At 35.6% G+C, this 258,636-nt stretch overlaps 4 protein-coding genes and 1 pseudogene across 13 annotated transcripts; 2 read left to right on the top strand and 3 right to left on the bottom strand.

Moving 5' to 3' along the window:
- Positions 1–47,223: 47,223 nt before the first annotated feature.
- LOC109614332 (putative nuclease HARBI1) lies at positions 47,224–51,625 on the bottom strand. The gene is made up of 4 exons (XM_059128160.1): positions 51,144–51,625; positions 50,938–51,082; positions 50,761–50,882; positions 47,224–47,550 (listed from the first exon to the last, which is right to left on the bottom strand). The coding sequence occupies exons 1-4, from the start codon at positions 51,597–51,599 to the stop codon at positions 47,224–47,226; spliced, it is 1,050 nt and encodes a 349-aa protein (XP_058984143.1). The 5' UTR covers positions 51,600–51,625.
- A 15,046-nt stretch (positions 51,626–66,671) lies between these two features.
- Positions 66,672–214,462, bottom strand: LOC101895394 (serine/threonine-protein kinase haspin homolog). Of its 2 annotated transcripts, none has more exons than XM_059128045.1 (6): positions 214,213–214,462; positions 107,939–108,573; positions 67,690–68,138; positions 67,425–67,628; positions 67,056–67,351; positions 66,672–66,999 (listed from the first exon to the last, which is right to left on the bottom strand). In XM_059128045.1, exons 1-6 carry the CDS (start codon positions 214,434–214,436, stop codon positions 66,795–66,797), a joined length of 2,013 nt encoding a protein of 670 aa, XP_058984028.1. In that variant the 5' UTR covers positions 214,437–214,462; the 3' UTR covers positions 66,672–66,794. The 2 variants fall into 2 exon arrangements, with proteins under 2 accessions (XP_058984028.1, XP_058984029.1); XM_059128046.1 differs by lacking the exon at positions 214,213–214,462 and adding an exon at positions 173,666–173,809.
- A 13,313-nt stretch (positions 214,463–227,775) lies between these two features.
- LOC109613113 (conserved oligomeric Golgi complex subunit 8-like) lies at positions 227,776–233,499 on the top strand. Of its 8 annotated transcripts, XR_009343320.1 has the most exons (3): positions 227,778–228,653; positions 228,740–228,881; positions 233,311–233,499. XR_009343320.1 is itself a non-coding variant. In XM_020037635.2 (2 exons), the coding sequence occupies exon 2, from the start codon at positions 228,747–228,749 to the stop codon at positions 229,671–229,673; it is 927 nt and encodes a 308-aa protein (XP_019893194.1). In that variant the 5' UTR covers positions 227,776–228,653; positions 228,740–228,746; the 3' UTR covers positions 229,674–233,499. The 8 variants fall into 8 exon arrangements, 7 of the variants coding, with proteins under 7 accessions (XP_019893194.1, XP_058984055.1, XP_058984054.1 ...); XM_020037635.2 differs by having other exon boundaries at positions 227,776–228,653; positions 228,740–233,499; XM_059128072.1 differs by lacking the exon at positions 228,740–228,881.
- Positions 233,500–240,558: 7,059 nt separating this feature from the next.
- Positions 240,559–241,735, bottom strand: LOC101889391 (mitochondrial fission 1 protein). 2 transcript variants are annotated; one of them, XR_891493.3, is made up of 5 exons: positions 241,550–241,735; positions 241,371–241,487; positions 241,137–241,304; positions 240,850–241,083; positions 240,559–240,781 (listed from the first exon to the last, which is right to left on the bottom strand). XR_891493.3 is itself a non-coding variant. In XM_005175368.4 (5 exons), the coding sequence occupies exons 1-5, from the start codon at positions 241,592–241,594 to the stop codon at positions 240,760–240,762; spliced, it is 465 nt and encodes a 154-aa protein (XP_005175425.1). In that variant the 5' UTR covers positions 241,595–241,735; the 3' UTR covers positions 240,561–240,759. The 2 variants fall into 2 exon arrangements, 1 of the variants encoding a protein (XP_005175425.1); XM_005175368.4 differs by having other exon boundaries at positions 240,561–240,781; positions 240,971–241,083.
- An 11,871-nt stretch (positions 241,736–253,606) lies between these two features.
- On the top strand, positions 253,607–254,866 carry LOC101889668 (replication protein A 70 kDa DNA-binding subunit-like; annotated as a pseudogene).
- Positions 254,867–258,636: the final 3,770 nt, after the last annotated feature.

Genomic DNA, 258,636 nt, shown 5'->3' with positions numbered 1-258,636 from the left:
CGGATATCACAAGGGATACCACTATTTGAGGGTCATGACAAATGTTGCTTTTATATCCTCTAAAAACCTGAAACGGTAAAATACTAACTTGTTTGGAAAATGATCTCAAAGCATCAAAATACTTAAAATCTGCAGGTGATTGAAATATTTTTCATTAAAAATTTTATTTTTTCTGTTGGACACTTGGAAATGGTTTCTGAAAGCGTGAACCAATATCATACAAATAGCTCAATCAGTCGGAAATTGTGGCAGAGACATGCACAATAACAGATTGAAATTGGGTATTATGAGGGCGTAGATATTATGTGTACGCATGTGCTGCTTTTAAAGATCTATCTTTGATACTGGGCCCTTTTTAATAAATTCGAGGGACGGCGGATAGACGGATGAATATAGTTAATTCAACGCAGAATGTTAATCCATCTGTCTCAAAGAATATTTTTATACCCTCCACCATACTATGGTTTAACTTTGTCATTTCGTTTGTAACTCCTCGAAATACTCATGTCAGACCCAACAAAGTATTTGAAGTTCGTAATGGGAACTACAGTCTGTGACAGAAAATTGCCAAATGCAGGTCCAGGTCTTCATATAGGCCCCATATACCACTACCTCCCTATATTCGGTATTTTGACGAGTTTAGGTACAATACCCACCGAAATTGTTTGATATGTCGTATTTGAAGTTCGTAATGGATGCTACAGTCTATGTCAGAAATTTGTCCTCCCTATATATGATATTTTGATGATTTTAGCTACATTATTCACCGTTTATTTCCAGTTTCGAATTTGAATATGGTAATGACATATGACATACAATGCCTATGTAGGATCACGTATTCAAAGTTCGGCCCGGCCGAACATACTGCTTTTTAACTTGTTTAGTTTGTGAAAAAGTGTGCGAAGATAGGGGGAGTATGGAATCCAAACATTTACGTGGACTGTATGGGTGGAAGAATGTGTGGTAATATTAATTCTCAACCAAAGGGAAATAATATTGCATTGATCCGATAAAAATGAAATTCAAGAAAAGGTTTCCAAAACGTTATAAAACGTAAATACTTGTTTTTTATAAAAAGGGAGAAGAGAAAGTGAGCGTGCATATTTTTAGCAAAGGAGGTAAAGCTTATGTTACTTCGTTGAGTTAACAATTCAAAATAGGCTTAAGTATAATTCATATACTTAACGCTACAGGGCTACTTCAGTATAGACCTTGAGAAGTCGTTGAACTCTTCGTGGCGCACGACGGCAGTGCTGGTGGACGACTCAGGGTGCAACATCGAATGGTGCTGGCAGCCGCATTTTTTACAAACCACCTTGGAGTGACACCGTTGCCCCTGGTTGCTTCTTCCAATACAGTTTATTAAGTAGTCATAAATCTTCCACCCGGGTAAAGCCATAATTGGGTACGGTAGCAAATCGCTCAAAAGTCGATCGGCGTGCTTCTGTTATTCGTTTAAAATGGAGCTTAAAGCTTTTTACAGCTGATTACCACAACCCTAGCATATGGGGATAAATCGCCTTTCGAAACCCTGAGTGGGACACTTACCAGCAATATCGGTGGCAACAACTTTAATAAAATTTGAAAATTCTCGAAGTAATTTTCTACTAGCACAGATGAAGTTCATTCCATTATCAGAAACTATCCGACAGGGCAGTCCTCGCCTCCCAACGAATCGAACGAAGCCTCGAAAACTCAGAGCAAGGGCTTTTTGGTGAAATGTCCTTACCATCGTCTAAGTCATTATATTCCTGTTTATAAAATTTACGCTGATGAAAGTAAATGAGTCCATATTTCGCAGAGAAAGCTTTATAATGAAAGAATTGTGGAGTAATATTTTTACTGAGCTTTTTACATCTATATAAACAATTATTGTAGAATGTATAAATATTCGAAAATACCCGCTTGAAAATCGGTCTATGTAGTCGACCACTTTCTCATTATTTTCTTTAACTTCGCTTTCTATAGCAACTATGCTTTGTACATTCGGGCGTAACTATTGGAATCTTCTTAGGTCCATTGAACCACAAAGGCTGGTGGCTAAATCCTGAGGCCCAGAACCTATAGTGCCAAGATCGGCTGGATTGTGGATGCGTAGGTACATTTTTTCCTTCTGCCACTTGGAGATATTAGTTTTCTGAGTGTTTTGCCAATTATAAAAGTGTTCGAATCGCCAAAAAAGGTGCACAATAACTCCAAACGTAACAGCTTGAAGTTGAAAGTATTTAACAGGGCTTTCATCATCCTTGCGAAATAGAATGAGTTGATGAGGTCTGTCATAAGGGTGGATAAGTATCTGTCGGTACATCTTCTGAATGTCTCCACTAAAGACAAAATGATATTTTCTCCAATTTAAAAGGACAGACGTTAAATGAGTTTGTAGAGTTAGGCCGGTATGAAGAACATAGTTTAAAGAATAGCCTGGCTTTTGTTTTGCGAGATTCATTAAATACAATTCTTACTTTTATTGTTTTGTATTCAGGGCGAACAACAGCATGATGAGGAAAATAACATGAGCTGTATTTGGCGTCAATACAAACTTAGTCAAACGATCAATCTTCCGAATGATCTAGGCTGACATATTTGTTGAGAACAGTGTTATATTCAGCGCGAATATCTAGATCTTTTTCGAGCATATTGTGCCAGTGCAACGAGACGAGACAAGTTGAGATAAATAGATTGAACTTATTCCTTCTTAAAAGGCAGCCGAACAATATAACGTCTAACGGGTGAACAAGAAGTGTTCTGTTAAAAAAAATCTCTCAGAACAGATATGCTGCTGAAAATTTTGGCACATTTGGAACCTCCTCGAGTTCCCAAAACTTTCTGAACATCTCGCTTAATGGAGGTTCATGTTTCGCAACTATAGTGGTAGAAAAGAGATGCATTGTTTTGGTTTTTATCCGAATATACTTTTATGTGCGTAAGTATTCCGAAAAATGTTATTTTTATGCCTTCAAAATTTATAAATCAGTCGTCGTCATTACCAAGAATGAATTCTATTTGCGAGGACTTATTGAATTGTTGATCAGCTAAATCTAGATCTTCAAGATCAGACGGATGTGCTATTTGAAATGAGAGAACTTGAACTGGCTTTGTAACCTTGCATTCTAGCACATTCTTTATCCGACATTTGTTGTGTACCTCAAACTCCAGGAATTTAAATTTGCTTTGTAGCAAATTTCTTCACTTCAGATTAAAAATGTTCTTTGCGACCCTGAGTCAATTAATGCTCGTACTGTGAATAACTCTCCAAGATGATCAATATGTACAAGAACCGTTTTTAAAGAATAGTTTCAATACACTTAGTCCAACGCTTTTCTAGCAATTCTATCCCTTGATTAAAATAGTTTTCCTCAAGGTCTTCCAAATAGAGGTTTACAACTGTAATTGCTTCTTTATTTGAGGTAAAACGCTTGCCAGCAAGGAATTTTTTAGATTTGGGAACAAGTGAAATTCACTGGGAGCTGAATCAGGAGAATGGATGGGTGGTCAAGCAACTCGTACTTAAGTTCGTTTATTTTAGCCATTGTTAAAACACTCTTGTGCACTGGTGCATTGTCTTGATGAAAAATAATTTTTTTGTGTTGTAAGCCAGGAAGTTTTTCTCGAATTTGTATATTTAACTAGCTGGCCCAGTCCGCGTTGCCGGCCCGTACTTTTAGTCTCTAATGCATAGTTTTTAAAGCTTAATAATTCACAAATCTGGCTCACAAAAGTGGCACAATTTTTTGTATAAACGATGACTCGATTAAATAGAAATGAATACGTCTTTCAAAAAACCTGATCCCATTTTTCAGTAAGAGGTTTTAGGTTTTTTAGAGTTAAAAACCTAAATAATATAGCATATGTATTAAAAAGTATACATTAACTGTTTATAATAGGACCATGTAAGATGGTTCCCTACCCCCAAAATAGCCTAAACACACATTTTAAGTCAAATCGATTCGAAAATACAATCAAAACCCTCGAAATAGGTAAAATCAGGAGGTACTTTTATATGAGCCCTTTGCCATTGACATTGAAAAATTTCCGCGAAGAGGACTTCTATTTGAATGGATTTGTTTTTCTTTCTAAAATCTCAAATTACCAACATTTGAGGAATCTTCCGAGTATATGAATCCTTTACTTACTATATTTTCAATTCACTCCACTATTTTGTATAGTCCGCATATTACAGTGCCTCTTCATATTCGGTATTTCACTGATTGAAGTCCCAATGAATTTTGCATTTTGAGTTCTCATTGGATGAATTATTTTCATACCTAATCAAAATTGAAAATTTGGTTATGGCAACCATATAACAGCATGTATAGGAAATATGGATACTTTAATTTTAAAACCGATATCTTCATTATTTGGCAAATATAAGTATTTTAGATAAATCGAAATAGTGGGCGTAAAAGTAGGCGTGGTCAATATTTGTTCTTTAAAAACCTAACTCGGGGTATGACGAACGTTTATTCGTCGATCATTTAATACCATATCATGCACTTTGTTGCTGTTTTTGGACGTCCACTACGTGGTTCATCTTCAATGCTTGTACGACCACGTTTAAATTTAGCAACCCAATTGTTTACTGTTGCATACGAAGGAGCACTTTCACCTAACACACTCACCACATTCACATTCTTGCGCACATGAATTGAATATAATACGTCTACTTTTTAATATAGGTAATCGAATTAATTGTAGTCTGCTAGTATAGGGCGGTAATTTTGACAATTTAAGCCACATTATATATCGAATTTGTTTCAAATTCGGTATTTGTAGTTCATAATTGGTTATACGGCAGGTTGTATCTGTGCAAGGTATCCATAATATTCGGTATTTTGATGGTCCTAGCCTGGTCCCTTAACTGCATTCTTCAACCGATCTCACTGGTAGACAGATTAAAGTGTAATATTTTTAATTCAGATACTTTTATTTTAAAATAGTTTTTCCTGGTGGTGATGGGTACTAAAAGATCGGCCCGGTCGAACTCAATGTTTTTATACCCTCCACCATATTTATATTAACTTCGTCATTTCGTTTGTAACTCCTCGAAATACTCATGCCAGACCCAAAAAAGTATATATATATATATATATTTTCGATCAGTGTAAAATTCTAAGTAGATTTAGCGACGTCCGTTCGTAATCACGCTATCCTTCAAACGAATTGAGATAGAAGGCATAATTTCCTATAATATAACAATAGCATCGTCTAAAAGTAAAATAGGCTGCACACAATTTTTGAAATTCCTCTGGGAACTGGACATATGGCATCAGAATCGGAGTGACAACATGGTATTCTAAAAGTTACGAATTCAAAACTTTTGATTTGGAAAATATTGCAAAACCCTTTATAACACTGATAATTGAGGTTTGAAAATTTTATTAAACACGATGATATAACGAGTATAAAGTGGTAATGGGGAATAGAAAATAAATCGTAATGTGGAATTTTGTAATAATTTTTTTACAAATGATTTATAAGCTCGAAAATGCTTCTGAGATCTTTAAAATACCTCAAATCGGCCAAATTAGAAAACATTTGGTCGACGAATATAAGAGATAATATTATATGAGGGAAAATATATACCTTTTGTAACATCAATCGTCCTAAGAATAATATTAAAGCCTGTGCAAAGGTTGAAAGACGCATATTAAATTTTGTGACCTCTGTTGTAATTGCAAATGGTGAACGGAGAGGCTCACGGACATAATTTAATCGACAGACTTCTACTCTTAAGTATACTTTATGGAGTCCCTAACTAAAAACTTTAAAATTTTATTTAGATTTTTAACTGTCAAATTAAAACCTGAAAAGCGAGATCAGGTTTTTAAAAAGCTTTTTAAAAACACTATAAGTCGCCCGGTACGTGGACCTGTATTGACATTTATGCGATGCGTATTTATTTCTATTAAGTCGAATCATCATTTTTACTAAAAATTATGCCACTTATTTGAACCAGATCTGTGAATTATTATGCTTTAAAAACTATGCATTAGAGACAAAAACTACGGGCCGGCAACGCGGACTGGACAAGCTAGTCTATAAATAAAAAAATCAATTGTTGTTCGTTGTTAATGGAATCAGTTGAGAACGGCTGGATCGAATTGCATAATTTTTTGTACAAACGTTCGTCATACCCCGAGTTAGGTACTTAAAGAAAAAAAATTACCACGCCTACTTTAACGACCACTATTTCAATTTATCTAAAATCCTTATATTTGCCAAATAATAAAGATATCGGCTTGAAAATTATTACACGAGATACTGTTGACTTTCTATTCAGTCCTAGGTATTTATTTGGGCGCCGAGGAACTGACCACGTCTACTTTTTAATCTATATATAAAAAAAATTGTTGTTCATTGGTAATCGAATCAGCTAAGAACGGCTGGACGGATTTGAATATTATTTTAAAATGTTCGTCCTACCCCAATTTTGGTTATTATGCAAAGAAAAAGTGACCAAGATATTTGTTCCATAGTTAGTACATGACGTACTCGTATGACGTATATCTATACAATTTAAAAACCAGTAAAGGAAGTCTTAAAATCGGGCGGGCCCGACTTTATGATACCCTACACCACTGCTAGAACTGCGCATAAGAATTTAAAGTTTTTATGGGAGAATTCAATCATACACGCTATGATTATAACTTAAAGTTCAAAGGACTAAGTATGCCGAAGAATTTGTATCTTTTAAATTCGGACATGTATTGCCCATTTGGTGCACAATTAATTTGAAATCGGATAAACATATATATGGGAGCTATATCCAAACCGGAACCGATCTCGATAAAATTTGGCAAAGATATTTCTGAGCTGTATTTGATATATTTCCCTGAATATCGTTGTTACGGAGTGCATATTACGGCTGTGGGTAACAAATATGACAAATCGGGTGAACAGTATATATGGGAGCTATAGCTATATCTGAACCGATCTTCACCAAATTTGACATACTAGCTTCTAGACTCAATTCGGTCGTAAGTGCCATATTTCATCCAATTTAAATATTAAATAAATAATTAGACGTTTGGTGCATATTCAAAGGTAAATCGGACGAAGTTATATATGGGAGCTATATCCAAATCTGAACCGATCTCGAAAAAATTTAGCAAATGTATTGCTGAGCTGTATTTGATATATTTCCCCAAATATTGTTGTTACAGAGTGCATATTACGGCTGCGGAAGACAAAAACAACAAATCGGATGAACAATATATATGGAGGGCTAGTCCGCATATTACAGTGCCTCTTCATATTCGGTATTTCACTGATTGAAGTCCCAATGAATTTTGCATTTTGAGTTCTCATTGGATGAATTATTTTCATACCTAATCAAAATTGAAAATTTGGTTATGGCAACCATATAACAGCATGTATAGGAAATATGGATACTTTAATTTTAAAACCGATATCTTCATTATTTGGCAAATATAAGTATTTTAGATAAATCGAAATAGTGGGCGTAAAAGTAGGCGTGGTCAATATTTGTTCTTTAAAAACCTAACTCGGGGTATGACGAACGTTTATTCGTCGATCATTTAATACCATATCATGCACTTTGTTGCTGTTTTTGGACGTCCACTACGTGGTTCAACTTCAATGCTTGTACGACCACGTTTAAATTTAGCAACCCAATTGTTTACTGTTGCATACGAAGGAGCACTTTCACCTAACACACTCACCACATTCACATTCTTGCGCACATGAATTGAATATAATACGTCTACTTTTTAATATAGGTAATCGAATTAATTGTAGTCTGCTAGTATAGGGCGGTAATTTTGACAATTTAAGCCACATTATATATCGAATTTGTTTCAAATTCGGTATTTGTAGTTCATAATTGGTTATACGGCAGGTTGTATCTGTGCAAGGTATCCATAATATTCGGTATTTTGATGGTCCTAGCCTGGTCCCTTAACTGCATTCTTCAACCGATCTCACTGGTAGACAGATTAAAGTGTAATATTTTTAATTCAGATACTTTTATTTTAAAATAGTTTTTCCTGGTGGTGATGGGTACTAAAAGATCGGCCCGGTCGAACTCAATGTTTTTATACCCTCCACCATATTTATATTAACTTCGTCATTTCGTTTGTAACTCCTCGAAATACTCATGCCAGACCCAAAAAAGTATATATATATATATATATATTTTCGATCAGTGTAAAATTCTAAGTAGATTTAGCGACGTCCGTTCGTAATCACGCTATCCTTCAAACGAATTGAGATAGAAGGCATAATTTCCTATAATATAACAATAGCATCGTCTAAAAGTAAAATAGGCTGCACACAATTTTTGAAATTCCTCTGGGAACTGGACATATGGCATCAGAATCGGAGTGACAACATGGTATTCTAAAAGTTACGAATTCAAAACTTTTGATTTGGAAAATATTGCAAAACCCTTTATAACACTGATAATTGAGGTTTGAAAATTTTATTAAACACGATGATATAACGAGTATAAAGTGGTAATGGGGAATAGAAAATAAATCGTAATGTGGAATTTTGTAATAATTTTTTTACAAATGATTTATAAGCTCGAAAATGCTTCTGAGATCTTTAAAATACCTCAAATCGGCCAAATTAGAAAACATTTGGTCGACGAATATAAGAGATAATATTATATGAGGGAAAATATATACCTTTTGTAACATCAATCGTCCTAAGAATAATATTAAAGCCTGTGCAAAGGTTGAAAGACGCATATTAAATTTTGTGACCTCTGTTGTAATTGCAAATGGTGAACGGAGAGGCTCACGGACATAATTTAATCGACAGACTTCTACTCTTAAGTATACTTTATGGAGTCCCTAACTAAAAACTTTAAAATTTTATTTAGATTTTTAACTGTCAAATTAAAACCTGAAAAGCGAGATCAGGTTTTTAAAAAGCTTTTTAAAAACACTATAAGTCGCCCGGTACGTGGACCTGTATTGACATTTATGCGATGCGTATTTATTTCTATTAAGTCGAATCATCATTTTTACTAAAAATTATGCCACTTATTTGAACCAGATCTGTGAATTATTATGCTTTAAAAACTATGCATTAGAGACAAAAACTACGGGCCGGCAACGCGGACTGGGCAAGCTAGTCTATAAATAAAAAAATCAATTGTTGTTCGTTGTTAATGGAATCAGTTGAGAACGGCTGGATCGAATTGCATAATTTTTTGTACAAACGTTCGTCATACCCCGAGTTAGGTACTTAAAGAAAAAAAATTACCACGCCTACTTTAACGACCACTATTTCAATTTATCTAAAATCCTTATATTTGCCAAATAATAAAGATATCGGCTTGAAAATTATTACACGAGATACTGTTGACTTTCTATTCAGTCCTAGGTATTTATTTGGGCGCCGAGGAACTGACCACGTCTACTTTTTAATCTATATATAAAAAAAATTGTTGTTCATTGGTAATCGAATCAGCTAAGAACGGCTGGACGGATTTGAATATTATTTTAAAATGTTCGTCCTACCCCAATTTTGGTTATTATGCAAAGAAAAAGTGACCAAGATATTTGTTCCATAGTTAGTACATGACGTACTCGTATGACGTATATCTATACAATTTAAAAACCAGTAAAGGAAGTCTTAAAATCGGGCGGGCCCGACTTTATGATACCCTACACCACTGCTAGAACTGCGCATAAGAATTTAAAGTTTTTATGGGAGAATTCAATCATACACGCTATGATTATAACTTAAAGTTCAAAGGACTAAGTATGCCGAAGAATTTGTATCTTTTAAATTCGGACATGTATTGCCCATTTGGTGCACAATTAATTTGAAATCGGATAAACATATATATGGGAGCTATATCCAAACCGGAACCGATCTCGATAAAATTTGGCAAAGATATTTCTGAGCTGTATTTGATATATTTCCCTGAATATCGTTGTTACGGAGTGCATATTACGGCTGTGGGTAACAAATATGACAAATCGGGTGAACAGTATATATGGGAGCTATAGCTATATCTGAACCGATCTTCACCAAATTTGACATACTAGCTTCTAGACTCAATTCGGTCGTAAGTGCCATATTTCATCCAATTTAAATATTAAATAAATAATTAGACGTTTGGTGCATATTCAAAGGTAAATCGGACGAAGTTATATATGGGACCTATATCCAAATCTGAACCGATGTCGATAAAATTTAGCAAATGTATTTCTGAGCTGTATTTGATATATTTCCCCAAACATTGTTGTTACAGAGTGCATATTACGTCTGCGGAGAACAAAAATAACAAATCGGATGAACAATATATATGGGAGCTATAGCTATATCTGAACCGATTTCGATCAAATTTGGCATACTTATTTTCAGGTCCAATCTAATCGTACGTGCAAAATTCCATACTATTCGGCAATAAAAGGCAAATCGGACGAAGAAATATATGGCAGCAATATCTAAATGTTGACCGATTTCAATAGGGTTCGTCCTTGGGCCAAACAAATGATTTGTGCAAAATTTCATCTGGATAGGGCAATAAATGCGAACTGTACTTTGTTTACAAAAATACATGGACAGACGGACGGACGCACATGCATAAATCGACTCAGAATGTGATTCTATGCAGATCATCAAAAGGAACTATGGGTCTATTTCGTTTCCTTTTACCTGTTAGAAACAAATGCACAAAGACATAATACCCTTGTGGTGTAGGGTATAAAAACTAGTTAAAAGGTATGTATATCCTCAGCCATAGTACGTGGAGGGTATAGTATGGAGGGCATATTGAGTTTGTCATTCCGTTTGTAACACCACGAAATATAAATTTTAGACTCTACAAAGTATATATATTCTTGATCAGCATAAAATTCAATGTCGGTTTTGCGATGTCCATCAATCGGTGGAAATCACTCTAGCTTCCGAGCCAATTGAGGTAGGTTGATAAAATTTTACTCAGATGTGTGTTTGGTCTACAGGGCGTTTGGTATTGAAAATGATCGGTATTTTGGTGACTTTCGTATTTCGTATTCAGAAATTTGATGTTTTTGCGATATTATTTAACGGATGTTTTCCAGTTTCCCATTTAAATATTGTAATGGACTATGACAAAACTTGCCTGTGCAGGTCCACGTTTTCGTATAGACCCCATATTACGGTAACTCCCTATATTAGCTATTTTTATAATTTTTAAAAGTATAATCGTTTTGAAAAGATGAATAATCCCGGCAAAGTGGAAGCACAATGTGCGTAAGCTTCGCTGCAACAGTGGAAAAGCATACACAAATCAGAAGGGTCTTACGATTTCCGCAAAAACGTTTATACCTAATTATGATTGTGGATGCAAAATAAAATGTAACAGCCAGGTGAATGAATCTGACAGAGAAGTCATTTTGGAAACTTGCAGATTATGCAAAATAAAATGTATTTTTATTATAAAGTATTCAGCACGAAATTCTATTTACATTTTAAGTCTCCGAATAAGGATACCTGTCGAATTTGTGATGGACTTGACATAAGAATAAAATTCGATGGAGAAGAAACTACAAATTTAATTTGGCAACAGGAACTTCATTTAAAAGCAGCACAGCTAGCTCGAGACTCACTGAATACAGAAGTACCATCTGATGAACACTATATCTGTACTTTCGACCTTAAAAAAGCATTGCCTTTTCCAAAGCTATCGACATCAGTTGCTTATTACAAGCGGAACATCAACTATATTTAGTCATATAGCGAACACTTTATTATATTTTGTTGACTTGGTTCGCTTTAGCTATGAAACATTCAAATTTTATTCAGAATAATAATGAACCAAAGTAGATTTTTTTGTTTTTAAATATTTTTTAAGTAATATATTTATATATTTTTGTTTTTAAATTTATATCATTAGTTAATTTTGAATATAGACTTTTACATTTTCTTTTAGTAGACTGAAATATTCCTTCTAGAAATTAATGACAGTGCATTTACTTTACCTCTAAATATCTTCGAATTATGTTTTTATGACTTAGTTCGGTATAGCTGTGAACCCTTCATATGGGAGCTATTGCTATATCTGAACCGATTTCGATCAAATTTGGCATACTTATTTTCAGGCCTTTATTTCGTAGTATGTGCAAAATTCCATACTATTCGGGCTGATATTACATGTTTGGTGCACAATAAAAGGCAAATCGGACGAAGATATATATGGGAGCTATATCTAAATTTTGACCGATTATCTCCAATTTCAATAGGGTTCGTCCTTGGGCCAAAAAATGATTTGTGCAAAATTGCATCTGGATAGGGCAATAAATGCGAACTGTACTTTGTTTACAAAAATACATAGACAGACGGATCCACGGACGAACAGATGGACGGACGGACGGGCATCCATAAATCGACTAAGAATGTGATTCTATGCAGATCATCAAAAGGAACTATGGGTCTATCCTGTTTCCTTTTGCCTGTTACAAACAAATGCACAAAGACATAATACCCTGACCACCTTTTGGTGTAGGGTATAAATATAGATATATATATATATATATTTTTTTTTTCTTTCGTTCGGTCCCAACGCCACTCTTACCCGCCCCTGCCGACCGAGGGGGCCACCTCCCAATACGTAGGGAGCGCGTACACCCCATAGTCCGCACCATGGAGGATTAGTATTGTAGGGAAACACCAGCTACAGTAAAACATCAGCCGGTTTTAGTAAAAGGATTAGTATTACAAATCACACACAACGAGCAAAAATACAAATCTGGCAGCTCCTAATACTATAATTACGAATTAAGTATTGATATTTTTATTGCATGCAAAGGTTCAGATAGTGATTAATTATTACAGAGGTTGTTATATATTTCACATAAAGATCTAAGGAGGTTGCTTAGTTCGTAGTTAGATCTCGCCAAGGAAAGATTTAGCGGTATATAATTACGAGTTATTCTAGATGGAACATTAAACTTTATTTCGCTAATTAAAAATTGTGAATCAATTTTTCCACGCAAAAGTCCTATTAAAAATATTGCTCTAAGCATTAAACGCCTCCTTTCTAACGATGGAAGGTCTATAAGTTTTAATCGATTTTCATAGGGGGGGAGTGCTTCAGACGGATTCCAGGGCAGACCTTTGAGTGCGAATATAATGATTTGTTTTTGAACTGCTTCTATTGAATTAGAGTAACATTTATAAAATGGACTCCACAACACGCAACCATACTCTAATGTAGGTCTAACTAGATTAGTAAACAAGCGTTTAGTTACGTTAGGGTCTTCAAACTCTTTAGACCAGCGCTTAATGAAACCTAGAAGAGACTTTGCTTTATTAACGCTAGATTCAATGTGTAAGTTAAAACGAAGTTTATTGTCCAAAATAACACCAAGATCAATAAATGAGTCTACATTCTCCAATTTTTATGAACCTACGAAGTAATCAGATTGAATATGTCTAGATCTGAATAATGATAATTTTTTGCATTTTTTAAGATTTAGTGACATGCCATTTATACCACACCAATTTACAATGGAATGTAGATCATGTTGTAAATGTAATGAGCTATTGAGAGAATCGAGATTAATGAACAGCTTAACATCATCTGCAAACATTAGAATTTTGGAAAACCTTACAACTGACGGAAGATCATTGAGATAGAGAACGAATAGTAATAGCCCTAAATGGCTTCCCTGGGGAACACCAGAATGGACTAGAATATTTTTTGAGATGGTATTTGTGAAAGACACCTTTTGAGTACGGTTTTCAAGGTATGATGAAATCCAGTCTAACAATAATGTAGGGAAACCCATTATATCAAGCTTGTGGAGTAATAAACTATGTACGACAGTGTCAAAAGCTTTACTAAAATCGGTATAAATTACATCAGTTTGAAATTTATTAGCAAAACCATTATGAACATAGCATGTTAATTCCATAAGATTAGTCAAAGTTGACGTACCTCTGATGAAACCGTGTTGACACGGTGAAAAAATTGGAGCCACAAAGTGTGTTAGCCTACGCGAAACCAAAAATTCAAAAAGTTCAGGTATTGCGCTAAGCTTAGCAATACCTCTATAATTTTCAATATTGCAACGACTATCAGTTTTATGGAGAGGAATTATATAACTAGATTTGTAATTATAGTGGAAACGTTTTCATGAATGAACATTTTGATAAAAGCCTTCAGAAAAGCGCGGAAGTGAAAAATTTGAATTTTCTATTTTGATAAGGAATTGTGTATAGAATTCTTTCAGAATGCCTTGTCGATTGGCATTATTTTTTTTTGTACAAACGTTCGTCATACCCCAAGTTTGGTTTTTAAGAAAAAATTATTGACCACGCCTACTTTTACGCCCACTATTTCAATTTATTTAAAATCCTTTTGTTTGCCAAAATAATGAAGATATCGGTTTGAAAATTATTACATAAGACACTGTTGACTTTCCATCCAACCCTAAGTATTTATTTGGGGCAGAGGAACTGACCACGACTAGTTTTTAATCTATATATAAAAATCAATTGTTGTTCAAATCAGCTAAGAACGGCTGGACGGATTTGAATATTTTTTAAATTGTTCTTCCTACCCCGATTTTGGTTTTTTTGCAAAGGAAAAGCGACCACGCCTACTTTTACGTCCATTTTTTTGATTTACCTAAAATCCTAATATTTGCCAAAATAATGAAGATATTTGTTCCATAGTTAGTATATGACGTACTCTTGACTCTCCTTCCAACCCTTGGCATCTGTTTGGGGTCAGAGGAACTGGCCACACATACTTCTTTAAATTTATATGTATACAATTTAAAAAATATAGTAACACATCAGCTGAGAACTGCTTGGCCGAATTGACTCAAAATTTCTTTTGGTTATTTGTAATTATAGTGGAAACGTTTTCACGAATGAAAATTTTGAGAGAAGCCTCTAGAGAAGCGCGGAAGTGAAAAACTTGAATTTTTTATTTTGATAAGGAATTTTGTATAGAATTATTTCAGAATGCCATTTGGAATTAAAAATTCTTTTTGAAAAAAAAAAATCGAGAAATTTTGCATATATTCTATACAATTTTGATTAAAAAATACTTCTCAAAGCATCAAAACATTTAAGACACCAACGTACTTTCAAATTGGGGCTATGCATAACGTGACCATACGTCCCGCTTTGGGCGGGACAGTCCCGCTTTGAGGTTATCTGTCCCGCTGTCCCCAGCGAGAGCAAAAATGTCCCGCTTTCGAAAATACTGGATATTGATATTGATGAAAAATACATGAGTTATTTTTTCCCAGTGAACATATAATTTATTTGCATAGTTTTTTCAAGCAACATTAACATTAAAATTAACTCGAAAGATTTTGTAATGCTAATGCTGGAGTTAATGTCGACGTCGTCGACGGCGTCAAATGTCAAAAAAATTGAATCGTATGAAGTTTTATGAGAGCAGTTAATCTTAACGCCGTAAGAAATTCGACGCCGAAAAAGTTCAATCTGTTTCAACTTTTTCGGCGTCGTCGACGGCGTTGACATTAACTCCAGCATAACAAGGGAAATCACCAAATTAAAAATGCTTATAAAAACAGAAAAAGTTTCTGTCACTCTGTCAGTACCCTAAGCATAGACGCTCAAAATTGTTCTGGTATCTTTTCATCGCGGAGTCGGAGAAGGTGAGCAAAGTCAAACAATTTATTTTCAATGTTAGTGATTGTAACATTACAATAATGCCTAAACGCAAGTGTACTTTTAACATTTCTTTTGCGAAATAAGTATCCATTTATAAAACAAAGAAGTGGTGAATCAGACGTTACGTGTGAAAAATGTCGTACTGATTTTAGTGTTGGACATGTTGGTGCCAGTAATATTGAAAAGCATTTAAAATCGGAAAAACACTAGCTTTCTGATCAAGCTGCCGCTTCAAGCTCGTCAATGCTTTCTTTTTTTTAAAGAACAAATGTGGCGACTTTATAAAGACTTGGATATAGCTGCAGCGGAGGGTGCGTGGGCGTACCACACAGTGCAAGAAAACCACAGTTTTCGTTCGAATGACTGTGCTTCAAATCTAATACAAATATGTTTTGAGCAAAAATTTAGATGTGCCCGTACAAAATCACAAGCTATAGTTGTAAATGTGCTGGCACCTATGGCGATGGACGAATTGAAAGAACACCTTCACGAAGCCCACTGCATATCTTTATTAACCGATGCTTCCAATCATGGCTCAATAAAATTATTCCCTGTTTTAGTTCGCTATTTTGTACCATACGAAGGCGTGAGAGTCAGGATTTTAGAGTTTCAAAAGCAGCCAGGCGAATCATCTGATATAATTGTGGATTATTTGAAAGAAGTATTATCTTGCAATGATTTGAATAAGAAAATTGTGGCATTTTGTGCAGACAATACAAACTGCAATTTCGGAGGAAAGAATAGAAAAGGGATAAATAATGTTTACGCGAAATTGAACCTATCCGTCGGAAGGCAGCTCATTGGGATTGGGTGTGGAGCCCATATAATTCATAATGCTATCAAAACAGCCGCAGATTGTCTCCCTGTTGACTTCGAATGCATCATTGTGAAAATTTATACATTCTTCTACATCTACAGCATTCGGGTAGAAGTTCTGAAAGAGTTCTGTGATTCCACCGACACAGAGTATCAGAAACTGTTGGGCTACAGCAAAACAAGGTGGCTTGCTTTAATGCCGGCGCTTGAGAGAATTTTAAAAATGTTTCAGCCTTTGAAAACCTATTTTCTGAGCATAGATAAATGTCAACGTGTAAATGTCAACGTGTCCGCAATAGAGTCTGCGAATGAAATTAATCGTCTCCGAGATAACTTAGAACTTAAAGAGAATTCGATTTTCCTTCCTCATTCCGTCCGCAATCTACTGGTAAAATTACAAAAAACTGACGTTGCTGTTGATGAGCAGAATGTGAAACTACGGCAGCGGAAAAAGCCCTACTTGGGAAGACGTACAGAATATGACGGATTTGCTGATCACACAAAGATTTCTTAGCAGTAGCCAAGATACGGAGGTGTTCGATGAGTTTTCGCTTATTTCCAGTTACGTCACAGTTGAAAAAATCAAAAGCTGGAACGATGAGAATGTTGCTACTGAAGACCGTTGGGTGGAGCTGTTTAAACACTTCCGTGCTAATAATCTCAACTGCACAAACTTTCGAACAATTATTGAGTATGTTTTATATATGTCTGGAAGTAACGCACCTGTCGAAAGAGTTTTTTCCCTAATGAATAAAATATGGACAAGTGAAAAAACGCAGTTAAGTGTGACAGTTTTAAAAGCTATTTTAATTACTAAGACTAACATCAACAAACAATGTAATCAGCTCCATTCCTACTTGAAAACTAGACCCGATATTTTAAAACTAATTTGCTCTGCTGACAAATATAAAACAAATACTTAGACATAAGATTAATTTCATAAATTAGATTTATACGTATTCTCTCCGTTTTTGAATAAAATTTGTTTTTAAATGCATAATTTTTTTTTTACAAAATTCCGCAGGCGTCCCGCTCTGACGAAAAATATAAATGGTCACATTAGCTATGCATATTGGGAAACAATAGTAAATAGTTATTGCCGGTATTGTTTTCACAATCCTGAGAACTTCAAACGTCAATTTACAGTTAATTCGGTAGAAATTATAACAAAAACATACAAAAGGATGAATGCTTAGCGGTATTGTTATAACTAAACGAAATAAATTTATTTTAAATTCCTAGGAATATTGTATTAATGTTTAAAAATTAACCTAAATATTTCGCCTTTATTGCGATAACGAACGGCCATATACACAGACGGATATAGATTAACTGACATAGGATTTTGCAAAAACATGGTCTTCTAAAATTTACGAATTCAAATTACTTTTGATTTCGAAAATATTGCTAAGACCTTTATAATACTTTGAGGTTTGAAAATTTAATTAAATACGATAATATAACACAAAGTTTCCTGAGCAAACACTCATATTTGTACATTGTTCAAATCAAATTACACTCAGAACAACGAAAAATATGTCCCATCCCTAACATATTAGAACATTAATGGAAAAAATAAATTATGACACTTAAAAATTGAAAATAGAAAAAATCAATAAAATTTTAAAAAAGTTTGGGAAGACCGACAATTATGAATGAAAACTACAATGTTGTTTGGGGTATGTACATTTAAACGAAAGCAAATTTTCTTTTCTCTCTCATCCGAGGTATGCATTTTGTCCACGAGTTGAAATTTCCACAGAAAACTGCAAACAAAAGAGGCAATATTTTCCAAATGTTTCTATCGGCAGAAAAAAGTGTTTGACAAGTGTTTCTCCAGCACAATTTAAAAATACATAAATACAAAAATATGTTCAAAATGTCAACATTTACACAAAAAGTTGAAAACATGAATGAAAATTATCAAATTAATGATATAACAAATCTTTGGGGGAAAAACAATAATTTTTTATATTCATATTAGTGAGAATTTAATATATTTTAGTATAAATTCCCATTAAAATAAACAAACAAATTTTTTGAAAAAAGGAATTATTTTAATATGAATTACGAATCGTGCCGTATGAACGGGTTAATTTATGTACCTAATTCTGAGTTGTTCGGTTTCCAATGGAAACATGCTATAACGAATATAAAGAGGTACTGAAATAAATCATATATTAGGCTTTTCGTAATTTTTTTTAACAGATGACTTATAACCTCGGAAGTGCTTTTGAGGCCTTCAAAATACCTCAAATCGGCAGGTTATATGGGAAATCAGTATTAAAGGACTACACTTAAGTGTACTGAAATCATAAAATGCCTCGGAGTCGACGAATATTAGGAGATAATATTATATGAGGGCTATATCTAAATGAGAACAAATATATACCTTTCGTAACATCAATAATCCTAAGAATTATATGTGCTAATTCTGAAAGACGCATATTAAATTTGGTGAGCTCCATCGTAATTGCGAATGGAGAACGGAGAGGCTCACGTACATAATTAAATCGACTAATTTTGTACTCTAAACAAGTAAGTTGAAACGAATGCAACAATAAACCACAAAACAAGGAAAACAGCAATAAGCATGAACACCGCCAAATTTGTAGATTGACTATTGTTGCAAGCCAACATTGTTTATCAGTGTTTAGGCTTTTTAAAGAGAAAACCTAACCATTTACAACTTATATTAGGTTCTTAAAAATATGCATTACGCGCTAATACTATGGGCCAGCAACGCGGTCCGGGTTAGCTAGTCTTCTTCTATATATATATTATATTGTTGTTCATTGGTAATGGAATCAGTTGAGAACGACTGGACTGATTTGCATTATATTTTTTACAAACGTTCGTCATGCCCCGAGTTTGGTTTTTAAGAAAAAATTATTGACCACGCCTACTTTTACGCCCACTATTTCGATTTCTCTAAAATCTCTATATTTGCAAATAATGAAGATATCGGTTTTAAAATTATTACGCGACATACTGTTGACTTTGCCCACAATCCTAAGTATTTATTTGTGGGCTGAGGAACTGACCACGCCTACTTTTTAATCTATATATAAACCAATGGTTGTTCGTTGGTATTTGAATCAGTTGAGACCGGCTGAAAGTATTTGGTTTTTAAATGTTCGTGCTACCCCGATTTAGGTTTTTATGCAAACGCCCAATTTTGCGTCCATTTTTTCGATTTATCTAAAATCCTAATATTTGCCAAAATCATGAAGATATCTGTTCCACAGTTAGTATACGACGTAATCTTGATTCTCCCTCTAACCCTAGGCATCTGTTTAGGTCAGAGGAACTGGCCACACCTACAATTTAAAAAAATATAGTAACACATAAATTGAGAACTGCTGGGTCGATTTGACTCAAATTTTCTTTTGGTTATTTGTAATTTTTTTTAGAAAAATCGCGGAACTGAAAAAATTGACTGTTCTATTATGATATGGAAATTTGTGTAGAATTGTTTCAGAATGGCTTTTGGAATTTAAAATTCTTATTGAAAAAAAAAAAACGAAAAAATCGAGAAAGTTTGCATATTTTCTATGCATGCTGTTATATGGTTGCCACGATGCACTTGATCGGTTTGCCGTTTCGATACAGCCGAGGAAGTGTGTGTTGACTAGCACGTTGAGACCCTCTAGTCCCGAGTCAGACCATGTGCCGTCAGTCCGTTTTATACTTCCTATGGATTTAGGATCCTTCGAAAGGACTTTACGAAATCTGGAGGCATCGTTGACACTTTCTATCGACAAGTGAAGCATACCCAAGAAGTGCGCCTGGCCTTCTTGATCTCACTGTTGTACTTGTTAAAAGATGTCTTATAGGCATCCAAGTCCGTCCATAGTTTGGTGTTGTTGGCCCTATTGTACAGTCGTCTACTGTCCCTCCTTGAATTGGCTAAATGTTTTGACCACCAAACTGGTTGACATTTTTTGCCCGGATAGGTTAGCGGACAGACTTTTTCATAGCAATCAATCAAGGCACTCGTTATCGCATTTACGGAGTTTTCTACATCGAGGGTTGAGGTTAAGACCATGTTGTCGAAACAGTGAAGCCTAGGTATAGCCATCTCCGTAAATTTGTCCCAATTTGACTTTTTTAGGTTTCTATGTGGTTTTTGATAAATACCCTCTACTAAGATTTTGAAAACTATCTTCCGGTGTGCTGAAAACGAGCACTCAGGAGAAACTTTCCAGTCTTGTATGAGATATTCATCCTTGTTTTTAAGATTTGTTTGTAAGGTCAATGGCCTCTGCCCTGTCTTTGATTTGAAATGTTGCATCATTGCCCCTATTATATATTTTGAGATTTTATTTCAAGATAAAATCAAAAATGGACTTACTTATGACATTGGTATCGTTGCTGCCCCATTGGAAGTGGTGTACGTTGGCATCACAACCTATAATTAGATGCCCTTTGTCAGCCAGATATTTAAGCAGCTCCTCTACTTCGTGGTCAGGTGGGTCCGGTCGCTCGTATGGTAGGTAGAGAGAGACGAAAATGAGAACCCTCCCGGATTTAGAATCCATTCTCGCCACCGTAACGTCTCCTCCACTGTAGTTGCTAAGGAAGATAAGATTTAAACTCTTTTTGGCAACAATACACGTCCTTATCACTATTGAAGACCGCGTATGAGGCGTACTGCCCACTCCCAGTCCAGTTACCCTATTATTGTATATATAGGGTTCCTGAACCAGGGCTATTTCTACTTCAGCTTTCGTGAGGAATAGGAGGAGTTCGGCAGCAGCTGCTTTGCAGTGATGCAGATTAATCTGCATGATGCTAAGTAGCTGATGTTTCTTTCCTCGCAATGCAACGGCGTTAGCCGAAAACGGATCCAGCCGGCGTCGAAGTGCAATTTTCCCCCACGAGCTTGAAGGTATTCCTGGCCATCCGTATCCATAGATACTTTCATGACCAGGCCCCCTCCCTCAGTGCTTGAACTGACAAGACGCCAGTTGTCTGTTCTGAGCCGCCAGATCACAGCCTTGCCAGAGATCGCGAAATCCAGATACTGCGGTGACCAGGTAATCCCTAGATTCCTGGTTTTCACAGCTGATTTTACCTTCCAGTTCAGCGGTTCAGCCATTGCTACTCGAGATTGTACGGGTAGATGGTCTGAGAGTACTTCCTCTTCCTTCCCCGTCACGCTATCCTTCAAACGAATTGAGATAGAAGGCTAGAATTAGAATAGACTTTTACTTTATTATGACTTTGTATAACTTTTTTTTTACTTTGTATGACTTTTACACACTTGCCAGTAGGTAAGTTATTCGATATTTTAATTATTTTAGCGACATTATAGACCGGAATTGTTTAAAATTTCGTATTGAAAGATCTTATTGTTTTTTTGTAAAATTTCGTATTGAAAGATCTTAATGGATACTTCAACCTATGACGGAAACTATCTATGCAGGTCCACGTCTTTGTAAAGCCCAATTATAACTGTACACACAATTTTCGGTATTTTATTGATACTAGCAAGATTATTCAACGGATTTTTATTTTTTATATTTGGAGGTCCTAATGGGTACTACAGCACATGAACTTGCTAAGGAACTGACCACGCCTACTTTTTAAAACATACAACTGTCAAATCAAATGTCGTTAGTTGGCAATGAAATCAGTTGAGAACGGCTGAACCCTTCTGGACATTTTTTTACGAATGTTCGTCATACCCAGACTTGGGGAAAAGATAAATTTACCATGCCTACTTTTGGATTATAGTGTTTTAACTCACAGTGTTTCTAAAAACTTAAACAAATATATAAATTTTGTTTGTAGTTTATAGGCTCAAAAACAGCTCAACAAAATTTCCTATAATATAATAATAGCATCGCGTAAAAGTAACATAGGCTACACACAATTTTTGAAATTCCCCTGGGAACTGGATATATGGCATCAGAATCGGAGATACCTCCAAAAAATTTGGATATTGTATGCAAACATCTCTTGATCAGTTATAGATACAGCCTTCAAATTTGGAATGTGTGACGGAATTTGGTGCAAGAATAAATTTACAAGATTATATTGAAATCGGTGCAGATTTGGATACAGTTCCCATATACATTTTCGTCCGATTTATGTATTTTATGCACCATACACTATATATATGTCCGATTCAAATAAAATTTCGGATTTGTAACGGAATCGGATACAAAAATAAATATACCAAATTACATTAAAGACGGTTCGGAGTTGGATATAGCTCCCATATATTTTTTTTTCGGCTGATTTCAAGTATTTAATGCAACAACCACGCTATGTACCTCCCAAATTGTATTGAAAGTAATTTCGGACGGGCCGAACTTCGAACTAGACAATTTTCAAAAAAACAATATCCGTTAAAAATTCTTTTAAAAATCTTAAAAATACCGAATGTAGCCCTTATATTAGGGTCTATACGACGACGTGGACCTGCATTATCAAAATCATCAAAATACCGTAAATGAGGAGGTACGATTATATAGGGGCTATACGATGACGTGGACCTGCACAGACAATTTTCTGTCATAGGATGTAGTATCCATTACGAACTTCAAATACCAAATTTGAAACAATTCTGGTAAATAATGTCGCTAAAATCATCAAAATATCGAATATCAGGAGGTACCGCTATATGGGGGCTATACGAAGGCGTGGACCTACACAGACAATTTTCTGTTTTGCCTACTTTTTAATCTATCTATATATATATAAAAAAATCAATTGTTTTTCGTTGGTAAGAATCAATCCACGATTTGGATTTTTTTTAAATGTACGTCCTACCACAACTTAGGTTTTATGCAAAGAAAAAGTGACCATGCCGACTTTTACGCCCATTTTTTTAGATTTACCTAAAATCCTAATATTTGCCAAAATCATGAAGATATCTGTTCCACAGTTAGTATACGACGTAATATTGACTTGGGGTCAGAGGAACTGGCCACACCTACTTCTTTAAATCTATATGTAAACAATTTAAATATGTATAGTAAAACATCAGCGGAGAACGGCTGGACCGATTTGACTCAATTTTTCTCTTGATTATTTGTAATTAAAGGAATTAATTAATTATCCGGAAAAGTCGCAGAACTGAAAACATTTACTGTTCTATTTTGATATGGAATTTTTTATGAATTGTTTCAGAATGCCTTTTGGAATTGCAATTCTTATAAAAAAAAACCAACCGAAAAAATTGAGAAATTTGGCATATTTTTTATAGATGCTGTTATATGGTTGCCATACTAAAATTTTCAATTTTGATTAAAAAATACTTCTTAAAGCACCAAACATTTAAAATCTCAACGTTCTTTTAAATTGAGGCTATGCCTAATTGGGAACCAATAGTAAACAGTTATTACCGGTATTGATTTTACAATACCGAAAAGTTTAAATGTCAAATTACAGTTCATTTGGTAGAAATTGTATTATTAAAGTTCAAAAATTAATTTAAATATTTCGCCTTTATTGCGATTGCAACGAACGGCCGCATACACAGACGGATATAGATTAATTGGCATAGGATAATACACTAGTAAAAAATAAATAATTTACAACATGGCATTCTAAAAGTTACGAATTCAAAACTTTTGATTTGGAAAATATATCTAAACCCTTTATAACACTGATAATTGAGGTTTGAACATTTTATTAAACACGATGATATAACGAGTATAAAGTGGTATTGTTGAATAGAAAATAAATCGTAATGTGGAATTTTGTTATAATTTTTTTACAAATGATTTATAAGCTCGAAAATGCTTTTGAAATCTTTAAAATACCTCAAAATGGCCAATTTAGAGCACATTTGGTCGACGAATATTAGGAGATAATATTATATGAGGGCAAATATACACCTTTTGTAAGAGGGCAAATATATACCTTTGCCGAAAAAGTTCAATCTGTTTTAACTTTTTCGGCGTCGTCGACGGCGTTGACATTAACTCCAGCATAACAAGGGAAATCACCAAATTAAAAATGCTTATAAAAACAGAAAAAGTTTCTGTCACTCTGTCAGTACCCTAAGCATAGACGCTCTAAATTGTTCTGGTATCTTTTCATCGCGGAGTCGGAGAAGGCGAGCAAAGTCAAAAAATTTATTTTCAATGTTAGTGATTGTAACATTACAATAGTGCCTAAACGCAAGTGTACTTTTAACATTTCTTTGCAAAATAAGTATCCATTTATAAAACAAAGAAGTGGTGAATCAGACGTTACGTGTGAAAAATGTCGTACTGATTTTAGTGTTGGACATGATGGTGCCAGTGATATTGAGAAGCATTTAAAATCGGAAAAACACAAGCTTTCTGATCAAGCTGCCGCTTCAAGCTCGTCAATGATTCCTTTTTTTAAAATAACAAATTTGGCGTACCACACAGTCCAAGAAAACCACAGTTTTCGTTCGAATGACTTTGCTTCAAATCTAATACAAACATGTTTTGAGCAAAAATTTAGATGTGCCCGTACAAAATCACAAGCTATAGTTGTAAATGTGCTGGCACCTATGGCGATGGACGAATTGAAAGAACACCTTCACGAAGCCCACTGCATATCTTTATTAACCGATGCTTCCAATCATGGCTCAATAAAATTATTCCCTGTTTTAGTTCGCTATTTTGTACCATACGAAGGCGTGAGAGTCAGGATTTTAGAGTTTCAAAAGCAGCCAGGCGAATCATCTGATATAATTGTGGATTATTTGAAAGAAGTATTATCTTGCAATGATTTGAATAAGAAAATGGTGGCATTTTGTGCAGACAATACAAACTGCAATTTCGGAGGAAAGAATAGAAAAGGGATAAATAATGTTTACGCGAAATTTAACCTATCCGTCGGAAGGCAGCGCATTGGGATTGGGTGTGGAGCCCATATAATTCATAATGCTATCAAAACAGCCGCAGATTGTCTCCCTGTTGACTTCGAATGCATCATTGTGAAAATTTATACATTCTTCTACATCTACAGCATTCGGGTAGAAGTTCTGAAAGAGTTCTGTGATTCCACCGACACAGAGTATCAGAAACTGTTGGGCTACAGCAAAACAAGGTGGCTTGCTTTAATGCCGGCGCTTGAGAGAATTTTAAAAATGTTTCAGCCTTTGAAAACCTATTTTCTGAGCATAGATAAATGTCAACGTGTCCGCAATAGAGTCTGCGAATGAAATTAATCGTCTCCGAGATAACTTAGAACTTAAAGAGAATTCGATTTTCCTTCCTCATTCCGTCCGCAATCTACTGGTAAAATTACAAAAAACTGACGTTGCTGTTGATGAGCAGAATGTGAAACTGCGGCAGCGGATTTTTATAAGACAAGTAAAGAATACTTGGAACAGTGGTGCCAGTTCAATGCACAACTAGCAGTATTTGAATGGTCAAATTTGAGAAAAGTCCCTACTTGGGAAGACGTACAGAATGTGACGGATTTGCTGATCACACAAAGATTTCTTAGCAGTAGCCAAGATACGGAGGTGTTCGATGAGTTTTCGCTTATTTCCAGTTACGTCACAGTTGAAAAAATCAAAAGCTGGAACGATGAGAATGTTGCTACTGAAGACCGTTGGGTGGAGCTGTTTAAACACTTCCGTGCTAATAATCTCAACTGCACAAACTTTCGAACAATTATTTAGTATGTTTTATATATGTCTGGAAGTAACGCACCTGTCGAAAGAGTTTTTTCCCTAATGAATAAAATATGGACAAGTGAAAAAACGCAGTTAAGTGTGACAGTTTTAAAAGCTATTTTAATTACTAAGACTAACATCAACAAACAATGTAATCAGCTCCATTCCTACTTGAAAACTAGACCCGATATTTTAAAACTAATTTGCTCTGCTGACAAATATAAAACAAATACTTAGACATAAGATTAATTTCATAAATTAGATTTATACGTATTCTCTCCGTTTTTGAATAAAATTTGTTTTTAAATGCATAATTTTTTTTTTACAAAATTCCGCAGGCGTCCCTCTCTGACGAAAAATATAAATGGTCACATTATACATGACGTACTCTTGACTCTCCCTCCAACCCCAGGTTTCATAAATGAACATTTTGGTTAAAGCCTTCAGAAAAGCGCGGAAGTGAAAAATTTGAATTTTCTATTTTGATAAGGAATTCTGTATAGAATTCTTTCAGAATGCCTTTTGGAATTGAACATTCTTATAAAAAAAATGGAGAAATTTTGCATATCTATATATATAAAAATCAATTGTTGTTCGTTGGTAATGGAATCAGTTGAGAACGACTGGACCGATTTGCTTTATATTTTTTACAAACGTTCGTCATACCCTGAGTTTGGTTTTTAAGAAAAAAATATTGACCAAGCCTACTTTTACTCCCACTATTTCGATTTATCTAAAATCCTTATATTTGCCAAATATTGAAGATATCGGTTTTAAAATTATTACGCGACATACTGTTGACTTTGCCCCCAATCCTAAGTATTTATTTGTGGGCTGAGGAACTGACCACGCCTACTTTTTAATCTATATATAAACCAATGGTTGTTCGTTGGTATTTGAATCAGTTGAGACCGGCTGAAAGTATTTGGATATTTTTTTAAAAGTTCGTGCTACTCTGATTTAGGTTTTTATGCAAAGAAAAATTGACCACCCCCAATTTTGGGCCCATTTTTTTCGATTTATCTAAAATCCTAATATTTGCCAAGATCATGAAGATATCTTATATCTATATTTCACAGTTAGTATACGACGTAATCTTGATTCTTCCTCCAACCTTGGCATCTGTTTGGGGTCAGAGGAATTGGCCACACCTACTTCTTTAAATTTATATATATACAATTTAAAAAAATATAGTAACACATCAGTTGAGAACTGCTGGCCGATTTGACTCAATTTTTCTTTTGGTTATTTGTAATTTTTTTTTAGAAAAATCGCGGAACTGAAAAAATTGACTGTTCTATTATAATATGGAATTTTGTGTAGAATTGTTTCAAAATGCCTTTTGGAATTTAAAATTCTTATTGAAAAAAACCGAAAAAGTTGAGTAATCTTGCCTATTTTCTATACATGCCGTTATATGTTTGGCATACCAAAATTTTCTATTTTCATTAAAAAATACTTTTCAAAGCATCAAAACATTTTAAATCTCAACGTACCTTTAAATTGATGCTATGCCTAATGGGGAACCCAGTTATTGCAGGTATTTATTTCACAATACCGAAAACTTTAAATGTCAAGTTACAGATAATTCGGTAGAAATTATAACAAAAACATGCCAAAGGGCGTACCTTAAAATTGAGGCTATGCCTAATGGGGAACCCAGTTATTGCCGGTATTGATTTCACAATACCGAAAACTTTAAATGTCAAATTACAGATAATTCGGTAGAAATTATAACAAAAAATGCAAAAGGGCGATTTTTTAGTGGTATTATTATACCTAAACGAACCAAAGATTAACCGAAATATTTCGCCTTCATTGCGACTTCAACGAACGGCCGCATACACAGACGGATATAATACATAAATACCTTACAACATGGTTTTCAAAATGTTGCAAATTTAAAATTACTTTTGATTTGGAAAATTTTGCTAAGACCTTTATAATACTGATAATTGGGGTTTGAAAATTCATGAAATACGATGATATAACGCATATAAAGGGGTACTGGGAAATAGAAAATAAATCATAAAGTGGACTTTTGTTGTGATTTTTTTATTTATAATCTCAAAAATGCTTTTGGGTCTTTCAAAATACCGCAAATCGGCCAAATAAGAGCACAAGATCTAAATGAGAACAAATATATACCTTTTGTAACATCAATCATCCTAAGTAATTGCAAATTGTGAACGAAGAGGCTCACGGACATAACGAACTCAACACAGATTTCTACTCTTTAACATACTTTATGGGGTCCCTAACTTTTATAAATCGATGAAACTTTATTTATGATAGTTAAATTAAAGTCATATTGCCAGGATTTCAATTTAGAAATTACCATCGATTCTGAGGTCCAAAACTCTAAAAAAATTGACTAGATATGGAAATAATCCATTCAATGAGAACTCAAAATGCTAAATTCATTGGGACTGCAATCAGTGAAACACCGAATATGAAGAGGCACTGTAATATGCGGACTTTACAAAATAGTGGAGCGAATTGAAAATTTAGAAAGGATTCATATCCTCGGAAAATTCTTCCGAACCCTTAAAAGTACCCTTAACTCACATGCAACGTTATACGGGAACAATGCGCTATCGTCAGTAATTATACTGCGGGAAACTACACTTGGGAAATTGTCCGGTTGGTAGATAAAAATCCAAAAAGGGGATTTTCGCGTCAAACGTTTATAGGGTCCATTTTATATAGCTTAACCATACACAAGGGACCTCAAATATTTTGCTCTATATTCAAAATACAAAAATTACGATAGTGTTTTAAATTTGATACAGTCCTAGAGGTTACATGAAGTATCATTTGTACAAAATATGTAACAGGTCGGTCTACATTGTGATATAGCCCCCTCAAATGATGTAGCCCCTTTCAAATTACTCAAATTTATGATTTTAGAAAGAACAACACATTCTTTAAAATAATAATAAGTATTGGACCACGCTTTGGTGTATCCCTTATATGAAAGTGAGCGCCGATTTCAGCTATTTCCGGGGTCTTAGTCACATTTTTCTATTGATTTTACCCTTATTTGGCATCTTAGCTTCTAAAGGGGTAAAAGACCTGTTCGCGGAAATTTTTCAATGTCAATGTTTCGGAAAAGCGCCCATATAAAAGTATCCCCTGATTTTCCAATTTCGGGGGTTTTGATTGTATTTTTGAATCGATTTGGCTTACAATATATATATATATATATATATATATATATATATATATATATATATATATATATATATATATATATATATATATATATATATATATATATAATGGCCTGGAATATATATATAAATACATATGTTATTACAGTGACATCTCATTATTTTTAAGCGTAAAAAAGCATATTGGTCAGAATTTTGCAGAAAAATTTATTCGTGATGGAATTGATGAGTGTTAGTGTGATTTCTTTATATTTGGCTGGAAAACAAGAATGACTATCGTTATTATTATACATTTGGTTCATTAGTTGATAGTTGTAGCGACACTATTGTCAAGTCAAGATCTTCCTACACAAGATTACACAATTTTTGACATAAAATGAACCAGACTTCAATTGTTTTTATTAGCACTTTCATTTGCGTTGCAGTTATTGATAGGCGGAATGTTATTCAAAGTGTTCGGTTTTATTTCGTTTGTATCTGTGTTCACTCGAAAACCCAATTTATTTTTTATTTCGGAGCAATGCTTAAAGCCTTAATTTACCACAAGCCAAAATACACATATACAAGTACATTATGATCGAAATGTGGTCGATAGCGTATTCGAGAATCAGGCCCATATGACAGAAATTAAAAAATTGATATCTGTATAACACTTATGGGCATCGATGTATTTTAAACATGTTAAACTAAATAGTAAGACTTGATCTTTATATAAAAACAAAACCGTGATTTAAAAAAGTAAAAAGACAAAAAGATAGGCCGGGTCGAACTTCTAATACCCTCCACAATTGGGTAAAGAAAACATTTTAATGCAAAAGTATCTGGATTCAAATATTTTCCACTTTATACTAGAAACTAGAAATCTCAAAAAACAAACAAGAGTTGGAGCCGTTTTATGAAAGCCAAACTAAAACGGGAGCGCCTATATAGACAATTTTATACTACAACGATTGTAATATATTGTTAATCTTAAATACCACATTTGATATATTTTCGTGGGTAGGTTAGGTTAAAGGCCGTGCGGTTACCATATGGCAACCGCTCCATTCGGAGACCTATAGGTCCATTGTGTTCATCCTAGAAGAATGTTAAGAAAAGAGGGGGAAGTGGTTGGTATAAGAGGTGAAGATAAGAGGTAGAGTTATAGAGTGTGATCTACGGCTGAGGAGTTTGCCGTGTCGCCTTTAGCCACTTGAATCTTCTGGCTAGTTGAAGGATTATTATAGGGTCAGTGTTAGAAAAAGAAGACAGATCATGTGATACTAGTTCTCCCACTAGTTTGTGTCTCACATTAATAAGTGCTGGGCAGTGGCAGAGCAAGTGTTCGACTGTCTCGATTTCTTCTTCATCTTGACAGATCCTCCAGTAGTCAATGTCGTCGCTGTCCCATTTCGAGGTCATAGCCCTCACCTTAAAATGACCTGTGATGATACCCATCACAAGTTTTAAATCAGGTTTCGACAATGACAGCAGCGACCTTGTTCTCTTCTCTGAGAGTGTGGGCCATATTCTTTTGGAGATGGTGCATCCCATTTCGTCCAACCATTTTTGTTGGATTCTCTCAGAGTAATGTCTAGGAATGACCTGTAGGAAATTGCACAGTGGTGGTTTAACCGAGTTGTCTACTTCAATTGTAGTTGATTCGGATCCTAGCCTGGCCAATTCGTCTGCAGTCTCGTTACCTGGAATGTTATAATGGCCAGGAATCCAACAGAGCTTGATGGACAACCCAGTGTTTTCCTGCAGTTCAAAACAGCCGCTTGACTATCGACATATATAGTCACCGGACCGCTGACCTCAGTGTTCCTCATGACCAGCAGGTCTGTGGCCTTTTTGACCGCAAAGATTTCCGCCTGAAATTCGCTACAGTTGTTTCCAAGCTTGTAGGATTCACGAACATTAAGGGTATCACAGAAGATACCAGCTCCCGTACCACACTCCATCTTTGAATCGTAGGTATAAACAGCTATGGGTTGTTATGGGCCCAAGCGTCTCTGTCAGGTATGTGTGTGTCAGGTGGGTAGAAGCTCAACCGTGGTGAAATGTAGTCACTTGCATTGGCTATCACTTCCACATTCCTTACACGTCTTAGGATCGCAGAATGTCCAAAGGGTTGACTGCGCCATTCGTTTACTTCTCTGAGTCCACTCTGCACTCCTGAATGCCTGTTCCTCCACATGTATACTCAGCGGACTTAAGCCCAGTAGAGTATCCAGTGCTGCTTGAGGCGTGCTCCTGAAGGCACTCGTTATTAGTAGGGATGCTGCTCGTTGAACTTTAATGTGTCGTGAGTATGTTAACTTCTTCAAAGAATACCACCATACTAGAGATCCATAGGATAAAATGGGGCGAATGATTGATTCATACATCCATTTAATGATGTGTGGTTTGAGGCCCCAGCTTTTACCTATGGAGTTCTTACAGGAATAGAGTGCGATCAAGTCTCTGTTAGGTCGTTCCTCAGTGTTCCTCTTCCAACTTAATTGGCGGTCAAGGATAGTGCCAAGGTATTTGGCTTCTGGTGAGAGGTTTAAAGTGACTCCATCTAGTCTCGGTGGTGTAAATGAAGGATATTTACGTTTTTAGTGAAAAGGACAAGCTCTGTTTTTGATGGGTTCACGCCTAGTCCATTGCGACGCGCCCACCGTGATAGGGTAACTAGAGATCTTTGCATTTGGTCAGAGATTGTTTGCAGGAATTTCCCAGCAATTAATAGGACGACACCTTCAGCGTATGCGACTACTTTTGTCCCTGTTACCTCTAGATCTATAAGTATATTGTTAATAACCAAAAGCCAGAGTAATAGTGATAGGACGCACCCTTGTGACGTGTCCCTAGTGACCAATTTCCTGACGGATGTTTCCCAATGCTCGAGTTGATGATTCTGCTGCTAAGCATAGTATCAATCCAGTCTATAAGGAGTTGGGGTACCTTAAGTTTTGATAGTGAGTCATGAATGGATTCTAACGTGACGTTGTTGAAGGCTCCCTCAATATCGAGGAAGGCAGCCAAGGTGAATAAGGACCCATTCATGTTCTTCTCTATATACCCTACGATTTGCGCTGTTTCAACAGATTTACCTTTCATATAGGCATGCTGAGCAGTGCTGATGGCGGTCTTGGGTAGTAGAGATCTGATCTCTATGTCCATCAGACTTTTCAATAAGAAGGATGAGAGACTTATCGGTCTGTAGTCCTTAGGAAGTGATTGACTCGGTTTCCCCGCTTTGAGGATATAAGTGACTGTGACTTCTCTCCATGATTCCGGGATGTAGGATAGACACAGACAAGCTTTGAAAATTTCCCCCAGTATTGGGGATATTGACGCTGAGACACGCTGGATCATACAGGGAATAATACCGTATGGTCCTGGGGATTTAAAAGGCTTGAATGTGTCTAACCCACTTAATTTTGGGTAAGCTAACAATTTTGTCAACCAAGTTTTGGTCTCTAGCCGTATGATCACGATGCAATTGATCGGTTTGCCGATTGCTTGCCGTGTCGATACAGCCGGGGAAGTGTGTGTTGGCTAGCAGGTTGAGAGTCTCTAGTCCAGAGTCAGTCCATGTGCCGTTAGTCCGTTTTATACTTCCTATGGATTTAGGATCCTTCGAAAGGACTTTACGAAATCTGGAGGCATCGTTGACACTTTCTATCGACAAGTGAAGCATACTCAAGACGTGCGCTTGGACTTCTTGATCTCACTGTTGTACTTGTTAAAGGATGTCTTATAGGCATCCCAGTCCGTACATAGTTTGGTCTTGTTGGCCCTATTGTACAGTCGTCTACTGTCCCTCCTTAAATAGGCTAAATGTTTTGACCACCAAACTGGTTGACATTTTTTGCATGGATAGGTTAGCAGACAGACTTTTTCATAACAATCTATCAAGGCACTCGTTATCGCATTTACGGAGTTGTCTATATCGAGGGTTGAGGTTAAGACCATGTTGTCGAAACAGTGAAGCCTAGGTATAGCCATCTCCGTAAATTTGTCCCAATTTTCCTTTTTTGGGTTTCTATGTGGTTTTTGATGAACACCCTCTACTAAGATTTTGAAAACTATCTTCCGGTGGCCTAAAAACGAGCACTCAGGAAAAACTTTCCAGTCTTGTATAAGAGATTCATCCTTGTTTGTAAGGAAGATGAGATTTAAACTCTTTTTGACAACAATAAACGTCTTTATCACCATTGGAGACCGCGTAAGAGACGTACTGCCCACTCCCAGTCCAGTTACCCAATTATAGTATATATAGGGTTCCTGAACCAGGGCTATGTCTACTTCAGCTTTCGTGAGGGATAGGAGGTGTTCGGCACCAGTTGCTTTGCAGTGATGCAGATTAATCTGCATGATGTTAAGTAGCTGCTGTTTCTTTTCTCGTAATGCAACGGCGTTAGCCGAAAACGGATCCAGCCGGCGTTGAAGTGCAATTTTCCCCCACGAGCTTGAAGGTACTCCTGGCCATCCGTATCCATAGATACTTTGATGACCAGGCCCTCTCCCTCAGTGCCTGAACTGACAAGACGCCAGTTGTCTGTTCTGAGGTTGGGGTTTTGTTTGCCCAGTATTGTCTGGATGCGTGCCGGATCCACGGATGGTGGTGGCACCCAGGCTGTCAATACCTTACGACAGTGGATGTCATTTAAGGATACAGCCGCCAGATCACAGCCTTGCCAGAGATCGCGAAATCCAGATACTGCGGTGACCAGGTAATCCTTAGATTCCTGGTTTTCGCAGCACATGACTTTCACGCCTTTGTAAATGGTTGCGCTGCCAAACTGCATTCTTCTTGGGTCACTCTCTCCCGTAAAGACAAGCTCTTTCAGTCGATCTTCGAATAGCAGCCATCGACTATCGTTGATTTTACCTTCCGGTTTAGCCTCTTCCGTCCTGTTTGGCCTGCCGTTTGTGACTTGACCTTCCCTTTGTGGTTTTTATCAGGCTTAGAGCTTGAAGGGGCTGGTAGGGGTCACGACCGACTTGCTGACGGACGGAGTGGAAGTTGTAGGTGTAGGCCGAGAAGCCGGGGCCGTAGATGCCTTCTTGGCCTCAGGGTGTGGTTCCTCTGTAGACCGACCCCTCTTCAACGCTGAGCATGAAGAGTTGTCGGCTTCTCTTGGAACTGCCGAGGCTACGGCTATCACGGGCTCCGGTTTCTTGGCCTTCCTGATTAAGAGAACAGCTTGGTAAATGCGGGTGGTTCTCTTCGAACTTTGCAATTACATTGAGGTTCATCTTAATCAGAATCCTTTCTCTCTCCGTTATTTATGGCCCCGCCTTTCTTCGCCTCCTTCGGGTCGGCGCCTTCGTGAGAGGTAGGGTCGCTGGTGGGATTCCTGCCAGTACCTACGTTGATAGCGTCTTGCCGATCGAGGCTTGTAACATCGGAAGTTACCGATGATGATCCCTCCTGGATTTGTGACTCTGCGCAAGTCTCATCGGGAGTGTTCTTAGCGGCTTTTTTAAATGACTTACCACTTTGAGACGAAGAAATGACCGTGATGTTAAGTTCCTCAGAGAGTGGTGAGTCATTTCCAAAACCAGAAGGAACACTTTCCTGACTGACCCTCAGCGTTTTTGTCTTTTCCAGGAGAGCGGACAATTGTTCACTATGTTGCTGAATACTGTCATGGATGACGTCACTGTAATTTAGTATTGGTCCTTGGTCGTTGCTTCACTGGAAGCAATAGTTTCATTGGTGGTTGTTGGGGGTTTGTTTTTGTTTGTATTATTTTTCTCCATATGAAAAGTCGAACTTGGAGGAGACGAGGTCCACCATGGCATAGCCCTACCATGGTAAGGACTTGGCAACTAAGCCTGTTACTCACTGAGGCGCCCAGGTATCAGTGAGGCAACCGTACGAATACAGTCGGTAACCTGACTGCAAACCGAGGAACACTGATGGGCACGGTTTACGCAACACCCAAGTGTTAGGGGGTCTTTGAGGCGCCAGTGGTTCGCCTCGTCAAACCAGGGAATCGTAGGTATAAACAGCTATGGGTTGTTATGGGCCCAAGCGTCTCTGTCAGGTATGTGTGTGTCAGGTGGGTAGAAGCTCAACCGTGGTGAAATGTAGTCACTTGCATTGGCTATCACTTCCACATTCCTTACACGTCTTAGGATCGCAGAATGTCCAAAGGGTTGACTGCGCCATTCGTTTACTTCTCTGAGTCCACTCTGCACTCCTGAATGCCTGTTCCTCCACATGTATACTCAGCGGACTTAAGCCCAGTAGAGTATCCAGTGCTGCTTGAGGCGTGCTCCTGAAGGCACTCGTTATTAGTAGGGATGCTGCTCGTTGAACTTTAATGTGTCGTGAGTATGTTAACTTCTTCAAAGAATACCACCATACTAGAGATCCATAGGATAAAATGGGGCGAATGATTGATTCATACATCCATTTAATGATGTGTAGTTTGAGGCCCCAGCTTTTACCTATGGAGTTCTTACAGGAATAGAGTGCGATCAAGTCTCTGTTAGGTCGTTCCTCAGTGTTCCTCTTCCAACTTAATTGGCGGTCAAGGATAGTGCCAAGGTATTTGGCTTCTGGTGAGAGGTTTAAAGTGACTCCATCTAGTCTCGGTGGTGTAAATGAAGGATATTTACGTTTTTAGTGAAAAGGACAAGCTCTGTTTTTGATGGGTTCACGCCTAGTCCATTGCGACGCGCCCACCGTGATAGGGTAACTAGAGATCTTTGCATTTGGTCAGAGATTGTTTGCAGGAATTTCCCAGCAATTAATAGGACGACACCTTCAGCGTATGCGACTACTTTTGTCCCTGTTACCTCTAGATCTATAAGTATATTGTTAATAACCAAAAGCCAGAGTAATAGTGATAGGACGCACCCTTGTGACGTGTCCCTAGTGACCAATTTCCTGACGGATGTTTCCCAATGCTCGAGTTGATGATTCTGCTGCTAAGCATAGTATCAATCCAGTCTATAAGGAGTTGGGGTACCTTAAGTTTTGATAGTGAGTCATGAATGGATTCTAACGTGACGTTGTTGAAGGCTCCCTCAATATCGAGGAAGGCAGCCAAGGTGAATAAGGACCCATTCATGTTCTTCTCTATATACCCTACGATTTGCGCTGTTTCAACAGATTTACCTTTCATATAGGCATGCTGAGCAGTGCTGATGGCGGTCTTGGGTAGTAGAGATCTGATCTCTATGTCCATCAGACTTTTCAATAAGAAGGATGAGAGACTTATCGGTCTGTAGTCCTTAGGAAGTGATTGACTCGGTTTCCCCGCTTTGAGGATATAAGTGACTGTGACTTCTCTCCATGATTCCGGGATGTAGGATAGACACAGACAAGCTTTGAAAATTTCCCCCAGTATTGGGGATATTGACGCTGAGACACGCTGGATCATACAGGGAATAATACCGTATGGTCCTGGGGATTTAAAAGGCTTGAATGTGTCTAACCCACTTAATTTTGGGTAAGCTAACAATCAACCAAGTTTTGGTCTCTAGCCGTATGATCACGATGCAATTGATCGGTTTGCCGATTGCTTGCCGTGTCGATACAGCCGGGGAAGTGTGTGTTGGCTAGCAGGTTGAGAGTCTCTAGTCCAGAGTCAGTCCATGTGCCGTTAGTCCGTTTTATACTTCCTATGGATTTAGGATCCTTCGAAAGGACTTTACGAAATCTGGAGGCATCGTTGACACTTTCTATCGACAAGTGAAGCATACTCAAGACGTGCGCTTGGACTTCTTGATCTCACTGTTGTACTTGTTAAAGGATGTCTTATAGGCATCCCAGTCCGTACATAGTTTGGTCTTGTTGGCCCTATTGTACAGTCGTCTACTGTCCCTCCTTAAATAGGCTAAATGTTTTGACCACCAAACTGGTTGACATTTTTTGCATGGATAGGTTAGCAGACAGACTTTTTCATAACAATCTATCAAGGCACTCGTTATCGCATTTACGGAGTTGTCTATATCGAGGGTTGAGGTTAAGACCATGTTGTCGAAACAGTGAAGCCTAGGTATAGCCATCTCCGTAAATTTGTCCCAATTTTCCTTTTTTGGGTTTCTATGTGGTTTTTGATGAACACCCTCTACTAAGATTTTGAAAACTATCTTCCGGTGGCCTAAAAACGAGCACTCAGGAAAAACTTTCCAGTCTTGTATAAGAGATTCATCCTTGTTTGTAAGGAAGATGAGATTTAAACTCTTTTTGACAACAATAAACGTCTTTATCACCATTGGAGACCGCGTAAGAGACGTACTGCCCACTCCCAGTCCAGTTACCCAATTATAGTATATATAGGGTTCCTGAACCAGGGCTATGTCTACTTCAGCTTTCGTGAGGGATAGGAGGTGTTCGGCACCAGTTGCTTTGCAGTGATGCAGATTAATCTGCATGATGGTAAGTAGCTGCTGTTTCTTTTCTCGTAATGCAACGGCGTTAGCCGAAAACGGATCCAGCCGGCGTTGAAGTGCAATTTTCCCCCACGAGCTTGAAGGTACTCCTGGCCATCCGTATCCATAGATACTTTGATGACCAGGCCCTCTCCCTCAGTGCCTGAACTGACAAGACGCCAGTTGTCTGTTCTGAGGTTGGGGTTTTGTTTGCCCAGTATTGTCTGGATGCGTGCCGGATCCACGGATGGTGGTGGCACCCAGGCTGTCAATACCTTACGACAGTGGATGTCATTTAAGGATACAGCCGCCAGATCACAGCCTTGCCAGAGATCGCGAAATCCAGATACTGCGGTGACCAGGTAATCCTTAGATTCCTGGTTTTCACAGCACATGACTTTCACGCCTTTGTAAATGGTTGCGCTGCCAAACTGCATTCTTCTTGGGTCACTCTCTCCCGTAAAGACAAGCTCTTTCAGTCGATCTTCGAATAGCAGCCATCGACTATCGTTGATTTTACCTTCCGGGTTAGCCTCTTCCGTCCTGTTTGGCCTGCCGTTTGTGACTTGACCTTCCCTTTGTGGTTTTTATCAGGCTTAGAGCTTGAAGGGGCTGGTAGGGGTCACGACCGACTTGCTGACGGACGGAGTGGAAGTTGTAGGTGTAGGCCGAGAAGCCGGGGCCGTAGATGCCTTCTTGGCCTCAGGGTGTGGTTCCTCTGTAGACCGACCCCTCTTCAACGCTGAGCATGAAGAGTTGTCGGCTTCTCTTGGAACTGCCGAGGCTACGGCTATCACGGGCTCCGGTTTCTTGGCCTTCCTGATTAAGAGAACAGCTTGGTAAATGCGGGTGGTTCTCTTCGAACTTTGCAATTACATTGAGGTTCATCTTAATCAGAATCCTTTCTCTCTCCGTTATTTATGGCCCCGCCTTTCTTCGCCTCCTTCGGGTCGGCGCCTTCGTGAGAGGTAGGGTCGCTGGTGGGATTCCTGCCAGTACCTACGTTGATAGCGTCTTGCCGATCGAGGCTTGTAACATCGGAAGTTACCGATGATGATCCCTCCTGGATTTGTGACTCTGCGCAAGTCTCATCGGGAGTGTTCTTAGCGGCTTTTTTAAATGACTTACCACTTTGAGACGAAGAAATGACCGTGATGTTAAGTTCCTCAGAGAGTGGTGAGTCATTTCCAAAACCAGAAGGAACACTTTCCTGACTGACCCTCAGCGTTTTTGTCTTTTCCAGGAGAGCGGACAATTGTTCACTATGTTGCTGAATACTGTCATGGATGACGTCACTGTAATTTAGTATTGGTCCTTGGTCGTTGCTTCACTGGAAGCAATAGTTTCATTGGTGGTTGTTGGGGGTTTGTTTTTGTTTGTATTATTTTTCTCCATATGAAAAGTCGGACTTGGAGGAGACGAGGTCCACCATGGCATAGCCCTACCATGGTAAGGACTTGGCAACTAAGCCTGTTACTCACTGAGGCGCCCAGGTATCAGTGAGGCAACCGTACGAATACAGTCGGTAACCTGACTGCAAACCGAGGAACACTGATGGGCACGGTTTACGCAACACCCAAGTGTTAGGGGGTCTTTGAGGCGCCAGTGGTTCGCCTCGTCAAACCAGGGATCATGGGCACTCGGATATTTGTTCCGAGACTCTCCCCCCGGTACCGCTGAGTTGTCCGCGACTGCTTATTTATTCGCAGCTACCCAATATATCTATTGTGCGTTCCACTATCCGCAACCTGTGGGCGCGTCCGGTAGCATCCAGCTATGCTTCTGACTAATCGGCCGAATAATTTCGTGGGTAGATGTGACATATTTTCGTGACAAATCTTTTAGAAGATGTGGCTTAAATTGTCAAAATACCGAAAATCTGAAGGATTTATGTGCTCTATAGGAAATCTTTCCTAAATATTCAATGTTCCGCCACCGGGGCTAGAACCCATTAGACTTTTATGCTGATCATGAATATTTATATTTTATGGGATTATGACGAATATTTAGAGATATTACAAATGGAATGACAAATTTAATATACCCTCCGTTCCAATGTGGAGGGTTTAAAAATATCAGGAGCTGTGAGATAGTTTTCTATATAAATAAATAATATTCGACAAAAAAACTATTCAAATCTATCTTCTATATATATAAAAATCAATTGTTGTTCGTTGGTAATGGAATTAGTTGAGAACGGCTGGACCAATTGGCATTATTTTTTTGTACAAACGTTCGTCATACCCCGAGTTAGGTTTGTAAAGAAAAAAATATTGACCACACCTACTTTTACGCCACTATTTCAATTCATATAAAATCCTTATATTTGCCTAATAATAAAGATATCGGCTTGAAAATTATTATATGCGATACTGTTGGCCTTCCATCCAGTCCTAGGTATTTATTTGGCCGCTGGGGAACTGGCCACGTCTACTTTTTAATCTATATATATGGATATGGATATTTTTTTTTATATATTGGTTCTACCGCGAGTTAGGTTTTTATTCAAAGAAAAAGTGACCACGCCCAATCTTACGCCTTTTTTAATTTACCTGAAACCCTAATATTTGCCAAAATCATGAAGATATCTGTTCCACAGTTAGTATATAACGTAATCTTGACTCTCCCTCCAACCTTAGGTATCTATTTGGGGTCAGAGGAACTGCCCACACCTACTTCTTTAAATCTGTATGTAAAAAATTTAAAAAAGTATAGTAACACATTAGTTGAGAACGGCTGGGCCGATTTGACTCAAATTTTCTTTTGGTTATTTGTAATTACAGTGGAAACGTTTTCATGAAAGAAAATGTTGCGAAAAGCCTCTATAAAAATCACGAAACTGAAAAAATTAACTCTTCTATATTGATATGGAGTTTTGTGTAGAATTGTTTTAAAATGCCTTTTGGAATTTAAAATTTTTATTTGAAAAAAAAAAACCGAAAAATCCGAAAAATTTAGCATATTTTCTATACATGCCGTTATATGGTTGACAAACCAAAATTTTCAATTTTGACTAAAAAATACTCCCATATACTCCCGAAATCGGTTGAAAATATATATGGGAGCTATATACAAATCCGAACCGATTTCAATATAATTTGACAAATGTATATTCGTTTTAATTTCCGCTACACAATCCGAATTTCATTGAAATTAGAGATACATAGCGTGTTTGGTGCATCAAATACATGAAATCGGTCGAATATATATATGGAAGCTATATCCAAATCTGGGCCGATTTCAATATAATTTGACAAATTCATTTTTGCTCCCAAATCCGTTATTTATTTTAAATTTCATTAAAATTGGACATACATATCGTGTTTGGTGCACCAAATACATGAAATCGGCCGAAATTGTATATGGGAGCTATTTCCAAATCTGAACCGATTTCAATATAATTTGGGAAATAAATTTTTTAGATAAAATCCATCACACGTTTCAAATTTCATTGAAATTGGGAAAACATAGCATGTTTGTTGCATCAAATGCTTGAAATCGGCCGAAAATATATATGGGAGCTATATCCAAATCGGAACCGATTTCAATATAATTTGACAAATCTATTTTCGGATCAAATCCCGTCACTTCTTCCAACTTTGGAGACTGTATCTATAATCGATCAATAGATGTGTGCATATAAAATCTAAATTTTTGCGAGGTACCTCCGATTCTGATGCCATATCTCCAGTTCCAAGTGGAATTTCAAAAATGTATATAGCCTATGTTACTTTCATGTGGAAATAGTCCATAAATTACAAACAAATAAACATACAAACATTTTCCTCTTTTATAGATATAGATTGATCTATGAGAAAGTCACGTTTCTCTAAAACGAAAATTAACTTTTCACTTTGTCAGGGTTTAGTTTCTAAACCTCTACATTTTTCCCTTGTATACCTGAAAATTGTCTCAATTGTATAAAGCAATTTTGTTTTTAATTTAGCATGTAAGGATTTTGTAATCCATATACATAAGAAAAGTATAAAAAAAACTGTGGGTTAGACAAGGGACAGTTTTGAAAATGCGTGCTATATTTATACTCAATTTAGTGCATAAAGCAGAAAAAAGAGCTAGAATTCTGCATTTTGTTGATAAGATCACTGTGAAATATATGAAAAACATTACGTATACTTATTTGTGCCAAAGCTACATATACTTTTACACTCATTTTATTTGACAGAAAAGTACGATTTTGTTATACTGTATGTGTGAGGAAACTATTTTCCACGTGAATTGCAATTTGTCGTCCAATTTATAGTTTCAATTAAGAATTATTTGGGGTAAAAAGTCACTCATAAATTCACTTAATATAAATTATTTTTTCCGTATACGAAGCAGCGGTTAATTGCGGTTTTAGAATAGAACTAAACATTTACCCATGGTAAAATTAAGAAGGTAAAGTAATTTCAAATAAGCATCCCCATCTCTGCATTTTCTATAATTTACCTTGTCACATTTCACTACATAAAAACAGGTTCACATCTCTGAATTTGTGTGTGTACAATGGATTTATAAATACAAATTTTGACAATAAGATGCTGTCAAATGAATATTTTTTGAAAAAATTGTAAACATATGATTGCATGATTTTACCTCCCTGATTCTACCATGAATTTAACTTATACACAGCTAAAGAAATTGAGAGTTATAAATAAACTAGCTGGCCCGGTCCGCGTTGTCGGCCAGTAGTTTTAGTCTTTAATTTAAAGTTTTTAAAGCATAATTATTTTCAGCAAGAGGTTTTAATTTGAGAGTTTAAAACCTAAAAAAATAGATCATATGTATTAAAAAGTATACATTAACTGTTTTTTAGTAGCCCCTCTACCCCCAGATCAGCCTAAACATACTTTTTAAGCCAAATCGATTCGAAAATATAATCAAAAAATTTCCGCGAAGAGGTCTTCTACCCCCTTAGAAGCTAAGATGTCAAATAAGGGTAAAATCAATTGAAAAATGGGACCAAGTCGCTGGAAATCAGCGGATACCTTCATATAAGGGTTATACCAAAGCATGGTCCTATTCTTATAATTATTTGAAAGAATGTATTGTTTTCCTAAAATCTCAAATTACCTACATCATTTGAGGGACTACATCAATTAAGACCGACCTGAAACATATTTTGTACAATTGACTCTTCGTGAAACCCCTAGGACTGTATCAAATTTAAAACTCAATCGTAACTTTTGCGAAGTATAGAGCAAAATATTTGAGTCCCTTTGTGTTTAATTAAGCTATATAAAATGGACCCTAAAAACGTTTGACCATTCCAATTTTCCAAGTGTAATATCCCCCAGTGTAATTACTGACGATAGCGCATAGTAACCGTATAACGTTACATGTGAGTTAAGGTTACGTTTAAGGTTTCGGAAGAATTTTCCGAGGATATGAATCCTCTTTCTATATTATCAATTTGCTACACTATTTTGTATTGTCCATATATAACAGTGCTCTTCATCGATTGCAGTCGATAGTAATTCCTAAATTGAAATCCTGGCAATATGACTTTAATTTAACTATCTAAAATAAAGTATCATGGATTTATAAAAGTTAGGGACCCCATAAAGTATGTTAAAAAGTTGAAATCTTTGTTGATTAAATTATGTTCGTGAGCCACTCCGTTCTCCATTTGCAATTACGATAGAGGTCACCAAATTTAATATGCGTCTTTCAGACTTAGCACATATTATTCTTATGATTATTGATGTTACAAAAGGAATATATTTGTTCTCATTTAAATATATCCCTCATATCATATTCGGCCCTATTATCGTTGTCGTCGGTTGTCGTTTTTTGTCGATAGCGACAAATGGTTGCCATTATCATTGTCGATACAACAGTCGACATGAAGTCGATTTTTGAGAATATCTGTCGCCGTAAAAAATTGTGACGACATTGTATTTTTTGTCGACGTTGATATTGTAAGCATTTTGTATTTGATATATGACCATGAAAATAACAACAGCAAAACAATTTGAAATTTTGGTTTCCGAAATGGAAAAAAATCCATGTTTGGCAAAAGGGTTTACCAAAGGTCATGTTCCAGCTTATTTTAAAACAGATTGGGAATCTATTGCTTCAAAATTAAAAAAGTATGGCAAAAAGTATGTGAAAATTAAAATTATTTTTGTATGTTTTTATTTTATTTTTATTTTCTATTTGTACAGAAACCTAGCCGACAGGGCCATGGACGGTTCAAAAAACTTCTATGCATGACTACTCTAAATAAATTATAATATCCTAAAAGACTTACTTAAAATTAAACACTAAACCAAATTAACAAAAAATGAACAAAATTAACAATTGATTGATGGTTCCAAGAACTCCTATACATGACTACTCAAAACTATTCATAACATCCTTAATCTTAAAAATCACATTAGAAAATAACATTAAAAAATTAACAAAAAAAAAAAAGATTAGCAAAAATCACAATTCATTGAAGAATTAGATAAATCAACTATGTCAGGAAAAAAACAAATTAACACAAGAAAACCATATATTTTAAACAATATTGAAATGAGCATATAATTTACGCTTATAACGTTTAGGGAAGAATTGAATGTCATAGGATTAGGTGGCAGATTGTTGAAAATGCGAAGGATTTTTCCAACAGAGGAGTCAAGCGGGGTATAACAATTTGCAGGTTCCTTCCAAAAGAGTAGAAGATGTCCTCAATTTAAAATGTTTGTAGAAGAACAACATTGACCTTAAATTCACAAAACACTCAAACGAACAACCAAGAAACTCTTTCACAGAAGGAGATATATGATCACGACGTTTGACACAAAAAACATATCGCATTGCCCTATGAAACAAAAACAAAACTGTAGCTACCCCCAAAAATCTCAATACAATATAAAAAGTGAGGCATTATTAATGCATGTACCAACTGAATTCTAATCTTCTTAGGCAAAACTATGTCCAAGCAACTTCTTTAAAATAAAGTTAACTTTGGACACTAAAGAATTCACATGCACATCAAACACCAAACCAGAATCAAGAAACAAACCAAGACATTTCATCGAGCTTACAACATTTATAGGCGTCCTATAAATGGAAACTCTAATTGAATCCTCTTGCAAGTTCCCAAAAAACATAACTTTAGATTTTTGAGTATTTATTGAGAGACCGTTACAGGACCGTTAGTTTTCTAAAATTCTTCTAGGTTTGGAAAGATTTAAAATTTAAAACTAAAAAGAAACTTGTGCACAACAAGGGTGAAACCAACAGCACTGGAAGTGACATTTTTAAGCAAATGCCTTTGTCGCCTTTGGAGGAGTCTGTAACGAAGATAATGCAGTTTCAAAAGTTTCTGAATCCACCAGGTCGTGCACTTGAAATAGAAAATAAGGAAAACATAAGTGTAATAGACGTTATAGTTAATGAAAATGAGCAAGTGGACAATGTTGATGACGAGGCTGATGTAACAACTTTTAAAGCTTCTCGATCGTCCGGAAAAAACAAAAGTAGAAAGTCAACAAGAAAAGAAGAAACTACTGAACTCTTGAAAGAGCAGTATAAACTTATGGAACAATACAATCAAGAGAGCCGTAAAATCTGGAACGACATTAATAATAATTTAAAAGAAAATGTGAGATACCAACGCAAGCGCTTCCAGATTGAAGAAGAACGCCATAAAGTGTTAAAAGAATAATTTAAGCGGGATGAAGAGATCAGGGATCTAAAACATAAAATTAAACAAGTAAAAAAGCAGTAAGTTCGGCCGGGCCGAAATTTGAATACCCTCCACCATTTGGAACGAATTAGAAAATTTTCAAAAAAATAAAATCCAATAAAAATGTTTTTAAAATCTTTAAAATATCTAATATAGGAAGGTGCCGATATATGGGGGGATATACGATATTGTGGACCTATATAAAACAAATCTATGTCTGCGTGTAAAGTACTCACAAGGAACTCCGTGTGTGGATTTTCAGACAATACGATTGGAAAATGTGGCTAAAATCATCAAAATACCGAATATCGCGGGGTACCGTTATATGGGAGCTTTACGTTATCGTTAACCTATATAGAGAATTCTCTCTCGGTGGGTAAAGTGCTCACAAAGAACCCCTTGTGACCATTCCGCTGAAAAATATGGCTAAAAACATCAAAATACCGAATATCGGGGGTACCGTTATATGAGGGCTATACAATATCGTGGATCTATATAGATAATTCTCTGCCGAGGTATAAAGTACCCACAAGGAACTCCTTGTGTGGATTTTCAGACAATTCCGTTGAAAAATGTGGGTAAAATCATCAAAATACCGAATATCGGGGGGTACCGTTATATGGGGGCTATACGATATTGTGGACCTATATAGATAATTCTCTGCCGAGGTATAAAGTACCCACAAGGAACTCCTTGTGTGGATTTTCAGACAATTCCGTTGAAAAATGTGGGTAAAATCATCAAAATACCGAACATCGGGGGGTACCGTTATATGGGGGCTATACGATATTGTGGACCTATATAAATAATTCTCTGCCGAGTTATAAAGTACCCACAAGGAACTCCTTGTGTGGATTTTCAGACAATTCCGTTGAAAAATGTGGGTAAAATCATCAAAATACCGAATATCGGGTGTACCGTTACATGGGGGCTATACGATATTGTGGACCTATATAGATAATTCTCTGCCGAGGTATAAAGTACCCACAAGGAACTCCTTGTGTGGATTTTCAGACAATTCCGTTGAAAAATGTGGGTAAAATCATCAAAATACCGAATATCGGGGGGTACCGTTATATGGGGGCTATACGATATTGTGGACCTATATAAATAATTCTCTGCCGAGGTATAAAGTACCCACAAGGAACACCTTGTGTGGATTTTCAGACAATTCCGTTGAAAAATGTGGCTAAAGTCATCACCTATATAGATAATTCTCTGCCGAGGTATAAAGTACCCACAAGGAACTCCTTGTGTGAATTTTCAGACAATTCCGTTGAAAAATGTAGGTAAAATCATCAAAATACCGAATATCGGGGGGTACCGTTACATGGGGGCTATACGATATCGTGGACCTTTATGGACAATTCTCTGCCGAGGTATAAAGTACCCACAAGGAACACCTTGTGTGGATTTTCAGACAATTCCGTTGAAAAATGTGGGTAAAATCATCAAAATACCGAATATCGGGGGGTACCGTTATATGGGGGCTATACGATATCGTGGACCGATATAGCCCATCTTCGAACTTGACCTGCCTGCAGACAAAAGAGAGATCTGTGCAAAATTTTAGCTTTCTATCTTAATTCGTTTAGACTGTAGCGTGATTACAACAGACGGACAGACGGACGGACAGGGCTAAATCGTCTTAGAATTTTACGCTGATCAAGAATATATATACTTTGTTGGGTCTAAAATGATTATTTCGATGAGTTACAAACGGAATAACGAACTTCATTTACCCTCCATACCTTTTTTGGTGGATGGTATAAAAAGGAAACTTGAAGTTATTGAACTACAGCTGGCAGAATTAAAAAAATAATAGGTTAAGAGGCTCGTGGAATTAAGAGATCGCATTTATAGTTATTATTCAAATTTAAAATCATGAAATGAATTTATAGTTTAAGATATTTTTAATGTTTAAGCGTAGTATTTTTTTATTAAATAAATTTCTTTAACTATTGCTAAAATAAATTGTCCCTTATGTTGTTCCTTATTTGACTAGCCTCGGTGGAATACGCGCCTTCAACGTCTTCTTGATAATTTCGTTCTTGCATGATTATGTTTTCGATGTCATCCAAGTGTTCCTCTGCAAAATCCATGCACTTGTTGTGTAGAGCAACACACACATTTGCAATTACTGCAGCTTTAATTGGGCTATAGTGCAGCTCACGGGCTCCTAGTAGGCACCGAAAGCGTGTTTTAAGCAGTCCAATTGTTCTTTCAGCAATGTTTCTTGCCTTTGCATGTTTGCTGTTGAAATTGCTTTCATTAGAAATGGTTCCAAGTCGCTGGAAATCAGCGGATACCTTCATATAAGGGTTATACCAAAGCATGGTCCTATTCGTATAATTATTTGAAAGAATGTATTGTTCTTCCTAAAATCTCAAATTACCTACATCATTTGAGGGACTACATCAATTAAGACCGACCTGAAACATATTTTGTACAATTGACTCTTCATGAAACCCCTAGGGATGTATCAAATTTAAAACTCTATCGTAACTTTTGTGAAGTATAGAGCAAAATATTTGAGTCCCTCTGTGTTTGATTAAGCTATATAAAATGGACCCTAAAAACGTTTGCCAATTCCAATTTTCCAAGTGTAATATCCCGCAACCGTATAACGTTACATGTGAGTTAAGGTTACGTTTAAGGTTTCGGAAGAATTTTCCGAGGATATGAATCCTCTTTCTATATTTTCAATTTGCTACACTATTTTGTATAGTCCGCACATAACAGAGCTCTTCATATTCGGTATTTCACTGATTGCAGTCCCAATGAATCTTGCATTTTAAGTTCTCATTGGATGGATTATTTCCATATCTAGTCAATTTCTTGCAGTTTTGGACTTCAGAATCGATAGTAATTCCTAAATTGAAATCCTGGCAATATGACTTTAATTTAACTATCAAAAAGTATCATCGATTTATAAAAGTTAGGGACCCCATAAAGTATGTTAAAAAGTTGAAATCTTTGTTGATTAAATTATGTCCGTGAGCCACTCCGTTATCCATTTGCAATTACGATAGAGGTCACCAAATTTAATATGCATCTTTCAGACTTAGCACATATTATTCTTATGATTATTGATGTTACAAAAGGAATGTATTTGTTCTCATTTAAATATATCCCTCATATAATATAATATTCGGCCCTATTATCGTTGTCGTCGGCGTCGCAAAATGAAGTCGAGGCGACAATAATGATATTAGCGTTGTCGTTTTTTGTCGATAGCGACAAATGGTTGCCATTATCATTGTCGATACAACAGTCGACGTGAAGTCGATTTTTGAGAATATCTGTCGCCGTAAAAAATTGTGACGACATTGTATTTTTTGTCGACGTTGATATTGTAAGCATTTTGTATTTGATACATGACCATGAAAATAACAAGAGCAAAACAAGTTGAAATTTTGGTTTCCGAAATGGAAAAAAATCCATGTTTGGCAAAAGGGTTTACCAAAGGTCATGTTCCAGCTTATTTTAAAACAGATTGGGAATCCATTGCTACAAAATTAAAAAAGTATGGCAAAAAGTATGTAAAAATTAAAATTATTTTTGTATGTTTTTATTTTATTTTTATTTTCTATTTGTACAGAAACCTTGCCGACAGGGCCATGGACGGTTCAAAAAACTTCTATGCATGACTACTCTAAATAAATTATAATATCCTAAAAGACTTACTTAAAATTAAACACTAAACCAAATTAACAAAAAATGAACAAAATTAACAATTGATTGATGGTTCCAAGAACTCCTATACATGACTACTCAAAACTATTCATAACATCCTTAATCTTAAAAATCACATTAGAAAATAACATTAAAAAATTAACAAAAAAAAGATTAGCAAAAGTCACAATTCATTGAAGAATTAGATAAATCAACTATGCAAGGAAAAAAAACAAATTAACACAAGAAAACCATATATTTTAAACAATATTGAAATGAGCATATAATTTACGCTTATAACGTTTAGGGAAGAATTGAAGTAATTCTTACATAGAAGGATTTTTCCAACAGAGGAGTCAAGCGGGGTATAACAATTTGCAGGTTCCTTCCAAAAGAGTAGAAGATGTTCTCAATTTAAAATGTTTGTAGAAGAACAACATTGACCTTAAATTCACAAAACACTCAAACGAACAACCAAGAAACTCTTTCACAGAAGGAGATATATGATCACGACGTTTGACACAAAAAACATATCGCATTGCCCTATGAAACAATAGTTTTAACTTACGAAAAACAAAACTGTAGCTACCCCCAAAAATCTCAATACAATATAAAAAGTGAGGCATTATTAATGCCAGCTGAATTCTAATCTTCTTAGGCAAAACTATGTCCAAGCAGCACAACTTCTTTAAAATAATGTTAACTTTGGACACTAAAGAATTCACATGCACATCAAACACCAAACCAGAATCAAGAAACAAACCAAGAAATGTCATCGAGCTTACAACATTTATAGGCGTCCTATAAATGGAGACTCTAATTGAATCCTCTTGCAAGTTCCCAAAAAACATAACTTTAGATTTTTGAGTATTTATTGAGAGACCGTTACAGGACCGTTAGTTTTCTAAAATGCTTCTAGGTTTGGAAAGATTTAAAATTTAAAACTAAAAAGAAACTTGTGCACAACAAGGGTGAAACCAACAGCACTGGAAGTGACATTTTTAAGCAAATGCCTTTGTCGCCTTTGGAGGAGTCTGTAGCGAAGATAATGCAGTTTCAAAAGTTTCTGAATCCACCAGGTCGGGCACTTGAAATAGAAAATAAGGAAAACATAAGTGTAATAGACGTTATAGTTAATGAAAATGAGCAAGTGGACAATGTTGATGACGAGGCTGATGTAACAACTTTTAAAGCTTCTCGATCGTCCGGAAAAAACAAAAGTAGAAAGTCAACAAGAAAAGAAGAAACTACTGAACTCTTGAAAGAGCAGTATAAACTTTTGGAACAATACAATCAAGAGAGCCGTAAAATCTGGAACGACATTAATAATAATTTAAAAGAAAATGTGAGATACCAACGCAAGCGCTTCCAGATTGAAGAAGAACGTCATAAAGTATTAAAAGAATAATTTAAGCGGGACGAAGAGATCAGGGATCTAAAACATAAAATTAAAAAAGGAAACTTGAAGTTATTGAACAGCTGGCGGAATTAAAAAAATAATAGGTTAAGAAGCTCGTGAAATTAAGAGATCTCGTTTATAGTTATTATTCAAATTTAAAATCATGAAATGAATTTATAGTTTGAGATATTTTTAATGTTTAAGCGTAGTATTTTTTTATTAAATAAATTTCTTTAACTATTGCTAAAATAAATTGTCCCTTATTTGACTAGCCTCGGTGGAATACGCGGCTTCAACGTCTTCTTGATAATTTCGTTCTTGCATGATTGTTCCTCTGCAAAATCCATGCACTTGTTGTGTAGAGCAACACACACATTTGCAATTACTGCAGCTTTAATTGGGCTATAGTGCAGCTCACGGGCTCCTAGTAGGCACCGAAAGCGTGTTTTAAGCAGTCCAATTGTTCTTTCAACAATGTTTCTTGCCTTTGCATGTTTGCTGTTGAAATTGCTTTCATTAGAAATGGTTCAAAAGGATACCCGGCATCGCCTATAACAGAAAATTCTTGTTAGCTTATGATCAATTATTTTACGAACATAATTACCAAGTAGCCATGAATTTCGTTCTCCTGCATCATACCGTTCCTGCAGTAAACGTTTCATCACGCTTACATTCCACACTAAGGAGTCATGTGCCGATCCGCCATATCTTGCATCAAAGTACCTTATTTTCATTTTGTGGTCACATACCTAAACAAAGTAAAATAAATAAATACACATATTTAACAATTAAAATGAACTGACTACACACAACCATGGCGTTTAAACTATAAAATCCTTTACGATTGAAACACATATTTGCATCGTTTCTTCCTGGCGAAATAATTTTGATGTGGGTTCCATCAACACAACCTATCACACCAGGAATTCCGGAATTTGTAAAAAAGTATTCTTTCGCGGAATTCTTCTCTTCCTCCGTCATAATCCACTTACAACAGATTGTTGCTTCACAAGCTTCCAAAACTTCCTTCAATACAACACTCACAGTGGGTTGTGTAATGGAAATATTGAAGTCATTTCCGACACTGGTCTGATAAGATCCTTGCGCTAAAAATCTTAATGCTGTGGCCAATTTTATTTCAGGCCTAAGAGCCAATGACCGGCGCCCACTTTTCAACTTTGGCGAAATTTCTTTCAGCACATCCTGAAAACAGTCCTTGTTAATCCTGAAGTAATTTTCAAATCTAAAAGAACACATTAAGTACATATTTTAATTAAGTTAATTGAAATACTTATTTGGAGTCAGGCAATGCAAATATGTCTGTTTGCTGCCTCAGCACTCGCCGCTGCACTGCTAATACATTCTCGTCTTCATCCTCACTTGAACTTAAGATATGTAACGCATTTATAATATTCATTTTTTCAGTATATTTTATTTATTTTTTTTTTCCGAAAGAGACAGAATTAGAATTCAAAATACAAAACAAATTGTCTTTTTTGACAATAACAAAGGAGTGTTGCCAACTTTTTTTTAAACTGTCGATGTAGTTTCTATGCCTTGCCGTAATACCATTTTTAAATCGAAGCGACGGCGATGGCGACTTGCACATAACGTCGCCTACGACTATAGAAGCGACAACCATAATTGAGCTGATTATCTCCCAATATTCGTCGGCCAAATGTGCTCTAAACTTTAGGTATTTTGAAGGGCTCAAAAGCATTTTTCAGGTTATAATTAATTTGTCAGAAAGTTACAACAAAAGTCCACTTTATGATTATTTTGTATTCCCCAGTACCTCTTTATATTCGTTATATCATCGTATTTAATTAAATTTTCAATTCTCAATTATCAGTATTATAAAGGTCTTCGCAATATTTTCCAAGTCAAAGGTAATTTTAGAATTTATTTATTTATTTATTTATTTTCAATTAGTACAGAAACCTAGCCAGCAGGGCCATGGACAGTTCAAAAAACTTCTATACATGACTACTCTAAATTAATTATAATATCATTAATCCTAAAAGAATTACTTAAAATTAAACACTAAAACAAATTAACAAAAAATGAATAAAATTAACAATTGATTGATGGTTCCAAGAACTCCTATACATGACTACTCAAAACTATTCATAACATCCTTAATCTTAAAAATAACATTAAAAAAATAACAAAAAAAAGATTAGCAAAAATCACAATTCATTGAAGATTTAGATAAATCAACTATGCAAGGAAAAAAACAAATTAACACAAGAAAACTATATATTTTAAACAATATTGAAATGAGCATATAATTTACGCCTATAACATTTTAGGGAAGAATTGAATGTCTTAAGATTAGGTGGCAGATTGTTGAAAATGCGAGCAATTCTTACATAGAAGGATTTTTCCAACAGAGGAGTCAAGCGTGGTATAACAATTTGCAGATTCCTTACAGATCTCGAAAACTTAAAAAGGTCCAAAAGAGTAGAAGATGTCCTCAATTTAAAATGTTTGTAGAAGAACAACATTGACCTTAAATTCACAAAACACCCAAACGAACAACCAAGAAACTCTTTCACAGAAGGAGATATATGATCACGACGTTTGACACAAAAAACATATCGCATTACCCTATGAAACAATAGTTTTAACTTACGAAAAACAAAACCGTAGCTACCCCCAAAAATCTCAATACAATATAAAAAGTGAGGCATTATTAATGCATGTACCAACTGAATTCTAATCTTCTTAGGCAAAACTATGTCCAAGCAGTACAACTTCTTTAAAATAAAGTTAACTTTGGACACTAAAGAATTCACATGCACATCAAACACCAAACCAGAATCAAGAAACAAACCAAGACTTTTCATCGAGCTTACAACATTTATAGGCGTCCTATAAATGGAAACTCTAATTGAATCCTCTTGCAAGTTCCCAAAAAACATAACTTTAGATTTTTGAGTATTTATTGAGAGACCGTTACAGGACAACCAAGTTACCAACATATTAATATTAAAATCAATTGACGACTGCAACACATCCATAAACACATATTCTCCTTTAAACAAAATTTGAATGTCATCAGCAAATGCAAACGACATACAATTCCTACCATTAATACAACTCAGCAAAGTGATAATAAAACACAGCAATCACCAGCACTGACAGAATTTCTTATATTGTCAGTCAATCCAACCAGAAGAGATGTTGTGCTACGATTACTTCTAAATCCATATTGACTCTGGTGTAATAGTTAATGCTCATTTATATATTCTAACATTTGATCTTTCAATACATATTCAACCATTTTAGAAAGAATTGGCATTATTGATATGGGTCTGTACTCATCAGAATCACCACTTTTATGAATAGGCACTATTTTAGCAATTTTCCAGAGCTCAGGAAACACAGACACTGTCAAAATCGTATTCACAACATGAAGCACAAAAGGACCAACAAAGGGAAAAACAAGTTTAAGAAATTTAAGTTTAAAGCCATCATAACCTACTGCTTTTGACTTAATTTTATTAAAGGCACTAATAACTTCATCATAACTAATGGCACGAAACGAAAAACCATCATAAGCACCTACAGGAACACAAGAAATATCACAGACATCCATAGATTGATTGGAGACAAAACAAGAATTCAACATCTCAACATCCACATTTTCAACTTCACATTCCTCATCACTCAAACCATTCTTATTTAATATCGACCACACTTCCTTTGTGGTTTTATTCATAAACAATTCCTTGTGAGCAATATACTTCAACCTCCTTATGACTTTCTTAGCACGGTTCCGACAACGACAAAAATTCCTCCAATTATCTAAAGTCCTATTTTGAAGATACGACTTATATGCAGAATCCCTAAGGGAAACATGATAACGGATGTCAGAAGATTTAAACCAATCACTATTATTATTCTTATAAAATCTTCTTCTTATCGGAACAACTGTATGCAAACATTGAAGACCACAATTTAGTATATTTACCTGTGAATCAACATCTGTCACTGTAAACACTTCTTCAAAGTTGCATAAATCCAAAGCATCCGAAATCGCTACTGGGTCAACAGAACTGTAGTCCGCATATTCATAAAACAGACGACTACGACAATTAGGAACATTGAGAGACAAAAATATAAACGAATGGTCAGAAATGCCAGGACAAGAGAATTGATTTGAACATGCTAACAAACTCAAATTCGACACAAAAAAATAATCCAACAAAGAAGTAGAATTGTGCGCAACATCGACATGTGTTGGCATTGAATTATGAACAACAGATAAATTCAAACGACTACAAACATCACGCACCAATACACTTCGGTTCAAATCAAACATGTTATTGTTAAAGTCCCCCATAATGATGACATTGGAATACTTCACCACAAGGTCAGAAATTTCATCTTCCAAAGCCAATATATTACCATGAGGCAAATAAACAACCCCAATTAAGAAAACAATATTATTAACAATAACCTCACAAAAAACATATTCAACATCACCATAAGAATTACCTCTACACACAAGTTTATGACTCATATCCTGTGCAACATACAAAACAACACCACCTCCTCTGCTACCAGGTCTATCACTTCTGTAAGAAATGTAATCTGGTATTCTTATGGCTTCGTTCGAAATTGTAGGTTTTAACCAAGATTCTGTCACGCCAAAAATATTAAGACCTTTCCCCTCTAAAATATTTCTCAATTCATGGATTTTAAATGAATTTTTACTTAAGTTAAAACTTCTAACATTTACATGTCCAATTTTCCCTAAAATTGCATAGCTGATTTAACAAAAAACTATTGTCGCTAAAAACTTCGCCTAAATTGGTTGAAAAACTCATAACGACAATGTAGCGCAAACGATCAAAAATAATGTAAAAGATAACAAGAAATAACAAATACCAAGAAAATATAAAAATCAAATAAATAATGTTACATACATTACAGTACATTAAACTACTCAACAAGCACCACTTACGACCGCACATTAACATTCAGCTGTGAAACAGGAACAGCAGCATCAACACCTCCAACAAGTGCATCATCAGCTGATGAAATACCATCACCATTTAGCATGCTGACACACCGGGCAATATCAAATTCTTCCTCCCGTCCATCTGGGAGCAAAACCAGTGCCTTAGGGTTGTCCTCACTTTTTAACTTAAATCTTCGGATCTTGTTGTTTCTCCATAATTTTCGACAAAGATACATTAATTTAGAGGCTGCACGGTTATGGTGATCATTCAAGTAAACTCTACTTCTTACACCTACCCCGGTAATATCACTAAGCAACAGCGAATTACAGCGCTTTTGGTAATTAGCCATAAGTGTGTCTCTCACAAGTACAGAATTAAACTTTACAAGCACAGATTTGCCTTTCGAAATGTAACAACAGTGGTTGACATCACGAGGTTGTACATCAACACCGCACAAGGCTGCTATTCTTAGCACAGGGTCTCTTAATTGTTTAATGCCATCAGGCAAGCCACTAATAATTATATTGGATCGATTGAGACGCCTTGTAAGAACATCACTTTCTGCATCTGTTACCTGCTTAGCTTGTTCCATACGCTTAACAGCATCTTGGCACCGTCGGACTGACTCCTCAACTTTATGAATTCTATCATCAACCTCCGACCGTATTGTTTTCGCAACCTCCTTAATTTTAAGCATAAAGCTCTCAAATTGCTTCTCAAGGCATAGCTTATATGATTCGAACTCCTTCTGCATTGTTCCAATAACATCGGCACCTATTTCCATACTGCTAGCAATCTCCATACAACCAACCGCTGAAGAAGAGGTATTTGCCTTATCATCAGAGCTCTTCTTAATACACGTAGGACACATAAACATGAACATCAGTGACTTCCTATGTTTGTACAAAAAACTATGCTGCTCTCTTGACACATCGACACATTTTATGTGGAAAAACATTCCACAAATACCAAAGCCGACACTGTTCTGGTTGCCCTTAACAACAACTGCACAGACAGGGCATGTATACGTTCTTGTCTCAGCGGGCATGACCAAAGATACAGATACCACAACAGTTTACAACAACAAGCACAGTAAAGACTTATTGTACAGAAATCATTAAACACAGCAAACACAGAAGCAAAGCACATACAGCAACTTCTATTGTTTACAAACAAAAGCACACAAACGCAGGAACCAAAAACGCCAACCAATTTGTAAGTCTCAGTACAAGAACAGCCTTCGATGCAACAGCAATGCGCGGCAATTTTTTTTATTTTTTATTCTTCTTCTTCCTGCTCGCGTATTTATCTTAACAGATATGGATCCAAAATAGACTACTCCAATAACGTCCGATGGCCAAGGCACAAGCTTTATTTTCAGCAACAAAACAAGACAAATAGGACTGCTTACATAAATTATTTATTTGATTTTATAATTTTCCAGGAACCAAAAAAATTTATATAGATCTTTTTTTTCGTAACTTTTAGAAGATCATGTTATAAAGTATTTAGATTTTACCAGTTGCTTAAACTATGTCTGTCTGTGTTCGTTGACATCACAATAAAGGCGTTTAATCTTTGAACTAAAATATTCCTAGAAAGTTAGAATATATCAGTTTCGTTTAGGTATGATAATACCACTAAAAATTTGTCCTTTTGCATGTTTTTGTTACAATTTCTACGGAATTATCTGTAACTTGACATTTAAAGTCTTCGGTATTGTGAAATCAACACCGGCAATAACAGTACGTTGAGATTTTAAATGTTTTGATGCTTAGAAAAGTATTTTTTAATCAAAATATAAAATTTTGGTATGCCAACCATTTAACGGCATGTATAGAAGATTTATTTATTTAAATAGCAAATACCAAGCGTGCAGGAAACTGCAATTTTCTGAAGTTGAGTGGCATTTATATTGTAATTAGTGAATTCGATGTAGCAACATACTTCCCCTTTAATTTAAAAAAAAATAATTTTACATCAAATTCCGCCACAAGTTTCATATTTCATTGAAGTTGGTGCGTCAAATATGTATAATCGGCCGAGAATATATATGGGAGCTATATCCAAATCTTAACTAATTTCCAATTAATCTGTCACATTTATTATTGTAACCATATTCTGCCACACATTCTGAATTTCAATGAAATCGGTCATATATAACCTGTTTGGTACATAACATGTATGAAGTCGGCCGACATATATATGATAGCTATACCCAAACCTCAACCGATTTAATATAAATTGGCAATTTTTTTTCTGGTGCCAGATTTCGTCTCTCTCGCTTTGGGTGCATCAAATATTTGATTATATATATATATTTGCCACTTAATAAAGATATCGAGCGATATATATATATATATATATATATATATATATATATATATATATATATATATATATATTCATAAAATCCACTATCTCATCACTTTTACCTCGGAGTCCGTTGCAATTGATTTGCAAGAATGATACACTGTCTGGAATTGAAACATCAACATTGTTATGTGATCTTTTTGAACTATAAAAAAAAACATTTGCAGTATATGAGCTCATGATCTCATCTTCACAAGAATTCGTGGATACTATATTGGCCGCTTTCCTACAATCTAATAAATAAATGAAAATGCGTTATGAACTGCCGTGTCAACCTTTTGGTAATGAAAACTCTTTGAAAAAATGTATTGACATTTTAAACTGCAAATTCCTACGAAAGTGGTTTAAAAATGCAGTACTTACCGAAAATGGCAGTACCGTTATACCAAATATAGGTACCTACCTACCGAATATTATGAGGTCCCGTTTAGACCGACCTGAAACATACTTTGTACAACTGATTCTTCATGAAACCCCGAAGTATAGAGCATAACAACTTTTCCGAAGTATAGAGCAAAATATTTGAGGACCTTTGTGTTTGGTTAAGCTACATAAAATGGACCCCAAAAGCGTTTGACCCGAAACCCCTTTTAGGGATTTTTATCTATTAACCAAACAATTTTCCAAGTGTAATATCCCGCAGTGCAATTACTGACGATAGCGCTTAGTCACCGTATAACGTTACATGTGAGTTAAGGTTACTTTTAAGGTCTCGGAAGAATTTTCCGAGGATATGAATCCTCTTTCTAAATTTTCAATTTCCTCCAATATTTTGTATAGCCGGCATATAACAATGCTCTTCATATTCGGTTTTTCACTGATTGCAGTCCCAATGAATCTTGCATTTTAAATTTTTCATTGGATGGACTATTTCCATACCTAGTCAATTTCTTGCAGTTTTGGACTTCAGAATCGATAGTAATTCCTAAATTGAAATCCTGGCAATATGACTTTACTTTAACTATCAAAAATAAAGTTCCATCGATTTATAAAAGTAAGGAACCCCATAAAGTATGTTAAAAAGTTGAAATCTTTGTTGATTGAATTATGTCCGTGAGCCTCTTCATTCACCAGTTGCAATTACGATAGAGGTCACCAAATTTAATATGCGTCTTTCAGACTAAGCACACATTATTCTTAGGATTATTGATGTTACAAAAGGTATATATTTGTTCTCATTTAAATATATCCCACATTTAATATTATCTCCCAATATTCGTCGACCAAATGTGCTTTAAATTTTATGTATGTTGAAGGGCTTAAAAACATTTTTGAGGTTATAATTCATTTGTCAGAAAGTTACAACAAAAGTCCACTTTATGATTTATTTTGTATTCCCCCGTACCTCTTTATATTCGTTATATCATCGTATTTAATTAAATTTTAAATTCTCAATTATCAGTATTATAAAGGTCTTAGCAATATTTTCCAAGTCAAAAGTAATTTTAGAATTCGTAATTTTTAGAAGATCATGTTATAAGGTATTTAGTTTTTACCAGTCGATTAAACTATGTCTGTCCGTGTATGCGGGCGTTCGTTGAAATCGCAATAAAGACGAAATATTTAGTTGAATCTTTGAACTACAATATTCCTAGGAAGTTAGAATATATCAGTTTCGTTTAGGTATAATAATACCACTAAAAATCGTCCTTTTGCATGTTTTTGTTACAATTTCTACCGAATTATCTGTAACTTGACATTTCAAGTTTTCGGTATTGTGAAATCAATACCGGAAATATCTGGCTACTATTGGTTCCCCATTAGGCATAGCCTCAATTTAAAAGTACGTTGAGATTATTACTGTTTTGATGCTTTGAAAAGTATTTTTTAGTCAAAATTGAAAATTTTGGTTTGTCAACCATATAACGGCCAGTATAGAAAATAAGCAAAATTTCTCGATTTTTTCGTTTTTTTTTTTTTTTTTCAAATAAGAATTTTAAATTCCAAGAGGCATTTTGAAACAATTCTACACAAAACTCCATATCAAAATAGAAAAGTTAATTTTTTCAGTTCCGCGATTTTTATAGAGGCTTTTCTCAACATTTTCTTTCATGAAAACGTTTCCACTATAATAACAAATAACCAAAAAAAATTGAGTCAAATCGACCCAGCCATTCTCAACTAATGTGTTACAATATGGGCGCAAAATTGGGCGTGGTCACTTTTTTCAGGCGGTCTCAACAGATTCAAATACCAACAAAGAACAATTGGTTTATATAAAGATTAAAAAGTAGGCGTGGTCAGTTCCTTAGCCCACAAATATATAAATAAATACTTAGGATTGGGGGCAAAGTCAACAGAATGTATATATATATATATATACACACACATATATATATATATATATATATATATACATATATATATACTACCTGAACACGGTGTGCTTCGCTACCCCTTTTGATTTTATATGCATTAAAATTTTATTTACGAATATATGTTTGATAAAAAAAACAAATTTAAAAATTAAAAAAAACAGTATTGCACTACTTTAATGCGTTAATAAACAAAACCATTAGAAAAGCAGTAACATGACATGCATACACGAAGGGTTTGTCCTTTGGATTTATTTATTTAAATAGCAAATACCAAGCGTGCAGTAAACTGCAATTTTCTGAAGTTGAGTGGCATTTATATTGTAATTAGTGAATTCGATGTAGCAACATACTTCCCCTATAATTTAAAAAAAAAAATAATTTTACATCAAATTCCGCCACAAGTTTCATATTTCATTGAAGTTGGTGCGTCAAATATGTATAATCGGCCGAGAATATATATGGGAGCTATATCCAAATCTTAACTAATTTCCAATTAATCTGTCACATTTATTATTGTAACCATATTCTGCCACACATTCTGAATTTCAATGAAATCGGTCATATATAACCTGTTTGGTACATAACATGTATGAAGTCGGCCGACATATATATGATAGCTATACCCAAATCTCAACCGATTTAATATAAATTGGCAATTTTTATTCTGGTGCCAGATTTCGTCTCTCTCGCTTTGGGTGCATCAAATATTTGATTATATATATATATATATTTGCCAATTAATAAAGATATCGGCTTGAAAATTATTATATGAGATATATAGTGGTAGCGTTTTCATTATATTATAGTGGTAGCGTTTTCATGAAAGAAAATGTTGAGAAAAGCCTCTAAAAAAATCGCGGAACTGAAAAAATTAACTTTTCTATTTTGATATGGAGTTTTGTGTAGAATTGTTTCAAAATGCCTTTTGGAATTTAAAATTCTTATTTGAAAAAAAAAAAACCGAAAAAATCGAGAAATTTTGTTTATTTTCTATACTGGCCGTTATATGGTTGACAAACCAAAATTTACAATTTTGACTAAAAAATACTTTTCAAAGCATCAAAACAGTAATAATCTCAACGTACTTTTAAATTGAGGCTATGCCTAATGGGGAACCAATAGTAGCCAGATATTTCCGGTATTGATTTCACAATACCGAAAACTTTAAATGTCAAGTTACAGATAATTCGGTAGAAATTGTAACAAAAACATGCAAAAGGACGAATTTTTAGTGGTATTATTATACCTAAACGAAACTGATATATTCTAACTTCCTAGGAATATTGTAGTTCAAAGATTAAACTAAATATTTCGCCTTTATTGCGATTTCAACGAACGCCGGATACACGGACAGACATAGTTTAATCGACTGGTAAAAACTAAATACCTTATAACATGATCTTCTAAAAATTACGAATTCTAAAATTACTTTTGACTTGGAAAATATTGCTAAGACCTTTATAATACTGATAATTGAGAATTTACAATTTAATTAAATACGATGATATAACGAATATAAAGAGGTACGGGGGAATACAAAATAAATCATAAAGTGGACTTTTGTTGTAACTTTCTGACAAATTAATTATAACTTCAAAAATGTTTTTAAGCCCTTCAACATACATAAAATTTAAAGCACATTTGGTCGACGAATATTGGGAGATAATATTAAATGTGGGATATATTTAAATGAGAACAAATATATACCTTTTGTAACATCAATAATCCTAAGAATCATGTGTGCTTAGTCTGAAAGACGCATATTAAATTTGGTGACCTCTATCGTTGTTGTTGTTGTAGCAGTTTTACACGTTCTGTTGTTTTTTTCGACTAATCCGGTTCTTCCTCAATGTCCAGGTTTAGGAATTCTGCTACCTTTATGGGCTGTAGCCATAGATCCTCTGGACGGAGTTGGGTAGGCTTGGCAGGACAATTAAACAAATGCAGCGTGTTGTGCGGGCCTGTATCGCACGCTGGGCAGGCGTTTCGCACATCCTCATCAATTCGTGCCCAATACGAATTGAGACGGCTGCACCATCCTGAACGTAGTTTGGTCAAAACTACCCTGGTTTGCCTAGGCAGCCGACGTTCTTCAGCTGCAATGGATGGGGGGTGGACTCCGAGTATGGCATTCATACTGTAATTATTGACTACCTCTGCGACTGCATCAGTATGGATGCTATTCAGACCTGCTCGATAGGCTTCATGATCTAGAGGCTCTCTCTTATATCGCTGGACCTCTCTCTCTAGATCGTGCAGGTCCTTCCTGACACGCCTGGGTGGGGGAGTTCTATCCACCATATGGTGGTTAGGGTGACTCCCGCGATAACACCCAAGCAGGTACTGCAACGAAAGCATATGATTATGCTGACGTAAGGGAAGAACCTTCGTCTCCTCATGTAAGTGGTCCACAGGCGTCATGAGGAGGCACCCTGTTGCAGTTCTCAGGGCGGCATTCTGGCAGGTCTGAATACATTTCCACTGCGTTGCACTTGTATTCGCCGACAACACTGGAGCCGCATAGCTAACCACAGACCGACCTATCGCTTTATAAGAGGTCAACAAGGTTTCCTTATCCGCACCCCAAGTGCTGCCGGCTAGCGCCTTGAGGACCTTGTTCCTACTTTTCATTTTATCGCAAATAGCTGTGGCTTGCGCGGAAGACTTGAACATGCTATCGAATGTGACCCCAAGAATTTTGGGGTAGTTGGTGGTCGGAATTATATGCCCCTCGACCTGCACATTCAGCTGTGTTCTCATCTCCGCAGTCCATGTGGTAAATAGTGTGGCCGTCGATTTAGTGGCCGATATTTGCATATTCCTCGCGTGGAAGAATGCGGCAAGCTCCGCGAGATAATTATTCACCCTGACACATATGTCATCAACTACAGGACCCGACGCCATGATCGTACAATCATCCGCATAAGTTACGATCTCGATGCCGTCTGGAGGGCGCGGAATTCCGGAAAGGTAGAGGTTAAACAGTTCCGGAGATATCACCCCACCTTTGGGGAACTCCCTGTTTCACTCTACGAGGCTTGGACTTCTTATTCCGGAATTCCACGTACGACTGGCGTCCACACATATAGTTGACTATCCAACGTTTCAAACTTGGCCGGAGGGTAGTGTTCTCAACGTCCTCGAACAGCGTGGCATGGTTGACCGTATCAAAGGCCTTTGATAGGTCGAGAGCCACCACTACTGTTCTGTGGCACGGCCTGTTCTGGTTGAGTCCTCGACTGATATGTGTGGATATGGCGTGCAATGCTGTTGTAGTGCTATGTAGTGGACGGAAACCGTGTTGATGGTTAGCAACTGATACTGGGGAGGAGTAAGGCCTCGAGAGTCTTTGCTACTGGCGACAAAAGCGAAATTGGCCTGTATGATTCGCCTTTGCTGGCATCCTTGCCAGGCTTCAGTAGCGGGACCACCCTGCCCATTTTCCAGGCTTCGGGAACTATGTGGGTGGCTAACGACAAGTTAAGGACTTTGGTTAAATACTCAACTCCCGGCGTATCCAGTTGCTTCAACATTACCATTGATATTCCTTCCGGGCCCAACGCTTTAGATGACTTAGCGTTTCGGATGACATTCGCAACATCACCCATCGTAAACTGTGGAGGTACATCCTCGGCGGGAAGAGCTCTTATAAGACGTAGTACTCTTCGCCTCGCCCTATCACTCTCGGGGTGCTCGACAAATTGGCGGTTAAAACTGCCAGCGCACCTCTTCGGATCAGTCACAGTTACGTCGTTAAATGTGACTGCTGTCCTATCATCCTTTTTCCCAGGGTTCAAGAGTGACTACCGTTACCCACAGTTTACTCAAATCGGTTCCGATGTTGCAACAAATCAGATGGTCTAGCCACTTTTTCCGCTTATGCTCCTGTACCAACCGGTTGACTTCCACTGTCAGTTCACTGACTCTGGGATCAGTAGGGTTGGTACGTCGGAGCTCATCACGCTCATTCGCTAATCCCGCTGCCTCTGCTGGGAAATTTGGTCTTACTTCGGGTATTCGACCAGCAGGTATATAGCGAGCGGCTACAGCTTTGATGATGTCCCGGAAAATCCTTTCAGCTACCCGAACATCAGAAGGATCGGGCAGTTCTCTGAAGCGAAGGTTGGTGAACTCTCTGAACTCGGGCCAGTGGGCTTTCCCATGGTTAAGGAAAGTGCGGCGTTCAGAGGTTATGAAATCGGGCGATCTGCTGATGGAGACGATTATCGGGAGATGGTCTGAGCCAAGAGAAATGACGGGTTGCCAAGTCACGTCATTTATCAGACCGGGTGACACGATGGTTAAGTCTGGCGAACTGTGACACTCTCCTCTTATTCGGGTGGGGGCATCCTCGTTTACCGTGCAAAATGTGGAGCAGTCAATCTGCTCTGCCAACGCTGATCCCCTCTGGTCATTACCTAGGACGGAATGCTACAACTCATGGTGGGCATTGAAGTCCCCTAGTACCAGGCGGTTATTGCCTTCCAAAAGTGGGCTTATATTAGGCAAGTAACGCGGTTCACAGCTATTAACCGGCGGGATATACACATTAAGCACCTCTACCTCGGCAGTACCACACTTGACTGCTACCCCCATACACTCCATGTACGGGTCACTAGAGACTAGCTCAAGCGAGATAGGTCTGTATTGAACAGAATGGTGTATCAGGAACGCTAATCCCCCACCTCCACTTCTGGTGCGATCTTTCCTCAATACGTTGTAACCATTGCAACGTTGTAAGCTACAATTTTCATTGAGCTTGGTTTCCTGCACCGCTGCGATCTTGATATTCCTCCGATTCATAAAATCCACTATCTCATCAATTTTACCTCGGAGTCCGTTGCAATTGAACTGCAAGAACGATGCATTGTCCGGGATTGGAACAGCAACATGTGGCGTTAGGTGCTGCGGTAAAGGTTGCTGTTCTGGAGACTGCGGGGGAGTTCCATACTCCGACGACGACTCGGAAGTTGACGACGAGGTCGTGGACTCACTGGGGACTACGTTGGTGCAGCACGAAGCAACATAGTCCCTATCGCTATAGTCTCGCAACCGGGTTAAACCGGAACAATTTCTAAAATGCACCCATCCTCTGCATCCATTACATCGCACCGAGACTGATCTATGGTGGATGGTGTTTTGGCAAACCGTACAGAACCATGGTCCGGGGTTTTCCTCAAGCCCGACACGGACCAAAAGAATCCGGAGCAAGCATTCCGGGATGTGCTGCTCCCAAAACAGAAAAATAAACAAACACGAACATGTATACACTGGGTTGGCAGCCGCTGGCCGAAACTGGAGTGTTGTTGTTTCGGGTCAATCCGGTGTCGTAGAACCCGCTGCCGTGGGATTGGACCTCTATCGTAATTGCAACTGGTGAATGAGGAGGCTCACGGACATAATTCAATCAACAAAGATTTCAACTTTTTAACATACTTTATGGGGTTCCGAACTTTTATAAATCGATGAAACTTTATTTTTGATAGTTAAATTAAAGTCATATTGCCAGGATTTCAATTTAGGAATTACTATCGATTCTGAAGTCCAAAAAACTGCAAGAAATTGACTAGGTATAGAAATAGTCCATCCAATGAAAAATTTAAAATGCAAGATTCATTGGGACTGCAATCAGTGAAAAACCGAATATGAAGAGCTTTGTTATATGCCGACTATACAAAATAGTGGAGGAAATTGAAAATTTAGAAAGAGGATTCATATCCTCGGAAAATTCTTCCGAAACCTTAAAAGTAACCTTAACTTACATGTAACGTTATACGGTGACTAAGCGCTATCGTCAGTAATTGCACTGCGGGATATTACACTTGGAAAATTGTTTGGTTAATAGATAAAAATCCCTAAAAGGGGTTTCGGGTCAAACGCTTTTGGGGTCCATTTTATATAGCTTAACCAAACACAAAGGGCCTCAAATATTTTGCTCTATACTTCGGAAAAGTTACGATAGAGTTTTAAATTTGATACAGTCTTAGGGGTTTCATGAAGAATCAGTTGTACAAAGTATGTTTCAGGTCGGTCTAAACGGGACCTCATAATATTCGGTAGGTAGGTACCTATATTTGGTATAACGGTACTGCCATTTTCGGTAAGTACTGCATTTTTAAACCACTTTCGTAGGAATTTGCAGTTTAAAATGTCAATACATTTTTTCTAAGAGTTTTCATTACCAAAAGGTTGACACGGCAGTTCATAACGCATTTTCATTTATTTATTAGATTGTAAGAAAGCGGCCAATATAGCATCCACGAATTCTTGTGTAGATGAGATCATGAGCTCATATACTTCAAATGATTTATTTATAGTTCAAAAAGATCACATAACAATGTTGATGTTTCAATTCCGGACAGTGCATCATTCTTGCAAATCAATTGCAACGGACTCCGAGGTAAAATTGATGAGATAGTGGATTTTATGAATCGGAGGAATATTAAGATCACAGCGGTGCAGGAAACCAAGCTCAATGAAAATTGTAGCTTACAAAGTTGCAATGGTTACAACGTATTGAGGAAAAATCGCACCAGAAGTGGAGGTGGGGGATTAGCGTTCCTGTTACACCATTCTGTCCAATACAGACCTATATCACATAACAATGGTTGTGGAAATACTTACATATCAAAAATTGACGAAAGCTTAAAATGGCTGCTAATACATGAATACACAAATTGTTTAAGAATACAAAGTTTATAAATTTGAAAATAAACATTATAGATATACAATAAAATTATAAAATAAATAAATATCAATATAATATAAAATAAAGGGTACAAAGTAATAATAAATATATTTTATATGTCCATTATTAGGTTCATGGCGAAGTCCATACAACTTTTATATGACAGAATTGTGGATTCCAAAGTGCGGAGCTTTTTAATATATTCTAAATGCAGTTTAGTTCTATTATTTTTATATTTCACATTATTTAAAAGCTTTGATATAATATATGATATCCAAAATACATTGGTTTTGGGCTCAAAAGTTTCCCACTTGTCACTGAAAAAAATAAACCGTTAGGTGGTTGATATTGTACAACCAAAAATTTAACTTACTTTAAAATATCGCGCATCATGCGATATATGTCAAACTGATAGTCTCCCGTCGCGGCGAAAAGATCCTTATCAAGAGATAGATCATTGTAATAACAACAATCTCCGTACGTTATGCGCGAAAGCGTGTAGTCAATGACTGTAGCCTTAACGCCTTTAGTCGGCAAACTTATAACCTGATTTTTGAGCTTATAACATATATACTTTTCATTCGTTGTGGCAATTAGAATATTGCCCCAGTGCAAGTCACGATGTTCAAATTCATAGACCATCTCTCCCACTGCGAGGGCAAATACAATCTGAAACAAAGCAAATCGGAATTTATTGGTTAATTTTCCCTTTGATTATTTAGTTCTCTCAGGTCAAAATTACCTGTTGGAGGGCATAATATGATTGCTCAGCATTCTTGAAAATAAACTTTTCCATATCTTTACCACTAAAAGCCATTTCCAAAACAACATATATTTGATCGGACATGAAACACTGGGGATGATCATTTTCGGATTCTTTTCGATCGTCATATTCTTCCCAAAGCTTTTGTAGGTGCGCTGGGTAGTGCCCCTTAACACATTTGACCTATATTCGGAGTAGTTTTAATAACATTTATCATAAATAGGACTTAAATATTTCAGTTTACCGCTTGTATGTTTACAAATCCATTGGCAAAACTTATTCCTCTGTTTTCGTGGCCAAGGGCGCACAGTTCCATGGAAATAACAACTTCCTGCAGTATTTGTTCATAAGTTTTTTGGATCTCTCCGTTTACTAATTGTAGGCCCTCAATAGGTATTATTTTTAAAACGACATTATCGGCCTCTTTTTGGGTTGGAGATTTGTACAAAAATACCTCTCCAAATGCCCCTTCGCCAATTTTTTCACAACATTCTAAATATGGATCACTATAAGCACTTTCAAAACGCAAAACATGCGACTGATTACACCTTCCAAGCAGTTGACGCTTGAAATTAGTTTTGGTTGGCTCTGAACTGGAATGCTTCCTACACGAAATAGATTTTCGATGAGCTGCAACAGTTAACGAGACTTTCCTTTCGCTTTCATAATCTCCATTCAACTTTGTTGGATTACCTGGGGAATTAAAGACGATAATTATTATTTAAAAACATTTTTAAAATGTAAAAAACAAAAAATAAAAAAGGGTTATGTTCGGCTGTGGCGAAATATTAGTATCCTCCACCACAAGGTGGAAACAATCCCACGGCAGTGAGTTCTGCGACACCTGATTGACCCGAAACAACAACAATCCAGTTTCGGTCAGCGGCTGCCAACCCAGTGTATACATGCTCGTGTTTGTTTATTTGTCTGTATTGGGAGCAGCACATTTCGGAATGCTTGCTCCGGATTCTTTTGGTCCGTGCCGGGCTTGAGGAAAACCCCGTACCCTGGTTCTGTACGGTTTGCCAAAACACCATCCACCATAGATCAGTCTCGGTGCGATGTAATCGATGCAGAGGATGGGTGCAGTTTAGGAATGTTCCGGTTTAACCCGGTTGCGAGACTATATCGATAGGGACTATGTTGCATCGTGCTGTACCAACGTAGTCCCCAGTGAGTCCACGACCTCGTCGTCAACTTCCGAGTCGTCGTCGGATTATGGAACTCCCCTGCAGTCTCCAGAACAGCAACCTTTACCACAGCACCTAACGCCACATGTTGATGTTCCAATTCCGGACAGTGCATCATTCTTGCAATTCAATTGCAACGGCATTCCGTCCTAGATAATGACCAGAGGGGATCAGCGTAGGCAGAGCAAATTGACTTCTCAACATTTTGCATGGTAAACGAGAATGCACCCCCCCCTCTTCCCGGCGAGAATGTACCTCCACAGTTTACGATGGGTGATGTTGCGAATGTCATACGAAACGTTAAGTCATCTAAAGCGTTGGGCCCGTACGGAATATCAATGGTAATGTTGAAGAAATTGGATACACCGGGAGTTGAGTATCTAACCAAAGTCCTTAACTTGTCGTTAGCCACCCACATAGTTCCCGAAGCCTGGAAAATGGGCAGGGTGGTCCCGCTACTGAAGCCTGGCAAGGATGCCAGCAAAGGCGAATCATACAGGCCAATTTCGCTTTTGTCGCCAGTAGCAAAGACTCTCGAGGCCTTACTCCTCCCCAGTATCAGTTGCTAACCATCAACACGGTTTCCGTCCACTACATAGCACTACAACAGCATTGCACGCCATATCCACACATATCAGTCGAGGACTCAACCAGAACAGTAGTGGTGGCTCTCGACCTATCAAAGGCCTTTGATACGGTCAATCATGCCACGCTGTTCGAGGACGTTGCTTCGTACTACCCTCCGGCCAAGTTTGAAACGTTGGATAGTCAACTATATGTGTGGACGCCAGTCGTACGTGGAATTCCGGAATAAGAAGTCCAAGCCTCGTAGAGTGAAACAGGGAGTTCCCCAAGGTGGGGTAATATCTCCAGAACTGTTTAACATCTACCTTTCCAGAATTCCGCGGCCTCCAGACGGCATCGAGATCGTAACTTATGCGGATGACTGTACGATCATGGCTTCGGGTCCTGTAGTTGATGACATATGTGTCAGGGTGAATAACTATCTCGCGGAGCTTGCCGCCTTCTTCCATGCGAGGAATATGAAAATATTCGCCACTAAATCGACGACCACACTATTTACAACATGGACTGCGGAGATGAGAACACATCTGAATGTGCAGGTCGAGGGGCACATAATTCCAACCACCAACTACCCCAATATCCTTGGGGTCACATTCGATAGCATGTTCAAGTCTTCCGCGCAAGCCACAGTAGGAACAAGGTCCTCAAGGCGCTGGCCGGCAGCACTTGGGGTGCGGATAAGGAAACCTTGTTGACCTCTTATAAAGCGATACGTCGGTCTGTGGTTAGCTATACGGCTCCACTGTGGTCGGCGAATACGAGTGCAACGCAGTGGAAAAGTATAAAGACCTGCCAGAATGCCGCCCTGAGAACTGCAACAGGGTGCCTCTTCATGACTCCTGTGGACCATTTACATGAGGAGATGAAGGTTTTTCCCTTACGTCAGCATAATCATATGCTTTCGTTGCAGTACCTGCTTGGGTGTTATCGTGGAAGTCACCCTAACCACCATATGGTGGATAGAACTCCCTCACCCAGGCGTGTTAGGAAGGACCTGCATGATCTAGAGAGAGAGGTCCAGCGATATAAGAGAGAGCCCCTAGATCATGAAGCCTATCTAACGGGTCTGAATAGCATTCATACTGATGCAGTCGCAGAGGTAGTTAGTAATTACAGTATGAATGCCATACTCGGAGTCCACCCCTCATCCATTGCAGCTGAAGAACGTCGGCTGCCTAGGCAAACCAGGGTAGTTTTCGCCCAACTACGTTCAGGATGGTACAGCCGTCTCAATTCGTATTGGGCACGAATTGACGAAGATGCGCGGAACGCCTGCCCAGCGTGCGATACAGGCCCGCACAATACGCTGCACCTGTTTAATTGTCCAGCCAAACCTACCCAACTCCGTCCAGAGGATCTCTGCCTACAGCCCATAAAGGTAGCAGAATTCCTAAACCTGGACATCGAAGAAGAACCGGATTAGTCAGAAAACAAACAACGGAGCATGTCAAAAACTGCTACAACAACAACGAGGTGGAAGAAATAGGAGTATTGGTTTTTTGGTTTTTTTTATAAAAATCCACGTCTTGTAGACTCTTTAAAAATTTTTTTATAAAAATCCACGTCTTGTAGACTCTTTAAAAAATATTTTATAAAAATCCACGTCTTGTAGACTCTTTAAAAAATATTTTATAAAAATCCACGTCTTGTAGACTCTTTAAACATTTTTTTATAAAAATCCACGTCTTGTAGACTCTTCAAAAAATATTTTAAAAAAATCCACGTCTTGTAGACTCTTTAAAAAATATTTTATAAAAATCCACGTCTTGTAGACTCTTCAAAAAATATTTTAAAAAAATCCACGTCTTGTAGACTCTTCAAAAAATATTTTAAAAAAATCCACGTCTTGTAGACTCTTCAAAAATATTTTATAAAAATCCACATCTTGTAGATTCTTCAAAAAATATTTTATAAAAATTCACGTCTTGTAGACTCTTCAAAAAATATTTTATAAAAATCCACGTCTTGTAGACTCTTTAAAACATTTTTTATAAAAATCCACGTCTTGTAGACTCTTCAAAAAATTTTTTATAAAAATCCCCGTCTTGTAGACTCTTTAAAACATTTTTTATAAAAATCCACGTCTTGTAGACTCTTCAAAAAATATTTTAAAAAAATCCACGTCTTGTAGACTCTTTAAAATTTTTTTTATAAAAATCCACGTCTTGTAGACTCTTCAAAAAATATTTTAAAAAAATCCACGTCTTGTAGACTCTTTAAAAAATATTTTATAAAAATCCACGTCTTGTAGACTCTTTAAAAATTTTTTTTATAAAAATCCACGTCTTGTAGACTCTTCAAAAAATATTTTAAAAAAATCCACGTCTTGTAGACTCTTTAAAAAATATTTTATAAAAATCCACGTCTTGTAGACTCTTTAAAATTTTTTTTATAAAAATCCACGTCTTGTAGACTCTTCAAAAAATATTTTAAAAAAATCCACGTCTTGTAGACTCTTCAAAAATATTTTATAAAAATCCACATCTTGTAGATTCTTCAAAAAATATTTTATAAAAGTTCACGTCTTGTAGACTCTTCAAAAAATATTTTATAAAAATCCACGTCTTGTAGACTCTTTAAAACATTTTTTATAAAAATCCACGTCTTGTAGACTCTTCAAAAAATTTTTTATAAAAATCCCCGTCTTGTAGACTCTTTAAAACATTTTTTATAAAAATCCACGTCTTGTAGACCCTTCAAAAAATATTTTAAAAAAATCCACGTCTTGTAGACTCTTCAAAAATATTTTATAAAAATCCACATCTTGTAGATTCTTCAAAAAATATTTTATAAAAATTCACGTCTTGTAGACTCTTCAAAAAATATTTTATAAAAATCCACGTCTTGTAGACTCTTTAAAACATTTTTTATAAAAATCCACGTCTTGTAGACTCTTCAAAAAATATTTTATAAAAATCCACGTCTTTTAGACTCTTAAAAAAATATTTTATAAAAATCCACGTCTTGTAGACTCTTCAAAAATATTTTATAAAAATCCATGTCTTGTAGACTCTTCAAAAAATATTTTATAAAAATCCACGACTTGTAGACTCTTCAAAAAATTTTTTATAAAAATCCACGTCTTGTAGACTCTTCAAAAAATATTTTAAAAAAATCCACGTCTTGTAGACTCTTCAAAAAATATTTTATAAAAATCCACGTCTTGTAGACTCTTAAAAAAATATTTTATAAAAATCCACGTCTTGTATACTCTTCAAAAAATATTTTATAAAAATCCACGTCTTGTAGACTCTTCAAAAAATATTTTATAAAAATCCACGTCCTGTAGGCTCTTCAAAAAAAAAATTTAAAACCCAGGTTTTGTAGGCTCTTCAAAAAATATTTTTTTAATTCACGTCTTGTAGGCTCTTCAAAAAATATTTTATAAAAATTCACGTCTTGTAGACTCTTTAAAAAATATTTTATAATAATCCACGTCTTGTAGACTCTTCAAAAAATATTTTATAAAAATCCACATCTTGTAGACTCTTCAAAAAATATTTTATAAAAATCCACATCTTGTAGACTCTTCAAAAAATATTTTATAAAAATCCACATCTTGTAGATTCTTCAAAAAATATTTTATAAAAATTCACGTCTTGTAGACTCTTCAAAAAATATTTTATAAAAATCAACGTCTTGCAGAATCTTCAAAAAATATTTTATAAAAATCCACGTATTGTAGGCTCTTCAAAAAATATTTTATAAAAATCCAAGTCCTGTAGGCTCTTCAAAAAATATTTTTTTTTTTAATTCACGTGTTGTAGGCTCTTCAAAAAATATTCTTTAAAAATCCACGTCTCGTAGGCTCTTCAAAAAATATTTTATAAAAATCCAAGTCCTGTAAGCTCTTCAAAAAAAATTTTTAAATCCACGTTTTGTAGGCTCTTCAAAAAAAAATTTTTGTTAATTCACGTCTTGTAGGCTCTTCAAAAAATATTCTTTAAAAATCCACGTCTCGTAGGCTCTTCACAAAATATTTGTTAAAAAATCCACGTCTGAGAAGTTTTTCTCTGAAAAAATCGACGTATAGAAGGCTCTTTGAAAAATCCTCGTATCGAAGGCTGTTCAAAACATACAGATATAAAAATTAAAAAAAGCCACAAAGTATTTCTGACTTTGCATAGAGACATAAAGAGTAACTTTCAATATTTTTTATTTCAAAACTCGTGCAATCACAAAATAGTTTTGAATTTCTCTGTCTAGTCCTGTTCTATACTAACAATTTTTATTAAATATATTTTCCGCAATACCTTTTTATTTATTTAGCATACCTGCCCTATGAAGCAGTAGAGAAGCTGTTCACGGAGCTGGAAAACAAAAGCCATCTCATCGTAGGATGTGATGCCAGCACTGTCCATTATTAATGGGGCAGTATGAATACTAATGCCAGAGTTGAGTCCATTCTTTACTTTATTCTTAAATATAATTTTAAAATATGTAACAGGGGTATCGAGCCGCGTTTCAAATTTCTTTAAATAGATTTTCTGCAATACCTTTTTATTTATTTAGCATACCTGCCCTATTAACTTCCCGACCCGCCTGGCCAAGTAGTAGAGAAGCTGTCCACGGAGCTGGAAAACAAAAGCCATCTCATCGTTGGATGTGATGCCAACTCTGTCCATTATTAATGGGGCAGTATGAATACTATTTTTTCATTTTTACTTTATTCTTAAATATAATCCAAGATCTTAAAACCATTGGAAGCATAAAGCGGAATGATGGTATGTGATCTTACTACATTCTAGAGACTCTCAATATGTTAGCCTACACTTGCACAACATCATATTAAAAGATCTAGAACAAAGCGGAACTAAAGTCATGGCTTACGCTGAGGACGCACAGTGTTACGACAGGCCCGCACAATACGCTGCACCTGTTTAATTGTCCAGCCAAACCTACCCAACTCCGTCCAGAGGATCTCTGCCTACAGCCCATAAAGGTAGCAGAATTCCTAAACCTGGACATCGAAGAAGAACCGGATTAGTCAGAAAACAAACAACGGAGCATGTCAAAAACTGCTACAACAACAACGAGGTGGAAGAAATAGGAGTATTGGTTTTCAATATTCGAACAAGCTCGATTTTAAATTGCAAATTTCACTGAATAACTCCCTAAGTAATATGGGTCCCTGATAGCTTTGTTGATGTATTTATTCAATTACAATTACAGAGTATGAACTACTATTATCTCTAAATTAAAATTAACTAAGCTCGCCTGGACATGATTCTATACCAGGGGTAGGCAAAGAGTATCCCATGGGATCTCTGAGTGTTCACCAAAACAATTGTAATAAATAAATTGTTTTGAATTTTCTGTCTTTGGTTTTATTCGAGCAGCCGACGAGGAAGGTGCTGCCGGAAATTTTTATAAATACACCGTTAGAAATATTGGTGTACATAAATTTAACTACCTATATATTTTTGCTCTCCTAAAAAAATAGTTTAATTTCGATAGTGAATGAGAAAGGTTATAATTATCCTTTTATTTCACACATATCTACAAAAAATAACTTATTTTCGGCGGGCCACTTATTTATAATTTTCCTTTAAACCATTATTTCAATACCTTAAATATTTTTTTACTTCATTTCTCCAAAATAATTTATCGCTTATTAAATTGTGTAAATATAATAGCATTTTTTTCTATCAAAATATGAATTTCTGCGTATAGAAATGTTCGAAGTTTCTTCAAAAATATATTTTAAAAACCCATGTAGACTCTTTAAAAAATATTTTATAAAAATCCACGTCTTGTAGACTCTTTAAAAATTTTTTTATAAAAATCCACGTCTTGTAGACTCTTCAAAAAATATTTTAAAAAAATCCACGTCTTGTAGACTCTTTAAAAAATATTTTATAAAAATCCACGTCTTGTAGACTCTTTAAATTTTTTTTTATAAAAATCCACGTCTTGTAGACTCTTCAAAAAATATTTTAAAAAAATCCACGTCTTGTAGACTCTTTAAAAAATATTTTATAAAAATCCACGTCTTGTAGACTCTTTAAAATTTTTTTTATAAAAATCCACGTCTTGTAGACTCTTCAAAAAATATTTTAAAAAAATCCACGTCTTGTAGACTCTTCAAAAATATTTTATAAAAATCCACATCTTGTAGATTCTTCAAAAAATATTTTATAAAAGTTCACGTCTTGTAGACTCTTCAAAAAATATTTTATAAAAATCCACGTCTTGTAGACTCTTTAAAACATTTTTTATAAAAATCCACGTCTTGTAGACTCTTCAAAAAATTTTTTATAAAAATCCCCGTCTTGTAGACTCTTTAAAACATTTTTTATAAAAATCCACGTCTTGTAGACTCTTCAAAAAATATTTTAAAAAAATCCACGTCTTGTAGACTCTTCAAAAATATTTTATAAAAATCCACATCTTGTAGACTCTTCAAAAAATATTTTAAAAAAATCCACGTCTTGTAGACTCTTCAAAAATATTTTATAAAAATCCACATCTTGTAGATTCTTCAAAAAATATTTTATAAAAATTCACGTCTTGTAGACTCTTCAAAAAATATTTTATAAAAATCCACGTCTTGTAGACTCTTTAAAACATTTTTTATAAAAATCCACGTCTTGTAGACTCTTCAAAAAATATTTTATAAAAATCCACGTCTTTTAGACTCTTAAAAAAATATTTTATAAAAATCCACGTCTTGTAGACTCTTCAAAAATATTTTATAAAAATCCATGTCTTGTAGACTCTTCAAAAAATATTTTATAAAAATCCACGACTTGTAGACTCTTCAAAAAATTTTTTATAAAAATCCACGTCTTGTAGACTCTTCAAAAAATATTTTAAAAAATCCACGTCTTGTAGACTCTTCAAAAAATATTTTATAAAAATCCACGTCTTGTAGACTCTTAAAAAAATATTTTATAAAAATCCACGTCTTGTAGACTCTTAAAAAAATATTTTATAAAAATCCACGTCTTGTATACTCTTCAAAAAATATTTTATAAAAATCCACGTCTTGTAGACTCTTCAAAAAATATTTTATAAAAATCCACGTCCTGTAGGCTCTTCAAAAAAAAAATTTAAAATCCAGGTTTTGTAGGCTCTTCAAAAAATATTTTTTTAATTCACGTCTTGTAGGCTCTTCAAAAAATATTTTATAAAAATTCACGTCTTGTAGACTCTTCAAAAAATATTTTATAATAATCCACGTCTTGTAGACTCTTCAAAAAATATTTTATAAAAATCCACATCTTGTAGACTCTTCAAAAAATATTTTATAAAAATCCACATCTTGTAGACTCTTCAAAAAATATTTTATAAAAATCCACATCTTGTAGATTCTTCAAAAAATATTTTATAAAAATTCACGTCTTGTAGACTCTTCAAAAAATATTTTATAAAAATCAACGTCTTGCAGAATCTTCAGAAAATATTTTATAAAAATCCAAGTCCTGTAGGCTCTTCAAAAAAAAAAAATTAAATCCACGTTTTGTAGGCTCTTCAAAAAATATTTTTTTTTAATTCACGTGTTGTAGGCTCTTCAAAAAATATTCTTTAAAAATCCACGTCTCGTAGGCTCTTCAAAAAATATTTTATAAAAATCCAAGTCCTGTAAGCTCTTCAAAAAAAATTTTTAAATCCACGTTTTGTAGGCTCTTCAAAAAAAAATTTTTGTTAATTCACGTCTTGTAGGCTCTTCAAAAAATATTCTTTAAAAATCCACGTCTCGTAGGCTCTTCACAAAATATTTGTTAAAAAATCCACGTCTGAGAAGTTTTTCTCTGAAAAAATCGACGTATAGAAGGCTCTTTGAAAAATCCTCGTATCGAAGGCTGTTCAAAACATACAGATATAAAAATTAAAAAAAGCCACAAAGTATTTCTGACTTTGCATAGAGACATAAAGAGTAACTTTCAATATTTTTTATTTCAAAACTCGTGCAATCACAAAATAGTTTTGAATTTCTCTGTCTAGTCCTGTTCTATACTAACAATTTTCATTAAATATATTTTCCGCAATACCTTTTTATTTATTTAGCATACCTGCCCTATGAAGCAGTAGAGAAGCTGTTCACGGAGCTGGAAAACAAAAGCCATCTCATCGTAGGATGTGATGCCAGCACTGTCCATTATTAATGGGGCAGTATGAATACTAATGCCAGAGTTGAGTCCATTCTTTACTTTATTCTTAAATATAATTTTAAAATATGTAACAGGGGTATCGAGCCGCGTTTCAAATTTCTTTAAATAGATTTTCTGCAATACCTTTTTATTTATTTAGCATACCTGCCCTATTAACTTCCCGACCCGCCTGGCCAAGTAGTAGAGAAGCTGTCCACGGAGCTGGAAAACAAAAGCCATCTCATCGTTGGATGTGATGCCAACTCTGTCCATTATTAATGGGGCAGTATGAATACTATTTTTTCATTTTTACTTTATTCTTAAATATAATCCAAGATCTTAAAACCATTGGAAGCATAAAGCGGAATGATGGTATGTGATCTTACTACATTCTAGAGACTCTCAATATGTTAGCCTACACTTGCACAACATCATATTAAAAGATCTAGAACAAAGCGGAACTAAAGTCATGGCTTACGCTGAGGACGCACAGTGTTACGACCGTGCCGAAAATGGTCAAAACAAAGTGCCTCGTAGTACTAATTTATTGATAGGAATTGATACATGCATTTGGTGTTGTAAACCGGAATCAATAATTAAAAGACGCAACGTTTTTGCCATTTGTGCATTTATAAGACACTAAATTTATCTATTAAAAATATTTCTTAAAAACACTTATGATAATACGACTTAACCTAAATTATCATTAAGTGTAAATAGGAGAGAGAGAGAGATAGATACCAACTGTACACATGCATATGCACCATGCCACCATAAACCTTAGGGGGAGGTCATACACACGCATAGCTATCTCACATGTGGCAAGCAAACATGCTGCACTTGCTTATCAGTCTGAGTAAAGATTACATCCCATAATCTAACTCCACCATAACACGTGCAGCAATTGAAGATTCTGTATTATTTATTTCCAACTCGAAGGTCTGCTCACCACATTTTCTTGTCTTATTTAATATGGACTGTATTAAGAAGATCCCTGTTTAACAAATCTCTCTCATCTACACTAGTTGGCCCGCTATTCTCTTTTATTATAAAAACATGTTCACTTATCCGTGAACAGGTGTTGATACGTCAAGTATTCTTTGCTGTACGAGGGTTTATATCCGACAATTGTAGATAATGGGCATTTTTGTCCTTTTTTTGTCTTTTGACTGTTTTGGAAAGCAAGGTTGGCACTAAAAAATACCAAAGTGTCGATCAACTCAAGCAAGCGCTTCGCAGGGAATGGGCCAAAATACCGCAGATTGACATTCGGGCAGTGTGTGACGGTTTCATTGGCCGTTTGAAAGCTATAATTCGCGCAAAAGGTGACCAATTCAAACAAATCTAAACTTATTGTAAAATTTGATGCTATTTCCGACATTTTCTGCTTTTATTTAATATAATTGGAAAAAAAAATTATAGCGTTTGACTTTGTTGCAGTTTTTTATCTCACCCTGTATTATTTTATCAACTATTTTAAAATAGTAAACTTTATTGGGATGTAGTAAGAATGGCTTCACTTTTATTTGCGTGTAAATACTGATCATATGATGTTTACACATACCTAAACATGTAATACTTATTTTTTTACTGAATTTTAAAATTAAATTTATTTTGTTGTTGCAAAATCGTCAGGCGAAATCCCATTATTGGTATCCCAAACAAGCAAGCCAAACTCTGTTCTATTAATAGACACAGGCACGGTCGACGAAGGGGTTTTTGTTGTAACAGACAAAACAAACTTACATGGTTATGTTACTTCGTTCAGGTTGAACGAAAGCATAACAAAGTGGAGAAAGATGTAAATGTTTATAAGTGCGGTTGTAAGATTTAGAAGATTTTCCAAAAGAATTTTAGTTTTATGTGATTCTTTTGTTCCTCTTCTATTGAGCTTACGATCTCGTCACTTGGGTAAAAAATGTTTTTTGTCATAGAAGTTATTTTTTTTAAATAACTTCTGGGGAGAATATCCCAGACAAGAAACAAGGGAACTGATGAGGATTGGTGGCTCTTTCCGAAACCTAGGTATTCCCTGCCTTACCCCCTGGTAAACATTACCATCGTTCTCCACTCATAAACAAACGTTGTTTTTATAAAAACAACAATAATGGGATTTCGCCTGACGATTTTGCAACAACAAAATACTATGGTATCCCAAACAAGCAAGCCAAACTCTGTTCTATTAAATTTATTTATTATTTGACTTCAGAAAAGTGGGTATTTTAAACGTATAAAGGTTTCATCTGCTGTGGTTTGTGGACGAAATAAAAATTGATATCTTGCGGAAATGGGTAGACGTGACGCATCGGAATGTTATGTGTACATTTACAAAATTTGTTGAGGACAGAATGGAAATGCGAATTTCCAATAACGGGAAAACAAAGCTTCATGGTTGCCTCCAAATTGATAAAAATAATTGACCTAAAGTTGGCCATGTCGGTGCACGTCTTCGTATAGCCCCTATATAACAGTACCTCCCTATATTCGGTATTTTGAAGATTTCAGTAACGTTATTCACCGGAATCTTTTTAAATTTCGTATTGAGAGATCTTAATCTTAATGGTTACTACAACCTATGGAAGAAAATTTCGTATGTAGGTGCACGTCTTCGTATAGCTCCATCATAACGGTACCTCCCGATATTATTCACCGGAATTATTTCAAATTTTGTATTTGACGTTCGTAATGGGTACTACAGCCTATGACAAACATTTTTGTATGCAGTTCCAAGTCTTCGTATATTCCCCATATGGCGGTACCTCACGATACTCGGTATTTTTATTATTCACCAAAATTTTAACAAATTGCGTATTTAACGTTCGTAAAGGGTACTAAAGCCTATGACAAAAAAAATAGTATGTAGGTTCACGTTTTCGTATATCCCCCCATATAACGGTACATGCCGATATTTGGTATTTTTATGGTTTTAGCGACATTATTCACCAGAATTGTTTCAAATTTGGTATTTGAAATCGTAATGTGTACTACAGCCTACGGCAAAAAATTTCGTAAGCAGGTCCACGTCTTCGTATAGTCTCCATATAACAGTTTTCATTTTAGTGGTAGTTTCCGGAGGTTTTTTGATATTTTTCAAGTTTCTTCCAAATGGTGGAGGCTATTAAAAGTTCGGCCCGGCCGAACTTAGCTGCATTTATACTTGTTTTTGGTTTCGTTCATGTAAAACGAAAGCATAACAAGTGGAGAAAGATTAAACTGTTTATAAGTGCGGTTGTAAAATTTAGAAGATTTTCCAAAAGAATTTTAGTTTAATTTCTGGTTCCTCTTCTATTGAGCTTACGATCTCGTCACTTGCGTAAAAACAAGTTTTCTGTCATAAGAGTTATTTTTAAAATAAATCTTGGGGAGAATATCCCAGACAAAAACCAAGTGGAACCGATGAGGATTTGTGGCTTCTTTCGAAACCTTGGTATTCCCCATGGTAAACATTACCATCTTTATCCACTAATAAACAAACGTTGTTTAAAAAAAATAAAACAAAACAATAATGGGATTAAATCTGACTATTTTGCAACAACAAAATCAGCATTTTTATTATATGATATTACAACAATATATACAATAATATATATTACAACAAAATCAGTATTTTTTATTATATGAGGATTTCAATCCGACAATTGTAGATAATGGATTTTTTATCCTTTTTTATTGTCTACAATAATATATTATATTAATTTTTTTTTTTAATATTTAAAGCATCGATCGCTTTAAAATTGATTAGTAAGCTCTCTTGAGATGTACTTGTCATCTGGTGTTCACACTTACCTAAACATGTAATTATTTCCTAATTTTTGTAACGTAAGTTTTGAAATTAGTGGAGTGGTAAATTTTTTGTATGAAAGTGTATATCGATTTTATTTGTTTTTTGAGTGGAGAAAAATGAGTTTTTGAAACGAAAAAAGGTCCTAGCTGCTGAGGTATACTGACGAACTTGTTATTTATCATTTGCAGTGACCACCTCAATAATAAGAAAATATGATACCTTGCGGAAATTGGTAAAAGTGACGGATTGGAATGAGTCATATGATATGTGTATACCTACAAAATTTGTTGAGGACAGAATGGAAACGTGAATTACCAATAAAGGGAAAACCAATCTTCTGAGCATTTGTTAGGATTGTTTTTAAATTGTAAAAACTACTGTCCTAAACGACAAAGAGTGGAGACAGTTTTAAAAGATTAGTTCGGTACGGTTTGGAGTTTATGCCCATTCGACAGAGTATTAAGAAAATTATTATTATTATCTAGAAACCTTATAACTCTACATTAAGATGTCCCTCACGTATATTGCTTATAAGCAAAGTTCAACCAGAACCAAACACCGATGTATAGGTGAGCTGGTTTCATCGACTTTGGCAAGTCATAAAAAATATTGTTTTTATATTGCCGACAATGTAAACAAGTAAAATACGTTAAATTCGACAGGACCAAACAAGGGTATTCATCCCAACAGGTGTAGAAAACCTTTAAAGATAAAAATATTCGCGTTCAGTATTCAAACGAGTTTATTTTAAAATGCATATCCCAGGGAACTTCTGTTGGAAATTTTGTAAAAAACTTTAAATATTATAAAAAGTCGGCAATGTTAAATGAGGATATACAAAAACTTGAATGAATTAGTATATATTGTGAGTTTCATATACGTAATTTGAAATAATTATAATCAAAATGTGGCAAAAATCAACGGCGGATGAAGTCAAGTTAAGTCTATCTTCGGAAGCCAAATGTCTCCGTTCATGTAAAGAACATAGAGGGCGTGGACATGACCAGTGACTACATATCACTTATGCTAAACTTCGAATCATATACCTAACAGGGACATCTGAGCCCTACTTCGAAACATTGACATTGAAAAATTTCCGCAATAAGGGCAAAATCAATTGCGAAATGTGACCAACACCCTGGTAATAGCTAAAATCACCGGATACCTTCACATAAGAGTTATAATGAAGCATGGTGCTATACTTATAATTATTTGAAAGAATTTGTTTTTCTTTCCAAAATCTCAAATTACCAACATTAGAGGAATTTGATAGGGGCTACACAATGTAGACCAACCTGACACATATTTTGTACAAATGATTCCTCATGTAACCCATAGGCCTGTATCAAATTTAAAACTTTATCGTTACTTTTGCGGAGTATAGGGCAATATATTTGCGGCCCTTTGTGTATGGTTAAGCTATATAAAATGGACTCTAAAAAGTTAGATCAGGGAACCCCTCTTTTGGGATTTAATTTTAACAACCGAAAAAAATCCTAAGCCCAAGATTGTCCGCAGCTCAATGTAAGTAGAGACCATTGCGCATAGTGCCCGTATAATGTTACCTATGATTTAAGGTTACTCTTAAGGGTGCGGAAGAATTTTCGGAGTATATGAATCCTTTTCTTACTATATTCTCAATCCACAACACTATTTTGTATAGTCCGCATATTACAGTTACTTCCACAGAGAGCCCACATTATTTGACTAAGAGCTTCAAACAAGAGGAAGGCAGAACAATTGGTATTGTGTCTAGTATGGTTGGTGTTGAAAATGAGATATATCGGTCTACATTTTGGTCTACATATATATATATATATATATGTCACCAAGCGATGGCGTTGCCAGATGGGTCCGTCGAATATGGACAACCCTGTATATATGTATATTAATATATATATATATATATATATATATATATATATATATATATATATATATATATATATATATATATATATATATATATATATTTATATATATATATATATACATATATATATATATATATATATATACATATATATATATATCTATATATATATATATATATATATATATATATACATATATATATATATATATATATATATATATATATATATATATATATATATATATATATATATACATATATATATATATATATATATATATATATATATATATATATATATATATATATATATATATATATATATATATATATATATATATATATATATATATATATATATATATATATATATATATATATATATATATATATATATATACATAGTGACATACCGCGTTTGAAGCGTCAGTCCAAGCAGATTTTTACCATAAACCAATACACGCCACGAGAAATATTTGAAATTTACATTCAACAGAAGTCAATTGTGAAAACTCAACGTGGTTTTAAAACATTAAAAAATGTGAGAAGTGCGCCTTCTAAGAACACCATTAAGCGTTTATATGAAAAATTTTCGACTGCCAAGGCTCTTTCTAATCCGAAGAGGCCATATAAAAGTCGACCAAGGCGATCGGCCGAGAATATCGCTGCGGTACGAGCCAGTGTTTAGAGGTCCCCAAGAACATCCCAAAAACACCGTTCTCAGCAGTTGGGCATGGCTCGGTCCACTTTACAACGGATTATTCGCATTGATTTGCATTTGTTCCCGTACAAAATTCATTTGACGCAAAGAATGTTGCTTGCGGACAAGCCTCGTCGATTGGAATGGGCCCAAAGAGTCATGGGTCCGTCGAATATGGGCAACCCTGTATATATCAGTTGAAAACGGCTGGACCGATTTGCATAATTTTTTGTACAAACGTTTGTCATACCCCGAGTTAGGTTTTTAAAGAAAAAAATATTGACCACGCCTCCTTTTACGCCCACTATTTCGATTTATCTAAAATCCTTATATTTCCCAAATAAACAAGATATTGGTTTAAAAATTATTACACGAGATACTTTTGACCTTCCCTCCAACCCTAAGTATTTGTTTGGGGGCAGAGGAACTGACCACGCATACTTTTTAATCCATCTATACATCTATATCTATAAAAGAGGGAAATGTTTGTATGTTTGTTTGTAATTTATGGACTCGAAAACCGCTGAATAGATTTTCCTGAAAATTTCCATATATACTGCAACATCGCCTGAAAGTAACATAGGCTATATACATTTTTGAATTTCCACTTGGAACTGGAGATATAGCATCAGAATCGGAGGTACCTCCCAAAAATTTAGATTTTATATGCACATATCATATATTGATTGGTTGAAGATACAGTCTCCAAATTTTGAATACGTAACGGAATTTGGAACAAAAATAAGTTTGCCAAATTATATTGTAATCGGTTCAGATTTGGATATAGATCCCATATATATTTTCGACCGATTTCGTTCATTTGATGCCTCAAACACAATATGAATGTTCGATTCCAATGAAATTTGGAATGTGTGACGGGATTTAATCCGAAAATAAATTTGTCAAATTATATTGAAATCGGTTCAGATTTGGATATAGCTCCCATATATATTTTCGGCCGATTTCAAGCATTTGATGCACCAAACACGCTATGTATCCCCAATTTCAATGAAATTTAAAACGTGTGATAGATTTTATCTAAAAAATTGATTTCCCAAATTATATTGAAATCGGTTCAGATTTAGATATAGCTCCCATATACATTTTCGGCCGATTTCATGTATTTGGTGGACCAAACACGACATGTATTTCCAATTGTAATGAAATTTAAAATAAGTAACGGAATTAGGAGCCAAAATGAATTTGTCAAATTAAATTGAAATCGGTTCAGATTTGGATATAGCTCCCATATATATTTTCGACCGATTTCATGTATTTGATGCACCAAACACGCTATGTATCTCTAATTTCAATGAAATTTGGAATGTGTAGCGGAAATTAAAACAAATATACATTTGTCAAATTATATTAAAATCGGTTCAGATTTGGATATAGCTCTCATATATATTTTCGACCGATTTCATGTATTTTATGCACCATACACGATATGTATGTTCGATTCCAAAGAAATTTGGAATATGTAACGGGATTTTGATTAGAAAATAAATTAGTCAAATTATATTAAAATCGGTTCTGATTTGGATATAGCTCCCATATATATTTTCCGCCGATTTCACATATTTGATGCACAAAACACGATACGTATTTCCGATTCCAACGAAATTCGGCATGAGTGGCTAAATTTGGTACAAAAATAAATTTGACAAATTATATTCAAATACGGATATTTTAATCGGATCAGATTGGGATATGATTTTAATAAGAACCATTGACCCACAACGCCTTAGGCTAAAACAAAAAAACAACACAACAATTTATTTGAAATACGCTTATTACGGCGAAGTATGTTGCTATCTCGAATTCACTAATTGCGATAGAAATACCACTCTACTTAAAAAAAATTGCAGTTTCCTGCACGCTTGGTATTTGCTATGAAATAAATAAATCCAAAGGACAAACCCTTCGTGTATGCATGTCATGTTACTGCTTTTGTAATGATTTTGTTTATTAACGCATTAAATTAATGCAATATTTTTTTTTTAATTTTTAAATTTGTTTTTCTTTATCCAACATATATTCGTAAATAAAATTTTGAATGCATATAAAATCAAAAGGGGTAGCGAAGCGCACCGGGTTCAGCTAGTCTATATATATAAATGAAAGTTGTGTTAGTTGCTACGCTTATAACTTAAGAACCGCTGAACTAATTTTAATGATTCATACAAATTCGGAATTGTCTCTTATCCGAGAAGGATAATATCCAAAAAATCGCGTAAAAATGTGAAATGTTAACATTTTCATTTTGACTTCTGAAATGTACAATAGTAATGTTTTATTTTGCATGATTTTTTCCATTTTGACTTACTTTTTTCTAATGTACATTTGTAGTGTTTTTTATATTTTACTAGCTGGCCCGGTCCGCGTTGCCGGCCCGTACTTTTAGTCTTTAAAGCATAATAAATCACAGATCTGACTTATGTAATCGGCACAATTTTGATTATAAGTAATGACGCCATTATAATTACTCCAATTTTGATTATAAGTAATGACTTGATTATGAGTAATGACTCCATGATTAAGTATAAATTAATATTCAAAAAAAAAAAAATTATAATTACCGTCGGTTTTAGATATTTTGAATAGCCTGATCTTATTTTTCAGCTATAGGCTTTAATTTGAGTGTTAAATACCTATATGATAAAGAACATCTATAATAGCCCCATGTGAAAATTCAGCTCAATTTTTGATATTGTAAAAAGCATTCAAATGAGCTATAATTTGAAATTTGTATTTCCAACATTTAAAATCCCGTACTGCGTGGTATTCAGTTTTGTCCACCTCATACTTGAAGGCAGAATGTTGTCAGAATAGCCAAAAAAATACTCTTTTGCTCCGATTACCGTAAGATGGGCATTAATTGTTTGTCATTTAAATTGTTTGGTGGATATCCAATAAAGTTACTTTATAATTTCGTATTTTTTTCATGTTTCTGCCACAATTTCCGACTGAATGAGTCCCAGATTGATATTTCGGAGTTTATTTCATATAGACGTACATCCCAAATCTACGTTCCCAACCAATATTCTCTTGGGGGTTACAAATTCAATAGAATACCAAATTTTCTTTTCTGACCACACATTGTTTGGGAAAGTGGTCTTGGGGTATACTAATGTGGGGACTATACTTAAATAAATTCCTATGAGGATAATTATCTGTAAGATGATTTTCTACCCCAGGGTTTTTTACCTCAGGTAGCCTCAAGACTAAGATGCGCACTTTTCCGAAAAATAAAAATTTATAAGAAGAGGTTTTCTTCCCCCTTAGAAACAAAGATGTCAAATAAGGGCCAAAAAATGAAAAAAGTGACCAAGACCCCGAAAATACCTTAAATCATATGATGGTGATACTAAAACGTGATAATTTTTTGCAAAGATGGTTTCTTCTTAAATTATCAACATAAGCTAAAATTAGTACGAAAAAAATGGTTAAAATGTAGAATATACTTGAAATCGGGTTGTTCCGTTATCGGGGGTTATGATCCATATCATGACCACTTTTTAAGGGTGATTGCGAAGTTTGTCGGTAGAATGTACTATTATTTTGAAATTCGATTCGATTGAAAAATTGTAGATTTTTCCCGATTTTAGAATTTTCATATAAAGAGACAACGGATAAAATTGTTATTTATAGATTTTATGTATTTATTGGGTATTACGAATAAATACATAAAATCTATAAATAACAGTTTTATCCGTAGTGGCTTTATATTACCCAAAAAAAAACCTACACATCATATTAGAATTCCAAAAAAAAAAAAACAAGTAAGCAAAGGCTACAGTCGAGCGGCGTCGACCGTTGAATACCCTACAACACTACAATAAACGATACAGTTTATATAGGCGAGATACTCAAAAGAATTCCACAAGATATTGTGACAAATAATAAAAGAAAACTATCAGGTTTCGTTCTCTAATTTTCGAATAAAAGCAACTTAAACTAATTTGCTCATTTCCAATTTATTGGTAGATGTTGCACGTAAATGGTCTTCCTAGATCTGGAACCAATATTTCCCAAAGACCCATAATCTCTCAGAAGTGACAAAAGATTAACATTTATTATTGGTTTTTGACTGAAACGCATCTATATGAGATACAGCTATTTGACTATATTCTTCAACTAAATCAGCGTTAACGAAATAGTCAGAAGTGAGTCTTTCCTGTATTTGTGAATTCTCCAAAAAGTCACTGGAATGGTCATTTTCGTATTTTGTCTACAAAAGTTGGCAAACTATTTCACAGATTGAATATTTTTGGATGGCCATGCGAAACTGCTTGGCTTTTGCAATGTGCGGTAACCCCCATTCAAATGTGCGTGCGGATCGGGCGATAATTACGACCTGCTGACAATTTTGCAGTTTTTTGGTCCATTTCAACCCCTAAATATATGGCGATCATCTCCAAAAAAGTAGGCTTCTATTCTGACCCTCATTTTATCCCCATGCAAAATTTCGTAAGGATCGGGCCATAAATGCGATCTGTATATGATATATTGATATCCTAACTACTTAGTTTTGTTAGCTGTAGAAATATTACCAAATGTTTAATTCAAAATGAAAATATGCCAAAAATATGACAAAATTGAAAAAATATGAGAAAATTTACAAAATCAATATTTTCATCTTTAGAGAGATATTTTTATGCGATTTTTTAGGCGTTTTTTCTTTTCTGCCAAAAGGCCATTCTGAATTAATGAGAACTGTCGAAATCAGTTCAGCCGTTCTCGACATAAAAAAGATCTTTCAAGCATATCTTCTTTGATAGACATATATATCGCACATATTTTGCTATATATTCGATTTGTTGGATCTTAACATCAATGTAAAGATCAGAAGTAACCTTGTCATGGCTTTGTGGTTTCGCCGGGATTTAAAATATTCGCGGTGTAATGAAAAATTTTGAATTTTTTCAACAAAAAAGATATGGTCTATTTTAGCCGCTAATTATTATCCGATGACCATCCAAATTGGTAGGCTTCTTCCCCGCTCTAAAATCTAGCTACATGCGAAATGCGATTGGTCTATAATTGCGACCTGTATAGCTACTGCAAAATACGACACTTTTTCAGTATTTGGTCCATTTCAACCCCTAAACATTTGGCGATCATCTCCATTTGATCGATCGATCGATCTTTCGACCGATTTCGTTCATTTGATGCCTCAAACACAATATGAATGTTCGATTCCAATGAAATTTGGAATGTGTGACGGGATTTAATCCGAAAATAAATTTGTCAAATTATATTGAAATCGGTTCAGATTTGGATATAGCTCCCATATATATTTTCGGCCGATTTCAAGCATTTGATGCACCAAACACGCTATGTATCCCCAATTTCAATGAAATTTGAAACGTGTGATAGATTTTATCTAAAAAATTGATTTCCCAAATTATATTGAAATCGGTTCAGATTTAGATATAGCTCCCATATACATTTTCGGCCGATTTCATGTATTTGGTGGACCAAACACGACATGTATTTCCAATTGTAATGAAATTTAAAATAAGTAACGGAATTAGGAGCCAAAATGAATTTGTCAAATTAAATTGAAATCGGTTCAGATTTGGATATAGCTCCCATATATATTTTCGACCGATTTCATGTATTTGATGCACCAAACACGCTATGTATCTCTAATTTCAATGAAATTTGGAATGTGTAGCGGAAATTAAAACAAATATACATTTGTCAAATTATATTAAAATCGGTTCAGATTTGGATATAGCTCTCATATATATTTTCGACCGATTTCATGTATTTTATGCACCATACACGATATGTATGTTCGATTCCAAAGAAATTTGGAATATGTAACGGGATTTTGATTAGAAAATAAATTAGTCAAATTATATTAAAATCGGTTCAGATTTGGATATAGCTCCCATATATATTTTCCGCCGATTTCACATATTTGATGCACAAAACACGATACGTATTTCCGATTCCAACGAAATTCGGCATGAGTGGCTAAATTTGGTACAAAAATAAATTTGACAAATTATATTCAAATACGGATATTTTAATCGGATCAGATTGGGATATGATTTTAATAAGAACCATTGACCCACAACGCCTTAGGCTAAAACAAAAAAACAACACAACAATTTATTTGAAATACGCTTATTACGGCGAAGTATGTTGCTATCTCGAATTCACTAATTGCGATAGAAAAACCACTCTACTTAAAAAAAAATTGCAGTTTCCTGCACGCTTGGTATTTGCTATGAAATAAATAAATCCAAAGGACAAACCCTTCGTGTATGCATGTCATGTTACTGCTTTTGTAATGATTTTGTTTATTAACGCATTAAATTAATGCAATATTTTTTTTTAATTTTTAAATTTGTTTTTCTTTATCCAACATATATTCGTAAATAAAATTTTGAATGCATATAAAATCAAAAGGGGTAGCGAAGCGCACCGGGTTCAGCTAGTCTATATATATAAATGAAAGTTGTGTTAGTTGCTACGCTTATAACTTAAGAACCGCTGAACTAATTTTAATGATTCATACAAATTCGGAATTGTCTCTTATCCGAGAAGGATAATATCCAAAAAATCGCGTAAAAATGTGAAATGTTAACATTTTCATTTTGACTTCTGAAATGTACAATAGTAATGTTTTATTTTGCATGATTTTTTCCATTTTGACTTACTTTTTTCTAATGTACATTTGTAGTGTTTTTTATATTTTACTAGCTGGCCCGGTCCGCGTTGCGGGCCCGTACTTTTAGTCTTTAAAGCATAATAAATCACAGATCTGACTTATGTAGGCGGCACAATTTTGATTATAAGTAATGACGCCATTATAATTACTCCAATTTTGATTATAAGTAATGACTTGATTATGAGTAATGACTCCATGATTAAGTATAAATTAATATTCAAAAAAAAAAATTATAATTACCGTCGGTTTTAGATATTTTGAATAGCCTGATCTTATTTTTCAGCTATAGGCTTTAATTTGAGTGTTAAATACCTATATGATAAAGAACATCTATAATAGCCCCATGTGAAAATTCAGCTCAATTTTTGATATTGTAAAAAGCATTCAAATGAGCTATAATTTGAAATTTGTATTTCCAACATTTAAAATCCCGTACTGCGTGGTATTCAGTTTTGTCCACCTCATACTTGAAGGCAGAATGTTGTCAGAATAGCCAAAAAAATACTCTTTTGCTCCGATTACCGTAAGATGGGCATTAATTGTTTGTCATTTAAATTGTTTGGTGGATATCCAATAAAGTTACTTTATAATTTCGTATTTTTTTCATGTTTCTGCCACAATTTCCGACTGAATGAGTCCCAGATTGATATTTCGGAGTTTATTTCATATAGACGTACATCCCAAATCTACGTTCCCAACCAATATTCTCTTGGGGGTTACAAATTCAATAGAATACCAAATTTTCTTTTCTGACCACACATTGTTTGGGAAAGTGGTCTTGGGGTATACTAATGTGGGGACTATACTTAAATAAATTCCTATGAGGATAATTATCTGTAAGATGATTTTCTACCCCAGGGTTTTTTACCTCAGGTAGCCTCAAGACTAAGATGCGCACTTTTCCGAAAAATAAAAATTTATAAGAAGAGGTTTTCTTCCCCCTTAGAAACAAAGATGTCAAATAAGGGCCAAAAAATGAAAAAAAGTGACCAAGACCCCGAAAATACCTTAAATCATATGATGGTGATACTAAAACGTGATAATTTTTTGCAAAGATGGTTTCTTCTTAAATTATCAACATAAGCTAAAATTAGTACGAAAAAAATGGTTAAAATGTAGAATATACTTGAAATCGGGTTGTTCCGTTATCGGGGGTTATGATCCATATCATGACCACTTTTTAAGGGTGATTGCGAAGTTTGTCGGTAGAATGTACTATTATTTTGAAATTCGATTCGATTGAAAAATTGTAGATTTTTCCCGATTTTAGAATTTTCATATAAAGAGACAACGGATAAAATTGTTATTTATAGATTTTATGTATTTATTGGGTATTACGAATAAATACATAAAATCTATAAATAACAGTTTTATCCGTAGTGGCTTTATATTACCCAAAAAAAAACCTACACATCATATTAGAATTCCAAAAAAAAAAAAAAACAAGTAAGCAAAGGCTACAGTCGAGCGGCGTCGACCGTTGAATACCCTACAACACTACAATAAACGATACAGTTTATATAGGCGAGATACTCAAAAGAATTCCACAAGATATTGTGACAAATAATAAAAGAAAACTATCAGGTTTCGTTCTCTAATTTTCGAATAAAAGCAACTTAAACTAATTTGCTCATTTCCAATTTATTGGTAGATGTTGCACGTAAATGGTCTTCCTAGATCTGGAACCAATATTTCCCAAAGACCCATAATCTCTCAGAAGTGGCAAAAAATTAACATTTATTATTGGTTTTTGACTGAAACGCATCTATATGAGATACAGCTATTTGACTATATTCTTCAACTAAATCAGCGTTAACGAAATAGTCAGAAGTGAGTCTTTCCTGTATTTGTGAATTCTCCAAAAAGTCACTGGAATGGTCATTTTCGTATTTTGTCTACAAAAGTTGGCAAACTATTTCACAGATTGAATATTTTTGGATGGCCATGCGAAACTGCTTGGCTTTTGCAATGTGCGGTAACCCCCATTCAAATGTGCGTGCGGATCGGGCGATAATTACGACCTGCTGACAATTTTGCAGTTTTTTGGTCCATTTCAACCCCTAAATATATGGTGATCATCTCCAAAAAAGTAGGCTTCTATTCTGACCCTCATTTTATCCCCATGCAAAATTTCGTAAGGATCGGGCCATAAATGCGATCTGTATATGATATATTGATATCCTAACTACTTAGTTTTGTTAGCTGTAGAAATATTACCAAATGTTTAATTCAAAATGAAAATATGCCAAAAATATGACAAAATTGAAAAAATATGAGAAAATTTACAAAATCAATATTTTCATCTTTAGAGAGATATTTTTATGCGATTTTTTAGGCGTTTTTTCTTTTCTGCCAAAAGGCCATTCTGAATTAATGAGAACTGTCGAAATCAGTTCAGCCGTTCTCGACATAAAAAAGATCTTTCAAGCATATCTTCTTTGATAGACATATATATCGCACATATTTTGCTATATATTCGATTTGTTGGATCTTAACATCAATGTAAAGATCAGAAGTAACCTTGTCATGGCTTTGTGGTTTCGCCGGGATTTAAAATATTCGCGGTGTAATGAAAAATTTTGAATTTTTTCAACAAAAAAGATATGGTCTATTTTAGCCGCTAATTATTATCCGATGACCATCCAAATTGGTAGGCTTCTTCCCCGCTCTAAAATCTAGCTACATGCGAAATGCGATTGGTCTATAATTGCGACCTGTATAGCTACTGCAAAATACGACACTTTTTCAGTATTTGGTCCATTTCAACCCCTAAACATTTGGCGATCATCTCCAAAAGAAATAGGGTTCTATTCTGACATTAACCCCACCTACATTTTAAATTTCGTGAAGATCGGGCCATAATTGCGACCTGTAGAGTGATTACAAAATAACATGGACAGACGGACGGATGAACATACATAGCTAGATCAACTCAGCTCGGCGAGCTAGGAAGATCCATATATACTTTCCTATATTGGAAACCAATATTTCGAGGTGTTACATAAATTCTGGCCCAATCAAACTTGTAATACCCCCAAAACATAGTGTTGGGGGTATTATAAAAAAAAAGGAAAATAATATGCAATATAAAAGATTACTATTGTACATTTTAAAAGTCAAAATGAAAATGTTCAAATTTCAAATTTTTACGCGTTTTTTTTTTTTGGATTTTATTCTTTTCTGCCAAGAGGCAATTCCGAATTTGTCTAAATAGTTAAAATCAGACCGGCGGTCTTTATGTTATAAGAGTAGTAACTAACACAACTTTTTTTTACATATAGATAGATAGATTTAAAAGTAGGCGCGTTCCTCAGCCCCTAAATAAGTACTTAGGGTTGGATGGAAAGCCAACAGCATCTCATGTAATAATTCTCAAACCGATATCTTCACTATTTTGGCAAATATAAAGATTTTAGACAAATCGTAATAGTCGGCGTAAAAGGAGGCGTGGTCAATATTTTTTTCTTTAAAAACCTAACTCGGGGTATGACGAACGTTTGTACAAAAATTTATGCAAATCGGTCCAGCCGTTTCCAACTGATTCCGTTACCAACAAACAACAATTGATTTTTATATATATAGATTTTGAATTCGAATATTAATACCAATTTATTTAATTGACTTGATTTCTTGAGAACTGAAATTGATGGCGGGTTACATGGAAGTGTAGTACCGAATTATGTGGTGGCGAAACGGAATAGATGATACCGAAATAATTTAATGTGGTCACACCAAAGTTAAAAGATAATTACTTTTTCAAAATCGTTAAAAAATCACGAAAAAAGAGATCTCATTGCAACAATTCTCAAAACGGGAAAATATCGAAAATCAGTAAAATACCAAATATAAAGGGTGCAAAATAGTAGAGCGAATGGGACTTTTAGTAAGAAAAGGATTTATATTCTTCCAAAAATTCTTCCTGAACATTTAGATACCTTAAATCGCTTTTCAGGTCATGATATCGATCATAAATAACCATCGTATGATTTAAGCCATTTTTGGAGTCTTCGCCACTTTCTTCTATTTTTGGCCCTTATTTGGCATCTTTGTTTCTAAGGGGGTAGAGAACCTCTTCGCATAAAATTTTCGGAATAGGGCCCATATTGGTCTTGACCACTAAAAAATTGTATTTATGCTACCCTGGGGTAAGGAACCATCGTACAGATAATTGCCACATAGAAATTTATTCATCTATAGTCACCAAATTGGAGTATCCCCAAGTCCACTTTCACATCTAATGTGTGGTCAGAAAAGAAAAATTTGTATTCTATTGAATTTGAAACCCCCAAGAGAATATTGGTTGGGAACGTAGATTTGGGATATACATCTATATGAAATAAATTGTGAAAATATGGACAAATTACAAATATAAGAAAGTAGCACGGGACCGAATATTTGTTGAATCTTCATTGAATTAAACTATGATGAAAAATATGTACTTTATGGGGTCTCTAACTTACAATTTAAATGGCAAATAAAATTAATTCCCTCTTACGGTAATGGGTGTAAAATAGTAATTATATTTGACTATTCTGAAATCAGTCTGACCTCAATTATGAGGTGGATAAAACTATTTTTACTTGTTTAAATCACGTGATTTTTTTTCAGTTTGACATGCTCTGTTGTTCTGCTATATTTTCGTCTCTAATTGTCATCTTGGATTATAAGGGGTGAAGAAAGTTTCCAATGTAGGTCGATGTTTCGCATTTTACCATATTTCAAAGGATTTGGCTAAAAATGTGTATTTGGGGGTGAAAATCTTACACAAAAATTTCAACATATCTACAAATTTTAGAATTTTCTCCATGTAATAGTACACCCTCAAGTCCACCTTTTGGCGGACAAACAGACCGACATGGTTAGGGGGACTTATGAGGACTCTAATGCACAATCTGAGGTGCTAATGAGTTTAAAAAAGTAATTAACTTTTGCTTTTCTTAAATCAATTAGCCCTCAATTATGAGGTGTACAAAGTACAGTAAATTCCAAATTACTGCTCATTTGACTAAAAATTAAAAACTAATCGACCAGTACGTGAACATTTATAACATTCATATCTTTGAATAATTATGCTTTGACAAATATGCATAATAGACAAAAACTAGGGGCCGGCAACGCGGACCCGGCCAGCTAGTATATATATATATATATATATATATATATATATATATATAAGTCCCCCTATATATATATATATATATATATATATATATATATATAAATCAATTGTTGTTCGTTGGTAATGGAATCAGTTGAGAATGACTGGACCGATTGGCATTATATTTTTTACAAACGTTCGTCATAACCCAAGTTAGGTTTCTAAAGAAAAAAATATATTGACCACGCCTACTTTTACGCCCACTACTTTCATTTATCTAAAATCCAAAATAATGAAGATATCGGTTTTTTATTTTTATTTAAATTATTACGCGACATACTGTTGACTTTGCCCCCAATCCTAAGTATTTATTTGTGGGCTGAGGAACTGACCACACCTACTTTTTAATCTATGTATAAATCAATTGTTGTTCGTTGGTAATGGAATCAGTTGAGAATGACTGGACCGATTTGCATTATATTTTTTACAAAAGTTCGTCATGACCCAAGTTAGGTTTCTAAAGAAAAAAATATATTGACCACGCCTACTTTTACGCCCACTACTTTCATTTATCTATTTATTTATTTATTTAAATTATTACGCGACATACTGTTGACTTTGCCCCCAATCCTAAGTATTTATTTGTGGGCTGAGGAACTGACCACGCCTACTTTTTAATCTATGTATAAACCAATTGTTGTTCGTCGGTATTTGAATCAGTTGAGACCGGCAGAAAGTATTTGGATATTTTTTTAAATGTTCGTGCTACCCCGATTTAGGTTTTTATGCAAAGAAAAAGTGACCACGCCCAATTTTGCGGCCATTTTTTCGATTTATCTAAAATCCTAATAGTTGCCAAAATCATGAAGATATCTCTTTCACAGTTAGTATACGACGTAATCTTGATTCTCCCTCCAACCCTAGGCATCTGTTTGGGGTCAGAGGAACTGGCCACACCTACTTCTTTAAATTTATAAATACCTATACAATTTAAAAAAATGTAGTAACACGTCAGTTGAGAATTGTTGGGCCGATTTGACTCAAATTTTCTTTTGGTTATTTGTAAATTTTTTTAGAAAAATCGCGGAACTGAAAAAGTTGACTGTTCTATTATAATATGGAATTTTGTGTAGAATTGTTTCAAAATGCCTTTTGGAATTTAAAATTCTTATTGGAAAAACCAAAAAGTTGAGTAATTTTCATATTTTCAAAAATGCCGTTATATGGTTGGCATACCAAAATTTTATATTTTGATTAAAAAATACTTTTCAAAGCATCAAAACATTTAAAATCTCAACGTACCGTTATTGCCGGTATTGATTTCACAATACCGAAAACTTTAAATGTCAAATTACAGATAATTCGGTAGAAATTATAACAAAAACATGCAAAAGGGCGATTTTTTAGTGGTATTATTATACCTAAACGAACCAAAGATTAACCTAAATATTTCGCCTTCATTGCGACTTCAACGAACGGCCGCATACACAGACGGATATAGTTAAATTGACATAAACACCTTACAACATGATTTTCAAAATGTTGCGAATTTAAAATTACTTTTGATTTGGAAAATTTTGCTAAGACCTTTATAATACTGATAGTTGAGGTTTGAAAAATTCATGAAACACGATGATATAACGCATATAAAGGGGTACTAGGAAATAGAAAATAAATCATAAAGTAGACTTTTGTTGTGATTTTTTATTTTTTATACCCTCCACCAAAAAAGTATGGAGGGTATATTAAATTCGTCATTCCGTTTGTAACTCATCGAAATAATCATTTTAGACCCAACAAAGTATATATATTCTTGATCAGCGTAAAATTCTAAGACGATTTAGCCCTGTCCATCCGTCTGTCCGTCTGTTGTAATCACGCTACAGTCTAAACGAATTAAGATTGGAAGCTAAAATTTTGCACAGATCTCTCTTTTGTCTGCAGGCAGGTCAAGTTCGAAGATGGGCTATATCGGTCCACGATATCGTATAGCCCCCATATAACGGTACCCCCGATATTCGGTATTTTGATAATGCTAGCCTCATTTTTCAATAGAATTGTCTGAAAATCCACACAAGTAGTTCCTTGTGGGTACTTTATACCTCGGCAGAGAAATATCTATATAGGTCCACAATATCGTATAGCCTCCATATAACGGTACCCCCCGGTATTCGGCATTTTGATGATTTTAGCCACATTTTCAATGGAATTGTCTGAAATTCCACAAAAGGAGTCCCTTGTGAGCATTTTACCCCCTGAGTGAGAATTGTCTATACAGGTCCACGATACCGTACATCCCCCATATAACGGTACCCCCGATATTCGGTATTTTGATGATTTTACCTACATTTTTCAACGGAATTGTCTGAAAATCCACACAAGGAGTTCCTTGTGGGTACTCTATACCTCGGCAGAGAATTATGTTAATAGGTCCACAATATCGTATAGCCCCCATATAACGGTACCCCCACGGTATTCGGTATTTTGGTGATTTTAGCCACATTTTTCAATGGAATTGTCTGAAATTCCACAAAAGGAGTTCCTTGTGGGTACTTTATACCCCTTCAAAAAGAATTGTCTATATAGGTCCACCATATCGTATATCCCCCATATAACTGTACCCCCCGATATTCGGTATTTTGATGATGTTAGCCACATTTTTCAATGGAATTGTCTTAAAATCCACACAAGTAGTTCCTTGTGAGTACTTTACCCCCTGAGAGAGAATTGTCTATACAGGACCACGATATCGTATATCCCCCATATAACGGTACCCCCCGATTTTCGGTATTTTTATGATTTTACCCACATTTTTCATCGAAATTGTCTGAAAATCCACACAAGGAGTTCCTTGTGGGTACTTTATACCTCAGCAGAGAATTATCTATATAGGTCCACGATATTGTATAGCCCTCATATAACGGTACCCCCGATATTCGGTATTTTGAGGTTTTTAGCCATATTTTTCACATATGTTAACTCCATATAGGTTAACGATAACGTATAGCTGCCATATAACGGTACCCCGCGATATTCGGTATTTTGATGATTTGAGCCACATTTTCCAATCGTATTGTCTGAAAATCCACACACGGAGTTCTTTGTGAGCACTTTACCCCTGAAACGGAATTGCCTATATAGGTCCACAATATCGTATATCCCCCATATAATGGTACTCCCCTATATTCGGTATTTTGATGATTTTAGCCACTTTTCCCAATGGAATTATCAGAAAATCTACACAAGGAGTTCCTTGTAAGTACTTTACAGGCAGACAGTCTTTATAGGTCCACAATATCGTATATCCCCCCATATATCGGCACCTTCCTATATTAGATATTTTAAAGATTTTAAAAGAATTTTTAATGGATTTTATTTTTTTGAAAAATTTCTAATTAGCGGTATGTCATTAAACGATGTGACACGACGGACCCATCTGGCAACGCCATAACTTTTGACAGAGATGTCACATCGCTTAATGACATACCGCGTTTGAAGCGTCAGTCCAAGCAGATTTTTACCATAAAAGTGAGAGAAGTGCGCCTTCTAAGAACACCATTAAGCGTTTATATGAAAAATTTTCGACTGCCAAGGCTCTTTCTAATCTGAAGAGGCCATATAAAAGTCGACCAAGGCGATCGGCCGAGAATATCGGTGCCGTACGAGCCAGTGTTGAGAGGTCCCCAAGAACATCCCAAAAACACCGTTCTCAGCAGTTGGGCATGGCTCGATCCACTTTACAACGGATTATTCGCATTGATTTGCATTTGTTCCCGTACAAAATTCATTTGACGCAAAGAATGTTGCCTGCGGACAAGCCTCGTCGATTGGAATGGGCCCAAAGAGTCATGGGTCCGTCGAATATGGGCAACCCTGTATATATATATATATATATATATATATATATATATATATATATATATATATATATATATATATATATAAATCAATTGTTGTTCGTTGGTAATGGAATCAGTTGAGAATGACTGGACCGATTTGCATTATATTTTTTACAAACGTTCGTCATAACCCAAGTTAGGTTTCTAAAGAAAACAATATATTGACCACGCCTACTTTTACGCCCACTACTTTCATTTATCTAAAATCGTTATATTTGCCAAAATAATGAAGATATCGGTTTTTTATTTTTATTTAAATTATTGCGCGACATACTGTTGACTTTGCCTCCAATCCTAAGTATTTATTTGTGGGCTGAGGATCTGACCACGCCTACTTTTTAAACTATGTATAAACCAATTGTTGTTCGTTGGTATTTGAATCAGTTGAGACCGGCTGAAAGTATTTGGATATTTTTTTAAATGTTCGTCCTACCCCGATTAGGTTTTTATGCAAATAAAAAGTGACCACGCCGATTTATCTAAAATCCTAATAGTTGCCAAAATCATGAAGATATCTCTTTCACAGTTAGTATACGACGTAATCTTGATTCTCACCCTAGGCATCTGTTTGGGGTCAGAGGAACTGGCCACACCTACTTCTTTAAATTTATAAATACCTATACAATTTAAAAAAAGTAGTAACACGTCAGTTGAGAACTGCTGGGCCGATTTGACTCAAATTTTCTTTTGGTTATTTGTATTTTTTTTAAAAAAATTGCGGAACTGAAAAAATTGACTGTTCTATTATAATATGGAATTTTGTGTAGAATTGTTTCAAAATGCCTTTTGGAATTTAAAATTCTTATTGAAAAAACCGAAAAAGTTGAGTAATTTTGCATATTTTCTATACATGCCGTTATATGGTTGGCATACCAAAATTTTATATTTTTATTAAAAAATACTTTTCAAAGCATCAAAACATTTAAAATCTCAACGTACCGTTATTGCCGGTATTGATTTCACAATACCGAAAACTTTAAATGTCAAATTACAGATAATTCGGTAGAAATTATAAAAAAAACATGCAAAAGGGCGATTTTTTAGTGGTATTATTATACCTAAACGAACCAAAGATTAACCTAAATATTTCGCCTTCATTGCGACTTCAACGAACGGCCGCATACACAGACGGATATAGTTAAATTGACATAAACACCTTACAACATGATTTTCAAAATGTTGCGAATTTAAAATCACTTTTGATTTGGAAATTTTTGCTAAGACCTTTATAATACTGATAATTGAGGTTTAAAAAATTCATGAAATACGATGATATAAAGGGGTACTAGGAAATATAAAGGGGTACTAGGAAATAGAAAATAAATCATAAAGTGGACTTTTGTTGTGATTTTTTATTTTTTATACCCTCCACTAAAAAAAGTATGGAGGGTATATTAAGTTCGTCATTCCGTTTGTAACTCATCGAAATAATCATTTTAGACCCAACAAAGTATATATATTCTTGATCAGCGTAAAATTCTAAGACGATTTAGCCCTGTCCGTCCGTCTGTCCGTCTGTTGTAATCACGCTACAGTCTAAACGAATTAAGATAGGAAGCTAAAATTTTGCACAGATCTCTCTTTTGTCTGCAGGCAGGTCAAGTTCGAAGATGGGCTATATCGGTCCACGATATCGTATAGCCTCCATATAACGGTACCCCCGATATTCGGTATTTTGATAATGCTAGCCACATTTTTCAATAGAATTGTCTGAAAATCCACACAAGTAGTTCCTTGTGGGTACTTTATACCTCGGCAGAGAAATATCTATATTGGTCCACAATATCGTATAGCCTCCATATAACGGTACCCCCCGGTATTCGGCATTTTGATGATTTTAGCCACATTTTTCAATGGAATTGTCTGAAATTCCACAAAAGGAGTCCCTTGTGAGCATTTTACCCCCTGAGAGAGAATTGTCTATACAGGTCCACGATGTCGTACATCCCCCATATAACGGTACCCCCACGGTATTCGGTATTTTGATGATTTTAGCCACATTTTTTAATGGAATTGTCTGAAATTCCACAAAAGGAGTTCCTTGTGGGTACTTTATACCCCCTCAAAAACAATTGTCTATATAGGTCCACGATATCGTATATCCCCCATATAACTGTACCCCCAATATTCGTATTTTGATGATGTTAACCACATTTTTCAATGGAATTTTCTTAAAATCCACACAAGTAGTTTCTTGTGAGTACTTTACCCCTGAGAGAGAATTGTCTATACAGGTCCACGATATCGTATATCCCCCATATAACGGTACCCCTCCGATATTCGGTATTTTGATGATTTTACCTACATTTTTCAACGGAATTGTCTGAAAATTCACACAAGGAGTTCCTTGTGGGTACTTTATACCTCGGAAGAGAATTATCTTAATAGGTCCACAATATCGTTTAGCCCCCATATAACGGTACCCCCACGGTATTCGGTATTTTTAAGATTTTACCCACATTTTTCATAGAAATTGTCTCAAAATCAAAAGGAGTTCCGTGTGGGTACTTTATACCTCAGCAGAGAATTATCTATATAGGTCAACGATATTGTATAGCCCTCATATAACGGTACCCCGATATTCGGTATTTTGAGGTTTTTAGCCATATTTTTCAACGGAATGGTCACAAGGGGTTCTTTGTGAGCACTTTACCCCCCGACAGAGAATTCTCCATATAGGTTAACGATAACGTATAGCTGCCATATAACGGTACCCCGCGATATTCGGTACTTTGATGATTTGAGCCACATTTTCCAATCGTATTGTCTGAAAATCCACACACGAAGTTCTTTGTGAGCACTTTACCCCTGAAACGGAATTGTCTATATAGGTCCACAATATCGTACATCCCCCATATAACGGTACTCCCCTATATGGAATGGAATTATCAGAAAATCTACACAAGGAGTTCCTTGTAAGTACTTTACAGGCAGACAGTCTTTATAGGTCCACAATATCGTATATCCCCCCATATATCGGCACCTTCCTATATTAGATATTTTAAAGATTTTAAAAGAATTTTTAATGGATGTTATTTTTTTGAAATTTTTCTAATTAGTTCCAAATGGTGGAGGGTATTCAAAGTTCGGCCCGGCCGAACTTACTGCTTTTTTACTTGTTTTATTTATGATAGTTAAATTAAAGTCATATTGCCAGGATTTTAATTTAGAAATTACTATCGATTCTGAGGTCCAAACCTCCAAAAAAAATTGATAGATATGGAAATAATCCATTCAATGAGAACTCAAAATGCCAAATTCATTGGGACTGCAATCAGTGAAACACCGAATATGAAGAAGCACTGTAATATGCGGACTTTACAAAATAGTGGAGCGAATTGAAAATTTAGTAAGGATTCATATCCTCGGAAAATTCTTCCGAACGTTATACGTTATACGGGAAGAATGCGCTATCGTCAGTAATTACACTGCGGGAAACTACACTTGGGAAATTGTTCGGTTGGTAGATAAAAATCCAAAAAGGCGATTTTCGGGTCATACGTTTATAGGGTCCATTTTATATGGCTTAACCATACACAAGGAACCTCAAATATTTTGCTCTATATTCAAAATACAAAAATTACGATAGTGTTTTAAATTTGATACAGTCCTAGAGGTTACATGAAGTATCATTTGTACAAAATATGTAACAGGTCGGTCTACATTGTGATATAGCCCCCCTCAAATGATATAGCTCCTTTCAAATTCCTCAAATGTTGTTAATTTAAGATTTTAGAAAGAACAACACATTCTTTCAAATAATAATAAGTATTGGACCACGCTTTGATGTATCCCTTATATGAAGGTGTCCGCTGATTTCAGCTATTTCCAGGGTCTTAGTCACATTTTCAATTGATTTTACCCTTATTTGGCATCTTAGCTTCTAAAGGGGTAAAAGACCTGTTCGCGGAAATTTTTCAATGTCAATGTTTCGGAGAAGCGCCCATATAAAAGTACCTCCCGATTTTCCAATTTCGAGGGTTTTGACTATTTTAAGTATATATGATGTATATTTTTTTTAATATATGTGATTTATTATTTAGGTTTTTAACTCTCATATATATATATATATATATATATATATATATATATATATATATATATATATATATATATATATATATATATATATATATATTATAGTTTTCCGATTAGAACTCATTAACTCGGGAATAACGAACTTCTACAAATTTTACATTGAGCACATTATATTACGAACAATATTTTTACTCGATTTAGCGAAAACAAGGCCAAAATGTGAATGAGAGTTAGCGATGCTATGTTGATGTCTACTCAGCGACGGAATGAGAAAAAATTATAAGTGTTAATTGAGCGAGGACCTTTGTGACACTGTAAAACCCCTGATCACATTTTAAAATGTGTGTACAATGGGTACAACAAAATAATATAAATCAGGTCTCCAATATTGAAAATATTCACGAAGAGGCGATATAAAAAAAAGCAGTTAAAAAACTGTAAGTTCAGCCGGGCCGAACTTTTAATACTCTCCACCATTTGGTACAAATTTGGCAATTTCCAAAAAATTAAAATGCAATAAAAATTCTGTTAAAATCATAAAAATACCGAATATAACCTTATGTCGGGGTCTGTAATATAAAAAATAATAATACAAAAAAAAAAAAAATACAAAATACACAAACAAAAATTAAATTTTGTTCCGTTGAAGTCAACAAAAATAGAATTCAGTTCCAGTACTAACGTGCAGTTGAAATACACTGTTTTGATGGCACACACGCGATCTTTCAATGAAATGTACAATGATCATTTTGTATGAATGCTGCAAACCTTTTAAGGTTTGAATAGTCGTCGGCTTATTCGCTTAAAAAAACTGAAAGAAAAAAATCTAATGTTGTTAAATCGCACGATCCAGGCGTCCAATTCTGGTCTCCAAAACGGGAAATGACTGATGCAGGAATTGAATTGTTTCAAAGGACTGAATGGTTATCTTATGACGACATAAAACAATATTGACTGTTTGCCCTTGACCTCATTTTTGTAAAAAAGTCCAATAATTCCTCAAGCGCAAAAACAACACCATATATAGTGAAATTTTGAGGGTGCATTTTCGTGTTGTCTCTCCATTCACAATGAGAATGCGTTGTTCATTTGTGGAATCCAAATTTTAAACAATGGCACTTTGAATAGCTCCAAATTTAAAAATTGCGTCCTAATTGGGACTCCCTATAGTTTGACTTTTTCTAATAAGTAGGAGGATATAAAACACAAACAAACACACTCATTAATTGATGAAAAGTATTAAAACAAAGTTGAACTTTAAATTCCTCAGTAACTACTGAACCGAATTTGATCGTTTTTGATTCCGCATAAATCTGATACCAGTCGAACAAAATATATGAAAATAACTGAGGCGTTCGTTTAAATGTTACAGAATCTTGACCAGAAAAAAGACGATTCTAAATAACTATTCGGTGTACCATTTAGGAACAGAAGACAAACATGCAATTTATGTTGTTACACAAAGAATGCAGACAGGATTACTAGACAACGAGAGGCAGAGTCAACATTTTTCAGAATACGAGGGCGGTTCGGAAAATTCTTAGCCTATCAATGAAAGAGAATAGTTAGTTTTTCAAAAATATTTTTATTTTTTAATATAATCTCCTGAAACTTCAATACACTTAGTCTAGCAATTCTATCCCTTGATTAAAATAGTTTTCCTGAAGGTCTTCAAAATAGTGGTTCACAATTGTAATTGCATCTTCATTTGAGGTAAAACGCTTGCAAGCAAGGATTTTTTTTAGATAAAAGCCACTGGTATCTAAATAAGGAGAATAAGGTGGGCGGTCAAGCAACTCGTACTTTAATTCGTCAATTTTAGCCATTGTTAAACCACTCTTGTGCACTGGTGCGTTGTCATGATGAAAAATTATTTTTTTGTGTTGTAAGCCATGACGTTTTTCTCGTCGATCGTTTAATACCAAATCATGCACTTTGGCTACAATTTCTGTTTTAGTTGCTGTTTTTGGACGTCCACTACGTGGTTCATCTTCAATGCTTGTACGACCACGTTTAAATTCAGCAAACCAATTTTTCACTGTTGCATATAAAGAAGCACTTTCAACTAACACATTCACCATATTATTATGAATATCTTGTCCCGATAAAATTTTTTTTATGTAAATATATTGTAAACAAAATTGCGGATGCATCTTTTGCCAGATCAAAACAAAATTTAACATGTGTTCATATTGGAAGTTTCCAAAACACTTAACATTTTTCTGTTTATACCGCGCTTTTTGCAGTAGGCTAGGCGTGAGTGATCTCAGGTAATTTTCGCAAACAAATAAATACAACGATCGGGTTTCTATTATACATCAAAAATTTGCCATCCCAAACTAGATTCCTGCTCCAACACAGGAAACAATCACTCCAACTGGCTGTGGACAACCATCCGTGTTTGATAATAATGTACTTGATCGACATTGGCACCCAACAACAACCCCTAGTTTGATTCGGGTGTGTCTCTGCCAACGCACAGAGGGGTATATCAAAAAATAACGGAGGTTTATGGTACCCAGTAAGGAAAAGTCAAAAGTCGGGTGGGGCCGACTATACAGGGTGAGATAAAAAAACTGCAACAAAGTCAAACGCCATAATTTTTACATTTGTATACCCTCCATCATAGTATGGAGGGTACATTAAGTTTGTCATTCCGTTTTTAACACCTCGAAGTATATATATTCTTGATCAGCATAAAATTCTATGTCGATTTAGCAATGTCCGTCCGTCTGTGGAAATCACTCTAGCTTCCGAACGAAATAAAGTAGGTTGATACAATTTTACTCAAATGTGTATTATGTCTGCAGGATTTTTGGTATTGAAAATGTGCCATGCAGATCCACGTCTTCGTATAGCCCCCATATAACGGTACTTCCCGATATGAGGTATTTTGATGATTTTAGCGACATTACTTACTGGAATTGTTTCAAAGTTGGTACTTAAAGTTCGTAATAGATACTACGGCTAAAGACAGAAAATGGGCCATGTAGGTCCACGTCTTCATATAGCCCCCATATAACGGTACCCCCAATATTCGGTATTTTTTAATGATTTTAGAGACATTATTTACAGGAATTGTTTCAAATTTGGAATTTTAAGTTCGTAATGGATACTACACCCTAAAACAGAAAATGAGCCATGTAGGTCCACGTCTTCGTATAGCCCCCATATAACGGAACCTCCCGATATTAGGTATTTTGATGACTTTACAGACATTATTTACCGGAACTATTTCAAATTTATTATTTGAAATTCCTAATGAATACTACAACCTATGACAGAAAATTGTCTGTGGTACCATATAACGGTACCACCGATATTAGGTATTTAGATGATTTTAGCGACATTATTTACCTGAATTATTTCAAATTTCGCATTTGAAGTTCGTAATGGATAATACAGCCTATAACAGAAAATTGTCTGTACAGGTCCACGTTTTATAACCCCCATGGTACCTCCCTTCGGTATTTTTATGAATTTAGCTACATTATAAACAGATTTTTTTCAAGTTTCGCATTTGAATATTGTAAGAGCTTGTGACAAAACTCGTCGTCGTATAGACCTTAACAGAATTTTTAACGGAGTTTTTTTTTTTTGAAAATTGCCAAATTTGTACCAAATGGTGGAGGGTATTCAAAGTTCGTGTCGGCCGAACTTACAGCTTTTTTATTGAATAAGTTTAGATTTGTTAGAAATGGTCACCTTTGGCACGAATTATGGCCTTCAAACGGCCAATAAAACCGTCACACGCTGCCCAAGTGTTGCTTTGCGGTATTTTGACCCATTCCCGGCGAAGCGGGGACAACGAATGTTTTCTCATCGGAGAAAACTAAATTCGGCAGTTCACCACTTCCGGCCAAGCGAAGCAACTTTTTAGCTATTTTGATTTTTCAATATTTACCGAATGGAATATTGCGATATGTATATACGTTCACGAGCCATTTTTCGGCCGCTGCGACGTGGGTTTCGGTCAAGTACCTTCTTTACTTTTCGAACCATTTCGTCGGGCTACGCTACCAGTATCACGGTAACGAGCGGTGGTACGAGACACAAAAGATTTATTCACATTAAAATGCTGGAGTGCTCTAACGATATCCACTTGTGTTTTTTTAGCCAAATATAAAGAAAGCACACTATCACAAATAACTTTGTTCTGGAAAATTCTCACCATAATGAGCTGTCACTGGAAAACCGCTGTCGGACGAGTGGCTTAGAAATTATAGCAGTCTGAATTTGGTTGCAGTTTTTTTATCTCACCCTGTATTTACCTAACATCAGTTTGTGGTATTGATCCAGCACAGAACCATCAAATATTAATCTAATTAACTTCTTCAATCAAAATTACGCAATTTGTAAATTTCAGAACGAATTTTCCAACTTACATCTAACAAAATCAAATTATGCTAAATTTCGAGTTTTTCCGAAATTTTATAGTAAATAAATGAAACGAAGGTAAACCCGTAAAATTGTAATCAAAAAAAAAAATTGCCGAGGCAAAGCAGAACGTTATTCGTCTTTTTAACCGTTATATATTATACTAACCTGAAGGCAATGACTGCGTTCGACGCCATGTATTCAAAGATTTTCTCCATTTTCCTGGTTGCAAGGTAATTCCTTTGTTCATTATTTGGGAACTTATAGATGGTGAGTTTCTACTTCCTCGTGTTACAATATTACTGTCAAAGCACACATTTTTGAGCGCTCGATTAACATTTTTGTTTTGTAACACCAATGATAAAGGTGACCCCAGCTGAAGTTTGTTATTTGAACTTTTCTTTTGTAATGACACTACATTTTCGGCTAAGGATGGATGAAGGTCATTTTTATAACTCGAAGCGACATCGAAGGATATAGATTCGACAGAATTTTCTCGCCGTTTTTGATTCGGGGAGTCCCAATTTCCTATGGGCGACAAAGCACATTTAAATGGATTCTTAAAAACATCCCCTCTCGATGGAGTAGAAACAGAATCAATGGTCTTCTCGATTTTGTCTTTGTGCAAATGTGACTTGCCAAATTGAAGTACATTTGAAGAAGGCGTTGTTGGCATATGTTGTTCCTTAAATTGCTTTTCAGATAAAGCGGTAGTTATATCAAAGCAGCTATTTTCATAACTAGAATTCAAGTTAAACGATGCATGGACATCTCTCTTCAGCAAATTCATTTCTCTTAAAGCTCTGAAAAAATAAGTAGAAAAATATTTGCAAAAATGTTTTATTAAAAATTTGTAATGTAAAAAGTGCTACAGTACCTTCAATATTGAGCGATTGTGCCTTTGTTTAAAGGCAAGCTTACATAAAAATAACTTGAAAATGAATAAAAAAACTGGTCAAATTATCTAAAGTCCCAGCGGATTTTTTTGCACATACATCTCCCAACTGAGACCACTGACAACGAAGGTGCGACTCATCCAAAGCCTGTATACAATATCTACTTACATTTACACAGCGATGGCCTAGGCCGTCAGACGTGTCCGAAATCTACCGACAATGTAAGCGAATGTTGGATGGGTCCGAAATCTACCGACATTATAAGCGAAGGCTGGATGGGTTCGAAATCTATCGACATCCGATTCAAATGCAAGTGCGATGGACACATTTTATTATATTTTGTTTGTTCTTTAGTTCTAATATGGATTTTGTAATAGCAATACGACTCATCTAAATCGGATGCTAGTTGTATGCTATTAACCACTGTTATTTCATTTTTTCCTATTGACAAAATAGTAATTAATAGTTGGCGATTATAAACACACAGATCCTTTATTTTCACATAATATAGTCTATGATAAAATTAATGGTTTCTCAAAAAAGTTCTCCCGAATTTCAAACAAAAAGGATACAAAATGCAGTAAAAGTTTAAAGCTATGTGATTTTTATGTTTTCAGAAACATTGTGATTTTACTATGACTGTTGCGAAGCAGCGAAAATAAATAAAAGGAAAAAATGAAACACAATTAATTAGAATTATTGATAATAATAATTGGCGGTTTTATTGAATGTTAGTCGAAGAACTAATATTATTTACCTTTTTAACAATGGGTGTTGCTCAATGATGTTAGCTGGACGAAAATCCGAATAACAAGCAAGTGTAAAAGTAGCGAGCAAGCCTAGATGTCACAAGAAAGGCGCGAATTGATCATATTTGCTCGTTACAATTTGTCATCACTAACTTTGAACGAAAGTTTAAAGTTGAATAAAATGGTATTTGACAAATTGAAGAAAAAGAAGAAAGAATTGTATTTTTATTTTTTTGTTAAAGTTTCCGCCGCTCTTGGAAAATCTAGCGATGTTAATTCTTAACTTATAATAAGATTGGAAATATAATTATAATAAATAAGAGGAGCATAATAAATTCTTTTTTTATTACATATGTATATATATATATATATACATATATATATATATATATATATATATATATATATATATATATATATATATATATATATATATATATATATATATATGGTCGAATAACCATCCAGACAAACGAACATTGCCTCCAAAAATCAGCTTGACAATAGAGACTGATGTTGGCTGATCATCTCTGGCTATCCTACAGTGGACAACGACCCGATATCACCCAACCAAAAATGGTTAATTGAGCCCAGGGGTACCCGGGACTCGAATAAGTCTGTGACTTTATTACCTTCGGGTACACATCAGGCCCAAGAATGAGCCCCACGTGAGCGGACTTATGGAATTCCGGATCTGCCAATTGCATCCCGGCATAATGGTCCTTGAAATATTCGGGGGCTAATTGAGATGGCGTGACCACATGCCTCAAGGACATACTTCTGCCGGAAACGCGCAGAAGTTGGGATGAATCATGAAATGATTCGCAAAGTAAGTTGGCAATAAAGATCTTGGCCAACGTTTAGAGAATTGAGCTGAAGCTTACTAGCCAGCGTTGCGGCTATGTCCAGCGCAGGGGTCCAACAGCGCTCTGACTGGTACTTTTCTATCCGGAAGGATAATATTAACCATTATTGTCGGTCCCAGCGTAACAATGGACTGAATGCACTGTATAGTCGGAACAACAAAGCTCGACGGCTTGGACGAGACTGGACAAGGAGGAGCGGACAAACTTGATTTAGAGCACTTCTTTGGAACAGACTTTTTCGAAGTGGGTATATGCGACGAGGTGGATGGACGAGACGTGAAATCTTTTTTACCCGAAGGTCGAACTTTTCCTTTGGAGAGGGACTTTTTCCTTGGATAGGGGCTTTTTCCTTGGATAGGGGCTTTTTGCCGAGGTGAAGAAGTGTATGGTGGTCACCTTTACACTTCTGACAACGATGTGGACTCAAACATTTTCGGAGGGTATGTGACCTGCCTAAACAATTGGATCAGAAATTCTCCTGTACCACAAATCGCATCCTTTTTTTCGCAGGTCAATTTAAGAAACTCGGCACATTCCCGAAGGACGTGCCTCTGTGTGCATAAAACACATTTAGGTCCCTGTTGTCGAATGGATCTGGCCACTGTGCAGTTGTAGAGGAGCAGCGGTGTCTGCGCCTGTGATCGAAAGGCCACTGAGGGATAGCTCCTGCCGGTTGGGTGGAAAATCCCTGATTTGGCGCAGGCTCTGCAGTGCAATTCTCCCGAAGCGGAGTCTGTTTGATCGGCCGTAGAGCCGGGTGAGTTGGCTGGTAGTGCCGTTACAGGTTCCCGAAGAGGAGTCGCAGCATTGCTGACCCCGCGTATATCGGTGTCCTGGGAGCCCAAAGGAATAATGTCATTCTCAATACCTCTCTCTTCATCCGACATTGAGATGTCCTCATCATAGTAAGAAAGGGAAGCGGCCATCTGACTCAAATTTTCCATCTGTGAAAAAAGTGGAGATGGCATGGGAGAGTGGTGAACATTTTAATCTTCGTCGGTCAAAATGACCAGTTTAACTACAGGTCTTCTTACGATACCGTTTTCCGATTTAATATCAGCGACGCGAACGTGACCGTCAATTCCCGGATAAACTTGGACAACGCGATCTAATTTCCACGCTGTGGGAGGTAAATCGTCTGGTTGAATATCGCGTTGCGGAAATTTCCACTTGTAACGATGATGGAGGCTCTTTAAATATTCTTCTTTTCACCGAAGGCAGAATTATTGTGAGAGCGCTTTTAATTTTCTATACCGGTTAACGATGTTCAATGGAGATTCATCTATTATGGGCTCCGGAGGAGTGAGAATCGGAGATCCTATAAGGAATGTCCAGTTGTAAGGGCTACCGTAGAGTCAAGACTATCAGTCATGGTACAGAGCGGACGAGAATTAAAGCACGCCTCAATTCTTGTGAGCAATGTAGCAAATTCTTCAAACGCATATTTGAAATTTTTAGCCATTTTTCTAAAATGAATTTTAAAGCTTTTAATCGCAGCTTCCCAAAGTCCAACCATATATGGAGCTCCAGCTGGGTTAAATCTCATTGATAAAACTTTGATCGGAGTTTATCACGAATTTCATTTAATGCTTGCTTAAATTCCCGTTCTATTTCTCGAGATGCACCAACAAAGTTAGTGCCGTTGTCCGATATGACAGTCTTTGGACATTCACTACGAGATATAAATCTATTAAATGCAGCCAGGAAGGTAGTGGTAGATAAATCCGAGGCTGGCTCTAAATGCTTTCGTAGAAAAGCACACGAAGACACAAACATACCCCTTTATAATTTTACAACATATAACTGTAAAGGATTTAATGTCGAATGGGCCAGCGAAATCGATACCTGTAGAGGTGAAAGGCCTAACCAAAACCCTTCTTTCTGGAGGCAGAGATGCCATAATTTGGGTACAAGTACGTTTCTTTGCTAAGACGCACAATTTGCAATGTCTTATGGTTGACTTAATCAGTGAAGTAGCGCGAGGAATCCAGTACTCCATGCGAAGCATACGGTGCATTAATTGGATTCCTCCATGGAGCGAATCTATATGAATTTGTTCCAACAACAATCTTGCGAATTTACTATTATAAGGTAAGAGAATAGGATGCCGTTCAGAATAGGATAGAGTCGGAAACTGCGATAGGCGTCCATTCAATCTCATTACCCCTTCTTTATCCAGAAATGGATAATATTCCTCTGAATAATATGCCATTTGAGCAAGCGCAGCAAGAGGTAATTTTACTGCAACATTCTCTTGAATGCGACATACCCTATTGGCAACGAAAGTAGACCATGTAGATGGAGTTTTTTGAAGCCAAGAAAGGATGATCGTAGAATCGGTCCAACAAAAGATATTATTAAAAGATATGTCAATTTCACTCAAAATACCCTTGACAAGTTCTGATGCTAATACAGCACCGCATAATTCTAAGCGAGATAGGGAAATGGACTTAAGCAGAGCTACTTTTGTTTTGCAAGTCAGCAAATTTGTGAAAATTTCCCATTTGAAGCGGGTATGCCTTTTCCGAGGCATCGGAAAAGACATGAAGTTCGACATGGCAAAGAGGTGAATATTTGACCCAACGAGGAATAGATATGGAATTAACACCCTGATAGGAAAACACAAATTTTTCCCATTCGCGTTCTGTCGAAGATGGAAGCGAATCGTCCCAACCAATGTTGTCTAGCCAAATACGCTGCATGATGATTGTTGCTACAACAATTACTGGTCTTAACCATCCTACTGGATCGAAGAGCTTGGCGATGGTTGACAAAACTTCCCGTTTAGTATATGTGGACCGGTGTTTCAGCGGGTTTACACTGAAATAGAAATGGTACAACTGTGCATTCCAGCGAATGCCATGCGGTCTTGAACTACTAGCTTCCACGAAAGTGAGAAGCTTAGAAATGGTCCAACTGTGCATTCCAGCGAATGCTCTGTAGTCTTGAACTACTAGCTTCCACGAAAGTGAGAAGCTTAGCATCGTATAGGTGATCTAAAGAAAGACAATCTAAAATTTCTCGATTATTGGCTGTCCATTTACGAAGTTCAAACTTCGCGGAAGAAAAAGCACCAATGAGTTGGTCTCTTGATTTTTGCGCTGTCTCCAGATCGTGATAGCCGGCCAAGACGTCATCTACGTACATGCACTTCCGAAGGATATGTGCAGCTAGCGGAAATTAATTTTCTGTAAAATCGGTCAACTGAAGTAAAGTCCGAATCGCAAGATAAGGAGCACAGTTTACTCCGAAGGTTACCGTTTGAAGTTCAAAGTCTTGAACCGGTTTGTTGGGAGAATTCCGAAAAAAAAATACGTTGGAGAGGAGTATGAGCAGAATCGACCCGAATCTGCCTGTACATTTGCGTTATGTCGCAATTGAATACAAATTGGAAAAGTCTCCATCTTAGAATAAGAAGGACTAGGTCCAACTGAAGAGTTGGGCCAACATAGAGAATATTGTTAAGACTATTCCAATTGGAAGTCTTGGTCTGCGAATTCAGGTATGATGGGAAGTGTGACAATATATCTGCCTTCTGAGTCCCGTCGAGTCGTTTTTTTTTTTTAGTTTTCCTCACAGAATTTATCCAAAAGACACAAAATAGCGTGTTTTGGAGGTTCTTACAATTCCCAAAATCGAAGATGAGTCTTGTTAAGATCTTGCTAAGATCCGGAGAGTTGATCGTGGTTGTTAAAACCGTAATGATAGAATTGGAAATGGGATCAGTAATGATCCAGCCAGTTCTTTGCGCCATTGAAGAACCTAGGATGTTTGATTGAATTCCCTGTAAAAGGATTCTAGGATATAAATCGGCGCCTAGTAGAAGTTCAACTGGTCTAGAATCGCAGAAGTTTCTATCTGGCAAATAGGAAATTATGTCACCACCTATTGAAATAGAGGGTAAATTACCAGAAATAGCGGGAACCACTAGAGCTGGGATTTCAAAGAAAATTGATGAGTCGATAGGAGAACCTATACATCATGAGCACAATTTTCTAGATGTAGTGCAAACGCTTTGATTAACGGCAGAAATCGTAGCATGGGTCGATGTTGCTAATCTTCAGTGATAAAAGACGCTTCAGAAGCTGGGTCGATTAGGGCACGAGCAGGGTATGTGATGTCTTGGTGAATCAGATTCACCATTGCAGTACCCAAAACAACATTTTTGTTTCGCGAAATATGATACACTTGTCTATTTACAGTGTGGGATATACCTGACGAAGTCGAGGGAATATTTGGATTCGCATTGTTGGATTGGTTAGAAGTTGATGGCGACGGAGACGCTTCTGGTGTAAAATTTGCGTGATTTGACATCTCACGATGTAAAAGTATGTGATGTCGCTCATTCATTTTCCACAATTGTGTTTACTAACACATTTGTTAACTTCATGACCAACCGTCAGACAGTTCAGACAACAATTGAAGCGTTTGAGCACTGAAAAACGACATTCTATGGATAATTTTTTGAACTCCGGACAAAAACGCAATGGGTGGACAAATTTAGGACAGAGATCGCAAGATTTAAATGAAGAAGCACTAGAAGACCCAGAAGATGCGTACTTTGGTAATTGAGTCCGCACTTTTTTCTCAACCTTTTTTGGTGAGTCAATACCACGAATGTCTCGGAGTCAAGTTAGGGTCTGGATCCTTTCCGTAAGAAAACGATCCAAATTCTTCTAATCAGACAAAGCTGACTTGTCTTTGACCGCCTGTTCCCAAAGCGAGACCGTATGCTTAGGAAATCTTTGAATGCATATGAAGACTAATATGGGATCCCAGTCGTCGGTAGAAACGTCATAGATCGCCATAACCGAAATACATCCATTAATTGCTCGTTGTAGATTTTTTTAAACCAGCACTGGACTCATTATCGACAACTGGAAGATCAAAGAGCAATTTCAGTTAGTTGTTAACCAAGATTCGGACATTCTCATATATCTTTTTTAAGGCCTGCCACGCTAAAGCAAAACTTTTGTGTGTCAGCGGATACTTTGAAATTATGTCTTTTGCTTCCCCACTAGTTTTCTTAACTAAATAAAATAATTTTTCTAAGTCGACTGTTGTTGATGTATACCGCAGAGAAAAGATCTCTAAAGGTAGGCCAGGAAAGGAAATCACCGTTGAAAACATCTATATCACATGGTGGTACATTCAGACTATGCATCACATTGTCAATTGAAGCGAAAACTTCAACTGACGGTCCTGTATGCCTCGAAACGCCAGACAGAGATAAAAGTTCTGCATGAGGGGGAGAATCAACTCAAGAAGTGCTGGTCACATTAACACCATGAACATCTATTTGTGATACATGTGAATTCGAACCTTGAGACTGCTGAGTACTATTCAAACTTTGAACCAACGAAGGATTAGAATTTGTCTGTAAGGCTCTTAGTTCGTCCAATTTTCGATTTATTGAAGCTATGATGTTTTCATATGCTTTATACGCAACGTCATATTTACTTTCTGCAGATGTGATGTCTTCTCTTTCAGCATCTTCAGAAATTTGGAGATTTGTAAGACATTGGTCGAACATTTCCTTCACTTTACTCCACAATTCCCTTGCCTCAGCGGCCTGCACATCAAGGGAATATATGTCCAACTCTTCCTTTCGAAAAGAAGTAAAGTTGGCTTAAAATTTTACTAGAGCATCAGTTGCTCTGATAAAGAAATCAAGTGGAGTTAGTGGCATTGTGAATTTAGAAATTCAGCCAAAGAGAAAAAAACGAATTTAAAAGATCGCAAAATCTAAAGTTTCAATGTAAACCAACTTAAAATTGGTGAAACTCAATAAAAATTGAGTGAAATTGTTCAAATTTATATTACAACAGCACGACAATGCTTTTATCTGTTAGTGTATGCTAACAAATACAACACCCAACTAGATAAAGAAACTCTGTTTTTTTTTTTTTTGAAAATTTAAAAAAAAGTGTAAAAAATGTTCTCGGTAATGAAAATCGAAAAGATTTTCACTGTGTATAGAATAATACACTCTCGTTTTTATGAGTATTAAAAAAATATATAGTTAAAGACAATTGAAAATGTATGTACTTGCAAATTTGGCAAAATATATTTCGTTAAGTATAGGAAACTACACGATTTTTCTCTTTGTGTATCGAAAAATACAGAGAATTTGATTATGTGTATGGAAATGTACACAGCAAAATTATTTCCGAAAAGAAATAATTAAAAAACCAAAACAAAACGCCAAAAATTGCAAAAAATCAATAAGAAAGTAATTTTGTTCAATATTTATTACCGACTGTAGGGTGCACGGACTGTAAGATGCATGCTACAGTTCAAAATAATAAATATTTTTCCGAATAGAACAAAATTTAAAGAAATATTTAAAAAATTAAAAATATTAAATATATTTATTAATAATATATAATAATAACGAAAGTTATTATTAAATATTGAAACGTCCTATACAGAAACAGTTAATTTCCAACAGTATCGTTAAAACTTTTAAGAAAACTTAAATTTTTTTGAAGAAAAATATTTTATAATTTTGACCCAAACAGACCTAATAAACAAGTTTCAATTTTTTGAACGAACAGACCTATTACACTGTGTGGGTGGTTACTGACTACCTATTGCAAAGCATACAGCACTAATATGTGATCGTATTGTTGTTGTCAAGGCAGATCTACAAGGTAGCCGCATCAGCCCAGCTGACGGCACCTTTAAATGTCAAAACAAATGAATGCAACACAAAAACAAAGTTTGTTTATTTCTTCTTCACTAAAAGTATTTTTTCCTGACATTTCAGAATTAAAGAACAACTTTAGAGTGCATTACCAGTAAAAAAAATTTAAAAGGAAAAGATTTTGTTTGTGGGTATTATGTTGTTGGCTATTGGCCAAATTATTAAGATTTTGATAACTGATATTCATATTCTGCTGTTGAATATGTGGTGTATGTACGGCCATATGCATTGGAGTGTTGGTGCCCTGATTTTGCATGGAACAATTCGAGAATTGTTGTTACTGCTGCTGCATATGTACACTGTTTACATCCGATACATTTTGGGCAATGTCGCTGGAAATGTTGGCGGATGAATCCATGTTATGTGGTGTACTTTTATTCAAATCCTAGGTGTTGAGATTATGTTCAGCACTGGTCTTGAAATGTAATTTATCGTGGACATTTCCAGGGGTCCCAGACGTAGAAGATATTACAGTTGTGGGCTTGTATAAACATTTCGAGGGCTAACTATCAACTTGGGACTTTTGCAATGGTCCCCGAGAATCGTATTGTTACTTGGCTTAATTTCCACACACAACATAAAATGTAAACAATCACCTCGTTTCTGATTGGTTGAAACATGTCATAGCGAATATAAATTTTTCGCCATAAATGTCAATTTTGACATCTGAGGGTACCACAAAAGTTGCTTTGTTGTAGCAATTCGCCGATGCGGTTACCTGTTAGATCTACCTTGGTTGTTGTTATTATTTCTTATCTGTTTTGTGTTAATAAACACAAAAGCACAAATCACAACAACAATGGAAATCACAGATCACTGTTTATTTATTTGCACCACACTTACGACAGTTTACGTGTATATTCATGACGAGAATATTATTATTAAATATGCAAAATGGCGAATGTTAATGGTCAATGGTCCAAATATGAACTTTGTGGGGTCTACAACGAACTGTTTGAGTTGCAACACACTGAATTACAAAAAAATAAATCGCCATCTTACGTAATGGGTGTAAAAGAGTAATTAACTCTCAGTATTCTGAAATCATTTTGCCCTCAATTATGAGGCACACAGCTCATTTAAATGGAAAATTTTGCTAAGTTAGTAATTGAGCTGAACTGTTGCATCGGGCTATTAAAACCAGTTGCTATATTATTCAGGTTTTCAGCTCTCAAATTAAAGACAATGACTGAAAAATAGAATCAGGTTCTTCAAAACTATTTAAAACAGGAACTACTATCGAGTAATCTATATATATAAAAATCAATAGTTGTTCGTTGGTAATGGAATCAGTTGTGAACGGCTGGACCGATTTGAATTAGTTTTTTTTATAAACGTTCGTCATACCCCGAGTTATGTTTTTAAAGAAAAAAAATATTGACCACGCTTACTTTCACGCCCAATATTTCGATTTATCTAAAATGCTTATATTTGCCAAAATTATGAAGATATCGGTTTGAAAATTATTACACGACATACTGTTGACTTTCCATCCAACACTAAGTACTTACTTGGGGCTGAAGAACTGACCACGCCTTCTTTTTAATCTATAATACAAAACAATTGTTATTTGTTTGCAACTGAATCAATTGAGAACGGCTGGACCGATTTGGATATATATTTTTTTAAAGAGTTAGGGTTTTATGTAAAGAAAAAATTACAACGACTTTTGCGCACATTTTCAAAATTGGTATTAGAATTTCGTAACGGATACTACAGCCTATGACGGAAAATTGTCTGTGCAGGTCCACGTTTTGGTACCTTCTTATCTTTGGCATTTTGATGATTTTAGCGACATTATTCACCGGAATTGTTTCAAATTTAGTATTTGAAGTTCGTAATGGATACTAAAGAATGCGACAGAAAATTATCTGTGCATTATCTAAGTATGTATGGCCAGTTCCTCTGACCCTAAACAGAGGGAGAGTCAATATTACATCATATACTAACTACGAAACTGATATCTTAACTATTTTGGCAAATATTAAGATTTTAGCGAAATCGAAAAAATGTGCGTTAAAGTAGGCGTGGTCACTTTTTCTTTGCATAAAAACCAAACTCGGAGTAGGACGAACATTTTAAAAATATATTCAAATCCGTCCAGCCGTTCTTAGCTGATTCGATTACCAACGAACAACAATTGATTTTAATACATATATATAGATAAAAAGGTGTCGTGGTCAGTTCCTCTGCCCCAAATAAATACTTAGGGTTGGATGGAAAGTCATCAGTATCTCGTGTAATAATTTTCAAACCGATATCTTCATTATTTTGGCAAATATAAGTATTTTAGATAAATCGAAATTGTGGGCGTAAAAGTAGGCGTGGTCAATATTTTTTTCTTTAAAAACCTAACTCGGGGTATGACGAACGTTTGTACCAAAAAATAATGCAAATCAAATCGGCAGGTTATATGGGAAATCAGTATTAAAGGACTACACTTAAGTGTAGCACATTGGAGCACATTTAGTCGACGAATATTAGGAGAAAATATTATATGAGGGGTATATCTAAATGAGAAGAAATATATACCTTTTGTAACATCATTAATCTTAGAATAATATGTGCTAAGTCAGACACGACTCTGTTATTAAACGTGGCGAATGAAAGCGCCTTAGTCTTTACCGGGTTAACACACAGATTATTATTATTCATCCAATCTAACGAATATCCAAAATATCAATCTTAGACTGAATTACTGATACAAAGCGAGTATCTCCTTTGAATAACAACTGAACATCATCAGCAAACGCAAATGGCTCACACAAAAATCGCAGACCAGAAAAAGGTGATCAAGAAACAATATGAATAGAAGAGGACCCAACACCGACCCCTGAAGAGCTCCGCTCCTCACTGGCAAAATAGAGCTTACATTATTATTAAACCAACTGTTTCCTATCAGACAAGTAGGAAGATATCAGTGAACATGCAGTGACCGAAAAACCATACAGCAAATGCAATTTGCGCACTAGCTCAATATGATCTACACGGTCGAAGGCCTCCTCCAAGTCAGAACATGGAATAACCAAAATTGGCTCGAATGGTGTCAGTCAATCCAAGTAAAAGAGATGACGTACTTCTATTTTTCCTAAAGCCAAACTGCGCATCATTTAGCAAATTGTTGCTATGCAAATGAAGCAAAATTTGCGACTTCAAAATATGCTCAAAAACTTCGGAACATATGGGTAGTATAGATATCGGACGAAATTCTTGTAATCCACCAACAACCTTTTTCTTCTTAACTGGAATAATTTTTGCTAATTTCCAGGCTTCAGGAAAAGCAGAATTTGTTAATATGGAATTAACCAAACTAAGAAATTGGGAAAAACTACTTCTAAACCCGTTGCATTGGACCTAATTGCGACAAATTCTCCAATTCTGCAGCGAAAACTAAAACCACCAACATCATCACCAATACTCCGGAAGTGCATTGTATAACGACGGTCAAGATAATTCTGAGAAAACATTAACATTTCCACTACAATCATAGGATTTGTCAGAGGAATACCCCTTAGACTTAAAAACACCAAAGAGCTCTTTACTGCTTCGAAGATCTTCAAACAATGACGCATGAGCAACACTTTTAGTCTATCGTACAACAGCTTTTGCTTTATTCCTGGTTTTACAGAAATTTCTTCAATCATCTTGACTTCTTGTAATCAAATACTGCTTAAATGCAATATCTCTAATTGATGCATAGTAAGAGATGTCTGAGGACAAATACCAGTCATTATCCTTATTTCTGAAAACTTGCCTTCTTTTAACCGGAAACATAGAAAGTAACAGATTGAAACATGAAAATAAACACGCCCACTGCTCGTTGACATTATTCGAGTTTATTGGAGAAAAATTAAAGAACAAAATAGCATCGCACAAATCATTCTGATCAAAAGCATTATAATCAATAAACTAATAAAACTGATCCACACAAGTTACGGAAATACCCACTGAAATGAAAACAAATGCATGGTCCGAGACGCCAGCGCAAAAAATTGACTGGAAAAAACAACAGATTCATCATTACTAAGGGCGAATAAGTCCAAGAGTGAGGTAGAGCTGTGCATATCACTAAAATGAGTTGGGAGCATATTGTGCCTTACCAAGTCTACTGCAGGAATCCCTTACCCTAACCGAAGAATCAATCGAAAAGAGATTATTGTTGAAGTCACCCATAATAATGACATCAGAATACCGAACCACCAGATCACTAATATCACGCTCAAAAGCCTCAAAATGTCCATTCGGAAGGTACACCACACCAACAAGTATCTTCCGCCTACTAAGCAGCAATTCCACAAATAAACTTTCAGCAATCGCATACTGACTGCTTTTAAACACTACTTTATACTTTATTGCCCTCGAAACAAATAAAGCCACCCACCACCTCTCTGAGTAGGGCGATCATTTATGGCCCGATAACTCAGCCCCTTTTGAGGGAACCGACGGCTTAAGCCATGTTTCGCTTACCCCTATCACGTGTAAATCACCATTTTGACTAATATTTTTCACTTCAGACAACTTAGCAGATCTTGAAGTTAGATTAAAACTACGGCAATTAAAGTGGCCAACATTCAAGTTATCACTTAGTGCACTCAAAGATGAACGTAACAAAATATTATCATGAACAATTTGTCCTAAATTACTAGAGACCATTAGAAAAACATTAAGCCGCAAAAATAAGTATCTTGAAAAATTTATGACATATTAAATGAAACATACATAGGTCATTGATGTCTTCCATAACAACATACGAAATATACGAAATGGCCGTGTGCATGCGCAAAAGCAGCAATTGCAAAAAAATATGAAACAATCTAAAAATGACTACTGAAAATAACAGACAAAAATGACATATATATGTTGTTTGTGAAATTAGTAAATATACTATATTAGAGGAGTCGCTAATGAACCAGCAACATTGACTTCCACATCAAGCTGCCGAGAAACAGGAGAATGGACCTCGACCAACACACTCTGACTTTCATCACAGCCAAAAAAAAAAAAAAAAAAACATTCACATTGAGCAGCATCAAAGGTTTTTACAGAACCATTCGGGAGCGTAATTATAACTCGTGGAATGTCATTGTTAACCAATACATATTTCAGAATCCTCTTACTTTCTCGTAGCCTACGACATTTAAAAACAAGCTTGGCAGCCGGAGAAGTAAGGTGGTCATTTAAGTATGCCCTGGAGGCGATATGAGTATTGACCACATCATTCAATGCAATAAAGCTTACCTGGTGGTAATTTGACATAATTACATCTCTCATGTGAACAGAAGTGAATTTCACAAGAACTGTTTTTCGACCAAAAAGGTAGCAAGAGTGCTGAATATCGCTTGGGTGAAGCTACACATTGCAAAGCCTCGCAATCTTCATAACAGGTTCCTGCAGATTGCGTATAGCCTTCGGCAGCCCATTTAGACTCTCACGCTCCATTTCCGACATTTTCTTTTTAATGTCACTTAGCTCATTTTGCATTCGATCCACATTTGTTTGACAGACAAAAATATCCGCACTAAGCCTGCGACAAGTATCAATAAACTCCGACCTCACGTCACCCATCACTCTATGGACCATAGCCTCATATTCCACCATACATTGGTCGAACCGCTCATTAAGTTGTTTTCTTACTATTACAACAAAGTCATCCACACATAATCTCATTTGCACATCAAGAGTCTCTCTCATCGACACTTGTAGCCTTCCGAACAACTTCTCAAAAACAAACCCATTGGAATTTCCGTGCACAGATTCAGTACTCAGACGGGGCCTGCCAGCTAACGAATCAGCACCAAGATTACCAGCCTCATCATTTCTTGCTGCCGAAGAACGTACATGCTGATTGGATGGCCTACAGCATTTCCCGCACGTATACCTGAAATTCTTGTCGGCCTTCATCAGAGCAATCTCAACATTAATGCATTTTGGATGAAAATCATTGGGACATGCAGTACAACCCACAATATAAAAACCTCGGGCAATAGTTTTACCGCAGATAGGGCAATTGTAAACATTCGCAGGTGCCGCAGGTGTAGCCTTCCGAACAACTTCTCAAAAACAAACCCATTGGAATTTCCGGGCACAGATTCAGTACTCAGACGGGGCTGCCAGCTAACGAATCAGCACCAAGATTACCAGCCTCATCATTTCTTGCTGCCGAAGAATGCACATGCTGATTAGATGGCCTACAGTATTTCCCTCACGTATACCTGAAATTCTTGTCAGCCTTCACCAGAGCAATCTCAACATTAATGCATTTTGGATGAAAATAATTGGGACATGCAGTACAACCCACAATATAAACACCTCGGGCAATAGTTTTACCGCAGATAGGGCAATTGTAAACATTCGCAGGTGCCGTAACCGCGCTCTATCAACTTAAAGGCGGCAAAAACAATGCAATCTCTTCAGCAAAGGCAGCAATAAAAAACCACCAGGAATGCAGGCAAACAAAAGGCATCCAAAAACTGAACTCGCAGTACTCAATAAATTAGCAATTTGACTTCAAATATATAATTTTAGTTTTAAGACTACAAAATTTCAATATAATTTTTTTTTATGAACAGCTGCTCAAAAAATTTTTTAGCAGCTGTTCATAACGATGTTGCCAGATGATTTGTTCCAAATAAAACGAGTATCTCAGATTACGAGTCTTACAAAGCTTTATTCAATAATTTATAAGCAACATTCGCTAGATGTTCTACAAAATTCCGACGAAATGGCAATCAAGCCCATTCGTCACGAACGTATGCTTGTATGTTCATGAATGTACTTATATACATAAGGCGTTTGCGAGACTACAGCTAAAGCGATTATGTTGCGATGTGGAGACGTTAATGAGTACTACAGACTAATATATACAAGTAAAAAGAATGTAAGTTCGGTTGGGCCGAACATAGTTACGGGCATATAATATTGAAGATACTTGGATTAAAAGAGTTCTCATGTTTCTTTTACATATTTTTCGAAGGCAACAGGATTTATTTTCTTCTCGGGTCTAAGACAAGGTAAGACCAGTAAAGAACGGCAAAAGTCGGGCTGGCCGACTTGTTAATACACTATACCACTTTGCATATTTGTGTCTGAACCGATATTCATTAAATCCATCCTATTTGAGCTGATATTACACTTTTTAGGCACAATAAACATGAAATCTGATGAGGATGTATATGCGAGCTATATCAAGATTTGAACCGATCTGTATAAAATTTAGCAGAGGTTTATCTATGCTGTATCTGATAGTTGACACCAAATATCGTTGTTGTGGAGAGTACTTTACGGGTGTGAGGGAGTAAAATACAAAATAGGATGAAACATTTATATGGGACCTATGGCTATCTATATCTTAACCGATTTTTCCAAATTTGATACACATTTTCCAGGCTAAATTTATTCGTATGTGACAAAATCCATTCAAATGGGGCATTTATTAGCTATTTAGTGCATTATTAAATTGAAATCGAGTAATTTGAGCGCATCTCGATAAAATTTGGCAAAATTATTTCTGAGCTGTATTTGACATATTTCTCTGAATATCGCTGTTACATTACGAATGTAGAGGAGAAATTTCTGGCAAGAGCTTGTAAGTTATTTATTTCATTCGGTTTTGCACCACAAATATGACAATCTGTAAGCCGATAGTGGATTACATTCCATTGTAATAAGTCCACGAGTTTTCTTCTCTATTTTCAGCTAATATGTGTACTGCGACAGTACAATGAAATAGAAAGCAAAGTAAAGGGTGCCCGAACTAGAACACAATTTTTAATTTTGGCGCCGTTCCAAGTGTCATTGTTTGACAATTAAACAATTGCTACTGTTTGCTAGCAGAAGGTACGAATTTACTAAAAATGGAGCGCTACTCGAATGAACAACGCATGTGGAAAAATCCCAAGGGAGTTCGTTTATTGGGTATTGGAGAGACAATGCGAAAATTCTGATTTTGCCGATAAAACCATCCTCACTGACGAGGCCCATTTACATTTTGATGGCTTCGTCAAGACAATTAACTAAAGTCAAGTGTAGAATCTCAATTCATGTTCCATGAAAACGTGAAATGAAACCATATCCACAATCCACACACAGGTCAGTATTTTACCCTTTTCGATGCGATGAAGCCAATTTTGCACTAAAACGGGAACACAATGTTTTTACAAGAATATTTAATTTTGTTTAATTATTTACTAAGTAGTTTTTTTAGAAACCAGCTTCCCCAACTATTGGTTGGTCCGCACGATAATTTTCGAAGGAAGTATCCGATTTTGTCCAAACTTGGTATATCATATTATTATTTTTAAACGTAGGTCGAGTTCGGATATGGGCAATATCGGTCCACTCCTTCTGGTACCTCCCCCACCAAAAGGTCAACTTTTCCAAAGAAAATAATTTACCTCATAGAAGGAGAAACGATCATTTGATTTCAGGGAAACTTTGCAAATCCCAATATTTTCGTCGGCGCTAGATCAGTTTCAAAAATCAAAAATATCGCTCTACTCCAGCAAGTACCTCCCCCACAAAGGGTCAAAATTTTGAATTATAACTCTTGTAAATGTGAAATAAAAGTCCGATTATCTTCAAATCACACATCGCATATCCCAATATTTCTACCAACAAAAAATCTGGTTTGAAGAAATATATTGGATCACTCCTTCTGGTACCTCCCCCACAAAAGGTCAAAATTTGGAATAATTATAACTCCTATAAAATGTGAAATAAGAGTCCGATTGTCTTCAAATTTCACACTCAATATTTTCAGTATCGCAAAATCTGGTGCGAAGATGATTTATATCGGTTAACTCCTTCTGGTACCTCCCACACAACGGGTCAATATTTTGATTAATTTTATCTCTCATAAAATGCGAAATAAGCACACATTCCAATACTTCTATCAACTCAAGATATGTTGTGAAGATGATTGATATCGGCTCATTCCTTCTGGTACGCTCATAAAATGTAAAATAGCATTCGATTCTCTTTAATTTTTACTCATCATGAAGATGGGATATATCGGCCTATTCCTTTTAGGACTTCTCTCACAAAGAGCCACAATTTTCAGTATTTATATCTCTTATAACTTGCGAAACTAATCAGATATTCTATTCTATAAATATCTCTCAACCAGAGATCTCCTTTTTACTCCTTCTAGTACCTCCCCCATAAAGGGTCAATAGTTTGATCACTCATAACGCCTGGCTGAGGTATACATCTGTCGGCAAAAACGACTTTAAAATATGGTTTTCTTTTTGAAATATGTTTAAAAACTTCTTTTGAACGGGATCGCAGCAAGCCAAAATATTTGTCATGAAATTCTACTATAAGTCCTAGAAAACTTCAAAAATCTTACTTAAATGCAATGAATCCATGTAAATATTAAAAACACATTTTAGGGTTAAACAAGTATTTTTTATGATTTTTGAAAAAATCTCCAATAAAGCATCATTTTAAACGGATGACGTCAAAGATAATAATATTTTTCAATAATTTTACTATAAGTTGGCAAAGAAAGAAAATCTCTATTCCCACTGTAGGTCAAAAAAAAATTGCTTCAATGTTCCCAAAAATCCGAAAATAATAACACCCTGCGACAGCAAAAAACACTTGCTCTAATGTTCCAATTCTGGGTTGTGGGAGTCCGCAGATGACGAATATGTCTTTGGGTTTTCTGCGTCACTTCGAAAATTAATTTTATAACGGTAAATACAGAGAAAATCCGAGTTTCTTGGATTTTCAACTTGCATAACTTCTATTTTTAACAAAGGTTCGTGTGTTTACCTTTCAAAAAAATCAAAGATGTTTGAAATCGGGTAACAAATAGCAAAGTTACATTGGTTTAAATGTGAAAAAAAGAACACATAAAAAACTGGAACGATTTTCTTCGTGCTATACACTGCAAAGCTAATACCAAACAGTTGTATTGTTTATTTTTTCTAAAATTGGGAATTTCATAAGCTTTCAAAAACTAGATAATAAAAAATCAGTTGAGAAATAGACGAGTTATAATATCTTTATATACTTGCTTATATGTCACTATGTCATTTACTATTGTGTCCATCTTATTATCGTAATCTGATCTTTTTATGACGATCGTATCGAAACCTACGGCATCGGGGAGACTAGTTAATTTTCATTCGAAAACCCCAAAGACAATAATGATGAACATTGCATCGAACTTTATCAATTGCGTGTTAAATATTAGCGACAAAGAATTTCATAGAGAAAACATAAAGAAAATAACATCAATATTGACTAAGAACAGCTTCCCTTAAAAACAATAAATATTTTAATAAAACAATATAACAAAAATAAAAATCAAAAAACTACAGAAGCAGCACTTTCTACCCACTGTATCACCGTACAATATCATCCAGACTTAGAGTGCTATAGTGCTAGAGCAACTGCCATAAGCGACTTATGTTGGCAACTCTACACATAATGAATATTAAACAACGAATAAACTACAAAACAAATACAGCGAATCTAGCACACAGTTACAGACATCTTATTAGAAAAATAAATAAAATACAATAAGAAGAGAATACTGCAGCGACCAAACAGATGACGGCAACCCAAGGTCGACGTCGGTGCTTAGCGAGATTTTGTATATTTTTGTTATATGTTGAAATATTATTGTTCCTGATGATGTCTTCCGTCGGAGGACGAAATATCGAAAAAAAAAAATAATAAATAAATAAAATAAAAAATAACAAAGACCTCGAGCTCAATTTTTGTGGATATTTCATGTTAATGCGTGTTTGTACAATTAAAAATATTTTTTGGATAATTGTAGCTGAGTGCTAGACCCTATATATACATTTAACCTATTATGTTTTATTATCTTTTTGGACAAATTTGTCGGTTCTTTCTACAATTTCGGCAGAAAAGATAATATTTTGGAATTGGGTTTCGATCCGCTTGTTGTTTTCTATTGTAAACTTAAGATCCTACTCAAAGTCACAAAGTTTATTAGAAAATTATAACTTGAAGATCTCTATTTCTTCGATATCGGGGCCCTAAGCCTTAATCTACAATAGTTATGGAAAACAATTGATGAGAGTTTTGTATTATGTGAAAGAGGTTTTTCATTAATTGCACTCGAGGCTTCGGTAGGGGTTTGGTCATTAGATCTGCATGTTGATTATACCTTCTGTGACCTTTTCACGTATGAAAAATTGATATCAATCTGCTTCGTTCGCTTATGAAATTTCGGATTCTTTCATAGACGAATTTCTATAGTATTGTAAATTTTTATCACTGGAGTACAATTATAATTGTATATATCCTTAAAAAGTTTTTTAAGCCATTGCAGCCATTGCAGATTGCAGCAACACCTGTTGTAGAATGTCCAGCACTGACATATCCACCATAGAAAAATTTAGAAGAATGGGAAAAAAAGGTTTGGACGCAAACTTTTGCGCGCATGTTTTTCGACAAGCTTTATTAAAAAGTGAATTAAAAGTGTATATATTTATTTTAAGTTAAGTTTGTACAACTATATTTCAGAGATATGTATAATAAACTAGCTGGCCCAGTCCGCGTTGCCGGTCCGTAGGTTTTGTCTTTAATGCATAGTTTTTAAAGCATAATAATTCACAGATCTGACTCAAATAAGTGGCATAATTTTTAGTAAAAATGATGATTCGACTAAATAGAAATAAATACGCATCGCATAAATGTCAATACAGGATCACGTACCGGGCGACTTGTAGTGTTTTCAAAAACCTCTTTAAAAACATGATCCCATTTTTTAGAGGTTTTAATTTGACAGTTAAAAACCTAAATAACATAAAAGCTAGAGACTCAATAAAGTATGCTAAGGAGTAGAAATCTTTTCGATTAAATTATGTCCGTGAGCCTCTCCCTTCACCATTTGCAATTACAACAGAGGGCACCAAATTTAATATGCGTCTTTCAACCTTTGCACAGGCTTTAATATTATTCTTAGGACGATTGATATTACAAAAGGTATATATTTGCCCTCATATAATATTATCTCCTAATATTCGTCGACCAAATGTGCTCTTATTTGGCCGATTTGAGGTATTTTAAAGATCTCAAAAGCATTTTCGAGCTTATGAATCATTTGTAAAAAAATTATAACCAAATTCGATATTACGATTTATTTTTTATTCCCCAATAAACCTTTATACTCGTTATATCAGAAGTATTTCTTAATCAAAATTGAACATTTTGGTATGGCAATCATATAACAGGATCTACAGAAAATATGACAAATTTCTCAATTTTTTCGGTTGTTTCTTTTTAATAGAATTTTCAACTCCAAAAGGCATTCTGAAACAATTCTAAAAAATTCCATATGAAAATAGAACAGTACATTTTTTCAGTTCCGCGACTTTTCATGAAAACGTTTCCATTAATTACAAATAATCAAGAGAAAAATTGAGTCAAATCGGTCCAGCCGTTCTCTACTGATGTTTTACTATACTTATTTAACTTTTTTACATATATATTTAAAGAAGTACGTGTGGCCAGTTCCTCTGACCCCAAGTCAAGAATACATCGTATACTAACTGTGGAACAGATATCTTCATGATTTTGGAAAATATTAGGATTTTAGGTAAATCTAAAAAAATGGGCGTAAAAGTAGGCGTGGTCACTTTTTCTTTGTATAAAACCTAAGTCGTAGTAGGACAAACACTTAAAAAAAAAATCAAATCGTGGATTGATTCTTGCCAACGAAAAACAATTGATTTTTTTATATATATATATATGATTAAAAAGTAGGCGTGGTCAGATCCTCAGCCCCCAAATAAATACTTACGGTTGGAGAGAAAGTCAACAGTATCTCGTGCAATAATTTTCAAACCGATATCTTCATTATTTGAGAAATATAAGGATTTTAGATAAATCGAAATAGCGGGCGTAAAAGGAGGCGTGGTCAATACTTTTTTCTTTAAAAACCTAACTCGGGGCATGACGAACGTTTGTACAAAAAATTATGCAAATCGGTTCAGCCGTTTTCAACTGATTCCAGTACCAACGAACAACAATTGATTTTTATATATTTAGATAGACATCACCATCGTTCTCCACTAATAAACAAACGTTGTTTTTATAAAAACAAAAAAAAAAAAAAATATATATATATATATATATATATATATATATATATATATATATATATTTTTTTTTTTTGTTTTTATAAAAACAACGTTTGTTTATTAGTGGAGAACGATGGTGATGTCTATCTAAATATATAAAAATCAATTGTTGTTCGTTGGTACTGGAATATATATATATATATATATATATATATATATATATATATATATATATATATATATATATATATATATATATATATATATATATATATATATATATATATATATATTTAATATGCGTCTTTCGACTTAGGTTTTATGCAAAGAAAAAGTGATCACGCCTACTTTTTCGCCCATTTTTTTAGATTTACCTAAAATCCTAATATTTGCCTACTTCTTTAAATCTATATGTAAAAAAGTTAAATAAGTATAGTAAAACTTCAGTAGAGAACGGCTTGACCGATTTGACTCTTGATTATTTGTAATTAATGGAAACGTTTTCATGAAAAGTCGCGGAACTGAAAAAATGTACTGTTCTATTTTGATATGGAAATTTTTTTTTGAGAATTGTTTCAGAATGCCTTTTGGAATTGAAAATTCTATTAAAAAAAAACAACCGAAAAAATTTAGAAATTTGTCTTATTTTCTGTAGATCCTGTTATATGATTGCCATACCAAAATGTTCAATTTTGATTAAGAAATACTTCTGATATAACGAGTATAAAGGTTTATTGGGGAATAAAAAATAAATCGTAATATGGAATTTGGTTATAATTTTTTTACAAATGATTCATAAGCTCGAAAATGTTTTTGAGATCTTTAAAATACCTCAAATCGGCCAAATAAAAGCACATTTGGTCGACGAATATTAGGAGATAATATTATATGAGGGCAAATATATACCTTTTGTAATATCAATCGTCCTAAGCCTGTGCAAAGGTTGAAAGACGCATATTAAATTTGGTGCCCTCTGTTGTAATTGCAAATGGTGAACGGAGAGGCTCACGGACATAATTTAATCGAAAAGATTTCTACTCCTTAGCATACTTTATTGAGTCTGTAGCTTTTATGTTATTTAGGTTTTGTAACTGTCAAATTAAAACCTCTAAAAAATGGGATCAGGTTTTTAAAGAGGTTTTTGAAAACACTACAAGTCGCCCAGTACGTGATCCCGTATTGAGATTTATGCGATGCGTATTTATTTCTATTTAGTCGAATCCACATTTTTACTAAAAATTATGCCACTTATTTGAGCCAGATCTGCTTTAAAAACTATGCATTAAAGACAAAACCTACGGGCCGGCAACGCGGACTGGGCCAGCTAGTTTATTATACATATCTCTGAAATATAGTTGTACATCGGCTGAACCGATTTGCATAATTGTTTGTAGAAACGTTCGCCATGTCCCGAGTTTTGTTTTTAAAGAAAAAACTATTGACCACGCCTCCTTTTACGCCCACTATTTCGATATATATATATATATATATATATATATATATATATATATGTATATATATATATATATATATATATATATATATATATATATATATATATATATATATATATATATATATATATATATATATATTTGTAAGCTCGAAAATGCTTCTGAGATCTTTTAAATACCTCAAATCGATGTCGAAATGATGTCGGCTACGAACTTTCACTGATACTGGCAGCAAGTTACAGCTTTAATCATAAATCGGTTAAAACTTGTGCATGGAAGTACAGCAATATTTTAACCGATTTCCTCTGAATTCGTTAGACTTGCTTATACGTAATTTTCAGAAATTCACTATATTGGCGCATTTGGTTCACAATCAACTGTAACTCGCATAAAGATTTATGTCCTCACCTGAACCGATGTCAGAAATACGTCTAGTTTGAATTCTACCTTATGTGGCGTATAAAAGATGAAATCGGAGGAAGTTATATATGGGAGCTATATTCAAATCTGGACCTATAATCAACATCCTAAATAAATTTCGTTTTAATAGATAACAACCTTGAGAAATTTTTGATTCTAAATGCCCCACACCCTTAGGTGTGGTATTTTAAATAAAACTTTGGATTCCATTCTTGTTTATAAATAAAAATCCAAAAAGTACACACTGTTATTGAAATTGTATTTAACTTTTAAGAAATTGGTTCAAATGTTAAAGAATATATCGGATGTGATATGACATTATCAGAACCAGTGAAATCATCGCTACACATAGAATACTTTCACTAAATTTTGCTGAAAATATCTACCACAAAGTTAATGGGAACAGGCTGGAATGTACAGGTCGTTAACTAAGATCCTATGCGGCGTTAGAGTAGGCTACCAATTTTTTGGTTTGAAATTCCAAAATCTATTTGTTCATTTTATAAGTATTCACCAACACTACATGCAAGCTCTTTCCTATCTTCTATACTGCTGTACAGTTTTTAGTAACCTCTTACCAAATGGTAAAGGTGCACCGAATGCACAATATCTGACCAAGTAATATTCATTTTACCCATGTATATGTTCTAATTGGCTTCTGTTTTTATTCATTCTTAAATCATTATACCCTACACCACAAGGTGTCTTTGTGCATTTGTTTGTAACTGGCAAAAGAAAACGAGATAGATCCATCGTTCCTTTATGATGATCTGCATAGAATAACATTCTGAGTCGATTTATACATGTCCGTCCGTCTGTCCATAAATTTTTGTAAACAAAGTACAGTTCGCATTTATTACCCTATCCAGATCAAATTTTGTCCAAGGACGAACCCTATTGAAATTGGAGATAATCGGTCAAAATTTAGATATAGCTCCCATATATATCTTCGTCCGATTTGCTTTTTAATGTAATATCTGTCCGAATAGTATGAATTTTGCAGATACAACCAAATTAGGCCTGAAATAAGTATGCCAAATTTTATCGAAATCGGTTCAGATATAGCTATATCTACCTATTTATTGTTCATCCGATTTGTTATTTTTCTCCTCCGTAGTCGTAATATGCACTCTGTAACAACAATATTTGGGGAAATATATCAAATACAGCTCAGAAATACATTTGCTAAATTTTATCGAGATCGGTTCAGATTTGGATGTAGCTCCCATATATAACTTCGTCCGATTTACCTTTTATTGTGCACGAAACGTGTAATATTTGTACAAATGGGATGGAATTTGGCACATTTGACCGAATTGAGTGTAGAAGCTAGTATGTCAAATTTGGTGAAGATCGGTTCAGATATAGCTATAGCTCCCATATATACTGTTCATCCGATTTGTTATATTTGTTACCCACAGCCGTAATATGCACTCCGTAACAACGATATTTAGGGAAGTGTATCAAATACAGCTCAGAAATATCTTTGCCATATTATATATATATATATATATATATATATATATATATATATATATATATATATATATATATATATATATATATATATATATATAATATAAGTTGTAAATGGTTATCTTTTCTCTTTAAAAAGCAACTGTTTTCCTTGTTTTGTGGTTTATTGTTGTATTCGTTTCTACTTATTTTTTAGAGTGCACAACTTTATGGTGAATGAAGGACATGTTGCATATACGCATTTATATATATTTTCAATTTGTTTGTGTTTTCGTCGTCAGAATCGATAATAATTTCAAAATTGAATTTAACTATCATAAATAAGGTGTCATCGGTTTATAAAAGTTATGTACCCTATAAAGTATGTTCAAGAGTACAAATCTTTGTCGATTAAATTACGTCCGTGAGCCTCTCCGTTCTCTATTTTCAATTACGATAGAGCTCACCAAATGTAATATGTAATATATATATATATATATATATATATATATATATATATATATATATATATATATATATATATATATATTTGTAAGCTCGAAAATGCTTCTGAGATCTTTTAAATACCTCAAATATATATATATATATATATATATATATATATATATATATATATATATATATATTTGTAAGCTCGAAAATGCTTCTGAGATCTTTTAAATACCTCAAATCGGCCGTCTGCAATCGCAATAAAGGCGAAATATTTAAATTAATCTTTAAACTTTAATAATACCACTACCACTTTTACTATACTTAATTAAATTTTTTACATATAGATTTAAAGAAGTAGGTGTGGCCAGTTCCTCTGACCTAAGTCAATATTACGTCGTACACTAACTGTGGAACAGATATCTTCATGATTTTGGAAAATATTAGGATTTTAGGTAAATCTAAAAAAATAAGCGTAAAAGTAGGCGTGGTCACTTTTTCTTTGCATAAAACCTAAGTCATGGTAAGTCGAACATTTAAAAAAATTCAAAACGTGGTTTGATTCTTGCCAACGAAAAACAATTAATTTTTTTCATATGTATAGATAGATTAAAAAGTAGACGCATATTAAATTTGGTGGCCTCTGTTGTACTTGCAAGTGGTGATCGGAGAGGCTCACGGACATAATTTAATCGACAAAGATTTCTACTCCTTAGCATACTTTATGGAGTCCCTAGCTTTTATGTTATTTAGGTTTTTAACTGCCAAATGAAAACCTCTGAAAATGGGATCAGGTTTTTAAAAAGGTTTTTAAGAACACTATAAGTAGCCCGGTACGTGACCCTTTATTGACATTTATGTGATGCGTTTTTATTTCTATTTAGTCGAATTTGAGCCAGATCTGCGAATTATTATGCTTTAAAAACTATGCATTAAAGACAAAAACTACGGGCCGGCAACGCGGACTGGACCTGGTATTCATATAATTTTGATTAAAAAATACTTCTCAAAGCATCAAAACATTTAAAATCTCAACGTACTTTAAAATTGGGGCTATGCATAATGGGGAACAATAGTTAATTAAATAGTAAACAGTTATTGCCGGTATTGATTTCACAATACTGAAAACTTTAAATGCCAAAATACAGTTAATTCGGTAGAAATTATAACAAAAACATACAAAAGGACGAGTGTTTAGCAGTATTATTATACCTAAAGGAAACGTATATATTCTAACTTCCTAGGAATATTGTATAAATGTTTAAAGATTAACCTAAATATTTCGCCTTTATTGCGATTCTAACGAACGTCCCCATACACAGACTGATATTATTAATTGACATAGGATTTTGCACAAATATAGTCTTCTAAAAGTTACGAATTCAAACCTACTTCTGATTTGGAAAATATTGTTAAGACCTTTATAATACTGACAATTGAGGTTTCAAAATTTAATTAAATACGATGATATAACGAATATAAAGAGGTACTGATGAATAGGAAATAAATCATAAAGTAGACTTTTCGTATTTTTTTAACAAATGTTTTATAACCTCTAAAATGTTTTGAGACCCTAAAAATACCTCAAATCGGCAGGTTATATGAGGAATCAGTATTAAAGGACTAGGACTGAAATCATAAAATGCCACATTGGAGCACATTTAGTCCACGAATATTAGGAGATAATATTATATGAGGGTAGATATAGCCCTTATTATGATAACAAATATATATCTTTTGTAACGTCAATAATCCTAAGAATAATATCTGCTAGGACCCATATTACATTTGGTGAGCTCTATCGTAATTGAAAATAGAGAACGGAGAGGCTCACGGACGTAATTTAATCGACAAAGATTTGTACTCTTGAACATACTTTATAGGGTACATAACTTTTATAAACCGATGACACCTTATTTATGATAGTTAAATTCAATTTTGAAATTATTATCGATTCTGACGACGAAAACACCAACAAATTGAAAATATATATAAATGCGTATATGCAACATGTCCTTCATTCACCATAAAGTTGTGCACTCTAAAAAATAAGTAGAAACGAATACAACAATAAACCACAAAACAAGGAAAACAGTTGCTTTTTAAAGAGAAAAGATAACCATTTACAACTTATATTATATATATATATATATATATATATATATATATATATATATATATATATATATATATATATATAATATGGCAAAGATATTTCTGAGCTGTATTTGATACACTTCCCTAAATATCGTTGTTACGGAGTGCATATTACGGCTGTGGGTAACAAATATAACAAATCGGATGAACAGTATATATGGGAGCTATAGCTATATCTGAACCGATCTTCACCAAATTTGACATACTAGCATCTACACTCAATTCGGTCAAATGTGCCAAATACCTTCCCATTTGTACAAATATTACACGTTTCGTGCACAATAAAAGGTAAATCGGACGAAGTTATATATGGGAGCTACATCCAAATCTGAACCGATCTCGATAAAATTTAGCAAATGTATTTCTGAGCTGTATTTGATATATTTCCCCAAATATTGTTGTTACAGAGTGCATATTACGACTACGGAGGAGAAAAATAACAAATCGGATGAACAATAAATAGGTAGATATAGCTATATCTGAACCGATTTCGATAAAATTTGGCATACTTATTTCAGGCCTAATTTGGTTGTATCTGCAAAATTCATACTATTCGGACAGATATTACATTAAAAAGCAAATCGGACGAAGATATATATGGGAGCTATATCTAAATTTTGACCGATTATCTCCAATTTCAATAGGGTTCGTCCTTGGACAAAATTTGATCTGGATAGGGTAATAAATGCGAACTGTACTTTGTTTACAAAAATTTATGGACAGACGGACGGACATGTATAAATCGACTCAGAATGTTATTCTATGCAGATCATCATAAAGGAACGATGGATCTATCTCGTTTTCTTTTGCCAGTTACAAACAAATGCACAAAGACACCTTGTGGTGTAGGGTATAATGATTTAAGAATGAATAAAAACAGAAGCCAATTAGAACATATACATGGGTAAAATGAATATTACTTGGTCAGATATTGTGCATTCGGTGCACCTTTACCATTTGGTAAGAGGTTACTAAAAACTGTACAGCAGTATAGAAGATAGGAAAGAGCTTGCATGTAGTGTTGGTGAATACTTATAAAATGAACAAATAGATTTTGGAATTTCAAACCAAAAAATTGGTAGCCTACTCTAACGCCGCATAGGATCTTAGTTAACGACCTGTACATTCCAGCCTGTTCCCATTAACTTTGTGGTAGATATTTTCAGCAAAATTTAGTGAAAGTATTCTATGTGTAGCGATGATTTCACTGGTTCTGATAATGTCATATCACATCCGATATATTCTTTAACATTTGAACCAATTTCTTAAAAGTTAAATACAATTTCAATAACAGTGTGTACTTTTTGGATTTTTATTTATAAACAAGAATGGAATCCAAAGTTTTATTTAAAATACCACACCTAAGGGTTAAATGCCTAAAATTGGATGAAATAATCATGCCAAAGATCACACAATATATACAAGCCCAGAATTCAAAAATAATTTGGATATTTTGATTACCACTCTCTTGTAAAGAGGGAAGCAAGTGCCTAAAGCATTTAGAATCAAAAATTTCTCAAGGTTGTTATCTATTAAAACGAAATTTATTTAGGATGTGGATTATAGGTCCAGATTTGAATATAGCTCCCATATATAACTTCCTCCGATTTCATCTTTTATACGCCACATAAGGTAGAATTCAAACTAGACGTATTTCTGACATCGGTTCAGGTGAGGACATAAATCTTTATGCGAGTTACAGTTGATTGTGAACCAAATGCGCCAATATAGTGAATTTCTGAAAATTACGTATAAGCAAGTCTAACGAATTCAGAGGAAATCGGTTAAAATATTGCTGTACTTCCATGCACAAGTTTTAACCGATTTATGATTAAAGCTGTAACTTGCTGCCAGTATCAGTGAAAGTTCGTAGCCGACATCATTTTAAATTAAATATATTTCATACCATTTCATATGTACTCTACACAAAAGGCCCAAATAGAAACATGCAATTCTAACGGTTAGCTCCTGTGCCAAATACTTAGAATAGTGAAATTATCATGCCACAAGTTGGGTTAAAATATAATGCCGTCCAAATGGTTAGGTGAAGAAGTCATGCCAAATGTTAGGTAAAAATGTCGAATGTGCTTGCGATACAAAAATTGTTTAGATCTTTTACATGCAACAAGAGCAAAAACCAATGCTCACATATATCAGCTGAACCGAAAATTAAAAAACATTTTTGGTCTTTGACATTCACAATTTACTGGGTAATTGGCCCGTAAAAATCCACCTTTCACAGGCATAGCTATCTATACCGACGGTTCATAGATGGAATGCGGTACGGGAGCTGGTGTCTTCTGTGACACTCTTAATGTTCGCAAATCCTACAAGCTTAGAAACGACTGTAGCGTATTCCAGGCGGACATTTTTGCGTTCGTTGCCAATAGGTCAAGGTTATTAGTACGGTGACTATATACGTCGATATCAAGCGGCACAGTAAGCCTTACACTCCTCTACTATCAAGTCTAAAGTTGTTTTGGACTGCAGGAGATCCTTGGAAAACGCTGGGTTGTCCATCAAGCTCTTTTGGGTTCCTGGTCATTGCAATATTCTAGGCAATGAGACTGCATCCTAGAATCGACAACCACATCCTACAGGTTATTCATAAACACTACTCGGAGAGAATGGACGAAAGGGGATGCGACATCTCCAAAAGAGGAGAACAAAGTCACTACTGTCATTGTCTAAACCTGACTTAAAACATGTGGGGGTATCATCACAGATCACTGCAAAGTGAGGGCAATGATCTCGGGACATCGATGACATTGATTACTGTAGACTATGTCAGGACGAAGAAGAAATTGGGACGATCGAACATCTGCTCTGCTACCATCCAGCACTTATTAACGTGAGACACAGGCTGGTGGGGGAACAAGTGTCACATGACTTGTTTTTTTTTCTCGAACACTGACCTACAGTAATTCTTCAATTAACCAGAAGATTTAAGTGGCTAAAGACGACACGGCAAGATCTCTTTTTCTACATTTCTTCTTTCTTCCAATTTCCTATTATGATGAACACAATGGACCAGCAGGTCTTTGAGGGAAGGGGTTACCAAAAGGCAACCGCGCGTCTTTGAACCTAATCGAACCTAACCTGGGTATTTCTCCAACATTTAAAATTAGCCGGAGAAATGTTCTTTCGAACCCTCATACAGCATGGTGTGGTTGACTGTATCAGACGACTTTGATAAGTCAAGGGCTACAATGTTCGACTAACATGTGTGAGGATATGATGTGCTGTTGTGTTGGGAAACCATGTTGATGGTCGCTGACTAGATAGCTTCCTCCAATGAAAGAATTCAATTTTATTAAATAAGTTTTTATATAACCAATACATATTAAGGATAGAGAATTCAATCAACATTGAATTGAATAACCTAAACAATTTTGGTATTTTATTCATATAATTCATTTCATCATAATGCGTTAATCATGACGCTTAATAGTTGAGAACCGCGTTATTTGCCTATTATAAGTTCGTTTTTGGAAGGCATTAATTGCCTGGTACTAGGAGATTAAAATGCCCACCACAGATTACGGCACTTAGCTCGCTTGCGTCAGACCATTTCCCGATAATTGTCTCCATACGCATCTCCCGATTTCTTAAGCTCTTAACGCCGCACCAGGACATCACCAAAGCTGCAGCCACTCGATATATACCTGCTAGTCGAATAACCGAAATAAAACCAAATTTCCCAGCAGATGCAGCGAGATGGATATTACCGTGTATGTCATCCTAACTAACCATTTCATATATTTCCAGTTTTAGAATGTATTAAAAACTATCTAGCCCGGTCCGCGTTTCCGACCGTTCGTCTTTTATGGTGCCACAATTTTTATTATATACTAGCTAACCCGGACCGCGTTGCTGGCCCATAGTATTAGCGTGTAATGCATATTTTTAAGAACCTAATATAAGTTATAAATGGTTAGCTTTTCTCTTTAAAAAGCCTAAACATTGATAAACAATGTTGGCTTGCAACAATAGTCAATCTACAAATTTGGCGGTGTTCATACTTATTGCTGTTTTCCTTGTTTTGTGGTTTATTGTGTGACGACGAAAATCACAAGGAGTTCATTTTCGCCCACACTCTGAAGTTATTTTTCTACCAAGGTTGTTTTTTTTTATATAAATAAAGTATGAAACAGGAGAGCGCGTTTTATTCTGTGGGTTTACAGAGACCAAGGGCGAGAGAGGGAGATGTCCCGTTATAATGTTCTTTGATTATGTTGTTGGGACATTCAAATGGAGTAAAAAGGGTCCCGTTAATCTGCCACAAGACACGTGCTTGGACTCCCATATAAAAGGGCGATCAAACTTAGAATGGAGACAATCAGTGTCAGACAATGGAAGCAGCAACATCCACGCGGTAAGTTAACCATCATCAATTCCATTCGGGACAGCCTGGGATCGAATCCTTATATCCGTGCACATCCTTGTTTGAGTTCTAACACATCCTTGGTGAGTCCTTATTATCCATGAATATCCCAGTAGTGCTTGAGTACTTATTAAGGTCTCTCGCAATCATATCCTCGAACATTCTGTAGTGCTAGAGTACTTCTTAAGGTCTCTTGCAAACGTATCCTAGATCCTTGTAGTGCTTGAGTCCTTATTAAGGTCTCTTGCAATCATATCCTTGAATATCCTGTAGCGCTTGAATACTTTTTAATGTCTCTCACAACCGTATCCTTGAATATCCTGTAGTGCTTGAGTACTTATTAAGGTCTCTTGCAACCGTATCCTAGATCCTTGTAGTGCTTGAGTACTTATTCAGGTCTCTCGCAACCGTATCATTAAATATCCTGTAGTGCTTGAGTACTTACTAAGGTCTCTCGCAACCGTATCCTTGAATATCCTGTAGTGCTTGAGTACTTATTAAGGTCTCTTGCAACCGTATCCTACATCCTTGTAGTGCCTGAGTACTTATTAAGGTCTCTTGCAACCGTATCCTAGAATAGCCAGTAGTGCTTGATTACCTATTCAGGTTTCTCACAACAGTAGCTTTGCATCTCTCCCTATCTCCCTAATACTCACAGCCCAACAGCCTGTAGCCCTGATTCTTCCCAGAATCCTTAAAAACACGGAGAGTATTTGTCCAGGTCTCAGTCCATCAACTTCCAACCCATCCAATCCTAAGGCCACGAGTACTTATCCAGGTCTCGTATCAACGAACCCCAGGGAGCCCATCCGAACGACAGACTTTCGTGGAACAATTTGGCCTACGTAAAAAATAAGACATTTAACTTTGCTTTTAATACACCAACGTATCTCGCAATTGTTAAATAAAGAAAAAACCCTTTTATTGAACAACCAAATCACACTGGTCTTTCTCTTTCTCTCTCACATATTCAACAAATAAATTTCTGTACTAACCGCTGGACCCCGACGAGCTATTTCAGCCAAAGGAGAGAAATCCTGTCGTTACAGTGGCGCCCGAGCAGGGACAGAGAGCGTTAGACAGTGTGTGAAGTTGTGCCATAGAGTGTGGTGAGTGAGTGGAAAAAATATATAAATAAATAAATATGGAAAAATGGCTTTAGAACTACGCGTATCCTGGGCCTACGGTCTCAAAAAAGATGACCTCACGAAATACCTCGGTGAGTTTGGCTGCGGAATCGAAGGAACAGTAGAAGAGCAAAGAAAGAGGTTCGCTCTTTTCCTAGCAAAATATCATGACCCTGAAGAGACAAAAAGACTGCTGGAAATCCAGACGGCACATGAAAAAGAGTCAAAGATGGCCTCGCCACGAAAACTGTGCGAGGCGAATACCGTAGAGACAACGGGGATGGAAGTGCCCATATTAAAAAGCAGGAAGACCGATATACAGGGTACCGCCGAACAGGTGAGAAAATGGGGAATAAGCTTCACCGGCGAGCGGAGATGTATCAAATACCCAATAGATACCTGATCATGATGATGCCAGAAGTCATCCATGAACGTACACTAATGTGGTTCTGGAATAATCGCAAGCCGTGGCAAACTTGGGAGGCCTTCAGAAGGATTGCCTGAAGTTTTTCCTACCTCCAAGGTTTAGAGAAAACCTCGAGGATGAAATACGCCAGAGGAGACAAAAGCCCCGAGAATTGTTTAAAGACTATATGCTCGCAATGCAAGATTTAATGAGACACAGCGATCACACGGAGGAAGAGACAGTAGAAAGAATATTCAAGAATGCCCTACCCGAATACCTGTGGTATATCAGGCGTAAAGATTTCAGTGACCTGGCAGGCCTCCTGGAGATGGCCCAAGACCTTGAAGGGATACCTTCCCTTGAAGGGATACCTTCCATGCCAACCATGACAAAGGACCACCACCGCCAAATAGAACATGTAGAATCAAAGAGAATCACCGAAGCAGTGATCAATCCTGCCTTGGCCTGTCGTAGATGTGGTCAGGAAGGCCATTTTGCTGCCAGTTGTCGGAGTCCCCAGAAGCTTTTTTGCTGGGAGTGTGGACGAAGGGGTTTGAGAACTATAGGATGTTGTCGACAGAGGCCGGGAAACGAAAGACCGCTCTCGAATTCACAGCCTCACGCATAACCGCCCATATATATCAAAGGAAACATTTACGCGGCAACGATTGAAATGGGAGCAACCAAGTGTTTTATGAAAGAGGGCTTCGCTAGATCCATTAATTCCGGGGCAGTACAGACAATAAAGAGCATAACAATTGGCTTGGCGGATGGTTCCAGTCGTCGGATTTAGCATGTGCTGTTTACCGAGGTTTTGCTTGGCCGCTGCCGCCTTAACGTTGAGTTTTTGTTAATGCCAGACGCTAGCGAAGATATCATCTTGGGAATGGATTTCCTACGACGAAGTGGGACGAGAATAATGTGCGCCGGGCTATTCTGTCTGCTCCCGGGTCCCGAAGAGACAAATGACACGAACAAAGAGGTGGACAGGGGTCAGCACTTAGCCGTCAGCTCTGGTCGAGCCCAACCTTGCAAGGAAAATAATACCGATAACAATCCCAACGAACTCGAAATTCAGAGTCCACCGTCAACGGTAAGTACACTAAGCATCAACGATCAGAAGATAAATAAATTCTTGAGTAAGGAGTTGGGTCAGTTCAAGGACTTGCATGGGGTTTCCACAGTGGCCTCACATCGAATCGTAATGAATGACGACCGGCCGTTCAAGCTCAGATACGCCGCTCGAAATCCCGCAATGCAAACTATAATTTACGAAAAGGTCAACGAACTGTTGGCGAAAGGGTTCATTGAGTCGTAGTGCATACAACCTTAGCCCGAAAGAAGAATGGCACATGGAGGCTATGTATGGATTTCCGCCATCTCAATAGTAAGTCCAGTCCCGATGCATATCCTTTGTCACGTATCTCCTCCATTCTAGAACGTCTAAGAGAAGCTAATTTTGTGAGTAGCCTCGATTTCAAGGATGGATATTGGCAAATACCCCTAGAGGAGGCCAGTCGTAAATACACTGCGTTCACAGTACCCGTGCGAGGATTGTACCTATGGTGTGTGATGCCATTCGGTCTGCACTCCGCACCAGCGACCTTTCAACGAGCACTCGACACCGTGATCGGGGCGGACATGGAACCCCATGCATTCGCCTACCTGAATAGGGCGAACCCTGGAGGAACACTTAGCGAATTTAATAGAAGTATTCCGCAGGCTGAGAGAAGCCAATCTCAGAATAAATCCCGAGAAGTGCGAATTCTTCAAGAAGGAGACTAGATATCTTGGTCATGTAGTCAGTGCCCAAGGAATACATACCGAACCTGACAAAGTGGCCGCAATAAGAGAATTGTCTGCACCGACTACTCAGAAAGAGCTCCGTCGATTCTTAGGAGTCGGCCTTAGTTTCATCTTAGTATCGACGTTTCGTCCCAGAGTTTGCGACGATAGCATATCCGCTCACTTCCATGCTTAAGAAAGGCAAGCACTGGCGGTGGACAGAGGACCAACAAACCGTGTTCGAAATCCTGAAGTTGCGACTGACAGAAGCACCGGTGTTGGTTTGTCCGGACTTCAACGTGCCCTTCACCCTACAGACTGATGCTGGGCGCTGTTTTAACCCAAGTTCTTAAGGGAACCAAGAGAGTGATGGCATATGCGATCAGTATCCTAAATGGAGCAGGGAGAAACTACTCTGCCACGGAAAAAGAGTGTCTGGTCATCATCTGGGGTATTTGTAAGATACGTCCTTATTTAGAGGGATACAACTTCAAAGTAATCACCGATCATCTCTCTCTGAAATGGTTAAATTCTATTGAGAATCCATCTGAAAGGTTAGCCCGTTGGGCTCTCGAATTACAACATTACACTTTCTCTGTCCAGTATCGTAAAGGACGGAGCAATGTCGTCGCTGATGCATTGTCGCGTCAACCACTGGAATATTTGCAAAGAGCGAAAATCGAATCTCAAGAATGTTCCTGGATAGGGAAGAAACTAGAGAGTATGCAAAAGAACCCCGCGAAATTTTCGGACTATGCAGTGTCGAATGATCAGCTATTTCGTCAGATTGCCGGAAACACTCATGACGAAGATAGTTCCCCGTGGAAGCTGTGTGTCCCAAGTTCTCAAAGAGAAAGGGTTCTACGAGAAAATCATAGCCAGACAACCGCTGTAACAGGTACTATTGGCCGGGAATGGCGAGAGATACAGCGAAATTCGTCAGAAGCTACGAGTCCAGTCAGCGATATAAGTCGTGCCAAGTATCACCAGAAAGGGAAAGGTTGGTGTCAGTCCCTGAAGAACCCTTGTACGGATTATGTCGGCCCACTTCCGAGAACGAAGCATGGGGATACGATGCTCTTGTTATTCTTCGACCGGTTCTCAAAATGAGTGGAATTGGTACCTCAGAGAAGAGCAACCGGTGAAGGAGTAGTGAAAGCGTTCCGAGAGAGGATTTGGCACACCGAAGGTGCTAATTTCGGACAACGGCAGTCAATTCGCCGATTTTTGGTAGTTCATTCAGAAACAGAAAAAACATAAAAACATAATTTCACCTCGTATTAGAGTTAGACAAAATAAAGTGCAAATTCATTTTTTGTTTTAATAAAAATATATTTTAATATTATTTAGTACTTTGTCGCTCGACCTTTGTTGTCTATCACTGCTTTAAGCCGTTTTGGCATACTTCGGACCAAATTTTTTAAAGTGTTACTCGGAATTTTTTTCCATTCTCTTTGCATTGCTTCCCAGAATGTTGTAACGTTCCACGCCATTCCATAACTTCCATAGATTTTTCTTGAAAAAATTGTTTTGCCGTTCGGCTAGTATGTTTAGGATCGTTATCCTGCTGAAAAATAAATGATCCCAATTGCATTTCTCGTGCACTTTCTTCGATATTTTCACTCAAAATCTTTACGTAGTCTTTTCCTGTCATTCTGCAATCAATTTTTACTAGGCGACCGACTCCCATTGTAGAGAACCACCCCCAGAAAAACCACTACTGCGCGCCGCAAATATAAAAAAAGACTTTTGTTCGCCAAAAAGTACATAAATATGCAAGAAACCTTTTGGGATAGAGTTATTTGGACAGACGAATCCAAATTTGAATTGAAGACTGAGAAAAGGAGGAAGCGGGTATGGTGCGAACCCTCAGAAAGGCTGAGGCCGAAGAATCTTATTCAAAACCATGAGTGTCCAGGTAGCCACAATAAACACAACCGGTGGGATGACTTCCTTCCCGAGATATCCTTGGCTATCAATACCGCCATATCGGAATCGCAACCGTATCCTTGAATATCCTGTAGTGCTTGAGTATTTATTAAGGTCTCTCGCAACCGTATTCTCGAATATCCTGTAGTGCTTGAGTACTTATTAAGATCTCTTGCAACCGTACCCTAGATCCTTGTAGTGCTTGAGTACTAATTAAGGTCTCTCGCAGCCGAATCCTTGAATATCCTGTAGTGCTTGAGTACTTATTAAGGTCTCTTGCAACCTTATCCTACATCCTGTAGTGCTTGAGTACTTATTAAGGTCTCTCGCAGCCGTATCTCAGATCCTTGTAGTCTGCTTGAGTACCTATTCAGGTTTCTCGCAACAGTAGCTTTTCATCTCTCCCTATATCCCTAATTCTCACAGCCCAACAGCCTGTAGCCCTGATCCTTCCCAGAATCCTTGAAAACCCGGAGAATATTTGTCCAGGTCTCAGTTCAACAACTTCCAACCCATCCAATCCTAAGGCCACGAGTACTTATTTAGGTCTCGTATCAACGAACCCCAGGGAGCCCATCCAGACGACAGACTTTAGTGGAACAATTCGGCCTACGTAGAGAACAAGACATTTAACTTCGCAATTCATAAATAAAGAAAAAACCTTTTTATTGAACAATCAAATCAAACTGGTCTTTCTCTCTCACTTATTCAACAAATAAATTTCTATACGAACCGCTGGACCCCGACGAGCTATTCCAGCCAAGGGGAGAAATCCTGTCGTTACAATTGTTGTATTCGTTTCTACTTATTTTTTAGAGTGCACAATCAAATTTATGGTGAATGAAGGACATGTTGCATATACGCATGTATATATGTTTTCAATTTCTTGGAGTTTTCGTCGTCAGAATCGATAATAATTTCTAAATTGAATTTAACTATCATAAATAAGGTGTCATCGGTATTTAAAAGGTATGTACCTATAAAGTATGTTAAAAAGTACAAGTCTTTGTCGATTAAATTGTGTCCGTGAGCTTCTCCGTTCTCTATTTTCAATTACGATAGAGCTCACCAAATGTAATATGCGTCTTTCAGACTTATCAGATATTTATCTTAGGATTATTGATGTTACAAAAGGCATATATTTGTTATCATATATACCTATATCTACCCTCATATAATATTATCTCCTAGTATTCGTGGACTAAATGTGCTTCGATGTGGCATTTTATGATTTCAGTACACTTAAGTCTAGTCCTTTAATACTGATTTCCCATATAACCTGCCGATTTGAGTTACTTTGAAGGTCTCAAAAAAATTTTGAGGTTATAAAACATTTGTTAAAAAAATACGAAAAGTCTACTTTATGATTTATTTCCTATTCATCAGTACCTCTTTATATTCGCTATATCATCGTATTTAATTAAATGTTGAAACTTCAATTGTCATTATTATAAAGGTTTTAGCAATATTTTCCAAATCAAAAGTAGGTTTGAATTCGTAAATTTTAGAAGACCATGTTTGTGCAAAATCCTATGTCAATTAATCTATATCCGTCTGTGTATGTGGCCGTTCGTTAAAATCGCATTAAATGCGAAATATTTAGGCTAATATTTGTACATTATTCCTAGGAAGTGGGAATATATACGTTTCCTTTAGGTATAAAAAAAAAAAAAAAAAAAAAATATATATATATATATATATATATATATATATATATATATATATATATATATGTATATATATATATATATATATATATATATATATATATATATATATATATATATATATATATATATATATATATATATATATATATATATACATATATATTACTTACTGAGGCCGGCCTTGTTTGTAAAAAATATACCAATAAAAATATGAATGAAAAAATCTTTTTGGCGTTAATTTTTGTTTATTTTGACATACTACATTGAAGTGTACATGTTTTATAGTTTTGAATTCTGAATGAATAACATCAAACATGAAATGAGTGGCAATATGATATTAAAAAGCAGCTTTTAAAGCGAATTAGACATTTGTTCATAAGCTTTCAAGAAAAGGGTACAACCCGATTTCAAGAATATTTTACATATTTTGTACTATACCATATTTTTCATACTAAATTCGGCAAATATTTGGCCTTATTTGGCATCTTGGTTTCTAAGGGGGTAGAAAACCAATTCGCATCAAATTTTAAATTTTCGGAATAGGTTCCGTCTTGGTCTTGACCACATCCATCAATTGATTCGGCTAAAAAATTCTATTTAGGCTACCCTGGGTAGAGCACCATCTTACAGATAATTGTCCACATAGGCATTTCTTTAAGTATAGTCTTACTTTTCACTTTCAGAACTAATGTGTGGTCAGAACAGAAAATTTTGTATACTATTGAATGTGTAACCCCCGAAAGAATGATTGGTTGGGAACGTAGATTTGTGATGTAAGTCTATATGAAATAAACTCCGAAATATCAAACTGGAAATCTTTCAGTTGGAAATTGTGGCAGAAACAAGGAAAAATTACCAATATTGGAAAGTAGCACGGGACCGAACATTTGTTTAATCGTCATTGAATTATGAAAAATATGGAAATATGGAAAAATATGATGAAAAATATGGACGTTATGGGGTCTCCAACGCACAATTAAAATGACAAAAAAATAATTGCGGTCTTATGGCAATGGGTGTGAGAATAATTATCTTTTTTTATCCTACACCATATAGTGGTAAGGGTATTATGGAAGGAAGCGAGATAGACCCATAGTTACTTTTGAGGATCTCAATAGAATCACTTTCTGAGTTGATTTATGCATGTCAGTCCGTCTGTTCATGTATTCTTGTATTCTGGTCAAAAACAATTCCAATTCTAAGAAGTTTGAACTTTTATGGGTGATATTGTTGCTGGTTTTCTTGTTAACAACATAAATTTCAATGTTCCTCAACGTACTACTATATATATATTGAAATTGGAGATAATCTGTAAAAATGTAGATATAGCTCCCATATATATCTTCGTCCGATTTGCCTTTTATTGTGCACTAAACGTGTAATATCAGCCCGAATAGTATGGAATTTTGCACATACAACCAAAATAGGCCTGAAAATAAGTATGCCAAATTTCATCGTAATCGATTCAGATATAGCTATAGCTCCCATACATGTTGTTCGTCCGATTTGTTATTTTTGTGCTCCGCAGCCGTAATTTGCACTCTGTAACATCAATATTTTGGGAAATATATCAAATGCAGTTCAGAAATGCCTTTGCTAAATTTTTTCGAGATCGGTTCAGATTTGGATATAGCTCCCATATATAACTTCGTTCGATTTACCCTTTATTGTACACCAAATGGGATTGAATTTGACACACGCGACCGAATTGAGTCTAGAAGCTAGCATGCCAAATTTGGTGAAGATCTGTTCAGATATAGCTATAGCTGCCATATATATTGTTCACCCGATTTGATGTATTTGTGACCCACAGCCGTAATATGCACTCCGTAACAACGATATTCAGAGAAATATATCAAGTACAGCTCAGAAATATCTTTGCCAAATTTTATCGATATATATATATATAGATATATATATATATATATATATATATATATATATATATATATATATATATATATTTATATTTATATATATAAAAATCAATTGTTGTTTGTTGGTAACGGAATCAGTTGGAAACGGTTGGACCGATTTGCATAATTTTTTGTACAAACGTTCGTCATACCCCGAGTTAGGTTTTTAAAGAAAACAATATTGACCACGCCTCCTTTTACGCCCACTATTACGATTTATCTAAAATCTTTATCTTTGCCAAAATAGTGAAGATATCGGTTTGAGAATTATTACACGAGATGCTGTTGGCTTTCCATCCAACCCTAAGTACTTATTTAGGGGCTGAGGAACGCGCCTACTTTTAAATCTATCTCTCTATATGTAAAAGAAAGTTGTGTTAGTTACTACTCTTATTATGTGTTAGTTACTACGTCTGATTTTAACGATTTAGACTAATTCGGAATTGCCTCTTGGCAGAAAAGAATAAAATCCAAAAAAATCGCGTAAAAATGTGAAATTTGAACATTTTCATTTTGACTTTTAAAATGTACAATAGTAATGTTTTATATTGCATACTTTTTTCCATTTTGACTTACTATTTTCGAATGTACATTTGTAGTGTTTTTTTGGAATTCTAATATGATGTGTAGGCTTTTTTTGGGTAGTATAAGCCACAACGGATAAAACTGTTATTTATAGATTTTATGTACTTATTCGCAATACCCAATAAATACATAAAATCTATAAATAACAGTTTTATCCGTTGTCGCTTTATATGAAAATTCTAAAATCGGGAAAAATCGACAATTTTTCAATGGAATCGAATTTCAAAATAATAGTACATTCTACCGACAAACTTCGTAAGGACCTTTAAAAATTTGCCGCAAAAAAAATCAGCGAACCAGTTGAAGATTCTTTTTCTTTTTTCTATATTGAAGTGTACATTTTTTTATTGGTTTGAATTCTGAATGAATAATATTAAAAATGAAATGAGGACGTAATACGATGTTAAATGCTTTCTACTCCAGGACCTACATCGTGCTTCAGCTGGAAGATGCGAACACATTTAAACAAACAAAAATGACCGAAGAAGCGTTATGGGGTTAATTTCAAAAAGTGGACCTGCTTCTTTCTTATGACAATAAATTGTCAAATGAGAACACAAAATGCAAAATACATTGGGACTGCAATCAGTCAAATACCGACTATAAAGAACGCAAAATAGAAATTCTACCTAAACATTCAAGATACCTTTAATCGCTTTGCCAGGTCATGATATGGATCATAACCCCCGATAACGGAACAACCCGATTTCAAGTATATTCTACATTTTAACCATATTTTCGTACTAATTTTAGCTTATGTTGATAATTTAAGAAGAAACCATCTTTGCAAAAAATTATCACGTTTTGGTATCACCATCATATTATTTAAGGTATTTTCGGGGTCTTGGTCACTTTTTTTCATTTTTTGGCCCTTATTTGACATCTTTGTTCCTAAGGGGGAAGAAAACCTCTTCTTATAAATTTTTATTTTTCGGAAAAGCGCGCATCTTTGTCTTGAGGCTACCTGGGGTAAAAAACCCTGGGGTAGAAAATCATCTTACAGATAATTATCTTCATAGGAATTTATTTAAGTATAGTCCCCACATTAGTATACCCCCAAGTCCACTTTCCCAACCAATGTGTGGTCAGAAAAGAAAATTTGGTATTCTATTGAATTTGTAACCCCCAAGAGAATATTGGTTGGGAACGTAGATTTGGGATGTACGTCTCCGAAATGTCAATCTGGGACTCATTCAGTCGGAAATTGTGGCAGAAACATGAAAAAAAAATACGAAATTATAAAGCAACTTTATTGGATCTCCACCGCAACTTTATTGGATCTCCACCGCAAACAATTAATGTCCATCTTACGGTAATCGGAGCAAAAAAATATTTTTTTTGGCTATTCTGACAACATTCTGCCTTCAAGTATGAGGTGGACAAAACTGAATACCACGCAGTACGGGATTTTAAACGTTGGAAATACAAATTTCAAATTATAGCTCATTTGAATGCTTTTTACAATATCAAAAATTGAGCTGAATTTTCACATGGGGCTATTATAGATGTTCTTTATCATATAGGTATTTAACACTCAAATTAAAGCCTATAGCTGAAAAATAAGATCAGGCTATTCAAAATATCTAAAACTGACGGAAATTATAATTTTTGCCATGAATATTAATTTATATTTAGTCATGGAGTCATTACTCATAATCAAGTCATTACTTATAATCAAAATTGGAGTAATTATAATGGCGTCATTACTTATAATCAAAATTGTGCCGCCTACATAAGTCAGATCTGTGATTTATTATGCTTTAAAGACTAAAAGTACGGGTCGGCAACGCGGACCGGGCCAGCTAGTATATATATATATATATGTATATGTACATATATATATAAATTTATGTCAATTCGGCCAAGCAGTTATCAACTGATGTGTTACTATATTTTTTAAATTGTATACATATACATTTAAAGAAGTGTGTGTGGCCAGTTCCTCAGACCCCAAACAGAGTCAAGAGTACGTCATATACTAACTATGGAGAAAATATCTTCAATATTTTGGCAAATATTAGGATTTTAGGTATATCGATATAATGCCAAAGCATTTTATATATATATTTATATATATATATATATATATATATATATATATATATATATATATATATATATATATATATATATATATATATATATATATATATATATATATATATATATATATATACACTATCGGACAAAATAAAGTGCAAAAGACGAAAAAATATTTTAGTACATGAAATATTTAGTACATTTATTTAAGTCATAGTGTATAGTATATAAAAAATATAAAACGATTTTTGGTAGTTCATTCAGAAACAGAAAAAACATAAAAACATAATTTCACCTCGTATTAGAGTTAGACAAAATAAAGTGCAAATTCATTTTTTGTTTTAATAAAAATATATTTTAATATTATTTAGTACTTTGTCGCTCGACCTTTGTTGTCTATCACTGCTTTAAGCCGTTTTGGCATACTTCGGACCAAATTTTTTAAAGTGTTACTCGGAATTTTTTTCCATTCTCTTTGCATTGCTTCCCAGAATGTTGTAACGTTTGTTCGCGATTCCATCGGTATTTTGGTATCTAAAATGGCCCATAGATGTTCGATGGGGTTAAGATCTGGGCTCTGAGGGGGCCATTCCATAACTTCCATAGATTTTTCTTGAAAAAATTGTTTTGCCGTTCGGCTAGTATGTTTATGATCGTTATCCTGCTGAAAAATAAACGATCCCAATTGCATTTCTCGTGCACTTTCTTCGATATTTTCACTCAAAATCTTTACGTAGTCTTTTCCTGTCATTGTGCAATCAATTTTTACTATGCGACCGACTCCCGTTGTAGAGAAGCACCCCCATACCATAAGGTTACCTCCACCATGTTTATAAGATTCTTCGGCCTCAGCCTTTTCACGATTGAAAATATTGAGAATATATATATATATATATATATATATATATATATATATATATATATATATATATATATATATATATATATATATATATATATATATATATATATATATATATATATATATATATATATATATATATGTAGTAGTACGTAGTAGTATACATATCGAACAATTAGTTTCCATAAGATTAATATTGCACCAGTTTACAAACGAATTCAAATCATTTTGAAGCAACTGGTTCATACATATCTCCAAAACGCTAACAAATATTTTCACATACATCAAAATATTTGAAAAATTTATAGATGATATATATATAAATAAAGAAAATAGGAGTGGTCCTAGATGACTTCCTTGTGGGACTCCAGAAGAAACCATAATACTCTTCGAAATGGCATTTTAAAACATACTTTTTGTGTTCTATTTTGTAGATATGAAAAACTCGGAACTTCAATTTGTAAATCCAATGTTTTTAACTTTTCATCGTAATAATTTATGATTAACTTTATCGAATGCCTTGCTGAAATCTGTGTGAATTACATCAGTTTGCTTTCCTTGAAGAAATCCTCCATTTCTAACTGTAGTGAACTGAATGAAGTTTGTTGTTGTAGAACACTTCCTCTGAAATCCGTGCTGATAGGGTGAGACAATAGAACTAATGCAATGGATAAGGTTTTTAGTAATCAATTTTTCGAAAAGCTTTGGAATCACGCTTAATTTTGCTATTCCTCGGTTTTTAAAGAGTGGAACGATGTTTTCCAAACCTCAGGAAAAACAGCTTGAGTTATGGAAGCATTGAACAATATAGTAAGAGGATAAACAAAAGCATCGGCGCACTTCCTCAGAATGCAACTAGGGATATTATCTGGTTCAAAATCATAGCCATACTTTAAAGTTTTCAATCCATTTAAAACCATAGAGCTGTTTAATGGTGAAATATATATTGATTGACTAGTGTTAATTTCGAAGGGGTAGTTATCGCAGTTAAGTGTTTTAGTAGAATATGTTATACTGAATAAGTCTGTAAACAAGTTAGATATAACATTTATATCACAGGATTCAGCATCGTCGTACTTTAAATTTGGTGGAAAATCGGTGGATTTGCGCTTCGAATTGACAAATTTGTAGAAAGACTTCGGATTCTGTTTAAAGTTGTTTTTGAGTTTGGTCAGATAATTTGAATAGCAAATATTATTCATAGTAGTATATTCAGACCGTGCTACAGAATGTCTTTCGTAGTCAATGGAAGATCATGTCTTTTTATATTTCTTATATTGTTTATTTTTCACACTTTTAGCCTTTGCCAAAGCTGTAGAGTTCCATCGTGGCCCAGAAAGCTTCTTAATTACATGTTTCGGTACGCTAATATCAATAAAATCGTATAGCTTTTTGTAAAAAATATCGATAGCACCATTTAAATCGTAAATGCTAGACAAAAGGATATCCCAGTCTGTGTTATGCATAAGTTCACGTAACTGCTCAAAGTTTGTTTTCGAAAAACATAAGGATTTCTCATTTTGAGTCACGGGTATGATTTAGTTTCCAGTAGGAAACGAAACATTAATTTTAATAGTTGGATGGTGCTGGTCCTCGGGAAATGTTAACGGATCAATTCGTTGAATGTAACATTCATCCACTTGATTTACAAATATGAGGTCCAATAACTTATTATAGGTGTTACGGATACAATTTATTTGAAAAATACCAAGATCAAAAAGTGTATCGAAGAATAATTCATAAAATTTGTGTATATTTCAGGCAACAGGTATTTATCCCCAGGTAAAAAATTCCACAACATGTTTGGAATATTAAAATCGCCAAGTATACAAATTAGATCCTCTGGCTTAGTTTTTTGGAAAACTGCTTTTAATGCATGGCTATGCTTTTCATAAATTATTTGCGATGATGATGGAGGAATATAAGAGCATGTTATGAACATTTTTTTCAAATTGTTTTTGACTTCTTTGTTTACATTCATAGCCGACTTTCGACGCTTCGGAGATGATTGTGGTGAATTCATATTCTCTGACAGCTTATAATTTTCAAATAATTTACCGTAATCATTTATTCGATTAGAGAGTTTAGCTGAATCTTCTAGAATGGAAAAATTGGTAAAAGCTCACTCCAATTTTTCTGCATTCCGCACAGCACCAGTGAAGTCCCTTGTTGTTCGAAATTGCATCCGCAACAAGCCCCGAAATGTCCCTACATTTAAGATGGCAATTTTCGTGACATAACCAGCATGTTATCATTCTTTCGTCTTTTATTTTTATTTTACAATTTTTCTATGACGTAAAGAAAAAAGTTATAAAATTTGAAACAACGTAAAATTTATTTGCGATGGAAACGGTGTAACAGGGCTTTAAACAGGTTGATACAGCGAAAACAGGGTGTTGTAGTAAAACAGGGTGATGTAGTGAAACAGGGTGATGTAAACAGGTTAGTCAATCCAGGAAACACACCGCGTCGATAGCAGGAAAGATAACAAGTTCAAGCCAGTGAACAAGTACGATCAACGAAAAACAGAATGCGAGATGATGTACGTACTTATGTATGGACAGGTAGGTTCAACAGCAACTAAAGAAAACGAGTGCACTTCTATTTATGTTAGTTACGAACGAACGCATAAAAGCAAATGGTAAAATTTATCAATATTGGTTTTTGTATCAATGGCTCAGATTATATGATGATTTTGCTGCGACGACGCGAAAAAATGTAAATTTATTAGAGCGAATCACATATATATATACATATACATATATATATATATATATATATATATATATATATATATATATATATATATATATATATATATATATATATATATATATATATATATATATATATATATATATATATACTAGCTGAACCCGGTGCGCTTCGCTACCCCTTTTGATTTTATATGCATTCAAAATTATATTTACGAATATATGTTGGATAAAGAAAAACAAATTTAAAAGTTAAAAAAAAAATATTGCACTATTTTAATGCATTAATAAACAAAATCATTACAAAAGCAGTAACATGACATGAATACACGAAGGGTTTGTCCCTTGGATTTATTTATTTCATAGCAAATACCAAGCGTGAAGGAAACTGCAATTTTTTTAAGTAGAGTGGCATTTCTATTGCAATTAGTGAATTCGAGATAGCAACATACTTCGCAGTATTTCAAATAAATTGTTGTGTTGTTTTTTAGTGTTAGCCTAAGGCGTTGTGGGTCAATGGTTCTTATTAAAATCATGTCCCAATCTGATCCGATTTAAATATAATTTTGAAAAAATTACTTTTACACCAAACTCCGCCACACCTTTCATATTTCATTGAAATTGGTGCGTCAAATATGTGAAATCGGCCGAGAATATATATATGGGAGCTATATCCAAATCTTAACTTATTTCCAATTAATTTATCACATTTATTATTATAACCAAATTCCGCCACACATTCTGAATTTCATTGGAATCGGTCATATATATCGTGTTTGGTGCATAATATGTATGAAATCGGCCGAAATATATATGTTAGCTATATCCAAACCTCAACTGATTTCAATATAATTTGGCAATTTTTGCTGGCACCAGATTTTGTCCCTCTCGCTTTGGGTGCATCAAATATGTGAAATCGGCTGAGTATATATATGGGAGCTATAATCACATCTGAGCGTATTTGAATATAATTTGTCAAATTTATTTTTGTACCAAATTTAGCCACTCATGCCGAATTTCGTTGGAATCAGAAATACGTATCGTGTTTTGTGCATCAAATATGTGAAATCGGCGGAAAATATATATGGGAGCTATATCTAAATCTGAACCGATTTTAATATAATTTGACTAATTTATTTTCTAATCACAATCCCGTTACATATTCCAAATTTCTTTGGAATCGAACATACATATCGTGTATGGTGCATAAAATACATGAAATCGGTCGAAAATATATATGAGAGCTATATCCAAATCTGAACCGATGTTAATATAATTTGACAAATGTATATTTGTTTTAATTTCCGCTACACATTCCAAATTTCATTGAAATTAGAGATACATAGCGTGTTTGGTGCATCAAATACATGAAATCGGTCGAAAATATATATGGGAGCTATATCCAAATCTGAACCGATTTCAATTTAATTTGACAAATTCCTTTTGGCTCCCAATTCCGTTACTTATTTTAAATTTCATTACAATTGGAAATACATGTCGTGTTTGGTCCACCAAATACATGAAATCGGCCGAAAATGTATATGGGAGCTATATCCAAGTCGAATTTCGTTGGAATCAGAAATACGTATCGTGTTTTGTGCATCAAATATGTGAAATCGGCGGAAAATATATATGGGAGCTATATCTAAATCTGAACCGATTTTAATATAATTTGACTAATTTATTTTCTAATCACAATCCCGTTACATATTCCAAATTTCTTTGGAATCGAACATACATATCGTGTATGGTGCATAAAATACATGAAATCGGTCGAAAATATATATGAGAGCTATATCCAAATCTGAACCGATGTTAATATAATTTGACAAATGTATATTTGTTTTAATTTCCGCTACACATTCCAAATTTCATTGAAATTAGAGATACATAGCGTGTTTGGTGCATCAAATACATGAAATCGGTCGAAAATATATATGGGAGCTATATCCAAATCTGAACCGATTTCAATTTAATTTGACAAATTCCTTTTGGCTCCCAATTCCGTTACTTATTTTAAATTTCATTACAATTGGAAATACATGTCGTGTTTGGTCCACCAAATACATGAAATCGGCCAAAAATGTATATGGGAGCTATATCCAAGTCTGAACCGATTTCAATATAATTTGACAAATTTATTTTCGGATTAAATCCCGTCACACATTCCAAACTTCATTTGAATCGAACATTCATATTGTGTTTGAGGCATCAAATGAACGAAATCGGTCGAAAATATATATGGGAGCTATATCCAAATCTGAACCGATTACAATAAATGTTGGCAAACTTATTTTTGTTCCAAATTCCGTTACGTATTCCAAATTTGGAGACTGTATCTTCAACCAATCAATAGATATGTGCATATAAAATCTAAATTTTTGGGAGGTACCTCCGATTCTGATGCTATATCTCCAGTTCCAAGTGGAATTTTCCTGTTTTATATATATATATATATATATATATATATATATATATATATATATATATATATATATATATATATATATATATATATATATATATATATATATATATTTTTTTTTTTTTTATCAATTTCATCAATTCAATCGTTTTTTGTGGACAAAATAAAATAAAGTTATGTTAGTTACTACGTTTTAACTCAAGGACGGTTTGACGGATTTGAAAACTCATACAATTTCGGAATGGTGTCCTGGCAAAACATGGCGAAAAAATATGCCAATAAAAATATGAATGAAGAAATCATTTTGGCGTGAATTTTTTTTCATTTCGACATACTAAATTGAAGTGTACATGTTTTATTGTTTTGAATTCTGAATGAATATTATCAAACATGGAATGAGTGGCAATATGATATTAAATAGCGATTTTTAAAGCGAATTAGACATTTGTTTATAAGCTTTCAAGAAAAGGGTACAACCCGATTTCAAGTATATTTTACATATTTTGTACTATACCATATTTTTTATACTAATTTCGGCAAATGTTTGGCCTTATGTGGCATCTTGGTTTCTAAGGGGGTAGAAAACCTCTTCGCATGAAATTTTAAATTTTCCGAATAGGTTCCGTCTTGGTCTTGACCAATCCATCAATTGATTTGGCTAAAACATTATATTTAGGCTACCTTGGGTAGAGAACCATCTTACAGATAATTGTCCACATAGGCATTTCTTTAAGTATAGTCTTACTTTTCACTTTCCAAACTAATGTGTGGTCAGAACAGAAAATTTTGTATACTATTGAATGTGTAACCCCCGAAAGAATGATTGGTTGGGAACGTAGATTTGGGATGTACGTCTATATGAAATAAACTCCGAAATGTCAAACAGAAAATCATTCAGTCGGAATTGTATTGGAAATTAGAAAGTATCGTCATTGAATTATACTATGATGAAAAATATGGACATTATGGGGTCTCCAACGCACAAACTAAATGAGAAAAAAATAATTCCCATATTATGGCAATGGGTGTAAGAGTAATTATCTTTATTGTTGTTGCAAAATGGTCAGGCTTAATCCCTTTATTGTTGTTTTTATAAAACAACGTTTGTTTATCAGTGGAGAACGATGGTAATGTTTACCAGGGGTATGGCAGGGAATACCTAGGTTTCGGTACATAAATCTCGCAATAGGAATTCCGTTGAACGTTACAAGGAATTGTAAAATTAAGTGGAACCCATAAACTGTTAGAACAGTTAGTTTCAAGTAGAACAACATGGTTTGATAAAGGCATGTTTACTTTGATTAATCTAACAGATATGTCAGTATATAGATGGTTTCCTTGAAACATCAAACAGACGTAATTTACACTGATTTAATAAACCATTTGATACGGTCGTACACAACTTATTATTGCATAAACTGGATGTGATGGGATTTCCTATCATTTCGAACGCACTTACCAGGTATCTTTTAATCACATCATCTCAAAATTATTCATGTACATTCTGGTGTTTCTCAAAATAGTAATTTAGGTCAATGACTTTTTGCTCTATGCGTGAAAAATATTTCATCTGTAATTCGCTTTTCTAAAATGTTAATGTTCCTTTGACAATGTAAATTTTTATTTGCAATATTGAGCTACACGACTAAACTCTATGTTTATAAATTGATATTCACCATCTTCTGAATTAGTGTGGTATTAATGGAATGTCGCTTAATCTTAAAAAGTGTTAAAAAACTATCCCCTGAAAATTCTATAAATTTTTCGAAATTGTTATTTTACACAAATGATGTTAAGTTACTTATTACTCATAATTCGGAGAAGCGAGCTTATTTACTTCAGAAAGATAAGATATCCATTTAAATGGTGTAGGTTATATTGTATGGATTTAAATTAAAACAAATGTAAAAATTTGTGCTTCTCTAGATCTTATTTGATATTGCTATATAAAATTTTCAACCTGTATAAGTTATATAATTTATCCATCAACTTCCCGAGCTCGGTCAATCAAGGATGCTAATTGACATCACTGATTGACATCCTGTACACCCTCCCTCTGGGGAGAAAGTGGAGCGCGAATAGCCTATGAGCGGCGGTTGTTGATGTTTTGCTAGCCTTTATACATACCTTATTACTCTCCCCTTGGACATTAGCGTTAATGTATTAGAAACTGACAAGTAGATCCTCTGCGATCAAAAGAATATCTAACTTCCCTTTTCTTTTATTCTCGGTAGATTACGCATCAAGGCCTCTATCTTCACCACCACCAATCAAGGTAATTTACTTTTATAAGAAAAAAGAAATTCACCAAATTCCTCAACAAACGCTTTATTTGAAATCACCACTTATACCCGTTGTTTTTATTTATTTTCTTTTACCCCACAACGCCTCATCTATACACACCCTACGAATTATTCAATGGGCGAAACTCTTAGTAAGATGTGTGTTGATTTTAATTATGTTTGCTGTTAATTTAAGTTAATTTCGATATGAGTTTAGAAGTTCTTAAACCTAGAATAATTTTATTTTTAAACGATTAAGATATGTATGTTGTACTATTTTACCAACTAGCTGATGAAGTAGATTTTTTAGCTTATTTTCAATTTCTGTTGTAAAAAGTGCGGTGTTTTTTTATTTCTTCGAGTTCCCAGACATTGACTCGTTTTGGAATTGGAAAACATAACCGTTGATTGACTTTCTGTCGTCACAAGTTCAATCAGAATTAATAAATCTATCTATTTGGATCGAAATATTTTTGCTGACTACCAATGTATAGTTGCATGTGAAAATTAAGCAACGATAATTCTATTGACTTTCTTCTTCGTTTGGAGGACATATATATTGGAGTGCAGATTGCGTTACTTTGACCCTTTTGAACTTCTGCATATCATCTATATATAGTTTAGATACGAACCATAGCTTCCCATTTTCTCGACTTCTTGTAACTTTAACCGCCTAATTATTATGCGTGGAACCAATGTTGTTCATCTTGAAGCATTTTGAGAGATTTTCCTTTATATACATTTAACATTATTGATTTTTTCGAAAAAAAAAAAAACAAACAATTCTTTTCAGTTCTTCGTCCTATTTTCTATTCGAAACCCTACCTTCCACTACATACATTTAATGGACGTATTTAATAGACATAGACGTAGCGTAACGCAAAAGATCAAGAAATCATGCAAATCAGTGTGCTTTTCGAATTTTGCCTCGTAATTTTCTTCCGGAATAATTTTCTTTGTAGAGAATGTGGCTTTTCCCCCGCTGAATATTTAAATAATGAAATTTTAAGCTGCATAGCCGATAATGATTATATTTCAAATGTGTCCACTCCAGAATTCAATATAATCACAAAATTGGGGTCTTATGAATAATATTAAATATTAGATAATTTATGATCGAATAATAAGGTATATTTTGTTGTTAGAAAGTATCGTCATTGAATTATACTATCATGAAAAATATGGACATTATGGGGTCTCCAACGCACAAATTAAATGAGAAAAAAAATAATTCCCATATTATGGCAATGGGTGTAAGAGTAATTATCTTTATTGTTGTTGCAAAATGGTCAGGCTTAATCTCTTTATTGTTGTTTTTATAAAACAACGTTTGTTTATTAGTGGAGAACGATGGTAATGTTTACCAGGGGTATGGCAGGGAATACCTAGGTTTCGGTACATAAATCTCGCAATAGGAATGCCGTTCAACGTTACAAGGAATTGTAAAATTTAGTGGAACCCATAAACTGTTAGAACAGTTAGTTTCAAGTAGAACAACATGGTTTGATAAAGGCATGTTTACTTTGATTAATCTAACAGATATGTCAGTATATAGATGGTTTCCTCGAAACATCAAACAGACGTAATTTACACTGATTTAATAAACCATTTGATACGGTCGTACACAAATTATTATTGCATAAACTGGATGTGATAGGATTTCCTATCATTTATATTTCCTATCATTTCGAACGCACTTACCAGGTATCTTTTAATCACATCATCTCAAAATTATTCATGTACATTCTGGTGTTTCTCAAAATAGTAATTTAGGTCAATGACTTTTTGCTCTATGCGTGAAAAATATATCATCTTTAATTCGCTTTTCTAAAATGTTAATGTTCGCAGACAATGTAAATTTTTATTTGCAATATTGAGCTACACGACTAAACTCTAAGTTTATAAATTGATATTCACCATCTTCTGAATTAGTGTGGTATTAATGGAATGTCGCTTAATCTTAAAAAGTGTTAAAAAACTATCCCCTGAAAATTCTATAAATTTTTCGAAATTGTGATTTTATACAAATGATGTTAAGTTACTTATTACTCATAATTCGGAGAAGCAAGCTTATTTACTTCAGAAAGATAAGATATCCATTTAAATGGTGTAGGTTATATTGTATGGATTTAAATTAAAACATATGTAAAAATTTGTGCTTCTCTAGATCTTATTTGATATTGCTATATATAATTTTCAACCTGTATAAGTTATATAATTTATCCATCAACTTCCCGAGCTCGGTCAATCAAGGATGCTAATTGACATCACTGATTGACATCCTGTACACCATTCCTCTGGGGAGAAAGTGGAGCGCGGATAGCCTATGAGCGGCGGTTGTTGATGTTTTGCTAGCCTTTATACATACCTTATTACTCTCCCCTTGGACATTAACGTTAATGTATTAGAAACTGACAAGTAGATCCTCTGCGATCAAAAGAATATCTAACTTCCCTTGTCTTTTATTCTCGGTAGATTACGCATCAAGGCCTCTGTCTTCACCACCACCAATCAAGGTAATTTACTTTTATAAGAAAAAAGAAATTCACCAAATTCCTCAACAAACGCTTTATTTGAAATCACCACTTATACCCGTTGTTTTTATTTATTTTCTTTAACCCCACAACGCCTCATCTATACACACCCTACGAATTATTCAATGGGCGAAACTCTTAGTAAGATGTGTGTTGATTTTAATTATGTTTGCTGTTAATTTAAGTTAATTTCGATATGAGTTTAGAAGTTCTTAAACCTAGAATAATTTTATTTTTAAACGATTAAGATATGTATGTTGTACTATTTTACCAACTAGCTGAAGAAGTAGATTTTTTAGCTTATTTTCAATTTCTGTTGTAAAAAGTGCGGTGTTTTTTTATTTCTTCGAGTTCCCAGACATTGACTCGTTTTGGAATTGGAAAACATAACCGTTGATTGACTTTCTGTCGTCACAAGTTCAATCAGAATTAATAAATCTATCTATTTGGGTCGAAATATTTTTGCTGACTACCAATGTATAGTTGCATGTGAAAATTAAGCAACGATAATTCTATTGACTTTCTTCTTCGTTTGGAGGACATATATATTGGAGTGCAGATTGCGTTACTTTGACCCTTTTGAACTTCTGCATATCATCTATATATGGTTTAGATACGAACCATAGCTTCCCATTTTCTCGACTTCTTGTAACTTTAACCGCCTAATTATTATGCGTGGAACCAATGTTGTTCATCTTGAAGCATTTTGAGAGATTTTCCTTTATATACATTTAACATTATTGATTATTCGGAAAAAAACAAACAATTCTTTTCAGTTCTTCGTCCTATTTTCTATTCGAAACCCTACCTTCCACTATATACATTTAATGGACGTATTTAATAGACATAGACGTAGCGTAACTCAAAAGCTCAAGAAATTATGCAAATCAGTGTGCTTTTCGAATTTTGGCTCGTAATTTTCTTCCGGAATAATTTTCTTCGTAGAGAATGTGGCTTTTCCCCCGCTGAATATTTAAATAATGAAATTTTAAGCTGCATAGCCGATAATGATTATATTGCAACTGTGTTAACTCCAGAGTTCAAAATAATCACAAAATTGGGGTCTTATGAATAATATTAAATATTAGATAATTTATGGTCGAATAATGTTGTAACTATTTATATAGAGATGGCAACCATATCATTATTATACTTTCATATGTCATTGTTATTATTCTTTCATGTCATCTGCATAACATACATACACTCATACATTGTAATTTCATCATTCTCTTTTTACCATCTTCATGTGTACAGATTGACACCATTTTGTATTAGTATGTCTTAAGCTTTTGTTAAATAAAGTAATTCTTAAAATAAGCAAGCGTGCCGCATTTTTAACTCAACCATCGTTCCCACGAATACAACAATTTGGCGACGAGAGTAAAACAAGATTGATCAAATTAAAATTAGCCAAGTGCAAGGTTAATATTTCAACAAAGTATAAGACGATGGATTCCACACAATTCCAAGCCTTTTTGAAAACGCAGGAAGCGTTGGTTGCGCAACTGGCGAGATTAACAACAGGTGGTAGTGCGCCACAGGGAAATCAGGGCAGTAGCAGCAACAACAGCATCAACACAGCGTTAGTACCCAATTTTGATATGTTTGACACAACGAAGGAAACATACCAAAATTACATCGAAAGGTTTTCGAATTACATAACCATGAAAGGTCTGCATGAAAATAAGGCGTACTGTGCAATGTTACTCCTTAATTCAATCGGGTCGAAATATTTTAACATGGTTACTGCGTTGGCGGCACCAAAGCATACATCACAGCTGAAGTACGACGAGCTGCTAAAGATTTTGGGAGATCATTTGGCTCCCAAAAGAAGTGTATTGGTTGCTCAACACAAATTCTTATCGATTTACCAGAGAGAAGAACAGTCTGTAGCCGAATTTGTGGCATCTCTTCGTGCAGAGATTGATGCATGCGAATTTGTCTCCCCGTGCGAATGTGGAATTTCCATTGCTGATGTTTTTCTAAGGGCACAGTTTATCCGAGGTATACACGACAACGGTATTCGGGAACAACTTCTCCAAACAAGTTCTGCGGAATTCGAAGAAATTGTTTTAAAAGCATTGGCATTGGAGGCAGCTAAGGTGGATGCTAGGGAATTGTCACAAGTCAACAGTTCTGTTGACATAAACAAAATTTTCAGCAAAAACAAGCCCCACAAAGCGAAATTCAAAAGGCCTGAAACTGTACGATCAGGTAAAATCAATTATGCGCAATTAGGAATTGCCGGGTTATGTTTACATTGTGGTAAAAATAATCATTATGCGAGAGAATGTCGATCTAGTAAAAATCTTAAATGTAACTTATGCAGTAAACGTGGTCATGTGGCTAAAGTATGCATAGCTAATCTTTGGGCGGATGGTCCTCATGCCGGACAAAATAAAAAGTTTTCGAACACCACAAATCAAGTTCAAAGTGTAGATCCCGGGTACGGAATTTTTAAAATTGTGGATGTGTACCAGAATGAATATACAGATGCACAACGATACTATGCTGATATTTCTATAGAAGGCAAGGTGGTAAGATTCGAAGTCGATTCAGGATCTGGATATTCATTTTTACCCAGAAGCCAATTCGCAAAATTAAATATGGATGACAAAATAACTCCAACAAAAATAGTTTTCCGATCCTATACGCAGAATAAATTCATTCCGGATGGAAAAGTTCGGGTCAATATTAAATTCAAAAACAGTACAATAAATGATGATATTTATATCGTTCCAGATGAGTGTTCTGCTTTAATTGGACGGACGTGGATACGCCGTCTAGGCATCAATTTGAATGAACTAGATGAGTGTGATTCAAATCCTGAAATGATTAATGTCGTGGGAAGCACAAACGATGTGCAAGAATTTGTGACCGAATTTGCTAGTGTTTTTCAACAAAACATTGGGTGCATTCCCAATTATAAAGTCACTCTAAAATTGCGGGATAATGCTACTCCAGTGTACACAAAAGAGCGTCAAATTCCATATGCATTGACAGAGCGTGTCAATAAAGAGCTTGACGAACTGGAGAAAGCTTCTATAATTACAAAAATTTCAAACAGCGATTGGGGATCGCCATTAGTCGTAATTCCTAAGGCGGATGGTGGGGTACGTTTATGCGTCGACTAGAAGGTGGGCGTAAATCAACGCCTAGTAGATGCACATTATCCAATTCGGAAAATCGATGAAATTTTCAACAGTCTAAGAGACTCTAAATTCTTTTGTCGTCTAGATTTATACAAGGCATATCTACATGTACCCGTCGATGATATGTCCAGCGAGATACAAACTATATCAACTCATAGAGGCACATATAAAATGAATCGCCTTTCCTTCGGGATTAAAACCGCACCCGCGGAGTTCAATAGAATAATAGATCAAATATTAAGGGAACCTCCTAAAACAGAATCGTACTTTGACGATATCGTTGTTCATGGTGCTACATTGGAAGAGTGCAAGTCCAATTTGAGAGCATGCTTGACACAATTGAGTAAATACGATCTGCATTTAAACATGGCAAAATGTAAATTCTTCGAAGAACAAATCGAGTTTTTGGGACACACCATACGTCACAATAAGGTGCAAAAGTCCTTATCAAAAGTACAGGCTATTTTGGAAATGCCTAAACCTGAGTGCGTAGAAGACGTTCGCCGGTTCCTCGGAATGGTGACGTATTACTCAAGATTCATACCAAACTCAGCTACGATTACAACTCCATTACGACACCTATTGCGGAAGAATGCTGTCTTTAAATGGTCATCCAAATGCAATAAATCTTTTGAAACATTAAAACCAGAAATCGCTAGTGATCGTGTACTAACACCTTTCAACCCCGATTTACCATTGCAGCTTGCATGTGACGCTAGTCCCACAGGGATAGCAGGAGTGTTGTCGCACATCATAAACGATGAAGAAAGACCCATAGCGTTCGCTTCGAGGTCGCTAACGTCGGCGGAGAAAAATTACTCTCAGTTAGATAGAGAAGCGTTAGCTATTGTTTACGCTGTACAACACTTCCATGAATACGTCTACGGCAGACTATTCAAATTGATCACGGATAACCAGCCATTGTCAAGAATATTCCACCAACATTCGAAATTGCCTCAAATGACATCTTCGCGACTTCAGCGGTACGCAACATTTTTAACAGGTTATAACTATGAAGTCGTCACTAAGAGGAGCGAGGAAAACGTAAATGCGGATTGCCTATCTAGGGCACCATTGGAAATAGGTACTCAAACTTTAAATTTTCTTGATAATGAAGTGCATTCTATATGCGTATCAACTATTCAACAAATCAATTCTATAAAATTAAACTTCAACGCTCTTCGTGAAGCAACAAAAAGAGATGAAAAACTCTCGAAAATCATCAACACATTGCAAAAATCGGATATTGTTGACTCCGAATTCACAATTGATTGCAACATTTTATTTAGAGGAGCGAGGGTAGTCGTTCCAGCCACACATCAACAATCTGTTTTGGAAGAACTCCATTACACACATATTGGCATCACAAAGATGAAACAATTGGCAAGACGATATGTGTATTGGACATCAATCGATAGAGATATCGAAAACTTTGTACGGGAATGTTCTGCTTGTGCAGAAGTGAGCCCTCCAAAAGTGGTCCTACACCCCTGGGAAGAACCTGAAACCAATTGGCAGCGTATTCACATTGATTACGCAGGACCGTATCAAGGGTATTTCTTTTTGGTAGTAGTAGATGCCAAATCAAAATGGGCTGAGGTCGGAGTATCTTCTTCTGCACCAACTTCATCATCAACAATTCAAATATTGGAAAATATGTTTTCAAGGAATGGTTTTCCAGATGTAGTCGTTTCTGACAACGCTACAATTTTCAAAAGTGAAGAATTCACAAAATTTTGTAGGCATCGCGGAATTTTCCAAAAATTTATTGCGCCAGGCCATCCTGCGACAAATGGCCTAGCCGAGAGAAACATCCAGACATTAAAACAACGTTTAACATCAATGTCAAATGACCCCGCGACAATGTCGACGAAAATTCGAGAAATTTTATTTAGATATCGGGCCACGCCTCTCCGAAATGGAAAAACCCCTTCAGAAATGTATTTAGGAAGCCAAATAAAGATTCAATTAGATGCACTAAAACCACTGAAATTAACATCAACCAAATCTACAATAACATCGGCAAGAAAATTAGGTGAGGGAGACCGAGTGCAAGCGCGATACTACACAGCCAACAAATCGATTTTGAAATTCGGTGTGGTAGCTAAGAAGCTAGGTAATCTTCATTATATAATCAAGCTTGACAATGGATTTGTCTTCAAACGCCACATAAACCAGCTCCGTTTATCTAATACGCCAATTCCAAAGACTGCGGAAAATTCACCTTCCGATTCGCCTTCAAACAACACTCAACAAATGGGTATACCATTTTTCCAGCAACCAGTAATAAGCTCATACGTACCACCAGATGGAAGCGAAGTTCCTCCAGATTTGGAATGCACAGATCCTACAACATCATCTTCAGCATCGCCCTCAAGGAACGGACAACATACCGAAGAGCTGTCAAACTCCAATGAAGAGTCTGAAGTTGCAGACACCCCAAGTCGTCGAACATCTGCAAGGCAACGTAGACCCCCCCAGTATTTTGGCGATTATATTCGACATTAAAATATGTTCCGTTTAAGTGAGGGAGAACTGTTGTAACTATTTATATAGAGATGGCAACCATATCATTATTACACTTTCATATGTCATTGTTATTATTCTTTCATGTCATCTGCATAACATACATACACTCATACATTGTAATTTCATCATTCTCTTTTTACCATCTTCATGTGTACAGATTGACACCATTTTGTATTAGTATGTCTTAAGCTTTTGTTAAATAAAGTAATTCTTAAAATAAGCAAGCGTGCCGCATTTTTAACTCAACCATCGTTCCCACGAATACAACAAATAATAAGGTATATTTTGTTTCGTACAGGAAGGTAAATTTTTAGTAAGTGCATTTATTTCATTGAAAACTACTCCAAATAAATATATTGCAATTATAAAAATAAGAGGCAATTGCAATAGATCCTGTTTTTATGATAAAAGGATACATTGGAAAATTTAGTTGATGTCGAAAACTACTAAAACAACATTGCAAAAACCATAATAAAAAACGTATGAATTATATTTGGGATTAGTTGACACAAGCCCAATCAAAGAGTGGTGTACTATTTTAAGTGTAGATGACTTACTCGACAGTGCATATTGTTTTAAAAAAACCATTAAAAACCTCTCGTCCCGTACTTCAAATGATTTGTTCATATTACCATTTGCCCCCAAAATAAGCACTTGACTGGATCTACTTGAACGCCCAAAGTGAAATCGATCCACTTAGAAAAACGAACGTAGCCCTCTTAGTTTTACTTTCCAACTGATGTGATATCTTGTTAGAGAGTATAGATAATGTATTACTCTGTTTATTGACAGCCTTATCTTTTCCTTAGTTGTCCCACAGAAGACTTCAACACAATATGAAATGTGTGACATTACGAGAGAGTGTACCAATTGTGATTTCACTCAAAATCTGAGGAGTCGTTATGTCTTCCATGTCTTTGGATTGTTACTTACATAATAATGAAATGATTATGAAACATTACAAATTAACGAAGGGAATGAAATAGGCGTAAGTTAAATGACAGTTGAATCAAAAACGAGGTTAATAAAGAACAACGATTTCTATGTAAAACCTACGTTTGCGGTTTACAATAAATATATTGTTAATGTTAATATATTGATAAATGAATGTATAATTGTGTATTTGAAAATGGTGGTTTGCAACGTTGTTGTATGCTCCGAGTACAATAATGAATGACAACACCCATTTTTGCGATTTACTTAAAATCCTTATGTTTGACGAAACAATGAAGTTTCCCTCCCTAAGTATATTTTTAGGATCAGAGGAACTGGCCACGTCTACTTCTTTTAATCTATATGTATATGAATGGTGTAGAAAAGTATAATAACACATCAATTGAGAACGGCTGGGCCAGCAACACCATACTATGGGTCCGAGCCAGCTAGTCTATATATATAAAAATCAAGAGCTGTTCGTTGGCAATTGAATCAATTGAGAACGGCTGAACCGATTTGCATAATTTTTTGTACAAACGTTTGTCATACCCCGAGTTAGGTTTTTAAAGAAAAAATATACAACCACATTTTTACACATTATTATTACACGACATACTGTCTGTCCTAAGTATTTATTTGATCTATATATAAACCAATTGTTGTTCGTTGGTAATTGAATCAGTTGAGACCGGCTGGAACTATTTGGATATTTTTTAAATGTTCGTCCTACCCCGATTTAGGTTTATATGCAAAGAAAAAGTCACCACGCCCAATTTGGCGCCCATTTGTTTCGATTTATCTAAAATCCTAATATTTGCCAAAATCACGAAGATATCTGTTCCGCAGTTAGTATACGACGTAATCTTGACTCTCTCCCTCCAACCCTAGGTATCTGTTTGGGGTCAGAGGAACTGGCCACACCTACTTCTTTAAAATTATATGTTAAAATTTTGAAAAAGTATAGTAACACATGGTACAATGAAGAGAAGGTAGGTCAACTTTGAAAAAATTGCAAGTATAGAGATCTACCTGTTTGGCTTGTAATGTCAGAATTAGTATCAAAATAATAAAAAAATCAAACAACTCGTTGCATTTATTTTGAATAAATAATTGAAAACCGCGAAAACTGAATGAAAGGTCAACACTTCTTTTCAAAACCAGGTTCTATATATCTCTAAAGGATTATTTCGCTACGAAAACTCTAGCTTTTGTCGATGTATACGGTGAAATAAACATTTTGAAAACATCCGAATTTGAATATTTTCTAAACTATTTTTTTTGTTATTGAATAGAAAACACATACATAAACAAATAAAGATGACATATTAAGCCAAGAAAATAAAAAAATTGAAATCATATGGTATCATAGCCCTACCTTGATATCATTGTACCATGTAGTAACATATCAGTTGAGAACGGCTGGGCCGATTTGACTCAAATTTTCTTTTGGTTTGGTATTTGTAATTACAGTGGAAACGTTGTCATGAATGAAAATGTTGAGAGAATCGCGGAACTGAAAAAATTGACTGTTCCATTATGATATGGAATTTTGTGTAGAATTGTTTTAGAATGTCTTTTGGAATTGAAAATTCTTATTGAAAAAATCCGAAAAAAATCGATAAAGTTTGCATATATTCTATACATGCTGTTATATGGTTGCCACACCCAAACATTAAATATGGAAATAATCCATCCAATGAGAACTCAAAATGCAAAATTCATTGGTACTCCAATTAGTGAAATACCGAATATGAAGAGGCACTGTAATATGCGGTCTATACAAAATAGTGGAATGAATTGAAAATATAGTAAGCAAAGGAATTATATACTCGGAAAATTCTTCCGAACCCTTAAAATAGGTACATTATACGGCACTATGCGCTATCGTCAGTAATTACACTGCGCCGCAGATAATCTAGGGGTTAGGAGATTTTTCGGTTGGTAAAATTAAATCCCAAAAGAGGGGTTCCCTGGTCTAACTTTTTTAGAGTCCATTTTATATAGCTTACCCATACACAAAGGACTGCAAATATCTTACCCTATACTCCGCAAAAGTTACGATAAAGTTTTTAATTTGATACAGTCCTAGGGGTTACATGAGAAATCATTTGTACATGGGCATATTATAAACAGTTAATGTATACTTTTTAGTATATATTATTAAATTAAATTAAAACCTCTTACTGAAAAATAGGATCAGGTTTTTTGAAAGACGTATTTATTTCTATTTAATCGAGTCATCATTTATACTAAAAATTGTGCCACTTATGTGAGCCGGATTTGTGAATTATTATGCTTTAAAAACTATGCATTAAAGACTGAAACTACGGGCCGGCAGCGCGGACTGGGCCAGCTAGTACTTTATAAAACAAAAAAAAAACCATTACGACTAACAAATACCAATTTTTAGACAAATCCGTGAAAAACCAAAAACCATCAAAATACCGAATCTCGGAAGGTACCGTTATATGGGGACTATACCAAAACGAGGACTCATACATGCAATGTTTCGCCACCGAAGCTGGGACCCGTTATGACCTACAAATACCAATTTTCAGACAAATCCGTGAAAAAAGCGGCATAAATCATCAAAATACCGAATATCGGGAGGTACCGTTATATGGGGACTATACCAAAACGTGGACCGATATATCTCATTTTCAATACCAACCATCCTAGACACAATACAAATTGTTCTGCTACATTTTGGCGCTCTACGTCAAATAATGTGGGCTGTATTGTGATTTCCACAGACAGACAGACAGACGGAAATCGTTAAATCGACTTAGAATCTTATGCTGATTATGAATATATATACTTTATGGGGTCTACGACGAATATTTAAGGATGTTACAAACGGAATGACAAAGTTAATATACCAAGGTGGAGGGTATAAAAATAAAATATAAAAAAATACTGAAAAAAGAAAGGAAACAAATATAAAACATAATTATAGCATATCTATTTCACATATACTTCTGATAAAACACCGAATTTGTTTTGGAAAAATTCATTAAATCTTTGAAAAAACGCTTAGTCGTACTCTCCTAGACTACATGTCAGATGAAAGAGGCTGCTGAGTTATTACAGAATCATTTTTTTGTGAGAGCATTCATAATCACTTTTTCTTAGGCCCGGAGCTTTTTGATATTCTAGATATCGGGCGATAGTAATTCGTAATATATATAAAATTTTATAAATAGCCCACCAGCTTGAGGAACATCAAGACTTTCAACAGGCGATTTAAAAACCAGCTGAATATCATCAGATTAAGAGTGTGGTGAGCACCGAATAACCGGTCATTTAGAAAAATTGTAAACTTTACTCCCAGAATGGAAATTTGGGGAACTAAACTTTTAAAAGGCAATATATCGGACCATTTTCTGCCCATATAGAGCCTAAATAACTATGACTTCGGCCGTTTAAATATGACATAACAACTTACAATCATTGGGACTTAATCTAGAAATTCATTTAGAAAAATTGTAAACTTTACTCCCAGAATGGAAATTTGGGGAACTAAACTTTTAAAAGGCAATATATCGGACCATTTTCTGCCCATAAAGAGCCTAAAGAACTATGACTTCGGCCGTTTAAATATGACATAACAACTTACAATCATTGGGACTTAATCCATACACATTTTTTGTAATCTTTTATTTTTTGAGAAATTTTCTTGTAATCTTTTCTATCAAAAGCTTTTCTTGCGATGCTGGCATAAAACTAAGAAGTAGTCATTAAAAGAAGAAGACTGGCGAAATCGTTTATTATGGCCATATGGAAAAGATTATTGCTTTTCTTCTTCAACTTTCTTTACCTTGCGCTCGGATGAAAACACTTTTACGCAGATACGCTCTATATTTCAAATATATATGTTTTCGCATATCGGATTTAAATTGATTTTAGAGTAGCGGCTAGAGTCAAAATAAATAAAATCTTTTCTTTACTTAAAATTTTACATATCTATTTAAGATCACATAGTTGGCTTTGGTATTGAAAAATGTGGTAAAAGTTAGATGATTTGAGTAACCAACAAAAATTAATTCTTTGCCTTTTGGGTCTTTGCTCTTTTTGGATTTATCTTTGGAAATTGTACGATGGTTTTGCATTCAAAACCTTCAAATTTTTCACATGAGGCTTTTCAACAAACCACCATTCGACCTTTCTCTTCGATCGTTCCCATTGCCACTCTCTCCCACCACAACCGTCCTCCGTTTTATGTAGGGATCGCGTTTTAACTTTGATCCGTTCAATGGAGGTAAATTAGTCGGCATTGAAATACCAGCTACAGAAAATATTTCATCAATCGGTTGATGAAATACGTTTTATATACGTTTTATATCAAACTACTACACTACACATTTTAATCGTACCAATATCTATGTAAAAGTTTAATACGTACAATCTTAACTTTCTGATTCCAGTCAATTATGGATGTTGTCTGACACCACGGGCATCACCTCGGCCGTAGAGTAGAAATGCCAACGGACGGTGTTTGTTGAATTCGCTCTCATTGCTTTACCCTTTATCTCATTGTAAGAAATCGACACTGCGATCCTCTGTGATTGCTGGAACCTCTGCGTTCATTTGTCGATCAGTATTCGAAGTGTAACCTATACCTATCGTTTCGCATTGATACCAAAAAGGTCTCAGACACCGCCCGAAATTGTAAAGGTAATTTTGTTTGTTGTACCAAAAAGAGAAATGGATCAAAAAAGAATGAAAACAATTTAGAATTTAATATCAATTAATTTTGCTCTAATACAATCAGAAAAGATAGCATAATTAGGTTTCCTTACCACCAAATTTTCATGTAAAAAGGAAAAGTAAAAGATAACAACATTATTTCTATCGGTATGTCGTATTCAATTTCCAACTCCCCCACGTCTAAACGCTCACAGCAACCTTAATACCATTATATTGGGACTAAATCAATCATAATTTTTTGGTGAAAAAGTATTTTGACCATAAATGGGTATAAAAATGTTGTTCAAAACTATATAATACCGGTGTCGTAAAATAACGGTACCGTAAATGGAAGCTAAATGAATGTCTTTAAACTTTAAAGAAGTTTCGAGACCATTTTGCATATAATATACATAGCTTACATTAACTTTACTTCAGCGTTAAATAAATGTAAGCGTTACGAAATAAAAGTTTCCGTTCAAAAGTCAGGAGATCAGTAAGTTTTAAGCGATGTCATAGGTGGCGATATTCCAAGGCGATTCTCTGAGAAAAAAAGAGGTGTTGTGTTTGAATAGATTCAATTTTATTTGAATAACATATTCCAATGTAGGCCGTACCTGACTAGATTAACGTTTTATAGACATAAACTACGATTTCGCTTGTTAATTTAAGACACAATGTGCAAATCGAATGCCGCTAAAATCAACAATAGAATTAATATTATATAATTAGTAAGATCTCATAAAGTCGCGGAAAAACAATGGATTGTAGACAGAGATAGTTTTTTCAACACTTTTTAAAATTAAGCGACATCCCGTTAATACCACACTAATTCAAAAGATGGGGAATGTCGAATTGTTAACATAGAGTTTAGTCGTGTAGCTCAATATTGCAAATAAAAATTTAGATTGTCTGCGAACATTAAAATTGTAGAAAAGCGAATTACAGATGAAATATTTTTCACGCATAGGGCAAAAAGTCTATGACCTAAATTACTATTTTGAGAAACGCCAGAATGTACATGAATAATTTTGAGATGATGTGATTAAAAGATACCTGGTAAGTGCGTTCGAAATGAATCAGTGTAAATTACGTCTGTTTGATGTTTCAACCATCAACCATCTATATACATGACATATCTGTTCTATTAGATTCATCAAAGTAAACATGCCTTTATCAAACCATGTTGATATGGAGAAGTTATGGGTAAGACGAAATGAGTTGTTCTACTTGAAACAAACTGTTGTAACAGTTAAAGGTTTCCATTTAATTTTACAATTCCCTATAACTTTCAAGCGCATTGCTATTGCGAGATTTGTGTAAAGGTATTAATTAAATATATTAGAAATATTCATTTCGTAATTTCAATCTATATATATTTTATATATATATATATATATATATACCAAATACCAATTTTTAGACAACCAATTTTTAGACAAATCCGTGAAAAATGTGGCAAAAACCATCAAAATACCGAATCTCGGAAGGTACCGTTATATGGGGACTATACCAAAACGAGGACTCATACATGCAATGTTTCGCCACCGAAGCTGGGACCCGTTATGACCTACAAATACCAATTTTCAGACAAATCCGTGAAAAAAGCGGCATAAATCATCAAAATACCGAATATCGGGAGGTACCGTTATATGGGGACTATACCAAAACGTGGACCGATATATCTCATTTTCAATACCAACCATCCTAGACACAATACAAATTGTTCTGCTACATTTTGGCGCTCTACGTCAAATAATGTGGGCTGTATTGTGATTTCCACAGACAGACAGACAGACGGAAATCGTTAAATCGACTTAGAATCTTATGCTGATTATGAATATATATACTTTATGGGGTCTACGACGAATATTTAAGGATGTTACAAACGGAATGACAAAGTTAATATACCAAGGTGGAGGGTATAAAAATAAAATATAAAAAAATACTGAAAAAAGAAAGGAAACAAATATAAAACATAATAATAGCATATCTATTTCACATATACTTCTGATAAAACACCGAATTTGTTTTGGAAAAATTCATTAAATCTTTGAAAAAACGCTTAGTCGTACTCTCCTAGACTACATGTCAGATGAAAGAGGCTGCTGAGTTATTACAGAATCATTTTTTTGTGAGAGCATTCATAATCACTTTTTCTTAGGCCCGGAGCTTTTTGATATTCTAGATATCGGGCGATAGTAATTCGTAATATATATAAAATTTTATAAATAGCCCACCAGCTTGAGGAACATCAAGACTTTCAACAGGCGATTTAAAAACCAGCTGAATATCATCAGATTAAGAGTGTGGTGAGCACCGAATAACCGGTCATTTAGAAAAATTGTAAACTTTACTCCCAGAATGGAAATTTGGGGAACTAAACTTTTAAAAGGCAATATATCGGACCATTTTCTGCCCATAAAGAGCCTAAATAACTATGACTTCGGCCGTTTAAATATGACATAACAACTTACAATCATTGGGACTTAATCTAGAAATTCATTTAGAAAAATTGTAAACTTTACTCCCAGAATGGAAATTTGGGGAACTAAACTTTTAAAAGGCAATATATCGGACCATTTTCTGCCCATAAAGAGCCTAAAGAACTATGACTTCGGCCGTTTAAATATGACATAACAACTTACAATCATTGGGACTTAATCCATACACATTTTTTGTAATCTTTTATTTTTTGAGAAATTTTCTTGTAATCTTTTCTATCAAAAGCTTTTCTTGCGATGCTGGCATAAAACTAAGAAGTAGTCATTAAAAGAAGAAGACTGGCGAAATCGTTTATTATGGCCATATGGAAAAGATTATTGCTTTTCTTCTTCAACTTTCTTTACCTTGCGCTCGGATGAAAACACTTTTACGCAGATACGCTCTATATTTCAAATATATATGTTTTCGCATATCGGATTTAAATTGATTTTAGAGTAGCGGCTAGAGTCAAAATAAATAAAATCTTTTCTTTACTTAAAATTTTACATATCTATTTAAGATCACATAGTTGGCTTTGGTATTGAAAAATGTGGTAAAAGTTAGATGATTTGAGTAACCAACAAAAATTAATTCTTTGCCTTTTGGGTCTTTGCTCTTTTTGGATTTATCTTTGGAAATTGTACGATGGTTTTGCATTCAAAACCTTCAAATTTTTCACATGAGGCTTTTCAACAAACCACCATTCGACCTTTCTCTTCGATCGTTCCCATTGCCACTCTCTCCCACCACAACCGACCTCCGTTTTATGTAGGGATCGCGTTTTAACTTTGATCCGTTCAATGGAGGTAAATTAGTCGGCATTGAAATACCAGCTACAGAAAATATTTCATCAATCGGTTGATGAAATACGTTTTATATACGTTTTATATCAAACTACTACACTACACATTTTAATCGTACCAATATCTATGTAAAAGTTTAATACGTACAATCTTAACTTTCTGATTCCAGTCAATTATGGATGTTGTCTGACACCACGGGCATCACCTCGGCCGTAGAGTAGAAATGCCAACGGACGGTGTTTGTTGAATTCGCTCTCATTGCTTTACCCTTTATCTCATTGTAAGAAATCGACACTGCGATCCTCTGTGATTGCTGGAACCTCTGCGTTCATTTGTCGATCAGTATTCGAAGTGTAACCTATCGTTTCGCATTGATACCAAAAAGGTCTCAGACACCGCCCGAAATTGTAAAGGTAATTTTGTTTGTTGTACCAAAAAGAGAAATGGATCAAAAAAGAATGAAAACAATTTAGAATTTAATATCAATTAATTTTGCTCTAATACAATCAGAAAAGATAGCATAATTAGGTTCCCTTACCACCAAATTTTCATGTAAAAAGGAAAAGTAAAAGATAACAACATTATTTCTATCGGTATGTCGTATTCAATTTCCAACTCCCCCACGTCTAAACGCTCACAGCAACCTTAATACCATTATATTGGGACTAAATCAATCATAATTTTTTGGTGAAAAAGTATTTTGACCATAAATGGGTATAAAAATGTTGTTCAAAACTATATAATACCGGTGTCGTAAAATAACGGTACCGTAAATGGAAGCTAAATGAATGTCTTTAAACTTTAAAGAAGTTTCGAGACCATTTTGCATATAATATACATAGCTTACATTAACTTTACTTCAGCGTTAAATAAATGTAAGCGATACGAAATAAAAGTTTCCGTTCAAAAGTCAGGAGATCAGTAAGTTTTAAGCGATGTCATAGGTGGCGATATTCCAAGGCGATTCTCTGAGAAAAAAAGAGGTGTTGTGTTTGAATAGATTCAATTTTATTTGAATAACATATTCCAATGTAGGCCGTACCTGACTAGATTAACGTTTTATAGACATAAACTACGATTTCGCTTGTTAATTTAAGACACAATGTGCAAATCGAATGCCGCTAAAATCAACAATAGAATTAATATTATATAATTAGTAAGATCTCATAAAGTCGCGGAAAAACAATGGATTGTAGACAGAGATAGTTTTTTCAACACTTTTTAAAATTAAGCGACATCCCGTTAATACCACACTAATTCAAAAGATGGGGAATGTCGAATTGTTAACATAGAGTTTAGTCGTGTAGCTCAATATTGCAAATAAAAATTTAGATTGTCTGCGAACATTAAAATTGTAGAAAAGCGAATTACAGATGAAATATTTTTCACGCATAGGGCAAAAAGTCTATGACCTAAATTACTATTTTGAGAAACGCCAGAATGTACATGAATAATTTTGAGATGATGTGATTAAAAGATACCTGGTAAGTGCGTTCGAAATGAATCAGTGTAAATTACGTCTGTTTGATGTTTCAACCATCAACCATCTATATACATGACATATCTGTTCTATTAGATTCATCAAAGTAAACATGCCTTTATCAAACCATGTTGATATGGAGAAGTTATGGGTAAGACGAAATGAGTTGTTCTACTTGAAACAAACTGTTGTAACAGTTAAAGGTTTCCATTTAATTTTACAATTTCCTATAACTTTCAAGCGCATTGCTATTGCGAGATTTGTGTAAAGGTATTAATTAAATATATTAGAAATATTCATTTCGTAATTTCAATCTATATATATTTTATATATATATATATATATATATATATATATATATATATATATATATATATATATATAAACATTTAAAAATATATATAGATTGATTCCATTACCAACGAACATAATTCTTACATTTGCCAAAATAATGAAGATATCGGTTTGAAAATTATTACACGAGATACTGTTGGCTTTCCATCCAACTCTAAGTACTTATTTGGGGGCTGAGGAACCACGCCTACTTTTTAATCTATTTATACAAATCAATTGTTGTCCGTTTGCATTTAAATCAGTTGAGAACGGCTGGACCGATTTCGATATTTTTTTAATGTTCATCCAACCCGGAGTTGGGGTTTTATGTAAAGAAAAATTGACCACGCATACTTTTGCGCCCATCTTTTCGATTTACCTAAAATCGTAATATTTGTCAAAATAATGAAGATATGTTCAATCTCCCTCTGTTTATATAAAATATATATATATACATTTAATTTTACAATTCCCTATAACTTTCAAGCGCATTCCTATTGCGAGATTTATGTAAAGGTATTAATTAAATATATTAGAAATATTCATTTCGTAATTTCAATCTATATATATTTTATATATATATATATATATATATATATATATATATATAATATATAATATATATATATATATATATATATATATATATATATATATACCCGGAGTTGGGGTTTTATGTAAAGAAAAATTGACCACGCATACTTTTGCGCCCATATTTCGATTTACCTAAAATCGTAATATTTGTCAAAATAATGAAGATATGTTCAATCTCCCTCTGTTTAGGTTCAGAGGAACTGGCCACTCATACCTCTTTAAATGTATATGTATAGAATTTAAAAAAATAGTAACACATAAGTTGAGAACTGCTTGACCGATTTGACTCAAATTTTCTTTTGGTTATTTGTAATTATAGTGGAAAAACTTGAATTTTCTATTTTGATAAGGAATTTTGTATAGAGTTGTTTCAGAATGTCTTTTAGAATTGAAAATTCTTATTGAAAAAAAAAAACAAAATCGAGAAATTTTGCATATATTCATATAATTTTGATTAAAAAATACTTATCAAAGCATCAAAGCATTTAAAGTCTCAACGTACTTTAAAATTGGGGCTATGTATAATGGGGAACAATAGTAAATTAAATAGTATACAGATATTGTTGGTATTGATTTCACAATACTGAAAACTTTAAATCATAAAATACAGTTAATTCGGTAGAAATTATAACAAAAACATGCAAAAAGGCAAATGTTTAGCGGTATTATTATACCTAAAGGAAACGTATATATTCTAACTTCCTAGGAATATTGTATAAATGTTCAAAAATTAACCTAAATATTTCGCCTTCATTGCGATTTTAACGAACGGCCACATACACATACGGATATAGATTAATTGACAGGATTTTGCACAAACATGGTCTTCTAAAAGGTACGAATTCAAACCTACTTTTGATTTGGAAAATATTGGTAAGACCTTTATAATACTGACAATTAAGGTTTGAAAATTTAATTAAATACGATGATATAAGGAATATAAAGAGGTGCTGATGAATATGAAATAAATCATAAAGTAGACTTTTCGTAATTTTTTTTAACAAATGTTTTATAACCTCAAAAATGTTTTGAGACCTTTAAAATACCTGAAATCGGCATGTTATGTGGGAAATCAGTATTATGGGACTAGACTTATGTGTTCTGAAATCATAAAATGCCACATTGGAGCACATTTAGTCCACGAATATTCTCCTAATAAATAATATAATATGAGGGTAGATATAGAACGGGAATATAAATTTTATTTACATTTGTTAAATGTGCTGAGAAGCACACGCATATAGCGTTCATAAATATATATATATATATATATATATATATATATATTGAATAAAAATAAATGTATTAAAAAAATACAGATTAAAATTCATAATTAAAATAAATTTATTAAAAAACACAAATAAAAAATCATAATTGGCGCCCAACGTGGGACATAAGTCGAAGTGACCAATAACGAAAGAAGACAACACTACTTGACACCAAGGAACGATTATCCTTCGGCAGCGTTGAGAATACACCGGAAGTCTGAGTGACAACATAAGGAATACTATCTGTCACCAAGGAACGATTTTCCTTGGGCAGCGTTGAAAAAACAATGGACATCAGAAAATTACTGGAAATAGCACTGTTTGGACTACCTGGAAATTCATTATAAGTTAACTAATTCAATACAAAAAAATTTAAGGTGAGTGAAGTGCTATTGAAAAAATAAATAAATAAAAAATATAACAACGGAAATTAGTGATTGAAAGTAGATGAGTGAGTTAGAAACCTTGTTTGAAAAGCTAAATTTAGAAAATATAGAACAAAAAATAAATGCGGAACAAGTGAGTGAGTTGATAAAAGCGGAGGTGAGCAAAGCATTATCTGCTCAAAGAGTAGAATTTGATAGAAAAATTACCGCAATTCAGGGCCAATTTAACTTGGGAAAACCGAAAGTCCAAAGATTCGCGAAGGTTACGATCAACCCACTTGTGCCGTGTGAAATTACTCTAGATGCGATAAAATCTCTTCCGGAATTTTCCGGACAACAAGGCACCTATGTGTCTGGGCGTGAGGCTGCGCACAACGCTTATGAATTATTTAAGAGGTATGATGGCAGTGAACGCCACTATCAAGCAGTGACCATACTAAGAAATAAAGTGCGGGGTGCAGGCGACGCGGTACTCTCATCATTTAACACAGTGCTAAATTTTAGTGCAATCAGAAACGAACACCCAGTGTACTCGAGATTGTACCCGTATCCTTTAGGTTTTTCGGATTTTGTAAACAAAGAAATTCAGGACTTATTGGCGAATGGACAAGAGAAAAAACGTTTGGTGATAGATTTCCGAAAACTTAATGAGAAAATTATCAGGGATAAATATCCGATTCCAGAAATCACGGAAATCTTGTCCAATCTTGGTGGAAGTAAATTTTTTACCACAATTGACTTGAAATCTGGGTTTCACCAGATACAACTATCAGAACCAGATAGGGAAAAACTGCGTTTTCCATAAAAAACGGAAGATACGAGTTTTTTAGACTGCCCTTCTGTCTGAAGAATGCTCCAAGCATTTTTCAGAGGGCGATAGATGACGTGTTAAGGGAACACATCGGGACGAGGTGTTTCGTCTACGTGGACGATGTAATCATATTCTCGAAAAACGAGCAACAACACTTACAACATGAGGAATTAGTACTGAGAAGTCTATTCGAAGCCAAAATGATGATTTCGGCTGAAAAATCAAAATTCTTCCAAACTGAGGTTAAATATTTAGGATTTCTAGTTACTCAAGGGGGAATTAGAACAAGTCCAGAAAAAGTAAATACAATTCAAAATTTTCCCGAGCTTACCACTCTAAGGGGATTAAGATCATTTTTAGGATTGGCGGGATATTACCGCTATTTAATAAAGGACTTTGCCAAGGAGAATATGGCCGAGTTTCTGCATCGCTGTCAAAAAAAATCAAAATTGATTTGACCAGTGAACAGAAAGATGCATTCAAAACAATAAAAGAAATCCAAACGTCCGAAGATGTAACGTTAACATATCCAGATTTTCAGAAAACATTTGATTTAACGACGGATACATCGTCACATGCTATAGGAGCTGCCCTTTCGCAAGGAGGCAGACCTATCACTATGATCTCCCGCACTTTATCCGAAAGCGAAGAATATTACGCTACTAATGTTGGCTATCGTCTGGGCATTAAAAACACTTAGAAATTATCTCTACGGAGTATCAGATCTGAATGTATTCACAGATCATCAACCACTAACATTTGCCGTTTCGGACAGAAATCCGAACTCAGAATTCAAAAGATGGAAAGCATTTATTGACGAATGCAACGCAAGGCTGATGTACAAACCTGGAAAAGAATATGTGGTCGCCGATGCGTTACGTAGGCAACACATAAATGCCCTGGATAGTGTGAGTGTTGATATAATTCATGGCGAAATGTCATCAACTAACACAATTGAAAGAACCGACAAACCGGTAAATTGTTTTCGTAATCAGATAATCGTGGAAGAAGGTGTAGGTGTATACATATATGTATATATATATATATATATATATATATATATATATATATATATATATATATATGTAATTCATTTTTTTTTCGAAAATTTTAATGTTCGCAGACAATGTAAATGTTTATTTGCAATATTGAGCTACACGACTAAGCTCTATGTTTACAAATTGATATTCACCATCTTCTGAATTAGTGTGGTATTAACGCAATGTCACTTAATCTTACAAAGTTTTGAAAAAAAATATCCCTGTCTAGATTCCGTTATTTTCCCGCGATTGCTTTATGACATCTTACTAATTGTATGATATTAATTCTATTGTTGATTTTAGCGGGATTCGATTTGCACATTGTGTCTTAAATTAACAAGCGAAATCGTAGTTTATGTTTATAAAACGTTAATATAGGCAGGTACGGCCTACATTGGAAGGAATATGTTATTCAATTAAAATTGAATCTATTCAAACACTACTACTCTTTTTTTCTCAGAGAATCGCCTTGGAATACAGATGAAGCACTCCCACCTATGACAAAAACTTACTGATCTCCTGACTTTTGAACGGAAACTTTTATTTCATAAGGCTTACTGTTTAACGCTGAAGTAAAGTTAATGTAAGCTATGTATATTATATGCAAAATTGTCTCGAAACTTCTTTAAAGTTTAAAGACATACGTCTACGATTTAATTTAGCTTCCATTTTACGGTACCGTTATTTTACGACACTGGTATTCTATAGTTTTGAACAACATTTTTAAACCCATTTAGCAGTATTTTGACATTTATGAATGGTCAAAATACTTTTTCACAAAAAAATTATGAACAGAAGTCCATGTTTTGATTTAGTCCCAATATAATGGTATTAAGGTTGCTGTGAGCGTTTAGACGTGATGAAGTTGGAAATTGAAAACGACATACCGATAGAAATAATGTTATCTTATTTTTTTCCTTTTTACATGAAAATTTGGTGGTAAGGGAACCTAATTATGCTATCTTTTCTGATTGTATCAGAGCAAAATTAATTGATATTAAATTCTAAATTGTTTTCATTCTTTTTTGATCCATTTCTCTTTTTGGTACAACAAACAAAATTACCTTTACAATTTCGGGCGGCGTCTGAGACCTTTTTGGTATCAATGCGAAACGATAGGTTACACTTCGAATACTGATCGACAAGTGAACGCAGAGGTTCCAGCAATCACAGAGGATCGCAGTGTCGATTTCTTACAATGAGATAAAGGGTAAAGCAATGAGAGCGAACTCAACAAACACCGTCCGTTGGCATTTCTACTCTACGGCCGAGGTGATGCCCGTGGTGTCAGACAACATCCATAATTGACTGGAATCAGAAAGTTAAGATTGTACGTATTAAACTTTTACATAGATATTGGTACGATTAAAATGTGTAGTGTAGTAGTTTGATATAAAACGTATATAAAACGTATTTCATCAATTGATGAAATATTTTCTGTAGCTGGTATTTCAATGCCGACTAATTTACCTCCATTGAACGGATCAAAGTTAAAACGCGATCCCTACATAAAACGGAGGTCGGTTGTGGTGGGAGAGAGTGGCAATGGGAACGATCGAAGAGAAAGGTCGAATGGTGATTTGTTGAAAAGCCTCATGTGAAAAATTTGAAGGTTTTGAATGCAAAACCATCGTACAATTTCCAAAGACAAATCCAAAAAGAGCAAAGACCCAAAAGGCAAAGAATTAATTTTTGTTGGTTACTTAAATCATCTAACTTTTACCACATTTTTCAATACCAAAGCCAACTATGGGATCTTAAATAGAGATGTAAAATTGAAAGTAAAGAAAAGATTTTATTTATTCTAACTCTAGCCGCTACTCTAAAATCATTTTAAATCCGATATGCGAATTTGAAATATAGAGCGTATCTGCGTAAAAGTGTTTGCATCCGAGCGCACGGTAAAGAATGTTGAAGAGGAAAAGCAATGATCTTTTCCATATGGCCATAATAAACGATTTCGCCAGTCTTCTTTTATTGACTACTTCTTAGTTTTATGCCAGCATCGCAAGAAAAGCTTTTGATAGAAAATATTACAAGAAAATTTCTCAAAAAATAAAAGATTACAAAAAAATGTGTATGGATTAAGTCCCAATGATTGTAAGTTGTTATGTCATATTTAAACGGCCGAAGTCATAGTTCTTTAGGTTCTTTATGGGCAGAAAATGGTTCGATATATTGCCTTTTAAAAGTTTAGTTCCCCAAAGTTTTGAACGATCGAGAGATCCCTACATGGACAGTCTATAAATTATTTGCTGTGCCAAGGAAAATAATTAAAATTCAAAATTTGAAGTTTTTGCAGTATTAATTGGCTATTAGTATTTTGGAAACTATTTTTGGAGTTCCTTGCCATTCGCTGTTGTTGGAGTTACGTGTTAATTGCAGCTTTTCTGGAGTGCCACAACAAAATATTTCTGCTGCTTTGTTTTTACTGGTAGATGCGCATAGTTGCACATATTTAGAATGCCGTCCCAATTGATCTGCAATGTCTGCAATGAACATATTGCGAAATCTAAGTACAAAATTGGATGCACTGGTTGTGTGAATTTTTTTTCATTTGGATTGTGTGGGTGTGTCTGAAGCTGAGGATAGAGTTAATAATGCTCTTAGATACACTTGTAGTGCCTGTGTGCGGTCGCTGGTGGTGATGGTGTGTCTGGGGTAGTTGGTCGTGGCAATCTTATTAATTCGGTGCCGAATGTGTCCCCGGCTGCTTGTGCCTCTGTTGTTGATGATGTTGTTGTTGGCAGTTCTGACACTGTGCGCCGTTAGCAAGAAGACTTGCTTTTGACCATGAAGAAGCAGATGGATATGTACATGGGCCAGTGTGTACGTGAATTCAAAGCCAAAGCTGATGTACTGTTTGAGTTGTATAGTGTTCAAATTTCTGAGGTGAAAAGCAGTTTGTGTGTAATCAGCAGATCAGTGGATGAACTGAAGTCAGCTGTTAGTGAGGTGAAGAGCACTTTTGCGAGTATGGAGGAAAGACTGTTGGATAGAATTCGAGATTTGGAATTGTTTAATTCTATGCTCCAGCGCAGTCTGAACCGTTCAGATGTAATTATCAGAGGCCTGCCTAATAACGTTAAAGACCTTAGAGCGCAAGTTGTTAATATTGCCAAGGTTTGTGGCCTCGTGACTTGCATCATTGCTGCTACATCTCTGATAGTAGAGCGGTTCTCGTTAAATTTAACTCCATTCAGGACAGAGATGCTTTGATGCGAAGTTTTGCCAAAAGGCGGCGTATACTTTTGAAGGAAGTGATGGAGGATTGTCTTCTTGAATCCCGGGTGTACATAAATGATCACCTGATTAAGTCAACTTCGAAGCTGGTGTTTGCTTGTCGTGGTTTTCTGAGGAAGAAGCACATTAGGAGTTTTAGATTGGTCAATGGTGACCAGCCTTTAGTTGAAGTGGTTCTCCCTGATGGAGTGAAAACGATGTTTGAGCAGTGTGAGCATTTTGAATTGGCCAATCGATCACAATGTGCAGTAAGTGGCGTACAGCTGAATTCTGCTCCTGGTTTGCTGCTTGGTGATGGTAATGCTGTATAATCGTTGTTTGCTTAGATATTTAAGGTATGCTAGTGTTGTTGATCTCACTATTTTTATACCCTCCACCAAAAAAAGTATGGAGGGTATATTAAGTTCGTCATTCCGTTTGTAACTCATCGAAATGATCATTTTAGACCCAACAGAGTATATATATATTCTTGATCAGCGTAAAATTCTAAGACGCTTTAGCCCTGTCCGTCCGTCTGTCCGTCTGTTGTAATCACGCTACCGTCTAAACGAATTAAGATAGTAAGCTAAAATTTTGCACAGATCTCTCTTTTGTCTGCAGGCAGGTCAAGTTCGAAGATGGGCTATATCGGTCCACGATATCGTATAGCCCCCATATAACGGTACCCCCACGGTATTCGGTACTTTGATAATGTTAGCCACATTTTTCAATGGAATTGTCTGAAAATCCACACAAGTAGTTCCTTGTAGGTACTTTATACCTCGGCAGAGAATTATCTATATAGGTCCACAATATCGTATAGCACCCATATAACGGTACCCCCACGGTAATCGGTATTTTGATGATTTTAGCCACATTTTTCAATGGAATTGTCTGAAATTCCACAAAAGGAGTCCCTTGTGGGCATTTTACCCCCTCAAAAAGAATTTTCTATATAGGTCCACGATATCGTATATCCCCCATATAACTGTACCCCCGATATTCGGTATTTTGATGATGTTAGCCACATTTTTCAATGGAATTGTCTTAAAATCCACACAAGTAGTTTCTTGTGAGTACTTTACCCCCTGAGAGAGAATTGTCTATACCGGTCCACGATATCGTATATCCCCCATATAACGGTACCCCCCGATATTCGGTATTTTGACGACTTTACCCACATTTTCAATGGAATTGTCTGAAAATCCACACAATGAGTTCCTTGTGGGTACTTTATACGTCGGCAGAGAATTATTTATATAGGTCCACGATATTGTAAAGCCTCCATATAACGGTACCCCCGATATTTGGTATTTTGATGATTTTATCCACATTTTTCAATGGAATTGTCTGAAATTCCACAAATGGAGTCCCTTGTGGGCATTTTATCCCCTCAAAAAGAATTGTTTATATAGGTCCACGATATCGTATATCCCCCATATAACTCTACCCCCCGATATTCGGTATTTTTATGATTTTACCCACATTTTTCATCGGAATTGTCTGAAAATCCACAGAAGGAGTTCCTTGTGGGTACTTTATACCTCGGCAGAGAATTATCAATATAGGACAACGATATCGTATAGCCCTCATATAACGGTACCCCCGATATTCGGTATTTTGATGTTTTTAGCCATATCTTTCAACGGAATGGTCACAAGGGGTTCTTTGTACACAAGGGGTTCTTTGTGAGCATTTTACCCCCCGACAGGGAATTCTCTACATAGGTTAGCGATAACGTACAGCTCCCATATAACGGTACCCCGCGATATTTGGTATTTGGATGATTTTAGCCACATTTACCAATCGTATTGTCTGAAAATCCACACACGGAGTTCTTTGTGAGCACTTTACCCCTAAAACGGAATTGTCTATATATGTCCACAATATCGTATATCCCCCATATAACGGTACTCCCCTATATTCCGTATTTTGATGATTTTAGCCACTTTTTCCAATGAAGTTATCTGGAAATCCACACAAGGAGTTCCTTGCGAGTACTTTACACGCAGACATAGATTTGTCTTTAGAAGTCCACAATATCGTATATCCCCCCATATATCGGCACCTTCCTATATTAATTATTTTAAGGATTTTAAAAGAATTTTTAATGGATTTTATTTTTTTGAACATTTTCTAACTCGTTCCGAATGGTGGAGGGTATTCAAAGTTCGGCCGAACTTACTGCTTTTTTACTTGTTTGATATTTTTTCTTATTTTTCTTGGGCCAAGTGAATTGTTAATATAACAAGTTTTACCTTTATTTTTGCTTTATTATAAATTTATTTTATTATATTTTTATTTTATTGTATTTATTCTTATTTTATTGTTTTCTATGATTTTCTAACTTCTATAATTATGCTAACCAGCCTTTTTTTTTTTGATTTCTATGTCCCTTGATGGGAATCTCGGACCCGTGATCAGGGATGCTCAATTTTTCAGGCATGTCTCTTCTTGCTTCCATGGTAAACTTACGTATGGTCGCTATAATCATAAGGTTGATGAGTTGAAATGTCTGCTTGTTGGTAGTGGTATTGATGTTTTGCAGTTACTGAATCTTGGCTTAAAACTTCGGTGTCTTCGAGGTCGTTGATGGTTCCGGGGTACAAGGTTCTGCGTAATGACCGTGTTGGCCGCGTTGGTGGAGGTGTAAAGCTATATGTACGTGATAATTTGTCATATAAGGTGGTTTACCGATCGGAGAATTATGGTGTGTGTGAATCTTTGTCTGCTGAGCTTTTCCTGGGCGGCACTACAGTGCTCTTTACTGTCGTCTACTTACCCCGTCGGGATGTAGACACATTTAGTCTTATCCATGAGGGTATTTTTGATTCATATGCGAACATTGTTGTCTGTGGCGATTTTAACTATAATTTGTTTAAACCGTTTAATTCTTTATCAATGCGAAGATTGTGCAGATCTCTTGGACTTCCTGTTGTACACAATTCCAGTCCGACTCAGCTTGATGTTGCTCGTAGCACTACCTCATTAATTGACTTTTGCCTGGTCTCTGATGCCTTGACTGTGAATTTTTCCTCGCAGGGGCAGTGCCCTGGTATTTCCCACCATGCATTAATTTTTGGAGGGGTTGAACTCCAGGTTCTTGCTGAAGAAAAGGTTATTGAGTTCCTGGATTTTCGTAGGACTGACTGGCGGGGTGTGGAAGATTATGTTTGCAATTTTGATTTTAGTCCTCTGTATCTTACAAGTGATGTTGACCAACAGTTGGCTTTGTTTGATTTGTTGTTTCAAAATTTGTTGTCTTTTGTACCTACTGCTACCAGATGTTCTCGCCCAAAAAATGATGTTTGGTTGGGGTTGGATGTGGTAAAGTCGGCCTGTTACGTTAGGGATCAGGCTTATCTGGAGTGGCGTAGGCGTCCTACGGTTCGCAACAGGCAGATATGTTGTATGTATAGAAACCGCTGTAAGGCTGTCATGCGTAATGAAAGATGGAAATTTTATGAGGAAATGTTTGGTCGTATGAGTAGTGTGCAGATATGGAAGTCGTTAAAGTCGTTTGGTTGTCTTGATGATGGTTGTGATGTCCCATTTATTGATGTCAATGCTGTTAATAATTACTTTTGTAGTGTTGGTAATTTAGGTTCGTCTAGGGATTTTGTTGTTAGTGAGGCCAATGATTTTGATTCTTTTAGATTTGACTGTGTGTACATGGATGATTTGTTTCGCGCTTTGCGGAATATGAAGTGAAATGCTGTAGGTGTTGATGGCATACCTATTAAGTTCTTCAAATGCGTATTCCCTTACATTTGTAGTCACTTTCTGCATTTTGTAAATTGTATTTTTATGACGTCAACCTTTCCACTTGCGTGGAAGGTTGCTCGTGTGGTGCTTGTGCCGAAGAAGGGGAGTTCTTATCATCAGACGAATCTTCGACCAATAAGCATTCTGCCGGCTATGTCGAAATTGATTGAACATGTTATTAAGGATGCGATTGTTGATTTTCTGGATGACCGTAAATATTTGAGTAGCTCCCAGTTTGGGTTTCGGCGTGGTTCTAGCACCAGGGTTCATCTTTTAGCCCTCACTGATCTCATTCGTGATGTGTTCAATAGTTCTGATGTTGGTTTGCTTGTTGGCCTTGATTTGTCTAAGGCCTTTGATTCTGTGGATCATACGCTTCTGCTCTGTAAGCTGAGAGACAAGTTTTGTTTCTCTCTTTCTTCGTGTAGATTGATATCGTCGTATTTGAGTGGAAGATCTCAGTTTGTTGTGCACAGGGGTGTTCAGTCAAATGTTTGTGCTGTGCGGTGTGGTGTCCCACAAGGATCTGTGCTTGGCCCTCTGCTTTTTATTATGTTCATTAATGACATTGTGGGGTCTGTGTCTAATTCCAGTTGTGAAGTTTTCATGTATGCGGATGACATTCATGTCTTCTTTAGAAGTGCAGATCTCTTTGAGTTGGAAAATGTGGCAAACACTACTTTGGGATTGCTTTCTATGTGGATCTCCTCTAATGGTTTGTCTGTAAAATTGAATAAAACTGAAGCTGTTCTGTTTAATAGTCCTCGTTATGTTCCTACGCCGTGCATCTGTGTTGGCTCCTTTGTGGTTAATGTTGTGGATGAGATGAGACGTTTAGGTGTAGTCATTGATTGATTCTTTGCTGTCTCGTGTGCGTTTTCAGATGCGGAAGCTATATAGTCTTCAAGCTCATTTGCCTCTTAGTGTTAGGATGACGGCTGCCAGATCTTTATTAATGTCTCATGTCAACTATTGTTTGGAAGTCATCTCTGGGGCGAATGCTTGCGTAATTCTGCGCGTACCCAAACTTGTTAACTCTATTGTTAGATATGAGTTTGGGTTGCGCCGTAGTGATCGTGTAACACAGTATGTTATTAAGTTTCCTGGACTGTCCTTTGACAGATATGTTGAATATCGCCTTCTTTTGTGTCATTACAGAATTATGAGGAATGTTAATTCTCCTTTATATAATAAGTTTGTGTTTTGTAGATCGTCTCGAAATCCGCAATTGCTGTTTCCAAGATTTTCGTCTGTAGTTGGTGAGAAGGCGTTTGTTGTGAGAGTTGCGAGATTGTGGAATCAGCTCCCTCTGACCCTGCGTAATTTTACCTGTTCTTTTGATATGTACCAGAAGAGGTGTTTGAATATTTGTCTGTTCATTGAGTTTCTGGTTGCGGGTTATTTTTTGTTATTTGTTTTTAGTTATTGGCTGGGGGTTGTTGTTGTTGTAGCAGTAGTACATGTGTGTGTTTCTGTTCTGCTAATCTGGTTCCAGCTCCAGGTTTAGAAATTCGGCTACTTTAACGGGCTGTAGCCAGAGATCCTCTGGAGTGAGTTGGGTATGTTTGGCTGAGCAATTAAAAAGGTGTAGCGTATTGTGCGGGCCTGTATCGCACGCCGGGCAGGCGTCACGCACATCTTCATCAATTCGTGCCCAATACGAATTGAGGCGACTACACCATCCTGAACGTAATTGCGCCAAAACTACCCTGGTTTGTCTAGGCAGCTGACGTTCTTCGGCTGCAATGGATGGGGGTGGACTCCGAGGACGGCATTCACTTTGTAACTGCTAATAGCATCCGCGACTGCATCGGTGTGAATGCCACTCAGACCTGCCTGATAGGCTTCTTGATCTAGAGGCTCTCTCTTGTAGCGCTGGACCTCCCTCTCTAGATCATGTATGTCCTTCCTGACACGCCTGGGTGGGGGAGAGTTATCCACCATATGATGGTTGGGATGACTCTCACGGTAACACCCAAGCAGGTACTGCAACGAAAGCATATGATTATGCTGACGTAAGTGAAGGACTTTCGCCTCCTCATGTAGATGGTCCACTGGTGTCATGAGGAGGCACCCTGTCGCAGTTCTCAGGGCAGCGTTCTGGCAGGTCTGGATATTCTTCCACTGCGTAGCACTAGTATTCGCAGACCACACTGGAGCCGCATAGTTGACCACAGACCGACCTATCGCGTTATAAGAGGTCAACAAGGTTTCTTTGTCCGCACCCCAAGAGCTGCCGGCTAGCGCCTTGAGGACCTTGTTCCTACTTTTCATCTTGTCGCAGATAGCTGTGGCTTGCGCGGACGACTTGAACATGCTGTCGAACGTTACCCCAAGAATCTTGGGGTAGTTCGTGGTCGGTATTAAATTCCCCTCGACCTGAACATTCAGCTGTGTTCTCATCTCCGCAGACCATGTGGTAAAGAGTGTGGCCGTTGATTTCGTGGCGGATATTTTCATATTCCTCGCGTGGAAGTATGCGGCAAGCTCCGCGAGATAGGGGTTCAACCTTTCGCATATGTCATCGACCACTGGACCCGACGCCATGATCGTACAATCATCCGCATACGTTACGATCTCAATGCCGTCTGGAGGGCGAGGAATTCCGGAAAGGTAGAGGTTAAACAGTTCCGGAGATATCACCCCACCTTGGGAAACTCCCTGTTTCACTCTACGGGCTTTGGACTTCTTGTTCCGGAATTCCACGTACGACTGGCGTCCACACATATAGTTGATTATCCAACGTTTCAAACTTGGCCGGAGGGTAGTTCTCTGTACGTCCTCAAACAGTGTGGCATGATTGACCGTATCAAATGCCTTTGATAGGTCAAGGGCTACCAACACTGTTCTGTCACACGGCCTGTTCTGGTTTAGTCCTCTACTAATATGTGTGGAAATGGCGTGTAATGCTGTTGTGGTACTATGTTGTGGACGGAATCCGTGCTGGTGGTTGGCAACTGTATAGCTTCCTCTAATGCTGGGGAGGAGTAAAGCCTCAAGAGTCTTTGCTACTGGCGACAAGAGCGAAATCGGCCTGTACGATTCGCCTTTACTGGCATCCTTGCCTGGCTTCAGTAGCGGGACCACCCGGCCCATTTTCCAGGTTTCGGGCACTATGTGGGTGGCTAGCGACAAATTGAGAACTTTCGTTAAGTACTCGACTCCCGGCGTATCCAGCTGCTTCAACATTAGCATTGAGATTCCGTCCGGGCCCAACGCTTTGGATGACTTAGCGTTACGGATGACATTTGCAACATCACCCATCGTAAACTGTGGTGGTTCCTCCTCGGCGGGAAGAGACCTGATACGACGTAGTACTCTTCGCTTCGCCCTATCGCTCTCGGGGTGCTCGACAAATTGTCGGTTAAAATATTCCGCGCACCTCTTCGGATCAGTCACCGTTACGTCGTTAAAAGTGACTGAGGTCCTATCATCCTTTTTTTTCAGGGTTCGAGAGCGATTTAACCGTTACCCACAGCTTACTCATATCGGTTCCAATGTTGCAGCACTTCAGATGGTCTAGCCACTTTTTCCTCTTATGCTCTTGTACCAACCGGTTGAGTTCCACTGTCAAATCACTGATTCTAGGATCAGTAGGGTTGGTACGACGGAGATCATCACGCTCATTTGCTAATCCCGCTGCCTCTGCTGGGAAGTTTGGTCTTATCTCGGGTATTCGACCAGCAGGTATATAGCGAGCGGCTGCAGCTCTGATGATGTTTCGGAAAATCCTTTCTGCTACCCGAACATCAGAAGGGTTGGGCAGTTCTCTGAAGCGGCGGTTGGTGAATTCTCTGAACTCTGGCCAGTGAGCTTTCCCATGGTTAAGGAAAGTGCGGCGTTCAGAGGTTATGAAATCGGGCGACCTGCTTATGGAGACGATTATCGGGAGATGGTCTGAGCCAAGAGAAATGACGGGTTGCCAAGTCACGTCATTTATCAGACCGGGTGACACTATGGTTAAATCTGGCGAACTGTGACACTCTCCTCTTATTCGGGTGGGGGCATCCTCGTTAACCGTGCAGAATGTGGAGCAGTCAATCTGCTCTGCCAGCGCTGATCCCCTCTGGTCATTACCTAGGACGGAATGCCACAACTCATGGTGGGCATTAAAATCCCCTAGTACCAGGCGGTTATTGCCTACCAATAATGGGCTAATATCAGGCGAATAACGCGGTTCACAGCTATTAATCGGCGGGATATACACATTAAGCACCTCTACCTCGGCAGTTCCACACTTGACTGCTACCTCCATACATTCCATGTATGGGTCACTAGAGACTAGCTCAAGCGAGATAGGCCTGTACTGAACAGAATGGTGTAACAGGAACGCTAATCCCCCACCTCCACTTCTGGTGCGATCCTTCCTTAGTACGTTGTAACCATAACAACGTTGTAGGCTGCAATTTTCATTCAGCTTGGTTTCCTGCACCGCTGCGATCTTAATATTCCTCCGACTCATAAATTCCACTATCTCATCTATTTTGCCTCGAAGTCCATTGCAATTGAATTGCAAGAACGATGCACAATCCGGAGTTGGAACAGCAACATGTGGCGTTAGGTGATGCGTTGTTGGTTGCTGTTCTGGAGACTGCGGTGGAGTGCCATACTCCGACGACGTCTCTGACGAGGACGACGAAGAAGAGGACTCGCTGGGGACTACGTTACTGCAGCAAGTCGCAACATAATCCCTTTCGCTGTAGTCTCGCAAACGCCTTAATCCGGAACAGTTCTTGAAGTGCACCCACTCTCTGCATCCATTACATCGCACCGAGACAGATCTGTGGTGGATGACGTTCTGACAAACCGAGCAGAACCAAGGTCCGGGGTTTTCCTCAATCCCGGCACGGACCAATAAAATCCGGAGCAAGCATTCCGGGATATGCTGCTCCCAAAGCAGAAAAATAAACAAACACAAACATGTACATACTGGGTTGGCAGCCGCTGGCCGAAAATGGAATCTTGTTGTTTCGGGTCAATCCGGTATCGTAGAACCCGCTGCCGTGGGATTGATTGGCTGGGTGTCATTTTTATGGTTGTTTATTTTCCATGTAGTACATAATTTTATTGTTTTTCTTTTTTAAGGATTTTTTTTTTGCTATACTTGTAGTAGCTACATTCGCTCGGTTGGTTACGAGTGATGATTAGCGCTTAAGTGTAAGTGCCTTTTTCCTCTCTACCTTGCTAAACTATTGTTCAGCTTGGTAGAGGTGTTGTGTCTGAGGGTCTAATTACTACATTGCTACTAAATTTAAATTATTATTATTATTATTTTTTTTTTGTGTATATATTTATATTCGTTGATAATTTTTGTTATTTATTTAGTCTTTTTTAGATTAATTTGGTTATAGGCTGTTTTATACTGTTGTATGTTAATATAAGATTTTGGCCATGTTGGCTTATTTATATTGAATTGTATGAAATAGATGAAATGAAATGAAAAGATCCATTCTGGGAGTAAAGTTTACAATTTTTCTAAATGACCGGTTATTCGGTGCTCACAACACTCTTAAGCTGATGATATTCAGCTGATGTTTAAATCGCCTGTTGAAAGTCTTGATGTTCCTCAAGCTAAATTTTGGCGGGCTATTTATAAAATTTTATAGGTATTACGAATTACTGTCGCCCGATATCTAGAATATCAAAAAGCTCCGGGCCTAAGAAAAAGTGATTATGAATGCTCTCACAAAAAAAAAAACATGATTCTGTAATAACTCAGCAGCCTCTTTCATCTGACATGAAGTCTAGGAGAGTACGACTAAGCGTTTTTTCAAAGATTTAATGAATTTTTCCAAAACAAATTCGGTGTTTTTTCTGAAGTATATGTGAAATAGATATGTTATAATTACGTTTAATATTTGTTTCCTTTCTTTTTCCGTAATTTTTATTTTATATTTTATTTTTATACCCTCCACCTTGGTATATTAACTTTGTCATTCCGTTAGTAACATCCTTAAATATTCGTCTTAGACCCCATAAAGTATATATATTCATAATCAGCATAAAATTCTAAGTCGTTAACGATGTCCGTCTTTCTGTCTGTCTGTGGAAATCACAATACAGCCCACATTAATTGACGTAGAGCGCCAAAATGTAGCAGAACAATTTGTATTGTGTCTAGGATGGTTGGTATTGAAAATGAGATATAACGTTTTGGTATAGTCCCCATATAACGGTACCTCCCGATATTCGGTATTTTGATGATTTATGCCGCTTTTTTTTCACGGATTTGTCTGAAAATTGGTATTTGTAGGTCATAACGGGTCCCAGCTTCGGTGGCGAAACATTGCATGTATGAGTCCACGATTTGGTATAGCCATATAACGGTACCTTCCGATATTCGGTATTTTGATGGTTTTTGCCACATTTTTTCACGGATTTGTCTAAAAATTTGTATTTGTTAGTCATAATGGGCCCTAGTTCATGTGGCGAAACATTGTAGGTATAGGTCCACGTTTGGTATAGTCCTCATATAACGGTACCTCCGATATTCGGTATTTTGACGATTTTTGCCACATTTTTTCACGGATTTCGCTGAAAATTGGTATTTGTAGGTCATAATGGGTTCTAGTTCTTTAGCGAAACACTTTATGTATAGGTCCACGTTTTTGTATAGCCCCATTTAGCCGTATTTCCTGATATTCGGTATATTGATAATATTTGGCACATTTTCCCACGAATATGTCTAAAAATTGGTATATGTGGGTCATAATGGGCTCTAATGTTTCCTTTACCCTAAGGTGGAAGGTATTAAAAGTTTGGCCCGGCCGAACTTAATGTTTTTTTACTTGTTTTATAAAGTACTAGCTGGCCCAGTCCGCGTTGCTGGCCCGTTGTTTTAGTCTTTAATGCATAGTTTTTAAAGCATAATAGTTCACAAATCTGGCTTACATAAGTGGCACAATTTTTAGTATAAATGATGACTCGATTAAATAGAAATAAATACTTCTTTCAAAAAACCTGATCCTATTTTTCAGTAAGAGGTTTTAATTTGAGACTTAAATAATATAGCATATATATTAAAAAGTATACATTAACTGTTTATAATATGCCCATGTAGGATGGTTATCTACCCCCCAAGTAGCCTAAACACACATTTTAAGTTAAATCGATTCGAAAATATAATCAAAACCCTCTAAATAGGTAAAATCAGGAGGTACTGAGTTCTACTCCGAAACATTGACATTGAAAAATTTCCGCGAAGAGGTCTTCTACCAGAAGCACATGCCAAATAAGGGCAAAATCTATTGAAAAATGTGGCCAAGACCCTGGTAATAGCTAAAATCACCGGATACCTTCACATAAGAGTTGCAATGAAGCATGGTCCTATACTTATAATTATTTGAAAGAATTTGTTCTTCTTTCTAAATTAGAGGAATTTGAAAGGGGCTATATCATTTAAGGGGGGCTATATCACAATGTAGACCAACCTGAAACATATTTTGTACAAATGATTTCTCATGTAACCCCTAGGACTGTATCAAATTAAAAACTTAATCGTAACTTTTGCGGAGTATAGGGCAAGACATTTGCAGTCCTTTGTGTATGGTTAAGCTATATAAAATGGACTCTAAAAAAGTTAGATCAGGGAACCCCTCTTTTGGGATTTAATTTTAACAACCGAAAAATCTCCTAACCCCTAGATTATCTGCGGCGCAGTGTAATTACTGACGATAGCGCATAGTGCCGTATAATGTACCTATGATTTAATGTTACTTTTAAGGGTTCGGAAGAATTTTCCGAATATATAATTCCTTTGCTTACTATATTTTCAATTCATTCCACTATTTTGTATAGACCGCATATTACAGTGCCTCTTCATATTCGGTATTTCACTAATTGGAGTCCCAATGAATTTTGCATTTTGAGTTTTCATTGGATGGATTATTTCAATATTTAATGAAAATTGAACATTTGGATGTGGCAACCAATATAACAGCATGTATAGAATTTATGCAAACTTTATCGATTTTTTTCGGATTTTTTCAATAAGAATTTTCAATTTCAAAAGGCATTCTGATTCAATTGCCAACGAACAGCAATTGATTTTTATATATATAGACTAGCTGGATCGGACCGTATTGCTGGCCCATAGTATGTTGTTTAATGTATATTTTTTAGGAATCTAATATAAGTTGTAAACGTTTACCTTTTCTCTTTGAAAAAGTCGAAACTTTGATTAAAAAATGTTGGCTTACAACGGCAGTCAATCTACAAATTCGCCGGTTTTCATTGTTTAAGCTTATTGATGTTTTCCATGTTTTGAAGTTTATTGTTGTATTCCTTTCAATACATTTATTTAAAGCGCACAATATTTATAATGAATGAAGGAATTTTTTTTATATATTTTTGATCTTTTTTCTTTTTTGAGATTTCGTCCTCCATAGTAATTTCTTAATTAAAGCAAATACTCACTGCAAAAATGTCAATGTAGATTTACGTAACGTAACGTAATTCATCGTATTTAATTATATTTTCAAACTTAAGTTATTAGTATTGTATAAAGGTTTTAGCAACATTTTCCAAATCAAAGTAATTTTGAATTCATAACTTTTAGAAGACCATGTAAGGTATTAATTTTTGCCAACCTCATGTATTCTAGATTAGGGTTAAAACCTGTAAATCGCAATTAAAGCGTATTATTTAGAATAAGAATTAAGAATTTTCTATTTCAATGTCATTCTAAAACAATTCTGCACAAAATTGGATATCAAAAAACATCTTTCGATTTTTTCAGTTTCGCGGCTTTTCTAGATGCCGGAAGAAATTGAGTCAAATCGGCCCAGCCGTTCTCAATTGATGTGTTACTATACTTTTTTACACCATTCTTATACATATAGATTAAAAGAAGTAGACGTGACCAGTTCCTCTGATCTTAACTTAGGGAGGGAATCTTCATTATTTTGTCAAAGATAAGGATTTTAAGTAAATCGCAAAAATGGGTGTTGTCATTCATTTTTGTACTCGGAGCATAAACCACCATTTTCAAATACACAATTATACATTCATCTATATCTATAAAAGAGGAAAATGTATGTTTGTTTGTTTGTTTGTTTGTTTGTAATTTATGGACTCGAAAACCGCTAAATAGATTTTCCTGAAAATTTCCATATATACTGCAACATCGCCTGAAAGTAACATAGGCTATATACATTTTTGAATTTCCACTTGGAACTGGAGATATAGCATCAGAATCGGAGGTACCTCCCAAACATTTAGATTTTATATGCACATATCTATTGATTGGTTGAAGATACAGTCTCCAAATTTGGAATACGTAACGGACTTTGGAACAAAAATAAGTTTGCCAAAATTTATTGTAATTGGTTCAGATTTGGATATAGCTCCCATATATATTTTCGACCGATTTCGTTCATTTGATGCCTCAAACACAATATGAATGTTCGATTCCAATGAAGTTTGGAATGTGTGACGGGATTTAATCCGAAAATAAATTTGTCAAATTATATTGAAATCGGTTCAGATTTGGATATAGCTCCCATATATATTTTCGGCCGATTTCAAGCATTTGATGCACCAAACACGCTATGTATCCCCAATTTCAATGAAATTTGATAGATTTTATCTAAAAAATTGATTTCCCAAATTATATTGAAATCGGTTCAGATTTGGATATAGCTCCCATATACATTTTCGGCCGATTTCATGTATTTGGTGGACCAAACACGACATGTATTTCCAATTGTAATGAAATTTAAAATAAGTAACGGAATTGGGAGCCAAAATGAATTTGTCAAATTAAATAGAAATCGGTTCAGATTTGGATATAGCTCCCATATATATTTTCGACCGATTTCATGTATTTGATGCACCAAACACGCTATGAAATTTGGAATGTGTAGCGGAAATTAAAACAAATATACATTTGTCAAATTATATTAAAATCGGTTCAGATTTGGATATAGCTCTCATATATATTTTCGACCGATTTCATGTATTTTATGCACCATACACGATATGTATGTTCGATTCCAAAGAAATTTGGAATATGTAACGGGATTTTGATTAGAAAATAAATTAGTCAAATTATATTAAAATCGGTTCAGATTTGGATATAGCTCCCATATATATTTTCCGCCGATTTCACATATTTGATGCGCAAAACACGATACGTATTTCCGATTCCAACGAAATTCGGCATGAGTGGCTAAATTTGGTACAAAAATAAATTTGACAAATTATATTCAAATACGCTCAGATGTGATTATAGCTCCCAAATATATACTCAGCCGATTTCACATATTTGATGCACCCAAAGCGAGAGAGACAAAATCTGGCACCAGCAAAAATTGCCAAATTATATTGAAATCAGTTGAGGTTTGGATATAGCTAACATATATATTTCGGCCGATTTCATACATATTATGCACCATACACGATATATATGACCGATTCCAATGAAATTCAGAATGTGTGGCGGAATTTGGTTATAATAATAAATGTGATAAATTAATTGGAAATTAGTTAAGATTTGGATATAGCTCCCATATATATACATTCTCGGCCGATTTCACATATTTGACGCACCAATTTCAATGAATTATGAAAGGTGTGGCGGAGTTTGGTGTAAAAGTAATTTTTTTAAAATTATATTTTAATCGGATCAGATTGGGATATGATTTTAATAAGAACCATTGACCCACAACGCCTTAGGCTAAAACAAAAAAACAACACAACAATTTATTTGAAATACGCTTATTACGGCGAAGTATGTTGCTATCTCGAATTCACTAATCGCAATAAAAATGCCACTCTACTTAAAAAAATTGCAGTTTCCTGCACGCTTGGTATTTGCTATAAAATAAATAAATCCAAAGGACAAACCCTTCGTGTATGCATGTCATGTTACTGCTTTTGTAATGATTTTGTTTATTAAAGCATTAAATTAGTGCAATATTTATACCCTACAACACTATGTGTTGGGGGTATTATAAGTTTGATTGGGCCAGAATTTATGTAACACCTCGAAATATTGGTTTCCCACATAGGAAAGTATATATGGGTCTTCCTAGCTCGCCGAGCTGAGTCGATCTAGCTATGTATGTCCGTCCGTCCGTCTGTCCATGTTAATTTGTAATCACTCTACAGGTCGCAATTATGGCCCGATCTTCACGAAATTTAGAACGTAGGTGGGGTTAAGGTCAAAATAGAACTCTATTTCTTTTGGAGATGATCGCATAATATTTAGGGGTTGAAATGCTAGAGTTTAGGGCGGGGAAGAAGCCTACCAATTTGGGTGGTCATCGGATAATATTAAGCGGGTAAAATAGACCATATCTTTTGTGTTGAAAAAATTTAAAATTTTTCATTAAACCGCGAATATTTTAAATCCCGGCGAAATCACAAAGTCATGAAAAGGTTACTTCTGACCTTTACATTGATGTTAACGTCCAACAAAACGGATATATAGCAAAATATGTGCGATATATATGTCTATCAAAGAAGATATGCTTGAAAGATCTCGTATATGTCGAGAACAGCTGAACTGATTTCGACAGTTCTCATTAATTCAGATTGACCTATTGGCAGGAAAGAAAAAACGCCTAAAAAATCGCATAAAAATATCTCTCTAAAGATGAAAATATTAATTTTGTAAAATTTTCTCATATTTTTTCAATTTTGTCATATTTTTGGCATATTTTCATTTTGAATTAAACATTTGGTAATATTTCTACAGCTAACAAAACTAAGTAGTTAGGATATCAGGATATCATATACAGATCGCATTTATGACCCGATCCTTATGAAATTTTGCATGGGGATAAGATGAGGGTCAGAATAGAAGACTACTCTTTTTTGAGATAATAGCCATATATTTAGGGGTTGAAATGGACAAGAAAACTTCAAAATTGTCAGCAAGTCGTACTTATCGCCCGATCGCATTTGAATGGAGGTTACCGGACATTGCAAAAGCCAAATAGTTTTGGGTGGCCATCCAAAAATATTCAATCTTTGAAATAGTTTGCCAACTTTTGTAGACAAAATACGAAAATATCCATTCCAGTGTCTTTTTGGAGAATTCACAAATACAGGAAAGACGCACTTCTGACTATTTCGTTAAGGCTGATTTCGTTGAAGAATATAGTCAAATGTCTGTATCTCATATAGATGCGTTTAAGTCAAAAACCAATAATAAATGTTAATCTTTTGCCACTTCTGAGAGATTATAGGTCTTTGGGAAATATTGGTTCCAGATCTAGGAAGACCATTTACGTGCAACATCTACCAATAAATTGGAAATGAGCAAATTAGTTTAAGTTGCTATTATTCGAAAATTAGAGAACGGAACCTGATGGTTTTCTTTTATTATTTGTCACAATATCTTGTGGAATTCTTTCGAGTATATGGCCAGTATAAACGTATCATTTATTATAGTGTTGTAGGGTATTCAACGGTCGGCCCTGCTCGACTGTAGCCTTTGCTTACTTGTTTTTTTTTTGTTTTTTTTTTTTTTTTTAAATTTGTTTTTCTTTATCCAACATATATTCGTAAATAAAATTTTGAATGCATATAAAATCAAAAGGGGTAGCGAAGCGCACCGGGTTCAGCTATCTATATCTATAAAAGAGGAAAATGTTTGTATGTTTGTTTGTTTGTAATTTATGGACTCGAAAACCGCTGAATAGATTTTCCTGCAAAATTTCCATATATACTGCAACATCGCCTGAAAGTAACATAGGCTATATACATTTTTGAATTTCCACTTGGAACTGGAGATATAGCATCAGAATCGGAGGTACCTCCCAAACATTTAGATTTTATATGCACATATCTATTGATTGGTTGAAGATACAGTCTCCAAATTTGGAACACGTAACGAAATTTGGAACAAAAATAAGTTTGCCAAAATTTATTGTAATTGGTTCAGATTTGGATATAGCTCCTATATATATTTTCGACCGATTTCGTTCATTTGATGCCTCAAACACAATATGAATGTTCGATTCCAATGAAGTTTGGAATGTGTGACGGGATTTAATCCGAAAATAAATTTGTCAAATTATATTGAAATCGGTTCAGATTTGGATATAGCTCCCATATATATTTTCGGCCGATTTCAAGCATTTGATGCACCAAACACGCTATGTATCCCCAATTTCAATGAAATTTGATAGATTTTATCTAAAAAATTGATTTCCCAAATTATATTGAAATCGGTTCAGATTTGGATATAGCTCCCATATACATTTTCGGCCGATTTCATGTATTTGGTAGACCAAACACGACATGTATTTCCAATTGTAATGAAATTTAAAATAAGTAACGGAATTGGGAGCCAAAATGAATTTGTCAAATTAAATTGAAATCGGTTCAGATTTGGATATAGCTCCCATATATATTTTCGACCGATTTCATGTATTTGATGCACCAAACACGCTATGAAATTTGGAATGTGTAGCGGAAATTAAAACAAATATACATTTGTCAAATTATATTAAAATCGGTTCAGATTTGGATATAGCTCCCATATATATTTTCCGCCGATTTCACATATTTGATGCACAAAACACGATACGTATTTCTGATTCCAACGAAATTCGGCATGAGTGGCTAAATTTGGTACAAAAATAAATTTGACAAATTATATTCAAATACGCTCAGATGTGATTATAGCTCCCATATATATACTCAGCCGATTTCACATATTTGATGCACCCAAAGCGAGAGGGACAAAATCTGGTGCCAGCAAAAATTGCCAAATTATATTGAAATCAGTTGAGGTTTGGATATAGCTAACATATATATTTCGGCCGATTTCATACATATTATGCACCAAACACGATATATATGACCGATTCCAATGAAATTCAGAATGTGTGGCGGAATTTGGTTATAATAATAAATGTGATAAATTAATTGGAAATAAGTTAAGATTTGGATATAGCTCCCATATATATATTCTCGGCCGATTTCACATATTTGACGCACCAATTTCAATGAAATATGAAAGGTGTGGCGGAGTTTGGTGTAAAAGTAATTTTTTTAAAATTATATTTAAATCGGATCAGATTGGGATATGATTTTAATAAGAACCATTGACCCACAACGCCTTAGGCTAACACTAAAAAACAACACAACAATTTATTTGAAATATGCTTATTACGGCGAAGTATGTTGCTATCTCGAATTCACTAATTGCAATAGAAATGCCACTCTACTTAAAAAATTGCAGTTTCCTGCACGCTTGGTATTTGCTATGAAATAAATAAATCCAAGGGACAAACCCTTCGTGTATTCATGTCATGTTACTGCTTTTGTAATGATTTTGTTTATTAACGCATTAAAATAGTGCAATATTTTTTTTTTAATTTTTAAATTTGTTTTTCTTTATCCAACATATATTCGTAAATAAAATTTTGAATGCATATAAAATCAGCTAGTTCAGCTAGTTTATCAATATATGTGTTATTGTAAACCGCAAACGTCGGTTTTACATAGAAACCGTTGTTCTTTATTAACTTCGTTCTTGATTCAACTGTCTTTAACTTACGCCTATTTCATTCCCTTCGTTAATTTGTAATGTTTCATAATCAATTCTTTATTATGTAAGTAACAATCCATTAATTATAGACATGGAAGACATAACAACACCTCAGATTTTGAGTGAAATCACAATTGGTGCACTCTCTCGTAATTTCACACATTTCATATTGTGTTGAAGTCTTCTATGGGACAACTAAGGAAAAGATAAGGCTGTCAATAAATAGAGTAATACATTATCTATACTCTCTAACAAGATATTATCACATCAGTTGGAAAGTAAAACTTTCCAATTTATTAAATCCAGATCCCTGGTGTTGTTTTTTCCTTTTTTCTTATTGGATCTATTTCACTTTGGGCATTCAAGTAGATCCAGTCAAGTGCTTATTTTGGGGGCAAATGGTAATATGAACAAATCATTTGAAGTACGGTACGAGAGGTATTTAATGGATTTTTTTAAAACAATATGCACTGTTGAGTAAGACATCTACACTTAAAATAGTTCACCACTCCTGCACTTTATAGAGAACAATGGAAAATATACATATTTCAGAGAGTAGAATACACATTTTCTATTGCATCGGCCGGTCATATTAGAGTGTGAAATTGCTTAGATTTTTCAATTTTATCATACAAAATGTTCATTGTAATTTATTCTTGTATATAGAAAGTGGACAAACATTTGATTGGGCTTGTGTCAACTAATCCCAAATATAATTCATACGTTTTTATTATATATTATAGTTTTTGCAATGTTGTTAGAATAGTTTTCGACATCAACTAAATTTTCTAATGTATCCTTTTATCATAAAAACAGGATCTATTGCAATTGACCCTTATTTTTATAATTGCAATATATTTATTTGGTGTAGTTTTCAATGAAATAAATGCACTTACTAAAAATTTACCTTCCTGTACGAAACAAAATATACTTTATTGAACTCTGGAGTGGACACATTTGCAATATAATCATTATCGGCTATGCAGCTTAAAATTTCATTATTTAAATATTCAGGGGAAAAGCCACATTCTCTACGAAGAAAATTATTGCGGAGGAAATTACGAGGCAAAATTCGAAAAGCACACTGATTTGCATGATTTCTTGAGCTTTTGCGTTACGCTACGTTTGTCTATTAAATACGTTAATCAATGTCCATTAAATGTATGTAGTGGAAGGTAGGGTTTCGAATAGAAAATAGGACGAAGAACTGAAAAGAATTGTTTGTTTTTTTTTTTTCGAATAATCAATAATGTTAAATGTATATAAAGGAAAATCTCTCAAAATGCTTCAAGATGAGCAACATTGGTTACAGGCATAATAATTAGGCGGTTAAAGTTACAAGAAGTCGAGAAAATGGGAAGCTATTGTTCGTATCTAAACTATATATAGATGATATGCAGAAGTTCAAAGGGTCAAAGTAACGCAATCTGCACTCCAATATATATGTCCTCCAAACGAAGAAGAAAGTCAATAGAATTATCGTTGCTTAATTTTCACATGCAACTATACATTGGTAGTCAGCGAAGATATTTCGACCCAAATAGATAGATTTATTAATTCTGATTGAACTTGTGACGACAGAAAGTCAATCAACGGTTATGTTTTCCAATTCCAAAACGAGTCAATGTCTGGGAACTCGAAGAAATAAAAAACCACCGCACTTTTTACAACAGAAATTGAAAATAAGCTAAAAAATCTACTTCTTAATCGTTTAAAAATAAAATTACTCTAGGTTTAAGAACTTCTAAACTCATATCGAAATTAACTTAAATGAACAGCAAACATAATTAATATCAACACACATCTTACTAAGAGTTTCGCCCATTGAATAATTCGTAGGGTGTGTATAGATGAGGCGTTGTGGGGGAAAAGAAAATAAATAAAAACAACGGGTATAACTGGGGATTTAAAATAAAGCGTTTGTTGATTTATTTGGTGAATCAGTGATGTCAATCAGCATCCATGATTGACCGAGCTCGGGAAGTTGATGGATAAATTATATAACTTATACAGGTTGAAAAATTTATATTGCAATATCAAAGAAGATCTGGTGAAGCACAAATGTTTACATTTGTTTTAATTTAAATCCATACAATTTAACCTACACCATTTAAAAGGATATGTTATCTTTCTCAAGTAAATAAGCTTGTTTCTCCGAATTATGAGTAATAAGTAACTTAACATCATTTGTGTAAACTAACAATTTCGAAAAATGTATAGTAATAATATATCGATTTTGATAGACACCCTTCAAACAAAACTAGATGTGATCTTTGCTCAAATCAGTATAGCGTCAGTTTGATTACGCTTAACAAAACTTTTTTTTACCATTGAAATAAATTGTATAAGATTTGTTGTAGTTGAGAAATCACTATAAAAACATGCGCATATAAACTCAGTAAAGATTGAATTTTCAAACAATTTTTGGATGACACCTTATTTTGCAATGCATCTATAATTTGAGACATTTATTAGACTACCGTACTTGTGCAAAGGTGTTATATTACACTTTTTCCAGAAAGCAGGAAAGGAATAGTTAAACAATTAAGTTAAAAAGAAAGCTAATGTGGCTGAACAATACTTGAAAGTTGTATTAGGTATGCCGTCCGGACCTTAACTTTTAATTGACTTTAGGTAAATCTTGACATTGCACAAAAGGCAAATTTGAAGAGTTTGTGACGAAAATTATTAGCAGAATTTTATTGTAGGATTTTAGTATTGAAGGCTTTGAAGAAAGGTGTGTTCATTTATATATAAAATCAACTGCACATTCAAGATCTATATGATTATTACAAGGCATACAGGATAGTTTACGGAGGAGATAAGGATATCAAGTTTTTGAAAATTGGCTTCGTTATAATTACAAAAGTTTTGAATAAACCGAGCTGACTATCTTCAATTACATATTTGTGTATCATGGAAATACATAAGTGTTATGATGTATATTTTCAGGAGTGCATATCGGAGGAATCCTGCATATTTCAAAATGTTAAGTTACATTTAAAAATGCTAAATCGAGAATTCTATCATGGGAATTTGTTACACTGTATATATACAGGGTGAGATAAAAAAAACTGCAACCAACTCCAGCCTGCTGTTATTTCTAAGCCACTTATCCAACAGCTGTAAAAATTATTCCAGTGACAGCTCATTATATTGTACAAAAGCAATTGGTGAGTATTTTCCAGAAAAAAAGTTATTCGTGATGGAATTCAACCGTGATTTCTTTATATTTGGCTGGAAAACCACAAGTGGCTATCGTTAGAGCACTCCCGCATTTAAATGTGAATAAGTCTTTTGTGTCTTGTACCATCGCTCTTTACCGTGATACTGGTAGCGTAGCCCGTCGTCAAGGAAGTGGACGGACGAAAACAGCAACATCAGCAGAAGTGATTCGAAAAGTAAAGAAGCGACTTGACCGAAACCCCCCGTCGCAGTGGCCGAAAAATGGCTAGTGCGCTGAAAGTATCGCAATATTCCATTCGGCAAATATTGAAAAATGAGCTCGGGGTAAAGCCATTGAAATTCCAAAAAGTGCAAGAGCTTACACCGCAACAGAAAGAAAATAGACTCAAAAGAAAAGAAGTGGTGAACTGCCGAATGTTGTTGTTGTTGTAGCAGTAGTACATGTGTGTGTTTGTGTTCTGCTAATCTGGTTCCAGCTCCAGGTTTAGAAATTCGGCTACTTTAACGGGCTGTAGCCAGAGATCCTCTGGAGTGAGTTGGGTAGGTTTGGCTGAGCAATTAAAAAGGTGTAGCGTATTGTGCGGGCCTGTATCACACGCCGGGCAGGCGTCACGCACATCTTCATCAATTCGTGCCCAATACGAATTGAGGCGACTACACCATCCTGAACGTAATTGCGCCAAAACTACCCTGGTTTGTCTAGGCAGCTGACGTTCTTCGGCTGCAATGGATGGGGGGTGGACTCCGAGGACGGCATTCACTTTATAACTGCTAATAGCATCCGCGACTGCATCGGTGTGAATGCCACTCAGACCTGCCTGATAGGCTTCTTGATCTAGAGGCTCTCTCTTGTAGCGCTGGACCTCCCTCTCTAGATCATGTATGTCCTTCCTGACACGCCTGGGTGGGGGAGAGTTATCCACCATATGATGGTTGGGATGGCTCTCACGGTAACACCCAAGCAGGTACTGCAACGAAAGCATATGATTATGCTGACGTAAGGGAAGGACTTTCGCCTCCTCATGTAGATGGTCCACTGGTGTCATGAGGAGGCACCCTGTCGCAGTTCTCAGGGCAGCGTTCTGGCAGGTCTGGATATTCTTCCACTGCGTAGCACTAGTATTCGCAGACCACACTGGAGCCGCATAGTTGACCACAGACCGACCTATCGCGTTATAAGAGGTCAACAAGGTTTCTTTGTCCGCACCCCAAGAGCTGCCGGCTAGCGCCTTGAGGACCTTGTTCCTACTTTTCATCTTGTCGCAGATAGCTGTGGCTTGCGCGGACGACTTGAACATGCTGTCGAACGTTACCCCAAGAATCTTGGGGTAGTTCGTGGTCGGTATTAAATTCCCCTCGACCTGAACATTCAGCTGTGTTCTCATCTCCGCAGACCATGTGGTAAAGAGTGTGGCCGTTGATTTCGTGGCGGATATTTTCATATTCCTCGCGTGGAAGTATGCGGCAAGCTCCGCGAGATAGGGGTTCAACCTTTCGCATATGTCATCGACCACTGGACCCGACGCCATGATCGTACAATCATCCGCATACGTTACGATCTCAATGCCGTCTGGAGGGCGAGGAATTCCGGAAAGGTAGAGGTTAAACAGTTCCGGAGATATCACCCCACCTTGGGGAACTCCCTGTTTCACTCTACGGGCTTTGGACTTCTTGTTCCGGAATTCCACGTACGACTGGCGTCCACACATATAGTTGATTATCCAACGTTTCAAACTTGGCCGGAGGGTAGTTCTCTGTACGTCCTCAAACAGTGTGGCATGATTAACCGTATCAAATGCCTTTGATAGGTCAAGGGCTACCAACACTGTTCTGTCACACGGCCTGTTCTGGTTTAGTCCTCTACTAATATGTGTGGAAATGGCGTGTAATGCTGTTGTGGTACTATGTTGTGGACGGAATCCGTGCTGGTGGTTGGCAACTGCATAGCTTCCTCTAATGCTGGGGAGGAGTAAAGCCTCAAGAGTCTTTGCTACTGGCGACAAGAGCGAAATCGGCCTGTACGATTCGCCTTTACTGGCATCCTTGCCTGGCTTCAGTAGCGGGTTTCGGGCACTATGTGGGTGGCTAGCGACAAATTGAGAACTTTCGTTAAGTACTCGACTCCCGGCGTATCCAGCTGCTTCAACATTACCATTGAGATTCCGTCCGGGCCCAACGCTTTGGATGATTTAGCGTTACGGATGACATTTGCAACATCACCCATCGTAAACTGTGGTGGTTCCTCTTCGGCGGGAAGAGATCTGATACGACGTAGTACTCTTCGCTTCGCCCTATCACTCTCGGGGTGCTCGACAAATTGTCGGTTAAAATATTCCGCGCACCTCTTCGGATCAGTCACCGTTACGTCGTTAAAAGTGACTGAGGTCCTATCATCCTTTTTTCCAGGGTTCGAGAGCGACTTAACCGTTACCCACAGCTTACTTATATCGGTTCCAATGTTGCAGCACTTCAGATGGTCTAGCCACTTTTTCCTCTTATGCTCCTGTACCAACCGGTTGACTTCCACTGTCAAATCACTGATTCTAGGATCAGTAGGGTTGGTACGACGGAGATCATCACGCTCGTTTGCTAATCCCGCTGCCTCTGCTGGGAAGTTTGGTCTTATCTCGGGTATTCGACCAGCAGGTATATAGCGAGCGGCTGCAGCTCTGATGATGTTTCGGAAAATCCTCTCTGCTACCCGAACATCAGAAGGGTTGGGCAGTTCTCTGAAGCGGCGGTTGGTGAATTCTCTGAACTCTGGTCAGTGAGCTTTCCCATGGTTAAGGAAAGTGCGGCGTTCAGAGGTTATGAAATCGGGCGACCTGCTTATGGAGACGATTATCGGGAGATGGTCTGAGCCAAGAGAAATGACGGGTTGCCAAGTCACGTCATTTATCAGACCGGGTGACACTATGGTTAAGTCTGGCGAACTGTGACACTCTCCTCTTATTCGGGTGGGGGCATCCTCGTTAACCGTGCAGAATGTGGAGCAGTCAATCTGCTCTGCCAGCGCTGATCCCCTCTGGTCATTACCTAGGACGGAATGCCACAACTCATGGTGGGCATTAAAATCCCCTAGTACCAGGCGGTTATTGCCTACCAATAATGGGCTAATATCAGGCAAATAACGTGGTTCACAGCTATTAATCGGCGGGATATACACATTAAGCACCTCTACCTCGGCAGTTCCACACTTGACTGCTACCCCCATACATTCCATGTATGGGTCACTAGAGACTAGCTCAAGCGAGATAGGTCTGTACTGAACAGAATGGTGTAACAGGAACGCTAATCCCCCACCTCCACTTCTGGTGCGATCCTTCCTTAGTACGTTGTAACCATAACAACGTTGTAGGCTGCAATTTTCATTCAGCTTGGTTTCCTGCACCGCTGCGATCTTAATATTCCTCCGACTCATAAATTCCACTATCTCATCTATTTTGCCTCGAAGTCCGTTGCAATTGAATTGCAAGAATGATGCACAATCCGGAGTTGGAACAGCAACATGTGGCGTTAGGTGCTGCGGTGTTGGTTGCTGTTCTGGAGACTGCGGTGGAGTGCCATACTCCGACGACGTCTCTGACGAGGACGACGAAGAAGAGGACTCGCTGGGGACTACGTTACTGCAGCAAGTCGCAACATAATCCCTTTCGCTGTAGTCTCGCAAACGCCTTAATCCGGAACAGTTCTTGAAGTGCACCCACTCTCTGCATCCATTACATCGCACCGAGACAGATCTGTGGTGGATGACGTTCTGACAAACCGAGCAGAACCAAGGTCCGGGGTTTTCCTCAATCCCGGCACGGACCAATAAAATCCGGAGCAAGCATTCCGGGATATGCTGCTCCCAATGCAGAAAAATAAACAAACACAAACATGTACATACTGGGTTGGCAGCCGCTGGCCGAAACTGGAATCTTGTTGTTTCGGGTCAATCCGGTATCGTAGAACCCGCTGCCGTGGGATTGACTGCCGAATGTGGTTTTCTCCGATGAGAAACCATTCGTTGTCCAGCAGTTTGTGAACAAACAAAATGATCGTGTTTACTTGCCAAAGAGATCAGCTGAAAATATTATCGCGAAAATATTCTGGAGGGTGTATTAAAGACTTGGGCACGCAAACATTTTGGCCGCAGACCTTGGGCATTAATCAAGCAAGCGCTTCACCGGGAGTGGGCCAAAATATCGCATAGCAACATTCGGCCGTTTGAAGGCCATAATTCGTGCCAAAGGTGACCAATTAGAACAAATCTAAACTTATTCTAAAATTTGATGCTATATCCGAAATTTTTGGGCGGTATCCCCCCAAGAGCTAGTGCCTGTGAAGAGGATGCGGTCAGCTAAAGAGCAGCAACCCAAGACCTTATAGTAGCGATCATTTTCAAGGCTGACCTCAATGGGTTCATCAGCTAGAATAGCTGGGAAGATCCGGTATATTTACCTGTCTCGGATATCCCATGCGGAATGGTGGCTAAAGTTTGGATTCCACATTATATAACGGAGTTAAAGGAGATCCTGAAGCTTGTTGTGAAGCAGAATGCTGGTGTTTGCATTGGAAATTGACATGTGCTAAATTCTTTTACTAAGAACAGCGGGATGTTTGTTAAGGTAGGTTCAGACAAGGCCGGTGAGGCTTCCTTAGAAGCCGAATGAGATTGCTAAGATTTGGTTGCGAATGAGCCACTTTCGCATTGCAAGGCCGTGGCTGCTAACCCTCTTTGGGTCTAATATCGGCTTGGTTCAGGAGCCCTATGTATTCAAAAATTGGATCTCTGGGCTACACGGCAAGAACTATACGGCTTTTGCCTCCACAAATGGGGACAAGGTGAGGACCTGTAGACGAAGTAGTAGTGGTAAACCATTACTGATGTCCTCAATATACATGCCCTATAAAGACCTGTACCCACCAAACAAAGATGTTCTGGTCATGTTAAAGGAAATGAGCCCATCCTCTACACTCTAACATGAATGTCAGAGGTGAGTCGGTATTCAATTTTATTCTCAACAATAACCTTAGAATATCTAATAAGGATAACACTCCAACATTTGAGAATATTTTAAGAGTGGAAGTCATTGACATCACCCTCCCCAATATGGGCAACTTTGGGAAGTGCTCCTTATCAGATAAAAATATGATATATGGTGTGGTGTCAGACAAAGACTGGGACAACTTCAAATCCCTTACGACAGGGTTGAAACAGGACACTCGAGGTTTGGAATTAACCAACGATGTCTAGATAGCGGCGAATGTTGTCAAAAGTGTCCATCTTTCAAGTTATGAGAAATCTTGTCCAATCACCTGACATGAGAGGTAATCCCAACTGGTTTAGTGGGCTAAGTGGTCTTATTACGGGTTCAACAGCTTGGATCAGCTCCCTAGATTGCCCTGCGGAAGATGAGAGATTTATAGGAAGGATAATAAGTTACCCCAAGGTTATATCAATACCTTTCAACACTTTTAATCTTCTGATCCTGATGGCATTATTATACTGGCAATTTTGCAATATACACCTAAAACGTTGTTGGCCATCTTGCAGATTTTTGAGGCCTATCATAGGTTGTGCTACGTACCCAATCTACGGAAAAAGGTAAATGTCAGGAGCTACAATTTTGAAGAAAGATCTGGTTTCAGAAAAAATATATCGAAGCTAATATCACCTCAAATAAATCTCCCTAAATTTTTGATTTTATATATATGGCTGTCAACCCAAAGTTATCAAGATTAAAAAAGTGTGCCCTTTGAACCCGAAACCGAAACAGAAGTTTTAAAAATTACGTACCATTGTGTGTGGACTATAGTAAATACTCCATATTAATACTTTTTGCGAGAATAGATTATACCTTGTTAGAATGCCAAATATAAAATTACAGCTGACACAGTTGAACATTGAGGTACATATCTGCAAACTACTGAGAAGACACCTTTTTATGTGGGCCGAAAAAGTAATCTCAATACCAAACATTCTAGATAAAGTGCAATTATTGTGCCATATTACAGAGCTCTGCATAAAATAACGCAGTCTTGTTTTTATTTTAGAAGCTAGACGACCATCGTTAAATCGATTTATACTTTTATGGTGATTGAGAATATATAACTTTCGGGTCTCCGACCAATATTACATTTGTTTTGTTTGTTTGTGCGGATGCATATTTGACAACTTTATAAATTAAAAAAAAAAAAAAAACATTATTTTTGTAGGGTACTTTAAACCATTTATACTCTCTTCTAAATATAATTTAGCAATTAGAGTAATTCATTCTTTGTTTGTACCACGAGGCAAATTTGTCCCCCACTTCTGAAAAATTAAGAATAACATAATGCAATTTCAATTATTGGAACCCAATATACAAAAGCTTTTGTATTAATACTTGAAATTGATACTTACGCCTTTTCTTCCAACAGTTTATCAAAAGAATCCTTCCAGGCATCGTCAGGTAAAGTGTCCTCATCAAAAGAATTAAAATCGCCCATAATAAGTAAAAAATATACAAAAAAAGGGAACACAAATTGTATTTCAAATAATTTTAACTTATTTACAAACAACGCGCACTCAGAGTCTGTTGTTAATATTAAGACGGTTGTTTTTATTGTCGGCGTCGAAACCAGCATATTATTCTGCCTTTCCTAAATTGCAGCGTTCGATGTTTATCACCCATTACAAGTCTGCTTTTAGTAATATATGCTCTGTTCCAGAACCTGCAAGAATCTAATAGCTTTTTTCGATATCTAAAGGGAAAATCGGTAATCGTAGTAAAAACTTTCACATTCTTCCTGTTCTAAAACAGACTAAAGCTGGGAATACATAAAGCGCTTATTTGGCTGGCTTAAAGCTGGCTATAGACGAACGATAAATTCGAGCAATTTGTTGGGTTTGTGGTCGCGTTTTTACGTCTGTGGGGTAGTTTGCGAACAAAATGGCAAATTTTAAGCCATTTTGCCATTTCAGTTGCTCTTCAACCATTGTAACGAAAGGTCATGTAGTGCAGACAAAAAATGGCAAGCAAAGACTTTATGATAGAATTTTTTGATGTGTTAAAAAATGAAAATGCCATTTGGCAAACAAAAAGTGAAAAATATAAAGACAAATTAGAAAAACAAAAATCATGGGAAAACTCGTAACAAAATGGAAAATTTTTATAATCCCTTGGAGTAAGCATTTCCATATTTTTGAGCGTTGCTACATGGGAATGCTTTTTTCTTTCGAGCAGCCACTCTTCACTCCATTTTCTTTTTTTTCGATTTTTTTCTTTTCTTGTTATTTATTTTCCATGTCGAAACATGTATATATAATTAAAAGCGCAGCTGCATCAGCCACTGCATCGTCGCACATGTTTTTTTAAGTTTCCTATCAACAGAAAAAACCAATTGTTAAATAAAAAATTTTCTGCCACAAAATTCAAACAGAAGCACAAACCGAAGTTCAAACACAAAATGAACATCATCCGCTTCGTAGCATATGCTTACTCTTCAACGTCGACCGAATTATGATTTGTTCGAGCGTGTGTGGAGAAACGATATGCAATAAATCGCAGCAATAAATTTGCAAATCACACCAACAAATCGTTCGTCTATGGCCAGCTTAAGTCATCGGCTGGCTTCTTTGGAAATGAACAAAGGAGCCTAGGGCCAAAATCGAACAAGGTCAACCTAAAACTCCTTTGTTCATCTACGAAGAAGCCAGCCGATGACTTAAGCCAGCCAAATATGCGCTTTATGTATTTCCAGCCTAATACTTATGAACATAGTTAAAAAAAGTAAAAGTACGTTTACATACAAGATCCGTACCCGGATTAACTTCAATTATCATGACCAATCACAATAAATTAAAGGTATGTATTAAATGGTCGTATTCCTACAGCCGCCGGTCGCGGAAGCATAGCTGAGTGCTATCGGACGCGTCCACAGGTTGCGGATAGTGGGATATATCTATCGAGCAACCGCGAATTAAATAAGCAGTCGAATTTTTCTTCGACGGAATTATCGCGAATTATCACGCTGTTCCCACCGTATCAAATGCTGGAAAGCGGAAGAAAAAGAAGAAGAACCCCAACGGAAACAATGCCCCGGTGGTCCCAAAGGAGAATAAACCCTTTTCTCGTTTAACGATGAAGAGAGGACGGTCAAAGGAGGAACTGTATCCCGAGGCAAAGCAACCGTTAATGGGTAAACTTCCACCCGTAGTTGCAAGAAGGTACTTGTTAGACCAGTTCAGACAGCCTCTGTGGACACTAAGTCTGCTAAGGCCAAATCTGTTACCACCAACCCTCAACCTTCGAGCCAGAGAAAAAGAAAACATTCCCAAACCACCTACCCGGACAATCTCCGTGTAACGGTTATCGACCGAGCTGAGGCGGAAGGCAAAATCAGGCTAAAATTCGGCTGTGCTACCCTTTATATAGGAGTGAAAGTCATCTGCTGCGAAAACGAGGAGTCCAAAAACTTGCTCTCAACCGCAGTAGTGGGCTCTCAAGGCCTCTGTGATGGAAATTCCCTGTATGAAGGTATTTACAACATTGATGCCACCACCTTCGGTGGATCCGACACGCGTGCCCTGGTCCAGGAACCTTATATAGTCACAAATAGGTGACTGGGCTAGGGAATGAACGGTGCATCGCCTATGCCACCTCCAACGGAGAAAAGGTTAGAACGTGTATCGTTGCTAAAAAGAACTTAAATTTAATTTTAATTAAATTTTAATTAATTAATCATATTGAGTTGAAAAGTTTCAAACGAGTGTTCCTTTTCGGATCACCGGAAGATAACATTCCAGTTATCAGTAGAGGGATTGCATCAACAACCGCATAGGAACCCGAGAATGGCTCGAAGGCATGGAAGCTGAGATCTACTGGTAATATCCCAGTAGACTCCACCTTAGATGTGGACGAGTCCGTTAATTTTATAATAAAAATTCTGATTGGGCACCCGGCAAAGGTGCCAACCCGTCAGGTGCTCGAAAGACCTAGCCCAGCTCAGGAATACAAGCAGACGCTTTTATAATAGAGCCAACAAGACCAAACTGGGAGGCTATAAATCCATTGGATGCATAAAGCGGAATGATGCAATCTGTAATGACTAACTCTGGTCTAGAGACACTCAATCTGTTAGCCAGTTCACACTTTCCGAGCTGCTCCGATGCGGTAAATGAATGATTGGTAGATCGGTTTAGTCAGCATCATGGGGCAAAGGATGTAAGTCTGACTGAGAGGATTGTGGGATTGCACTCCTAAAATTTTGTGGGCTATAAACTCATACAAAATTTTCAAGTCACCGGGACCGGATGGCATTATTCCCGCCATGCTACATCATGCATCGACGGTAATAATACCATTCCTGGAAGTGATATTTAAGGCTTATCTGCGTCTCTCTCACATTCCATCACTGTGGAGGGAAGTTACAGCCACTTATATTCCCAAGTCTGGGAAAATAAGTCATGTACTTCCAAATGACTACAGACCTATCAGTCTCTCGTTCTTTCTATTGAAAACGCTGGAGAGACTAATAGACATTGAGATTAGATCTTTGATACCCTTGACCTCGTTGAGCACAGCTCAACATGCCTATATGAAAGGCAAATCTGTTGAATCAGCGCAACACGACGTCGTGGGTTATGTAGAGAGGGACATGAACAACTCGTGCTTCACTTTGGCAACCTTTCTCGACATCGAGGGAACCTTCAATAATGTTACACTCGAGGCAATTCATAGTTCCCTCACAAAACTTAGTATACCACCACTCCTGGTTGATTTGATTGATGATATGCTCAGCAGCAGAATCATCAACATCAGTAAAAGCCTTACATTCAGTAAAATCATTAATAAAGTCCAAAGAGTTGCATCGCTACTAATTACAGGCGTGTTTAGGACCACACGCCACTCCGCACTAGACACCCTACTCAACATAAAACCGTTAGGTTTATTTGTAGATGAACAAGCTGCTAGGTTTAATAGAATCAGTAGTTTTAATAGATTCAGTAGTTTAACCGAGTGTGTTTGACAAAACAATAGAGGTAGATTAATTTGCAAAATCTACCATGGCGCAATAACAAGGTGTTACAGCAAATTTTAGAAATCTGATGAAATGTCAAAATGTGTTTACAGTTTTTGTCTTTTTGATTTTTGTTTTTTGTCTTTTCTGTGATTTCAATTAGCTTGGAAGGGGGACCTTATTCATGGGCCTTGTACTCGACCTTTTTCTTTTTACAAATAAAAATTCTTTTCATATCTAAAATATTTACGTAAGAGGAGCGAATTATTTTTTACAAAAATAATAAAAAGTGAAATAATTTAAAAATCAATAACAACTAAAATTGGCACAAAAATAATAACTAAACTTGGCCCAAAAAAATTCTATGTCTTAAGGCACGGTAACACCGAGCAACAAATTTGAAATTCATACAAAATTGATTTGATCAGCACAATTGCTTCATCTAACTGTGGGAAACATCACTTAATTTGACCGATAGAAATATATAGAGTGTGAAAGAGAGACATAAGTAAAACGGAGTATAATTTATTTTTGAGGAATAAGTGCGTTACTAGAATCTATTTTTTTGGAATTTTTGTACGTTTGTATATACGCATGTTCATATACAAAACTAAATGTAGGGTAGTGAGTAGTGTTTGCGTGTGTTCTTTTCAATTATTTTAAAGTTGCTTATCATATATTCAAATTCAGTTGTAAAAAGATGCTTAAAAACTTTTATCAATTTGTGTCATATAATATATCTTTAATGATATATACACGGCACAATTACAGGAGGTAGAACAAAGCTACCCCCTAAATACATTTTTTTCTTTTGGTGCGCTTCATGGTATAATTATTACAGGTAACAGCAAGCCCCAGCTGATTTGACTCTATAGTAATACTAGTGTCAATCTCGATACGGCGTTTTGTTATTTAATTCCATTTCTTGATATACAATAGGTATACCCATATTTTTTGCCTAATAATATAAAAAATCGCCGTTGTACTTAACAAAACGCCTAAGGCGATGGTTCGGAAACTTTTTTGCGATAAAGGAACAGCGATACCACGTTAGATAATATATTCGTATATTTCATGTTTCCTAACATTGCAAAATATAGAATACTTTATGTATGTATACTGTTTGGTTTCAAAGGGGTTCAAAGGTCAAAAGGGGTGTTGCCTTTTCCGCGATTTTCTAGCGATTGCTTGAAGTGTTGAGAGATTAAGACCAATAGCGAACAACTATACATTGAGAGATTAGGACCAATTGCGAACAACTATACATTCAGGGGAATGATGTTAATGCATTCAAATTAAATATTTTAAGAAATATTCTTCTGCATTTTCAATTTAACAATCCAAATACCAAAAATGTATATTTTTGAAATTAAAATAATTTATTGAAAATTAATTATTTTGTTTACGTTTTTGGACACATAACTCTGACACTTGTATTACTTACAAAAACAAATTTGTATGTGGTTGTTGTTACGATTGTTGTACAACAACTCTTGCTATTACCTGTATTATTCTACCATGGGTGCGCTTATTATGTCAAAACGTATACACATATTGTGTATGTGTGTATATTGTTTTGAATAAAAAATACAATAATTTAAAATTATTTCAAATTCGGTGACAAAATAAATGAATATTTTCGACGTTAATGGGCAACACATTGTAAAATTTTGGAATACAATTATATTGTCCTAATATTATAGATTCAATCCAAAATTGCATTCTTGTTTCGCGCTTTTTCTCCAACATCAGAATTTTGTTAAAATATTAAAAATAAGCCAGAGCAACTGTTGCATATTTAAAAGTCTATTTGACACTATAAGACACCTGCACAGAGTTGCATTTTTTTAGTTTCTTTGAAGTTAAACAACCTTTTTTATTGGGCCATGGATATATATATATATATATATATATATATATATATATATATATATATATATATATATATATATATATATATATATATATATATATAGAAAATTATTTTGTAAAGAAATCTTGGCCTTCTATTAAGTATGGTGTTCTTTGTTAATTAATTCAAAAATATCAAATATTCATTTAGCATCATGTAACAAATGCATCGCTTTATATATGTATTGTCAACTTTTTAATTTTATATTAACCTGATTTTAAGGCAAAATGTAGCGACAACGTTTTTCAGCTGATATTTTATATTTGTTCTTGTTTGACCTTACAAAACATTTGCACGGTCAAATACATTAGTCTGTTCCAGAACTGAAAGAATGTAAAAGTTTTTACTTCGATAACCGATTTTCCCTTTATGACATCGAAGAAAATTTTAGATTCTTGCAGGTACTTGATTTTAGATTCTTGCAGGTACAGAGCAAATGTTTAGCCAAAAAACTAGGAAAATAATTGATCATAAGTTCATCACATTAAGGGCGCGCTGGTCAAATTTTTTGGTCTGTTCCAAAACTGCAAGAATCTAAATCTTTTTACTGGGATAACCGATTTTCTCTTTATGATATCGAAAAAATTGCAAAACTGGTGGATTCTTGCTGTTTCTGAAGCAAGGGATTTGTTTCCTCGTATATAATTGTGATTTCCCAAAATAACGGCTTTTGTATTTACCGTAAAATAATATTTGGTGGTCAGGTTGTACCAAAGAAATATTTGACATTTTTCGTCAAATATTTGTCTAATGTGACAGTACCTTTAGGAAAGCAAATTGTAGTTAAAGAATACATTTGGGAATTAAAAATTTTGTATCAAAATTTATTCAAATTTGTAAAAATTGTTGACATCGTATAAGAAAACATATAAAAATCTAATTATATTTGAAAAAACATTTTAATTTTTTTGACATATCAATGTTGCCAAGCGTTGATACATCTACCTGCATTCTTCTATCATGCAAATTGTATTAATTTAGCTTATTCATGGGGTAAAGAGTATGACCATCGATTAAGTGGTTGATATTTTCATGTTCCTCAAATGTTATGAATGGCAGGACCTATGATCATGCAATCATCTGCATAGGTTACTATCCCTATGCTGTCTGGAGGGCTGGGAATTCCGGTATGAGTATGGTGTGTGTTTGCATAGCAAAATGAAATGGAGAAAAAATAAAAACAAAAGTTAATTAATATTTTTCCCCACGGAGTAGTGGACTATATATTTTTTATGGAGTGGTTGTTCGTGGAACAAGATTACCTTCGTACAAAGGGTTTTTAGCAGTAGGACGTAATCCTATGCTTGATAGTACTCGTAGAGTCGGTAGAATGCTGTAAAGGCGGCAATTACAAACGTCACTCCTTCGGAGATGTCATTACCTTCGACATTTTGTACGAAGTACAAAGTCGTATTTAGAGGTAGTGGACATTACCTAAGGCGGAGAAAAATCACCCGTGTTACAAATATGTAATATTAATGTAATTTAATAAAACTTAAGTTTGAAACTAAACATTTCGCCGGCTTTTCCAACATTTCAAATTTTACGTTAAAGCTAGTTATTTCAATGTGAGCTCGTGCGGCACGATCGTGCCATGAATCGAGGGTCTGATCGTATTATAAAAATAATTGACAAAATAAAAAAAGTTTGTTTCAATTTTTCATGCGAGCTCATAGAGAACGGTCATGCAATGCCCGAAATGGAACCGATCGTATCATGAAAACTGAAAGAATGGGCTCGTAGAGCAAGACCGTGCAATGCCTCGTCAAGGTTCTGATCTGCTGAAGGTTGAACTCGTCGAGTTCTAACTCCGTAGGAGTGGCATATGATTTGAAATCGGCGTCGGACGAAAGTGCCGCTTTCTGCATTATATTTCGCTTCTCACATTCGGTTACATTTATGTGAATTATGGATCGGTGATTCAGCAACATAAATAATTATAGATGCATATCATCTGCTCTAATATTTGGCATCCAAAAGATGCCAGATGAACAATATGGGATGCCTCTTTGAAAATTAAGTACAAACGTATAGCCATTGTGCGGATTGAATTCATTTGCGTGACAAATAAAAAACAGGAACGTAGTCGATCCAGATGGTCGTTGACCAATATTTGCTTAGGAAGTATGAGGACGAAGTGTAGGCGATGGAATCTTTGCGTTTTCCTTGGGAAAACTGACCTATCCCTTAAAGAAAAAGTGTCCGTAGGGAAAGATGTGAGCAAAAATGACTCAAAGTCCCCAGTTTTTTCCCCAAAATAAGGAAAATCCCTAAACAGAAGGTTGTAGAGGGGTGTTTGGCATTGGGCCAGTAATGATCCAGCCGAAGACGGTGCTCTGTGCTATCAATGAACCTAGTACGTTGGTACGTGTCCCTGTAGTAGAATCTTCGGATAAAGATCTGCATCTAATAGTAGGTCAAGAGGACGAGAAGAAAAGGAATCAGGGTCGGAAAGGTGTCACGTTCAATGGAAATTGATGGAAAATTTTGTTCAATGGTCGGCAGAACCAGAAATAATATTGGTAGAAGTAGTAGGTAAAATTGCCTGATATGTATTTTTAACATTTGAAGTCGTGGAGACGATTGAGGCGTGGCCTCGCTGTGTAACAGCGTGTGATGCCGTTTATTGCATATAGTGCAGTTGTAAATGCTGTTGCATTTTAAAGTTTCTGTCCGTGAGACAAACAATTGAGACAACGGAAGTGTTTCTTAACTGTGCTGATTCTTTCAGGAACTGAAAGTCTAAGGAATTTATGACAAACTCTTAGATGATGCCTTTGTCGTGAACAAAGCACACATGATTTAGGCGAGGATGTACGAGGTAACCTTGAAAATGAGGAGCCCTTCGGGCCGTGAAGGAACTTGATGTATTCTTTGCACCATTCGTAGAAAGGGAACGTTTATCATTGTTTAGAGGTTCGACGTAATCGATGCCCTTAATGTCACGTAAGCAGGTCAGAGTTTGGATCCTTTCAGTAAGAAAGTGATCCAAATCTTTCAAGATTTTTTTGAGTACTTTTCTAGAGGCCGTTACAGAACAACCAAGTAACAGACATATTAACATAAAAATCAATTGATGACTGCAACATATCCACAAACATGTATTCTCCTTTAAACAAAATTTCAATGTCATCAGCAAATTCAACCGACATACAATTTTTATCATTAACATAAATCAGCAAATAATTAACATAAACGACACATAGCTTACTGATTAAATCGACTTGATTGATTTATCCTGTCGAATGTCTTTTCCAAATCAAATAATAATAGCACTGACTAAATTTCTAATATGTCAGAAAATATATTGTGCTACAGTTTAGTTGGCAACCCTGTTGTGATTAGTGTCAAAAATTGTGGTGCTCCGTGCTTTTGAAAAAATTATTAATTATATATTTTATTAAATTAATTAATCTGATAATAAAGTGTCTAAGACACGTTATTACATCTTACCTTTATAGTCCACTTTTGTTATCCCTTACTTTAGGTAAAGTAAACGATAAAGTTCACATTATCGGGTTTTCATTATGATATCTTTCGTTAAAATAAATGATTTTTTACAGAGATATGGCAAGGTTTTTGTAAAAGTAACTGGTAGTCGCTGTGTCGCTTTATTTTAGTTTAAAAATAATAAACAAAACGAATTTGTAATTTCGTAAAATAAATCTAAAATTCAGTTCTTCAATATTAAATAAACGATTAGCGTTATGCATCTTTTTATTTAAATAAATTTTGCTGTTATTGCCATATTATCAATAAAAAATATGGCAACATGAATTCAGTAAACTTTGTGTTAAAAGATAAAGGGAAGATGGTCTGACATTTTGCTTATCGGACAGTCCATACTTAAATGAAACTTGTAATGTGTCCAACAACATCACTTTTTTATCTATGGGCAAGATGTAATAACCCGCCATAGTGATAATTGGTGAAGCGTTTTTAAATCTTTTTTGTGTTTAAACTAATTATCAATTTTCAAATTGTGTAGTTTTACATTCTCTTCTTTATCCTTTTCTTTTTTTACGACATTAGCTAATTAGTTGTTTTAACATATCTTCTTGTTTTGTCTGTCATATCAAAAGAGTTGCCAACATTTAAAAAAAAAATAAATAAAAAAATTCCAGCTACAAATCTAATCTTCAAAAATATAGTTGCATCTTGTATACTAAAAAAGAAATAATTATAATTTAAATAAATAAAATGTCGTGCCCTTTTGAATTGTGTAATATTGTTGCAGATTATGAAATGTGTGTTACTTGTTGGTTTTATCTTAATCAATGGCATGCAAAATGTAGTAGATTTTTATATGTTTTCTTATACTACGTCATTCGGAGGCTATTATAATTCGCGTTTTTCAACAATTTTTACAAATTTAAATAATTTTCAATTTCAAAATTGGTTTGAAAAGTAGAATTCAGCAGCTGTGTCGACGCGTCTACCTATATTCTTCTACCATGAGAAGCATTGACTCACAAAGCCTTTGCAATGGTATAATGCAAGCCAAACACGAAACAACTGGTTGTAAAACTTGGAGAGTACTCAAATTATGTGTTTCGGTCACAAACGATACAACTTAGTGTACAGCCTGTAGCGTGTGTGGCTTGCATAAGGCTAACAGTAAAAAAGGACACAACAATTTTATTGAGGAACGGATTATTACGGGGAAGTATGTTGCTTCCTCGAATTCTCTAATTGCAACAGAAATGCAACTCAACTTCAAAAGATTGCAGTTTCCAGCATGCTTCACATTTGCTATAAAATTAATCAATCCCAAGGACAAACCATTCGTGTATGCGGACTAAATTTGGCATGTTCCTTCTTTTCTCATGGTCAGCTTTTCCTGACATATTCACGCGTTGGTAGACCGAGGTATTTGTTTGTGTACGAATAAATGTATTACAATAATTACGTTTTATATATTTTTGAATTTGGCTTTTTTAACCAACCAATATTTGTATATAAAATTTGCAATGTATATAAAATCAAAAGGGTTAGCGAAACTCACCGGGCTTAGCTAGTGTTAATATAAAAGCTACAATTAAAGAAACGAATGACAAATAAAGGTTTGAAAAATCCAAAAATGTGGTTTCAAAATTCTATTCCACAGACCTTTCCAAAAATGTTCATACTGCCTTAGCGGTTTAAATCAGTTAACATTGGTAACTATGTTGTTATAATATCATTACAACAAAGGTATTTTCACAGGGTTGTACTATTTTTACTCTGTCTTGTCCTATCATTATACTTCTATGTCTTTGATAAAGGATGACCTCGAAACAAAGTCCACCAAATTTTTATATACTCCACCATTTTACGGGGGTATATTAACTCATGTCAGAACCAACAAAGTATATATATTCTTTATCAGCGTAAATTTATAACTCGATTTAGCCATGGCCGTCTGTAATAACGCTATCTTTCGAACGAATTGAGATAAAAGGCTAAAATTTTGCACACATGTATATTTTGCCAGTAGGCTATGTTCGTAAATATCGTAAACGTGTCATGTCGGTCAACGTTTTCATATAGCACGCATATAACGGTACCTCCTAATATTTGGTATTTTGATGATTTTAGCGACATTATTTACCGGAAGTGTTTTCGTATTTATAGTTCGTAATAGGTACTTCAGTCTATGTAAATAAATTGCGTATGCATGTCCACGTCTTCCTACATCCCTCATATAACGATACTCCCGGTATTCGGTATTTTGATGGTTTTAGCGACACTTTTTAGCGTAATTGTTTCAAATTTCGTAGTTGAAGTTCGTACCTCTGACAAAAAAAATATGCAGGTTCATAAGGGCACCTCCTAATATTCAGTATTGTGATGATTTTAGCGACACTTTGTTTCAAATTTTGGTATTTGAATTTCGTAATAGATACTACAGCCTATAACAGAAAATTACTTATGAAAGACCATGTCTTCGTGGAACCTCTAAAAAGGAAAGAACAACCACAATATGCAAACTAACAAGAGTATCGAAATAACAAAACCTATTGCATGTTAGAAAACTGAACAAAACGTCAATAAGTGCAGACGTTGGGGTGGAAACCATGCTGCAAACTGTACAGGATACAGATAAAAATTCTACCATGACCATCAGAAAGCCTGCATGCTACGAAGTTGAAAAAATTCAAAATTTGTTAAAAAAAAACCGGCTAATTTCCAACTTAGGAAATGCAATACTCATGTTCTTATACCTTGAAAAATGACTCACCAAAAAAAACCTCTATTGACAGACCTATCGTCATCATGAAATCCTTCATGATGAGAAATCAATGCTAATACAAGTCATTAAAAATTTTAATAAATTTGGGTTTAATCCGCAACAATTCCTTCTTAATTCAAAGCGCCTCGTCAAGGCCCCTGACTGGTTCTTTTTGTGATGTTTATTTTGATATCTCGCAGGACAGATAATAAACTCTTATTTTCCTCAGGATGAGATTTTACATATACGCGCAATATTAATATTCGGAGAAAACGATAGACTGCATATACATTCTGACACGATTTCTATCATATAGAAACTTGTTCATATTTGTTTTATATATTATATTTAGCTCTTATTTGGGCAAGTGCACGCTTTTCATCGTCTATTGTTATTATTCTACAACTCGCAGTACGCATAAATGAAAGCAGTTATCTAGCCATCAGGTCATGAATTGTCCCAAAAACTTCTATACATGACTACTCTAACATTACTTATAACCTTCTTAACCTTAAATATCTTAATTAAAATTAAACAATAGACAAATTAATAACAAGAGATAAGCAAAAATAATAATGAATTGAATAGTTAGACAAATCGTTTATGCAAGGATAATACAAAAACAAAATACCACAAGAAAAACCATGAATACTTTTAAACAATATTTTGATTGAAGTTAGCATATAATTTACGCTTACACCTTTTCAATTATGAGGAATAAAGCCTTTTAAAATGTGTTCACAGCTTGTTGAAAATGAGAGCAACTCTTACATAGAAGGATTTTTCCATTTGTGGGCTCTTCACAGATCTAGAAAACTCAAGAAGTTCCAAAAAGGAGAAGCTGTCGGCATTTTAAAATTTTTGTAGAATAACAACATTGAACTATAATTCACAAAACAATCAAACGAACAACCAAGAAACTCTTTTACAGAAGGTCACGACGTTTAACGCAAAGAAAACATATCGCATTCTATTTTGGTTATAGTTTCAACTTATGAAAAACAAAACCATTATACAATATGAAAAGTGCGGCATAACCAAAGCATACTCCAACTGAATTCTAATTTTCTTAGGCAAAACTATATCCAAACAGTACAACTTCTTTAAAATAAAAAAAATCACATGCTCTTCAAACACAAACCCAGAATCATGAAAAAATCAAGACATTTCATCGAGCTTACGACATTTATAGGCGTCACATAAATGGAAATGTTTATTGTTTCTTCCTGCATGTTCCCAAAAAAAAAAAAAAATAACTTTATTTTTTTGAGTACTTTTCTAGAGGCCGTTACAGAACAACCAAGTAACAGACATATTAACATAAAAATCAAAATTTCAATGTCATCAGCAAATTCAACCGACATACAATTTTTATCATTAACATAAATCAGCAAATAATTAACATAAACGACACATAGCTTACTGATTAAATCGACTTGATTGATTTATCCTGTCGAATGTCTTTTCCAAATCAAATAATAATAGCACTGACTAAATTTCTAATATGTCAGAAAATATATTGTGCTACAGTTTAGTTGGCAACCCTGTTGTGATTAGTGTCAAAAATTGTGGTGCTCCGTGCTTTTGAAAAAATTATTAATTATATATTTTATTAAATTAATTAATCTGATAAAAAAGTGTCTAAGACACGTTATTACATCTTACCTTTATAGTCCACTTTTGTTATCCCTTACTTTAGGTAAAGTAAACGATAAAGTTCACATTATCGGGTTTTCATTATGATATCTTTCGTTAAAATAAATGATTTTTTACAGAGATATGGCAAGGTTTTTGTAAAAGTAACTGGTAGTCGCTGTGTCGCTTTATTTTAGTTTAAAAATAATAAACCAGTCGCTATTCAACTTTTGTTGACGATAGACTTTTTCGCGCCGGTCGCAACCAAGACTTTTTTTGCTTTGTCTTTTGTTTACTCACACATACACACACACTGCAGTAACATTTTCATACAAAACAAATCGTTTTTTGGTTTCTTTTTATATTATTGAAACAATTTCTTTTTCTGAAGAAAAGTGTTTTTCCAACTCACCGGATGGATGACGAGGACCCACCTCCTCGTTTTTTGCCGAGGAGGAAATATGAGGCTGGAAGTAACCCGGACAGCAAGAAGTTTAAAAATCTTCAAACACCAACAACAATAAAAAACAAAATGGTTTTTGTTTCGGAAACGAGTTCACCAACACCAACAACATCTACAGCTGCACAAGTTACTGAAGACACCAGTCATCAAAACAATGATACAAATGAAATTATTTCTAAAAATACTAATAACCCCACTACCAATTATCCCAATACCATTATTTCCAACACAAATAGTTCCAATCCCAATAATCCAAACAATAGCGCCAACACCGATAAATCCATCATTTCACAATCCATTCATCCCAACAACTCACACTCCAACCATCCCACTCCCATAGCGGCCACAACTAACACCAATCAAGAAGATTTTCACAACTACAAAACATATCAAAATACACAGATTCTCTACAACAAACTGCATCCTGGTCCTTTTTATGTATTAGTTAAGACTGATGAACCCATCAGCTCAAAGAGGAAAAATTCTGAGCTTCATTTATATGCAAAGCTAACTAATGCAAACATAAATTATCATTTTGTTTCAAAAAACATAGCATACAAGACTTTCCGTTTAACTTTCAACAACAGCGATTCAGCGAATAGTTTTGTTTTGGATTCGAAAGTAAAGCAAATTGGCCTTAATGCATTTATACCGGATACATTTGTGCAAAAATTTTATGTTGTAAAATCGGTACCTACTTTTTTCAGCGGCAAAATGATCATAGATCAAATCAATAACAGCGATAATGATTTTAAAGCGGTGTCTGTATACCGATTCAATTATAAGAACGAAAATGGACAATACGTCCCATCACAAACAATTAAAATAGGAATTGTAGCGAACTTCATGGTAAAACAAATACGAATGTTCAATTGTTTAGCTGAATGTGAATTGTATACCCCACCTACACGTCTTTGCAAAAACTGCGGCCGTCTGGGCCACATTGCAATTAGATGTCGATCATATAAAAGATGTCTTCACTGTGGAAGGAAGATAGATTGTCCTAATAATTGTGGCGAATTAAAATGCGACTTTTGTCTCTCAACCACTAAATGCAATAACTTCTGTTCTATGCCCAGATGTATTTTATGTAACGACGATAAACATAATGCCATGGAATCAAAAAAATGTCCCAAGTACACCGAGGAAAAAAATATTAGGGAGGCCATGGCTATCTCAAATTTGTCCAGAAATGAAATTATTCGCAAAAGCAAGCCCAATTATTATGCAATTTTTGATGACCCACAATATGAGAACGATTTTCCTTTGATTTCTACAATGACTAAGCCTGTACGCAAATCACTGGATGAGGAGCTAAATCGGAAATTAACAAAAACTAAATATAGTAAAGTGGTATCTTCGGTTCCGAAACGGATCCACGTAACAGGAGACGAAGAAAATATAACTCCCAGCAAACCATCATATGATTTTAGAAATTTTTCTAAAGTTACGGAATATGAAAAAATGATATCATCTTTTACAAATCAAATGGCAATTATTTTATCAGAGGCCAATTGCAGTGAAGGATTAGACATGTTAAACTGTTTTGCAAGTGCACTAAAGATAGCTTCAGAAGGAAACTCTGAAGTTCCCCCAAATAAAAACAATGAAAATTTTGCAGTACAACATTCAAAGTCTTAGTAAAAACAAAAACTATCTCGAATTATACATAAATAATTTATCAGTGGACATCTGTATACTAAATGAAATTTTTAATGTCAACGAAAAAAATAACAACTCTTTCCTAAGGAATTACAATTTGATTTGCAAAAAACGAAGCGATAATTATGGTGGTGTAGCCTTTTTACATAAGAACAATATTTTTATGAAACAAATCTCTTTCAATACGGATTTGGACATTTTGGTCTGTGAAACCACTAATCTATGCCCCAATTTCACCTTCGTATCAGTATATTTTCCTCATTCTGTTAAATCCAATCATTTAAAGAGAGAATTATCTAAACTTTTTACACTGCTTGAAGGAAAACCAAACGTGTTCATAGCTGGAGATTTTAATGCAAGATGCAGAGATTACGGAGATATCTTTGACACTGTTCGTGGTTCGACTGTGAAAACTTTGTTTGATGGTTCAATATTCCGATGCATTAATGATGGTTCTGCAACTTTCAAGAAAAATTTGTATGACAATTCTCCTGGTTCTGTCCTGGATCTCACTTTTACTAACTCGGCATACCATTTTACATGGAAGGTGCAAAACATTACTATCGGTGGTAGTCATCATAAGCCAATACTACTAGATATTAGTAATATTAAACATAAAGAAAAAACCTTTCTTGCAAAAAAACACCTTTTGAATAATATATGCAATCTTCATATAGGAACGGATATGCATACAATACAATCAGAGTTAAGTCATCAAGTAAAGAATTCTACTTTTGCTATTGGACCGAAAACAAAATTCAATTCATGGTGGAACGAGGATCTAAAAAGATTACTTCGTCTCAAAGATGCCGCTGAGAAAAAGTTCGAAAGCTATAAAAATACTGAAAATGCCTTAAATGCTATAGAAGCTAAAAATAATTTCAGAAATGCCGTTAAAAAAGCCAAAGCCCTTGCACAAGTTTCCAAAATCAATGAGTTAAACACCATCTCAAACTCAAAGTCTCTTTTCCGCTACATCAAGGGATGTAAGTCCTTTTTTGAAAATCAAACTCATTCAAAGTGGTGTTCCGACAACAATATCGTCTTTCTACAACATTTGAAGGACCAAGTTCCAAATAACAATCAAAATATTTTCAATGACGAATACTTAAAAAAATCCGATGTTTTTTCATTTGCAGAGCTACAAAAAGTTCTTGATATGAAGAAGAAGCCATCTGCAGCTGGCCTGGATGGCATAACATATGAAATGGTAAATAATCTTTCCATACAATCCAAACACCATCTTTTAGTCGCATATAATAAATTATGGAGAAACTGCAATTATCTTGATGAATGGAGAGAAATCAAAATTGTGCCCATTCCCAAAAAAGACAAAGATCTGGATATTCCAACTAATTTCAGGCCAATTGCCTTGATTTCTGTTTTTGCAAAAATAATAAATCTAATGGTAAAGCAACGCCTAAATCTCTATATTGATGATAACAAATTGCTTCCACATAGATCATATGCCTATAGGAAACACGTATCTACATCAACATGCATCAACGACATTCTTCACACAATAAACTTTCACAAGGAAAGAAATGAGAAAGTTGTTATACTATCAATGGATGTATCTAAGGCCTATGAATGTGTAGACATCAGCTGTCTACGAATGATCTTGCAACAATTGGATATTCCCGAGCAAATCAGAACTTGGATCCTAAACTTTCTATGCAAAAGAACACTCAGAATGGGAAACTCCCTGCTAAATATTTACAATGGCATTCCTCAAGGAAGTTGTTTAAGCCCAACTCTGTTTAATTTATACACACTAGGCCTGCATGGTATTTCAGATGGGAACACTAATCTTTTTCAATACGCTGATGACTTCATTCTATTAGTTCACGACTTCGACTTTGATCTGGCAAATAGAATTTTACAAAAAAAAGCAAGTAATTTCGTCAACTTACTTATGAAATTAAACCTTAGCGTCAATATAGAAAAAACAGCTGTTATGTATGTTGCCAAAGGAGGCCGTAAGAAACCTCATGTCATGATCAATGGAAACCAGGTTAAAGTTGTAACATCCATAAAATTTTTGGGTAGACACATTAAAAACAGTCTGTCCTTGAAAGAACATTACGATGAGGTGATACTATCTTGCAAAAACACTTTAAACGCTCTAAAGATGGTAACTGGCCCAAAGAAAGGATTACATCCAGCAAAAGCAGTAAATTTAAGTAAATCTCTGATTTTTTCCAAGACAGAATATGCAATATCATCAATGGCTCACAGACCAGCATACATAAATAAAAAATTAACTTCTTTTCAAAATCAACTTTTAAGAAGAAACTTGGGACTGGTGCCATCAACGCCAAATCATGTTGTATGTGCTCTCGCTGGTATTCTTCCAACGGATTTAAGAGCCCAACAGCTTGCGGCTAAAGAGTTGTTAAGATTAAAAATTTATAATCTTTCTCTATATGATTACTTCACAACGAACTCATCTCAGAAAACGAGCATTGGATACGTCTACAACAATTTCAAAAACATATTTGATAAAACAAGAATTGGTTACAACGTAAAATCGTCAAAAATTGAGACAAAACTAAACATTTTTAATTTCTCAAAAAATGATGTTGCTTCTGAGTGCATACAATCTCATTTTCGCAAAATGTTTAACGAGCTAAAATCTCAAGGGGTTTCCATTTGGGCAACAGATGCCTCGGTAACAAATAATAACACAGGATGCGCTGTCTGTAACATATCCTCAAGTCAGAACTTCTTATTTAAAATCGAAGAAAAGTTATCTTCTCTAGCTGGAGAACTACGAGCTATAGAAAAAGCTATAGATATAATAATTGAAGACGGAATCAGCATGGCTGCGATCTTCACAGACAGTAAAAATGCGTGTCTTCTTTTACAAGATAACTCCTCCAACAATTACACCACATACAACATAATACAAAAAATTAATAACTCATCTATATGCAAAGTGACTTTTATTTGGGTTCCATCACATGTTGGAATTTCCTTAAATGAAACTGCCGATTTCTATGCAAAACAAGCTACGGAAGCTGGATGTGTTATACCATATGAACTCTCGGTCACAGATGCAATCCAAAAGATTGAAGCAAATCTCTGGAACGATTTTGTTGAACGTTTCAAAGAAACTTCTCTGCACAAAGGATCTTATTTCTTCCGCTTCTTCCCAAATCCTCCCAAACAACCATGGTATAAAAACTCTAGCATGAAACCTGAAAACATAAAAATCATTAATAGACTTTTTACTGGACATACATATACCAAAAAATATTTTCACCGTGTTGGTATTTCCAACTCCAGTTTATGCGAGACCTGCAATGTGATCGAGGATGAAAATCACATTATCTTCCACTGCAAGAAATTTAATAGAGAAAGAAATGAACACAACCTTTTTAAAACACACAATAACTTACCGGATGTCCTCATGGCCAAAGATTTTCAACTCATAGATGATCTCCTGAATTTCATTAGCAAATGTAAAATTGTTTTATGAAATCAATTAATCTTTTTATCCTGTCAAAATCAAAATATTGCTTTTCTTGTTTTGTTTTGCTACACTCCTTTCAAAAAAAAAAAAAAAAAAAAAAAAACAAAAGCTTTGTTTATACGTATATTCATGTATACTTAGATGCACTAACACATATGTATCCTCATGTAAAAAGAAGAGAAATAAAGAGAGTACTTTTATATGGTTTCAAGTAACCAACAACTAGCACTGGTGAATGAACACTTCGTGTTCCACCAACACACTTGACAACGTATGAAGTACAAAAAAAAAAAAAAAAAAAAAAAAAAAAAAAAATAATAATAAACAAAACGAATTTGTAATTTCGTAAAATAAATCTAAAATTCAGTTCTTCAATATTAAATAAACGATTAGCGTTATGCATCTTTTTATTTAAATAAATTTTGCTGTTATTGCCATATTATCAATAAAAAATGTGGCAACATGAATTCAGTAAACTTTGTGTTAAAAGATAAAGGGAAGATGGTCTGACATTTTGCTTATCGGACAGTCCATACTTAAATGAAACTTGTCATGTGTCCAACAACATCACTTTTTTATCTATGGGCAAGATGTAATAACCCGCCATAGTGATAATTGGTGAAGCGTTTTTAAATCTTTTTTGTGTTTAAACTAATTATCAATTTTCAAATTGTGTAGTTTTACATTATCCTCTTTATCCTTTTCTTTTTTTACAACATTAGCTAATTAGTTGTTGTAACATATCTTCTTGTTTTGTCTGTCATATCAAAAGAGTTGCCAACATTTAAAAAAAATAAATAAAAAATTCCAGCTACAAATCTAATCTTCAAAAATATAGTTGCATCTTGTATATTAAAAAAGAAATAATTATAATTTAAATAAATAAAATGTCGTGCCCTTTTGAATTGTGTAATATTGTTGCAGATTATGAAATGTGTGTTACTTGTTGGTTTTGTCTTAATCAATGGCATGCAAAATGTGTTAGGGTTAACGCAAAAGTCGTAGACACAATTAGAAATAATGTTGGTGTTCGTTGGTGTTATGTGCAATGTAGGAAACTCTCTGCAGATTTTTACAATTTTGTAAAGGATTTACAGTCGGAATTGACATCGTTGAAAAAAGATTTGCCTCACTATTACTCCGATTTGAGAATGTCTCTACCTTGTTTGAGAAATACCAAGAATTAGATGAGTTTGTGTCGTCACCGTCAGTTTCTGGTCCGATAATTTAGCTCATTTGCCTCTTAGCCCAGATTCGGTGCCAAAAAACTAAATGACTCATTTTCTATTTGCTATCAGAATGAAATACAAAATTAATCAGTTTATATACTGACAGCATTGACTTCTATTATAATGTATTGGTTTTCTCCGAAACTTCGTTAAAAACATCTATATTAAATAGTGACAATTTATGTTCAAAATATCAAATTTTTAGAAAAAATCGTGTTTGTAAAAAATGTGGTGGCGTCCTTATTGCAGTTGATACCAAATATACCACTAATTTAATTGATCTAAATGATTTTCTTGATATAGAATTTGTTGGTGTTTCCATTGAATAGGCAAATCTAAATTGTTTATAACTTGCTCTTATATCCCACCTTCATCTTCACTTGACATTTATAATCAGCATTTATCAGCAATAAATTTAATGTCTGAAAAAATGAAAGATTCCGATCGCATCCTGATTCTTGGTGATTTTAATATGCCTTCCATTAGGTGGCTTCCAATGCCAGATTCTGAAGCTTTGATTCCTTTGCCATCCGAAATGAACAGTACCCAGTACACATTTGAAGTTATAAATAGTTTTTGTGACTTAAATATTTTTATTTTAAATAAAAAGTGTGAAATATTCCCACGACAAAATTCTTGATTTGGCGTTTGTAAATATAACACAGCATTTTGATATATTCAGAATTCCTCCAATATGCACTCCTGAAGATATGTACCATCCAACTTTATATATCTCCATGACTCACAGTTATGAAATTGAAGAAAGTCAGTCTGCCTCATTTAAAACTGTCCTTAATTACAAAAAAAAAAATAATTTTCGAAAACTTAATACCCTCATTTCCTCCGTAAATTGGGCTTCTGAGTGGCTGTGTAAAAGCCATAAAGAGCTAGAATATGTAATTGATAAATTTTATGATATTTTAAAAAGATTTAAACTGGAATGTGTTCCAACAACTAGAGTAAAAAATTAAAATAAATATCCATGGATAACCCCTGAGTCATCAAGTTTAAAAAATTCTAATAATAATCTGTTTCGTAAATATAAAAAATCAGGCTTAGCAATAGACTATTCTAATTACTCTATTGCTAGATCTAAATATACTTTAGAGTCTCATAGATTGTATAATCTTCCTTTAACTATATTGCTTAATTATTCACTTAAATTTGGTAACTTTCCTACTTTCTGGAAAAAATCTTATATTATACCTTTACATAAGTCTGGTAGTCTTACTAATGTCTCAAGTTATAGAAGAATTGCAAAATTAAGTGCCATTCCCAAATTGTTCGAAAAATTAATTACTGCAGTAATTTCACTGAAAATTAAATCTATGTTGACTTGACTTCTAGATTCTGGAACACAACTCAGATTTACCACTTTTGTGAATAGGTAACTTTGCACAGCACAGTCTCTCTCAACATAGTATTTACAACATGAAACGAAAAATCATCATAAGCCCCCAGGAATGCAAGGCCAGTTTCCACATCGTGCTAGAGTAATAAGATACTAATTTTTCACATTTTTACAGCTTTATAATCACAGTATCAATTGACGTATTTCTAGTATAAAATAAATATAGTACAAGTAAATTACACTAGAGCCCCGACTTGCGTCGTCCCGATTTGCGTCGCTTTTCAAAAACCAGAAAATTCGATTTGCGTCTTTTCAATTTCAAGTTGTGTCGGCCTGAGCTACCTGTGGATTATTATTTTTTTGCATTTGCAGTGCCTGATTTACCACCTGTACGTTAACAAATTTTCAAATTGCGTGAAATAAGGGGAATTCCTTTTCTTTATGGTGCTATATGTACATACATATGTAAATGAATTTAATATTTGTTATGTTTTTTCTTAATTTATTGTTTTGTTATTTCTTTGTCTTCTTCTATCTTCTTCTTCTATATATATATAAATCAATTGTTGTTCGTTGGTAATGGAGTCAGTTGAGAACGGCTGAGCCGATTTTCATAATTTTTTGTACAAACGTTCGTCAGACCCCGAGTTAGGTTTTTAAAGAACAAAATATTTACCACGCCTACTTTTACGTCCACTATTTCGATTTATCTATAATCCTTATATTTGCCAAATAATGAAGAGGTTTTAAAATTTTTACAGGACATACTGTAGACTTTGCTCCAATCGTAAGTATTTATTTGGGGGCTGAAGAACTGACCACGCCTACTTTTTAATCTATATATAAACCAATTATTGTTCATTGGTAGTTGAATCAGTTGAGACCGGCTGGAACTATTTGGATATTTTTTTTAATGTTCGTCCTACCCGATTTAGGTTTTTATGCAAAGAAAAAGTGATCACGCCCAATTTTGCGCCAATTTTTTGAATTATCGAAAACCCTAATATTTGCCAAAATCATGAAGATATTTGTTCCACAGTTAGTATACGTCATCTTGACTCTCCCCATCCCCAACCCTAGGTATCTGTTTGGGGTCAGTTATTTATAATTACAGTGGAAACGTTGTCATGAAAGAAAATTTTGAGAAAAATCGCGGAACTGAAAATATTGACTGTTCTATTATGATATGGAATTTTGTGTAGAATTGATTCAGAATTCCTTTTGGAATTGAAAATTCTTATTGAAAAAAACCGAAAAAATTGAGAAAGTTTGCATATTTTCTATACATGTTGTTATATGGTTGCCATACCCAAATTTTCAATTTTGATATGGAAATAATTCATCCAATGAGAACTCAAAATGCAAAATTCATTGGGACTCCAATCAGTGAAATACCGAATATAAAGAGGCACTGTGATATGCGGACTACCCAAAATAGTCGAGTGTATTGAAAATATAGTAAGAAAAGGATTCATATAGTCGGAAATTTCTTCCGAACCCTTAAAAGTAACCTTAAATCATAGGTAACGTTATACTTGCACTATGCGCTATCGTCAGTAATTACACTGCGCCGCAGACAATCTTGGGATTAGGTTTTTTTTCGGTTGGTAAATAAAAATCCCAAAAGAGCGGTTCCCGGATCTAACTTTTTAGAGTCCATTTTATATAGCTCAGGTTGGTCCACATTGTGATATAGCCCCTTTCAAATTCCTCAAATGTTGGTAATTTGAGATTTTAGAATGAAAAACAAATTCTTTCAAATAATTATAAGTAAGGAACCATGCTTCATTATAACTCTTATGTGGAGGTATCCGGTGATTTTAGCTATTACCAGGGTCTTGGTCACATTTTCAATTGATTTTGCCCTTATTTGGCATGTAGCTTCTGGAAGAAGTCCACTTCGCGGAAATTTTTCAATGTCAATGTTTCGCAGTAGGGCTCATATAAAAGTACCTCCTGATTTTACCTATTTCGAAGGTTATGATTATATTTTCGAATTGATTTGACTTAAACTGTGTGTTAAGGCTACTTTGGGGGTAGAGAACCATATTACATGGTCCTATTATAAACAGTTAATATATATGCTATATAATTTAGGTTTTTAACTCTCAAACTAAAACCTCTTACTGAAAAATAGGATGAAGTTTTTTGAAAGACATATTTATTTTTATTTAATCGAGTCATCATTTATACTAAAAATTGTTCCACTTATGTCAGCCAGATTTGTGAATTATTATGCTTTAACAAGTAAAAAAGCAGTAAGTTCGGCCGGGCCGAACTTTGAATACCCTCCACCATTTGGAACGAATTAGAACATTTTCAAAAAAATAAAATCCATTAAAAATTCTTTAAAAATCTTTAAAATATCTAATATAGGAAGGTGCCGACATATGAGGGGATATACGATATTGTGGACCTATAAAGACAAATCTATGTCTGCGTGTAAAGTACTCACAAGGAACACCTTGTGTGGATTTTCAGGGGAGTACCGTTATATGGGGGATATACGATATTGTGGACCTATATTGACAATTCCGTTTTAGTGGTAAAGTGCTCACAAAGAACTCCGTGTGTGGATTTTCAGACAATACGATTGGAAAATGTGGCTAAAATCATCAAAATACCGACTATCGCGGGGTACCATTATATGGGAGCTATACGTTATCGTTAACCTATATTGAGAATTCTCTCTCTGTGGATTTTCAGACAATTCCCATGAAAAATGTAGGTAAAATCATAAAAATACCGAATATCGGGGGGACAGTTATATGGGGGATGTACGATATCGTGGACTTTTATAGACAACTCTTTTTTAGGGGGTAAAATGCCCACAAGGGACTCCTTTTGTGGAGTTTCAGACAATTCCATTGAAAAATGTGGCTAAAATTATCAAAATACCGAATACCGTGGGGGTACCGTTATATGGGGGCTATACGATATCGTGGACTTATATAGACAATTCTTTTTGAGGGGGTAAAATGCCCACAAGGGACTCCTTTTGTGGAATTTCAGACGATTCCATTGAAAAATGTGGATAAAATCATCAAAATACCAAATATCGGGGGTACCGTTATATGGGGGATATACGATATCGTGGACTTATATAGACAATTCTTTTTGAGGTGGTAAAATGCCCACAAGGGACTCCTTTTGTGGAACTTCAGACAAGTCCATTGAAAAATGTGGATAAAATCATCAAAATACCAAATATCGGGGGTACCGTTATATGGGGGCTACACGATATCGTGGACTTGTATAGACAATTCTTTTTGAGGGGATAAAATGCCCACAAGGGACTCCTTTTGTGGAATTTCAGACGATTCCATTGAAAAATGTGGATAAAATCATCAAAATACCAAATATCGGGGGTACCGTTATATGGGGGCTATACGATATCGTGGACTTATATAGACAATTCTTGTTTTGGGGTAACATGCCCACAACGGACTTCTTTTGTGGAATTTCAGACAATTCCATTGAAAAATGTGGATAGAATCATCAAAATACCGAATATCGGGGGTACCGTTATATGGGGGATATACGATATCGTGGACTTATATAGACAATTCTTTTTGAGGGGGTAAAATGCCCACAAGGGACTCCTTTTGTGGAATTTCAGACAATTCCATTGAAAAATGTGGCTAAATCATCAAAATACCGAAAACGGTGGGGGTACCGTTATATGGGGGCTACACGATATTGTGGACCTATATAGATATTTCTCTGCCGAGGTATAAAGTACCCACAAGGAACTACTTGTGTGGATTTTCAGACAATTCCATTGAAAAACGTGGCTAACATCATCAAAATACCGAATATCGGGGGTACCGTTATATGGGGGCTATACGATATCGTGGACAGATATAGCCCATCTTCGAACTTGACCTGCCTGCAGACAAAAGAGAGATCTGTGCAAAATTTTAGCTTCCTATCTTAATTCGTTTAGACTGTAGCGTGATTAAAACAGACGGACGGACAGGGCTAAATCGTCTTAAAATTTTACGCTGATCAAGAATATTAATATACCCTCCATACTTTTTTTGGTGGAGGGTATAAAAACTATGCATTAAAGACTGAAACTACGGGCCGGGAACGCGGACTGGGCCAGCTAGTAAGAATTATAAACATTTTTTGAAGTAAATGGAATAAATAAAAATGTATTCATACTTGTTTTTTGTCAAAAATATAAAATTTTTGCTTTGTATTGAATATTTTCCCCAGTAAATTAAATTTCAGTGCATTTTGTATATGTATAAAAAAAGTTGATTCGATTTGCGTCGCGTTTCCCCAGTCCCCATTAACGACGCATGTCGGGGCTCTAGCGTATATAGTATTGTATAGAATATAGTTGATGACTTTTCTTTTAATTTTTAAAAGTATTTAGAAGCGCTTGAAAGTATGCCTTAAAAAGAGAAAATTATAAATGTGGGAAATCCACCTTTTACATGGCTAACACGATGTGTAAAATAGCCTTCAGCGTTCCAAATTTATATTAGACAAATTATCTTGCGGCAGGTCTATGTTTATACGAGTGGGGGAATAGACTATTTCTTTACAAAAATTTAAATGCAAATATTTGCGGAAATAATTCACTGCACATGAAATTAAATCAATAGGTGTTACAATCCCATATTTTGGGTAGAACTTATTTCTCCCCAAAAATATATTGTTGTAATGAGGACAAGAAGACCTACCTACCTTTGGTAACAATTTGCAGACTTATAACAATAATACAGACCTATCTCGCATCTCTACTTCCAGGCTGACGCTCACCCAAAATTTGATGAATCAGCCTTCTTTTTTAAAAAATTATTCTTGTCTGTTGTTCATTTTTTTTTCAAGTTATATTTTACATTTGTACAAAGAAGATCGACATAACAAAACTACCTTAAACTGGGAGCCGCAGTTTTCAATTGCCAAACACTTTTTTACAATCAATAATTATTTTGTGTGAATTTAATGAATCCAGAGAGCTGATATTTTTTTATCCAGAGCGGCTTTAGAATTCCATCAGTTATTACGTTTTTGCTTACTACAAAAAATAAAACGACTAGTTACAAACGGAATTATATTTTCATACTGAAATGTTTGATGATGTACTTTTATCAATTAAGAGATGATTTTGGAATTTTAGATGAATTGTGGCATAAACGAAAACATGGACAAAGTATCGGAAAACTTATCTCTTTTCATTTAAATTTGCTATAAATGATGTCATTACTTTTTTGCTAGTGCTATTCCAAGTCCCAGAATGCCACCAAGTACAAGAGCAGCACCTCCTGCCACCGCCATACCTTTTGCCATGTCTTTATCACTTTGTTTCTTAATATATTCCTAAAAAATAAAACATAATTAAACACCACAGATCATGCATATAAAAGCCTTACCTCCAATGAACGAACTTGATCGTTAGATTCAATTTCTAAAAAGGCTCTACAATATTTCAACCCGTCAGAATAGTTTTTAATTCTGGCATTACCAAAAGCTAGATAATATATATAATCACGGCGTCCATCTGGATGAACTCTAGCCAATTCTTCCAATATCATTATTCCCTGAAAATATAAAAATAAGTTGCATGACTCACTGGAATTCCCCGAATGAAAGTCATGAGCACTTACTTTTCGAATGTCATTGGTATATCTACTACGAACTAAGCAAAAAGCATACTCGAATTTAGTTTCTATTGTTACTTCACCGTCCAATTCCAATTCGTGGGCAAACTTTTTCTCGAACCTCTGTAACACAGATAAGAGTAAAATACAAACACAAATATAAAACAATTGTAATTCAATAGTACCTCCAGGTCTTCCTGTGGCACCACCTCGTTAAGTAGCTCCTCCATTACACAATTATTGCCTGTAATATATATGTTTTCAACTACGATAAAGGGTTTAATTACACAAAAGTACTGCGTAAACAATCTTCGTTTATCCACAAAGGCAATCTATGGAGCCACAACATATTACAACGCCGATTGAAGAAGTAATCGGCGTTGCCAGTATTTATCAGACTCAAGGTCTATATAAGGTCGACAAGGAGACTACTTTAGGCAACAAACTGTCAACAATCTTATAGCGCGTTTAGAAGCAACATTTTGTCCGGATTAATAGTGGGTTTAGATGTACAATTTTATCCGGATGAACCCACAATATCACGATTTATTCAACCAAATTTAAATGTTTCCGTAAAATAGTGGTTTACATAAATATACGAAGGAATTTTGTCACTGGTTACCTGGCAACAATTCGGATTAGGAGATATCGTCTATGTTGTTTCAGGGTTGAAAATATTGAAGTCACTCAATTTTAAAATGAAAAAATAAGAACAATATTTGACTTGTAAAAACTTTTACATAGAAATTTTGGGAGAAAAGTGTGAAATAAAAAAATGCATTTTTATTGGTAAATTTGAAGTTACAAGAGTTTTGCTTTAGGGTTGTGTTTTTCAGATTTAATCATTCTGCCTAGCCTTGTAATTATAGAACAATGAAGCAACCTGCACAAAACACAAAACTATCTTTCCGTTGTCTATATATTCATTACTCAATGGTTTTGTGTTTTTATGCAGGTGGTTCTCAACACGGTTTTGATCAGGGGTATGATCGATGTCATATCGTAATTCACATTTATATTTTTTCTGGAACAGTATTTAATGTCAAGTATCCTTCAGTTGTTGATATTTCCAACATTTTAGAATTGAGACACTTTAAATGTTAAAAATATGATGAACAGTAGGATATTTGTAAGTTGAAAATTGTTCCATAATAAAAAAGCGAAAATTAATTCATGTCATCGAATAATACGGGAATAATCTAGTGAAATTCTTTATTAACGAGAAATGTGTTTTTTTTTTTTTTGAAGAATAGTAGGTCGACCGCCTCAATCAGCATATTGACTATGCAAAAGCGCGCTGCATAAATTGAACATTTTCAATAAAAATTGTTGAAATTGTAAAATCTTTTGAAAAATGTATATCTTAATAATCTTTTTAAAAATGTTCACACATTAATGTTCACAAGCGTTGATGCATTACACAAAAATAAAAGATGCAATTCGATAACCCAAAAGATCAATAAATGATAATAAGTGAAAAGAACAATTGACAGTTAAGTTACTGAGAGTTTGAAAAAACAAATTTGGAGAAAACATTCAGCGCTCTCATAGCCTGATGAATAAAGAGACAACGGAAATCTCTCACCGCTTATCATCAAAAATTCGAATAAGCAGAAGTCCCTAAAATGGTAGTAAGTAGCATCACACCGATTACACAAAATATAGGCCCTTTATGGGTAAAGTTACCATGAAGTGGACCAATACCCTATACCCTCTGTAGCCATATAGCTATAAAGGAAATCGTACATTTATTTCCGATCGTATGGCAATATTGTTCAACTTTGTGGGAAGGTACCACAAGTAGTGGGCCCAAAGATAGCTTATTCACATCAGATCCTTAGTTGAGAGAGATATTTAGATATATCAAGTTTCAAAAGAATCGAGACAAAAGAAAAAAACGATATATCCTATTTTCACACCAGATATTTTGTTAATAAAACTATTGAAAAGTGCTCATTTAGCCATTTATGAGCGTCATGGTTATTTAAATTGTTGACCCGTACTTGGGGAAGGTGGTCCGTTATTGACACCATATCTTGTGTTGGTGAGATAAAAATGTAGACTCTTTAAGGGTAGGTAGGTACGTACCTGACTAAACACTTTTAAAAATATTGGGATTCGTGAAGTTTGTTCAATTTTGGGCGATTCATGTTCTAAAACGTAAAATATTTTCTGTTGTTGTTGTTGTTGTAGCTGTAGTACATGCATGAGTTTGCGTTCTGCTAATCTGGTTCCAGCTCCAGGTTTAGAAATTCGGCTACTTTAATGGGCTGTAGCCAGAGATCTTCTGGAGTGAGTTGGGTAGGTTTGGTTGTGCAATTAAAGAGGTGTAGCGTATTGTGCGGGCCTGTAGCGCACGCCGGGTAGGCGTCACGCACATCTTCATCAATTCGTGCCCAATATGAATTGAGACGACTACACCATCCTGAACGTAATTGCGCCAAAACTACCCTGGTTTTTCTAGGCAGCTGACATTCTTCTGCTGCAATGGATGGGGGGTGGACTCCGAGGACGGCGTTCACTTTATTATTGCTAATATTAAAGTGCGACTGCATCGGTATAAATGCCACTCAGACCTGCCTGATAGGCTTTTTGATCTAGAGGTTCTCTCTTGTGGACCTCCCTCTCTAGATCATGTATGTCCTTCCTGACACGCCTGGGTGGGGCAGATTTATCCACCAACTAGGGAAGGACTCACGGTAACTAGGGAAGGACTGCTGACGTAAGGGAAGGACTTTCGCCTCCTCATGTAGATGGTCCACTGGTGTCATGAGAAGGCACCCTGTCGCAGTTCTCAGGGCAGCGTTCTGGCAGGTCTGGATATGCTTCCACTGTGTAGCACTAGTATTCGCAGACCACTCGTTATGAGAGTTCAACAAAGTTTCTTTGTCCGCACCCCAAGAGCTGCCGGCTAGCGCCTTGAGGACCTTGTTGCTACTTTTCATCTTGTCGCAGATAGATGTGGCTTGCGCGGACGACTTGAACATGCTGTCGAACGTGACCCCAAGAATCTTGGGGTAGTTCGTGGTCGGTATTAGATTCCCCTCGACCTGAACATTCAGCTGTGTTCTCATCTCCGCAGACCATGTGGTAAAGAGTGTGGCCGTTGATTTCGTGGCGGATATTTTCATATTCCTCGCGTGGAAGTATGCGGCAAGTTCAGCGAGATAGGGGTTCAGCCTTTCGCATATGTCATCGACCACTGGGCCCGAAGCCATGATCGTACAATTATCCGCATACGTTACGATCTCAATGCCGTCTGGAGGGCGAGGAATTCCGGAAAGGTAGAGGTTAAATAGTTCCGGAGATATCACCCCACCTTGGGGAACCCCCGTTTCACTCTACGGGCTTTGGACTTCTTCTTCCGGAATTCCACGTACGACTGGCGTTCACACACATAGTTGATTATTCAACGTTTCAAACTTGGCCGGAGGGTAGTTCTCTGCACGTCCTCAAACAGTGTGCCATGATTGACCTATCAAATGCCTTTGATAGGTCAAGGGCTACCAACTCTGTTCTGCCACACGGCCTGTTCTGGTTCAGTCCTCTACTAATATGTGTGGAAATGGCGTGTAATACTGTTGTGGTACTATGTTGTGGACGGAATCCGTGCTGGTGGTTGCCAACTGTATAGCTTCCTCTAATGCTGGGGAGGAGTAAAGCCTCAAGAGTCTTAGCTACTGGCGACAAAAGCGAAATCGGCCTGTACGATTCGCCATTACTGGCATCCTGGCCCATTTTCCAGGTTTCGGACACTATGTGGGTGGCTAGCAACAAATTGAGAACTTTCGTTAAGTACTCGACTCCCGGCGTATCCAGCTGCTTCAACATTACCATTGAGATTCCGTCCGGGCCCAATGCTTTGGATGACTTGGCGTTACGGATGACATTTGCAACATCACCCATCGTAAACTGTACTCTTCGCTTCGCCCTACCGCTCTCGGGGTGCTCGACAAATTGTCGGTTAAAATACTTTGCGCACCTCTTTGGATCAGTTACCATTACGTCGTTAAAAGTGACTGAGGACCTATCATCCTTTTTTTCAGGGTTCGAGAGCGACTTAACCGTTACCAACAGCTTACTCATATCGGTTCCAATGTTGCAACACTTTAGATGGTCCAGCCAATTTTTTATCTTTGCTCCTGTACCAACCGGTTGACTTCCACTGTCAAATCAGTGATTCTAGGATTAGTAGGGTTGGTACGACGGAGATCATCACGCTCGTTTGCTAATCCCGCTGCCTCTGCTGGGAAGTTTGGTCTTATCTCGGGTATTCGACCAGCAGGTATATAGCGAGCGGCTGCAACTTTGATGATGTTTCGGAAAATCCTTTCTGCTACCCCAACATCAGAAGGGTTGGGCAGTTTACAGGCAAATAACGCGGTTCGCAGCTATTAATCGGCGGGATATACACATTAAGCACCTCTACCTCGGCATTTCCACACTTGACTGCTATCCCCATACATTCCATGTATGGGTCACTAGAGACTAGCTCAAGCGAGATACGTCTGTACTGAACAGAATGGTGTAACACGAACGCTAATCCCCCACCTCGATCCTTCCTTAGTACGTTGTAACCATAATAACGTTGTAGGCTGCAATGTTCATTCAGCTTGGTTTGCTGCACCGCTGCGATCTTAATATTCCTGACACTCATAAATTCCACTATCTCATCTATTTTGCCTCGAAGTCCGTTGCAATTGAATTGCAAGAATGATGCACAATCCGGAGTTGGAACAGCAACATGTGACCTTAGGTGCTGCGGTGTTGGTGGCTGTTCTGGAGACTGCGGTGAAGTGCCATACTCTGACGACGTCTCTGATGAGGACCGAAGAAGTGGACTCGCTGGGGACTACGTTACTGCAGCAAGTCGTAACATAATCCCTTTCGCTGTAGTCTCGCAAACGCCTTAGTCCGGAACAGTTCTTGAAGTGCACCCATTCTCTACATCCATTACATCGCACCGAAACAGATCTGTGGTGGATGACGTTCTGACAAACCGAGCAGAACCAAGGTCCGGGGTTTTCCTCAATCCCGGCACGGATCAATAAAATCCGGAGCAAGCATTCCGGGATATGCTGCCCGAAATGCAGAAAAATAAACAAACACAAACATGTATATACTCGGTTGGCAGCCGCGGGCCGAAACTAGGATCTTGTTGTTTCCGGTCAATCCGGTATCGTAGAACCCACTGCCGTGGGATTGAATATTTTCTGTGAAAATTTTGATTTTGATCCAGTATAGGACTGTTGTGCGCTCTAGTCAGAGGGGGTTTACCGAGTTATAATTGAAATTCTATTGCCTTTATGAAATTCTTTAACACTGCCTTTACACGGTGACATTTTTTAACCATGCCATTTTTTTTTTTGTTGGTAAAAGGTGTAGAGAGACAAGGATAGAAGAAAAAATGGCACGACAATCCACCGCACAGGGTTACATGCCATTTTCTTTGCATTTCTCTTTTTGCTTCTTCCGAATTGTTTATGATTTTGACATTTCATATCGTTTCTTTATTGTAATTTTTGATGCGTTTCTTTTATTGTGATGTGATGTTTTTAGTGATTGAATTTTATAGTGAATTATATGAAAATTAATTGGAAGTATTAAAAAGTTAAAATAAAAGTTAATAATGCAATATTTAACACCTCAATAACTTTTTCCATAATTTCTTCTTTAGATTCATACATTTAATTTTAAATCACTTCTTTATAAATATCTGTTACAAACAATTAGCTCTATACGAAATACTGAATAAAATAAAATGTCAGAAAAAATGCCAAGCACTATTATCGTAAAATGCCACCGTGTAAAGGCGCGAAGATTTACGCAGAAATTTTAAAAGCTAAAAATTGCATCGTGTAAAGGCAGTGTAACTGTTTTATATCATTTACCATGATCCGACTAAGGTCTGGAATATTGTCGCTCCCTAAAAATTGGGCTCTGATATTAACCAACGCTGGGCATATACAGAGAAAATGTTCCAAAGTTTCGCCGTCTTCCCTGCACGCCCTGCATATGCTGTTTTCTGTGCAACCTATCTTGTATAGATGAGCTTGTACGCCCAGGTGCCCCGTAAGAATGCCTGTCACCTCACTGATCTTCTTGCCTAGCAAATAAAAGATTCTTCGTTTTTATCTCATTTTGGTCACCCCACAGGATTTTGGTGGTGGTGATATATGGGGGTTTTTGCCCATATTTTTAACATTGGACGTGACGCTTCTAGCGGCAGTGGATTGTCTAAGTTTACTGCTGCTAATTCCCTGTCTGTTCTAGCGAGAGAGTTTGCTATCTCGTTACCTCTAACTCCGTTATGGCCTGGTACCCATATAATGCGAACTAAGCCGTGTTGAGAGTAGTTGTTGATTGAGTTTATACATTCCAATACAGTTCTTGAAGTTACTGTTTTGGATGTTATAGCGTTAATGGATATCTTACTGTCCGTTAGGACGTTTACGATAGCCGGTCTCGTGTTAGCATTTAACCAGCTCAGACACTCTGTAATCGCCCGGACCTCCGCTTGTAGGATCGTATTGTGATCGGTCAGGCGGAAAGAGATTTTGGTATTCGTTTCTTCGATAAAAAAGACCCAGTCCTACTCTCTCCCCCAACACTGAACCATCTGTGTAACAACAGTTACCAGTCGGCATCTGTGATGGGAATCCATCGATCCACTAGTCTCTGTTTGGGATTAATGTTTCACAAGAGACAGCTAAAAGAGATTCAGGTATCCGGTCCGATACAAAGTTTTCTATTGATTCTCCCGTTGTTACCTGTAAGATTCTTTGATGGTATGTAGCGTGGCCTTTGATTAACCACTCGTCCGTCGCCCTAAGCCTTAAGGCCGCAACGGTTGTTTCATACCGAATCTGAATGTCTATCGGGTGAAGAAATAGTAATGTCTCTAGTGCCCTAGTTGGTGTTTTCCTCATTGCCCCGCAGATGCTTAAGCAGCACATTCGTTGGACTTTCTGTAGTATTTTAATATTACACTTTTTATCCATGGCTGTCCACCAGACTATTGACGCGTAAGTTAGAACAGGTCTAATCACGCTTTTGTATAGCCAGTGTATCATGTTAGGATTGAAACCCCATTTAGAGCCTATAGCTCTTTTACACTTTGCCCAACATCTATGAGCTTTGTTTGCTCTTTCCTTGATGTGGTCCCTCCAATTAAGTTTCTATCTAGAATCACTCCCAGATATTTAACCTTATTGGAAATGTTGATTGTCCTGTTCAGGAAAACCGGTTCCTCGAAAAGACCCAGTTTCCTTTTCCTGGTAAATAGACATATTTCAGTTTTTTTTTCCGGGTTGACGTTGAGACCTCTCGGTCTAGCCCAGTTGTATGCAAGTTTCGGAGCCGACTCGGCCCTTCTGCAGAGTAAGTTAGGGTTCTTTCCCCTCAGAAGTATTATAACATCGTCTGCATAGCAGACTGGTTCAAAACCTTCGTTGGTTAAAGTCCTTAGGAGACTATTTATGGTAATAAGACATAGGAGGGGTGATAATATCCCTCCCTGTGGAGTTTCCCTTATTATGACGTCATATAGCCCACAACTTATCCATCTATTCCTTAGCATATGGTTTATTCAGTCCCTTAGGGTCCTGTTGACCTGAAAGCTATCTAAGGATTGGATTAGTGTATCCGTGCTGACGTTGTTTAAAGCGCTTTCGATGTCAATGCATACTGCTAATGTGTACATCTTTTTATCGAAGGTGCTCTCGCTGTGGTGTACAACCTCATGTAGAGCAGTTTCCACTGAACGCCCTTTAACGTATACGTGTTATTTATATTTAAGCATATCGTTTGCAGTCCTGCTCTTGATCATGGTATCGATTATGCGTTCCATGGTTTTGAGTAAGAACGATGTTAGACTTATCGGTCGATAAGACTTGGGTATTGCGTAGCTTGCCTTCCCATGTTTGGGTATAAAAATTACCCTGGATTCCTGCCAGGCTTTTGGAGTGTACGCAAACTTTAGGCACGCGTTGAAAATTCCGGCTAAGTTGGACGAAATAACGTCCACTTCCCTTTCGAGCAGAGCCGGGAAGACTATATCTGGTCCCGCTGCCTTAAATGGTTTTAAACTTTTGATGGCTTCTTTTACCATCGATTCGTCAATTTTTGGTGCTTCATCCGTCACATTCCTCCTATCTTCCGATGTATCCACGTTTGTCGTGGCGCTCCTAGGGTTTCTTCTATTGTTTCCATCTTGTTACCCAAATCATCCACCATTGTCTCGGCTTGTGTATGGGTTTTTGAAAGAAACTTTTTTTTATTTTTGAAACATCATTCTCGCTTTCAACCTGTTCACAGAAAAGCTTCCAGGAATTTCGTTTAGCTGTTCTGACTACTTTGTTGTATTCTTTAAGTTTATTATGGTAGCTGTCCCAGAATACTGCCAATTTTTTACGTCGAGCTCTGTTGTAAAGTCTACGGACCTCCTTTCCTTTGTTACGAATATCCCCTGTCATCCTGGGTTTTTCATAGGCGGATTTCCTCTCTCGAAGTGGACAGCATTCTTCGAAATACTTTACTAGGGTCTTAGTTAAGCTATTAACATCTCTGTCTATGTCATCTATGCTTAGGCATTCATTGTTACTCTGCCCTAGCCTTTGTATAACTAGTCTCCCATACTTCATCCAGTCAGTCTTGGATTTGTTCCGTAAACGTATTGGGTTCGGCGGCGGCCGTGTTAGTTCAAATCTTATATACCTGTGATCCGAGAAAGAGTGTTCTTCCGAGACTCTCCAATTCTGTATCTCGTTAATATGATTCTCTGAACAAAAAGTGAAGTCTAAAACCTCCTCCCTAATTTTGTTTACAAAGGTCGCTTTATTCCCAATGTTAAGAATTGTTAGGTCATTAGTATTTAGATAATTTAGTAGGGACTGGCCCCTTTTGTTAGTGTTAGTACTACCCCACGCAATGTGATGTGAGTTAGCATCGCTGTTTGTTTTGTTTTGCTCACCAGCCGCTGCAGTTCCGACGTGGGTGGTAATGTCGGCGCGTCAAACAGTAGGTACACCGACGCCAGGTATATGTTGCCATTCCCCTGCTTCAGTACCGTTGCGTCCGATGATGACAACTCTGGGGAGAAAAGAAAGCATACATTTTTGTGACATATTATACAAGTTCTCGGTCGAGACCCTGTGTTATCATAAAACAGTTGATAGTTAATATGGTTTAGTCCAGAGACCTTGTTCTGAACTGTCCAGGGTTCCTGGATTAAACCAATGTGTATCTTACTTGTATTTATTAATTTCATCAGAGCTATTGTTGCCGTCACGCTCCGATGAAGATTGATCTGGATGACCTCAATCATTGGTCCTCCAGTAGGCGGGCTTCCTGAGAGTCGGTGATTTTATCGTCGGCTCCCTGTGTTGTGTTGCTAGGGGGGTTTTCTTTCTCCTCCTCACTGTCTCCCTTGGGTTCTTCGTCTCCGATGCTGACCTTGTTGTTTTTGAATCGGACCGCGTTCGAGATGAAGAAAGCTATGCCCTTGGTCTTTGTCAGACTAGCCATGGAGAGATCGTCAATCCCTATCAAAGGAGAGTGCCATCCTCCTTCTCCTCCCTGTGAAAGACTTCCCATCTCTTCACGTCCAAAGTCTTATTTTGGTTACCAAAGATCTCGAGCATGCGTTCCGTCCCGAGTCTGCTGCCGTATCCCCTGACGTACACCGTCGTTTTAGTTAGGCGAGGGATCTCGCTCCACCTCACCAACTTAAGGCTGCCATTTTCCCAAGGGGGTTTTATCTTTTCGATAATCCCCGTGGTGTTAGCAGGAGCAGCGAGATTAAAGAACATTTTATTGTTCTCAATCCCACTGCTCATGATAGGGATTGGATCTCCACCTTCCAAGATGTGATCCAATATTTTGCTGTTGACCATTTCCTCTATCTCTTCCAAATGGTCTTTTGATAGGTTGCCTGAGCCTCGACGTAAGTTTTATATTAATATTGCCAAGTTTGGAACAAATCTGATACCCCTTTTGAGATAAACTAACGACTGTGTTACGAAAAAACTAATAAATTTTGCATAAAATATTCTTAAAAACAGGAGCAAAAAATACACACCTTTGTAATTATATTTTATACTAGCTGAACCCGGTGCGCTTCGCTAACCCTTTTGATTTTATATACCTTCAAAATTTTATAAGCGAATATATGTTGGCTTAAAATAATAAAACAAATTCAAAAATTTAAAAAATTGTAATACTGTAATGCGTAAATAAACAAATAGTTCGGTCTACCAACGCGTGGACATGACAGGAACAGCTGACAATGAGAAAAGCAGGAATATACCAAATTTTGTCCGCATATACGATGGGTTTGTCCTTCGGACTTATTATTTTCATAGCAAATGCGAAGCGTTGAGGAAACTGCTATCTTGAGTGGCATTTCTGTTGCAATTAGAGAATTCGAGGAAGCTTCCTCGTAATAATCGTATCCTCAATTAAATTGTTGTGTAGTTTTATATTGTTAGCCTAATACCATTGTAAAGGCGTTGTGGGTCAATGCTTCTTAATAAAATCGTATCCCAATATAAACCGATTTTAATATAATTTGAGAAAATTTACTTTTACACCAAATTCCGTCACACCTTTCATTTTTCATTGAAATTAGTGCGCCAAATACGAGAAATCGCCCGAAAATATATTTGGATATATATATTTCTAAATCTTAACCGATTTCTAATTAATTTTTTTAAATTTATTATTGTAATAGTACGTTTATATATATGAGGGTTAACCAACTGGATTTTGAATTAAATTGTCATTTCCATTACTTTTACTTCAAGTAAATCCTCTCAAAGTAGGTTAACCCTACAAAAAGTTCTAACGTAAACATGGCATAACCAAATTTCGCCACACATTCTGAATTTCTTTGGAATCGGACATACATATCGCGTTGGGTGCATCAAATATGTGAAATTGGCCGAAAATATATATGGGAGCTATGTACAAATCTGAACCGATTTCAATATAATTTCACAAATTTATTTTTGTACCAAATGTAGTCACGCATGCAGAATTTCATTGGAATCGAACATACATATCGTGTTTGCTGCATCAAATATTCGAAATCGGTCGATAATATTTATGGGAGCTATATCCAAATCTGAATCGATTTTAATATAATTTGACAAATTTATTTTGAGATCAAAATCCCGTCACACATTCCAAATTTCATTGGAATCGAACATACTTATCGTGTTTGGTGCATCTAATACATAAAATCGGCCGAAAATGTATATGGGAGCTATATCCAAATCTGAACCGATTTCAATATAACTTGCCAAATTGATTTTCTAGACAAATTCCATCACACTTTCCAAATTTTATTGTGGCGTACACAGCGTGTTTAATACTTCAAATACATGAAATCGGCTGAAAATATATATGGGAGCTATATCCAAATCTGAACCGATTCCAATATAATTTGGAAAAATTTATTTTTGTTTCAAATTTCTTACGCATTCCAAATTTCATCGGAATCGAACATAAACATCGTGTTTGAGGCATCAAATAAACGAAATCGGTCGAAAATATATATGGGAACTATATCCAAATCTTAACCGATTTCAATATAATTTGGCAAGTTTATTTTTGTTCAAAATTCCGTTATGCATTCCAAATCTGGACGCTGTATCTGAATTCGATTAGTAGTTATGTGCACATAAAATCTAATTTGTGGGAGGCACCTCCGATTCTGATGCTATATCTCCAGTTCCAAGTTGAATTTCAAAAAATTTTATAAAAAAACCTTCGTCATCATATCGATTATTTTTAATGGAAGAAAACTACATAGCCCACGATGCGGCAATAAAAAAGAGTGCACGCATATGAATGGTACTGCAGGAAAGGCCGTTCCAAGAGCTTTCCAAAACGCTATTACTTGGCCAAATCGATCGTGGAAAATTATAGAAAAATCGATTTTTTTATTTTTCTGATGATTTCACTGTACGAAAACTAAAAATAGTGCAAACTCATGGAATAGCACGTTGGAAAGCCCATGAGGTGTACTTTCAAGATATAAACCCTCCTGAAAGATTAATCGGAAAGATTTTTTTCTTTAACATATTTTTCCTAAAATCAAGGGTTTTCTAGAGGAAAACATAAAATGGCCCACTGTGCAGCAATAAAAAATTGTGCACGCATATGAATGGTACTGCAGGAAAGGTCGTTCCAAGAGCTTTATAAAACGCTATTACTTGGCCAAATCGATCGTGAAAAATTAGAAAAAACATTATTTTTCTAACTGATTGTTGTCTTTGCTAGTTAAAATCGTTTTTATTTTCACGCACATGGTGATTACAATTGTTGTTAAATACGATTTGGTTCCTATATCTCAGGTTGCAAATATGGAGCCAAAAGCTGCTGTAGATATTGTTGACGTTTGCAAGGAAGTGGGAGAATTACAGGCCTTTACCTCACGTACCACCAACAAGGAGTTTAAGAAACGGGATTTGACTTTGGTAGATACCAGCGAGGCTGCTGTAACGGTTACCATATGGGGCGATGAAGCTGTTAATTTTGATGGACACGTACAACCGGTAGTTTTGGTAAAAGGCGGCCGGATCAACGAATTCAATGGCGGCAAATCTGTTAGCGTTGGTAATGGTTCGGTTTTGAAAATAAATCCCGACATACCCGAAGGTCATAAGTTGCGTGGTTGGTTTGATAATGGTGGCGGAGCCAACATTACCAATTCCGTTTCAGCCAGAACCGGAGCTGGAGGTGGCTACAGCACTGAATGGCGTACATTCTACGAAGCCCGTAATTTGGGCACAGGGGGTAAAGCGGATTATTTCCAAATTAAAGCTGTTGTACATTTGATTAAAAGCAATAACGCCTACTACAAAGCTTGCCCACAACCAGACTGTAAAAGAAGGTCATCGATGAACAAAACGGTCATTATCGCTGTGAAAGATGTAATGCCGATTTTACCAATTTCAAATATCGTCTCCTGGTCAATATGAGTATTGGTGACTGGACATCCAATCGTTGGATTACCTGTTTCAGTGATATGGGTGAACAGTTGTTGGCGAGGCCTTGGAAAATAACCCCACAGAAGCTGAAGAAATCTTCACTTCAATAAATTTCCATTCATATGTTTTCAAACTGCGTTCCAAAGTCGAAACCTATGGGGACATGAGTCGCAGTAAGTTGACCGTACAATCAGCTGCCCCTGTTAACTATAAAGAATATAACAAATATTTGATTGATAGCCTTAAAGAAATGACCGGTATTAATAAGGCTTAATTAGAATTACGTTGTATTTAAGAATTATTTTGTTTATTTGCACATCATAGAATTGAGATTTTTATTGTTTACCTTATTTGTACACGTCGTTTGTAGTAACATCCAAAATTTGTACCTATTGTAATTAAAATTATTTACACCTACTTGGAGGCAACATGTTTGTGAATACATTGAAGCATTCATTAAAATTATTCCTATCTTTAATATTAAAAAAAAAATTGTGCATTGTACTTTGATGTATGGTTAGGATCGTATATTGTTAACGAACAAACTTCACAGGTTGCACTGTTCGTGCAGTATTTTTTGTTGTGGTCAATTTTAAAGCAGTTTTCCTGGACTGGACGCATATTTTTTTTTTAATTTTGCATGCACAGCCGTATTAGGTACTATGCCAATTTTGATGTAGTGATTTTTGGACATCCAGTTACATCTTGGGACTCCAATCCATTATTTATTTTTTCCTCGCTCAGATCAGTTAGCAGGTGACAAATGTAGAAAACCTTTTACGCTGTTTAAAGCTGGGTATAAAGTACACTCGATAGAACAAATACTTGAGAGATCCTTCACCTCTAGATAGCGATTGGTTTGAGATTAATTTTTCGTTACGAACATCATATTACCATCTCTCATGAGGATAGTTTTAAACATAGGATGGCTTAATATTCTTTAAACTGCTTTCGACATAAGAAAGGTGTTAAATGAAGTTAGCGGGTTTCAGTGTGTTTGCTCTTCATCACTACTTATTTAGGGCTTTGGCGTTCTCTTGGGTTTGTGTATAGAAGTGTAGGATAATCCATTTTTATACTAAAGAAAATTTATATTTTGCGTTTCTGCGCTTGGGAGAGACAGGACTAAATTTACCGTCTTACAAACAAGCATAATAATTTCCTCCCGAGGAGGAGGCCATTTTTGGATAAAATCACTAACCAAAAAAAGGAGAATGTCGACCGTTAACTGCGAGAGCTAAAAGTGAACTTGAATGAATTGATAAGATGTTAAAAACAGGAGAGTCAATCCAAGTCTGGGAGGGAGTTTCATTAGGAAAATTGCCAGAAGAAGAACTTCTTTACCCCTGCTTCGGCTTCTGATATTACGAAGACTTGATGGAATTACACGGGATCTTTCATTGAGTGTCAAATACCTCGGTACGATGCTGGAACAGCGTTAAAGCTGGAGTTGTACACTAGATGTATATCAAAGTGGTCTTACCGGTGCTGACCTATAGTTGCCTCGTTAAGAAAACCAAATAGAAGAAGAAACCACATAGAACTCTGTGACTAAGAATGTCGATAGTCCGGCGGCCCTTAATGCTATCCAGTCAAGTGCCATTATGTCCCCGGTCGATTGACCTAATTATTGATGACACCGATAACCTTTTATTTTGAGTGAAGCAGCTGCAGGCGCAAATTCAAAAATATACCTTACGATGGAAAAAATTACTAGCTTATTGATGTTTGTGTTTGAAAATTCTTTAGAACAGTGTTTAGTCAAACCTAAAACTCCATGAACATTATTTCCTGTTGGTAAATTTAATTAATGATCCATTAATAAGAATTATCAACTAACTGTCTGAATTATATTTATTATAAAGAAATATCATGCGAAATCACAAAAAATATTGATAAACATTAAAACCCACAACTTTTCCTGAGTTCTGAACTCAAAAATTCTTGCAAGAGTGATAGTGATTCAGATGCGATGAGTAAGGTATATATATATTAACAGACCTGTATTAACAGACCTGTTTTATTACTAATGTTTTACTAAATAAATAAGTGTGTTGATATGGGCGAAAGTTTGTGGATGATAGGTATTTGATGATGCATGGTAGAATAATACAGGTAACAGCAAGTGTTGTTGTACAACAATCGTAACAACAACCACATACAAATTTGTTTTTGCAAATAATACAGGGTTGCCCATATTCGACGGACCCGTCTGGCAACGCCATAACTTTTGACAGAGATGTCACATCGCATAATGGCATACCGCGTTTGAAGCGTCAGTCCAAGCAGATTTTTACCATAGACTAATACACGCCACGCGAGCTCTCTGAAATTTACATTCAACAGAAGAAGTCAATTGTGAAAACTCAACGTGTTTTAAAACATTAAAAAATGTGAGAAGTGTGCCTTCTAAGAACACCATTAAGCGTTTATACGAAAAATTTTCGACTGGTAAGGCTCTTTCTAATCCGAAGAGGCCATATAAAAGTCGAGCAAGGCGATCGGCCGAGAATATCGCTGCCGTACGAGCCAGTGTTGAGAGGTCCCCAAGAACATCCCAAAAACGCCGTTCTCAGCAGTTGGGCATGGCTCGGTCCACTTTACAACGGATTATTCGCATTGATTTGCATTTGTTCCCATACAAAATTCAATTGAAGCAAAGAATGTTGCCTGAGAACAAGCCTCGTCGATTGGGCGTCTTCTTTTATTCTTCCATAAATTCTGTATATCAAAAACCAATACATACACATGTAGATCTTACAATTACTTAATAACTGATATTCATTTACATAGTTGCATTTCCTTGCAGCGTGGTGACAATCTACACAATTCTACTACAGCTCGGCCAAGCTGATGGTACTGACCGCCCCGGTCAACAGATATATAAATAATTACATACTATTATACACAGTATAATACAATACGGGAAAGAGGAGCTCTACGCAACTCAACCAGAGTCTTCCGATTTCCAGAGCGTAATACTACAGGCTTCAATAACTCCATCATATGGAATTTGTGTAATTTGACAGTTTTCAATGTCGCTCACTACGTATCGGTCGTTTGGTAGCACCTTCACCTCAGAACTAAAATCAAACACAGGTTTATATTCTATATTATTTATTATTGGCGTTCTATTCGTTGTTGGAAGCCTCTGAAGAAATTTCACAAAATTCATTCCCGTTCCTTTTTTCCAATTCATTCGGATTCGGGTTTATACTTTTCAAACACAAAACAATTGAAAACAAAAACATGAATTCAATTCTCTTCTTGTATTATTAAAATCAATCGTTGTAGGTACTGTACCGCAAGTTTCCAAATATCTCCCATCTAGTCCTCTAAATTTGGATAAGCTCTGTTATTTAATTTTCACATCTGGACATAACAACTGCACTATAGATTTCCCCACGAAACTACATGGGCTACCGGTGTCAAAAAGAGAGTAAACACATTGGAAATTAGAATCTTATATGTCGATGCCTAGAGCTACTCTTACCCTTATATTAAAAAATGGGTTTTTGCCCGAAACTGTCGCTACCGATTTTACAGGGCAATGCGATCTGAAGTGTCCCATTTTTCCACACTTAACGCAGGATCCAATAGGTCTTTTCTCTTTCGGACAGCTTGCCGAATAATGGCCATAATCGGAACAATTAAAACATTATGCGTATTTGTTGAGCTTCCGGTATTCTGCACATTTCTTTTCCCTGTTATAACTCCACGGTTCTGAAAATTTTTATCTACCAGCAATTTCTCGTATTTCGGAATATTTTCTTTAAATGCGGCTACGGTAGACACGTTGTAGAATATAGACGCTGCCGATGCCTTGTCTCTAAGACCATCTACAATATATTCAACTAATTCAACTTCACTAATAGGGGTATCTTCCGCTATTTGCTGTATTGTGAGAACATAAAGATGCAAGCTTTCGCCGTTTCTGTTCCACACTCTACTTTCCATTTTTTTAGACTGTCTTTAGCTCTAACACTTTTCTTAAATTCGACGCACAATTCTTTTTGAAGTCATCACAATTACGCGCGGCCGATGTCCTCATAAACAAAATGGCGCTGCCGGGCATCATACGGCGTGCAAATAAGAATTTGTCTTTGGCAGAACATCCAACTACATCCGTCCCTTTTTCGAACTCATTTACTCATTTTGCCACATTAAAGTCATCATCTCCGTTAAATTTGGGTAATGCTGCTTCAACATCGGCAAAAGTAGCTAAAGTTTTATTTTTCATCTCCTTTTGTACCTCTAACTCCTCTATTTCTCTTTGAAGC

Source organism: Musca domestica, unplaced genomic scaffold, assembly GCF_030504385.1.
Source record: "Musca domestica strain aabys unplaced genomic scaffold, Musca_domestica.polishedcontigs.V.1.1 5, whole genome shotgun sequence".
Taxonomy (NCBI): domain Eukaryota; kingdom Metazoa; phylum Arthropoda; class Insecta; order Diptera; family Muscidae; genus Musca; species Musca domestica.
The sequence above is the reverse complement of the archived record's forward strand: the minus strand, read 5'-3'. Positions and strand labels throughout refer to the sequence as shown.

Bases quoted from the DNA above. Each gene is read 5' to 3' on its own strand.
- LOC101895394 (XM_059128045.1), bottom strand. From the start codon at position 214,436: ATGCTGGTTTCGACGCCGACAATAAAAACAACCGTCTTAATATTAACA. The intron at 108,574-214,212 runs GTAAGTATCAAT...TTATTTTTTCAG, and splicing joins AAACTGTTGGAAGAAAAGGC to AGCTTTAAGAGAAATGAATT. The intron at 68,139-107,938 runs GTTAGTATAATA...TTAATTCCCCAG, and splicing joins AACGCAGTCATTGCCTTCAG to GTAATCCAACAAAGTTGAAT.
- LOC101889391 (XM_005175368.4), bottom strand. From the start codon at position 241,594: ATGGAGGAGCTACTTAACGAGGTGGTGCCACAGGAAGACCTGGAG. The intron at 241,488-241,549 runs GTACTATTGAAT...TCTGTGTTACAG, and splicing joins TGCCACAGGAAGACCTGGAG to AGGTTCGAGAAAAAGTTTGC. The intron at 241,305-241,370 runs GTAAGTGCTCAT...TTATATTTTCAG, and splicing joins ATACCAATGACATTCGAAAA to GGAATAATGATATTGGAAGA.
- LOC109614332 (XM_059128160.1), bottom strand. From the start codon at position 51,599: ATGTACTTAATGTGTTCTTTTAGATTTGAAAATTACTTCAGGATTAAC. The intron at 51,083-51,143 runs GTGTGTAGTCAG...TACTTTGTTTAG, and splicing joins ATAGTTTAAACGCCATGGTT to GTATGTGACCACAAAATGAA. The intron at 47,551-50,760 runs TAGGAGCCCGTG...GCTGATTTCCAG, and splicing joins AACACGCTTTCGGTGCCTAC to CGACTTGGAACCATTTCTAA.
- LOC109613113 (XM_059128068.1), top strand. From the start codon at position 230,854: ATGAAGAAGAAGCCATCTGCAGCTGGCCTGGATGGCATAACATATGAA.